The following is a 288,358-nucleotide window of genomic DNA, read 5'->3' on the forward strand; positions in this document are numbered from 1 at the left end:
TTTTTTCATACAAATGCAATAGTATTCTGTATTTTCAAATACAAATAGTAGAACTATTTTTAAGTGGTTTCTTGTCATTAAAGCATGTAGCTGGAAAAGAGAAATTATTAACTTTAAAGAGTTTATACATTTATATTTGTAAATGTGGTTATTAAAAATAAAAATGGAAAACTAGATTTTAGTTTGCTAATGGATACAAATGTTTACTTCATATAAGCTAATATAGTGTAGATTATGTTGGTGAACATTTCCCATCTGAGTTTCCTACGTGAAGTGTTGATGTCATAACACTAAGGGGAAAAGGATCATATCAATTATTGCAAATATATTATGAGTCAATAATTGTCCACTCATTACTTGTGTGCAAATATGCCGTGTTCTGTGAATTGAGAAGTTTCACAATATTGTGACTCAATTAACAAAATGTTGTAATTTGATGAGTTTTCTTAATTGAGAGAAACCAACTTGGGTAACATGTTGCAATGAAATGAAGTGAAGAAAAGGCAGATGGATTTTTGTATTATTTTCTTCATATATTTTTAAAGCTTTACAAACATACTGTCCAGTTTCAGACCTCTGATTTTTAGGTGGCTAAAATCCAAGTGCACTGATAGTTTAGAATACCTGTATTACTATACCCTAACACAAAGAGTTTTTATCCTATAGAGTGAAAGTAATGAATAATTTAATAAGTGGAAAATTGACACTATGGAATAATAAAAGTGATTAAGGATTTTTAAAATAGAGAAGGCACACATATGATTTAATATCTTTCTTAGGTTGTCGCAAGAGAAAATTCTTAGTTCCTTCTAGTTAAGAGAGCAAGAATTTGGGAAAAATAAGATCGATATTTGAGTTAGATAATTTTGGTACCGGGTAGAACGTCATAATTCTGAAGGCTCCAGAATACATAAATTAATAAGAAAACTCATGGACTCTTTTATTATGGATATTTCTTAAAACAGGAAATATGCCTTCAATGACTTAGGAAGCTTTACCTGAACTGTTCTTTGGTGGTACACCATTCTGCAGGATATGTAAAAGTTGTGCTGAGAAGGACAATATATTCAGGGCTTGAATAAGTTTTAGGTATGCTGAGATGCTTTATGTAGGTCACTTTGCTACAGAATTGTCAAGGACCTTGGATGTTCATGTGTATTTTGAAGCTCCATGAGGGAGTATGGTAGGACATAGTCGACAAATTTAGTCCACTGAACAGAACCCCTTTAAAATTATGGAGACAATATTTACACCTTGAGCATTAGAGTTCTGCTAAATACAGTTCCAGAAATTCTGATTTACATGTTATACTTATTTTCTGAATCAGAGGCAGTGGTAACTACATAGTTTGAGATTTCTATTTTATAAGCTACAATATTTTTTTTCTTTTCTACAAAAATATATTCTGAAAATTTTATCTCCTGAATATATATTGTATCTCTACGTCTCCATCTCCAGCAATCTTCCCTTTTGACAAATTTTCCCAGATCAATTTCTTTTTGTTTTTACATAATATATTCCTGCATACTGAATTTGAGCAAAACTTAGACACTTAGGAAGAGTTAAGGCATATTTTTCTTGACATATGTGTACCATCTGCTTGACCTCTCATATATCATTAAAGTAAAAGCAAAATTATAACAGAAATGTGAAAGTGATACTATTTACCATCTAAAGATGGAGGAAAAAAAGAAAATAAGTTAATATGTTTTTCCTTCTTACTAGCTTTCACAATATCCCTTCAACTGCTGAAACTTCCAGCTTTGGAATGTTCATGGTGGAACTAAGGGAAAAAAAGATAAGTAAAGATTATTTAAAAAAAAATAAAAAAGTAGAACAGAGGAAAAAGAAGAAAAACAAAACCTGAAGAAAAGCTGGAAAAAGTTTTCTGGAGGTGTTTACATGTCCCCATTTGTAAGGTCAACAAAAAGATCTAAAGCATTATTCTTTATTAGCCTCTTTCCTTCTTAGTCACAACCATTTGTGTTTCCCTAATCCATTTGTAAACACTAAATATAATGAGTCACCCTAAAATTAACAGAGTATGAGTATAAATTGCCTACATTCACAGTCAGTGTCCCATTTTTATTTTTTCAACTTCTCCATTCCTTTTTCACTCGCTTCCTCCATCAATTACATCTTACCTGTGACGCAAAGAGGAAAAACATAGAGCTTTCTCTGTATTATTGCAATGTTGCTCTCTAAATATTACAATGACCTTCTCACATTCAAGGACTTCAGCATCTTTCTACTGCCAAAACTTACAGGTGAACTTGGCTAGAACTTCAAGGAAACTGTATGGGAAAAAACCTGAAGTACCAGGTGGAGAACCAAAGCAAAAGTTCAGCTGTCCACTTGACACTGTTCCCTGCTTACATGTATTCTCAGAATCTAAATTGAATGTATTCAAAACTAAACACCAATCCCGTCTTACCCTTCATTCTCAGTAGAAAATACGTCAATCTCGCTTGCTCAAACCACAATTCAAAAAATAACTTTTTACCTTTTTTGTGCCTCCCTTTCCACATTCAAACACCGACACATCAATTTTATCTCCTGAATATATATTGTGTCTCTCACGTTTCCATCTCCAGTGGCTCCACAATAGGTCACGACACAATTTTCTTTCTCCTTTGTTACTATGATAATATAAAAATAATTTCTTCATATATATTCCAAACCATTTTCTGTTCAATTTCTAGAGACATTTTAAAATACAACTGTTTCATTCGCCTGCTTAAAATCCTTCAAGGATTTCCCGTTAGCCTACTTATAACTACATGTCCTCGACTGTTCACTTCTTTTTGTTTTGCCCACTATATTCCAGCTACATCAGACTCTTTCTATTCTGTGTGTAGGCTAAATTCTTTGTTTCCTCAAATCCTTTGTATACGCTATTCTTTCCGCCTGAAATTATCCCCCACCCACCAGTTTTTGCCTGACTAATGCCTACTTCATCATTCGGCTTAAATGTCACCAACAATCCTCCCACCCACTCTCCTAATCCAGTTACACAACTCAAAGTATGATGCACCAGTTCATTAAATTATTTGCATATGTACATATATATATATATAGGTATAGATATGTATATGGTTTCTCCTACTAGATTGTAGGCTCCATGAGAACATGGGCTACGTCTGAATTTTTCACAAATTTATCTTTATTGCTGTCTAAGTACTACATAATAAATATTTGTTAAATGAATGTATCAGTAGTTATCTTCTTGTAGGCAGGTTTTCTGGTTTTTTGTTTTTTCATTCAATTCTAAATCACATTACAATCTTTAAATTTGTTTACTATGAAAATAGTAATTATCTCCAAATTTTTTTGGTGGTAATGTTGGGGAGGTGGTTTCTACTGCCTTCTGTCATACACTTTTGTTTTATGTCAGCATATATTTATTGATCAGTTACTAAAATAGTCCTAGGTCCTGGGAATACAAGTGTGAATAAATAAAATGTGGCCCCTACCTTCAGTATAAATACAAACAATCTAGAAGACAAGCATGAATCAGAACCTGAAAGTGTTAACTGAGAAGCCTAAATAGTTTCTGGAACATATTGCAAGATTTTACTGAGCTTTTTGGCTCATTTTCCCTTAATCTTTCAATATTGTTATACTCTTAAGTCCTGCTGATTGGAATATCATTTTTTTTTCTGTTTTATGAACACTTCCACCATTGCATTATTAATTATTTAACCAAGTTTCATGTTGCTTTTCTATAATCTTCCCCTCCTTTTTTCAGTTTTTCCAAGTCAAATCTTTTAAATCCTGCTCCTTCTTCCCTATGTTCCCAAAAATATTACGACATTTGTAGTAGATTCAAAGAGGTTTATGCATTTATTATCAAAGAAATAATGTAACTTCTTAAATGGTGAGAAGACAGGTTTCTTTTGCTAGTGCAAAACTAATAAATGTTTTATCATTGTAAGTTTCTAATTAGTTTTGAAGATGATCTAAGAAAAATAGATAATGCTTATTTAGTTCTTTCTATTTGCCAGGCTCTGTTTTATTTCATTTAATCATCATTACAATGTTACGTAGTCAGGTTTTATAACTACATTTATTTTAGAGAAAAGGAAGTGTTTAAATAACTTGTAATAATAGCACACTTAGGGGCAGATTTTCAATATTAATTTTGTTTGACCCTTTCGTTCTATCCTGTTTAATGAGCACTTCATTTAATTATTTCCAGAAAAATATGAAAAGAGGGAAACTCCTATTTAAACAAGAAAACGCTGCCATCATCTGGGAAGGATATGAGCAAGAAGCTTTCAGAGGTCAAACGGCTTTTCAAGTAGCTTTTCCCCAAAGCTCTGTGAGGCATCAGTTAAAGGAGCGCGGCCTCCTCACCTTCAAATAGGAATCGCTAAAATATGAGTTCTGCTAACGCTAATTACTTAGAAGTCGAAGGTTAGTCGGGTAAGGGGTTAGTTTAGCAGTGAGGTTTCTCTATCTTTGATAGGGGAGGGGCATATAGCTATTGGCAAAGAAAAATGACAGACTTGTGAGATAGAAATAGTAAGAACTATAGAGAATAACAAAGTGGTAAGAATTCGAAGGGAAGATAAAAGCTCAGAATTTATTCTAAAAGAAAAGCAGAAATGGTGCCTGCCCTTTATTGCAGATACAACAGGGTGTTTCGTGAAAGAGGGAAACACCTTCAGAGGAAATTAGAATCTCTTACATAGGGCCATTGCAGTGTGGGTGGGGGGGATGGGAGGGGGGAACTCCTTAGTATACCTTTTTTTTTTTTTTTTTGCATTATATTGCGTGGTACACAGACTTGGACAGCTAGAAGCAAAACCTGTCCTAGAAACTAAATCTACTTCTTTTTTAAATTAAAAGCCTTGCTTTTATTATTTACCTATCATTAATCTGAGATCATGAACATAAAATACATACTTTTGAAATTCAGTCAAAACCTCAAACGAACTTTAAAAGTATTTTAAAAGAATGATGAACAAAAATGCGAAAGGGGGGGGGCGGATGTACTTCACAGTCTAAGGAGATCGGACAGAGGCCTGGCAGAGAGGACTTGAAGCAGGTAAGGCTCTAGCAAACTCCTCCAGAGGCAGCAAGCCAAGAGGGATGTCACTTGGCTTCCTTCCCTAGCTCTGTTTGTGATCTGACCCCATCCTGGACTCGGCCAGTCAGAAGGACAAGCTGGGGGATTCATGTTTTGGCAAAAACGGAATTGAAATTCAGAAAAAGCCAGAGCTAACAAGCAGTAGCATAAAATGGAATGAGGAATGCAGGACTGTCTTTTTCAGCTCTAGGGAAATAAACCTGCCGGGCTAACCAATTCAGAAATCTGCAAGAGGTCTTGACCTAGAGAGGTCATTGTATGCTTTTAAAGCAGCTTTAAAGATTGGCTTGGTTGGCAGATTCGAATTGTTTTCAGTTCCCCAGACAGGGCTAGGGGTGTTCTGTGGTTGTGCAACCTGTGAACAGATGAGTTTGACACTCTCGCTCTCTGCTTTCCAAATACAAGGTTACACATTGGGATTGAAGACTTATTAAATTGTACTTATAGTTCCCAATGTTATGTGCATGCTTTACATATGTCTCAGCCACCTTAATTCATCACGTTGACTCTTCATACTCTGTCTCTGTGTACCCTAGAATATTATGAGCATTTCCAGGACATATCTGAAAACATAACAAAAGCCTACCTTAGTCCAACGACCCTGTCTGGAAACTTCAGTCTCTTTCCTTTATGTGATAGTCTCCATGGAGGAAGAGGTGGGTTGGCAAATGTGGTCTCCTGATCATTTGAAGTTTTATTACTTCAGCTTGTGGTTAATGATGTACAATTGCATGACTTTTGTGTGTGTGTGTAATAGTAAAGATAACCTGGAAAATATTGTTTTTAGTAACCTCACAATAATGTGGCATGCATTTTAGTCAATTAAATTTGTGGACCTTTCTTACAGTGTTACACATCCAACTTTCAGTATGTGGGGTCCGAAGTGCTCTCTCTGAGGGTTCCTGAGAAGGACAAATCCTGTGCCTGTCTCCACCTCGATGTCCGGTAGGTACTTCAGATAATATCTTCCAACTCCAGAACATCTTGTTTCCCCGTAAACCTGCTTTTCCTAGAATATTTTCTATTCCAGTTGTGGCAGTACCATCTGTAAAACCACCAAAACTAGAGTCCTGATTCATCCCATTCTTCTCCTACTTCCCCACTGCTCAGATCTCCAGGTCTGCTGGTTTTGCCACCTAATTATGCCTTGACAATGACCACCCTTCTTCTTTTACACCTCTTTTTCCCTGGCTGATGCCCTCATTATTTCCCTTCACTGGTTCAGTAGTCTAAAAAGTCTAAATCCAAATTGGTTCCCTCTTAAGCCATCCTCTTCAATGCTGTTTGCGTGACCTGTTTAAAAGGCACATATGAAAAAGGCAGCCTGCGCCTACATCTGCTATGGCTCTCCATCTGCCAGAATACAGACCCCAAGCTTTTTAGTGACCTCACAGCCCCCTCCATACCTCTTCCCTCATTGTTAAGTCAGCTTTAGGCAAAGAGATACCATGGTAACTGACTTGAAAGAGTGGTGGTTTGTTTTGTTTTATTGTTTGTCTGTTGTTTTCTATTTTGTTTCTTGCCTCAAAAATTGTGTCATGGTCTCTGTCTTCCTGAAATAGTTCTGCCTACCATCTCCATTTGTTGCTAAATTCTACTTGCATTTTGAGTTTGACCCTAGGTATAGCCTCCTTTTGGTCTTTATCCCAACCAGCTGGCTGGCTGGGTCCCACTTTCTTGTTTAGTTCCTGCCAGCCCCGTTGTCTGGGAAATAAGCACTGCTCTAGATCTGTTCCATCTGTTTTTAGATGGATATCCTTAAAGAACCTACTTTTCCTGTAGCAACGGGATCTCAGCTCTGCAGTTATTAACTGGGCCTAGCTCTTAGGGCTTGAACAACTGTCACATGTATAACCCCTGTGACATTGTTCTCACAGGTTGTCCGTCTTACTTGGAACTTCACCTTCCACGTCACCTATTACCTAATGTGCTTACCACTGTAGGTGGAACAGGTGTCCATCATTGAGCCATAGATTCTGATAATTTTGCTTTTCCTCCCATGAAATAGAATCTAGAAGACACAGAAATGCCTTTTAAAATAATTATTATAACCTTGTGTTTATTTTATTTATTTTAATTTCAGATTTTTAGTTAACCAGCAGTGATTTGGATCATTCTAATTTTTACTCCAGTTAAGTACTTAACATGATGTGTATGATGTTAAGGGAATCTACTGATACTTTTGTGAGTTTGGTGTTGTAACTTACAAGGTTAGGAAGTCTTCTGTGTATTAATATAGAAGAAAAGTCCATGGGTGTGGGCTTATTAGTTAAAATTAGATTTGGCTACAATTGATAAAAATTTAAAATCATTTCATTTATTTTTCATATAAAAGCAATATGGAGATAAAAGAACAGAGTTGGCATGGTAAATTCAGGAAACTATCAGGGTTTCTGACTCCTTCTATTTTATTGCTGCATTATTCTCAGCCTCAGCTCCAATTTATGTCCGAAATGACTGCTCAAGTGTTTATCACCAAGTCTGTGTTCCAGATAGCAGGAAAGAAAAAGGGAGGAAGAAAAGGCACCCTCCCTTTAAGAACACTTGCCAGGATTTTTTTGGCCAAAACTTAGCCAAATTGCTGAAAGGGTGGCTAGGATATATGGTTTCTCAGGCTCCATGTGCCCAGCTAAATATTGGGGATTCTATTATTACCAAAGAAGAAGTGGAGAATAGATTTGGGGGAACATTAACAAATTCTGTGATACAGGGGATTTACTTTTCTATAGAAAACATTTAAACCTTCTTTTCCCTTCTTCCCAACTATAGTAAGCCTTATCCATGGGAGATACTTTCCAAGACACCCAGTGGATGCCTGAAACCACGGATAATACAGAAGCTTATATATGCTATGCATTTTCCTATACATACATACATACCTATGACAAATTTCAATGCTTTTTCATTTTAAATAAGCACTTATGCACTGTGGCTGTAACTTTCGCAGTTTGAGGTGCATAACTAAAATCACAGAAAGCAAAATCACAGATAAGGAGGGACTAATATATTCAGAATTGTTCTCAGTTTTGAAGAGAATATCTAGCATACATCTCACTCTTCCTTGTGTAGGAGGCTTATATGGGCAGGATGGAATGTAACAAGCTAATACGGTGGTACCTCGGTTTTGAACGTCTCTGTTAACAAACGTTTTGGTTTACAAACGCTATGCATTTAATGGATCTATGGTATCATTAGATAGTAAAATTCATGCTAAATTTGCAGTTTTGGGGGTTTATTTTAAAGGTTGGAATGGATTAATTCATTTTGCATTACTTTCTATGGGGAAACCGCACCTCAGTTTTCAAACGTTTCAGAACTCAAACTGTCTCCAGAACGGATTACACTTGAAAAACAAGGTACCACTGTATTTTTATAATACTTCCTTAGAGGAACTATTGATATAATTAACTAACTCACAAAGTGACAAGATAATTTTATTTAAATGACAGGGGCAGGCTACAGAAAGAAACAATCAGTATTTGTAAGAGGTTCAAATAAGTATTTCCAGTATACAGAATAAGAATGGGAATATTTGTTAATGAAATTTCGCATTCCTCAAATTTTCCTTTTATATTTATTTTCTAGTGTTTTATCAGATTATAGTCCTGAAATTTTATTGTTTAATGTATGTTATGTATACCTGTATTGTAACCAATTTTGTATACTTTGTAGGAAAAAATGTATAATCAATCAGTGAGTTTTTTTAAAAAACAAGAAAAACCTAAAAATATCTTGTTAAAATTAAGAAGATAAACTGTACTTAAAATCTTGTTATGAGTATTCCAGGTAACAATCGTGATTTAATGATATCCCTGATAATAAAGGAGATTTTATAGAGGGAAAGCGGAGTAGTACTTCTTATGAATGTTCTAGCAACTATCAATTTATATTAAACATTTTTATATTCCTGTGGTAAAGAATGTAGTACATCAAATCATGCCACTAACGCCTGATATTCCATAAGCATTTCTTCTATGCATTCTATGTACCTATGCGGAAGAAAGTTTTATTTTACAAAGGCCAATTTCTTAAATTAAAGTGTATAACTAGTGTAATGCCTAGTTTTTTATTATTAAATACACATTTAATTTGGGAAATATTTATGATTAGGTACTCTACTTCCAAATAACAATCTTACATACCCCAAAATGAAAGGATGTTTGTGGGGACAAAGCCCCAAAAAGCAGTTTCCAGGCTCTCGGCCTCACATAGAAAGGTGCTGGCTCGGGTAGTAAACGGCCATTAACTGTGATCAGGTGGCCATCAGCTGTGGCTAGTTGGCCGTCAGCTGTAAACAGTGAGCCATTGACCACTAATATGACTTCAGTGGCTACCCTAACAGAAAAAATGGGGGCTAGTAAGAGCGGATTGCAGAGAGGCGGATGCCGCCGGTGAGAATATAGTGATATGACTCCCCTACTTATGGCTCTATGGGTGTTCCTTTTAGGCCTCATATCCTGTGTTCTTATGTGGGGAGCGGAAGCTGAGACCCCGCAGGCTGCCCTGCATGGCAATATCCATTAAAGGTAAAACAGCTGATATTTATTGAGTGTTTCCTATATAATAGATATTATACTAAGGAATGAATATAGATTTCTAATTTAAACTTTACAATAATCTGCACATCTTCATTTTACTTACAAGTTAACAGAATATTAAGAACTATACATGGCGATAGTCTTACGTGATAGCATCCAATGTGTGCTCTTAACCGTGGATTTTTTCATCTTGCTCCACCATAACATGCACTTTAGTCTCATTCTTTGATAATAGGATGAAATAATTTAAACATCTTTTTACATAAATACTAGTGTTTTTGCTGTATTTGTATGTTCTGCCTTCCTAGTGTTAATTTATTTTCTGCTTGTTGATATTTATGGAAATTCCTTACAGCAAGACAACAAACCATTTATTCAAGAATGTGAAACTAGACCCTGCTCCCAGTTACATTTGTTAATTAATTTAACCTGCATCCATTTATTGAACAGATGCTGAGAGTCAGGTACTTTTCTAAGCATTGAAAATGCAGCAGTGAATGATCCAAGCTGTAAACAAGTAAAAAACAATTTTATATTTAAAAATATAAAAGCAATAATTTTAGTAGTCAGAAATCAAAGTGTAGGGAGATAAATCAGAAGAAGAGCCTAAGATAGTAGATCTATGGTCAGGGAAGATGTCTCTGTTCAAGATCATTTTGAGTAGAGACAGAAAGCATGTGGTGAAAAATCCATGCTATATGGGGAGGGAAGGGAAAGAAAAGGACATGAGGTGGGGTATGCTTCATGGGGTACCAGTTTCTTCAGTTATAGAATGAGAGCTACAAGGAGGACTGAGTGTCTGGAGGAGGGTTTGGACAGCAATGAAAGGTATCGTTTGGTAATACACAGAACATATATGGAGAGCTTTATAGGCCATGGTTAGGAGTTTGCATTTATTCTAAAAGTAGTACAGTTCCCTGCTTACACAACTCGAAGAAAATAGCTCAGTCTGGACCACTGCCAATCATTATTGCAGAAGGGATTTAGAGCTGCTGCCCGTGGGCAAAGAGTATGTCACATGGGCAACTCAGAGTCTGTGTGACACAGTGTAATACTCCCCCAGGGAGTGGGAGGGAACATTTGTGAATAATGACATAACCCACCATAGTAATTGTGGTGACTTTGAGGGTCTTCTGGGCCCCCAACTAAATTTTATATAGTCTATATAACAAAATTTAAATCATACCGTTTAAAATACATTTTTCCAATTTTGAAAAAAATTAAGTTTCAGCTATTTATTTGAAACAAATAGATTTACCAGTTAAACAGGTCAACCTCTCTATTTACTTAAAGCCCTAGAAAAAGAGTCAATGATTATTGAGATGATTATTTCTGAAGCTCTTCACAAAAAGTCAAATTGCCTTGAAAATAGGGTTGTGTGAATTTAAGCTCCCAGCAACAACATGAAAACTTAAGTGTTGTTGGAGCATAATAGATTGTTTTCTGGCTTGATGTGTTTAGGTTTCTTCACATAGTACAATAAGGGCAATTTTCTCCTGCTCTAGCTTACAAGAGGAGCTGGAATTTGAACACAAGTCTATCTAGTTCTGAAGATGGCCTTTTTCATGCCCTCTTCACTAGCAATGAGTATGTGGGGTGAAAAAAAAATAAAGCTCTTGTCTTGAAAACCACCAGGATATTCATGTTGTTTATCACCTGACATAGTCTAGTCTATTTTGACTGCTTTATTTATGTTTCAGAAGAATTCAATTAGGATACGAGATAGGACAATTAAATTTGCAAACTCATCCTAGAAAAAGTGCTCCATACCTCAGTGCTGAATATCACTACAGTCACCTTCAAAGTACTCCCCTTGGGAAGCTATGCACTGATGCCAGCGCCTTGTCCACACTACAAAGCAATTTTGGATCTCTATTTCTGGAATGGTCATCAGAGCTATCATCATATTACCCTTGATGTCCTGAATGTCATCAAAATATCTTCCTTTCAATATTTTCTTTATGTTCAGGTAAAGAAAGAAATCATTGGGGGCCAGATCAGGTGAATAGGGAGGGTGTTCCAATACAGTTATTTGTTTACTGGCCAAAAACTCCCTCACAGACAGTGCCGAGTGAGCTGGTGCATTGTCGTGATGCAAGAGTCATGAATTGGTGAAAAGTTCAGGTAGTTTTCGTCTCTTTTTACCTCAGCCTTTTCAGCACTTCCAAAGAGTAAACTTGGTTAACTGTTTGTCCAGTTTGTTCACATTTATGGTGAATAATCCCGCTGATATCAAAAAAGGTGAACAACATTGTTGCAACAAGTTTGCGAACTTAATTGTCAGACCATCTACACTAAAACACTGACATGAAGGTAACACAATAAGGATTAAGATTCTATGACAATCTTACTTGTAAATTATACCTCAATAAAGCTGAAAAAAAAGATCATTTGAAGAGAGAAAACAAATAGTAGTTTCATGTATGAAAAGAAAATTAAAATTCAGATAGTCAGACACTCTAAATGAAGAAGAATAGATTTAGAGTTGATCTGCCACTCATAGGCAACTCTGGTTTGGGTCAGAGTGAGTGGTGTCAAGGACCGATTTATTATACATATTATTTTGATTGAGAGGAAGATCAAGAAGGCTAACTTATCTAGCCTAAGGAAACAATTATGTATACAGAGAGCAAAAAACACGCAAATATGTTTGAAATAAGAATTGTATAATACTTACATACCAAAACAACCTAGATATACAGCTTTAGAATAATAGAATATATAGTACAAATTCATAGATATATTTTGCTGCGATTGAAACGTTATGTTGCTGATATTACATATAAAATGTTTGTGCTTGCGAGATCTCTCTCTTTCTCCATATATATATATATATATATATATATATATATATACACCATCTTCTATATATATATGTATATATATGAAAAAACCTGCGTGATGGCAATAAACCAAAATAATGGCATCTACAACCATAAGATGATGGACTAAGAAGTGATTTTAAATTATTCTTGCTACTTTTTACTAAATTTTATCACTCTAGTGTATGAACACACCCACATTTAATATAGGAAAAAATAGGGGCTAATAGGATTTGGCAGGTCGAGTGTGCTATGGCTGATCTTAGAAAGACAAGATTCAATAGAGGAAGAAAAGAAATTAAACATGATGTATAAATTAGTAGGTGATTTTAGTTTGTGATTTTCCAAATGTTCCCTTTCAGCTTTGGGATTATTTAAGTAGAAAACATAATATATACAAATGCAAAATGTTCATAAAGTGTTTAAAAGAGAAAACCTGAGTTCTCATCTACATGAAAAATAGCATGTTTCCCCTGAACATTGCCAACATTTTTTTGTGCAACTCTGAATGAGAGTCTTTATGACTCCATATTAATCCATTTCACAATATTATACCTTCAATTTATCATTTGAAAATGACGCTAACTTTCTTTCTTAACTCTAGCTGGGATCTCTGAAAAATATCCTCTGTGGCTGTAGGTACCATATGCTGAAGTTTAATTTTGTGCCATTTATCACTTCGGTTGCTGACCCCTTTTGCTTCGAATTCTGTGTAGAATAAAGGAGAAAATTTATCTTTATTTGCTTACTTGTGAGTTCACAGATTGCCTCTGCTGTCCATGCATGGCAGCCTTGTTGGGAGTCAGTCACTATAATGAGTGGAGGCTTTCCTCTGCCTGTCTCTTCAATCACCCTCCCCTGGGCTTTCTCAATGTCAGCTTTATCTTCATTAAGGTAAGGCCACCACTTCCCCTTTGCATTTTTGTGAGTTGGGGCCCTGTGGAAAAGGATCTGGTATTTTGTTCATTAATGTTGTCTTTTGTGCATTATCTTAGTGTAAGATAAATAGCTTGTTGAGGGTTGGGTGTGTTTGTATTACCAAGTTTTGTATTTATTATGAAGATGTAATACACACCTATGATTATAAAAATGCAAAGAATGCAGAACAATATAGCAATATAAAATAAGTGAAAGTAACACATTATCACAGAAATGACATTAACAGTTTGTTATATATCTTTCAAATAGTATTCTATTTACATAATAACATACACTTTTTTTCTAAAATGGGATCAGCCTACAGATATTGTTTTGCAATTTGTTTTGTACTCTCAGCATTATACCACATGCTCTTTCCATGATCACATTTATAGACCATTTCTCTCCCCGTATCTGAACTCATTTTATATTGTGGTTGCATATACAGAGGTCAACATTTCACTTTAAAACTATTATTTTTTTATGAATAAATATCACATAACTTTATTATTGTCACTTAATCACACTGCTTATAATCCCCAAGATTTTCTTATGGAATTTTCAAAATGAGGTCTTATGTTTTGCCTTTCCTTGTTAAAATAACCACTAATAAACTACTTATTTCAGTTTAAAAAATAAAGAGAAAGGAAAATGAAACATTGTGCTTCATATACTTCAGGATTTATACTAAGAATTTTAAATGTATACATTTGTTTTTGTCATCACAACGACCCTGTAAATAAAATCCATTGTTGGTATTTATTGAACACCTATCATGTACCTGATAATGTGTAAATTTTGTCCAGCTATCATGCAAGTTAGATATATAATCACCATTTTACAAAAGAGAGAAAAAATTTGTTCTAAAGGTTAAAAAGTAAAAGTGATAAATGATCATGATAGTATCTGAACATGTCTGTAAAAATATGTAGCCTTTATTCTTTTCATTAAACCACTTAATGTCACTTATTTAAGTGTTTGTAATGAATAATATTTGTCTTACATTGCTTCACAGTCTATCTTCCTAAAAATAAAATGTAGTAATCCTACTTAAAAACCTTCAATGGTTACAAATTCTCTAAAGGATCTAGTTTTAAATCATTGATAATATTTAAAAATCATTCAAACTCTTTTGTCCCTTGTTTCTCGATACCATCCTCATGCAAAACTAATTTTCATTCACCAGATATAACATATTGTTTCACAATGTTGCATATGCTTTCTCACATACTACCCCACTTCACTTCTATAATGGTAAACTTACATTCATATTTCATATTCCATTCCATCACCGTCTCTGGGAAACCCTCCTAGACTTCCTCAGAGACAATGATCACTTCCTACTATGAGTTACTAAAGCAATCTGGACATGTGTTTACCATGGTACATACCCTAATATAATATAATTATGTTTCTATTTCCACTAGAAAAAAACTTTCAGAAAGTAAGAGTTGTGTTTAAAGCTTCTGTTTGTCTTCTCCACAGTCTAGCCTATTGGCTAGCAAATAGTCAGTGCTCAAGTAATGCAAGGTAAATAAATACCAACGGAATACATACTTTGAGGTTATATACCAACTCTGACCATAAAATACAAAATTATTAAATCTTCAAAGAGAATATTGATGAGCTTTAATTTAAATATGCATCTTTGTGGATGATACTAATTATGGTCTAAACCTTATCACTTCTGTGGCTTATTCCACTCCATAGTTGATATGATGAAAACGGTAAGAAGAACACAGTACTTTCCACAATCAGCCAATACAAAAACATCCAACAGATATCGCCCGAGTTTACTATGACCTTAGGTTCAAATTGCATACAGCATATTGTTTTGGGCAAAAGCAGACCCACGGGAATATTCCCCTGGCCTGTAAAGGCACCAGAACCTTCTGTAGCTTCATTATAGCTATACCTTCTCCATTTAGCATTTTCTAGTTCTGGTAAAGCCAACATCGGAAAGTCATGCTAGTGTCTCTTTTACTGGAGTTTGCTGATATTTGAGTGGCTTTTGATTCAGTTTTATAAGCTCCCTCTTCTTATGATTTTAGAAACAGTCTTTCCAGTGGGAGATGTAAGAAATTCTTTTCAATGATATCGTGTATTTGGAGGTTGTTTTCCTCTTATGAGCAACTTTAATGGTTGAATGCATACTTATACTATCACAAAATTCCTTTCCAATGAGGTATTGATTTCTATAAACTGTAACTCAATACATTATTAAAAATAAGATTACATTTAAGTGAGAGAACTCTAACAAAATGGTGATTAATTGCATTATTATGGTGTTTAAACTTCCTACTTTTAATTATTCCTTAATTACTAGAAAACAGATATTGTATTTAAGCATAGTATTTATTAAGCATACCCTTTATTTCAGTGGTGAATTAAATGAAGTAGATGCATACATGATAATAATACGAGGAGGTCAGTTTGGAAAAGCAATCCTTTGAACACATTCTGGCACGGATCTGAGTTATTTGTACAAAGTTCCTCTATTCGCATATCAATAATCTAAGACTAGCACTGAGAGAACACTTTTCCCCTTTGCTTGAGCCATGCCTGCCTCTGTGAAACCCATTATTAGTTTCTCTGTTTGAAGAGGTAGTTGCTGGCCTGCTTGATCAGCTTGTGTGTATTATAAAACAAACAAACAAATAAATAAAAATAAACAAATAAATCACAATAACCAGCAAATGGAATCACTATAACTTAAAGGGTGGCTGCCATCTCTTGGTTCTTTTGCTTCCACTTTTCTTTGTAGGCAGCTGAGTGAATAAGATCTTAGCTGAGCTGTGGTGCTCTCACTCTCTATCTCTGCATAGATATATTTCAGTTATTTTATGATTTACTTCCTTCTGGTCTTTGTCAAAGTGCAAAGCTCTCAATGAGGTCTTCTCTGATCCATTCTATTACAAACTGCATTCCCACCTTTCTAGTTCTCCCTGTCATTTTCCCTGTTTTATTGCCCCCAGCCACTTATGATCAACCAACATACTCAAAATCTAATTTGTTGATAGACTTTCTTTTCTCAATAGAATGTAAAGTCCAGGACGGTAGAAAGGTGTATCTTCAATCCTGTAATCCTACTACTTGACACAGTGTAGGTACCCAATCTTTGTTTACCAAATGAATGGAAAATAAATAAATAAAAGAAAGAAAGATAGATTGGCAGAAAGTAGAATGCCCAAGCTCTACATCTAACTCAATTTCACTAGTTTTCTGGTGGGATTATGAAATACAGTTTCAATGGGCACTTTAATCCTCATTTTGCTACTAGTCTTTAAGAATAATTTTATAGGAAAATTCATGTCACATAGTAGTGGAAGATAAGAGGTTAGTTTTCATAAGTGGGGAGAATATTGTTATTTCTTTGTGCCTGGACTTAATATCACCAACTACCATCAATATCCTGTTATAATATCTAATAATAATATACAAGTATCCAATAAATTTTGGCTTAATCACAATGATACTGATTTTTTTCTTTATTTCATCTGCCTGAATCTTTAGAAAAAAATCAAGTAGATGAGAATCCTGAGAATCATCCTGCCTCATTTCCCATCTATGGTATGTGTATAAGTCCATAAAACAGAGCCTATAATAGTATTCTTATATGGTGAAGTGCTTACAATTACATTCAGCACACATTAAGGGTCTAATATAAAGTTAGCTAATATCACCACCACAACTCAAGAGATTGCCAGGTGTGATAAATCTCTTTCTTAGTGTCTTTCAACTCTATCCTCTCCTTTTTGTTACTCCTGATAATGACAAAGGATATTGTTTTCCAAATTGTTCACATGCCACCAGTAATACAGATTGTTTTAGAAGGCATATAAGAATAAATCATAAAAATAGTTCATTTTATTTTAAGATAACTTGTTTTATTTATGAATAAATAGGTTTGCATTTTAAAGCAAGTGGATATAACTTAAACATTAAGTAAAGCCATATATAGGTAACACATAGATATGAAAAAAAATCCTGATGACTTTTTATGGGAATAATTGATGTTTGAAAAAATGTTACCTGGATTGTCTTTTTACCCCAACCTCATGCTCTACTTCTTTTTATCTCCATACTGTCTTCTGAGTTATCTTTCTAAACAAAAAAAACTTATAGCTCCTTGCCATAAGTGTTCCACTCCTAAGCTTCTCTATAGGACAAATCCCAATCTTAGGAATGGATAAAGCTCTTCATGATTTGGACCCTGCTTTTGTCTCTGACCTGGTTGACTACAATTCCTACAGCACAATTTCTTCTCCAGCAAAATCAAACTGATGAAATTCCAGATCATATCCTATACAATTTTACAACTCTCTGTATTCAGGGGATATATATATATATATATATATATATATATATATATATATATATATATATGTATATATATGTATATATATATACATATATATATATGTATGTATGTGTATATATATATATACCTAAATTATGCTTACTGTGCTTACTGTTTTGTCAGACTACCTTTATCTGTTCTGCTTTTTCATTCCCCATTTTAATTACCAATCACCCAATTTTTCTAGATTGAAATCTTAGCATCATTTTAATAATGCCTCTTCTGTCCCAAACCATATCCAGTTGTATAACAAGTTTTATACAGTACCCATCAGATTGGTTTTTAATATCAGTCTTGTGCATTCCACAGTATTTCAGTCTTGAACTCTTACCTAGATATTGACATGGCTTCTTAACCAGTGATATTAAGATTCATTTAGTCATGTCAGAATTTCAAATTCAATTAACTTACTCAAGAAAAGAGGAAATTTATTGGTTTACTGTGTCAATCATGTACTGCCACAATAGTGCTGCACCCGAAACAACCATAAAATCTTGGTGGATTTTGCTTGTTTTGCTCCAGAAGCCTATGAGCTGGAGCAGTTCTGCTGATATTGACTAGGTTTGGATAATCTTGGTTGGGCTAGCTTGTATGTCTGAGGTAGGCTGGCAAGTTGACTGTTAACTGGCTAGGCTGGCTCAGCTCTTCTTTACAGTCGATCTCAACCTTCAGAAGGTTGCCCTGAGTTTCTTCTGAGTGCAATGGCCGGGTTTCCAGGGAACAAATTGCCCTAGGCCTCTTGAGGCCTAGGCTCAGAACTGCCACACAGTTATCTGCCTCATCTTATTGTCAAAGTAAATCACAAGGGTATCCCAGATTCAAGGGGTGGAGAAATAGGCTCTACTTCTGAATGGGAGGAGCTGATAATTTATATCACAGAGGGCACATGTAAAGGGAGAGGAAGAATTGGTGCTATTTTCACACTCAATCTGCTATACTCACATAAACAAATGTAGGAATGGGATGGAGTTGCTTTAAAGAAGCAACTCTTTAAAGAAGATTAGGTGCGGGAATAGAAGTCTATCAGGCATCAATCAATCTCTATTTTCCTTCCTCTCTAGTTTGTAATTTTTAGGCAGCTATTTCTACAAGTCTGGTTGCAAGGTTGTGAGTGCTTTTGTGCTTACAGTGAAAGTAAATTCTTCCCTCTCAGCAACAGCTGGGGGGAAAAAAAAAAGAAAAACCTGAGGGAAACGCTAATTTCCTCTGCTAGGCATACAAACCCATTTCTGGTCCTTTCACTGTAGCCTGGGATAAAAAATACAGTAATTAACCCAGACACAGTAGGAAAGGGTGCTCGTTGCTCCCAGAATCAGGAAAAAAAAGAAAAAAATGTTTTTACTAAAAGGGAGAAGAAGAATGATGGGAAGGCAAAATTAACATGAGCCTGATATTGTGTTCCTGCACATTCTTACACATATACTACACAGCATTACTACAGTTTTCCCAAAAGACAGATCTAACCAAATCATTAGCTTAAATTCAGTGGCTCTTTATTGACAGAAGCTAAATACAAACTTTTTAGATGATGTGATGCATAAAACCTTTCTCAATTTGTTACATACATATCTCTCCAGTCTTTTTATCTCTTTTTTTCCTTCGGTTACCCAAAGATATTTTAGCCTTAGTGTCCTATTTGTCAGGAGAGAAATGTACCATGCAATTTTGCCAAAGCTTCAATTAAATTGTCTTCATTACCTGGCCCAAATCTATATCTCCTACATAGTTTCTCACCAGACCATTTCAGCATCTGGTAATGTATGATCAAGTCATATTACCATGTTTCCCAGAAAATAAGACCTAACAGGAAAATAAGCCTAGCATGATTTGTCAGGAGGACATCCCCTAAACATAAGCCCTAATATGTCTTTTGGAGCAAACATTTATATAAGACCCGGTCTTATTTTCGAGGAAACATGGTATATTTCTGACTCCAAACTCCTAATATCTTTTTATGATTCAGCACCTTTGCTTATGGCTCTTAAATAGAATGTCTTTCCCTTCTGCATTCTTTAGTTGGTATAATCCTGATTATTCTTGAAGTCCTGGGTCTAATATCCTCCTATCCATGAATCTTGCTTTGCCCATAAATTGTTCATTCATTGTTGTATCATAATTCCTATCATACTACATTCTGTTTGCTTGTAATTTTCAATATCTTCTCCTTCTGGAATCCTTTATTTGTTGTCTTTTAATCCTCTGTGCTTAGCATTAGCTTAGACTATATTACCTACACAATAATTCCCAACTATTATTTTGTTTATAATGATTAATGTTTCTCAATAATTTATTTATTTATTTAAGTGAACATAAGTGTTAGTGTCTGAATAAAAAAGATACTATGTAGGCATCAAAAATATTTGCAAATCTCCTTGGGTAGAAAAAATCACTATGTTTCAACTCCGAGCATCGGAATAATGATGAGTGACTGTTTTAAAACATTCAGTCTTCTCCAAAAAACCCTTGAAAGCACCTGAGTCTAGAAGTTCAAAACTAATTTATCTTTAAAATTTCGTTATTGTATTAGTTATGAATGAGTCTTTCCTCTTGTACAAAAACTGTGCCACTATCTTTTGAAATTAAATATCTGATGTTTCCTCCTTGGTCTAATTCATATGTATCCTCTTTCTAAGCTGAGATAGATGCATTTTTGCTTTGTTCTGTAAAGCCATACACGCTAGTGATAAATGAGCAGTGTCTGTGGTAACATTTGTTCTTATCTCTTTTGAAGCAGAAAATCTGGCAGTCTCTTATCTAAACTTAACGAGTGGAGATAAACCTTGATAGAAAAATGTTTCTGGACTGCCATTGCTTTTAGCAAAAGTAAACTATTTAAACTAAAAACAGCTGTTTGATTTTTTCCAAAAAATAAATCTAAAAGTAAAATTCTCTCTAAAGAATGGCATATAATTCAATGTAGCTTTCAATCAAGTGCAAATACAAACTGTACTGCACATTTATCTAGTGTAAATATAAGGCTGTTTTATAAATTAAGTTCTTTTGGCTTCAGAATTAAGGTAGTTATGGAAATAAGGTCCAGTCCCTGCCATCAACATGATCAGGGAAGTGATTCTAATGGTGTACTGCAGGCTCTTAAGCTTATGAACTTCTATATTTTATTCTTGTAACAATTGATAAATTTATTTGCCAGATTTTAACCTATGTCCCAGCATCTGGGAGCTCCTCAAAAAGTTCTTAGGATCTCGGCTCCCAATGAAGGAAGGCAATCCAGGAGTAGAATTATTGTTCCCTTTCAGAAGGGACTGCGGAAAGATAAAGAAATCTCTGGAAGAAGAGAAAAAGATCAATCGTAACAGTGAAAAAGACAGCACACAAACACATATTTCTTCTGCACTATGAGGGAATAGAAGTGTATATCCTAAATTTGAAAATTGTCCCTCCAATTTGTCACCTACCTTGCTCCAATGAGCTCATTGCTTTGACTTCCCTGATTGAATTGCAGACACAAATTGGTTCTATATATATTTTTTTTAATGCTTCACCCTTGGGATATTTTAGCAGTAAAATTTTCCCTTGTGAACATACTGGTACAATAATAAAATGTAATGTGGATTCAAGTTTTTTCATTAACCAAACTTTCAAATTTCTTTCCTTCCTTCCTTTCTTCCTTCCTCCCTCATTCCCCCCTCCCTTCCTCTCTTCCTTTTTTCTTTTCTTTTTTCTTTGTCAGAGCAAAAGGGAACATTACCAGAGTTGATCACAACTTATTTTCCTTTATAAATAAATTAATATAAAACTATATATATATATATATATATATATATATATATATATATATATATATATATATATACTAAATCATATGAAGATCAGGTGGTAAATTAAGCTAAACTGCCCTAAACTATAATATGTACTACTGTAAATCTCAGTACAAAGGAATCATTTTTCTGTCCTTTCAGAGAATGTAATTCACCAAGTTTGACTTTCAAGTTCCTATTGCATTTTCTAACTCTTTCATCTTTGGCTTAAAGACATACATTTTATCTTTAATTAGCTTCAAAATTTACTTTGGAATTAGAGTTAAATTTTGTTAGAAATGTAAGGATTCTGCACTGTGCACTTGAACAGCTAACTTCTACTTTAGGGGCTTTCTTGGGTAAATTCAGCTACCTTGCTACTTTACTAACCAATCTTCATAGTTGACATGATTAAAATTATCAGTTTGCTTTGTCTTTCTCCTTTGGGAGACTGCAATCTTTGAATAAGAGTCTGTGTCTGGTATGGTATTTTACTTGTCATCCCAGTTTTGACAGAAATACACTATAAATAAATTTAATACTACTACTTTAAAATTATGGAATATTTTTCTTGTCACAACCTTGTATTTAATACTTATGATTTTTCCAACTTAAAGTGTAAGCGACAAAGATAACTGTGAAGGAATAGGGCACTTCTGATCCAGTAGGGTTAAGTGGAGGTAATAGAAACCTGACTATAAGGCAATTAAAATTGTGCAAGAAAATGAAAGCCAGAATCATTCCTTAAAATGTTTTTAAGATTTAATGTAACCAAGACTAAAGCTGTTAAAGTAATTCTCTTTTTTAAGATGTGATATGCTAAAAAAAAAAAAGATTTGTTTTTTTCTTAACATTCTACCTCCATACTTTGAATAATCACACACTCAGTAGTTATTAAATATATGCAAGTTACTTTATCACAAAATAGAGATCTTGGAAAAGAAACTTGCAAGGAATTACAAATAAGTTATGAGCAAATATAGTTTCAGAAGGAGTTTTATCCAACCTAATGGATTATTCAACCTTCTCTTAGTCCTTTAAACCTGTTACATTGAATTTGCATATTTTGTCTGTGAGTGAGACAATATTTGTTTGGCTTCTTTGGCCATAATGTTCATGTTTATCACTTAGTTTGGTAATTAGTTTATCCAGAGTTTGACAACCCCTATATCTGTGGTCTTACATTTATTTTTAAATTTCATAATATTTTTTCACCTTTCCCTGTATACCTTATTTTATTTGTCCCGAATCTTATTGGAAGACAGTGAATTATACATCATAAGTAAATTAAGATAAGATAAGTAAATAAGATGAGAGAAATCAGTACATTGTGGAAAAGGAAATAAATGCTGCAATGTAATACATACTGTAATTATTAACAGTAATCATAATTACCCATCTGTGAAACTATAGTCTTGATTTTAAGGGAGGATAGAGTCTGTCTCAATAGTTTAAAATTATAATTAGTAACAATTGCTGATTTCTATGTTGGTAATATTTAACAAAATGGAAAGTAGCTGCCTTTGTCAATATATTTATTATGTAAGTATTTATGTGGAGAAAGAAATCAGTGCTGCCTGTTGAGAGTTTAGTTTGTGGTGTGAATGTCACATAAATATTTAACAAAAGGAAACCCGAGGTCTCCCAGGGATGTACATCTGCTACTGAAGAGCTACAACTCACACATCACGTGTCTTTTCTTGACATATGGCATGTCACAAAGGAATGTTAAAAAAAAAAATAAAAAATGTAAACTCCTAACAAACACATTAAAATTATGTGTACATAATAATACAAGTATGTCTCATTAAAGGATTCTGGAAAAATATCTGGAACACATATGGAATAAGACAGCTGTTGGGTTGCTGTAAGGTTAAACAGATTTATAATATTTCCATTATACTCCCCACATGTTAATATCAGGAACTTCTAGGAGTGATTAATATTAATGACATTAAAAAGAAAACAAGTGTGTCTTTCTTTGAAAAATCAAATTTTGACCATAATTTTTGAATTGACTCAATGTGTATAAGAGTATGTAAGTAAGAAATGTTATTTTAGGCAAGACTAAAGAATGCTTTAAATAAATCCAAATGAGAAATGGAAAGTATTAAAAGATTGCAGCTACTTTTGGAGTCATGCAAAAGGACAGTTAATTGTTTCTTTTCATAAGTTAGAGTCCTTAACATTCTCTCACATCAGTCTTACAAAAAATATGAAAGATGCAAAAATGAATTTAAAAATCTCAATGAATTGCAGAATCTGAGAAATGCAATTTGAAAGCAATTATGCCTTAGAAATCTATTTACAACAATTATAATCTTGAAATGTTTGCATAGTCTCTCCCTCTTTCTCTCTGACTGACTCTCTCTCTCTTTGTCTTCCTCTCCCCTCTCTATCTATCCAGATTCTGCTGTTATTCCAAAAGGTTTTAATGGAAATACATGAAATTCAGCAAGATAACTGTCAGGGTCTAGCCAGAAAAATAGAGACGGCTCTAATCATGTTTTAATAAAGTGAATTTAATAGAAGAAATTGTTTACACAGGCGATAACTTAGGAGAGAGGCCAAATATGGGACAGTGAGGCAACACAGAAATTAACAACAGCAGGAAGCAGCTGCCATCCTCAGCTGAAGGGACATGGTGAGGAGGCTGTGTTAGTGGGACATAAGGACTGAAGTTTCTTCAGAGAAGCTAGACCCACTGCAAGCCTGTCTGGCGGGAACCAGGGCCACATGAAAAAGCAGTTACTAACTTCATCTAAATAGAGAGACAGGATGTACTCTGGCTTCTCCCATCCTCTGGACCCCATCAAGTTTTCCAACAGTGCCTCCCACAGGCTGAATACAGTGAGACACCAGCTGAGGGGAGCTGGGAAGTGCAGCCCACAGAGGTCAGCTCCCCTGTGAAGAAGAGAGCCAGGGAAGTGTTAATGAATCTGTGTGTGAGTCCCAGATGGGCAGGCATATCCAGCTTCCAGCAGCCCACCTCACTGTGCTGGTTGGAGTCATTGCCTCCACATAATGAGAAACAGGGTGGCATATACTGGGTGAGTTCAGTGAAGGGCAGGGGTTGAAACCAGGCCCAGAGGCTAGAGGCCACGACCACAAACAAGCCTCTTGTCCCCATCATTCACTGATTCCACTGGGACTCCCTCTCTTTTCCCAGGCTGTGCCCCAGGAGAGACTGAATCACCAAGGTCTCTCTCTGCCTACTCTTTTCACCTGTCCTACTGAGGACCCGGCTATCCCTGGAAGCTTTCTTCATGGCCGTTGCCACCATCATAACTGGGACTGGGAATTTGTACAAACACCACTCCTATAATGGAGACTATATCTGTGATATCTCTCCCTGGAGGGGCTGGCCTACCCCACCCAGAAAAAAAAGGGGGGGAAGTGTATGAGAGAGAATTCCAAAGGAAGACAATGGTAGCAACAATAATGCACAGCAAAGCTGAGGTAGTATAATGTGGTGTAAGTGCCTGAAATTAGCTTGTTTTGATTGTAATGTAAGTGCCTGACATTAAGCTTTTGACTGCTGAGGCATCTATCTCAAAGTAACATATTTCCAGCTATAAAGTGAGATAGAGCCAGACCATTCCACTCATAAAGTTATCCTTTTAAAAAGCCCTGGGTGACCTAAATAACTGACTAACTGAATAATCCTGTTTTTTCCTTCCCATGCTTTAATTTCTGCTCTAATGTTTTATATTCACCAATAAAGAGTGAAACCTCAAAACTCTAGGCACCCCATCCTTGACCACAATAAAAGTAGAGCCTCAGATATGCTCTCTCTGTCTCTCTCTCTGTCTCTCTCTCTGTCTCTCTCTCTGTCTCTCTCTCTCTCTCTCTCTCTCTCTCTCTCTCTCTCTCTCCCTCTCTCCCCCACTCCCTCCCTTTCTGACTTCACTGTGTGGCCCTGAGCATGCTGTGTACTCTCCAGGACTTGTGAATAATAAAACTTGTTTTTTCAAAGTTCCTCGATGGTTTTGGGGGAGGTGCATCTTGAAATCATGACAAGAGTCACAATACTGGGTCTCACTGCGACAATGTCTGTGGGGGGTGACCCAGTAGAACCAGCCCACGTGAGTGTCCCAAGCATTCCTAGCCCATAGCTGAGACTGACAGGAAATATATACAAAACTCTGCCTCAAAAGCATACTAGTTTGGTAAATGGAGGCAGCCATTTTTCCAGCTTCCTAACAAATCAAAGAGGGACATATGAGTAGCCATGTAGTTTACAGTGTCAAAAATTACTCGGAAGAGGCAGCGCTTTCCTGAAGCCAAAGCCAGAAATGAATTTGTCCTGTGTTCTGCTTAAAAAGACATAAAGGGATGCTCACTGTTAAAAAAGTCAACTGAGTAAATTTGAAGCTCTAATTGGCTTCATTAAGGATTCATGAATTGGGCAGCAGCCTATGTAGCAACTAGAAAAGTGCTCCAGGAGTTGTACAGAATAGAAGGTTCTTCTTTATAGAAAGAAAGGTAGGGCAAGGGAGCTATTAACAACAAAAAAATAATAATAAGAAAAAAATATTAGTTGTAGACCAGGACGTCTTCTTTTGGAGAAAAGGGAATGGCAAGGGGTTCATTATGCAGACTGCCTTTTCTTTCCATGGGGAGGTGGTGAGGAGTAGATGGAGAGGACCCAAGTGACAGATTAACTTACTGGTAATTGACCAGAGAATTATAAACTGGTTGGTTAAGACTACATTTTGGGGGGAGGTTGAAACTGCAATTAGATCAGGTATTAAATCGAGGTTTGATATCATGGGCTTTTAGCATGAGTGATGCCATTTTGGACCTGCAACTTTCTCTTGAACAACATTTGTAATCAAAATCTTTTTGTAGTGATGAGTTTCATTCTTTACAATATTTTAAAATCTAAACAAATACTATTGAATGAGAAGCATTTCAGGGAAAGCTTTTCCAAGGAGAAAATGCACCTAATAAGAACCAGGCAGACTGTCCTCTGCTCAATTAGATTCTAGATTAATCCAGGAACAGATATAGAAAAAGGAATGGGCTGCAGATTGATCCGCTACTATTCAATGATGATGAACTTTTGATAACTATGCAGTAAAAGGAACTCAAGATTACACTTCCAATTACCATTGTAGAGCTATTCAACTTGCTCAGTCAAGTCTGGAGACTTGGTGCTTTGGCAAGCAGTTGACCTGGATTAAGGGTCAATCACATGTTATGTAATTATGATATAGCATAGCATGATGGGCCAAAGTGATAAAATATTGGCATATAATTAATGGTTTATGTATATTACTATGCTAAGGATACCAAGGTATTAAATGATAATACAGTGTTTCCCTGAAAATAATACGTAGGCCGACAATCAGCTCTAATGCTTCTTTTAGAGCAAAAATTAATATAAGACCCGGTCTTATTTTACCATAATATAAGACCGGGTATAATATAATATAATATAATATAATATAATATAATATAATATAATATAATATAATATAATATAATATAATAATTATCCAGATTTACTGTGAAATGTAATTTATTCAGTAATCCTTGGCTTTTCTTTTTCTAGGGGTTCAGAACAGGCCTCCCCGAAATGTGCCACTTTATCATGTGAATTATTTTGTGCTAAAGGCAATCAAGACCCTGCAGGCTCACGGCAAACTTTTATCTCTCCCTTAAAGAATTTAAATTAGGGGCCTTGTCCATAGTAAGAGTTATCACCAAAAAAACCTGTTTATGACTTATCTATAGAGTAGGGCAAACTTCTAAATATCTGTTCTTACTGAACATCTGTTCTTATCATCCTGCACTAAACCTTTTGTGCCCTACGGCACCTTCCTTCATCCTTAGCTCAGGATGCCATTTATACCTCATTTTAAATTTATGTGCCTGAATCTCTCATGTATGTGGGGTCTCTGACTCCTTATGTGTATGTATGTATGTAATACGTACATGTATGTAATACACATTCCCATGTGTATGTATGTATGTAATACATGCATGTATGTAATACACATTCCCATGTGTATGTATGTATGTAATTCAATTTGGTTATTTTCTCTTGCTAATCTGTCTCATGTAGATTTATTTATTAGACCAACCAAAAGAATTGTGAGGGTAAAGTTTCTTTCTACCTCACATTTTCTTAAGTATATGAAATATACACTTTCCTTTCTATGACATATTGTTTTTCTTCTTTTTCAGAGTTTTCAACTAATTGATATGTGGAAAAAGGCTACACAATCCTTGTGTGTCTAACATAGTAATTGATCTTATTATATTGTTGCCAATAGTTACATATCATAGGTAACATCAGCTAGGAAATTATGATAATCCACAAAATTAAAAACAAAACGAAACAAGACCTGAACTTTAAAGGTCAATATCAAAGTGTATACAATCTTCTTTTGGATACAGCATTAGTGAAATAAGTTAGCTTAAAAGAACTGTTGTCTGCACACTATATGAACACCTCACAGACTATTATTTGCCAACTCTCACAAAATGCATTTTGTGTTACATATAAAACTCTTGATCTTACTTTTTAACAAGAATGTAAAAAAGTCTGTTAAAATATACTTGAACATTCTAATAACTGAGGCTATATATTTTTCTCCCTAGAAAATAACAAGCCATTTTCCTTTGCACAATCATGCTATGTTCAGTAACTATGTAGATCAAATGGTTGTTATTGCAAAATATAAGAATTAACTTAGAATGCCATTACTTACTTTTGGAAATAATGGTATTTTTAAAAAGGAATGAGAAAAATTCAGGGATATAAAATGATAAATAAAACCAGATTTGACTTTCTTTTACTACCTGAAAGTGAGCTTATCTACATGTTTTTCAAGTAAGAGTCATCGTAAGGCTATGGGTAAGAACCGTGCCTCAGAAGTTTATCCGCTGGTGCTGAATTTGGCTTGGCCACTGAAACCGAGGAATCTCAGGATTTGATTTGATTTGTGATTATAACTTCAGAAGTGATGCTCTCGAAGTTTTCCACTTTATATGTCAAGCTAAACTTTGAAATCAATTTTTTACCAAATGATAAATCTCTTTTCTTCCAAATGAATTACTGTCTTCCTTCCATCGTCCTTCTCTCTTTCTCTCTCTCTCTCTCTCTCTCTCTCTCTCTCTCTCTCTCTCTCTCTCTCTCTCTCTCTCTCTCTCTCCCCTCCTCATACACCTAGTATTTCCCCCTTATAACCCCTTATAATTGTTAACCCCTGAGTCAGTAGAAACAATAACCTGAAACTGACTAATGGTCACAAGTTCTGGACCTCTGGCAAGCTAAAGATAACATTTTTATTATTAGAAGTAGTAGTAGTAGTTTCAGGTGTACAAAACAACACAGTGATTAGGCATTTATACATCTTATAAAGTGATAACCCCAACAAGTCTACTACCCATCTGACACCACACATAGCTATTACAATTCTACTGATCGTATTCCCTCTGCTGTACTTTATATCCCATATATATATATATATATATATATATATATATATATATATATATTTAATTATACTTGACATTCAGAATTATTTTATATTAGTTTCAGGTGTACAGCATAGTGGTTAAGCATTTATATGATTTATGAAGTGATGTCCCCAATAAGTTGAATACCCATCTGACACTAAACAGTTTTTACAATATTATTAATTATATTCCCCATACTGTATTTCACATCATCGTGAATATTTTGTGACTACCAATTTGTACTTCCTAAACCCTTCACTTTTCTCACCCATCTTTCCTAAACCCCCTCCCATCTAGTAAACATCAGTTTGTTCCCTATGAGTCTATTTCTGTTTTGTTTATTTATTCTGTTCTTTAGATTCCACGTAAAAGTGAGATCATATGGTATTTATCTTTCTCAATATGACTTATTTTACTTAGCATAATACCCTCTAGGTCCATTCATGTTGTGCAAATGGTAAAATTTCATTCTTTTTTTTCTGGCAGAGTAATACTCCATTGTATATATGTATCACCTCTTATTCAATTGTCTGTTGATGTACATTTCAGTTGTTTCCATATCTTGTCTATTGTGAATAGCATGGCAGTAAACACAAGGGTGCAAATGTGTTTTCAAATGAGTGTCTTGCATTTCTTTAGTTAAATACTGAGGAATGGAATTGCTGGGTCATAATGTGGTTCTATTTTACATTTTTTGAAGAACCTCCATACTGTTTTCCATAGTGGCTGCACAATTTGCAATCCCACCAACAGTGCACAACATTGTTGCCAACATTGTTTGTTGATTTACTGATGATGGCCATTCTGACAGAAGTGAGATGGTATCTCGTTGTGGTTTTTATTTGCATTCCTCTGATGATTAGTGATGTTGAGCATTTTTTCATATGTCTATTGGTCATTTATATGTCCCCCTTGAAGAAATGTCTATTCAGGTCCTCTGCCCATTTTTTAATTGGATTGCTTTTTTGGTATGGAGCTGTATGAATTTTTAAATAAATTTCCCATTACCAGATGTATTTTCTCACATTCAGTAGGAAGTCTATTTCATTTGTTTATGGTTTCCTTGGCTCTGGAAAAAATATTTTAGTTTGATGTAGTCCCATTTGTTTATTTTTTTTTTCTTTTGTTTCCCTTGCCTGAGGAGAAACATCACTAAAAATATTACTAAGGGTAATGTCTGAAAGTTTATTTCCTATATTTTCTTCTAGGAGTTTTATGGTTTCGGGTCTTACATTTAAGTCTTTAATCCATTTTAAGTTTATTCTTGCATATACCGTAAGAAGGTTATCCATTTTCATTTTTTGCACGTGTCTGTCCAGTTTTCTCAGTACCATTTATTGAATAGATTATCTTTACCCCAATGTATCTTCTTGCTTCCTTTGTCATAGATTAAATGATCATATAGGCCTGGATTTTTTTTGGGGCTCTCTATTTTGTTCCATTGATCTATATTCCTGTTTTTTATGCCAATATCATGCTGTTTTGATTACTATGGCCTTGTAGTATAATTTGACATCAGGTAGTATGATACCTCCAGCTTTGTTCTTTTTTCTCAGTATTGCTATGGCTATTCGGAGTCTTTTATGGTTCCATATGCATTTTAGGATTATTTGTTCTAGTTCTGTGAAAATGCTATTGGCATTTTGATAGGGATTGCATTGAATTTATAGATTATTTTGGGTAGTATGGACATTTTAACTACACTAATTCTACCTATCCATGAGCATGGTATATATTTCCATTTATTTGTATCTTCTTTAATTTTTCTCGTCAGTGTCTTACGATTTTCTAAGTACAGGTCTCTTACTCCTTGGTTAAATTTATTCCTGGGGTTCTTTTTATTGTTGTTGTTTGTTTTTTGTTTGTTTGCTTGTTTTTTGATGCAATTGTAAATGGGATTGTTTTCCTAATATCTTTCTGATAGTTCGTTGTTGGTATATACAAGTGCAACACATTTCTGAATACTACATTTGTATCCTGGTAGTTTACTAAATTCATTTATCATTTCTAGTAGTTTTTTTGGTGGAATCTTTATGATATATAGTATCATGATATCTGGAAATAATGACAGTTTTACTTCTTCCTTTCCAACTTGCATACATTTTATTTCTTTTTTCTTTCTGATTTTTGTGGTTAGGACTTCCAGTACTATGTTTAATAAAAGTGGTGAAAATGGACATTCTTGTCTTATTCCTGATCTTAAGGAGGATGCTTTTAGCTATTACCCATTGAGTATAACATTAACTCTGGGTTTGTCACATATGAACTTTATTATGTTGACATACATTCCCTCTATTCCCACCTTGCTGAGAGTTTTTATCACAGATGGATGCTGGATTCTGTCAAATGTTTTTTCTGCATCAATTGATGTAAACATGTGATTTTTATTTTTTCATTTTGTTAATGTGGTGGATCGCAAGAATTGATTTGTTGATATTGAACAAACACCATGCAGACCAGGAAGGAATCCCACTTCATCATAGTATATGATCTTTTTAATATATCGCTGAATTCGGTTTGCTAACATTTTGTTGAGGATTTTTGCATCTATGTTCAATAGGGGTATCAGCCTATAGTTTGTTTTGTTGTTGTCTTGTAATGTCTTTGTCTGATTTTGGAATCGGTAATTGTGGCCTTGTAAAATGAGTTTGGGAGCCTTCCCTCCTCTGGAATTTTTGAGATAGTTTGAGAAGAATAGGTGTGAATTAATTTTTGAATGTTTGGTAAAATTCACCTGTGAAACCACCTAGATCAGGACTTTTGTTTGTTAGGAACTTGTTGATTACTGATTTAATTTTATTAGTAGTAATTAGTCAGTTCATATTTTCTGTTTTTTTCTTGATTCAGCCTTTGAAGATTGTATGCTTCTAGGAATTTATCCATTTTTACCAGATGGTCTAATTTCTTGCGTACTTGCATAGTTGTTTCTATTTTTTTTTCTTTCTCTTTTTTTCTTTTTGTATTTCTGTGGTGTCTGTTGTCACTTCTCCTCTTTCATTTCTGATTTTATTTATTTGGACCCCCTCTAGTTTTTCTTGATGAGCCTGGTTAAATTTTGTCCATTTTGTTTATCTTTTCAAAAAACCAGGTTTTGCTTTCATTGATCTTTTGTTATTTTTTTAGTTCCTGTTTCATTTATTTCCACTCTGATTTTTATTATTTCATTCCTTGTAGTCAGTTTTGACTTTGCTTGTATTTGCTCTTCTTTTTCCAGCTCCCTTAGGTGTTAATTTAGATTGTTTATTTAAGATTTGTCTTATTTCTTTAAGTAGGCCTGCATTGTTACGAATTTCCCTCATAGGACTGCTTTTGCTGTGTCCCATAGATTTGGGGGTTTGTGTTTTCATTTTCATTTTTCTCAAGGTGTCTTGATTTCTTCCTTGATCTCACTGTTGACTTATTCATTATTTAGTACCATGTTATTTGGCCTCCATGTGTTGGCATGTTCTTCAGTTTTTTTCTTGTAATTGACTTCTAGGTTCACACCATTTTGGTCAGGAAAGATGCTTGATATGATTTCAATCTTAAATTTTTTGAGACTTCTTTTGTGGCCCAACACATTTTCTATCTTGGAAAATGTTTCACATGTACTTGTAAAGAATGTATATGAGATCTGACAATTAAGTTCACGAATTCATTTTAAAAAAAGTGCTACATACCTCATTGCTGAATATCACTACAGTCGCCTTTGAAGTACTCCCCTTGGGAAGCTATGCATCGATGCTAGTGACTAGTCTACCCTTCAAAGCAATTTTGGAACTCTTTTTCTGGAATGCCATCAGAGCTGTCCTCGTATTACTCTTGATGTTCTGAATGTCATCAAAATGTCTTCCTTTCAATATTTCCTTTATCTTCAGTAAAGAAAGAAGTCATTGGGGGCCAGATCAGGTCAATAGGGAGGATGTTCCAATACAGTTATTTGTTTACTGGCTAAAAACTCCCTATATACAGTGCTGTGTGAACTGGTGCGTTGTTGTGATGCAAGAGCCATGAATGGTTGTTGAAAAGTTCAGGTCATTTTCATCTAACTTTTTTATGAAGCCCTGTCAGAACTTCCAAATGGTAAACTTGGTGAACTGGTTGTCCAGTTGGTACAAATTCATAATGAATAATCCCTCTGATATCAAAAAAAGATTAGCAACATCGTTTGTGACCTTAATTATCAGACCTCATGTTCTGATGCTTTGGGGTGAAATGCTCTAAAAACACCAATTAAATCTATCAGGTTTAGTACGTCATTTAAGGTTACTGTGTCTTTGTTGATTTTCTGTCTGGAAGATCTGTCCATTAGTGCTAGTGGGGTGTTAAAATCCCCTACTGTGATTTAAAGTCCCCTGCTGTGATTGTGTTACGTTCAATCTCTGCTTTTATATTGGTCAATATTTGTTTTATACAGGGGTGCCAAAAAATGTAGACAAGTGGACATTTTTGTCAATGTTGCTCAAGCAGTAGTTCTCTGTAATCAGAAGTGTCTGGACACTGATGGCAACCACTTTGAGCACCTCTTATAATTGCTGAAGTCAAATGTGACTTGTATTCATTCATCGTTTGTTATCAGTATATATTATTACAATTTTAATAGCTTTTTTTTTCTTTCTTAAAATGTGTATACCTGTTTTAGCACCTACTGCATATTTAGGTGCTCCTATTTTGGGTACACAGATGTTTACTAGGGTTATGTCCTATTGTTGGATCTATCCCTTTATCATAATGTAATGTCCTTCTTTGTCTCTTATTATAGTCTTCATTTTAAAATTTATTATTTTTGCTATAAGTCAGGGGTGTCCAAACTGCTGCCCACAATCCATTTTTAATTGGCCCACAGCAAATTCCAAAAATATATTTAGTTTACTTAAATAAACCAGGTGAGGCAATATGTACTTCACCTCGAGTGAGTGGACCGGCTGTTTGTGTATTTTACTGCATATGGCCCTTGGTAAAAAACGTTGAAAATGTTGAAAAAAGTTGAAAACGTTGAAAAAAGACACCCCTGCTATAAGTATTGCTACTCCATATTTTTCTTATTTCCAGCCACCCAGGAGACAAGAATACCCCTGGCAATGCAGCACTAGCTGGGCTGAGTGGGGACCCATGGCATCACTATTGCTAGAGCAGACCTCAGAGCTGTTATCAAGGCCTGAATAAATGACTTATTACATTTACCTCACCTCTGATCAATCAGCTCTTAAAATGATGCTGAACCTCTAACCAATGGTCTCTTATGATTTTTCCCTATACAATCTGTAACCTATATTCCATTGGGGGGAGTTGGGTCTTTCAGAACACTAGATTCTCCTCACTTCAGATTGGCCAATCCTATAATAATAAATTACTTCCATTCTCCAAACTTCTGCTTTTGTATTTCTTTCAATCAGTGCATGCAGGCCAAGTGACTCAAATATTAGTGTTCAATAACACTATTTATTAGTGTGAAATAGATTTGAAATTTACTTTATTTATTGCCTCTGTTTCCTCATCTGTAAAATAAGGTCTGCATTAGAACCTTCCTCATTGAGTTCTTATAACATATTAATTAATATTTTTAAGTTGCTTAAAACATTGTTTGCCACACATTAAGTTCCATAAAACAGCCGTTAAGTTAATAAAACAATAGAAAACCTTTAGTATATCTGTTTTTAAAAAATGAACAGTAAAATTATCTGCTTACTCATAATGAATAAACTTACAGTACTTTGTGTAATTCCGGCCAGACTAAAGAACCTCTAGGAAAATGTTACAATTCACTATGTTTTATATTTATAAATAACCAGACATTGACCTATATAGGTAGTTCCCTGTGAACACCATTTATCAGATTAAAGCAAAGTTTATTGAGTTTACTACACTTTAACTACATTAACTTTTACTACTGAAATATATTACAGCTAGAGAGAGAGAGAGAGAGAGAGAGAGAGAGAGAGAGAGAGAGAGAGAGAGAGAAGATGGTACATATTTGAAACTCTCTGTATGCATGGAGTTAGAAAAAAAAATGTGTCAAGACAAAAATATAGCTGAAGTATGGTTACGGCTAAATGCCTCAAATATAAACTCTTTGTTAAGTACTTAAATAAGTTTTACATCTGGCTGGCCATTTATTATTCATTCTGTTTCCTAGGGGGAATATTTCAAATGACAAAGCATATGTTGATTTGGGATCATTTCAATAAAAACTCTTTCTTATGCAAATATTTATCTTAAATTCCTTAAAGCTACTAATGAAGGCAAAGATTTTGAACAGACAATAGAATATTGCTAACCCTGGGGAAACCAAAGGCCAGATATTCAAAGATAAACAGATTTGTATTGTATGATACTGAAGAAAGTCAGTTACATTGTTTAAATTTTGTTAAAGTATGTATATGGTGCTTTATAAGCAGAAAAAAAAACATTTACTAAGAGAGATTCAAAAAAGTTAAATATGTATTCATAGTCATTGTAGATCTGCAATTTTTACTGTACTAAATGCTTTTCACATATTTTCTTGTTAATCTTAGTGAAAGCTATGAAGTCAGTAGTGTTTTTCTTAATTCTTAAAAAAAGAAAATTGAGGTTAAGGACAGAAAAGGCACCACAGCTTAAATCTGACAAGCTCAGGAAACTGAAAATAACCACATAAGATGGCGTGAACATAAACAAAATTTATAACTAAGGTGGACATTGGTGGGAAGTCACATCTTTAGCCTGAAGCTTCCTTCATAAGGTTAATCTTCACCTTAAGTGAGCCTGTCTATCGTCTTTTTGCACCTAAGATGATATCCTTGGAATGTCAGCAATCCCTTTTTTCAGACCAGAGCAGGAAACTACAGAATCCCTCATTATTATTCTTGTCCCTTGATTAACATCTCTATGTGGACTATTAAGTGTCCCATACCCACCAATGTAAAAGAAGTACCTGTCTCTCCAATTTACTTTTATCCAATCCCAGAGATGTCCCCACTTTGCTTTCTCTCACCCCCTTAATCTACCAGTGGATTAAATGTAATCCTCCTCCTTTGATTCTATAAGTAAAATAAACTGCAAACTGACATTTTGCGGAGCATTTTCTCAGTACGTTGAGATTTTGCTTCCCAGCAATTGTTGTCATTTTGGCTCAAATAAACTCTTATAAGCTTACTCTTAAGCTAGATGATTTTCATCGACTAGACTAAGAAGTATTAGCTATCTAGTTAACTATCTAAAGTTATCTTATAATTATGTTTGATGGCTTTCTCCCCATCTCCTGAACTGGAATGTAGTCTCCAGGAGAGCAGAGACCTGGTTAATGTCTTTTCACGAGCATATCCTCAGTACTTAGAATAACTTCAAGGTATTGAAGAATGAAAGAATATAAAATTCATGACTTTGTTAAGGTCTGACAACTATTCATTTGTTTCACTAGGTTCAAATTCAAATCACTCTGGATGATTTTTCTTTATTGTGACAATGTATTTAAAAATAAAGAAAACATAGAACAACATTAACAGAAATTCCCAACCAGGTTGGGAAAATTGGAATGTCTTTTATCAAGTCCTGCTCAAAGCAAAAATAATGTCCCAACTCTAATAATAATTTTCTCAGAAAGAGCTGCATGACCTTGAGCAAGGTACCTAAGCTCTCTAAACAGTAGAGTAAAACTCTATTATTGGTATGATGACGATTAGATACCTTAGTATTCCTACAGCTCTTAGAATAGCATCTGGCATTGAATAAGGGCTTTAATAAATGTTAATGATTGTTGTCATTATCATATTAAATTCATTTTCAGCCAGCTATCTTATCTTTTCGAAGTTTGTGCTAGGGAAACGCCAGAAATACAACCATGTCCAGTCAGTCATCTTTCAAAAGAGAATAAATTTGCTTCATCTTATTCACCCAAATCAAAAAAAGAAGAAAAAAAAAAGAAAAAGAAAAAGAAAACAGAAAAAAAACAGGCATGTAAGAAAACCAGACATAAAATAATTTTTAAACGTTTGAGAAGAAACACAGGAAAGAATCATTGATGATATCTGTGTGTCTATCTATCTATCTATCTATCTATCTATCTATCTATCTATCTATCTATCTATCTATCATCTATCCATCCATCTATAATTTTTATAAAAGTTTAGCATGTGTGCAATTATGTAATCCTACCTATTGGAAAATTGATGTGACATAAATATTCTCCAATTATTGGATGTTATTCTTCCAAATGATATCCTACTGCTTATTTATGTTTTATCAAATATTTCCTATGACAAAGATATGAGAGGAGAAATCATTTTTGGCCAATTTTCTGGAACCCTACGTGGCTGACTTTGGCCAAGTTGCCAATTAGTAGTTCAAAGAGAAGGAATAGCTAAAGAGCAAAATCAAATTCCTTTGACCCTATGTGGTCAAGTTCAAAGAAATTAAAGTCTAGAACTCATTCTCACTGATTTTTCATTCTGCTCAGACTCAGCTATAGATGTTCTCCATGCCTTTATGGATGTGAGCACCTCTAAGCGATTGGAGCCTGAGTTCTCTTCATAGGAATCACTGTGGTCCCTCCAGTATCTCAGAGGCTTAAGGAGTCTCTCAGCTGAGACCCCACTTTTAAAAGGAACTCAAGAATTATCAGAATAAATTAGATAATCAACACATTGGCCCCTCATCTACCAAATTTAAAAATAAAAATAAAAAAATCAAACTCTTACTCCTATTTCAGGCAAATGTAGGACTCCAGAATTATTTCAAAATATGAAGTGGAAAAGCAGTGGTATCTCACATAATGAGAGTAAATAAAGAAAATCTGTTTTTGACTTAACTGATGCCTTTTTTTTTTCTGTACTAGTTGTCCAGAGTTACAGGTTGAGATCTTAAACTTAATTGGGAATCTCCCCTTTCAAGTGGTCCATTTAACATTATGCATTTTTCTGCTGGGAGGAAAAGCTACTGATTCACACTCTCTCCCCTCTCAGTGAATATTTTGGCCAGTCTGGACAAAGTGTGTATGTCCAGCTCATTTCAACTCTCCTACCTGATATGCTCCTCCTGTGCTGAGTTGGGCATGGCCTTTAGGGGTGGCATGTCTTCCACAGGCTTTCAACTGATACCTGACGCCTAAGGAAGGTGTTATCCTTCATCTCCACATTTGTTTCAGTTGTATGTTTGTTCTCAGGAGATTTCTGAACTGAGTCTGCAGCTGATATTTCTGAAAAGTGGACACCATAGTTCAAGTCAGAACCAGTAGCACTACTTGTGCTCCCCAGACATTGCCATTCTTCAGTGTTTGAAAGGCTTGTGTAGCTTTCAGGCCTTGAGCAGCAGTCTCTCTGCTACACCACCTTCTAAGCAGCAGTGGGTTAGCTTCTAGTATTCAATTTCTCTACATTCTTGTTCTTTTTTAGGAAGGTTTAGCTGAGCAGGTATAAGTTCCAGTTATTTCCAGTTGTTTCCTTTCCATCTTTAGTACACTTGGAATAAAACTGGGTCAGAGTGTTTTCTTTCCCTTTCCCTCTTCTTTATGCCTCAATAACTACATTGCCCTCCACTTTCATCATCTTCTATTTGCTATCTTGTGTTGTACTCCATAGGATAAATAGTAAAATTAGCTCAAGAACTCTCCAAACTATCCACTGTTCAGATAAATCTTGTCCTTCTTGAAATTCTTGATTTAGAAGAATCACATCCAGCAGATGTCCTCCCATAAGGACATTACCTAGGCCTGGAATCACAATCTGTCTTTGTCTTTCCACCTCCAACCTCAGTGCTTCAATGTGTCTTTTTTTGGACTTTTTCTTAGAGGACTAATTTCACACATGTCTTAGGCATAGGTAGTACCTGTAGCTCCGCCTATAGTATCATTTTGAAAATCAACTACAAATCCCTTGAGTATTTTATTCCAATACCCTTGGGCTTCCTCCGCAGGTCAGTGAATTGTTTTCTGTAATCATGTGGCCTAGATGTCTCAGTCTTTAAGGAAATAATTTTCTAATTGTTCTTGCTATGAAAATGTAATACCTAGGTACATTTCAGTCATTTTCTGGATCTGAGCTTGCTTTGGAAGAAAGATCCAATCTGTTTTTTGAGACTTGGCTCCATCAGGGACTCAGTATGATCTATTAACAGCTGACACATTTTCCTTCTTTATTTATTTCTTTAAGATTAATAAGATCTGAAAGCATTACATTTCTCCCTCAATATACCATTTTTCTAGTTTGTATCTCCAGCTAAACTTTGAATTCAATCTTTTACCAAATGATAGGTCTCTGTTCTTACAATTGAACTACCATCTTCCTTCCTCTCCCTTCCTTCCTTCCATCCTTCTCTCTCTCTCTCTCTCTCTCTCTCTCTCTCTCTCTCTCTCTCTCTCTCTGTGTCATTTATCAATTGTTTATTTCTTACTGAAGTATCTTTTACAAACCACCAAATTTTCTCTTCGAGGAAACCTAATCCCTCGGCACAGTGTTACATCCCCAAGCCCGGTTTAGTTATCTTCTTATACGCTGATTTGGATATTTTCACTCAGTTCTATTTTATCACAAAAAAGGTAGTATATTCCCTTTAAAATACAGACCTATATTCCCTTCATTTGTTCATTGATTAAAAACTATAATGTTTGTCTCATTGAAGCTGAGACCTCAAGGCCTCTGGTTTCTAGACTGTTACTTTAGAATTTTAGAATTTATATAATTCTAAATTATATAATTATTTTTAAGAATTATGTAATTCTTGTTTAGAATTTATATAATTAACGCATCCAGGACAAACCTGAAACCATAAGGTGAAAGGTGAACCTTAAACTGTTGTGGACAAGTCACATGGCTCTAAGGGTTTAGCCCCGGTACTTCTCTTCAGTTTAAACACAGAAGGAAATTTGGAGCAACTAGTCTAACACTGCCTACCAAATCAGACACTAAAAATTGACACTAGAACTTCACTTACAGTGCCCAATACTCACATGGGAATTGGGTACAGTTTAAACTCCTGGCCTGCACAACCGGAGATGTAGTATTGTTTTTGTTTTCTGACTCAGTGCTGACTAGTGTGGGGTGAAAGTGATTCCAGGGCACGGCATTTTTCCCCCCTATCATAATGGTCCTCAATCCGTGGCCCAGGAGACAAATGTGAATAAATATTCTGTTAATTATTAAGTGTATCTATTACCACAATACATTCCAGGTGATTAATTTTCCTCAGTTATGTAGTATTCAATGTTGAGATATTATAAATATGGATATGCTGTATATGGTATCACTTTTTAAGTGTACCATTTAGTTGTTTATAAATATATATTTGATACATAACAATATAAACAACATATTTGATTTTTATATTAACTATGTATCATCAACCTTTCTAATTTATTAATTCTAAAAGTAAAATTGTAATAATGGAAAGTAGTATAAAAGCATAGTGTATACGTCTTTTAGATTTTTTTTTGTCTATACAATCATGTTGACTATAAATAATGATAGTTTTATTGCTATGCTTCCTTATTTTACTGGGTAAAATATCCAGAACAATGATCAATAAAAATGGTCATAATGAATACTCTTGTCTCATTTTAAACTTGAAGTATGGGAGATAACTTCTACTCTTTCATAAATATATATGTATGTTTGTTTTTGAAAACAAATATGTAAATATGTATTTTTTTCAGTAGATTTCTGTATCTCAGAATAAGGTTATACTTACTCTTTAATTGCTTAATTCCCAAGTATATATGTGTATGTATATATGTATATATGCATGTATACATAATATTAGTATATTAGCATATACATATATTAGTATATACATATTTATATATGCAACTGAATATATGTATATAGGATAGATATATACGTATATATACATATATATAGAATATACATATATATAGGCTATATATGTATATATACGTATATATCTATCCTATATACATATATTCAGTTAGCAGATATTTGTTTTGAATTTTTATGACGTGTGTGAGAAAAGTTGACTTACAATTCCCCTTTCTTGAGATGGCCTTGTCAGGTTTTGCTATCATACTTTCGCTCATCCTGTAAAACATGGAGATGTTTCTTTCTTTTCCACATTCTTTGAAAAAAATTATTTATTTGTTATATATTCTTGTTCCTATTGTTTTCTTGTTTAATTGGTTTACAAATATAATCTATTATTTACATACTTAGAAATGTATTCAGACTAGCTTCCAGCATTGTAGTAAACGTTCCATCTGTTTTAGAAAATAGTGAGTTTGCTACAATTATTGGTATTGGTATTCTATACATGTCATGTAGGGCTAGTTTCTTAATGTTGTTATTCAAATCTACACTGATACATTTTTTCTACATGTTCTGTCAGCTATCTAAAATATCTATTACAATTTCCCACAACAATTGATGATTTTTCTATTTGTGTAAAGTCTTGTTTTCTTTTTGCTCACCTTTCTTCCGTTTGAACAATTTCTACTCATCAGTCTTCCAGTTTAATTGTCTTTCTGCAGTGTCTATTTGGATGTTAGTTCCATGTATTGCATTTTTATTTAAAGTTATTGTAGTTTTCAATTTTAGAATTCCCATTTGATTCTTCTTAGTAGTCTCAAGTTCCCTGGAAAATTTCTCTCTCTGTCTCTCTCTCTCTCTCTCTCTCTCTCTCTCTCTCTCTCTCTCTCTCTTCTAAATCTATTTTCTTGAATGCACTAGTTTTTCTAAAATTCATGTATGAAAACTAGACTCCATGGAACATCTTTCCAATGAATTTATTTTTCTTTGTTTTGATTGTCTAATCCTCCTCAGCTATAATAGTTGACTTAATAATTACTTTATATACAAATTATTTATTATCTGAGTTCTTCTACTTTATTTCAGGGAAGATTTTGCTTGTCTGGCATTTTATTAGAATAGATGCAGATTAACATCAACAATGACTTGAGGCTATATTTCAGCACTTAACGAAGAGTGCTTTTCTTCCCTGTATGGTGAGGTCATTCAGAAGTCTCAGCTGGAGGCCTGGGTTGTGTTCCAGGTATCTTCTTTCTTATTATGCCCTGAGGTCCACTTTTTATTTTTTTCTTTGTCTCTCTAGCACTATTACTGCTAACGTTTTGCTTAAGGTTTTTAGCCTCTCCTACTTTAGGCTTGGCTTCCTGGCCATTTACCATATAAAACACAGGGACTGGGAAACACCTCTAGAAAAAGCAGTGCAGAATTTCATGCTCTTTTTCGTATAGTTTTATTCTTTCTCTGACTTAAACCCTTCAGCTGTAACTTGAAGTTATAATTTATAGCACTAATTTGTAATCCTCAACTCCATTTTTTGCCTACTCACACTCTTCAGGCTTCCAAAAGTGCCAAGCTACTGATCAGGCTGTGCAAGTTATATACATGCAAATTCCTTGGGTTGAAAAGCAGTGAAGAATCTGGGTCTTACCTTAATGTGTTTTCCTGTCTCAACAACTTAGCCTCTGAAGTCCTGCCTGCCTTAGCTACTCTTTTAAATACTTATAACAGCTATATTTGTAACATTACATAGCTTTTATAGTTATAATTCCCAGTATCAGAATTTGTCTCTTACAAGCTACTCTATCATTGCTGGAAGGATAAGACAAAAGTTACGTTCATTCATGTCTTGTTCTCTGGGTCCTACCAAGATATATAGTTAAAATGTGCTGGAGCTAGATGACATTTTGTCAGCTTATATGCAAGACAAAGAAGGCAGGACGTTTATGAATGATTTCAACAATATTCTTGAGGGACCACTATAGTGTTCAGAGGTTTAATACTCTTCTAAATGTTGGAGAGAAAGAAGTGAACAAAACAGGCAACTATCTCTGCCAACTGGAACTTGTTGTCTAGTGAAATGGGACAGTAACACTAGAGATAGAAAAGTGATAGATTTTTAGTAATTTTTAAGAGGAATTTTGTAAAGTGATTATAAATTTATGGTACAAGGCTAAATATATGGTACCTATAAGAACAACTGAGAAAAACCCATGAGCATCCAGTTATGTGTTTTCATGGGTATCTGCTACCGCAGTTTCATAACTTCTAAAATCAGCATTTGAATACTAAGTTTCGCTTGCCAGCTCAGATACGGAATTTGCTCTTTGGATTTTGGTTCTCAGATTCACTCCTATACTATTTTCTGCTATTGAATTGGATCCAGACTTCAACTCACCTTCAACACTACTTTCACTGTCTGGACTAATTTCTGGTGAACTGACTGTATTCCAAGCATTGAAACTTGGCTCCACTAGCAAAAGAACTAACCTCTATGAAATATGATACAGAAGACAGATAGCGCAGAATGTCTTAACTTGAGATCCCTGATTCCTTGAGTGGCCATTGCATATGCTTCATGTGGTTGTTAGCTCCATGACATGACATACATAAACACACCTATGTTAATATGCGTATGTTAGTATATTTGCTTTGTGGGCTAAAAGGTCTATATTTCCATAATCTAGTAATCAAAATTGTTTATGATAGTAACCTAGGAGTCTTTCATATATCTCCCTCACCTAACTCTAACTAATAGCCAACCATTTTGAATTCTAAGGCCTGAGTAGCTCTCAGGTCTATCCACTTCCCAACATCTTTGGTGCCATCATCGAAGCCTAAGCCACCATTATTGCACCAATAGAAAACTTTAATAAATACAGGAAGATCCTTGATTCGACTCCCCAATGAACCATCAGAGTATTTTAAATACAAAATGTTCATGTTGCCTCCTTCTCGCCTTAAAAGTTTTAGTATCTTTCATGCCAGTGTTAAAATACATTTAGAATAATGTAAACTTGAAATAATGTTAAACCCTTAGCATCACCCAGCAGTTCATCTAGTGAGACTGTAAAACTCTTGGCTAATCAAACAGCCTCTGGAGTCACTTCAAATCCTAGCTCTTCTGCTTACTATGTAATTCTGGGAAAGTTATTTAATTCTCTGTTCCAGGTTTCTATACAGTAGGAATGAAAATGTATCTATAATATGAAATTACTGTGAAAATTAAGTGAGTGTAAATAATAGTGCATTTAGAACAGTACTAAGTACTTAATGAATATCTTAATAGGTATTAACTTTTGCATGACACAACTCTTACCTTCATCTTCATATTTATCTCAAATACCATCCCAACCCTTTGCCTACCAATCAAGATATCACTTCAGCCTTACTGGTATTTTTATAGCTCTGAATGCCTTGAGATAAGTTTCCCTTATTGCTATTCATACCTACTTTTCATAAAGTCTTTGCACATACTGTTTCTGCTTTCACTTCGGGAATTTAGCTTTACTGTCTGATTTCTTACAAGTATAGGTCTTATGAATGATTCACATCATGCCTCATTAGAAAGATGTGATTATGATGATTTTCAATAAATATTACTGACTTGATTGCTCTCTAAGTTGAAGGTTACATACAGGGACTATTGAACAGATTTTCTTTTTCTCTCTGTACCAACACATATAAATAGTATATAGCACATATTAGTTATTCAATATTTATTGTTGAATTATTCTGTTGAAAGAATAAAAGAGATCTTGACTCCACTAAAATGATAAAATTCCACTCATATAGGAGGAAGTGGAATTATATGACAGAGTTGATAATAATGTATTTGGGAAAATTGAGTTCGAGAATCTGATGGAACAACTGTGGATTGCTCAGAAGAGATGAGACATTTTTAAGGTAAAGACAACACACCAAGTTCCAGAAATAGAAAATTGAATATCTGGGATTAATACCAAGGCAAATTTAGCTTAAATAAATACCAAACACAACTTTGTCAAGTATGAACTGTACCTAATATGGGTATTATATTTAAAATGGTTAACAGAATAATTTTTCCCTCCTGGGACATCTTTTGAGAATCCATCGTGTAATCAGTCTTTCTTGTCTGTTTCTCTTTCTACCTGCCAGCACCCCCACAAAGATATTTTTAACCATATTAAGCCAATGCCTTTCCCCCCAAAGAAGCTCAAAACCATAAGAAACCACAAATAGGCATGTATGTCTTTGATGCTGAAGGTTTGCCAAAGAAAAGTTTTCATGCCAAATCAAACTTGAAACTCTAATGCTTTCACACTTAAAACATTGCAGTTTCATGGTAATGCAACGTCCAAGAAAACCACAACATTAAAAAAATTTTCAACACTTCATGATGTTAAAGGATAAATAAATGAAACATAACATTTTGATTAAACTGGGAATCAAATAAAATAAATGTACAGTTTTTCATCTTAATTACTTTTTTTAATTTAGAAAAAATTTTAATGTTTTAATCTTAAGTAAAACTAAGTTGTAAAATATTATAATGTAGAGTACATAATGCATTTTAAAATGATAAATAGTAAAGTTAAGTATGTATAAGAAATATTATAAAGGCTCTTTGAAGGGGACATGATTTCGAAGTTAAAAATAAACATTGTTTTTTATGAAATTGAAGTATATGGCATAATTAAATTTTTTGCAGTCTGTTTTTACTTAATGGTAAACAAAGTCTTACCTAATTTTTAAAGATATTTGTAGAGTTTTTATGTCGGCCTTCTTCTCCAATAAATAGAGTTATAATTATATAGATGCCTTTTTTGATTGCTATATTTCTTTTAACAGTGAGTTTATTATAAAAGTATGTGATCAGAGTGTATCTAATTTTATTAAGTGCTTATTATGTGCCAGGTAATGTTCTAAGCACCTCACATATATTAACTCATTCCTTCTTTAGAACAATACTCTATGATTTAAATACTATTATCAAACCTATTATACAGATAACAAAACAAAAGCACAGAAGCACTAAATAAATTTCCAAAGTTTACAGTTTTCAAGTGGCCAATTTGAGATTCGAACCTTGACAAACCTGAAACTCGGTGCTTGATCATAAGTAAGCTCCCTGGAATTTCTAACTATCCATTTCCCTCTCAATCTAAACCAATCTGACTTTCACTGCAGTGAAACTCTTTGCTAGAGTCACCAAGTCCTTTTTAATTGCCAAATCTCTTGGATGTCTTTCTGCGTTTAACTTGTTTCACTTCTTTGTCATAATTAACATTATTATCCACTTCTTCTCTATTGAAACTCGCTCTGGTTTAGCTTCCATGAAAACACTCTCAATTTCCTTTTCGCCATTCTGACATGTTTTAATTCATTGTTTAATTGTTTCTTTTGTTTGTTTGTTTTCCTCTTTAGATTCTACGTATAAGTGAAATCACATTGTATCTGCCTTTGTCTTACACTCCATTCAGCACAATACCCTCCAGGTCCATCCATGCCACCGCAGATGGCAAGAACACATTCCCTTCTATGGCTGAGCAATATTCCATTGTGTATATGTACCACCTCCTCTTTATCCATTTATCCATTGATGGACAAGCAGGCTTCCTCCATTTCTTGGCTATTGTAAACAATGCTTCAATGAACATATGGATACACATGTCCCCTCAAAGTAGCGTTTGAGTTTCTTCAGATAAATACCCTGAAGTGGAATCACTAGGTTCTCCTTTGTCTCTTGTTTTAAAGTCTATTTTGTGTGGTATAAGTGTTGCTACCTCAGCTTATTTTGTTTATTTCCATTTTCATGAAATATCTTTTCCCATTCCTTTACTTTCAGTCTGTGTGTGCCTTTCGATCTAAAGTTAGTCTCTTGTGGGCAGCATAAGTAAGGGTTTTGATTTCTTATCCATTCTGCTTCCCTATCTTTTGATTGAAGCATTCAATTCACTTACATTTAAAGTAATTTTATTGCCATTTTATTATTCATAGTTTTGATCTTTTTCTTTTCATCTTGAAGAAAAGAAATGTCCCTTGGACATTCCCAGTTACTGTAAATAAGTGTCCTCTTTGTGATCTCTTTGCTGTTACATTTTTCACATTTTTAGTGATTTTGCTGTTTAAAATGAATCCCAAGCATAGTGCTCAAGTGCTGTCTAGTGTCCCTAAATGCAAGCAGGTTATAACGTGCTTTATCCAGAAAATGTATCTGTTAGTAAGAAAAGCTGCATTCAGGAATAAGTCATAGTGCTGTTGGTGGTGAATTCAGTTTTAATAAATCAACAATATATGATAATAGGGTATTTTTAAACATGAATACACATAACGCAAGGTTACATAACTTTAAATTGAATTCATTAGTATTGTTATTTTGTAACTTAGAATAGAAAACATAAGTTAGACATTGTGTTAAAGTTATGAATTAAGATTTCAGCGTGAAAGAAAAAAGATGAAAGCATTTAAACTAAGATAAATCTCTATGCTTTTAAAGGTGATTTGGAAATATCAGAAATATTTAGTAGTTTATTTTTATGTTTCTAAAACTAATATGCATTCCCAAGCTCCATTCATTGAAAAAGAGTAGAAACTTAAGAACCCAGTCTATAAGCAAAGACAATTAAGTAGTAATTAGCACCTCTCACATCCAGATTCAGGATTCAGTGTGGTATCTGAGTCTGCAGCAGTCAGAAAAGCCGGGAGCACCACCCTTACCAAAACAGGAAATTTACACTTGGCATTTGAGGGTGTCTATGTATTTCACTGTCAGATACGGCCGGCTTTGCTTTTACACAGTCTTACAAGTGATAGTCTAGACTCTAGAGCTACTTCAAGGTCTGCTTTGCAGATTCCTTAGTCTGCAACTCCCACATGTGGATAACTACTTTCACAGATGGGTCATTTTGTTTCCAGAGAAGTTTGTTCTGCTGTTGGTTCAGCTCTTCAGATTTAGTTCCCTTTCTAAACTCTGACGATTAGCCTAAGGCCTAATCATAGATTCGGAGTTTACTGACTCCTATAGTCAAGCTTCTTAAGGGTCCTGTAACTCTTAGTTTAGGTTTTAGCTGCAATATTACAGTTCTCTATTTCAATTCCATTTATTTTGCATCTTCCAGCACTTTTCTCTTAATTTCTGGATTGCTTAAGGTCCTAATTATATATAATCAGCTATATAAAATTATCCTTTGGATGAATGGAGTATGCTGCATTTATAGGCTGAATGTAACATTGAAATCAAAAGTCCTAACTAAAAATGTATAATAGAGAGGTTAATATCTACTATCTATATAGCCTCTCTGCTTCTTTCTTTTTTTGTTAGCTGCCTTGTCATAATTTTCATTGCTCTCTTTAATCCCTTTACTCAATCAAACCTAATCTCTTCAGCCTCTACAATCTCCCTTCCTGTTTTTCTTTAAGAAAATAAGATGCACAATTACAAACAATTCAGCTTTATTCCCTTCCCTCAGGCCAATTTATCTACATTGCCCTACTGTAATATTTTCTCGTCTGGCCTCAAAATTTGAGGGGCTTTCCTCATGGAGGCTAATTCCTGCTTCAAAGCTCTTAGTTCCACCTCCTTTCTTCTCAGGGAACACGAGCAATTGTTCTTCTGCTCTCTTCTCTGTCAGCTCCATTGTTTAAGTTTCTCCTTTTCTAAATAACTTTTTTCTACTCTTCGATTCTCTCTCTCTCTCTCTCTCTCTCTCTCTCTCTCTCTCTCTCTCTCTCTCTCTCTCTCTCTCTCTCATGCTTTCTCCCTTTTTAGAGAACTTCTTTTGACAGAAATCCAGCAGTCATCCTTCCCATTCACCATTCAATCTATTGTGACAAAGAAATTTTAACCAATCTCTTCCATGACATCAGATTTAATGGTTGAACTCTAGCTTCCTTAGCTTTCTGACAATCTTTGCCCTGATTTTTTCTTATATATTTTTAAAATCATATTTTCATTTTCTCCATTAGGGAGTGATCTTAGTGTGATTTCTTCTTAGCGTTTTTGTTTGTTTATTTGTGTGTTTTTTTTTAAGTTTTCTTCTTCTTTGGTCCATTTTCCTTAAACTCAAGATTTTAACTAACAACCCTATGCTGATTTTTATGCCAGATATTTACTTCTTGACATGATCTCTATTGTGACTTTTAGAAAAAAAAGTCACATGTTACACAGTGAATAATCATTTGGATGTCTGATATGTAACCCAAACTCAAATCATCATTCACTGCTCTCTCCTTCTTCTCCATCGTATATCCAATATAACTCCTCATTTCACATTTCACTTAACGACACCTCCATATACATATCACCCAAGGTAGGGACTTGGTGAGCTATTCTGGCTACACCTCACTCTTACCAGCCACATTAATGAAGTATCTAGTCTTACACTTTTCATCACTTGCATATAATAAAAAAGCTGCCCCTTTTTATTCCATTTGTCTTTATTGGATCCTCCTTACCTATTGCCTGAGTAACTGTAACAGAGTCCCATGTAATTTGTGCATTGGATTGTACCCCTCGAAACTTTGCAACACACTCAAATCAATGAATTGAAAACACAGATCTGATTATATCAACATTTAAAAAAAATGATCACTTAACAAGGTCATCATGCTCTGCTGTTCAAGGTACAGCCTCAGTGATGCCCTTCCTCAGACTACGTCACTCATTATTTGCACAGATACTCTCGGTCACACACACACACACACACACACACACACACACAGAAACGTGCACATGTACTATGTCTTTTCTTACTTCTGTACCTTTGTTCATACTGTTTCCTCCCCCTGGAAGGAAAAGGACTTCCTTTCATTTCTAGTTTGGTTAGAACATATAACACACGTAAACTCTGCTCTTATATTATTTCCTTCACAGAGGAGTTATCTGATTTTTTTTTAAAGATTTAATTAAATACATTTCCTCAATACAAGTCTTTCTTCACCTAAATTACCATAGTAAATTTAAATTAATTTTGCATCCTCATTTCCCCATGACACTGTAATTCCCTTCAGGTAGGATTGATATCTTATTCAGTTTTCTTTCCTTAAACACTTAGTTCAATGGTGAGATGGGTAATGAGTCCTTAATAAGAGTTTTGAGTTGAACAAACATATGTATTATATATTGCCTTGGGAAAAATACATAATTGAAGTGTTTTCAGACTTAGATTTTTTAAAATGGTTTGATAATTGGAATAATCTTTATGCTTATTATTTTTCTCTTTTATAATGATTTGAATTTGGGTTACATGTCAGATGTTTTAATAATACTATATAATTTGCCTTGTGGGTGGTGACACTAATATTCAAAATTAAGGGAAATTGGTACCTACTAATATTATTTATCTATATATATATTTAAATGCACAACTTTCCCAAGGTTAAGAAATATGATCACATTCACACATTTGAAACAGACAACTAATTTAACATAATAAAAACTATTAATAATCATTTTGATAGAAATCAATTGGTTTGAGGGTTTGCCTATCGCTTAGACATTATCTCAGATGACCTAGTTAATTTTCATATTATTTGAAGTTCTGTGAGATGGACTACAGTATCTGGCATCTGGCATTTTCTTTCTCTTTCTTTTCATGTATATATATATATATGTTATATATATATACACACATATATATATATACACACATATATATACACACATATATATTCATGTATATATATTATATGTTTTAATCAAGGAGTTAAGTGTATATATGTGTGTGTATATATATATATATATATATATATATATATATATATATATATATATAGTATATGTTTTAATCAAGGAGTTAAGTATTTCACAAATGGCTGCTTTAACTAAGGTATTTTTAAAATCTGGACTCTGTGACATTCCAGTGGGCTAAACACTATAGTTCTCCAATTGAAACATTATCTCTTGAAATCTACAAAGACATACATCCTTCTGTTGATATGTGGTGTTCTATTTGCAGGTCTCTACATGATCTGCACTATATATTCTCAGGATGGCCCATGGCCTGATAGACACCAGAGAGCTTTAGACCATTCCCTTGCTAGACTGACATGTATATTAGGAGAAAAGACACTTTTTATTCTATAACACTACAGTATATCACATTTCCATTTATCTTGTACGTCACTATATGTTATTGATGCTTCCTGATATGTTCAAATAAGTTATACTCTCATGCCAAAAAATGACTGTACTGTCTTTGTTTTTATTGGTTTACCATTTTCCCTAGGGAACTGACTAAGAGGCATACTTTTGAGATTGCTGTTAAATGAAAGTTAATACTGGATCCTGAGAGAAAATGTAAGTTGAAAGTATAAAATCAAAAAGAAAAGCTTTCCTACTTTTTAATCTCTAATTCTTTAATCTGACTGTTCAAACTCCTACAAATTAAAGATGAAATATGTTTTATGACCCTTGTAAGTATGTCTAAATCGGGAGACTCAAGTGAAGAATCACTTATATCTAGAAGTAATTAGTTCATACAAAGGATAAATTTGCTGAAATGTGATTATATGAAAGTAGACAGGATTTTGGCAAGGAAATACCTTCTAGAATACTAGTTTTCATATGTTTTTGTCTATAAGTCATTTTGGGGACACCAAAGATCCCCGATATTGGCTGACATTGAATATTTTTTTCTCTAAGCATAGTTGACTGGGTTCTACTTCTCCAAGCCTATAATTCTAGTGACTACAGAATAATAACTGTGCCATAATTAGAGATTTATCATCTTTAAATCACTTCTGGTGACTCAGAGGCATTTATAATGAATTGGAAGACCACCAACTTTAGCAACAGACGGAATTGTATTTTTCCCCTCTGGTTAGATCACTGATACTTATAAAATGTTAAATCCAACAGAAAAGAAATCACCTATTTCACAGAGATACTGACATCATTAATGTAAATATGGATAGTTCCTGTACATGGTAGGAGGTAACAAATATTTGTTCTGCATTCCCTGTAACAATTCATTTTTCCTTTTTCATCAAGACTCCAGCTTATTCTCCTTGACATCTTCTAACTAGGACCTGGAAAACTTTAAAGATATTTTTGTGTGTTCCAGTACTAATAATCTTTGATTGTGTCATGCAGGGGACCCTGCTCGTTGTACCATTTGTCATGCAAGGTGGCCTGCGGGGTCTTTGCTCCCACTCCCCACATAAGAAAGCAGGATATGGCTAGGACAAAAAGGAACAGCCATTGAGCTATAGATAGGGGAGTCATACCACTATAGTCTCACTAGAGGGACTATAGTCTCACTGGAGGCTAGATCCACATGATCTGCAACCTGCCGTCTGCTTCTCTGCCTGCCAACCAACCGACCGACCAACCAATGCAGTTGCGGCAGTTATATCAGTGGCTAATTGGCTAACTGGTTACAGCTGACGGTCAACTAGCCACAGCTGATGACCGTCTACTACCCGAGTCATCATCCCTCCACCTGAGGCCGAGAGCCTGGAAACTGCTCTCTGGGACTCTGTCCCCACAGCTGTATTGAAACAATGTCTCCACTACTGGTGTCATGCAGGGACTCTAGTCCTGCTCCCTACACAAGAACGCAGCATATGGCGAGGCCAAAAAGGAACAATAATGGAGCCATAGACAGGGGGGTCATAGATGGGGGGTCTACCACTATATTCTTGCTGGAGGTTGGGTTGGAGACACAAGAAGCAGGAGCCACACAATCTGCAATCCACTGTTCACTTCTCTGCCAACCAACCAACCAACCAACCAACCGACCAACACAGCCACAACAGTTATATCAGTGGCTAATGGCTGACCGGTAACAGCTGATGGCCAACTTTTCATCGCTTGCGTATAAAATCACAGCTGATGTCCATCTACTACCCAAGCCAGCACTTTTCCCTATGAGGCCAAGAGCCTGGAAACTGCTCTCTGGGACTCGGTCCCCACAGCTGATAATCATGAATGAGATCAGATTGTCCAACAAGTCTGAAATTGAATGGGAGAAAAACAATTTTTTGATTGCTTTATTTTATTAATTCAGAAAACAGAAAGACTAAACAACCAAATAATTACCCCATGAAAAATCATGAGAGCTTCCATAATATTTTTTAATCTCCACCTCTGATTAAATATGGAAAAGAGGAAGTTAAATTGATGTTTCTAACCGTAGGAGTAAAGTCTCTATTCATTTCCTTAGAATGGTAATAAAAAAAAAAACGTTTTAAAATTGTAATCTAAAAGTGGAGATCTAAAAGTGTAATCTAAAAATGGAGAAAGAGCTAGAAAATCCTCCTGTGGGGACAGAACCCCAAAGAGCAGTTTCCAGGCTCTCAGCCACTCATAGAAAGCTGCTGGCTCAGGTAATAGATGGCCTTCGACTGTTACTGGTTAGCCATTGGCCACTGATATAACTGCCGTGGCTAAGCTAGCAAAGGGCGGTGTAATGGTGTGGTGGCATAGCGTGCTGGTGTGGCATCCTGGCGTCGCATGGCGTGGTGGAGTGTGGATTGCCGATAGCAGAGAGGCAGATTGCAGCTAGCATGTGAGGTTGGTTGGCAGAGACAAGTGGAAGGCGGGTTGCGGATGGTGTGGCTCAGGTCTCGTATGTCTCCAACCCAGCCGCTAGTGAGACTATAATGGTATGACTCCCCTACCTGTGGCTCCGTGGGTGTTCCTTTTTGGCCTCACCATGTCCTGCATTCTTATGCGGGGAGCGGGATTAGAGACTCCAGAAGATATCCCACCTGTCACCCTGCATAACACTTTCTCTATGACATAAAATCATTACTTCAATTAAATAATGTATATATTTTTATAAAAAAATATTGAAATATGAAGTACACAAACAAAAGTGTACATGTCATAAGTATACAGAGCAGCATATTACCACAAAATAAACACATATATATCCATCAATGCACTAAAAATTAAAATGAAAGATTTGAAAATATTTATTAATTTAATAGAGCAATCATAAAACCATTATGTTAACATAAATAATGTGTTTTAATCAAAATAACTATTTTTTTCCAAACAAAAAATGTATGAAGAGTGGCATTATATACATTTTTCAAATATGTTTCATATCTGTATTCATAGAAGAAAGTTGGATTTTTATATCAGTTTCTGCATTTAATCTGTTGTTATATGTTGTTTGGTTGATTATTTTGAAGAAAGTGTAGTATCATTCAAATATGTAGTTGTAGAGGGAAGGTTGTTTTAATATCTTTTTCAGATAATTGTGGATATTTTTTTGACACTACAGAAAAGCTCTACAAGTGGTAATTTCCTAAAGGTAAGTTAGTATGTGGAATTGAAAACACTTGTGAGAGGATAAGAGTGAAGATGGCAAATAACATCCTAGTGTTATATTGAAAACAGTTTTTGTCTTTGTGGACCACATTTTGGGAACCACTATGTTGGTATAGTATTTCGTTTTATGAATCCACCTATTTTTTACCTACTCTATTGTTAATAGATATTTAGGTTTATTAAAAAGATTATCCTTCCCCCAACTGTTCTTCAGTCTACTTTTTTTTATGTGCATCTATTTTGGGATTCTATAATACTATTTTGTTTTTGTTGTTTAATATTATAACAATATACAACATTTTACATAGTACGGATTTATAATAATATGTCATATTCTATAGATAAGTCCTCCAATTTTTCCTTTAATATCACTTCTCTATTTTTATCTTTTTTTCATTTTAATATTCACTTTAGAACCCAAAATATCACTGTAATAATTTGTTTTCTCTGTGGATTCTTATAAAACATTGGTTACAGTCATTCCTAGGTATCTTATGTTTTTTAATGCAATGGTTGCTAGGACTTTTAAATTTTTTCAGCTTCTAATTGTGCTGGTTTATGAGAACATGATCAATTTTTCTATAGTGTGAACTTCCTAAACTTTTTTGTTTTAATAATTTAGTATAGGTTCCATTTGTTTTTCTCATGCAAAATCATGTCATCTGGAATAATGACAACCATATTCTTTTGTATTATTCTTTTTACCTGCTTTACTGCACTGGCTAAAAAATAAGCTCAAGTGAAATGTTAAATAGAACCAATGATATCAAGTATTACTGTCTTATTCCCAAACTCAAAGAGAAAGCTCTTATTATTACTTACTTATTAATTAATTAATATGATTCATCATTAAGTTTGTTTGCTATAGGTTTTTGTAGAAATTTCCTTTGTATTCTTAGTTTACAAACACTTATACATCATGAATGTGAATGTCATCAAATTCCTTTCCTGAACCTAAAATATAAGTTTTCTTTTTGTATCTTAATAGTCAATTACATTGATGGACTTTTTAAAGAACTTTGCGTTCTTAGAATATTCTTAGAATCCAAAACCTGGTTGTGATTTTACACACACACACACACACACACACACACACACACACACACACACACGAGCGTGCACGTGCACGCACGCACACACACACATATACAATGAATTTGGATTGATAATGTTTCATTTAGAATTTTAAAATCTATATTCATGAAAGTGATTGAATTAAAACTTGCCTTTTATTTATTGTCCTTGTCAATTTTAGTATTAAAACAATGTACTTTTTAAAAAAAAAATTGGGGGGAATATTGGGGAACAGTGTGTTTTTTCCAGGACCCATCAGTTCCAAGTTAAGTCGTTGTCCCTCAGTCTAGTTGTGGAGGGCGCAGCTTAGCTACAAGTCCAGTCGCCATTTTCAATTTAGTTGCAGGGGATGCAGCACACTATCCCACGTGGGAATTGAACCAGCAACCTTGTTAAGAGCTCATGCTTTAACCAACTAAGCCATCTGGCTGCCCCAAGAGCCTTGATTTTTAACATTATGTACCCAACTTTATATCCTTTTGACCTTTCCTAGTCACACTTCATACCTCTACAACTTTTACCCCAGGATACAACAAATTTCTTATTTTTGTCACCATAATTAATTTCACCTGTTCTTGGGATTCATGTAGGTGGAATTATGCAGTATGTATTCTTTTGTACTGACTTTTTTTCACCATGTAATGTCACTGAAATGAATCCATGTTGTTGCCTATGGGAGTAGTTTCGTTTATTTTTTTATCACTTAATCTTATTCCACTATATGAATATATCACTATTTATCCATTTTCTGCTAATGGACATTTGGGTCCTATCCAGTTTATAACTTATGAATAAGACCTTTGTATACTGGTCTTTGTGTGGACATATATTTTTGTTGGTTAAATTTCCAGGAATGGACTGTTGGGTCATGGGTAAATGTATGTTAAACTTTATAGGAAACTGCAAATCAGTTTTTCAAAGGTATTGTATCATATTTTATTCCCATACAATGTATGCAAACTCTAGATGTTCCACATATTCCAACATTTGATTATATCAGTCTTTTAAAAAAAATTTCCCTTTGAATGTAGTAAAGTGGAATCTCATTATGGTTTTAATTTGCATTTCCCTGATGCCTAGTATTGTAGGCACATTTTCATAAAGTTTTGGCCAATCAAAAGTCTTTTGCATGGGGCTGGAGGGATGGGGGAGAAGGTGAAGGAATTAAAAAGTACAAATTAGTAGTCACAATATAGTCACAAGGATATGAAATATAGTATGGGGAATATAATCAATAACATTGTAAAGATTATGTGGGGTACCAGACGGGAACTGGACTTATCAGGGGGATCACTTCATAGACTGCGTAGATGCCTGACCACTGCGCTGTACATCAGAGGCTGAAGTTGAATAATATTGAATGTAAACTATAATGAAACATATATACATATATATTCAATAATATGTATATATGTATATACATATGTGTGAGTGTGTGTGTGTATATATATATATATATATATATATATATATATATATACATATATATAGTCATGCAGAAGTGGAGTACAGCATATGGAATATAGTCAATAGAATTGTAATAGATATATATGATGTCAGAGGGGTAGTAGATTGGGGATGGTTATTACTTTGTGAGGGGTGTAAATATGTAACTATTACATTGTTCTGTACACCTGAAACTAATAAAAAAAATCTGTTGCAAGTTGTCTGTTCAAGTCTTTTATCCATTTCTAGATGTGTTACTTGGCCTCAGGGTTAAAATGAAGCCAATGTTTGGAGGAAAAATCCTTTATTGAGGTCCCAGAAAGACTTACAGTACTTTCTCATAAATGTTTCAGAAAGACAAAAGACCGAAGCATCTTAAGGGAAGGTCTTGCATATCCTGTTAAATAACATAATTTCTAAGAATCTTTAGGGCTTTGCCATACAAGTCTCAAAATCGTGAAACTTAAAGTAGTGGAAGGCTTAAGTAGAAGATATTTGTAGTTATCGCTTTTGTTTAATGAAATGAATTGCAAATTACGCATTTAAAAAGACAACGTTTTTAAAGAATTCTAGTAGTTTGCACTGAAAGGGATAGGTACAGTATAAAATAAAAAGTGGCCTTTATGTCCCTAAACTACTATGGGTAGTGAACTCAAATGTGAACATGAGCAGGGTGGAGCCACGGCTACGGAGAATCATTTTCAGGGAACAGGTATGGGTCTTAATCAAATAATTGGCTTGTGGCTATACCTGGTTTAGAGAATTGCTATGTGCTAATAACTGTTGTGTACCTTTTTTTTCTCTACTTTTTTTTGAGATATAATTAACATATAACCTTATTAGTTTCAAGTATACAACATAATGATTCAATATATACACATCACAAAATAATCACCACAATAAGGCTAGTTGATATCCATCATCACACGTAGTTGTAATTTTTTTCCTGTGATGTGAACTTTTAAGATCTACTTTTGATAACAGTGTCTGTTGAGGTAATTTTATTGTGATTGTTAATTGTATGTGTCATCCTGAGTGGGACTGGGTTAAGAGATGTTCAGATAGCTAGTAAAACATTATTTGGGAGTGAGTCTGTGAGGGTGTCTCTGGAATTGACCAGCCTTTGAATTAGTGGACTGAATAGAGGAGAGTGTCCTCACCAATGTCCTTGGGTACCAGCTAATCTGTTGAAGGTCTGAATAGAACAAAAAGGTGGGAAAAGGGCAAATTTTCTCTCGCTTGAACTGAGACATCCATCTTCTCTTGCCTTTGAACATCGCTGCTCTTGGTTCTTTTGGCTTTTGGACTCAAACCAGGACTTTACACTACCGGTCCCCTATTCTCTGACTTTCACTTGGATTAAATTACACTATTGGCTTTCCTCGTTCTCTAGTTTGCAGATCACAGATTATGAGACTTCTCTGTCTCCATAACTGTTCTCCTTTTAATACTGTTTCTCTGGAGCGCCCTGACCATTACACCAATGCTGTCTCACCATTGTGTGTTGGATGTGGTGGTAGTGACAGGAGGCAGGAGCAGATCAAGAGGAACTATAACTAAATAATTACACCTGAAGAATTTCATCTGTGTCTGGACCCGATTTAAATGATGGCATCCTTAACCATGAACTTGATCCTATGTGGTCACTGGATAAGATTTTTGGAGGGTCTTGGAAGGGAATGAGCACATTTGCTTCTAGGAAGTATATAAATAATTTATGATCAGGAGGAATACTGGCATACTTTTAAAAGACGGCAGCAGATTCTTTGACATCTGTCCCATAAAGAACTCAAGTCCATGTCCCCTCCTCTTAAATCTGAGTGGACTATGACTGCTGTGACCAACAGAGTATGGCAGAAGTAATGCTATGTGACTTTTGAGACTGTTATAAAAGATCAGGCAACTTGTTTTCTAGATAACTTGCTTTTAGAGTCCCGAGTAATTTAGAATATTTGTGCACAGGGATAATACTCCCTGTATTAATTTTTAACTAACCTCAAAGCCCAACATCAAGATTTTATGGTTTTCATTATAAAACAAAATACACATATTTTATTGTCTAGCTTTCTATTTTCCTTAAAATTCTGGTAATTATTCTATTCTCTGTCAATTGATGTGTATTTATGGTTGGCTAATTATTACAAATGTGAAAACAAAACAAAAATAGAGGGTCACGTACATTAACTTGAGAATGTATATTTTTACATGATTATTATCTTTGAAGTTTCTGGAAGTAGGTGATAGGCCAAAGTCTTGGTAGAGGAGAAGGAAGCAGACATGAGGGCAGAAAGAACCTACGCCATATCTGGGTTTCAAGGGTATTAGCTCCCATTGTTTCTATTTAGAGGTAGAGAATACAAGAGAATGTAATATGATGAATATGCCAAAATCACTACTGAATGACTGATTGCCTTACTAATTTATCCTTACTTTCCCCAAAGTTTAATTTGCCAAAATATAAGTATAAATTAATAACTAACAAGATTAGTCATAAAGTAAGAGTCTATTGTTTATCAAGTTTCTACTCAATTATCCTTTTGAGTTTTTTTGGACCTCATTTATTTAAGTGACTCCTTTACCCATTTTGGTTCATGTCTCCCGATAGATTGAATTTTAAGTAATTTTTTGTGGTGAAAGTAATAGGGACTTTAATTTTCCAACATATTTCAATGAATTATGTTAAAAGTTTATTAAATGAATTTCAAAGACGAGTGTTTTGATTTTATAGGACCTAGTTTTGTATTGACTAACATTGTTGCTATCAAAGGTTTAAACTTCCTTAATCTTACTCAATTTTACTGACTGAAGATCTTCTAATTTGATTGCTCAGTATTAGTCAGCATACCAGATGTAGAGCCCAGTAATTCCCCATAGGTCCATGATGTCATTTATAAAAGGAAACTATTGTTTACAAATTCATCATAGTCTTCTTGTACCATATAAACAGATTTCTAAATTTAGTATAAAGCAAAATGTCACAAATGTACTCTTATTTGCAATCCCTAAATTTATTTTCATAGAGCATACAACATTGATTTTCAACATCTTCGTACTTTGCAAGATTATTGTAATTCAGATAATCATTAAAGTACCACTTGCCTACACTCTGATTACATTTGTAGTTATAAAGTATCAACTGGATCCACATGGAACATTCTCCAGGATAAATAATATGAAAGGTCACAAAACAAGTCTTAGCAAATTTAAGAAGACTGAAATCATACCAAGTAACATATCTAACAATAATGGAATGAAAGTAGAAATCAGTAACAGAAGGAAAGCTTAAAAATTCACAAATATGTGGAAATTAAACAACATACTCCTGTAAAACCAATGGGTCAAAAAAGGGATCAAAAGGGGAATAAAAAAAAAATATCCTAAAACAAATGAAAATGGAAACACAACCTACTCAAACCTATGGGATGCTGAAAAAGCAGTCCTAAATGGGAGGTTTATAGAAATAAATGTATATATTAAAGGAAAAACAAAACAAAACAAGAGCAAACCCTCAAATAAACAACCTATCTTTGTACCTAAAAGAACTACAAAAAGAAAAAAAAATAAACCCCAAGTGAGCAGGAGGAAGAAAACAACAAATATCAGAGCAGAAATCAATAAAAAAAAGACCAGAAAACACAATAGAAAAGATTAATAAAACTAACAGCTGTATTTTTTGAAAGGTAAACAAAATTGACAAAACTTTAGGTAGACTAAAGGAAAACAGAAAGTACGCTCAAAAAAACCATAAATGAGAGAAGATATGTTACAACTGATACCACAGAAATACACAGTGTCATAAAAGACTACTGTGACTATCTCTACACAGATAAATTGGAAAAACCTAGAAGAAATGAATAAATCACTAAAAACATACAACATACCAAGACAGAACCATGAAGAAATAGGAAATCTGAACAGACTAATAATGAAGAAGGAGATTGAATCAGTAATCAAAAATCTCCCAATAAGGAAATGTTTAGGACCATATGACCTTTCTTTTTCCAATCATAGTTGACATTCAAGGGCCAGCTGGCTTTGTTCAGTAATTTTACCAAATATTAAAGAATAATTAACACCAATCCTTCTGAAATTCTTTTAAAATATTGAAGATAAGGGAGCTGTCCCACATTCATTTCACAAGACCTACATCACCTTGCTCCCAAAGCCAGATAAAGACAATGCAAGGAAACTACAGACCAATATCCCTGATGAACATAGATGCAAAAATTTTTCAACAAAATACCAGCAAACCAAATTCAACAGCGCATTAAAAAGATTATTCACCATGATAAAGTGACATGTATCCTCAGGATGCAAAAATGGTTCGATATATGCAATTCAATAAATGTGATACACTATGTTAATAGAATGAAGGATGAAAATTTTATGATTATTTCAATAGATAATCAGAAAAAGCTCCTGACAAAATACAACCTTCATGATGAAAACTCTCAGCAAATTGAGTATAAAAAGAAAATGCCTCAAAAAAAAAAAAAGAAAATGCCTCGATATAATAAATGCATATATGACAAGCCCACAGCAAATACCATATTCAGTGATGAAAAGCTGAAAGTTGTTCCTCTAAGATCAGGAATATGACAAGGGTGTCCATGCTCACCACACTTATTCAACACAGTACTGGAAGTCCTCTCCAGGGCAATCAGGCATGATAAAGAAATACAAGATATCCAAATCAGAAGGGAAAAATAAAACTGTAAATCTATATATAGAGTATTCTAAAGACCACCAAAAATCTGTTAGAACTAATCAATGAATTCAGTAGTTACAGGATACAAAATTGACATACAGAAATCAGTTGCATTTCTTCATACTAACAATGAACTATCTGAAAAAATGACTTAAAAAATCCCATTTGCAATAGCATCAAAAATAATACAATACTTAGGATGAATTTTATCAAGAAGGTGAAAAATCTGTACAATGAAAACTACAAGACTTTGAAGAAAAAATTGAAGACGACACAAATAAATGGAAAGCTATCTCATGTTCATGGGTTGGAAGAATTAATATTGTTAAAATATTGATACTACCCAAAGTCATCTATACATTTAATGCAATATCTATCAAATTCCAATGGCGTTTTAAGCCAAAGTAAAATTTCTATGAGGTCACAAAAAGCCCCAAATAGTCAAAGAAATCCTGAGAAAGAAGGACAAGAAAGCAGAAATTTCCTGATTTCAAACTATACTTCAAAGCTATCAAACAGTAGAATCTGGTATAAAACTAGACACATAAATGAGACAGAATCCAGAACCAGAAATAAATCCCCCCAATATACAATCAACTAATATTTGGGAAGGGAGCCAATAATGCTCGATAGGGATTGATGTCTCTTCAATAAATGGTGGTGTGAAAGCTGGGTAACTACATTAAAACATAATAAAATTAGATCTCTGTCTTAACACCACTCACAAAAAGTAACCCCAAATGAATCAAACACTTAACCATATGAACTGAAACTAGGAAGCTTCTCGAAGAAAATAGGGAAAAAGCTGCTTGGCACTGGTCTTGGCAATATTCTTTTTTTTTTGATATGACACCAAAAGCACAAGCAACAGAAGTGGGACTCAATTAAGTGGGACTACGTCAAATTAAAAAGCTCTGCACAGTAAAACAATCAACAAAATGAAAAGGCCACCTACTGAATGGAAAAAATATTTGCAAATCATATGTATGGCAAGGTGTTAATCTATAAAGACTCATATAATTCAGCAATCCCACATCTAGGTATATATCCGAAGAAATGAAATCAGGATCTCTAAAAGATGTTATGTACTCCCATGTTCACTACAGCATTATTCACAATAGTCAATGTGTGGAAACAATTTAAATATCCGTCAACAGATGAATGATAAAAAAATATATATATACATATATTTTAGCCATGAGAAAGAAGGAAATACTATCATTTAGGGATTATATGAATAGATCTGAAAGGCATTTTGAAATAAGTCAGACAGAAAAAGACAAATATTGTATGATCTCATTGTCAACAGACAAATATTGCTGAACTCATAAAAACATTGAGTAAAATGTTAATTACCTGGTGCTGGATGTTAGGTGAAATGGGAAAATGTTCATCAAAGGGTATATACTGGTACTTCTAGTTACAAATATGAATAAGTTCTAGGTATCTAATGTATAGCGTAGTGATTATAGATAAGTAAACTGTATTATACATTGAAAGTTTCTAAGAGAGTAAATTATACACGTTCTCAACTACACAAAACAAGTAGTATTAGGTGAGCTGATGGAGGTGATAACTAAGTTTAGAATAGTAAGCATTTTACAATTTATGAGTATGAAATCGACACATTGTGTGCCTTAAACTCATACAATATTATGTCAATTATATGTCAATAAAACTGTGAAAACAAGATAAGTCAGAATATTATAAAAATTTTATGGTAATAAAATTGAAATTTTAGACAAATAATATATTATTTTTAAAGTAGACAAAGGTATTAAGACATTTTATCATAAACAAACATTAACTATTCTTGCACTCAAGGTAGATATTTTAGCACTTACCAACAGATTTAAAAAGAAAACAGAGTATTTTATGATAATATACAATGTTCCTACCAACAGTGCTTTATAATTACATTAAAATAGTAAATGTTCTACAAAAAATATAGAAATATTAGATTTCTTAAGTAAATGTGATATAAAATCATCTTTCAGTTGACTGAAACAAAGAGATATTCTTCTCTGTTATTCTCTCATCAAAACTCCCATCATATGTATTATATCAGATTGAGGTAATAGTAAAGTGATTATATTTGCTATCACTGTAATTTGCAAATAAAACAGAATATTGCTATTAAGGAAAAATATAAATGGACAAGTGTTGCTTTTCCTTTTCCAGATAGCATCAGATAATTTCTGAAATACCTATTTCTGCTGCTAAAACTGCCTTTCAATCCATATTTTTCCTAGTCAGGGACTAATTCCAATGGGTCATTCAAGTAATCTATGATTACACATTCTCAAGTTCTATAATCTGACAAAAATAATTTTTTCCCCAGTAAGAGAAATTGGAGGAGTTTTGGAACAGGGCCAAGATCTCAGTGTTATTTTCCTTCACTGGAATCTAAGAGAACCGCAGAGTTTCCCTCAAAAGTAGGTATTCATGTGACCAATATCCTATAAATAAAGCCAAAGTGATCATATACTGAGTGGGTGGCAAAAATTTAAGTAGTTAATGTAGGATGAATAGTGTTAATTACAAACATGACCTTTGAATTCACTGAAATTTCATTAGAGAATCAATGACAGAAGAGAATAATCAAAAGATATCTAACAAATAAATATTAAAGCTATCCAGAAGCAAAATCTGAATAACGTAGATATGAATACTTTCCTCAAAGAATGATACCTTAAATGAAGATACTTAAAAGTGGGAAGACACAGGGGAGAAAACAATGATTCTTGCTGTAATCTAATGACTAACATAAAAATCAATATTCATTTTAGCATTATTATTTTCTTTTTAAAGTCTTTATATTTGTAAATAACATCTGTATATCACAGTGCTCAGTCTATGGAAGTATTATATTCTGGCTGTTAGAAATTGCATTCTTTCAGGGGAAAAAATAATAATTACAGTATCGTTGCTCAAAACAGTATTTGGATTATTATGTTTTACTCATTTAAATACTTAAGATTGGGAAAACAATTAAAGTATCTTTTTGTCTTTCAAGAAGCTCCTCACAAATAATAGAGTTAAACTACAACAGCTGATGTTAAGAAACATTTGGTTAACGAAAATAATATATTTTATGAGTTAAAACTCCTAGTTTCTTAAAACAGAAATCTATTTTCTTGCCAAGATCATCTGTCACGCACACATTAGTTTGTTCTTGAAAAAATAACAAAACTTTTTCTGTTATTTTTGTATGATATTTAAAATGCCTGTTAGTTTTTCAACCAAAATTTGATAAAAAGCTCCTACACAGCACACATTTTGATAAGAAATTCTTAAATATCTATGCGTAGCAGCTATTGATGGCACATCCAGAAGCTATGTTGTCATTCTGAATAGATACATCTGACTTATCACTTAAAAAGTAAAGTAGTTCCCTTGGATCAAACACATACAGATGTTTGAAACTTATGGTACAAATTAGAGGGGGAAAATGGTCTTAAAAGAGTCAACCTGTTTAAAATGCAAGATTGTCTTTAAAAAATTCTTCTTATGGAAACACAGCTTTCACTGAAGTTTTGTCTACACTGGTAATCACTCTCTATGAGATTTGCCAATGTTCACTGTCTATCCCCACTGGAAAGAAAGAAAATGGATGTTTTCCATCTGCAGCAAAGTAGAGTCAAAACAAACGTATTTAAATTGGAAACATTTGTGGCTAAAAGAGCTGTTCTCCATGAAAACATCTGGTTGTACTTTTAAGTCATTGCCAAATAAACGCATGCTGGAAAATCTATTTTATGCCACACATGGTCACCCATGTAGATGTAGCCTAAAACTGTTTGCGTTTGAGGTCAGCACCCTATTTTAGGAAGGAAAGTAGAGACCTATGAGTGTGCAGGGATTTTTAACAACACTATTAGAATGGCCATGGAAGTTTGATCATGTCTACTTTCTTCCAGACAAGGAACAGAATCTGATAGACGGCGATTTTGATAGTTCTCAGGTAGACAATGCAAAGATTGAAATAGTGATGGTCATGGAACAGATCAAATAGCTACTTACTCTTGAACAAAGACTGCTTGTGGTTTCTGGTTTCTGCTAATTTTAGTTATATTTTTTTCTTTATTTACATTGACTCAGAATGATAATCAACTGAAAGATGTAAAGAGATAAAATTTCAGACTACAGTATTTGATTAACTAGGTTTATTTCTTAGGAAAGGTCACCTCCAAACATCAGTGGCTCAAAACAATTGCAATTTTTCACTCAAGCCTAACGCAGATATTTCTGGTTGGTGGGCAACTTTCCATATTGTCTTTCAGGGATCCAGGTTCTTTCAATCATGTGACTCTCTCAATCAGAGAGCTTCAAGACTCCTGAAGGTTGTTCTGTATCTGCTTATCAGACGGAGCTTACAGGATCATACTGAAGATTTTTGTGTGCCTGGGATTGTACAGTGCATTTCTTTCCACATGTCATTGACCACACCTAATGAAAGGAAGACTCAGAAATGTACTCTAGCTGTTTACCAGGAAAAATGGGATATGGGTTTTGGAGAATGCAAAGTTATTGCTGCGACGCTCAGGAGGGGAGTTCAGTAGAAAGTTCTTCAAATATTAAAACACAATATTTTATATTTCATTATACATATAATGCAAATATTGGAACAGGGTCAAATTAATTATTTTATAATTATTATCACTGGACTTGGCAACTCCTTTGCACATAGGATATTGGCTACCTATAACTTAACCCTCAAGTATATTTCTGAAAATGTCTCACAGGTACTCAGGAACACACTGACTACTGCCACACCACCTTTCATCTGCTAGGTAGTTGGTGAGCACCAGTATCTCCATTCATCATGTACCATTTCCTACTAATCTACCACCATCTCCTGACAGATCATCCACTGGGTTCTGCTGTGTCTAAACTACTATGAACATTTGAAGATAAGACAGCATAAATCTTGGTGTGTCAAATTTACATGATTTTCTATTGCAAAATGGAGAAAAGGCTGTTAGTGGTGTATACAGATATAGGGGATACAAAGCTTGGCCTCTGTATTCTTAGGGTCTTTGCCTGGGACTGAGAATTACATAGACATAAGTTAGGTTAACAGGAGAAGAGTACATACATTTTTTACATTTACATGGGAGTTCCCATAGGAAAATGAAGACCCAGAAAGCCAATAGATCCAAGTGCTTATATATTGTATATAAGGTTGGAAAAAGAGTAGCAATTATGGAAAAACAAAACAAAACAAACAAAAAAACCCTAAAATATATGGGAAGACTAAAGGCAGATACAAGTAATTGTAACATGGTTTGTTTGTACAGCTTTCTCTTAGACTCGACTCCCTACCTCTGGTGATAAGAACATTTCTTTCTTCTGGGTAGAAGGAAGGAATCTTTCCCATGAGTTTATCTCCTGATTTCAGAAACAAATGGGGAGGTGAGAGTGCCCTTCTTGCATCTGCTATTTTCCAAGTGTCTTTAGCTCAAAATAACCCTGATGCTAAATGGCGTATTTTGAGGTGGCATATTCTACCACTTCACACAAACATTTCTGCTTGTGTTTCCGCTTGTATCTCAGAGATGCTCGTAAGACATCTCCTTCATGTTCCACCTCCAGCTCCAATTTCTGTAGGACTCTGGTACTTATCTTAGTCTATTGTAAATGTCTGCACATGTCTAGGCATGACTAAATCCTTTGTGCTCAAACGAGCCTGCGTGTAAATTGTCATTGTTAATTCTTACAACAAATCTAAGGTATAGATCTAAAATAATATAAATACTCACTCCTGTTTCTGAGATGAGAAAACTTAACCTCTGAAAAGTTAAGTCCTATGTAGCAAGATTCCAGTGCAGATTTCTGAATCCGGGGTTCAAGCCTTTAAGCACTGCACTATATTACTTCTTTAGCTTTCAGACAAGGCTCTCTACATTCATTACATTTTTATTATATGTGCCTCATCTTTACATATTTCTCCTCTTTTTCTCCCCTCCCGAAAATGTCTATCACGCCCTCTTAACTAAGAATAAAGGTGTTCAATTCAAAATAATTCCAGGTTAGTGCTTTAATAAGTCTCACTGAATCCCAGGGTCAAATTCAGGTACTAGTAGTGGATGAGAGAATGCTGTATACAAGACTATAGGGACAAGTACTATACGAGCTCAGACTATTGAGTTTGCGAACTCATCCTAGGAAAAGTGCTACGTACCTCATTGCTGAATATTGCTACAGTCACGTTCAAAGTCCTCCCCTTGGGAAGCTATGCACTGATACCAGCACCTAGTCCACCCTTCAAAGCAATGTTGGAACTCTTTTTCTGGAATGGTCATCAGAGCTGTTGTTTTATTACCTGTGATGTCCTGAATGTCATCAACATGTCTTCCTTTCAGTATTTCCTTTAATTTTGTGTAAAGAAAAAAGTCATTGGGGGGCCAAATCAGGTGAGTAGGGAGTGTATTCCCATACAGTTATTTGTTTACTGGCTAAAAACTCTCTTACAGACAGTACCATGTGAGCTGGTGCAGTGTTATGATGCAAGAGCCATGAATTGTTGGTGAAAAGTTCAGGTCGTCTAACTTTTTCACGCAGCCTTTTCAGCACTTCCAAATAGTAAACTTGCTTAACTGTTTGTCCAGTTGGTACAGATTCATAATGAATAATCCCTCTGATATCAAAAAAGGTTAGCAACATCGTTGCAACAAGTTTGCGAACTTGATTGTCAGAGCTTGTATGTGTCAGAATAAAGAGGACATTTACAATCTAACATAAACTAATGGCTATTGTGGAGGAATACATACTATGTGTTGCCAAAACTTCCGAGTTAGGAATTTAGATTTTTATATACAATCTTCAGATTTGTAATTATTGGCATTTTACTCACTTAAAAAAAGGGGGGTTGAGGGGGAATTCCTAATGTGCAACGCCTGAATGAGGTCCATTTGGCCCCTTAGTTATTTTTATGGATGGGAAATAAAAAAAGATTACATTCTCCATAGTTGGTTGTGTTCCAGATTTAGTAACCATTACACATTTAGTTATTCACTTACTTTTTCAGTTACTCATTTGTTCATGTAATTCATACATTCATTCATCATTGCATTACTCAATGAATTTCATTCTATGTGAAACGCACACAGTACGAAGATGAAAATAAAATATCCCTGCCTTCAAGGTACTCATAATTTGATATAGGAAAGAGACATACTAACAAGCAACTAAACTGTTTTTTTTGATAAGTTCATTAATGATGGAAGAAGTAACTCAAAGTGGACTAAAGACTTAAATGTAAGACCCCAAACCATAAAACTCCTAGAAGAAAACATAGGCAGTAAACTCTGTGACATTGCTCTTAGTAACATATTTTTAAAATCTATCTCTTCAACCTAGGGAAACAAAAAAATAAATTAAATAAACAAATGGGACTACATCAAACTAAAAACTTTCTGGGAGAAGATACAGAAGTATTAAACAGGATTTATGTTTCAGATATCTATGTGTTTCCATAAATAGATTTTTGAAAAATGAGAAATCAGAAAAATTACTAACACTGGTTGTACTGGGCTCTTGCCCATAATATTTCAAAGTAAGGGTATATGTTTCTCAATAGAAGCAGATAGGACTATATTTTATATCAAGAAAATATCCACACATATAAAAAGGTATAGGATGGTGGGGAAAATTTTTGGTAAAGGTCTAAGGAGAAGGAAAAAAATATACCATAGGATGCCTGGCATTAAAATAAATGTGTCAATCATTTTAAACACAAACTAAGGACAGTTGAAGGGTGAGCTACATGATATGACAAATATTTGATCACAAAACTGAGTCACAGACAGGAACTATTTGTGATATGAGAATTCAATAATCCAGATAACAAATACAAATTTGATTTTACTAAAAGATAAGCATTAATTATATTTTTATTCTTAGAGACTTTTTTTTTCTTAAGAAAGTAAAGAAAGTGATTAACAGAGCTGCTCTTTTGGATTTAAATCTGAAAGAGCAAGGATTATGTAACGTTAATGTTATGTGTAGAATAAGTGACCCTGTCATTTTAATGTGTATGATGGGTCAAGGCAGAAAACACTAGTGTGATTAACGATATGACCCATACTTTAGAAGTATGAACCTCCCCAACTTTAAGGAAAAAACTTTGTAGCTTAAAATTCTCCTGGCTATAGAAGGGAGGGAATATTTCAAAACTATAATTTCAATATGCATTCCTTTCAAAAAGGAAAAGGTTAAATTAACCAAAAGACATGTGGTTTCTTAGAACACGTTATAATGTTGATGATCAAAATAAAAGTATGGCATGATAATTTCCTGCTAATAGCACTATTAATTAATGTATGTTCAATGTGGTAGATACCATAATCAATACAACATATATGATGGGTATTATTATACTTATTTTATAGAAAAGATCAATGAGGCTTAAACAAAGTCTGCATTTCAGAAAATAATATAATAGATATTATAGGATACACTGTAGGCTTTGTGGTTATTCAGTTAGTATTCAAATCTGTTTCTCTGAATTTAATTATCACAGCTATTTTATTCTCAAATACGGGAGAACATAAAGAAAAGTTAGTAAAGAACAAAATGTCATTGCGATCTTACCATTATTATGTAAGTATAACATACACCTCAAGATAATTGTACCCTACTTAGAACCAATCAGCCTTCCCTTGCAGGTATTGAGTACAATTCAGGACTCTGCATTTCAGAAATTTGTAGATATGCCTTGTAAACAACAACTACATTCTGGAGAGCACTTGAGATTGCATCACCTAAAAAAATATTACAGGAATAGTCATGTTTAACCTAGAGAATAGAACAATTGAATAATAATAATAATAATAATAATAATAATAATAATAAAACAGTATTTGTTTCAAATTCAGGAAACAATAAAAAGAATTGCAGTGAGGCTTGTCGAATGTAGATCCACAGAACAAATTTGGGATAGTGAAGTTGATCATAGTTGATATTAATCTGTCCAACCCATGAGCACTGTATATCCTTCCATTTATTTGTGTTCCCTTTAATTTCCCTTGTGCACTATTGCTGGGACTACAAACTGGTACAGCACCTATGGAAAACAGTATGGCAATTCATTGAAAAACTAAAAGTAGATATACCATATGATCCAGCAATTCCACTTTTGGGTATTTATCCAAAGGAAATGAGAACCCTAATTTGAAAAACAGTATATGCAACCCTATGTTCATTGCAGCATTGTTTACAATAGTCAAGATATGGAAGCTATTATGACTGGATAAAGAAGATGTTAACACACACACACACACACACACACGGAACCAAAAATATGTATACATATTTTAAGAAAGGAAAATTGTACTAAAATTGTAATACTCAATATATACCGATAACAAAAGATGAATACAAGAAAGGTTTGACTTCTGCAGTTACAAGAGGTGCTCAAAGTGGTTGGTTGCCATCAGCATCCAGACACTTCTGATTATGGCGAACTACTGTTTGAGCAATGTTGACTAAAGTGTCCACTTACATATATGTTTTTGGCACACTTGGTATATATACAATGAACTATTATGCAGTAATAAAAAAATGAAATCTTGCCATTTGCAACAACTTGGATGGATCTAGAGGGTATCATGCTAAGTGAAATGTCGGGCAGAGAAAGACAAATACCATATGGTTTCACTTTTATGTGGAATTTAGAAACAAAGCAAAACAAAAACAGACTCATAGAAACAGAGACCAAAGGATTGGGTACCAATGGAGGGAGTGGGAGTGGGAAAAAGGGGAAGGAGGATATAGTCAATAATATTGTGATAAATTTTCATGCTGACTAGAATTAGTTGGCTGTAAGGTATAAGGTATAAAAATGTTGAATCACTATATTGTGCACTGAAACTAATATAACCAATATAATATTGTATATCAACTACATTTAAATTTAAAGAAATAATTATCTTACAAAACTGTGATGAAAATATTATGTTCGTTTTAAAAAGAATTAGAATGAGGGATTTGCAGAAGGTATAAATAACTAGTATGAAGTGGTAAGCAGCTTTCTAGTTCTCTCCCCGATCAAACCATGTATATAAATGGAGTTCTAGAGAATGGAGTAAAATATCCAACATATGCACTTGTGGTTTTGGTTTCCTTATGTGCAAAAAGAATACTGGAAGTGACTGTTATGTTTTCTTCAACTCCAATGAATGCCCCTTTGCCTCATGGTCTTCTGTTAAATTAATCATGTATTTGTGTGACATCAAATTAACCAAGATAGCATTCATATGTTTAGTTGATATAATTGAGTGCATTGAAGAATTATGTGTTATCACAGCCTCAGCAAGTTGAGGGACTAGTGTAATTAACTTTGACTCTTTAACACTGTATTTAAAACTCAGCATTTTTTCCCCAGTTTTTATTTTGTGACCGATTGATTGGGCATGACCCATATACTGATCGATAATTTTAAGAATTAAAGGCCTGACTACTTCTCCAAACTGCATAAGCAATGAAACTTTTAAAGGAACATTTTAGAAAAGCGAAAAGAGGAAAAAAAATTGCCCTTGATTTTTCCCCCTTCATTCTCCAGTTGTCAAAATAAACACACTATTTAGGAAAAACAAAGCCAAAAACATAGTGTCTTTTCGTTGTGTATCTTTTGTATCAGAGGTAAATTCGAATTAAAAAAAAAAAAAGCATCTTTGAAGTAGTTTGGGAGATTTCAGAGTAAAAACTAATTAAAAATTCACCAACCAACCAAATAGTAAGCCAAATACCTGCATGATCTTTTAGTGTATATCTATCAGTTTGATATCTGATATATAAGGAATTTATGTATTCACAGGTTTATTCCAATTATAAGACCAATTATAAACTCCCATTCCTCCAAGGGTTACTTAAGCCTTTGGTTAAAAAGAGCCTGAGTTACTCATGAAAGATCTGTATTTTTCAGACATGTAACCGGTGACTCACAGGATGAGTAACCAACAGAGCCAGCCATCTTCTTCCCTTCCCCCAGTCCCCTCTGTTCTTTCCTGCTCAGCCGGAACACACAGATTGACTGTTTACAGCATGCCCTTCTGTTGCTTATCTTAGATTTTAACTTTCAAGGATGCTTAAAATACTATAGTTATTTCACACATTAAACTATATTCTAGAAGGAGCTAACAGATAATCACTGAGTGAAAAAAATATGTAAGCATATAAATCTATCTATCCATCTATCTATCTATTTTTTAATCTATTTATGCATCAATCATCGACCTATCTTTTCATCCAAGTCCTGGAGGAACTATGAAATCTGTATTGGAAGCACTCCAAAATCCATTTCAATGTCATAAATCAAATCCTTGTATTTTCTCTGAATCAGTTTCCGTAGAATGCTGAATTTAGAAAGAAAGCAATCGAAACATCTTTGTCATAATTTGTCTCCATACAGTAATTATTTTCAATAATCGTTGAACCTGGTATTCTTTCAGTTACTGGAGATGCTTGCTTGAAAAAAAAAAAAAACACATCTGTCCTCTTATAGTTTACATTGCAGAAAGTCAACAATACATATTATATTTTAAACAATTGCATACAATGTTAAAGGATAAGTACTATGGGGAAAAAATAAGACAGAGAAAGGGGAGAAAGAAGAGTTGACATTGAAATTATTGGTGCACTTTTAATAAAAAAGTGATAACTGAGCAAAAACTTGAAGAAGATGATGGATCCAGACACGTGAACATCCAAGAGGAGAAAGTTTTAGGCAGGGAGAATGGTCAGTTCAAATGTGTTTGGCAGGATGTGCCTGCCAGACAGTTTTCAATTTTAGTACGAGATTTTGAGAATATCCATCTTTAAGATTCAAAAAAAGTAAATTCTCATGATAGAATTCAATCCGTAATATGGTAGACAGTCTTTGTTCATGCATTTATTCGTTCAAAGACCAAATAGATAAATAATAAGCCTTTCATTATCCTGAGCACTAGAAACACAAACATGAGTCAAACAATAGAGAAACACTTATATAAGCAAATCTTTATATTCCTCATTGTAAGAGTCTTAATAGTGTGTACAGAACTCTTTTGGATGAAAATACAGTGGATGACTGACTATCCTGGGAAAGTCATGAATGGCTTCACTGAGGAAGTGATATTTGATCTGGTTCCTGAAGAATGAGTAAGATTTCACAAGAAAATAAGAAAGAGGCATCTCTGGGCACAGAATCGTGTCCATAAAAAAAAAAAAATGAAGGTGTAGAAGAGAATATGAAAAAGCCTTGATTTTACTGGATGTGTGGTATATGAAAAGGGAAGAGGAGGAAGGAATGAAGTGCGCAATATTAAATTGTTGGGACTCTCTTTTGTAAGGAGAATGTTTTAGTAGAAAATGGACATAATTGAGTTTGTGAATTACAGTTATTTGATGGCGATATGGAGCATGGATTTCACCATCAGGCACCCTTCTACAGTTACCAGCTCCTCATAAGAGATCCCTGTAGATACACATATAAAGATGCTTTAATTCATCAGGGAAAGCATTATGACTTTACAAAGGAATCTTACTGCTAGTGCTGATGTAGAACAGAACTCAGAACAGGATAGGTTACTTCCGAAAATAGTCAAATCACAATCCCTTGGGGTGTACAATATGAGGGTATACAAGAGTCCATTCTAGACTTTGAGTCATTTAATGAGGTATCCTAAGTAACTCTAAAGCAATATAAAATATTTGCTGAGTGCTTCTCGTATATCCTGTAGTGTGCTCGTTCCTTTTATGCAGTACCTCATATATTCTTCAAAACAAGTCTGAGGTAGTTATTATAACTTTCTAAATGTTATAAATGAGGAAAATGATGTGTAGGAAGGTTAAATAGCATTAGAGATGAAGCAGTTTTTATTGGAATCAGGTACTTTTGATTGCCAGTGCTTTATTATACCATTTCTCTGAAAATCTGGCATATATTTGGTCTGTAGTATTTTGACATTGAGGCATAGCACACATCTGATATTTTCTCTTCTACAGATTTTGAATTTGCTTTGGTTTGTAGACTGAGACCTGTTTTAGTGGCTAGAAGAACACATTGAGCTTTCTCATGTCAAGAACTTATGAAGGGTCTGAGATTTTTTTCTTACTTGCAGGCTAAGAAGTTTGCTCCCCACAAGTTCATGGATGCTTGTAGAAAACATGGTATGCTTGGGTCAGAGACAAAGGACATTGTTACTTAAAGAATTGCAGAAGTTGAAATGTCAGCATTAACACTGGTTTCTTAAGTCCCAAATCCCAAAGAATGATGCCAAGAGGGCTATATGGTCTATTCACATGCAGTGGGTTGAGTTAGAAGAGAGGATCTGTGAGTTTAGAAAACTTGAATCTTTTATAGGGGCATTAAGTCTGTCTGAGCTTTGCCTTAGAAAGTGTCTTCAGAAAATTAAGAAAAGGGTCTTAATTAATTAAGAAAAGGGTCACATGGTAATGTGACCCAGTAATCCCTCTCCTGGGAATCTACTCAAAAAAATCTGAAAACATTTATCCATAAAGATATCTGTACTCCGATGTTCATTGCAGTATTATTTACAGGGGCCAAGACATGGAAACAACAAAAGTGTCCTTACATAGATGACTGGATAAAGAAAATGTGGTATATATACACAATGGAATACTACTCTGCCATAAGAAAAAAATGAAATAGTGCCATTTGTGACAAAATGGATGGATCTTGAGATCACTATGCTAAGTGAAATAAGTCAGACAGAAAAAGTCGAGAACCATATTACTTCACTCATATGTGGGGTATAAAACTGAAAGCATCAAAGGGACAAGACAAGCAAATAAAGAAACAAAAACTCATAGACACAGACAATAGTTTAGTGGTTACCAGAGGGCAAAGGGAGAATGGTAGAAGGTAAAGGAGTAAAATATATGGCGATGGAAGGAGAACTGACTCTGGGTAGCGAACACGCAATGCAATACATAGATGATGTATTATAGAATTGTACACTTGAAACTTATGTAGTTTTGTTGACCATTGTCATTCCAGTACATTTTAATAACAAAAAAGAAGAAGGTGTCTTTATCTTTATTTTATTGGACAATAAACAAACCAGCCCCTTTTTCCAAAGAGAGATATTACCTTTATCTTTCAGACTGTTTGTTTCCTTTACAAGAAGTCTTGGAAAGATAGTCTAGAACAAAGGTGGCCAGTTCCTAAGTCTGCAAGGCCTACAGAAGTGCAAGAAACCTGTGGTGAATTGTCTCCCAGAATGCCACTCAAAAGAAACCTGTGCTAGAGTGTATGTGAGGCTACAAACCAACAATCTTCCATCTTATGTACCTTAGAATCTCATGGCAGCCTTGAAATGCAAACATTTCTTAGAACTTCATCTGGATAATCTAAGCCAAGTTCTATTTCAATGTCAGAGACATATAAAAATTTGTAGATTTCATTACATGTTTAATAGGTCTCTGTGGAATGGATTCTTAATCAAATTATAGAAAACACTCATTTCTTGGTAGATTAGATTTTGATGCCATAGTCAAAGAACAAAGTTAAAGTATTTTTCTAGCACAGCTATTTTTTGAATCATACAAGCATATACCCTTGTTTGTTCTCAGTGGTAGAGAGCTGCTGTTGGCAAAATAATTTAACTTTTAGAGCACTTTTACTGCTAGATCATGCTCCATGTCATCCTGATTCTCTTAGAGTCATAAATAAAAATGTGAAAAATTTCTTTTTATCACTAAATAACACTTCATTATTCCACTCAATAGATCGGGGAATTATTTCAACTTCTAAAGTCTACACCCTAAGATGGATTTTCAGATAGGCTGTTCACACAACAACTAGACATCATGCAATTTCTTTAGCTGAACTTTGAAAGAAATGTGACATCATGCATTTAAATCATGGCAGCTACCAGGGAAAAAGGAAGAGTATGTAATACTTATGAAGTATGGCAGAAACATTTACTGCACTGTGCAAATAACATTGCAGGATTCCAATCTAACATAAATGGAGTTAATAGAAGATATACCTGATTGTGGGACTGTCGATTGTCACTATTTAAAGAACCTTAGATACGCAGTCAGAGAAACTTAGTAAAGGTGACCTATCAACCTAAATAAAGAAACTGGTTATGACATAAAGGATAAAGATGTCCCAAAGGAAGTGACATTATTAAAAAACTTCACATTAAAGGAACTATCAAAGACATTCCACAACACCAAAAGTGCAAAACATAAAACATGGGAAGCTGATACAAACCTTGAAAGTGATAGGACAATTTGTCAAGGCACAGAGAAGATCCTTGCACATCATCTTAAGTTATTTTATAAGAAGAAGGCAAGCACTGTTCAAACTATTTTTGATAAGTCTTTTACAAAGAAATACAATACTTTTATTCTCACTTAAATTACCATAAATTGAATAAATATGAGTTTACTATTTTTTAATTTCCTACTCATTTCTCACCTATTATAGGAGAAGTTTTAATATTTTGGCAAAAGTTTTAAAAGTAGTAGAACAATCATATTTTTCTCACTGATTTTTAAGCTTGATTTGGCTTCAACTTAAAGTCATCGGTTGCATTAGCCCTAACATGAGAGTCAGCCCATCCTTTGAAACTTGGAAGCCTGGCATTCACTTCTCCTTTCTAGCTGTGACAGTCCTAAAGGGCATCTTCTTCCAGTAGAAGGCTGTTTCATCTACACTGAAAACCTGTTGCTTAGTGTAGCCTCCTTCACTAATTATCTTAGCTAGATCTTCTGGATATCTTGCTCTCAGTTCTACATCAGCATTTGATGCTTCACTTTGCACTTTTATGTTACATAGATGGTTTCTTTCTTTAAATCTCATGAACCAACCTCCTCTAGTTTCAAACTTTACTTCTGTAGCCTCCTCACTTCTCTCAGCCTTACAGAACTGAAGATCATTAGAGCCTTGCTCTGGATTAGGCTTTGGTTTAAGGGAATGTTTTGGCTGGTCTGACCATCTATACAGGCCACGAAACTTTCTCCATATCAGCAATAAGACTGTTTTGTTTTCCTATCACTAGTGTGTTCACTGGAGTAGCACTTTTAACTTCCTTCAAGAACTTTATCTCTGCATTCTCAATTTGACTAATTGTTTGGTGCAAGAGGCTTAGCTTTGGGCTCATGTTGACTTTTGATATGTCTTCCTCATTAAATTTATTTCTAGCTTTTGATTTAAGGTGAGAGATGTGCAGTTCTTCCTTTCACTTGAAAACTTAGAGGCCATTGTAGGGTTAGTAGTTGGCCTAATTTCAGTAGTGTTGTATCTCAGGAGATAAGGAGGCCCAAGGAAAAGAGAAAGAGATGGAGAATGACTGATGGGTAGAGTAGTCAGAGCACACATATTTGTTGAATAAGTTTGCAATTTTATATGGGTGTGGTTTGTGGCACCCCAAAACAATTACAACCATAACATCAAAGATCACTGATCTAACAAATATTATGATAGTAACAAATATAATGATATTTATAACAAGTATAAATATAACAATTATAATGATAGAAACAATATATAATGATAGTAAAAATATAATGATACCATAACAAATATGATAGTAAAAAGGTTTGAAATATTGCAAGAATTACCAAAATGTGACACAGAGACATGTAGTGAACAGTTGCTGTTGATGACACCATTAGACTTGCTGTACTCATGGTTGCCAAAAACCTTCCATTTGTGAAAAACACAGTATCTGCAACACAGCAAAGTGCAGTAAAATAAGGTACGCCTGTATTTTTAAGAGATCTTTGGGATCTTTTGCATCTTTAACAGCCATCAAATGTAGACACTTGAACTTTGACCCTGGCTATGAAAATATTATATCACACAATTAAAAATCAGATTATCAGTAATAAAGAAGTATATCCATGTGTTCTTATTCTAATAGGACAAATATATTTATATAGCTTACTATATAAAGTAATAAAACAAATATATTTATATAGCTTATTATATAAAACATAATTATGTTGCGTTTAATATGTAAAATGCTTCTTATATGATTAATGGATAAAATAAAATGAGTTCTTAAAGAAATGCTGTTTGATCTATCTTCAGTTTATTCTTTATCTCATTATGAAGTATTATTAAATCATAATAATAAACACAATAAAACATATTATTTGTAACATTTGAAAAAGAGAAAAACATTTTGTGTAGTGTATATCATTTTGCAATATAATACTTATAATAACTACAATACCATATGCATAACATAGTACAATATAATATTTTCCATCCTTACATCATTCTTTTAAATTTAATTTATGTTTACATTTTATGAGTGCATGATATATTAGGCTGTTACATATGAATAATTTATAAATATATATCTATATATGGAGATACCCACTGAAACTATTTTACTGATAAGATTCTGTTACCAAAAGACTATAAGGCTTTCAAGCTTCATTTTACAAAAGCCACTTCCTCCTTGAAGGTTTCTCTTTCCCCTTTTTGGAAGCTTCTCCTCCCTCTCCCAAACTTTCATATGATTTTACTGAACTATATCACCACTATGCTTGGTGTAGTTATTTTTATCTATTCATTATCTTTGCTAGGTTGCAAACTAACTAAGAGTGGCTCTTGTTCACTGCTCAAGCTTCTCAGCCATCAACAGAGTAGAGAATGCAAAACTAGTGGCACTCAGAAATACGTGTTTACTCAATCATCTTAGGTTTTGCAAATATATATGGAGTCTTGTTAAAAATAACTCTTTATCCTATTATAGCACCTTTTGTTAGGTAAACAAGGATTAAAGACCAAATCACCTGGACTGCTTGCCAAAAGTTCTCCATGGGATACCCCACATCAACTCTAAATACTTATAATTTAAATTGATGTTAGATAATGATCTTGGCTTTGCTGATAATCTTCTCACCAGATAAATATGGGAAACAGACACAGAAACTGAAATATGACCTATGTGCATAATCACTCAATTAAACAGAATGAAATGATTGGGTTCAATGTTGAGTAACAATTTATTGACCTGTTGGCTTAACTGTAGTAAAGATTGAATTTGTATATATAGCCAAAGCCATGCATTTGTTAGTAGGCATAGCTACGGACATTAGGGGAGCTGGTCTAGATATGAACGACTTCAGGATTTTGTTAATATGCACAGGTTTGTTTAACTTTTGATGCTTCCTTTGCTTTTAAGAAACTTAAGTTTATGTGTTAATTAAGGAATTTGAATTCCTGCTGAGATATTTTGAACTCATTGAATATTATTCTCTCTTACTCTCTCATTCTCACTCAGTGTCTCCGAGTGGACAACCGTGTGTGTGTGTGTGTGTGTGTGTGTGTGTGTGTGTGTGTGTGTGTGTGTGTGTGTTTAAATAGAGAAAAAAACTGCATCACTTAATCTTGTATTATTTCAACCAGGACTCTACTTTTGCTATCTTTTTTTCTTCTTCTTTAGGGTCCTCTTAGAGTAATTTGCTATATAAAAAATCTTCATTATATAACAAAATGTCATAGAAATATTGTTAATATAGAACTATTTTTAAGTATTGGGATTTTTGATATTATTTACATTGCTTTTTAGTCAAACTACCTACTCTGGGAGTGAGTTACAGGATATGCCTATTTTTGCTTTTTGCTTTAGACGTACAGCATAATGCAATTTACAATTAGTCACAACTTAACCAAAAACAGAGCCTCTTTTCTTTCTAATAAAAAGAAAGTAATGAAAATAATTAAGTAAATTAATGCAGAAAGGATGTTTCACTGATTTTTTTCATCTAGCATTTTAAATTATAATACAACAGACTTTTACATGAAAAATATAGTTTATGTGAACATACAAAACAATTTGACTGATTTGACCAATAAACTCAAGTAGGAAATTAATGAAACTAGCTTTTAACTGAAATTCTAAGGGGAGTTGTACATGAAAGAATGAAATAAAGGTGTAGGAAAGCTGAGATCTCAATTTGTCCACAGCACGACACACACGCTACACACACACATACACACACACACACACACACGTAATACTGAAATGTGAGTTAAAGGAAACAAAATTGATGTAGTTTTATATGAAACTTTTCAAAATCACAGTTTTACTTATAAATGTAATTTACAGGGACAAACATGGCATAATTACTGATAAAGTTCATTTTTATACTTTAACTTGGTTTTATTTAAAATTCTCTCCGTGTTATCTCTTCAGTATTTTCACACATTGCAGCAGAAATTCAGATGTTAATCAACCCAGTGTATTTGCCTGAAAACACACCTCCTGGAACACAACTAAGTCGAGCTTATGATAAGGATGTAGCTGGAAAAGCAGATGTCTACCACTTTCTGAATAAAACAAAGGATTTTATCATCGATGCAAGTAAATGAACTTTAACATACAAATTTTTATTTTCTACTTCTTATTTTTAAGATTCAGCCTTTAAAGAAAAAAAATTAAATTAAACTTAAGTGTTATATTGTATTTTGAGGTTAAAACCTGTTGCAGATATAGACACACCTCAATTCTATTTATCTATTTATTTATTTTAATTAAAGTTTATTGGAGTGACAATGGTTAGTAAAGTTACACAGTTTTCAGGTGTACAATTCTGTATTACATCATCTATATATCACATTGTGTGTTCACCACCCAGAGTCAGTTCTCCTTTCATCGCCACATATTTGACCCCATTTACCCTCATCTACAACCCCCTCCTCCTCTCTTAGCTTCCAGTAACCACTAAACTATTTGTCTGTGTCTATGAGTTTTTGTTTCTTTATTTGTTTATCTTGTTCCTTTGTTGCTTTCAGTTTTATATCCCACATAGCACTTAATTTCTAAAGGAGCTTCCCATTACTACCCTGCCCAGCATCCCTGATATCCCAATATTGCCACAAATGTTTCTTGACAACACAAAAATGTTTGTGCATTAATATGGTATAAGAGTCACCCCATTCTTTTCAGAAAAGAAATGTTTTTGAATAATAGGAAAGATGACCCTAAATACATATTTTTGTGCTAATTTCAAAGAAAATAATAATAATAAAAATTCTGGCCAAGGGAATTGAGATTTTTGAAAAAGAATATTCAACAGCCATTTAAGGCAGGGAATATGTGTTGTGCTTTGCGTTCCCCACAGCACCACATTCCTAACCAGGTGGTTTGTGCAGTAGGTCCTTGGTAGGTTCAAAGAAAATGGGCAACACTATCTCTCATTTAAAACCAGTACCCAAAAACCCTTTGTTTTTACACTCAATAGTCCAACCAGGGCCAGTTACAAATACAAATGATGTTTCTGAATGCCTCTGCAATATGGTCCATCTATTTTCTTACCACGGTGCTTTTTACTTAGGTTATGATTTCTATAGTTTTATACAATTAACTAACTAGATGTTAAATGTAAACTAGGATCTAAGATAGTATAACCATTATCTACATTTCAGATAGCTATTATGATGTGCATATGTAGTATGCTCAGGAAACGTTAAATATTATCTGACACAATTTTTGTAAATTTAAGGAAATGGTTTTGAAAACAGGAATAGACAGTTTTTGTCTCACTCACGACCACCCAGTGTCCCTTTACAGGGACACTTGGCTTGTGGCTCAGTTCAGTCCCGCCCTCTGAGAACAAGTCCAACCTCTTTCCACAGAAGTCAATTCTAAGCTCTGTCAACTCCTTTGCTGCCCTTCCACTCAGTAACTAGGACCGTGCTTTCAACCTCCAAATTCCAAAGAATATCTGAATAATCCTAGACTCTCTCTTTCCTCCCAAGAAGGGTCAGGATACTGGAAGCCTTCCTTTGGTGGAGTTTTTGATTCCTTGTGGTCAGACTACAATCATATCCATCTCCTCTGGCTCTTTCATGGCCTGCCATTTGGACCTTAGGCATTGTTTTTTTTTTTTTTTTCTATTTGAACTCTGCTGGGAGTGATACCACAGGCTTTGGCCTGAATCCCAGAAGAATCCCCCTCTTCTTTGCATACCATTTCCTTAATAATATGGAGATATCTGAATCTAATTTCATGAAAAATATGTGTCCACTTAAATTCTGTTTCCCATGTCCTACTATCCTTGGTAATTGCCTAAGATGAACCTCTTACAAATATGTATCTGTCCTCTTCTCTATTCTCATCTCCATACTGTTCCATGTTTCCTCTCCCATAACATAACCCCACACTCTTCTTGAGTTCTCATACCTTTAAATTATGGTCTTTGGAATCCCCATTGTATGACAAATAAAGAAGTAAACAATTAACAAACAAACAAATAAATAAATCTCTTACTTTCTCAACCTCTTTTAGTGACATTTCTCTACTTCTTGCTTTAACTGATTTTTTTCTGTTTTGTCTATGGGACAACCACAGCAGGCCTCAAGCTGATGTCAACACACTCACCCACACATCTCATCTCTGAGTCAGGAAGTGACAAGTCAGATTTATTCTGACTCCCCAAACTGGTTCCTGACCATTACTCTAGTCCTGTTTGGAAATTCCCTTGCTCATTTGGAACTCAGGATTATTTGGCTCCTTATCAAATATACTAATCACTCCCTCTCTAGTCCTGGAGACTTGCATACACCATTCACAATGTTTCTCCCTAACTTGATTCCTGTCACCATCTCTTAGATTACTTCAATATTCACACAATGGCCCAGACAGCACCCCACATGCTCAAGCCCTTATCTAATATAAATCCCGGTTCTGAAATCCCTGTGACTTTAAAACTTTCTGCCATCCAACACTCCCATGGCTCCAGTCAGAACCTCATCAGCACTCAGAACAATTCCACTTCTGTACTCTTAATCTCATACATCTCACCCAGATGCCATTTCTGCTTTTTATTATAATTCAGTTATCCTTACTACACTGTTTTGTTGACATCACAAAAGCCATAAATCCATTGATTTATTTTCTTTCTATCATTCAGTTCTCTTTACTTCCCTATCTAGTATTATGATCCATCTTCCAACCCTTCCTTGACAATATCCTCAGATAATTTGTCTTGTTGTTCTCCTATACATTTTACCCAGGAAAACGTCAACATGAAAAAAGTCCAATAGTTGATGTTTCTTGTCTAGACCCGGACTGCAGAGTATTGTTAGAGAAAACCACATGAACCAGTACACTGACATTAAATTTCACTTGGCCTAATCTACTTTTTGATGCTCCTTCAAAATTTCTCTAGTCAGATCTCTTGTTCATTTGCCAAATTGGCTGTTTTAAAATTTTTCCAATCTCTTCTCAAAATTACTCACCTAATTTTTTTTCTCTTGTCAGATAAACTCAACTCATATATTTGAGAAAAAAATATAAGCAATCAGAAGAAAATTTATTTCTGTTGTTACCTATAGACTGTTGGTTCTTTGCAATCCACTTCGTTCTGCTGTCTTGTCACAAAAGAAGTATGCTTTCTTTCTTCTGCTTCCCTTCCTTTCAACTTTGTTTTGAGTTCAATATTTTCCCCTCTTCAGAGATCATGCTTCACCTCTCATACCCTTTTTGCTTTATGGTTCCCTTCTATTAAATTTTAAGTAGTCTTTCCTATGTTAATAAGATCTACGCTTGACCAACGTCCTTCTACTTTTTCTGTCTTCCTTTTGACCTTTTATAGAATGTCTCACTTCTCTTACTGGCCACACATCTTTAAAGAATTTTCTACATCACTTTTTCTACTCCCACACCTTCGGTTTTTTATTGAACAAAGGTCAGAGTGAACACTGACAGATCACTCCACCAACACACATCACCACACATAGAAATCTTCTTTATTGTTCATACAATACCATGTTTCAGCTCTCATCTCATATAATCTCTCTTGAACATTTAGCAACATTCCATGCTTTTTGAAACATTCTCATCCTTTAATTCTTATGAGACCATGTTCTGTTTTCCCCATCTCCATCCTCCCTGTCATTGGTGTCCTCCACTTTCTCCTCTTTGATCTTTTTTTTTTTTTGACATAATAGCTTGTTCCTCCTGTATTTATTCTGTACATGTGTGTATTTTTCAGAGCCACTTAGGTTTCCTTCGCTTCACACACTGCACATTCTATCTGAGCAATCTCATCTTTCCCTTGATTACAATTACAACATATATTTTGATGATCCAAAACACATACAGGGTTCACATACCGTGGTTAAACTCTATACAAAAATATTTAGTTTATAGAAATATTCACAATTATATTGAATTTAATTATTCAAATCTCGATTCGTTTTTTCCTCCCAAAATCTACTTCTACTTTAACCTTTCCTTTATGTGAGTAACATAAAGCAACCCTTTTGGGGGCAGAAGCAGCCAACCATTAGGGCATATAATCCTCAAGCCCCCTAGTCATCATTAACTATTTTGCAGTACATTACAAACACTATCATGTATGGAAAATTTGCTGCCATCTACCCTTCAGAAAACTGTGTGACAGATATGCATTACTGACTCTTTTTGTCACCTCTTCCAACTCTGATGAATTACCAAATCCCATGGCTTCTAAAGCTTTGGTATATTTACCTCTATTAACACTATTTCAAGTTACTTCCTCAATACCTTTCCTCCAGAAGTTTGCACTTATCCCTTCATTGGTCTCCTTGCCTTCAGACTTTTCCACAAGTTTTTCTTCACTGACTTGGTAATTTTATTAAAGAACAAATAGGATCATGTCATTATAATTCTTTGATATCTATGTATCTATGTATCTATGTATGTATCTATCTTTCATCTATATCTATTATTTATCAGTGTCATGCCACTTATAACTACATGATAGCTTCCTTTTAACTCTTTTAACTGATGCACAAATCTCCTTAAGATGTGACTCCTGTTTTTTTGTTTGTTTATTTGTTTTTTTCACACTCAAGAGATATCACTCTCCACTACATGCTATAGATTTTAGTCAAAATATGCATCTCCTGATGCAAAACTATCTTCTGCCTGTAGGCATTTGCACAAAGCATGTCTTTTCCCTCCTCTATCCCTCTTCACACGACCAATCCTTTAACATCTATCAGGCATTAGTTCAGAAATCATTCCTTCTGGGAAGGAGCTACCCAACATTAGGTAAAATTCCCTTCTTACGTATTTTTAAAATCAATCTATAGCAATTTTATTTCCCTGGTTGAATTTCTTGAGCACAAGGACTGTGACTGGTGCAGTTGTTTTCCCTCTTGATTTTGTATCTGTAAACAGAAAGATTCTTGGTTTTATTTCTAATTCTTCTCCCAGCTCTTCAAATCTGTATGTCTCTATTATCAGCTCTCTGGTGCTGCATAAAAAGCCACTTCAAAATATAGGGGCTTAAAACAGCACTGAGTTTTATTTTTCATGATTTTCTGGATTGGATTCATGATTCTGCTGCTGCTTTGCTTGGGTTCCCTCATAAGGCTGAATCCCAAAGGTTTGTTCATGTCTGTGCCAGAGGAAAGTCCGTGTTAACCTCTGAAACCGAATTTAGCAAACTCTAGCTCCTGGATGAATCCAAATGATTCTATGGAACCACAAATTCTTTGATGCACTGTCAATACTTATCCTGGGACTCTTCCCCCCTTGTATCCTTGACACCAAAGATAAGGGCTAAAAATGTGCTTGGGTTAGAGGAATCAGGGGAAATTCACAGAATTATGCAACCAAGTTTTAGCCCCATTAATCTGACTGGAGGAAACTTATTAAGAGACATAATAAACAACCAACAGGTGGTTGAAACTATTAATATTCCCTCTATGTTTTATCCAGAACTACACTTTGAGATTGTTTATTGTCGTGTTTGTAAGGGATATACAAGTCCAAGCTCCATTTCAGTTTGAAAGATTTCAGCATTGGGTTGTTCTAGTTGCTTGTTATCACTTTACTTGACTAATTATTTCATAAAATTGAAAAAAAAATGCTACAAAAATTTAAAGGGGATTTATTTGTTAAGAGAAATTTTTTTTTGTCTATATTAAATCCATTAGCTAAGAATAGTATGCATCTTTAAAAAGAGTTGCTTATTGGTAATAATGACTTTCCCAGAATTAAAGATAATCTTTTCTCATGCTAATTCAATAGCTTTTGTGATCAGGTCTTTCTAAGAAAATCCCAAATAGTTCATTAATTTTAAAAGATAGCCTCTCTTAAGAATTGATGACAATATCTAAAAAAAATGCCCAAATTTAATGAAACTAATCTTGCCCACAATGATAACAATATATAAAAAAATGTTTTTGCTAGTGTCTGTGTTTTTCTTTCTTTCATCTATACTTTCTTTTCTTGTTTCCACTTAAAACAGTTAATTATTTTACACCCAGGTCTTAGGCTAGCCCAGCAAGGAATTGGTTGCTTTTGCAGTAAATATCACATAAAAGTACATTTTGTCTTCTGATAACAGGGACAACTTTGTGATAAAGTTTATCTTAGTGCCAGCTCAAAATTATGCCAAATCTGTTTTATGATTTTAGGTAAACTCATAATAATTAATGAAGTTGGATATAAACAAACAACATTTTTTTTGCTGTTAATAAAAAGTAGACATGTATTGTGATCACAATGTAATCTGTCACTTATGGTCCCTGTAATCTTTGGAAATGCTTTTCTATGAAAATATTTGAGAGTAAAATACAGTTTCTTAAAAACAGAGGTTTAAATTGTGGAACATTTTGAAAAGAAAATAAGTCCACTATTAGTATTTGCTAATTTTTTTTCATATTTTAAATCTTTCCCTTGTGAGGTAGCAAAGAAATAAAAATTGGGACAACTTTTATTCCTACTTTTTGCCCTCTTTCAATCAAAGATTCACATGATGCTTATTGTGTGACTTGTGTAGACCATATCACTTCCCACTTAGGATCTTTACAAAATAAAAGAGTTAAATATGTATTTCAAAAATATTTCAAGACTCAAAAGCAATTTTACTATATACTTATGTTAATTATAATTTATGTATTATCTTTTAACTAGGTTCTGGTATAATCACATCTACCAAAATTTTTAATTATGAAACTGATCCCAGAAGGTTTCTACTGATAGTTGATACTGGAGGGGTTTTGAGACATGTGTTGACCATTAATATCATTGATGTTCCCGAAGCTCCAGACTGTACTGCTGATCCCAAGTTTTCTTCAGGCACAGGTATGATACATTATTTTCCTATGGTTTCCTTTTAACAGCTATCTATAGTAAAACAGACCAGGCACATTTCTCTGGTTGGAGACATCCAGTGATTTTTATTATGTATCTAATGTATGTTTATACAAATATAAGAACATGTATAATCTCTCTGTGGAACTGTTTGGGGGGGAAAAAAAAAAAGATTTGCCAGGTAGAAATTCACACTCCACAACTAAGAGGTTAGTGAGCAAATGCATTAAAAACAGCAACAGAGATTCTTCAAAAGACTTATTGTAAGAAAAGTGAGGCAGGAGAGAACAAATAAATAAAAGGCTTTGATAACTTAATACATAAATTTAAACCTTTACTTATGAAAACATCACAAAGATTCATTTATTTTTAACACTCTTAAGTCTCAAAGGGTATTTTCATATCATAAAAGCAAATAATGTGTATGTATTTATGTGGGGTGAGAGGTGGTTTGACCGAGTTGGAAACATAAATAAAGCTTTCTCTAAAAAAATTCACAATACTTTAGGTCCAAACTCTGATTTGTGTAAATAAGCAAGAAAGGGAATGGTGTTTCATGTAGAAGGAACCATAAGTACAAATGCCTTGAGGCAGGATAGAGCATGGTAAGAATAGAAGTCTAGTGTAATTGAAAATTAGAGACCATTGAATAATATGATTCAAAATGATTGTTGAGAGGACATACTCCAACCAACTGAACCATCTGGGAGCTCAGTGGCAACTCAGTTCAAGGTGCCATGTTCAATTTTAGTTGCAGGGGGTGAAGCCCACCATCCCTTGCGGGAGTCAAGGAGTTGAACCGGCAACCTTGTGGCCAATAAAGTCCTGTTCTCCTTCCCCAATAAAATCTTTAAAAAAAAAGATTACTGAAAGGTAATATGGGTATTTTAAGAATGTTGGTCTTTTCCCTAAAGGTAGTGCTAATCCTTTGAAATATTTTAAACAGACAAATGTTTTAAATAGATCCATTTGTTTGGGTGTAGAAAAATATTTTAAGGGCACAAAGGTAGGGAGGTATTAACAAATATTATAAAGGGCCAGACAGTAAATATGCATAGTTTGAGTTTTGAAGGCTAAAAGATAAATTCAAAAATACTATTTATGTAGTACTTATATAACAATGTAGGAAACAAATGTCTAAGTTTTTATTGACAATATTTAAAATATATAATAATAATAACAATTGGTTATATTGTAATAGAGGCCTCCTAATGAGAAAAATAGACTTTCTCTTTTGGGGGATAGAATTTCCTTTTTTGGGGTGGAAGTATTAAATAACTCAATATCAGTGAATGATTTTCCTTTCTTGGCTAACAAATGAGCCACTCAGAATCTTATTTTTATTGCAGCCTGATTTTGACTTACTTTTGTGAATAAAATCAGTCATCATAGGATATTTTGTTTTACATTTTTCATTTTTTCTGACCACTGATTTCCTGAAAAATGGGAATATTGTGATGAGTGCTTAGTCTTATAATTCTGATGTATATCATATTCTTTTATCTCGTCTATAGTGTCTTTGTATAGTAAACACAATGCTTAGGCACATAATTAGATAACTAAGTAATCCACACTCTACCATGATATACAAGCATAGCATTCAAAGTTCACATTTCTCTTTTTTTATTTAGGCATAATGGGTAGGCATGGGAATAAAAAATAACATGGTACTTAGAATGCTATTATGACCAGATTACTGTAATTTATAGTATGTGGAGTAATGAGAGCACCTCATATGGCCTCTAACTTCATTATTAAACTCTGCCAGCATAGCAAGAATGCAACAATAGAAAGTATGTAAACAAGTGTCTATGTATGTATTCTGTTAACACTTTATAGACACTAAAATTTGAATTCCATATAAGTTTCACATGTGACAAAATATTATTCTTTCATTTGATTAAAAAAAAAAACAAAAAACAACACAACAAAACTGTTTTAAAATGTTAAAAAAAAAAAATCTTAGCTTACAGACCATACAGAAACAGGCAGCAGTCTAGATTTGGTTCATGCATGGTAGTTTGAAGACCAATGGAGTAAAGAAAGGAAGACTAATTACCATGTTATTTCATTAATTCAGGCAAGGAATGGTGTAGTTTGGCCTAGGAACATAAAATAGTCTTGAGATAATGAATCTGGTATTAAATTAATGTAAAGGAAAAGCAGAGGTCTCTGAGTGTCATGTGGGAGACCCTGCTCGCTGTGCCATTTGTAGCACAGGGTGGCCTGCTGGGTCTCTGCTCCCGCTCCCCACATAAGAACGCAGGACATGGTGAGGCCAAAAAGGAACACCCACGGAGCCATAGGTAAGGGAGTCATACTACTATACCAAGTTTATTTTCAAGACAATGCCGTCAGTGGGGTTTGATTTATTATTTTCATTGTACACTTGAAGAAATTGAGGCAGCATTTTAGAGACAAAAAGATGAGTCAGAGTAAGAATTAACCCAGCAGACAATCTCTATATGTCTTCCTTCTGAGTTTGCCACAAAAATAGTATTTATGAATTCTGTGAAATGATTATAGCACTGAGATTACCAATTCAATCAAGAAATAGTACCTATATTATACCCCCTGTCATGTGGGGTGACAGGCGGGTCTCTGGTCCCACTCCCCACATAAGAACACAGGATATGGGGAAGCCAAAAAGGAACACCCACGGAGCCATAGGTAGGGGAGTCACACCACTATAGTCTCAGTGGAGACTGGATTCACACGACGTGTGATCTGCTGTCCGCTTTTCTGCCAACTGACTGACTCCCCTTGCTAGCTGCAATCCCCCATGCTAACTGCAATCCGCGCTTGCTAGCTGAGCCACCATCTTCTTGCTAGCCCCCATTTTTCTGCTAGCGTAGACATGACAGTTATATCAGTGGCCAATGGCTCACTGGTTACAGCTGACGGCCAACTAGCCACAGCTGATGGCCATCCAATCACAGTTGATGGCCATTTACTACCTGAGCCAGCACCTTTCTATGTGAGGCTGAGAGCCTGGAAACTGCTCTCTGGAGCTCTGTCCCCACACTGAGGTTTCAGATTTACATAACTGGTTTGGAGAGCCTCAGTTAAGATAGAAAAATCTAGAAATAGACCAAATTGGGAGAGAAATATTATGTTTCCTTTTTGAACATTTTGTGTTTGATATGTCTTTGTTATATCAAAGGAGAGATTTAAGTAAACAGTTGACCTCAGAGGTCTTGCCTAGGGCTATAAATGTTTTGTAATTGAAACCATGGATTTGGATGAGATTACTCAGCTAGAGAGTAGAGAATTAGAAGAAAAGACGGCATAGAGCCAAAACTTGAGGAACTCCTACACTCATTGACGTGGGGAAGAAGCTCAGCCTGCCAAGGAGAATAGGAACAGCTCAACTGGTGGTAGAAAAAAAGGGACGGTTATACCTTAAATGGCAAAGGATCAGTGTTGAAAGAGAGTGCCAGTGGTTAGTAGACTTAAATTCCATAATTGAGTAAGACGAGTTACTAAAATGTCCATTGCATTTAGTTAGTGATATGTGGGGATAATGATAACTAATGAGCATACTGATAATTATTTTATTTATGTTACTGTGGTAGAAGCCAGAATGGAGCAGATTTAAGAGATTGTGAAAGTAAAAACCTTTTTAAAAAAATATAAATTTGTGTGTATACCTGGAAGAAGGCAGTGGTAGAACTATATTGGATTAAAAGAGTTTTATCTCATATATGTTTAGTTTTAAAGGGAGATTCTTGGGTAATTTTAAAAATTAATGGGGAGAATTCATTTGACTGGTTGGTTGAAGACCCATGAAAGAGAAAGTAGAAAAGAGATGGGATCAAACTTCAGGTGGAATCAATAGATCAATGAATCATTTATCAATCTCATCTATCTTCAACCTCATCTATCTTATAAACATTTATGTGCCTATATTTATACTTTCAATTTATTTTTATATTTTACAAATTCAAAATGGCTTAAAACTCTAAGTTTTCTCCTTTCAGATGGTACTTACAACTTTAATCTCTAAAAAAATACTATTGAATTGAGTGCCCCAGTTTATTTGGGTGTGTGCCTGAAAGAAATTTTCTTTATCATTGCAATTAAAATATAATATTTTGAATGCATGCATTATTGTCCCTTGCTTTGAAAAGTCATCAATGTAAATTATAATTTAAAAATATAAAAAAGAGGAGATCCAAGATGGTAGAGTAGATAAGCACTGCTTGCTTCCTTCTGTGAACACATTAAAATTATAACTAAATTATAAAAAAAAATCAACCTGGAAAACCATCTGAAGTCTAGCTGAATGGAAGTTTTATTACTAAGGATAAAAAAAAAAAAGCCACATCAAGACTGGTAAGGTGTGGAGACGCAAAATGGGCTGGCCCCAAACCTCTGTGTGGTAGTTGCGAATCAGGAGGGATAGCTCAGCCTTTGATGTTCCCCTGATTGAGTGAGAGATACAAGCCCAGCTTCCCCAGCACAAAGAACTGGTGCCAGGAAGAGAAGCCCCCACAACACCTGGCTGTAAAAAACAGTGGGATTCCGATGTTCTGGGTGGAATGAGAGCCTGGAAGAAACCCAGACATCCTCTTCAACTGCCCCCACACAGACTCTCTCACTTGTAGGCATTCAACTTGGGCTCTGGTGGAGAGACATTAACTAGAGGGGGTGTCAGAGCAAGAGCTGGAGTGCAGTTGCCATTTTCCTTGTGTGGAGTTTTCTTTCCAGGCAGAGGGCAGGCAGGCACCATCTTTCCTGTGTTGAGCCCTTCCCCACAGGCCAAATCTGAATCTGATTGGCCTGGTGAGCTCTGCTGTTCCACCCTGCTGACTCTGAGACACCACCACACCCAACTTGTCTAACTCCATTGGCACTTTCTCCAAGGACAGCCAGCCTGGTCCACATTGTACTTTTTCTTGAAAAACTATCTGTGTCTGAAGGACCCAGGTGGGTGGCAGCTGGCCTTGATGTGCTCTGAGCCTTTTGCTGAGTAGCTCCAAGCTCAGCACTGGCATCAAACCAGAGTCTGCATTAACCTGGTGACCATAACTCTTCTCACTCTAATGACTCACTGAGACACTGCCTCACCCAATTCATGTACTGCATGAGGTTTCATCAAGGCCTAAACCTTAAAGGAGCCAGCAGGTGGCAGTAGGCCTTGGGGTGTCCTGGCTATTTGCGGTGCTACACCAGGGCTGGCACTGATGGCAGTATCCTTAGTTCAGAGCATTGCCTCTCCCACATGCTTCCTCTAGGTTTAGCACAGGCAATGAACAACCACAGATTGTTTTATAGCTTCTGCCAGGTAGCCCCTCGTGAGACACAGACAGTGACCTGGACCTTTACCAGAGCCTGCTCCAAAAGACCCTGGAATAACATACTTAGAGGTTGGCTTCAGACCACAGCAGAGCACTGCTCAATTAGCCCCACAAGTGGCACACACTCACAAAGAGTAGTCTCAACAGGCACCAGAGCCCACTGGGGTGAATCCCACTCATTGGAGTAAACCCCCTGCACAGCAGCCCATAAACTGTGGATGTGGCTAAACCCCACAGCCAATCAGCCTGAGGGTTAATCCCACCTACTGATGTGCCAACAACAGTCAAGACTCAACTACAACAGGAGGGCACACACAACCCACATAAGGGACATTCCTGGAGCCCCCAGAGCAGGTGACCACGAAGACTGCGTCAGGCCCCCACAGGGCATCTGGTACATAAGGAATTACCAGCAGACTAGATGAAGCGGATAACTGAATCAGTGATTTGGAGAACAAGGTAGCAGAAAAAAACCAACTGGAACAGAAAAAAAAGAAAAAAAAATCAGAATAGTTTAAGGGATCTCTGACACAACATCAAATGTAACAATATTTAAATCATAGGGATCCCAGAAGAAGAAGAAGAGAGAAAGCAAGGGATTGAGAATGTATTTGAAGAAATAATGACTGAAAACTTTCCTAACTTGGTGAAGGAAACAGACATTCAAGTCCAGGAAGTTCAGAGTCTCAAACAAGATGAACCCAAACAGGCCCACACCAAGACACATTATAATTAGAATGCCAAAGGCGAAAGACAAAGAAAAAAATCATAAAAGAAAAAAGAGAAAGGCCTTTAATCACTTATAAGGGAGCTCTCATAAGGTTGTCAGCATTTCTCAGCAGAAACTTTGCAAGCAAGAAGGGATTGGCACAAAATGTTCAACGCAATGAAAAGCAAAGTCCTACAACCAAGATTACTCTACCGAGCGATGTTATCATACAGAATCAAAGGACAGATAAAGTGCTTTTCAGACATGAAAAAGCTAAAGAAGTTTATCACCAAACCAGTATTACAAGAAATATTAGAGGGACTTCTTTAAGAAGGAAAATAAAGACCAAAATTATGAATAATAAAATGGCAATAATGCTTGCATATCTATAAACAATTACTTTAAATGTAAATGGATTAAATGCTCCACTGGAAAGACACAAGAGGGCTAAATAGATAAGAAAAAAAAAAAAACCTTTATCTATGCTGCCTAGAAAAAAATAACTTCAGATTGAAAGACACAGACAGACTGAAAGTAAAGGGAGGGAAAAATACATTTCATGAAAATGGAAACAAACAAACAAACAAACAAGCAAATCCATAAGCTGGGTAGCAATACTTATATCAGACAAAATAAACTTTAAAACACGGGCAATAGCAAAAGAGACAGAAGGACTCAGTAATCCTGCTTCTGGGTATGTATGTGAAGAAACCCAAATCCTACTTCGAGGGGCCATGTGCATCCTTATGTTCATTGCAGTATTGTTTACAATGGCCAAGATGTGGAGGCAGCCTGGGTGTCTGTCAATGGATGAATGGATAAAGAGGAGGTGGTAAATATATACAATGGAATATTGGTTGGCCAGGGAAAGGAATAGGTTCTTGTCATCTTCTGTGGCATGTATGGACCTGGAGGGTATTGTGCTGAATGGAGTGTGGGATGGAGAAAGACAGATGCAATGTGATTTCACTTATATGTGGAATCTAAAGTATAAAATACGCAAACAAAACAGCAACAAACTCATAGATACAGACATATTGATGGTTGCCAGATGCAAGAGGGTTGGAGGGTGAGTGAAAAAGGGGAAGAAATTAAAAAGTACAAATTGGTTGTTACACAGTAATCATGGGGATGTAAGATACAGAATAAGGAATACAGTCAATAATATTGTAATAACTATGTAGGTATGGTGTCAGATGAGTACTAGATTTGTTGGGGTGACAGATGGGAGAGGGTCGGGTGGCACGATGCAAAGGTGAAGCAATTAAGAAGTACAAATTGGTAGTTATAAAATATTCACCGGGATGTAAAGTAAAGCACAGGAAATATAATCAATTATATGGTAATAACTATGTATAGTGCCAGGTGGGTACTAGAGTTGTCAGAGGCATCACTTCCTAAATTATATAAATGTCTAACCACTATGCTGTACACCTGAAATTAATATAAAATATTATTGAATGTCAACTGTGATTGAAAAATTAAAAAATAAAAAGAGGAAAGGGGAACAGGAATAAGAAGTCCAAATTTCCAGGTATAAAACAAATACGTTATGGGGATGTAATGTACAGCATAGGGAATATAGTCAATAATATTGTGATAGTGTGGTATGATGTCAGGTGGTTGCTGGACTTCTGATGATCACTTCTTTAGATATGTAAATGTTAAATGACTATGGTGTACATCTGAAATTAATATAATATTGTATGTTAGCTATATTATAATAAAAATATTTTAAAAATACAAAATAAATTTCAAAATTATAATTTTAAAGTTTGGACCATATAAATCAAAACCAATTATTTATGAATTATTTATTAATTATAATTATTTAATAATTAAACTGTTATACTAAGCTGTTATACTATACTGAGCTGATTATAAAAATGAACTAGGTTTTTTCTTTTTTTAATCTTTGACTATATTTTAATCCTTATCAGTATGTAAGTCAATTAAATATAATAAATATCTATTACTCTTATTTCATAGAAATTAATAATTATAAGGATAGACAGAGAGCTAATTATTACATCAAGTAGACTTGGGGATAAAATTGAGCTCTATCATTTAGAGACTGTATGATATTAGACAAATTCCTAAATATCTCTGATGGTTAATTTTACTGGTCAATTTTTTAAAATTATTTATTTATATTTTTAGTTACAGTTGATATTCAGTGTTATTTTATATTAGTTTCAGGTGTACAGCATTTTGTTAGACATTTATATAATTTATGCAATCATCCCCCCTGATTAGTCTAGTACCCACCTGGCCCTACACATAGTTGTTGCAATATTACTGAGTATATTCTCTATTTTGTACTTTGTATCCCCTGATTATTTTGTAACTACCAATTTGTACTTTTTACTTATGTATCTCCTTTCAGTACTTAGCATGGTACTGCCAACATAATAGATTTTTTAAAAAATATTTTAATTATTTTTCCTGGCAGTAATTTTACATCAATGTTAGGGCTGTAGTTTGCTTTCTCTATTTATCTTCCTGACAGCTTTTCTATGTTACCCTTTGTGTAACAAGAGGTCTAATGGTGGGATGAGACTTGAGACCTTATTTGCCAGGATTTGTTGAATTCGTTTTTCTTTTTTTAAAAATTGCTTATCTTTATTGTGAAGTTTGGTCATGTTATATCTTCAAGTTATGCTGAGGGCAAGCTTTTTTGTAATTCTATTTCTTTTTTTTTCTGTATTTTTAATTTTTTTAAAATTTTTTTGGGGAAAAATACTAGGAGACATCTAGATAGCTACCATTATCTTTATTATCTTATTACCTTCACCTTCCCCAATCTCCTGGTCACTCACTTTAAATGTAATTACATTGAAAAACAAAAGTCAATTAAATTTAATTGGGCAACTTATTAAAATTTAAATTTATTATAATGTATAAATTTGGTCCACAAATATATGTGGGTAAGGAATAGAAAATTTTAAAATATCCTATTAACCAATTTGAGTCAAACTCTCAAATTCATATTTTATGGACTTTAATAAAACACACACACAACACTGCCACCACCAGCACCACCAGAAAACAAAACAATTGACCTGAGTCTTTTCTGAGGTCACTCTACCCATTTTGTGTTGTAGTTTGGGTTTTTATCCCCTTTTAAGGCTATGGGGAGATGTTAAAAGGTGTGTGAGAGATGGAGGTCGATCTGTTGTCTACAAAGGTATTTCTGCAAGAAAGAGTTCCTCCACCTATGGCCCCATCAAGTCCAGGAATTGGTGTAAAGAATCTTATGTGAGGCTAGCTTACTGGCTCCCCATGGGACAGTCTGTCAACATATATGTGATGCTCTTTTTCTTACACTATTTAGTTGTCATAGACAGAGCCAGGAAGTAAGGAAAGGCACTCTGTAGCAGCAGGAAAGATGATAGAAAGCCAAAGGGAAAAAAATAAAAATAATAAAAATATATGTGGCTATTTTAAAATAATATGTCAACCCCACCATGCAATCTAAATTCAATATTGTTCTGTTTTTATCATATAAAGTGCTAATGAAGTCACCACATATCTTGATATTTGATGCAACATTGTTTTTTGCTTCACAGCTATCTTAGAAATTGATGAGGACTATCCATTATTTCAGTCCATTTATAGAGTGAATGCCACAGATGAGGACTCTTCAAATGGTCAGAGATTGATGGTAACTAGTGATAGATTGATAGTAAATGATCATTGGGTGAGATGTATATATTATTTTGGCATACAACGCTATGCTTCGGAAACATTTTCCAAGAGTAGTTAACATATTTGATTTGATAATTAGAGAGAGTATAATGAAGTTTATAACCACTATAATGCAATATTTGTGTTAATGTTCAAAATATCATTTTTAGATGAAGCTATTTTTCTTGATGTGAATAAGAAAATTATATGACCTAATGGAGGGGGGCAGCTGGTAGGAAGATGTCAATGCTGAGCTGAAACTGAAGCTCTGTCTTTTGGATGCTATTCAGAACTGTTTCACTTTTCTAGCTATTTCAATGACACATGTGAATGTGATTATATTTTTCTGATGTTTCAGTATCCTAATTACTAACTGTAAGAGACTTGCTTTTCTCATAATTGATTCATGGTTGTAAAGTCTCTTAGATATTTGGCAAAATAAAAAGAACCTATAAAACTCTATCTGGAGAATTTAGTGGTACATTGGACAACAAAAGTCAGCATGCTTGCTATGTAGCTATTCTTTTTAAACATATATTGAGAGAGTTTACTACTTCTAATTTAGTAACTCAGAGTATGAAGTAATGGAGCACTGAATAAGAATGAAGTAATGGGGCTGTCAAATGACTCGGGTCAAGTAATGGCTTTTCCACTAACTAGTGATGTAATCTTGGGGAAGTCACATAATCACGCTTGATCTTGATTTCCATCGTTAACCTTCAGTGATATATAAGCTGTTGTCAGTCAAAGTACTTAACATCCCTGCTCAGAAATATTTTGTTGTAGACCAACCAATATGAAATTAATACCAAATTGTTAAGAAACATAAGACCTTTCCTATTAGACAAGTCTTTCCAATAGATGGAAACACACACACACACACACACACAAAACAAAAAACCTATGTTCTTGTTGAACATAGTTATTACCAGTTCTGTCATTTACAGGAACAAGATAGGGACCCAGCAGGTTATTATTTTATATTTTAGTGTTTTGGAAAATAATTACATTGTTATAGGCTAGATCCTTATCAGATTTTTATAAATATGCAGATACAATTGAATTTTTGTTTAATAAAATTTTATACCTCATTACAAACTAAATTTTTTTCAGATACTTTTGTGAATATATATCTACTTTCATCTGTTCTCCAAGGTGGTGGCAAATAAATAAAAAAGAAAAATAAATTACAAATTCCATATTCAACTGTATTAATATTCAAAATTGTTTCTTATCATTATAATTCTTGTTTTGTTTCCTAAAATTCAAATGTAGTGATGCAAGTTTATTTTGCATATTCTTTCAGAGTTGTATTAATGTGCAGAGTCAGAATTAAGTATTTTCTGGAAAAATCTTTTAGAAAATATCTATAGTGTTGTGCAGCTCTATTAAAATATAGCAAATCTTTTGGCTGTGTTAAGATGTTAAGCAATTCTTATATTTCCTGTATTCTGATCAGTATATGCTAGTGGTTTTAAAGCTAGATCATAAGACTGAAAATAATCAGTGTGAAAATAGAGAACTTTCTATATATATATGCTTTATTATTGTATCTTAATGATCTTCCAAATACCTTTTCATTTATTTTGTTGTGAGTAATGTCTATTTTATTTTCCCAGTACTCCATTGAGACACAGTTATCTGGACCAAAGGAAGGGGCAACTTCTTTTGGGGTGGATTCTATAAGTGGCATTGTTAGCTTGCAAGGCAAAGATCCCTTGGACTATGATGCTGGATATCACGTAATTAATGCATTTATTTATTATTCTACATAGAGTGACAGGGATTTTTTATAATTTTGAACTCTGCCTGAAACATTAAACACATCATTATTATTTAAAGGAAAAGAAATATTTCGTATGATTCATTTATGACAGTCTGTCGTTACTCAAAGTATCGCGATCATGTCTTAAGTTTTTAGATCCATTTAAGAAGTTTAAGGAAGAAAAAATAAAATACTTTAAAGAGATTTCTAATCAGTGTAAACTAAATCAGTAAATTAGTAAAATATAAATCTTTCTGAACATCAGAGAAATGGAAGAAACTTAAAATGTAAAAATGTCCAAATTGAAACTATGTAAACGTTTGTATCTTGCCCCATTAAGGATGGCAAAACACATAGGCAGCCAAAATAAGACAGGCATAAACCTTATAGATGCATTTGAAAAAAATATGGTAGGGAAGAACAATTTGTGATATTTCTATGAGAAAGGCAATTTAAGGAAAGCATTATTGGGAAGATTTCTGAATGGAAAATGAAGGACATATAAGTAGGAGCAACTGACTGGAAAGAAAGTAGCTAGAGTGCTATTGAGATCATCTGTCCACATAGAAATAAGGTGTGAAATTTGAGAAAGAAAGAAAGAAATAATTATTAGTAGTATTAGTATTCGTATTGGTAAAACATTTCCATTTTCAAAATCCTCCCCATGTATTATTTCAATAGGTGATTGAGAAAATAGCCATAAGGGGAAAATACATCATTTATAGAAAAAAAAGAGAATTTGCTACTGAACAGATATTTAGGAGAAAGAAACAATAACTGAAGATAATCTCAACTTTCTAGACTGAAAGAACAGACATGGTGGAAGAAAGCCAATGATATCTATTTCAATTTAAATTTGGATATGTTGAATGTTACAGGATGGTGGAGAAACCTATGATACATATATTTTAAGCAATTTGAGTTGTAGACTACAATATAAGGTTAAAATTAAGTGGAAAAAAATTTGAGATTATGTACATGAGCCACATATTAAGCAGTTCCACTCCATACTTACGACCGTTCCCTGCCTCACTTTCCCTGCTTGCTTTCTCACACATTCAACCAACTTCTACTAAGTCTTTTAAGACCTACTTCATTTTTCCATTACATAGCTAACCAATTCACTTTATGACATTTGATATGTCAGTACCCATTCGAGAGACTTAAGTACAATCATTCTTAACCTGGGCATGGGCTCCTGTACATCATGAAGGATTATTGAATGCTTGCTTAAGAAAGGTTTTAGAGGATATCCTACTGCTTCAGCAGTGTTTCTTTTTTTTCCTTTTCAAATGATCACTTGCTGATATATATGAATAAATAATATCTAAAGGGTAAGATATGTGATAGGATGATAAGGAAAATATTTGAGATTTGGTGACATCCTCAATTCTTCAGAAATTACCTGTTCTTGATCCCAAAGAATAACCCATGGTTGTGTTTCTAACGGTTAGCATCAAACAGATTGCTTTGTGAATAATTCCAGTGCTTTATACTTTGAGTTTATGATTGAACCTGATTCATTCATTTATTATTTTTTTTGTTCAATTTAATCTGTATTTAGGCATACAGCCAAGGTACACAGACCTTTGAATGACATTTAACTGTATATAAAATGAAGCTATTTTGAAATACACAACTAATCTAATTAACTAAGAAAACACTTATATTTCTTTTAACTGCCTAGAAGAAAAAGAAAAAAATCTGTATCTAATTGGAAAAAAGAAACATAACAGGAGACATATTATAAAGATATACAAATAGCATATTGTAAAACTTTTAAAAATTGTTTTCCAGGTTTTCCAGCTTGCACTGAGAGCAACAGATATAACTGGTCTGTTTTGTCAAGGGACACTAATTATCAAAGTCAGAAACATAAATGATGAGAAGCCTCAATTTGAGTAAGCATATTTATTTTAAAGTGTAACCATAAGAAAATAACTATCTAAACTTCACATATACGAATATAATTTATATTATATGAATAATAAAAAATAAAGATAATGTAGCTGCATAGAAAAGGTTTTATTGTGCTAAATTAATAATATATGATTATATATCCAAGATTGATACATATACTGATAGAAAGTAAAATATATATTAGAAAATACTGTAAAACAAATGTAGAAATAACCAATATTATCATATGGTGAAAGGGTTTTTGTGTGTCTTTTTTCTTTTTGTTTTATTTTTTTCCCTTTTGTTTTCTTTCCCAAAGACTTTGCAAAGTTCTTGCATTGTTTCTTAATAAATACATTAATTTTAAATAATGAAAAATTAGATCTTAAAATGTAGTCTAAAATATTTAAACTATTTCACTCTGAGGTATAATTGTAGCATTCAAAAACATTTGCAGATTATGAACGTCTGTTAAATATTTTTCTATACTTCAAAATTTAGCAATCACACACATCACTACAATCTAAGATTAATCAAATACTTCTTAAATTGCTGAAGAGAATAAGAAAATAGTTGTATTCAAATTACTTTCCTTCTATAAATAAGTTACATCTCTACAGATGATGAAGGAGAGTAATTGTTTGACTTCCAAAATTCACTTTAATTTATATTACCTGAACAACAGAAGTAAATATGGAGCTTCGTTTCCCCTTTATTTCTGGGGATAGTTACTCTAACTGTCCACCTATATTTGCAGTAGAGGTGTCATCAACTTCTTGGAACATTTTCTATTGCCTTCATGCCTTCAATAGGAATGAACTTTACTTTTTTACTAGGACTTTTTACTTAGGAGAATTGAATGCTAGCTATCATAAGTAATACAAAAATTATTAAAATATTGCCTCCAAATATAGTTTTTATCTCTTAAGAGACAAAATATGTTAAACCACAGTGAAACAAAAAAAAAATATTTAAAGTGCTTCAAAATATAAATATTGTGAGTTACAGTATATTATGGTATAAAGGAGACACCACACTGGATGGTGGTGGTCAAGAAGCTTGCTCAGAGAAATGGCCTCCCTTTTCCTTTGATTTTACATTCCTGGGAGAACTTCCTTGAATCTCCCAACCCCAGATTTAGTCTCCCCTTCTCTTTAAATTTGTAGCAAAGTTATGGTATACACCACATAGCATTGTCACTTTTTCTATTTGTGTTCTCTACTATTAGTAAGATCCTAAAGAGCAGGAGAAAGCTCAGTTCTATGTGTATAAATGACACACTGTAGGTGGTAAGAAATAAATATAAGCTTCAGAAATGTTCTAGAAATTGGTCAGGGACTTTAACTGTGATTTAAAGACGTGAACAATAAATTTACAGGGAATGTTCTGATAGCTTACTTTAATAAGTGATCATTTTGGACAGCATTTCGTCAAGAATAAAATGAACATATTTAGTCCTTATTATTCAATTGCCAACTAATCTATGCATTTGATAGTTGGAATAATAGAGGTGCACTATTTTAATGTGTTTTTCGGTTTTCATCTCTTTGATGCCATGATATTATTGATGTCTGGTATTATGCCAGAAACTAGATGATTAGAAATAAATGCTTATGAAAAATTGTAACTAACTTTGTGCCCAAATTGAATTTTTTCTTAGTATTTGAGTACTTTTGGAATTCTTAAATTCTTGACAAGATGAAGGTGATATCATCACAAATACAAAATATTCTTTGCAGGTTATTATAACTCAGCTGCTACATAAAAATTTGCATTTTCAACATTTTTTATCACAATATTTTTTTTTTCTTTAGGCCATTTCCTTTGAATTCTATTAATGTGACCGAAAAAAAACCTGTTGGAGAAATTATAGCAAAAGTAAAAGCAACAGATCGAGATGAAAATAACAGCATCACTTATTCCTTTAAAACCCAGCAGGAAATGTTTGGCTTGGACCCTCGTAAGTTTTAAATACACACTTCTAGCTTATTTTTATTCAACCTTCACTACCTAATCTATGTGTTTCCTATAGAAACTTGGGCTGATAAAACTACCTTTTCAAAATTAAATTAAATAAGGAGAAGGAAACATACCAAAAATATGTGGCGTTTGACAATTGCTGTTTTCCTATTTATTGAAATACTATTCTTGTGAAATAATTAGTGTCATAGTCCCTTATTTGTATAACTGACCATTGTCTTTCAGAGGTAATCAATCCAGATACTTCTGTGACGTCTGTGTGGAATTTAGGAAAACTAAGTCATATCTATCTCCTTGTTTTCATTTGTGGAATCTCAGACTTTTCCTTAATAATTATATTTTGTATATTTGATTATAGATAGATTTCCATCTATGTGGACAGGATACTACTCTGAGATGTTGCTTTCCCTACATCCTGTCCCAGAACCTGCTTTAATTTGTTCCACTGGAGGGTGTGTGGGGGAAACATTGGGAATTGACCTGTGAGAGCTGGTTAAGCAGTCTCTGTAAGGCTGTTGTCTCTGTGTCTGTCTGAGGCTGGGGTTTGAAGTCCACAATGCAGGAAGTGACAGAAGGAAGAGGGATATAAAGTGGGAAACATTTAGAGTAGACCAGAAGACACAAGCGGGTGTTAGACTCCATGAGCTGGACTAACACCTACCGTGTTTCCAAAAAATAAGACCTAACCGGAAAATCAGCTCCAGGTCTTATATTAATTTTTGCTCCCAAAGACGCATTAGAGCTGATTGTCCGGCTAGATCTTATTTTTGGGGAAACACAGTATGTGAGTTCTTGTTGCCTCTGACCTTGGTGGTGTGAGTATCCTGCAGCAGCTGGGTCTTTCATTACGAGGCTGAGCAGACACCTTTTCTAGGGGTCAGAGTGGCTGACAGAGGATCTAGAGGCAGGTGGAACAGTTGCAGACCCAGCTGCTACTTCTTGCCAAGGGTGAGACAGTGGGCCAGCAGGACTATGTAAGCAATGACAAAGCTGCGGCTACCTTTCCACCCTCCCCGTTGACCAAGAATTTCCCTTGGTGATTCTGTCTTCACAAAATTTCCTACGTTTGACCTCTGAGCTCATTTTTTCTCTTTGAATACGAGATTGAGTTAAGTCATATGGCAGAAGCAAAACATTATTAGGATTTCAAAAGAGTTTGCCTAGTTTTTACAGGCTCAAAAATGCTAACTCTTTATTATTGTAATTAAAATCAAATGCAGAGGTTTCTAGCTGGTATTTCTGAAGTACAGATGCTGCCTATGCTTGATACGTCCATAAATGACAATTAGAGATTTGGAAGAAAATATGTTGAAACCATTTTTAGTATTTAATTATATTTTAAAGGTAAGCATACATCAAATGGGCATTTTTAAATAAAGATTTTTAGTGAATGTAGAATTGCTAAACATAACTTTTCTCATTCACTAAAAACACATATCATCAAGTGAATTAAAGCACCATCAATCTGAGTAAATAAACGTTTAATTATTTGAGTTTGGTAATTTTTCTTCATTTTATTTCTTTTCATTAGTTACAGGCATAATCACTCTTCTTCAGCCTTTAAATCTTGACAATCCAAATAACTCTAACACCTACTTTTTGGAATTTGAGGCCAGAGATAATGGAAATAACACCAGTACCTATATGTTGACAGTTTTCGTGGAGAATGTAGATGACCCTATTGTCTGTGACTCAAGTTTTTCAACAGCAGCAGGTATATGACAAGTCAATTTTATTAGTAACATTCATAAAACAGTGACAGGCTGAGAAAATTTTAAAACAAAACTTGGAATTATAGTTTGAGTGCTTTTTTGTGTGTTTTGTTTTGTTTTATAAAAGAGAACTATATGAAGAATTGAATAAAATGATGGATATATTCCTCAAAAGAAAAAAATAGTATAATTTAATAAAGCATTCAAATAATTATTTCTTTGTGTGGCAGATTGGGTATAGGAGTACTTATAAAATTATTTTAAGTTTATATGTAACATGAATTAATAGGTAACTGATAAGTTGTCAAACACATGACAATCTAAACAATAAAGTATAATTTTCACCTACTGTGTTTCCCCGAAAATAAGACCTAACCGGAAAATAAGCCCAGGCATGATTTTTCAGGATGACATCCCCTGAACATAAGCCCTAGTGCGTCTTTTGGAGCAAAGCTTAATATAAGACCTTGTCTTATTTTTGGGGAAACACAGCACTAAATTGACCAAGGTTTAAAAATAATAGGAGGTAAATAGCAGTGTTGGCTAAAGTAAAGAAATTAACATTTTCATAAATGGGATTTTGAATAACCGCCCAAAATATTATTTTGTACATATTTATAGAGTATTAAAATGATTATAATCTTTACTTCCATAAAAATTTTACTTCAGCTTCTTAGAGTTCTTATTTACAGAACTATTGGTCATCTAGTTGAGATTATGTACAAAATTTATATAGAATGTTTGAAATATCCAAAATATCTAACAAGAGGGAATTGTTTAAAAGATTGTGCTATCTAGCCATTAAAAATTATCTTTCAACAAATAATAGGTATGAGCTAATAGAAACTGAAGTTTTCTCAATTTTGTTGTGAAAAATAATATGTGATATTAATAACTATAAACACATTCCATTCTACTCATATATTGATACATGTGTAAAACCACTGTTCTCTGTTTTTGTATGATTACGAGAAATGATTCTTTATTTTCCAACACTGAAATAAACATTCTCTACTGTTAATTTGTTTAATGTTTCTCAAATTAAAACTCTAGCTTTAGTTATAAAATTTCAACTTCTTGAATAAGAATCATTACTCCTAATAGTATGCAGTCATTTCATCTAATAGTCTTCCCCAAAGATTATTTACTTATAATAGGTTTTCAATTATTGAAATTACAATAGAATAGATAATTAAAGTAATATATGAAGGTACCATTTGGTATAAATAGATGTTCCTGAAAAGTTTAGTATGAATTAAAATTTTGTCAATTGCATTTCATTTTTTTAAATAATTCTACCCAGAAAAGAAAACAGTCCTAATATATTAATTGGAAGCAGTACATCTATGTGTATAAAATAATGAAGTAGTGCCATTCAAATCACAACCTCAGATACTGTTCCTTGACTTCACCTTTACATGTGTTTGTGTTTTCATGAAGTTCTCGTGAAAATAAAAACTTTTAAACATTTGAATGCCCTTGATACTTTGCACATGGGAGAATATCAGGAAATACAAGTTGGCTTGATTTCAATTTGGTGGGGTCGACTCAAACTCATCAATTATATCTGTTCTGCCAGTTATTCTTTCTATTGTTTTTCCCTCTATTTCTAACCTAACTTGCTTGCTTGTCTGTCATATCAAAACCCTCTCTACTCTTTCTACCTTCTCTACTATCATTCCTTTTCTTTCTCTCATTATTTGTGTTAGGAGAAACTACCCAGCTAACTGGGAGACAATGAGAAGAAAGTGAAATTGAAGGCAAATAGACAAGGCAGACTTTGTTAAAATAGTGTTCCCATCCACCACCCAGATTCCTGTCCATAACTGCTCTCTGTCCATTTCTCACCATAACTGTTATCTCTTCTTCATATTTAAGATACATCACTCTTTTAGAAACCCAAAAGTTCTAACACACACACACAAATACACACACACACACAGATTTCTTATTTTGAATCAAAACATACCCTCTGGTATGTGTAGTAAAAAAATCCAGCGGAGATAAGAATTTGTATTAAAAGGACCTATTCACAGAGGCTCAAGTTAAGAAAGGAAAACCTCCCAGGTAGGCCTGGGCAATGAACCAGCTTACAGGTTTGGTGTTTATGAAAACATTGTCTTTTGGATCACTGTGAGACAGCCTAGCTGATGTTCTTCGTAATTTCCTTTTGGTCTCCTCCAAATTATAGAAAGTTTTAAGAAGATACACATGGATTCCAAGAAGGTCATTCTGACTTGATTTTTCTACAGACTTGTCTGACTTAGACAGCATTGAGATCAAGATGCCCTTGTTTTCCATCATGTGGGTTTGTGGTCTTTGGAACAGAGGAATAGCAGAAAAACAAAACAAAATAAAACAAAAACCACATTACTTTCTCTCAAAAATAGGGTAACTCTTTGGGTGTCTGTGAGGTTACCCAAAACAGGTATTGACACCATTTTCAGATGGCAATGTGACACAAACATATTTAATTCACTTATTGTGTTAAATTATCCAGTTGACTTGATTAAGTAGAACAAATCTGTTTAGAGACTCTACTAAATAGTTTTAGTTTGATGTGTTATGTATAATATTTTATTTAATGGATCAAAACAAGCAAGACCCATTCACACAAAAATTGTTCTATTGCATTCTTAGAAATAGACAAACTATATGAGGCTTTTGCAGGACTTCCTACTTTGGATCATAATACAGTGTTTCCTGGACATGATATCCAAGATTCAAGTGCACAGAAAGCAGGAACACTTTTTTTTTCCAGAGTATCATTTATAGAATCACATAACAGATGAAGAAACTAAGAAACTACCTATGGTTTAAAAGGATATGCATTTGTGTTATTTGATTTTGGGGTGAGACAGGATCATAATTAGTAACACTGAAGGGAAGATAAGAAGTAGTGGATGAAGACAATAAATTAACATTTATTGAGCACTTGTGAGATGTGTTATGTGTTATATTTTATTTAATCCTTGGAACTACTCTAAGATTGAAAACATACTTGATCCCTATTGTACAGATAAGAATATTGATGGATCAGCAACTCAAATGCATTTCTTTCTGACTTTACAACCTGTGCTTTATTTTTGTGTGTGTGTGCATTATTGTAAAAAGAGATGCATGGCTTCAATCATTTAACTATAAAGGAATCAAAGTTGAAATCACATCTTAATGACCATTGACTTTGTTCTGGACACTAACCAATTACATCCCATTCCACTCAGTCTTAAATTTAAATGTAGAAATATGAAATCGGTGTTCTTTTGGCTCTCCTAACGTTGATGTTAATAGGATTAATTGCTTTTGTTCTACTTTTTTCCCCTTCAAAAAAGTATCATTAAGAAAACTGCTATAGGGAGAAATACAGCATGACTTGTCGTGGAAGAATGTTTGAATTTAAATTATTATTCATGGTTTATATAATTGTATAGGTGTTACAGTGTCTGTTCCTGAAAATGTTCCTGCATTTGCTTTTATATATATGATTCTTGCAAGAGATCCAGATCCAGGACAAGAAGTTGAAGTATGTGATTCATTATAATCTGTTTATTCTTTCCAAATTTGATTGAAAAAAAGAGGGCTCAAATTTTCAATGAGTAAAAAATTATTTCATCAGGTTTTGAATTACTCTTTATATCTTATGGTAGTCATTGAAGTGAAAGGAAAAAAATGGAGCCTTTAAATACAGTAACATAGACTAAAAAAGATATAACTTTAAAATGAAAGAAATAAATCTTTTAAAATGGTCTGAAAGTACTTTGAAACACTAGAGCTTATATTTATTTGCACTTATTTGATGTCGTTTACACAACTGAGAGAATATCCTTTCATGTTTTATTGTCTTTTATTCATCACAGATCAGGAATATTTTCTTTATTATACACATAATTTGAATAAAGGATATGCTATATCTTCATATTATTTCTGTTTTCAACAATAATTAATAAACAATAGTGAATTAATAACTAATGGATGATAAAATAGTTACAGATTGAGAGAGGGCAAAGAAGAAATACGAGTTAATTCATCATACCAGATTTTTTCAGAAATTTTTATGGTGCACATATGATAAATAATTGTATTGTTATATTATATGAAAATTTTTGACTTCTTGATTATAAAATATATTAGAAATCATATTAATACACTGGAATATTCTGCCCTAAATTTTGTGATTCTTCTCATTAAAGGAAACTAAGGTGTTTTTGTTTTTTTTTCCATTTGGCAATACTTTAACAACTGGCTCATAAAAATTGCTTGGAGAATACGGTTGGAATGAAAGTTTAGGGGGGTAATTGTTGAATAATTTAATCTGCATATAATTTTTTTGGTGACCTGATTATAATAAAGCATTAATTATCATCCGTCTCATTTTTTTTCTTTTTCTTTTTTTCCTTTCTTTCAAGGACATAAGACAACATAGGAAAATGTAATTTCTAGTTACCAGGTTCAGAAGCTCCATGTATTTGGGTGTGTGAATGTGTGGGGAGGGTTACAGTCCAGATTTGAGGATATGTGTATTTAGGGTGCATAGATAGATATATGTTTGTGTTTAGGATAGAATATGTGCATGTGTATGGAGGATGGATGTCTATGTAAATATAAATTATAATTATGTGTTTACTTGTATATTCTCCATAACTCAAATTTATATCTGGATTTTATTGTAAAAGTCATTGGGAAAGAAAAACAAAACAAAGGCTTGGAAAATGATATATATAAATATATATATATATATATATATATATATATACATATATATATATATATATATATATATATATATATATATATATATATTTTTTTTAACAAATCCAAGACTATAATAATAATGGCAGAAACAAAAAAAAAATATTTTCCCATAAGAACACTTAATGAATTTTAGTCAAACATAAGCCAACTTTGGTTGTTCACTTATAGACAGATACAAATCTGTTAATATGCCCATCATCATGGCTGTGATGTCTTTTTGGAAATGGCATTGGATATCATGTCTCCCAAGATTTATTATTTTTCTTTGGGCCAGAAAATGGATTAAATTAAAACAAATATATGTAATGTCTTTACTAAATCCTTTTCAAAATATTTCATATTCATCTTGAAACTGAGACCAGTTATAAGCATGGGTGATAACAACAGAGAGAAACATGCTGATGCTCATACAAAGAAAAAATTTCTCTAAAGCAATATTTTATTGTGTCATACAGAAAATCAACACAGAGACAGATCAAATGGCTCCTTCCAAGTAATTCAGTGCATGTGCCTGCTTTGGATACACTCTTAGTATATGAGAGGGAATGCCTTTTTTATATATTAGCAGCATTAGAAAGTGAACTAATTATAAACCCAATGATAGCTATTTACCAAAAGTGTTCTAATAGTTAAGAATAAACATCTTTGGAAAAAATTTAACTAAAAATGTGAAAAATTTCAGATTGCTTTTGAAGTCTGGTACTGAAAGAAAGTTTAGCTTCTATTTTATTGGCGTTGTGACGACTAATTTTGGTTTAGTTAGGTCTTGCCACGTAATTGCATCAAAAACATCAGTTCAAAATCCATGCTTTTTCAATAATAGATTAACCATTTGTATGTGTGTGTTTTAAAGTTTTTAGTACTAAATTCTTCAGTTAATGCCATGGCCTACTTTGCTTTGGATTCACATAATGGTGTCATTTCTAAAACCCTGGAACCTCTTTTGGACTATGAAACAAATCCTAAGGTGAGAATAAATATAATTTTAACATTAAAATAATAAATATCTGTAAGTAGCCTTCAAGGAGAACACTTATTGAAGTATTACTTTTCAATAAGAATTTTTTTAAAACTCAAATTGAAATAAAAATGCCAAATTCATGTAATTGAATTCTCATATTTCCATAGATCAAGCAGAAATTCACTTTAAGAAAATAAATTTAGAAGCTTATTTATTTTACTTTTTCCATTAGATGTTATTTAAATGTTATTTCAGTTTTTGTGTTTGCTTCTTCAAGTTTGTGTAAAAGTTGGAGGAGAGATTGTCTCCATATTCAAAGCACAGAATGGAGGCAATGTTCTGGGTAATTAAATGAAATAATATTTTTTTACAATTTTCTGGGGATTGCCTATATCTTTACTTGACTGTAGAAATCAGGCGTAAGTCTTTTTTTTTCCCCCCTAGTGTTCTGGTAAAATTTCAAATTTGCAAAATCTAGGAAGAAGAGAGAGGTATAAATGGGATGGAAAAACATAATAAATCACCTTCCCTACCAAATTGTTGAGAAGTGGGTACACTTAAATTTCAAATGTTTTCCAGTTTCTTTAAACATTCTCAATGTTTCCAGTAGTAGATTTATTAGGTATTATTATTATTATTATTATTACTATTTTTTTTAACATTTTGCCTAGAGACAAATATTTTGACAAGAGTTTATTTCACTGTGTAATATTTAGAGAAAAAATAAAAAGCAACAACTGTTACTCCAGGACAAATGGCAAATGACTTATAATATTACTTTTCACTCTGGTATTATTGGATTATTTTTCATATTATCAACTTTGATGTTTTCCCTTCACTACTAAACAGAGTGACCTCATTTTTTTTGTTTCTGTACTTGTTCATGTAATGTTTAGGATTAGCTTTATAAAAAAAAAAAAAAAACCCTATTGAAATTTTTATTTTAATGGCATTGAATTTATGAATTAGACTGAAGAGAATGAGCATTTGTATAAACCTGGAGGATTTACTCTTGTATTCCGAACTTTATTAAGTCCTTCAATAACATTTTGTATTTTTCTCCATAAAATTTTGCACATTATATGTATGACATTCCTAGACAACTTGAATTTTGCTACTAAATATTCATTTATCAATTGTTCTTCGGGGTTATAGTGGAAACTATTGATTTTTACATCTTGATCTTGAAAAGAGTAACTTTGCTAACTTCTCATATTGATTCCAATAATTTCTAGATGATCTTTTTTTTTCTGTATGTTAACATTCATAAAATACCTGTAAAAAGATAGTCGTTTCTTTTTAATTATTATATTTTTTATTCATATTATATGTCTTATTTTTCTGATGATTTCCAGAACAATGTTTACTTATAAATGGTAGTAATAGAAGGCATCCTTGTCTGGTCATGAATTTAAAGTTATTCTTTAAATGTTTTAAATGAGAATGGTATTTAATGTAGGGTTATGGTAGACCATCCTCATTAAGTAACAAAAGTTTTCTTTATTCCTTGTTTGTTAAGAGTGTTTATCAGGAATTTGATATTGAATTTTATAATATTTTTTTTGCTTTCTGCTTAAAAATTAGATAGTTTCTTCTTCTTTCAAAAATAAATCTATTAAAGTTCTGAGTTACTTTAATACATTTTCTAGTATTATATCATCCTTGTGTTTCTGGCATGTAACTTACCTCATATAAGGTAGTTTTCAATACAGAGTGCTATATTCAGTTTGCTACTATTTTATTTAATTTTGGGATTCTAATCCTGATTGTTCTCCCCCAACACCTGGGTGGTTTGTTCACTCTTTTTTTTATTTATTTTTATTTTTTTATTTAACACATGAGCTCATCTGTAAAAGAGCTTTATATGTTTATAGATTTGGACAGTGTTGAGCTATTGTACATTCAAAGAGGTTCACCTTTTGACTGCCAGGCGTCCCTAGGGCATCACTGGCCTCGGGACAGTTTCTATGTTAATTTCATGGCTCAGCTATTCTTGAACTAAATTAGTTCCTTCTCTCTCTCTCTTTCTCTGCCCCTAGCATTTTATTTTAGCTGTAAACTAAAAAGATTATCCCCAATTATTTTACTCTGTACACAAAACTGATCTAAAAGCAAACTCTCTTTTGATAAAATTTCACCCTCCTTTGGTTTTCATGTCAGTCGTTTTCCTATTAGAATGTGATTTTCTCCATGTTAATGTTACTGTTAATTAAGTTCTTGTCTCTAGTGGATTACATAGTGCATATAGTCAGTGCTCAAGAAATATTTCTTGAATGAAACATGAACTCTATCTACCAATTTCAAGAGACTGGGTGCTTTGTTAAGACTTAAAACACCGAGAAACAATATAGATTCATTTGTTCCAAAACATTTTATTTACTGTCTGCTGTATACCAAGTACAGTGTGGGTACCCTTGCCCTGATTGCTATACATTTATTTTTATCCTATCCTTTTTCTAAAGAAACAAAACACATTATGTTGAGTATGTGTTAGGTACTAGGAAGGTACAAATAATAACTTAAATTTATGAAAAGCCTGTGAAATAGATATCATTATTACCTCCATTTTACAGATGAAGACATTAAGTCCAAATAAGTAATTTACCCAAGATAATCCAGCTGGTAACTGGATGAGTCATCATATCAACACACTAGCCACGTAATTTTAGTGTGGATTCTTCACCACTATGCTGCCTTGCCATTGCTTGTCATCCAATCTGAGAAGCTCTTACTATCTTCCCTCAACTCTTTTATACTCTATGCTGTATAGAAACTGTGCTGCTCATTTTAAGTTTCAGTGTTTGATACTTAATGGATATATTGAAAATGAACGAACAAATGAATAAATGATTAGTTCAGAACAGCTGCACTGTCATAGGGAACCCCATTTTCTTAAGACAGTGTCAAAGAAGGGGAAAATTGACATATTTGAGGACAAACTTTTCACGTTAAGCCACCCTTTCCCCTTGCCTTTTAAGCAGTTTATATGTATTTATTATATGTAGTTTATATGTAATTATTACTCAGGGAAAGAAAAATATATATATATATATAATATATATTAAATATATATTATATATAAATATATAAAATATATATATATATTTTTTTCCTTTTCCTGAGTAATAATTTACTTCAGAGGTAATATGTTTTTGGTTAAATGACATTTTAGTTGAATATTTCTTATAATGTTTAGTTTCTTCTTAGTTATTAGAAATATTCCTAAAATAGAAGGCTCAATAAAGTACAATCTCATAGAATTAAAATTACTTTGAAGTGCTTTTTGTTTATACACATAATGTACTTACTGAAGAATTTAATAAAATAAAAATTAAAATAACTATTTGACTTCATCCAACTTACTAGCTATTACCATATTGACAACATTTCTTATTCATTTGCACAATGGAATATCAACATTTAAGATGAAAGTTGACAACTTTTTTGAGGTTTCTAAAGTATCCATGATTTTTCAGTTTTTTTTCAAAAGTAAAATAGTGTTTAGTTTTACATATTTTTTTTTCCCCTAACCGGTGAAACTTAAGTTACTCTTTCAGTTTGGTATTTCAACAAATTTAAATTGACTATGATGCTTTAAATGTGGCATACCAAAACCAGTGTTTAAAAATATGGTCAAAGTTCCATAACAATTGGTAGATAGCATTAATCACAGAAATCTGGTTAAGAATACAAAATATATTCCTCTCGACAAATGACCTGAAGATGTTTTGGAAATGGATCTACATGTTTATGCTTGCAACTTTTTTAAGTGTTTTCCAATTTTATTTTTAAAGCGTTTTTATTTGTTTGTTTTTTAATGTAAACAGAATTTGCATATTTTGCATATTTTAAGCACTCAAAAAATATTCTGTCTTCTCGTATTTATTTTAGCATTTCCAGATAGTGGTTACTGTGAGAAACAGAGGGAACCTGTCTCTGGAGTCATGCACTGGCACCATCGCCATAAACATCAGAGATGTGAATGATGAGAGTCCTGTTATTGGGTAAGTAATAAGTGATCTAAATATTTCAAAGCTAAGATTTAACCACTGAAACTTTTTTTTACAACCGGGTAAATACAGCATTTTGATATTAGGTACTTCCTTTGCCAATGTTCTTAACAAATATTCAAAGTGACCTAGGGCTATAGTTTTTTACACACAGTGGAAGTGAACCTCAGTTATATTTTGTGCTTGAAACTACAGAAGAGTGCCCTCTTTTTTTGATGAGATAAGAATTTTAAACGATTCTATATTTCTGCTGTTTCTCTTTAATAAGTAAAATGTTGTAGAAAATGCACATTGATACAGTCATATTGCAAAATCAATGTTGCTATTTAAAAAATTGGGGCAATAAGTACTTACTGATATAAAAATATTTCCAAACACATATGAAAAATATGATTGCAACAATGTTTGTAGTATTTCATTGTCTAGATTAAACTATAATTTACTAGTGGTAGAAGGGCTACAGAAAGGGTATAGATAGGAAGAAACTTTTATCTTCACTTTATAATACAACAACATTCTCCACTATATGTAGCCATTCGTAAAGAAAAATTTCTTTTAAAGGCCAAGGGCTTGAAACTGTTACAAAATATGCATCATGTAAAATTTAAAATACTTGTTGTGTGACATAGATGAAACAAGACATTTGTTTATACTAAGTGATAAAAATTCCCTTTTGTCCTACAGATACATACCAGATGCACCTATTAATATTTATGAAAATCTGCCTGTTGGAACAAAGCTCGTCAAGTTGACAGCAACTGATAGAGACATAGGGGATTCGGTACATTATGAATTTATAGGTACACAAAAAGAATTTTCAATAAATGAAGGTAAAATAATTTTTGTATTGTTAATCATTTCATAAAATACAATGAAGTATGTTGTTCACTAGTTAAAAATAAGCCTGATTATTATTATACTAGGATAAAAGCAGCTTTAAAATATTTAGCATATTTTATATGAGGTAAAAGTGATCATTCCTTCCTTCTCAGAAGTATGGAAACAGTCTGTACAATTTGTCTGTTCCAGGGGACGCCCAAACAATTCAGACCCACAGCAGGGTTCCCTGGGATGTTAGTGTATGTTTTTTCTTTAAAAAGTGGATTTTCCCATGGAAACTAGTCACAAAAATTGAATATTTATTCTATATCATACGTTCTCATAAGCAGTTTGCATACATAATAATTTTGGGGGGATTTTAATATCCTAATTCTCATCTAACATATGAGGCCTACAGTGGACTGCTAATTTACACAAGCTTATGCAGCGAATTTGCATGACAGTACCTGTGCTTGAATTCAGTGTGCTTAATTATAATACCTGTAACTCTGACTACATTCTATATGACCAAAAGTTAGGAGCTCACGCCTTAACGACCTAGACATAAAGCAATGGGAGGGGAAAAAGAAACATTTCTCCTCTTTTTAAGAGGTGAGGTACATATGCACACATGAAAAGAGCAGGATTAAACACACACTGTGTATCACGTCAAGAGAAAGAGCCCCACTCAGGAAGTAGAATCTGAGAGACGTGAGGAAGGTGACCTGTGGATGGAAGAACGTATGGCAAGTCAGACCTTAAGCAAAGAGAGAAGGGTGCACAAGACAGTAGTGAGGAGAAGGGAATAGCAGCAGAAATAGAAGATTAGCTACATATAGAGGGATTCATAAAACAACTGTTTTAAAAATAAATGAATGCTAGTTTCTCCTGTCAGACATGCAAGGTACAAATACAGAAAATGAAAAACTTGGAATGAACAAGATGAGCATGAATTAACATTGAAGATATTAGCATAAACTTAAGTTTTTGATTATATGTATGTGTGTAGGAGGATGTACAAAGTTTCTAATTTTGTACAGAAACTACAAAATTAGTTTCTGTAGTTATATTTATTGGCTGGAGGATATCTGGAGGATGACACCAGAATAGCAACGAGCACAACGAGTGCCCGGATACTGACTTCTAAATACCATTTGCCCTGTAAGAGCTCCTTAAAGAAATGGCTGTTTTTGAGGTAACAGGAGTTAAAAATACAATATAAGCTTGACATATCTTGTGACAGAAAGCAGGAAGATGTTCAAAGAATGAGGAGGGTATGTTAAGAAGACATAGAAATCAGCTTGAATTGGCTGCCTCTAGCCAATTCAATGGCAGTTTGAAAATCAAAATGAATATCAATAGTTGCAAGTTATAACCCATGATCTAAAATAGTACACCATGAGTCCACAGAGATAGAAATACATACATAAATTATTAGTTTGATGGGAAACATGATGTTTACATATTTTCATACTACCTTATCACAAAATACTAATTATTTGCAAAGAATAAAATTTTAACTGTGAAGTGGAAAAAACTAGAAGACATTATCTTAATCAGGAATTAAAGTGGACATCACCAGTATCCAGACAAATTAATAGCATGCAAAGAAAACATTGTATAACTTCTGTGATATGTAATACCAAACTACATAAATCAAATCGTATTGTGAACAAATACTAGGCACATCTGATTGCAGGAGAATTCTCCAAAAAAACGGTCATAAACCTCAAGGGGAGGTTGAAGGACTTTCCAGTATAAGGAGACTAAGGAAACCTGACAATGTGTGATTCTGAACTGGATCATTTTACTATAAAAATATTATTGAAACTATTGGTGAACCTTGAAAGGAGGTCTCAGTATTAGATGTATCGATGTTAACTTCTGGGTTGTGTTGTTTTTATTGTGGTAATATTGGAAAATACTCTCACAAAATATACATTAAAGTATTTGGACATGATAGACATCAGGTCAGGAACTTGTTCTCAAATGGTTCAGGAAAATAATTTTTCCACATGTTTGCAATTATTTAAAACATTGAATAACTAGAAAGACTGATAAATAGAAATGAATAAAGAACAAAAATACGATAGATGTAGAATGTAGGCAGAGAGGAGGCAATACTTTAAATCATATTTTTAAAAATCCCGAATAAGCAAACAAAAGTAATGGGACATAACAAATACTAAAAAGCATCTCTGAAGAAAATGTTCTTAATATAAAACAAGGTTTGAGGCTACATATTAAAAAAGGCAAACTAGGATTCTGGAAAACCAATATATGGCTGATGCCTAGAGACATATTCTAGTAAACTATTATATATTAACAACAACAAAAAGTGAGCCGTTTAGTAAAAAGATTAACTCATTTATATAAGAGTGGTAATCAAATTTTAAACAGACTTTTTAAACACTTTTTCTACAAGATAAGGGAATAACATATTTAGGAACTCAAGGACATAAAATGTGACTTAAATTTAACCATTAGCTCATGGTTAAAGAAAACAGGTAAATTTTTAGGAACATGAAAGCACTCAGAATATATTGTTCCTGAGTTCTTCGTAAGGAAGTCGCTAGAAAATGCACTACAGACAACCAAGGTAAATGAAGAGGTATCAGTATAAGAAATAATGGTGAGAATTAAATATATTTTTACAACTAAAACTAATGTTTTTAAAGGACAGAGTATATTATACATGAAGGCTACATGCTCTGCAAATATAGATAAGTTATTTTAAAAGTAACTCAATTAAAATATTACCAGTTTTTAATTTTATTGACTTTTATTGTTGTTTTTGTTTTTTACTTTGCATATAACTCCCGTACAGGAGCCTCACCCTGCCTAGAGCTGGAGGAAAAGAAAGTATTTATAGTGGTAAAAAAAAATTGGAACAGAAGAGCAGTGAGGAGAAGCTAATCCCCGTAGATATTAAAACACATTACAAAGCCTCTGAATGGCAAATTGTGTGATACCAACAAATGATTGTACAGATAGATCTATCAAACAGAATATAAAATCTTGATAAAAGTTCCAAATAATCAGGCAAATGTAGTATTCAGTGAAGGTACAGAAAAGATTGACATTTTAATAAATGATGTAATAACTGGATAGTATTAGGAAAAATAAAACAGTTTTTATACTGTACACCAGAAAAAATCAAATAAATAATTTTTTGAAAGGCAACCATAACCATAATAGAAGAAAATATGAATGAATTTCTTTATAAACCTAGGAGTAGGGAAAACTTCTATAACTCACAATTCAGAAACCATATGTTTCTGAATTGATGAATGTGACATAATCATTATATCATCATCATCATCATCATCGTCGTCGTCATCATCACCATCACAACAACAATTTTGTGGCAGATAAACAAAGTCACCCGAAGCAAAGTAAAAATACACGTGAGAAACTGGAAAATATCTGCATATTAGAAGAAATAAAGGCAACAATCACATATGAAAATAGACTGAAGATAAGAATCAACAATTTAGGGGAGTTGCAAATGACTCTCAACCATAAGAAAAGATGCTCAATCTTGCTCATAATAAAATTGAAAGTGAACATAATGTTACATGATCAAACGTTTTAAACAATCACAAACATGTGGAAACGTGTTTTTTTCCTGAACCATTTGAGAGTAAGTTTCTGACCCGATGTCCATCATCTCCAAACACTTTAATGTACATTAAGCTGCATAGATCAGGAAATTCTTTCATAGGAGGGTCATGGTGAGTGGGAGTGACAGATGCACAGTGAGGCCAAAGCTGAGTGTTGAAGGGTGAGCACGGTAAATCAAGGCAGAGAAGATGGGGCTGGCTATGGGGGAGAGGGGAGAGGAAGGTGTGCTGGCAAATGAAATGTAAGCGGAAAGGCTGCTTCTAACCTATGATACTAGCAAAATATCATGGTTGACAATATCTTCTGTTGGTGAGGCCGTAGGAAAACAGGTCTCATAGACTGCTGGTGAGAATGAAAAATACTATGACCTCACTGAGAAAAATCTGGCAGAATATAGAAAAATTGCATAAATGTTTACACTTTAACTCTAATCCCATCTAATAAAATATCTCAAATACACTGGCAAAAATATAAAAAGATATATGCACGTGATAGTCATTGTAAAATTATTTAATAGCAAGATTGAAAATATCCATATACCTAGGCCATGGAATAATACGTACCTAGAAAAATAAATGAGGTACCTCTCCATATTATTATGTAATGATTTCCAAAATATGTTGGGAGGAAATGTGGAGAAAAGTGTGCATAGTGTGTTACCATTTAATCTTATTATTAAATGTATTATGTAATGATCCATAGCATTATATAATGATCTCCAAAATATATTGGGGGGAAATGTGGAGAAAAGTGTGCATAGTGTGGTACTATTTAATTGATTAAGGAAGGAACACAAAAGTTTGTAACAAATTTTTTAAAAAATTTGGAAAACCTCATAGATTAAGGCGAGTTAAGCGGTATTAACCAATTACAAAGTATGGACTTTGCTTAGACGACGACTTGAAAAGCAACTAAACTTCATAAACCAATTCAAGAAATTTGATCATTACTGGATATACAACTATGCTAGGGAATTAATGTGATGTTTTTAGGTATGTACTTATATCATTGCTATATTTTAAAAGAAGAGTATTTTGCCTTTAAGAATAGATAAGAAAAGGCTCCCACCTCTGCCCCCAGGATGGTCCGGGGGTCCAGAGGTCCGGGCACCGCCTGAATGGTGGCTCTGCGGGACCTGCGGACCTGACCGGGCCACAGCCCAAACCCGGAGAGGACCGCGTCATGAGGCACCCGCCTTACTCAGGTCACAGTCAGGTGGTACAGAGCTTTGGCCACGCCTCCAAGGAGCTAGGCATCCCAACAGCTACCTTTGCTGAACAAATAGTAGATAATCTTCCAGCTGATGTATCCACTGACATTTATTATGGTTGGGCTAGTGCTGGAAGTGGAGATGTCCATAAGTTGGTGGTAAGCATAGGATAGAACCCGTAGTGCAAGAATGCAAAGAAGTCCATGGAGACTCACATCATGCATACCTTCAAAGAGGACTTCTATGGGGAAATCTTCAACGTGGCCATCGTTGGCTACCTCAGATCAGTAAAGAACTTTGATTCGTTAGAGTCACTTATTTCAGCAATTCAAGGTGATATTGAGGAAGCTGAGAAACCACTAGATTGGCCAGAACATTTGAAACTCGAAGACAATTTCTTCCAGGTTTCTAAGAGTAATATAATAAATGGCCACTGATGAAAAATCACCTTATTTATTCATTCATTGTTTTCTAGTATTTTACTGCTCACAACTATGCAGTTTCATCTTGGTTATGTTGTAAAAATCAAACATTTTCCTACAGCTGTGAATTAGTTTAAACAGTACAATGTAGTTACCTTATTATACTTCAACTGTTCAATTAAACCCATCATGGTGCACTAGTAAAAAGATTCATTTTAAAAATCAAGATTCTTTTTATGTAATATGTTGATTAGAATTTACCACTAGAATGGTCTTACATATCTTGTAATGGAAATGAAATGTATATAGATATGGGTAAAAAAGCAAGTCACTAGTTTGAGATGAAAACAATTCGCATGGTAAAGTACTAGTAGATAGGTACTTGTACAGCATGTGCTGATAAACAGAGAAAGCTTACAAAAGCAAATGAATTAAATAGAGGTTTGATAGTTTATGTAAACTTAAGGGGGGAAATTCATACTTTGTATTTTTGATATTTTGTGCAATAATATAGCACAGACATGAAAACTTGTTAAATTTTCATTAGTCATTTCCTTTATGAGATCAAATCATTGTATTGTGTTCATTTTTGTTATAGCTGCCTAAGTTCCAATTGGTTTAGACTGTATATGCCTATTTTTTGTTTTTTGGTCTGTCTTTTAAAACATTAAAATTAGTGTTTTTTGGATAAAAAAGAATAGGTAAGAAAATAATTACAAATGAAATATGTTGTTTGGGATTTTCTTTAAAACAATTCAGGAAGGGGATCAAGTATGTGATACTATAGATGAAACAAAATTAGCCATGTATTGTAATCATTGAAATTAGTGATGTATACATGGTGGTTTATTGTATTATTCTCTTGGATTTGTACATGTAAATGTTTTAGATAAAATTGTTTTATTCAGGAAAGTATATGTCCCATCCTAATAAGAGTATATAGTTGGTTTTCAACTGCAAGAAACTATGCTATTAAAATAACATAATTTTAAAAGTGTATGAAATGGTAAAGATATTAAAAATTTCTCTCGTTGCCGTCACTCCACTTTTGTTGCCCCACCCCAGATACACATGTACAATCAGCCAGAATATATGTTTATGAATTCTACCTGCTAAATAAAAACTAAAATCCTCTCTTTCCATCACTTTTGGAATTAAATATCTCACCCAGTCTTCAGTGTTGCAATTTACTTTTCTCAAAATGCTCTGCTCTTGCATATATTCTTTCCCTTCCATTGCTGTTCTATCTGCCTGGAGTGTCCATCTCATTTCTTCATCTTCTTTGGCTTCCCTTTGCCATACTCCCTCCTTGCAACCTCCTCTCCATCCCTATCTTCTCTGCCTTGGTTTTGCACGCTCATTTTTCAACACTGAACCCAGGCTTTACAGTGCACTCCTCACCCCCGCCCCCCATGACCCTCCTATGAAATATTTTCTGAGCTATGCCATTTAGGAGGTTTCTTTCTTCCCTGTCACTAACCATTCCCTACAGATCCTCAGTGATGGCTAGATTATGAGCTTCATCAGGCCAGCCACTGTGATATGTGCTGTATAATTTATCCCTAGCACTATTTTATCCATGTAATTTTTTGAATTCATAATGTATTCATCTTGTGAATGTTGAGCTAATTTGCATTTGTCTACCTTTTAGACTCAGGAGAAGTCACAATCGCCTATCCTTTGGATTATGAAGATGCAGCCATCCCCCATTCTTGGGTTCTAAATTTTAGAGCTTATGACAATAAACGAGTGCATTCCACAACTGGAACCCTAACAGTGATTCTACAAGATATTAATGACAATCCACCTCACTGCACTCAGGATATTTACGTGTAAGTTTCATAGCCAGTGTGTCCTTCTATTTTGGCATAGAGAGAAAAAGAGAAAAGTAAATGGGCAACCAACCTACCATTTCTGGAATGAATAGTAAGCACCTGCTATATTCCTTCCTTAACTATATTTTAAACAATTTGCAGCTTTTCTTTTTTTTTTCTCTCTGATGCAATTGGATGTGCTTTATTTTGTTTCAAAAAATTATAAAAATGAAAGTTAGAAAGGATCCCAAAGGATGATTTTTGTCTAAGCCCTTGCTTTCAGGGGCCTGACAGCTATCACATTATTAAAAGTTATATATTTGTAAATATAGCAAAATTATTCATTAAATTTTTTATTGCTATTAAAGACAGCTTCAAAGCCACATGCAAACTTACATTCCTTTCTGTGCCTTTTTAATTACATAGAGATTTAAAAATGCAGATTGTTATTAGTATTATATAAATGGGGTATCAAATCTGTAAGATTTCATTTACTTAAAAAGTTTGCATAGCGAATTAGTAGTGAACTAGATCCTAAAACCTAAATTCCCTGATCTTTAGTACATTTTTCTCTATAGACTACCCGAATGCTCAGAGAATTCTTAACGTAGCCTGGGAATACTCTGATAACAAACTCTTCTTTGGTATTCTAGTTATATCTCATTCCAACGGTGTATGTAACACTCCATTCCTGAAGAAAACCATATAAATGCATGCTTTATATCATCGGGCAACAGAACAATCTAGATGGAGCTAAAATCAACTACATGGAGTAGAACTTTGATAGTCCCGCAAGTTGAGCAATGACAGCTCCAGCTTAATCAGAATTTTCACTTGCATAGCAAATGTTTTATACAATGCCATAAAAGTGTTTTTGGTAGTCTGCTCTTGAATAACTTAACTCCCACTTGAAACAACATTTTATGACTATTATTGCAGGCATATATTCGATCACTTTGTGGTTACAAAACATAGTCCAAAATCCACATATAGAAACACTGCCATTGCTCTGTTGCACTTCAAAAATTGACTTTTAGTTTGCAATCTTTTTGCCAGAGATAATGTTTTACTAAAAAAACCAAGAGGTAGAAATAATAAACATTAATTCTCTAGCCACTCCAATTGTAGTTGGCTCTCCCTTTCTATTTCAGCTAGTAGTCTACAGATTCTTATTGGAGGAATATTAGAAGTTCGATTTCTAGAACATTCTTTTTGTTAACAAATTAGACTATTCACATTTTATTCCACTATTTTTTTCAATCTTATGGTATTTTAAGTAATTAAAATGGGAACTATTTTAAAATAAAAAAAATAATTACAATCATAAATGTCTTTTTTGGTCAGGAAACTTAACACTAATTGCTATAACAAAAAATAAAATGTAAAAAAATCAGTGGCTAAACCCAATAAGCATTTCTCCGTCCCTTATGCAAAGACAATGAAAGTTGGTTTGCTCTACTAAGTGGCACTCCTCTATACTATGACTGAGGGGACGCAGTTTATTGGATCCTCTCGCTTTGCGATATTGCTGCCTTGTGCTTTCAACCACATGTAGAGATCAGAGAGAGTAAACATATATGGTAGGTGCCCCAAATATTTAATTTCCTTGCCTAGACTGATTCGTATCTTTGCACTTACATTTCATTTGCCGCCACTCACTTTTCTCTCCCTCCCCTCATTAGCCAGCTGTGAAATGTGTAGGGAAACTGGGATATAGAGAGAGTGCCCCCAAAAAATATATACACATTTTTAAAAAGCTAAAAAACTGTATTAACTGTAATACTCAATATACACTGATAACAAAAGAATAATACAAGTCACATTTGACTTGTGCAATTACAAGAAGTGCTCAAAGTGGTTACCATCTGTGTCCAGACACTTCTGATTTTGATGAACTACTGCTTGAGTATAGATAACATCTCTTTAAATGTGCAAACATTTTTTTTGGCACCCCTGGTATAGAGAGGCAAATGAATATTGGTTAAAATTAATAGTCGCCGCTATTAAGTAGATTTAATAGACAATCAGTAGTAGGACAACTAACTGTAGCTTGAGCTATGCATGGAGATCAATCCATTAATTCAAGTCCAATATTAATTTAAGAAACTTCCTATCAATAAGACAATTTTCAATACCAAGAAAACAAAGAAAATTATACTATACAGGAAGGCAAGATGTCAAGGGTTTATTCCTTTTTCTAGCCTGTATCTTTTAAATTGTCATTTAACCTCTGTAGTTTTCACTTTATTTATAAAGTGGGGTAAATAATAACTTATGTGCATAAAAGCAAAAGTATGGATTAAGTAATTTCAGATCACTTTTAGCTCTGAGATTTACAGATAACAATTGTTATTTGAGGTACAAACTGCCATTTTCCCTATCATAATATACGTGTTTCTTAATTGCATTTGCTGCTTATTAATCCAATATAACCATAGCTCATTTTTTTTAGGCCTTAGCAAGAATGCCAAACAATTTCTTATCTTTCAAAAATTTTCACTAACACTTTAATTTTATTATTGGCAGAAGTGGCTATTTAAAATCTGAGCACATTTTATTATTATTATTATTATTATTATTATTATTATTTTGGCTTTTAAAAATATTTTTTTCTTCATAGTACAATTTTTTTATTAGTTTCAGGTGTACAAAACAATGTAATAGACATTTCACACCTCAACAAGTGACAACCTTCCTCCTCCAATCAACTACCCCTCTGACAATGTCTATAGCTATTACAATTCCATTGACACTATTGCCTGTGCTGTACTTCATATCCCATGACTATACATATACATTCAGATTTTAAAACATATTTAAAATTTTTATCATCTGCATAAATCTAGATTAACATGCTATACCACCTTTTTCTCATATTTTACTCTTAACAGAATTGAAGTTCGTGAAAACATCCCAGTTGAAACTCTTTTAGTCTCTCTAACTTGTACAGATAAAGATGGAACTGTTCCCAATAACAATATCACTTATCATTTGATTAAGGATGCTTTTGCGAATGAAACCTTCACCCTCATGAACAATGAACTGAAAGTAAGTATTTTAAAGTGGCCCTGTGATTAAATTCAGATTAAAACAAAATTTTTATTATAATAAAATCCTTAATGAACTACAGTAGTTCAAATAGCTGATGGCAGAATGTGTTCTTGTATTTTTAACTGAACCTTAAAATGCCAATAAAATATCTTAATTTGGGATAAATGCTGGAATATAATTTTGGCTTCGGGAACTGAACTAGGAAGGTTATAAATTTCTTAGAACAAATGGTTCCGTAATAAAGTGCTGGCTATTCCTTTGGAATGTGTTGAAATTACTATAATTGCCATTAATAAGTATATTAAATAACTATTGAGCATTATTTAAAATACAATAAACATGCATACTTTATTACTGCATCTTGGAATACACAATAGCTTAAATATCTTACCAATTCAATAAATATAAATTTTATTTTTAGTAATTTTTGAGATCAAGTCATACTATATGTTGCTATATTCACATATTCTTAAATAGAGTAGGAAAGGTTGGAGTAAGCGTTGTGTTCAAACAGGATCTATGACTACTGTCTGGATAATATTATGATAAAAAATTGTTCATCTAACTGACTGGCTAAAACAACAGACATGGATAAGTACGATATACGAGTACATATGTAATAAGCAGTTTTTTAGCCTTGATTTGACACAATCCCTTGCAAGTGGACTCCTACCCAAGACCCAAGTTGCCTTTCACAGAAACCCCTAACACCCTGATCATTCACTGCCTCACATTCTATTATATGATAGAGGCATGCGGGATCACTTTCACAACCTTGAAACACTGTATTCTTTCAGCTCTGGCTTTTAGTCGTACTGTTCACTGTTCCACTGCTAGAAAATGCACCCTAGCTATCTTGTGCCCCCGTTACCTGCACACTTTTGCACAGCCTTCATAACTTTGTCTAGACATTACTTCTTTTAGGAAGCCATCCTGATGTTTCTTCTCCCTCCTATCTGGGTCAGGTGCTTCGCATTGTGTTTTCACAGCCTTTGTATCTCTTCCACCATAGCATCTATCAGATTTCTGTCTCCCCAGTTAGACAGGGAAAGAAAAAATCCTTTATTAAACTAGTGCTTGGCATATATTCAGTAGTTGTTAGATTTATGTTAATCAATGGGTAAGCTAATGAGCAATAAATGAACAGAATTAAACTGAAATAGTTTTATAAGACATTGACAGGATTTAGTTAACAATTTACTCCCAAATGAATCAATACCCCATTTTCACAATTCTTTGCAACTAAAATTTATTGTTAATGTGACCAGAATGTTAAAACATTTCCTCATAAACTATATACATATGTTAGTTTATATCCTGATAATGATGGAAAATAATGAAATATCAAAAAAAAATTAGGAATATGAAGATCATGGCATTGTATAGCATTTCTTTGAATCCTCTGTTCAAGCAAATTTCAATACAAATCAAACAAACACACAAAATGTATGAACAAACAACAAGAATGAATAGCTGTATTGGTTGGACCTGTTCTAATTTTGACAAAACCCATAAAACTTACCACACAAATTTCCTAAAAGTAAAATCATTGAATCAAAGGACCGCATAATGACTTTTCTATCTCTTCTGTAAATTATGAAATACTGACCTCCTTTAAACTTACTGATATATGGTATAACCCCTTTTCTTTTTTTTAAAAAAAATTATATTGTTGGAATTAGAACAATAGTATTTTTCTCAAAAGGTGATTAAGTTCAGAAAGAGTTATTAAAATGCCAACATTCTTATCTTGCTACAACAGCCAAAAAAGAGAAACCAGTTTGTAGAAGAAAAGAAACTTATACAACATGAATGCTTAGTGAGTAAAACCTTTAAGAGAACATAGAACACATTATTGGCTTTTCAACAATGTTTGAGTTTTAAACTTATAAAAGGACATAATTAAGATATTAATTAAAACAATAAAATTGAATTGTTTTTAGATAGTCAGATGTTTGCATGTTTATTATACTAAGGGGGGAAAATAAGAGTCTTAGCAGTCACTCAAAACTGGGATTTATAATAAACACCAAGAGGTTTATGTTAAAATAATGAATAAAGCTCTAATAGACTAGTAGATATCATTAACTCTGAATTTATCTTAATTCACTGAGGAGTGACCTTCACCTCAGTACTGGTGATAGCCATGTAGTTTTAATGTTGAACAATGAATTGCTATATAATAAATCCAAACTATTTCATATACTTAACTTCTTAATAAAATAATAAAACATAAATGTTGCTTTATATTAGTATTTATAATCACGTATTTTATTAAGTTACATCTCTTTAATGAGCATTGACCTGAAAAATCGCTCCAATATATTTTTATTAGTCATTTCATTTTTAATTACTATTTTATGATGTAATATTTGATATTTACAAGATAACATGAGATATTTTTAAGTTACGACACACAGCAATAAAATGAACCCTTGAACCCATCACCTCTCTTCAGAACTAGAACATTACTAACAGCTGTGCTACTACTCTTTCTCACCCCTGGGGTTGTCCTTGAATGCAACCAATATCCTGAATTTTGTATTTGTTATTATTGTTTGGGGAATTTCATAGTTTTATCATCTATATATATATTTCTGAATAATATTGTTGGTTTGCTTAGCTCTTGAGCTTTAAAAAAGTGGCATCATATCCTACCCTCAGTTTCCTGTGACTTAATTTTTTTAAATTTATGTTATGTCTCTAAGAGTCACTATGTATGGTGAATATATGTCTATTATCTATCTATCTGTCTGTCTGTCTGTCTATCTATCCACCTACCTCGTTGTTGTAGTATTCCATTATATGCCTTCATATTCCATTGTGTAACTACGAAGTCAGACAATTAAGTTCAAAAACCTAGAAAAAGTGCTATATACTTCATTGCTGAATATCACCATGGTTACCTTTGAAGTACTCCCCTTGGGAAGCTATGCACGGACACCAGCGCCTACTCCACCCATCAAAGCAATTTTGGAGCTCTTTCTGAAATGGTCACCAGAGCTGTTGTTGTTTTACCCTTGATATCCTGAAGGTCAAAAAATGTCTTCCTTTCAACATTTCCTTTATCTTCGGATAAAGAAAGGAGTCATCTGTGAGTAGGGAGGGTGTTCCAATACAGTTATTTGTTTACTGGCTAAAAACTACCTCACACACAGTGCCGTGTGAACTGGTATATTGTCATGATGCAAGAGTCATAAATCGTTGGTGAAAAGTTCAGGCCATCTAACTTTTTCATGCAGCCTTTTCAGCACTTCCAAACAGTAAACTTGGTTAACTGTTTGTCCAGTTGGTACAAATCCATAATAAATAATCCCTCTGATATCAAAAAAAAGTTAGCAATATTGTTGCAGCAAGTTCACAAACTTAATTGTCAGACCTGGTATAACTATTTTCCATTGATAGAGATTTAGATTTCCTCCTGAATTTTGTTTAAAGTTGTAATGAAAATTCTTCTGTGTTTTTCTTGGTGCCTACATGCAACACCTTATCTAGGGTTTATACTTAAGAACAAAAGTGCCTTGTCATAGTGTATGTAAATGGTCAACTACATAAGGTATCATCATGCACCTCATAACAACATTTCAGTCAACGACGAACCACATATATGACAGTGGTCCCATATTATAATGGAGCTGAAAAATTCCTATCACCCAGTGGCATCGTAGCCATCATAACATCACAATGCAATGCATTTACACAGGTGTCTGTGGTGATACTGGTGTAAACAAACCTACTGCACTGCCAGTCGTATAAAAGTATAGCACATACAATTACATACAGTACATAATACTTGATAATTGTAATAAATTAAAATAATACTGTTTATGAATTAAGTATACTATAGCTTTTATTATTTTTTAGAGTATACTTTTTTAATTATTACAAAAATTGCTGTAAAAACAGGAGGCCATTGCGCTGACAGCAGCCTTACACATCTAGTGTTTAAAGCATCTCTTGATTGCATCATTTTCTCTTGTGCCTGGTTTTAGTCTCGTGTTTTGTTCATGGTCTCTAAGTGTAATGTAGTAAGTGTAGTGCCGAGTTATTTTCTGAAGTCGTTGCGTTGCATTACACTCTCACCAGCAATGTGCAAGCATTGCTCTTGATCAGTATCTTCATTATGATACCTGGTTCGTACACACTGTAACATTCTTTTGCCTGATTAGTAACAAGGTATCATATCTTTTCATATATTCACCAATTGTGTGAAAAAACATGAAATATTTATGTGTCCTTTGGGTAAAAAACAGAAATGTGTATTTGTCCATTCTTGTTTTGTTTGTTTTCCCTATTGATTTGTATGATACATTCTCATGTTGTGGAAAATATCCTACATTTTCCTGAAAATATTTTAACAAGTGGCCTTTCATATTTATGTTTTCAAAAACACAAGTGAACTAACTTTGTGATTTGGAGTAAAGGAGGAATTCAATTGATTTTTTTTTTTTTTATCCTCTGTAATACCAACTCGCACAGTTTTATTTCTATGGTGACTTACAATGCCTTCTCTGACACATATCAAATTTTTGTGTATGTTTCTGTCTGACTCTGGTTATTGTTTTGTCGTAGTTGTTTTCAATGCTCAATTCATTTCTACTTTTTCCATATTATTTAAATGTAAATAGGATGAGAGAAGATAAATTAACAGTAGCTCTACCAGTGTTAATTATTAACTTCTTGACTAATGTCTGATTCATCAGTGTTCTTCATGTTGCCTCTCTTTATCTACATTTAGAGTAGATACAGTAGATTACAGAATTATAGGGTTGAAAACTACTTTAGAGATCACCTAATATTCTACCTCATTCACACGGAAACTATTTTTTCCCATTTGACTATTTACAATTCCCAATTTTTATAATCCTTGGTACACTGTAGAATTTTAAGAAAACCATGCTATTCACCTATGTTTTTCTGCAGCAACTTGTCCCCTGGTTGTCACACATAACTTCCCTCCCTAATAGGTGTTGGCTAATTTTAAGGAAAATAGTTAATGTGCGTGTGGCCAAGGCAAAGAAAGAACCTCAAAAGAACGAGACAGCACGCAATTACATTCCTTCCACTCCTCTTGGATTGCCTCAGACGATTCTAGTGATGGCCACCCTGAGGATTGTGTGATTATGCATGAGCTGTGAAGGGGGAGATCTTAACATCGCCCTTTGTATTTAACATTATGAAAGACCCTGAATGCATCATGCTTGCCCTGCAATCTTTCCCAGGAGAGTAAAGTGAAAGAACAGAAATATGAGATGCCTTGACCTCTCTCACAGACTGGATCTCAAATTCTGTTTTTGAATGATTTCAAAGCCTACAATTTAAAGCTTGCTTCTGAGAGATCATTTCTGCTAATTCTAACTTGTACCTAACTCATATTTTTAAAATACAAATAATTTCGTGACAACTACTTTTACAAATCTTAAATATACAACAGAACTGCTATTTATGAATGGAAAGACAATCTATGGCAAAGAAGTCAGTGTGGACAAATGCATATCAAATACGTAACCCTAGTTTTCCTCCTAGTATACTTTTATAATATGAGGTAATAATTACAAAATGCCAGACTATACAGTAATATTATCTTAATTTTTGCAATAAATTTATAGTTTATATATTGTAAAACATTGCTTTCCAATGTGGAAACCATTAGTTACATGGGCTTTTGAGCACCTGAAATGTGGCTTGCCTGAATTGTGATAGGCTGCAAGTGTGAAATAAGCAATGGATTTTAGAGAATTAGCATGAACAAAGAAATGAAAACATCATCAATATTTTTTGGTGCTGATTACATGTTTAAATGATAGTATTTTGGATATGTTTAAGTAAAATACTTTATTAAAATTAATTTTACTTTTTTAATTTGCTTTCAAAAAATGTGACTAATAGAACTTCCAGTACAATGTTGAAAAGGCGTAGTGATATGGGACACCCTTGCCTTGTACCTGGTCTTAGTGAGAAAGCTTCGAGTTTTTCACTATGAAGTGTAATGCTAGCTGTAGATTTTTTTTTTTTGTACTCGTAGATTATCTTTTTTGAGGATGTTCTTCTCCAGTCCTAGTTTACTGAGAGTTATTACCGTGATCATGAATGGATGTTGGACTTAGTCATATGCTTTTTCTGCATTTATTGATATAATCATGTGATTTTCCTTCTTTAGGCTGTTAATGTGATGTTCATGTCACTACTTGAAATGGTAAAATTTCATGTGTGGCTTACATTTGTGGCTCACGTTACTACGGAATATACCTCTACTGAACTGCTATTATAGAATATTCTTTTTATTTTTTTTTTACCAAAGGTTTCAAAAGTCTTGGTTTTAGATTAACATAGATAATAAAATAGATGTTTAATTAAAAAACAATAACCATCAATGTAATATTTTTTATTTGCAGATTGGACCTGCATATCTAGATTATGATAATGCTATTTTAGCAGGAATGCAGTTCAAATATACATTGTTTGTGAAAGTGACTGATGAAGGAAGTCCTGTACTATCAAGTAAGATGTTATTTCAAATATTGAAATATTCTGAGTTATATAAAATAACAAGTAATTTTAAAAATTAGTTCTTAGAAATTTATCATATTTGCAAATGTTCTGATAATCTGTTATAATAAGGCATTAAATTATTGCTCTTATATTAATTTATTTGGCACATATATACTAGCATTTTATGAAAGAAAGTCCAAATAAAAAACTAAAACATGAGTGAGAGAACTATGTAAAAATGTTTTCATTACATTGCAGCTATTTAAAGGCAATGTCAAAGTGGGACTTTTCTGAAATCTTCATTGTTTAAAAGATATTTCAGGTAATAATATATTTTGCATTAGAAAAAAACGCTAATATTCACATTATCATAGTAAATTGCACACTCTTCATACTTCTTTATTAAATTGTCATACTGAAGTATTTTAATCATATATCAATTAGGGAACAATGTCTGCTCTTGGAAACTATGATCTTTAATTCCGAATAGTAACATTTATATATAAACACATTATAAAAGGCAGTTGTTTTGACAAGTATTCAAAATCAGTTAATAGAGTGCTTTAATCCTAAACTCATTTTCAAATACTCTATAATTGAAAAGGTAATAGTTTAATAACAGAACTTCACAATATATATTTGTATAATCTACACACTTAGAATTTAATATAAAATATTGCTGTTAACTGAAAAGGAAATGTAAGAATTGTAGAAGACACCTGATCATCTCAGCTACATACGTATGCACTTTTTTCTCCATAGCAGTTATTACAATCATCATAAGGGTGAGTCGCATAAATGAATTGAATCCAGTTGGAGCTACATCAGCATTTACTTTCAATATATTTGAAAATACTCCAGTTGATACACTAGTTGGAAAAATTACATTTACAGATGCAGACTGGCCATTTGATAATATAAAATATACCATTGTTGGAGGCAACTTGGGATCACCTCCCAAATTTTACATTGAACCAGACACAGGTACTGTAAAAATGCTGATATCAAGTGGTAATAAAAATAATGAGCTTATATATGCCTATTTGGAATTCATTTTATCGAGAAACTGGTTATTGGAAAATCTTTAAAAACAACTTTCTCTTAAACTATGCAATGTTCACATTGGTTTATTAGCTGTGTCCATAAATTCTTAGTTACTGCAGGAAAAGCTTTGATCTTTGCCAAAGAGATATTCAGAAAGCCTATGAAGATGTATTTCTTCCATATACCTAAGACATCTGCCATGATTTTGCTGACAAATTACATGTTGGAAGTATGAATGTACTACCAAAGTTGATTTGTATTAGTTATATTCCATTTGTGATTACAGTGATGATTTCATTTACATTGTTTATAATTTAACGTAAATTAAAGATATTTTGTTATCCCAGGATGACAGTTCACCTTTCATTTTTGTGTCAGGAATGATAAAGCTGTTGGATTCACTAGATAGGGAAACTGAGTCACAGTACAAGATAGCTGTGAGAATAACAGACTTGGACAATGACGCTGTTCCTGACCCCCTCCGACAGAGAAGTGGTACTGCTCAGGTGACAGTCAATGTTCTGGTAAGGATGACGCACTGTTTGTAATGCCCTATCCCTTAGAAAGCATATTCTTGGGAAATAAAAACAAGGGAAAACTGTGAATGGTTAAAATTCAGTGCCCTCAGTATGTACCTAATTCAGAGAGTAACATATTGGGTTCAAAAACATTGTAAATGTAACATACAGTGATAAAATTGTCATTATATAAAAATTGATCTCTGTGATTTGTGAATCTGATCATCTCACAAATACGAACTTAGGTTAAGAGTGCTTGAAAACGAAAGCTGTATTTAAGAAGTTGTTGGAAGAATCATTCTGTTGTTACACACTCTTCCATAAACAAACAAACGTATGTTCCAAAATTTTAGGAGGTTACTCTTTGATTCTCTTAAATCTATTTCTCTGCTCCTCTGGTTGTTCTCTCCCTCCATGGAAATATATTTTTTAAATTAAAATGGTTACTAAAATTACATAGGTTTTAAGTGTACAGTTCTATAATACATCATCTATATCTCACATTGTGTGCTCACCACCCAGAGTCAGTTCTCCTTCCATCACCACATATTTGACCCCCTTTACCCTCTTCTATTATCCTCCCTCCCCCCTTACCCTCTGGTAACCATTAAACTGTTGTCTGTGTCTATGAGTTTTTGTTTCTTTATTTGTTTGTCTGTTCCTTTGTTGCTTTCAGCTTTACATCCTACATATTAAGAAATAGTTTAATATTTTTACTAGAGAAGAGTCTGAGAGATCAGCCATAGATGTTCATAAATATGATATATAGAAGCAAGAACTTGTACCTTATAAATATTTTGTAAATAATCAAAGCAAAAATATATTTGACTTGGTTTGTTTAACCCTTACATCAATGCAATTGTGTACATGATCTTACTAGGAGAGACACAAGAAGAGACATACCACTTTATAGATAGTGCCAAATTTCCTTTATGTTATGATTTTGTGCTTTCTTGCTACTTAAGAGCAGTAAGAATTCCAACAGCGGATCCTATGAATCAGACTATGACTTCTAATAAAAATGATTTAAAACCACAAACACTGTTTAGAGTCTATGCATACTCCTACATGGTGAAGACTTTCATATGTGATCTTGGTGAGCTAAAATCCTTAACCGTGCCCATGACTCAGTGTTTCAATCCCCACTATAGGCTCATTATGTCTGGAAAAACATAATAAACCGGGCCAAAAATCTTTGTGGAGAGAAATTTAATGAAGTGACTTGAGTGGTTTCAAGCATGACTCAGAGGATGTCATAAGCTAACGAACCTGCTGTCTTGAAACAAGCTTTCAATAATACACCCCAAGTGCACTCTAAGTTACATTATGAGTTTCAGTAGATGTTCTCTGCATTTGCACTTTCATAACCAATCATTTCCATGTTCATTTTGTTTGTGAACTCCTATATTCAGATAGATATAGAACAAAAGATCATTGTTCTTCAGCCTTAAAAGCATTTACGTTTCTTTCTCTATGGGGCTAGAAGGACTCATTCAGGAATGAATACTTGATTTCTTGGGACTAAGTAAAAGGCTATACATTACCCACTGTAAGACAGGTGGGCTTAACTTTTGACTAAAACATTGTTGATAAATTCAAATACCTTTCCTCTAAAGATACTTTCAACCAGAATTTGGGTGGAAAGTACCAATAATGTTTTATTCAGAAAAATAAAATAAGGACATAATTCCCAAGTACAATATCATTTTTTGTTTATACTACACTTTGTTCCAGGAAAGACTGAAGCTCACATAAATGATAAATTCAATATAGCAATACTAGTTAAGTTAGAAGTAGATGAATGAATCTAAATCTCATCTGTAAGAATGAATAAACAAGAAAAAGATATATTTTACAAAATAAAACATGAATAAAGTTATGGACTGAGTGTTTGTGTCCCACCAAACTCCTATGTGAAAGCCCTACACCCCAGTGTAATGCTATTTGGAGATGGGCTCCTTTACAGGTAATTAGGATTAGATGAGATCATGAGGATGAGGCCCTGGTTGATGTGATTAGTTTCCTTATAAGAAGAGACATCAGAGAACCTGCTCTTTCTCCACCACATAAAGACACAGCAAGAATGCAGCCATCTGCAAGCCAGGAAGAGGGGGTCTCACCAGAAATCAAAACCTGCTGAATTTTCTGATTTAAGACTTCCTCGACTCTAGAACTTTGGGGAAAAAAATCTATTGTTTAAGCAACACAGTACACAGTGTTTTCTTGTGGCAGTCCAAGTAGACTAAGATAAATATCAATTTGTTTTAACAAACATAAAAATGTTATAAGCTATAATATTAAAAGATGTATAATCCTAGTAAATAATAGATACATAGTTAGAGGAATGAAACATACTGGAAAGTCTAGAATTCAAGATATAAGATTATAGGTTAATGATAAATTCTTACATAAATGGGGTTAGAATAACTAATAAATCTAGAATAACGAATAAACTCAAAATGTATACAATTTCCTGCTATATCTTTCAAGATAAACTAGTTTGAAAATATATGTCAAAATATTTTAGTGAGATGAAATTTTATAGGTATCATTTCAAATTCAGATTTGTTCTTGTCAATTGGCTAGTTTATCTTCAGTTCTTCTCTCTGGAATTATTATCTTCTTGGGCCATATGTTTCTAAGACAATCTAAGATTATGATAATGAACGGCATCATGATGGTGATCTTGTTTGTTGGAAAATGCATATTCCAAGCAGGATTTGGGGGGACATGCTTTCACTTTGATAAAACTGGGCCCCAAATTTTCAGGGAATGTTTTAAAAAGAAGTGAAGTATAGCATTCCATTGTCACTCTACAAAGTATTATGATTTGTTTTATAAAAACATGATTCCTAACCACCACGACTCTCAAGGAAATTCTCTCTTGGTGATTGTGTCATTAACTAGTGCCATCTATTCATCTAATACCTCTGTTCATCTAATACATCTTGGTGTCCAAGTTCCAGAACATGTGCTTTCTGGCTTCTGGGCTTTGCTCTCAATGTCATGTGTCCTTTCTACTCTCTTCTATATCTACTAAGTATTCTATGTGCCTTGCAAGGTCCACTATATTCCTGCTACATGAGCCATATTTTTCCAATTAAATGCAAATGTTGCATGAAACTATATGACAGGGCCTGGGTTCATAGCATGACCTAATTGCTCGACTCTCTAAAAGCTTGCCACCTGGTAGAGTTATTCTTACCTAAGGTGCAGATCACCCACGAAAGTACTAGTATGAAAGATACTCCTTCTGGGGTTGTGAGACCCACACATGTGTTCACAATATAAATTATAGAAAACACAAATTAAGTCATCAAAGAACAAATTGACACTGCCTCCTGTTGTTACTCAGCCCAGGAGTTCCCACATTAGCAGGATTAGAATTTCCACAATTTCTAATTTATTTCCATTTTCATCTACAAGGAAAGTGAATATCCCAAAGAATTTCCTACCAAAAACACCTTGAAATGTGTGATAAAATGTAGCAAATAAGTCTTCCAAGTAGAAAATTGACCTCTAAAGAAATTAAGAGAAATTTCCTGGGGCCAAAAGTAAAACGACTACTCAAAGCTGCCAATTGTGCTGGGAGCTTCTTTATTTCTCTGGAAAGAAGAGGGTTACAGCTACATGGAAACAGGAAATAAAATTCGGGGAGCAAGAAAGTCAGGGAGTTGAAATCCCTTATAACAAGGGGACTTTCACAATTATAAAAAAAAAAAAAAAATCAAAGACAGCTTTCATGTACTGGCCCAGGAAGGCAACAAGAAAGCTTGCCCATGTAGGCCTGGGCTCTGAAGTAAGGGGAAAAATGTGTCCCTTAAAACTGAAGGCAGATATATTGGGTTTGAATTACCTAAGACAAAACAATAGAAAAAAGAGATCCATGGTGTATTCTCTTGTTTTGAGGTGCATCTGGCAGAAACAGAATCTGAATTTCTTTGAAGAGGCTTAACATCTACCTAAACTGTAAAATAGTCTTAGTTAAAACCTGGCTGAAAACGACCTCAGAATATAAACTCACAGACTCTTGAAAAAAAAAAAAAGGCCGCAACATGCAGAATGCTAAATTCACCAATGCACAGTTATTTCACGTACAGATCACTGGCTGCAAGCTGAAATGCCTGCAGTGAGATGGTTTGTGGCCTGTGTGTAATGCACAGCCTAGCACATCTTTGTGAGGTCGTTCTGTGACCAGGAACGGTTTGCTTGCTTGTGTTGTGTCGTATATTTCTGACTCACAGATGATGGGATAACAATGCTATGGTTTTATACCAGTAAGCTGCAATTGCTATGTCATTTAGCTGCTAATTATTAACAATATAATGTTTACGTCATACTAAATCTGCAGAATTCTATGTGGTATTGGCATATTTGAGGGTGTTTTTGTAGAAGGAACATGTGTGGAAAAATAACTATATTGTTAATAGAGCATTTGTACATGGAAATAGTTAGAGCTTAGTGACTACAATGTTTGCATGGCACTTGGTCTCAAATCATCTGGACATTCTGAACATTTAAGAAAGTGCACTGTAGTGAAAATTAGATGTGGTCCTGATGTTTAGAAGGGCACTAATTTATTGTGGTGAAAGAAGCTAGAGGTCATTTATTAATGTTTTGGTAGAAAAGTTGTTATTACAAACATCCAACCAGGTTGTATTTTTATGTGCCAAGGAGCCTCCTGTAGTACTTAAAAAAAAAAAAAAAAATTGATCAATGGTCTTGAGACTGGATGCATCAAAGAAATTTCAACAGGTTTTCTTATCAAATGGTAATATATGAATTAGATGATAGCTGAAATATGTTTTTAAAAGGTTAGAAAAATGTGTCCTTTTAAGTGGATCGGACCTGAGTGGCTTCAGTCAACTGTCAGGGGAGTGCCTTATGTCAATTAGAAAGTGAACACAGAAGGGGGCCTGTCCTGTAACAAACCAAGTAACTAAAGGAAATGTGTTTTAATTGTGTCAGTGACAACATTTTTGTACCCATAATATTCAAGGTAAGTAAATCAATGTTTACCAATTATGCCACTGCCTGGATCCGAAGAAAAACAAAAACCAAGAATTTCTTTACTGATGTAAATACTACTACTACTACTACTACTACTACTAATAATAATAATAATGATAATAAAACAAATTTCTTAGCATGATTATACATTGTACTCACTGACAAGAATTTGCATACAGAATTAAAAGCTGTTTTGTCTCCTGCAAAGATCATGATAAATTTCCTCAGAGGATAGTTTCTAAATCATCACTGTCTCTTTAGTGATTCTTTTAAAGAAATTATTACCGAACACATTCCCTTTTTTTCCAAACCAGAGTACGGTGGCTTTCCCATGGCCAGATGCTTATTTCAGTTCTAGAACATATGAAAATATAAACCATTTTCTTTCCTCTAAAATATTAGTAGAATGAATTACTTATAAATTAATGTTTATCTTTCCTTAAATGTGGTTATAAGAGTAGTCAAACTCTTAGAACTCATTTTTGTTCTAAAGGGACATGGAAATAACTACACTAAATTTATCCACTTTTATAAATAAACTCTTTGGTAGGCAAATTTTACTAACTTTGTTTTTTAACAGAGAGGTGTTAGAAAGCACAGAAACAACCACCTGAAATGACAAGGCGTTACCAGGAGTTGAGTGTCTCTCTATGGCTATTTTTCTTTTGGAGAACTTTGTGTGCCAGAGAAATGGATACTGGATCTATTACATGTATTTAACCTGGATGCCTATTAACCATAAGAGCCAGTAATTATATCCATATGTATTTAGAGATGGTGGCATTGCCAAATATCTCTTATGACTTTGTATGGTGTTTAAGAACAAGATGTTTTTTAGCCAGGTGGCCTGGATTTTAATCTCAGCTTCAACACTTATTATGTTTGTGACCATGGGCAAGTTACTGAGGCTCTCTTTCTCATTATAAAGTGACAGTAATAACAGTGCCTACCTAAAAAATGAGTATTTGTAATGTACCGACTGGCTCTTAGTAAGCATCCGACAAATGTCTGCTAAATGAATAAACTAGAATTATTTCCACAACTGGAAAAAAACAAAAAACAACAACAATGGAATTGTGTTCTATTGAGTCTACATACTTGATTAAAATTGGATTTTCATCATATAATTATCCAAGCAAAGGCCAAAAATCACTTAAATGTGTCTGATAAACTCTTCAAAATATTCTTATTTCACCAGATTATGGGATAAAGCTACAGCATAAGTCACTAAGCTTACATATTTTTAACAATCATAATGCTTCTTGAATTGTTTATATTATGAAACAAACTATAAATAAATTTTTAAATTTACTAAACATGGCATAGCTTAAAGATTTTGAAATATAGCATAAAGAACTAACCTACAGCAGATTTTATTTGTAAAATGTGTGAGATCACATTTTGAAAAAAAAATTTTAAACAATGCAAGCTGAAGGAAGCAAGCTGATCTCTAGAATTCTCCAGAGATCAATAGCCCTATCTATCTACCTGTCTGTCTATCTATTTATCTTTATATATCAATTCATTGTAAGAAATTGGCTCACTCGTTTATGGAGGCTGCAAAGTCCCATTATCTGTTGCTGGTACACTAGAGGTATAGTTATAGTCTGAATCAGAAGGCCTGAGAACCAGGCGCACCAATGGTGTAAGTCCCAGCCTAAGGGCAAGAGAAGACCAATGTTTCAGCTCATCAGTCAGGCAGAAAGAGCAAATTCTTCCCTTTTCTACCTCATCAGTCTACTCAAGATCTCAGTGCATTGGATGATGCCCACCCAAGTTGGGGAGGGCAATCTGCTTTACTGAGTCTACCTATTCAAATGCTAATCTCATGTAGAAAAATGTCCTCTCAGATACACCCAAGAATAATACTTAAAGTATCTGGGCATCCCATGATCCACTCAAATTGACACTTAAAATTAACCGTCTTACCCACCATAATTTTAGTAAATCACTGAATTGGAAATTAATTGCTCTTTTCTTAGTGTTGCAATGTTTTTTATATCTGTATTTTGTTACTTACATCTTTCTGGCTTACATTATAAAAAAATCCTTTTTTAAATTTTATTATACTGTGAAATCCTTGAAGGCAGGATTCTTTCTTATGTATATTTTTGCTATGTACTATGCATAGTATTTCCTTAATTATTTACTGAATAAATATATGTGACTACATATTCAATAGGAACTCTGAGTACAGAAAAATACATTAGAGCTTATTGTCATTGAATATAAGAATTTTGGGGTGGAAGAAAATGTAAGTGAAACCTGTACCTCTCCTTCTCTCATTTTATAGCAAAGAGACTTGCCTTTTTGGAGTGGAAAAGCAATGTGATTATCAATGGTTCCCCAAATCTGTAGCTTTCAAGTTAAGGCAATGACAGATAAATTGTTTTGTGCTCACCAGATCCTGATTTATTTTCTGAGTACACAGGAAGACTACATTATCTGGCTACTTTTTAGTGAGATTGGGGCCATGTAACTGGGAAGTGGGCTGAAGCTATTTCCCAAGTCTGGCCATGGAAGTCCAGATACAATTGTCCTTTGTAAGATGATTTTTGAAGGCCATTTTTAAAGGTGGAAATATTACAAATTGAAAGTCACTGCCTGAAAAAGAACCTCCAAGAAGACCTATCTAACATGTCTGACTGTGATGTAGGCAAAAAGGAAACTCATTTCATGTTTAATCAAGCAGATTTCACTTTTTAATTGTTACTGCAACATAGTCTATCTAGTCTATTAAGACTGGTGCAGAATTATTTCTGGATGACAGTTGGACTCTCCCAAATCATTAAAATTATCACAATTTATTTCCATCTTTATATTCATATGGCTTTGAGAATAGACAACAATTTTTTCATAACATCAAAATGCACATCTTACATGCCCTCATAGTTTTATTTAGGTTTTAAGAGTATATAAACATTTATATGAGAAACTTTTTCTTGGAAAAATTAATATAAATTTTTACCTGCTAATTTTCTTTAAAACTATGTGTATTTCTAATAGCTTGATATTTTTTTCCTGTATAAGTGAATGATCATTTTTTTTAAAAGCTCAGCGTTTTCATGATAAAATTCTAGTAATTACTTATTTTAGCAAAAATTATTTCCATTTCAACAGCAATAAACTATAATAATGTTTTGAAAATCATAAAAATTGAGATGAAATATCTGTGCATTTAAAAACAATATTATCTATATTGGCTTTTTTATTCCAACATTAAGTGACGTAGGCGATCAACTTCTTGAGATGAACATTGTCTCTAATTTGTTTTCATCTTTTACTTTTACTGGAATACAACTATTCTGGTGGTAATGACTTAATGTTATACATGATTATTATATATGATACACAAAACCAGTGTATTTGTAAGAAGGTATAATTTTGAGAGAGAGATAGAATGAATTCAATGATTAAACAAAAACGATGAAAGACATAAAAATTAACTACATAAAATTACATTTTCTGTCTTAACAATTTAAAATCATTCTCTAAGTAATTCCGTTGGTAAGTGAAGGATAAATTGTAGAGAATAAGTCCTGGGATTTACGAGTATATTGCAATCTTGGGGATAAGACATATTTTACATATAGCAAATGTCTGCTAATAACCTGTAAACATTTCTGCAAATTTAAGAAATATATATATTCTATTAGCTTCAAACACTGAATTTAATTATTATCTGTAACTTTTCTAAGACTCTTATAACAAAGTAGCAAAGGCTGGGTGGCTTAAAGAAACAATATGTTTTCTCATAGTCTAAAGGCTACAAGTTCAAAATCAAGGTGTCACTAGAGCCATGTTCCCTCTGAATGCTTTGGGGGATCATTTTTTCTATGATTTTCTTTTAGCTTCTGCAGACTCCAGCAGATCTTGGTCTTCCTTAGCTTCTAGATGCTTTATTACAATCTTTGCCTTGGTCATTATACGTGTTCTTTCTCTTCTCTGTGTCTGTCCTCTTCTTATAAGGATACCAGATTGGAATAAAGGCCCACTCTACTCCAATATGACGTCATCTTAACTTGACTATATATGAAAGACTATTTTACCCACAAAAAAGTCAGATTCACAGATATCAGGGGACTGAACTTGAACATATCTTTGGGGGATGTACCATACAACCGACAACAATCACATGTCATCTTGGTGAATTTCTATTTTAGAAAGGAAGTTTAAAATAGTAGTTAGAAACATGGATTCTAGCACTAGATAAACCTCATAGAAATCACCATTTGCTCTTATGGATTGCACACCTTAAGAAAATTACTTCACTCTGTGGGCCTCAGTTTCCTCACAAGTAACGTGCTAACAATAGTACTCACTTTAAAGGTTTGGGGGATAACTGAATCCTGAAAATGCCAGAGATATGTAAATGCAAAGTAAATTTTAGCAGTTATCATTATTTTTGCTGTTACTACAACTACTTGAGTTTTAACCAACTTTCATTGAATGGTTCCATTCACAGGGACTGAATTCCCTCAAATTTATACAACATTATGTATGTTTACCTAGTTAATATATAATAAACATACTTTTGGTGAAAGTTATGTTAAAATTTGACCAGAATTCAGTAACACTGATCCATTTAGAACTAAACCAAAATGTAGTGTAGATAGACAGACAGATAAACAGACATATAGCGGAGTATGGAATCAGTAATTATCAATTTTTTTTAATCTGCTCAAATTCTCAGGGTATTTAGTAGGCTAACAAGCATATGAATCGCTGAAAAAGTTGGGAATACTAGTTTATAGTTCTCAAACTCAGTGTCATGGACAAAATTTTTATGGCATATCTCGGGAAAGTTATGTTCCTTAGAACATGCATTGGGAAATCATGTACAACAGATAATATATAACTGAGATTAAAATAAAACAAGACATTTAAATACAATTATATGTCTTAATTTATACATTCTAACCTATTAGACATATAATTTGCCGCTAATACATTTTAAAAATTTATCTATTACAGTATTCTGGGTGACAAATTTATAGATTAATTTTAGGAATTTTGTTCTTATAATTATTTGAACTAAAAACTACAAATAAAATGTTTTGGCCAGAAGACTCCATATTGTTGATTTAGTCCTTACCAACTTGATTTATAGATTCAATGCAATCCCAATCAAAATCTTAGCAAGTGATTTTATGGATAGCAATAAGTGATATTATAGTTGATATGCAGAGGTAAAGACTTAGAATAGCCAACACATTACGGAAGAAGAATAACAAAGTTAGAGGATTGACGCTACCCAACGTCAAAACTTACTATAAAGCTACAGTAAACAGGACAGTGGTGAAAGGATAAATTGATCCAAAATGAAACAGAATAGACAACTCAGGAATAGACTCATATAAATGTAATTAATTGACCTTTGAAAATGGAGAATAGATATTCCTTTCAACAAATGGTGCTGAAATAACTGAACATCTACATAAAAAAAATAAAAAGAAAAGAAAAAGAAAACTCAATCTAAACACAGACCTCCAGCTTTTATGAAAATTAACTTGGAATGGATTACAGATATAAATGTAAAATGCTAAACTGTAAAACTCCCAGTAGATAACTTAGAAGCAAACCAGGATGGCCTTGGGCATAATGATGACTTTTTAGATACAACACAAAAGACATGATCCATGAAAGAAAGAATTGATAATCTGGATTTCATTAAAATTAAAAATTTCTGCTTTGCAAAAGATAATATCAAGAGAATGAGATAAACCATTGACTGGGAGAAAAGTCATTTGCAAAGATTTTCTGATTTGAAAACACATCTGATAAAGGACCATTATCCAATATGTATAAAGGACCCTTAAAATTCAACAATCAGAATGCAAACAACTCAATTAAAAACGGGACAAAGACCTGAATAGACACATCATCAAAGAAGATATGCAGAGAGCAAGTAAGCATATGAAAAGATGTTCAACATCATGTGTCATTAAGAAGTTACAAATTCAAACCATTGTACACCCATTAGAATGGATGATGTTTGCTATTAGAATGTATGCTATTAGAATGGCCCAAATCCAAAAGTCTGTCAATATCAAATGCTGACACATTAAAGTTGAGCATCTGGAACTCTCATTCATCATTGGTAGGGATGTAAAATGGTACAATCACTTTGGAACATAGTTTGGTGGATTCTTACAAAACTAAACACACTCTTATAATATAATTTAGCAATCATGCCCCTTGGTATTTACTTAAAAGACCTGAAATGAAAAAACCTTAAGATGGATGCTTATTCATAATTGCCAAAAACCTATAAAGTACCAAGATGTGCTTCAGGAGGAAAATTGATGAATACACTGTGGTACATCCAGACGATGGACTTAGTGCCAAAAGAAGAGAACTATCAAGCCATGAAAAGATGTGGAGAAACCCGGAATTCATATTACTAAGTGATAGACACCGATCTGAAAAGGCTACACACTGTATAAATCCAACTATATGACACACTTGGAATTTGCCCTGGAAAGGGCAGAGTTATAGGTACAGGAATATCATCAGTGGTTTCCAGAGGTTACGAGGGAGGGAGGGATGAATAGACAGAGAACAGAGGAGCTTTAGGGCAGAGAAAGTATTCTGTATGACACCACAATGGTGGATGCTTATAATTACACATTTGTCCAAACCCATGGATTGCACAACACCAAGGGTGAAGCCTATCGTAACCAATGGACTTCAGGTGATAATTATGTGTAATTGTAGGTGCATCAGTTGTGACAACATACCACTGTGGCACATGATATTGAAAGTGAGGGAGTTTTTGTGTGCGCTGATACAGGGGTTAAAATGGGAACTCTCTGTACTTTGTACTCAATTTTGTTATAAACCTACATTGCTCTAAAACACAAATTTATTTGTTGTTCTTTTAAAAGGTATTCACAGATCCAAAGGTGACTCATTTCCAAAAGATAGTTGTAGTAACAACTGTTTTATATTTTGATTTAGTTGTTTTTTTATAATTGTTTTTTTATACAATTATATAAGTGCTACGAGGATTTATGGTCTATAATGAAAAATTAACCTGGGCTCTTTGTAACTACTTATGAGAGAATTCAAAGTTGGGCACAATATTTGTGTAGTTTTAAGTATTTATTTATTCGGGTTTTTATGTTTAACACTCATAGATTCACTGGAATGTTGGAGACAGCTCTGGCTCAAGGGACCCCACTGTTCTGTCTCTTCCCAATTTTGCATTGAATGATGTCTTGTTGGTAGCTTGAAATCAGCCATGACAGAAGTATTTTCAAAATATTTACACTATGGAATTTGGTAAACTCTATAAATCTGAGGGGATTTTTTTGGGGAGGATGGGAGGTAGAGTCAGTTGTTAAATAGCATACCACTCTGTAAGTTCTTTGAAGTGTCAAAATGACCAGATCTTCTTTTTCTCATTTCATACCAAGTGTGTGGACCCCATTATTGGGATTCAAAAATATAGATTAAATTGATGAAGCCATTTTGGAAATGATATACAGTGATGTTGTGATTGAATAGCACCAAAGGTAGAATTCAGTCACCAAAGGTAGAAGTGTAGTGAGAAAATAAGGCTAAAATGAATTTGATAGAGCATCTCTCTTAGACAGTTAAAGAGAAAAAGAAATGTATTTTAAAATGAGAATTAAAATAGGAAACAATATTGTGGCATATTATGGAAGGCATAAATATAAAAGAAAATTGAGAGTTTTATATACATTAAAGAGAGTGAGCCAAAGTCTTCAGTTTTAGAAAAGTTGTGGAGCAGAAAATCCAGAAGGCAGGAAATTGATGAGTAAGTTGGGATGTGGAAATAGAGGCAGAAGAGTGTGGGAGTGAGAAAGAGTAGTATTCCTTTTGGGGAACCTGACAGGGTTGCAGTGTTTCATCTTCTCTTTCGGGTAAGGTGCCCTATTTCCCTGTGCAAAGTGCTAACTTCTCTGAGCACTGTGTGCCTAATGTTAGGTTACACAAGAATGATGAACTGCAGGGTCATTTCTAGCTTGAAAGTTAAATGATTTGTGGCTCTTTGAAAAAAAATAAAGGGAGAAGAAAGAAAAAAGTGAGACAGTAACAAGGATTGTTTTCTTGAGTATAAGAAAAAAATCCTGACCATATTGGTAGACAGAAAAAGATCCAAGGTAGAGAAAAGAATGATTGACTGTTTAAATAGGGGATGACATTTATAGACTGAATGGAAAAGGGAATACAAGTAGGGGAGTTAGGGTTACAAGAGAATAAAAAAAGTGTCATCGTTGCTCAAGAAATAATAACAATTGCTAACATTATTAAAGATAATACAGGTGCTATTCTAAATGCTTTGCGTTTAATATATGTTTTAATTCTCATGAAAATCTAAAAGACAGGAAGCTTCTATTCTTATTTTGTAAGTAAGGAACTGGAAGGTTCCTTGCCCAGGAACATTCCATAGAGATAGGATTTTAACCCAAAATTCTGACTTCAGATTGTGTATGCTGGTAGGCAGAAAGAAGCCTGTGACTGGAGACTTGTTTGGTCACTTACCAGACCAGTAACTTAGCCAAGTCACTCACTCTTTTGCACTTCTGTTTCCTTATTCATCAAATAGTCACATTGTTTTCATCAAATAGTCATAATGTTTTCTTTCTCATTTAACTTCTAGGGCTATTTCGAAGCTCACTTGAAATATACTTTATAAAAGGCAAATAATGATAGATGTATAATATATTTTTATTAAAAAATGGACAAAGAGACATAGAAACTTTTAATTTATTTGATAAAAATTTAGTGACTTAATCTTGAATACCCTTGATTAAGTACACTAATTAGACAGGGTCATATTTGAAAAGTAAGAAACAGATAGTATTGGAAATTTAAGGGGCATGGAAAAGATTTGGAGAAGTTAATACTGTATTATCCCCAGTAGTACTACTATTTTTATTCTATTTGATAATGGGAAATTTGCCAGACCATAGTGAAGGAAATTCCAGATTATGATTTAACAGATTCTCTTATGTTGGGTTCAGTGCCATTTTGCTTTCTTCATAGTCTGTCAACATTCATACCATCTTATATTAGTGCAGCCTGTCAGACATACAATTGCACTCACTAAGGAAACCAAGATTTCTCACGAGATTCTGAACACCAGAATGACAACTTTGGACACACATACCCACATAAGAGCTTTTCTTTCTGAGTTTTCTCTTTTTTTTCTTTGGCTAAAACAAGCAAATGCAGAAATAAAGACTGAGGGATTTGGAGTTTTATTTTCATTATTTATTTGAACCTAAGTGAGATTGCTTCTATTTTCAATGCTGTTGTTTTTTAACATAAACAGCTTTATTTTCATTTTTACAATGCAGCAAATTTTAACATCATGATGAAAACATGGGTGGGAACTATTATCATTACTCTTTTTGTTACTTTGGCTCAAAGAAACTGTGTGGGGGATAAAAGACAAAAGCAAAATTGTATCTATGCCCACCCACAACTGGAAAGCCCTCCTAAGTTAAAGTAATTAAAGTCTGATCTCTCGCTTGAGTCTGTGTGTGCAGAAATCCCAGAGATAACATAAAAATGGCGTTCCGGGCATCCTCTGAGACAGATGCTGTTCAATCAGATTCCAAGAACTCAAGAACATGTTTTTTTGTTTGTTTTGTTTTGGTATTTATTTTTTTTTTATGAGAGAGAAAGCCAAAATACAACTTTCCTGTAAGAACTACAAATGCCATATGGGAAATTGATCTCATAAAACTAAGAAGAAAAACATAATAAAGGAATAACATTTGAATCCTACTGTGCCAATGAAGTGGTACAGTCCCAACTTTTATCCAAATTTTCAAAAGTATATGAGTGTATTAAAGGGGAAGATTTGACTAATAAGTCAAGTACCATTTCTTGTTCTCTTAGCAAACCTTATTCAGAGTACTACCTTGTTGTTATTTGCAAAAAAATAAACCAGCTTTTAGAGATAGAGAGAGAGAGACAGAGAGAGGTCATTACTTTCATTGGTTTCCTGTATTATATGTTATCTTTGGTTAGTGTTTGTGATTCCTTTCAAGTAAAGCTGTAAGATGGTAGCAAATTAACTTGTAAGGAATCTCCGACATAAAGGGAAAATAAAGAAGTCACTGTATTTGGGGAATTATTTCTTATTGTATTTGTTTATAATTAGTAAGGCAGAGTAGAGTTCATGGTGAGATTATAAACCACAGTTAACATAAACTTCATCCTTATATAAAATGCTTTTTTACATGGTTTTTACTATTATTTCCAAAAGAAACAGTAAATAAAATCAGCTTTATGCTTTGCTTGTGTTTTGTAATATTTAATTTTTTTCTCTAGTCGATATAAGCATACTAACTTTTATTGTCTCTTATAGATAATTTTATCACTTCCTAGAAAGTTACTTCTGTTTGTGTTTTGTGATTTTTTCCCCCCTTGTGCTCTTATCTTTTTACAGGGGCTTTTGTTTTGAATGGAAAGTCTGTTGACTGGCTTGTAAAATATTCCTCTACAACAGTTTGCCTTTATTTCTGCTCTGCACTCTATGACTATCATGAGTTCTGGATCAAACTTTATATTAATCTTTTCTTCAGGATTCTGACAGTGTGAAAATAGGGTGAATTTGAACACCACACCAGAACAAACACAGGGTTGTGTTTTTATTTATTCCAAGGAACTTTTTCCCCCCCAGAGGTCTGGGGAGAGATAAGCTTTCTTGCTGTGGACAGAATATATGCATATTACTTGCAATTAAACCACCAGCTTTCATGAGTTCTGACTCAGCACAGACTTGTCAGTTTAACTCTTTGCCTCATACAATCTCAAGGCCTATTTGCCTATCATTCCTGTGCAGACATGAATGCCAAGCTTCTTAGTGTTCGATCCCTGTGCAAATCTGATGCTCTTCCAGAGTCTGGGCAAAAATAAGTTTGCACCCTTATTGCTCTGCCTTTCAGTTTCCTCTCCATTGGTAGCATCAACAGATTTTCCTTGTTTCTTACAAATTCAACTTAGGAAGCTCAAATTCAGCATTTCTGGCAATTTGTAGTAGGAGTTGTTCCTATCATTTTTCTGGAAGTCTGAAAGTCTTTTTTTTTTTTTCATTTATTTTATAAAATTGACATCAGGTGAACAAACTTGGATACTTTTATAATCCTTTTTTTTCAAGTATTATCATTGTTCTTTCATGACCTGCTTTTAATAGTTATTTTTAATAATATAATTAGTACTACAAACCTATCACATAAAATAATATCCAGGATTTTAAGGATAAGTTAGAACATTGGGTAAACGACAATATCCAGTCAAAATAAATGAGTCAGGGTAGTGTCCAGCCATATGCATGGATCTTAGCAATATGCTAGTGAGTGTTAATAAGTTCCAAAAGAATACAAACATCATATGCCCACTTTCAAAAGTTAAAAAAGAAAACAATGCAAGATGTTGTTGAGTACTAGCTTCAGGATGAAGATCATCTCTGGTGATGATATCTGGAAGGCAGGTATAAGAATACAATGGTGGGAGTAGGGAACACTGCATGGTTAGATATATATTATTGTTAAATTTCTTTATTTCACCTCAGAACAATATTATGCAGAGTTCTGATATCATGTAGCGTGCTGATACTACCACATTCTGTTCCACCCTCTGATTGTGGAATTTGTTTTTTTATTTGCATTCCCAAGCCATTCTGGAATGTCTACCTCTTGTGGGATTGCAAACAAAAGTGTCTACTGTAAAGTAGGGAGGTGTTCGGGTCCTTTTTATAGCCTCTTTATGGCAGAAATGACTAGCAATGATGAGATCTATTTATAGCTCTTTATTACTTTTGAGGAAGATTCACTGGGTTGGGCAGACATTTCACAGTACTATGGAAAGGTAAACTGGAACAGTTTTCGGGCAAAGATGTCGCACAGAAACTTGGTAAGCCAGGCATAAACCATTTGTGTCAATAATGTGAAATTCATGTTTGAGAAAGGTGGAGAAATATCTTAATGTGATTTTATAGAGAAAAAACAATGGACAGGAAAATATTTGTTATCCCCACCTTTTTTTTTTTCCCCCAGAGAGAGGAAAGAAATAATCAAATGTTAGGTGAATGTCTGGGAAATCTACAATTGTTAAAGTAAACAAACAATACCTTGGACCTAATTGCAAATTAAGATATTCTCTATCTTTCAGAATGTTCTCACTGCCTTCTCTTTGGTTTGGGAATTTTCAAGGATAGACTAATCATTAGGTACGTTTTCAAAAATAGCCGGTTAACCTCCAGTCAAGATGGTATAGTCACCTTTCTCCCTGCGCTTCTCTGCTAAGCACAACTATAAACCCTGGAAATAACACAAGAGACAACCAAATGAGAGCTCTCAAAGGTAGTAAAAAAAAAAAAAATGAACTTGTTTGGAAACCCAGGACTTCAGGAACATATGATCACTGGTCAGCTTTTAGCACTTATTTAAAAATCCAAATCTCAATCTCTCTATTCTCTGTCTCTATCTCTATCTCTATCTCTCTCTTGCCCATAAAACTTTAATTCTATAGAGACCATGAATGCTTTAATCATCATATTTTATCTAGAATCTATTTATTTGTAGCAACATACCTGTAGAGCAACTAGTCTGATTATTGCACAAAGCAAAATTCTCACTGGACTTTTTGATTACTTAAACTCAATTAATATATGTTAATGATTCTACCAGAGCTCAATGGCTGAGAATTACTGGTGTACATAGTCCATGCATTGAAGAATATTTTAGGGTAAAAAACATGCACTATGATTAAACATTTTTTTAAATTTTTTTTTATTTTTTTATTTTTTTATTTTTTTGTTGAGAGCCCACTGGCCCATGTGGGAATCGAACCGGCAGCCTTCGGAGTTAGGAGCATGGAGCTCTAACCGCCTGTGCCACCGGGCCGGCCCACATTTTTTAAAATTTTAATGAAAATTTTATTAATTAAAAATTATAGAAAAGGAAGAAATAAGATTGAGATACAATTGTGTTAGTAATTATTGTTCAAGGTGTGAATAACAACTTCTTTTGTGTTACAGGTGCTTAATTACACATTTTAAAGAATTATCTACAACTGTTCTTAACTTTTAACTGCATGTGCATCATCATTTTTCCCTGAATTTCCATTTCAGATTTTGTTTAAAGGTTATTGTAAAACTTATTGATATTCAACTTGAAGAGCTATTTCAACGCATGTTCCAGATGATTCTTTTTAATAGCTAACTAAATATTTTGCCACATAGACAAAATAAAAATAAAAATTAGTCTCTTAAATTTAGAAAGAATTGGAAGCCAAATTCAAATGCATACTTATATGGGGACAACAAATCATTCATTTTAGAACTAAATTGAAACTTCATTTATCCTAAATGAAAGGTGTCATATGAATAGTAGTACTGCTAATGTAGCTTTTCTTGAATTAGATTATTAATGTCCAACATATAATATGTTATGTCGACCACTATAATAGCACTAGAAAAAATAAAGCCATAAAGCATGGACCAAATATAGTTTATATTGAAAATTGTATCACTTTCTAAAAGAGAAATGCAAAGTACAGATAAACAGTAAGTGGAAAAAAATCCTAAACCTAAAATCTAATTGAGGAAGTGAGATACCTTAGCAATTTGTAATGTGTTTTAAATCTGGAACCCTATTGTAATGACTTAGAATATTCCATCAAATCCTCAAGCATATTTTCTAGGATTTGTTTAACAATTTTTATGAATCATGGTCTCTTATATCCTGCACACCACAGTCCCATGAGCAGTTGTTCAAAGTAGGCATTCTTGGAACTTCGTGCAGACCTATGAAATCAGGATCTCTGAAGATGGAAACTGAGAACCTTTAATTGTTAAGATTTTCAGGTAATTCCAGAATAAACAATTTGAGAACTCTAAACTAGATGATCTCCAATTTAATTCTCATATTCAAATCTATGACATAATATGGATCGTATATGTCCAACAATTGGACATATATTCATTTTTATTAAAATTAAAATCAAATCACAATTATGAAAAGGTCGTCATTCACAATGCAAAGAAAAAAAAAAGAAAAAAATTTTCTTTTCTGGCCTGTGATGAATTTCTGTACTACATTCCCCGTATTCCCTGTAAGAATTATTTTCCAAGTACTATCTCCATGTCTTCTGAAAGCCTATAACAGTTCCTCATGATTTAGTATACATTTTTCTGTAGGTTTAGTATAAAAACATTGTATCTCATAGCTAGAATGTTAGCTTATTGGAGTTAAGCACTAATGCCATATACAAAGGGTGTCAAAAAAATGTATACACATTTTAAGAATGGAAAAAACTGTATTAAAATTATAATACTCAATATATACTGATAGCAAAAAATGAATACAAGTCATGTGTATACATTTTTTTGGCATCCCTGCAATTATGTTTTCATGCAATTTATAGAATGATATTTAAAAAAGTATTTAAACATGAATATCAATGGATGTGATTGATAACATATACAATTACAAATACAGCAATTACATTTAAATTTGACTTTTTTTGTTTTTGTTTTTTTCATTTAGGGGAGAGCATGCTACATTAAACAAATAAGTAAACGAACAAAGAAAGAAAAGAAATTACACTATTATTGTCCAGTTTAGGAGCTTGGGAATTAGTTGGTTTGCTCTGTTGTACACCACTATATCCCAGAGGGTTTATGCCATCTCTTTCCTCTCCAAATCCTAGTTTATGTTCTTTTCCAGAGATTACAGTTATCCTCACCTCTAGGTACAATAACTGTAATGTTGTCCTCTGCTTGTTTTGAAAAAATAAGAGAAGGCCCTTATCCCACCTTTACTCAAAAACATTTCTTCTACTCAACAGTCCCATCTTTAAAATACAGACTAGAGTTTTAGAGGTTTTAAAGCATATATTAGCAGTTATTAGCATTGTTACGTATATAACATATCTCCCTTTGGGTGTTTAACATGTTGAATTGTTTTTAAAAATGATAAGTCGTTAGGATCACATATAAATTCAGTGGAGGAGAAGATGTGAGTGGTTAGAAGGAGTCTGAGAAGCTATGATCTAAAAGCTCACTACTGATTTTTCTGTGTAGATGACTTAATGACTTCTGATATTATCACTAAATTTCTTCTAACTTTCAAACTCAATTAAATAATTTGGGTTTACATTAACTAATAACTGCATATACATTTACTTTTAATATAATGTACAATCAAATCCTAATTTGGTTGGTGATTTTTTGCCTGATTATTCAAAATGCTAATAAGCCACAAATATTTCTGTGAGTTGTGGGATAAATTTCTGAACTGTATTGTGTTCCTACCTCTTCTATAAAGTGTTTTCAACTATTTTCACTATGTCTTCTGAACTTTAATGAACATGTTTTAGCACATAGTTTTTCTTTAAGTGTTTCATGTTTCCCAATTCTATCTTATCAAATAGAAATAAACTCCTTGAGTTTAGGCCTTATGTCATATGCTAACTTTGATTATTAAGGTTCTTGTTAAAACTAAAACATTGTATCACTGTAGATAATACTCGTAGAAGTTGACAAGTTTAAGGAGTAATTTCAACAAAAATATAAGCAGACAAGTTTATATTAATGAAAAATATAAAAAAATCATTTATCTGAAATAAGTAATGTACTAATGCACTAATGTAAAAATGATTGCATTTGTAATCTTTAAAAGTAATTCTTCACTTTTGTAGATTTGTTCTAGATAGGTTTTGTGCAAAATATAATTAAAATAACAAGAAATACAGTGTGATTCATCAATAGAATTGATCGTTTTGTGAATTGGAAACTTTACAAATCCTTTTGCCCAATTTGGTAAATTAACAATTCTATTATTATTGTTGTTGTTGTTATTGTTATTATTATTATTATTACTATTATTATTATTTTCTTATTATTATTTTGTTGTGTAAATGTATAGGGACTCAGTGAAAGCTTGAAGAACTTGTTACAACCTTGAACATGATATAATTCATAGAATGTTATTTCATAAAGTCTTTGCCATTTCCAAAATATGACCATTCACTTTATCAATTTGTGAGAGGCAAGATTTTCAAAATACTTCGGGTAAAACATACCTGCATTTGTCTCTATAAATTCCATGGATATTTATGGAGATACTTGGCTATCATTTTAAATTAGATAATAAAGGCTCACATTTTTCTCTAAACATTTCTGTGAGGGATTGCCCTGTCTCCAGATACCCAAGCTCTTAATCCTATTTTACAGAGTAAGTTATGTATTAGTTTCATTATTTTATATGTACTACTCTCATATGGATAATCAGAATTATTGCAGAGTATCCATGAAAGCATAGCATGTAATATTAGAAAATTTACTTAATTTAATTGTTTCCATTTAAAAATTTTCATTTAACTGTAGTTTATATCAAGAAAATGGTTCATAGCTGCCCAAATGGCCCAACAGTTTATCATTTATGTATCTTAACAACTGATACACTTTCTCACTTAAATAAAATCTATCCTATCTCCAGAATATAAAATGAAAAATAATAAATATTATTAAAATTATAATTTCTATATTGATAATAATTTATTAATTAAGAAATACAAAATATAGATAGTTCTGGTTTCTTCACCAGCAAGAGAGAAACTGAAAATGAATTTTCCTTATTATTTAAACATAACCTTATTTGTCTTTAATTGGTAACAGGTTTGAAAGAACTTTCCAGATAAATTGGTTAAGTTTGTTGTTCATTATTGAAATTTAGTTAGTAAATATATGTAATAAATTCTAGAGTATAAGCAACAATGCTATGGATTACGTTAGCTTTTCTTATTTATTTACATTTTTGTATTGCAAGTTGAGAGAAAGGTGAAGCATTACCTACTCCTTATTTTCTCAGTGAAAAGAGTTTCTCATTAATCCACTAGCATTTTCAAAGTTTAAAAATTCTCAGTTTCTGAAATGTAGAAACAACTAAAACTTACTTTTTTTCCTCTTATAGAATTTGTATATATTAAACAAATGTCTGTAATCCAACGGTTACACTTTTAATATTTTAATTGGCAACATTTAGAAAAGTGAATGTGCTATAATATCTTGTAATTGGATATTCAGTTAGTCAGGATAATGGTGGTCTTTTGCCGTAATTAATTCTGACCAGCAACATTGGCATAATATATGAAATGCCAAGCCGTAGAAACAGCACTCCAGAAATAGGACCTGATGAGTCAAGCTTGGCAGAGTCTCCTTGTGCTCAGTGTTAGGAACTAGCTTAAAGGTTGGTCATCACAATGTTGGAGAAGGAAGAATTCCTCCTTCCAGTGTGTTGCTTGAGTTCAAAAACATAATGGAGATGTCAAAAAGATTTTTGAAAGTTACAGCTCTGGAAAATAAGGTCAAGAACTGAACTTGGAAGCCACCAATAAATAAAAACCTCAATGCTCACAGAACAATTTTTTTGACAGAGCGTAAGGGGGAAGGAGGACTGGTAGAAGAGGGTAACAAGGGTCGAATACATGGTGATGGAAAGAGAATTGACTTTGGGTGTTGAGCACACAATGTGATATATAGATGATGTATTACAGAATTGTACACTCGAAACCTATGTAGTTTGACTAACCATTGTCACCCCAATAAATTAAAAGAATGCTTTTTTGAAAGCTTTTAGACAGGAACTATCTGAAAACTGTTTGTTCTTAGCCTCTATCCTCTAAATTATGAAATGGATTAATTCTAAAGGAAAACACAAGAAAATTCAATGATTGGTTCAACTCAGTAATTAATTATGCTTTTACAATTTGAGACTTGTCCTTGTATACATGGAGTGCTTTTTTAACTTATTAAACAATTCAGGGGTGGTAGATGAGGGTAAATGGGGTGAGATATATGGTGATGGAAGGAGAACTGACTCTGGGTGGTGAACACACAATGGGATTTATAGATGATGTATTACAGAATTGTACACTTGAAGTGTACACTTGAAACCTATGAAATTTTACTAACTATTGCCAACCCAATAAATTCTAATAAAAAAGAAAAAAAAACACAATTCTAATCGTGTCTTCAGAAATTCAAACTATACCTGCCACGATGGTACTGTGTGGTTTGCATCAAAGTATCTCCAACATAACTGAGCAGTCTCACTCTCCAAAGGAAGAGAGCTACACAGACTACTTGGCCCAAATAACACGGTTTCCTGAAAGACTGTCTCTGCTTACTCCATGTTAGGGTAGTAAGCACTTACTACATAGAAGGAATATCATCTTTCTAGTCTGGATCTTAACGATAATATGGAATTTTAATAACAGTGTCATTGCACATGAAAATACTAGATATTGCTGAGTAGAGTTCAGTGTACCTGAGTGTTAATATGACATTCTCTATAACCAAAAGGGAAGCAGTTTTTTTCTAAAATCATATGATAATCCAGAGAAAAGTCAAACTATAAGAACATACAATAATTCAGATTATGATAAGAAAAAAATATTTTTGACTAATAATAACTTCCACCTACATCGTACTATATGAATTAATTATCCATTTCTGCAATTGTTTTTTTTTTCTGTTTGTGCCTCCAAATAGGTTTTCTATATCTGGTTTTCTACAGGCATTTTTTTTCAAAATGTATCTGTATATATTTTTTTCTTTTCACTAAAATGGACATAAAAACTAATAGAAAGAAATGAAAATTTGATTGAGTACTAGACAATGATTTTTATTTTTATGGAAAAATGTAGATGCATTTTATTTAAAATGTATTATTTTATTTCTTTATTAAATTTATTGGGGTAACATTTATTTAAAAAATTATATAGGGTTCAAGTGCACAATTCTATAATACATCATCTATATATTGCATTGTGTGTTCACCACCCAGAGTCAAATCTCCTTTCTTCACCATATATTTGACCCCCTTCACCCTCTTCTACTTCCTTCCCTCCCCTTTTACCCCCGGTAACTACTAAACTGTTATCTGTCTATGAGTTTTTGTTTGTTTGTTTGTTTGTCTTTTTTTGTATCCCACATATGACTGAAATCAATGGTTCTCAACTTTTTCTGTCTGATTTATTTCACTTAGTATGATAATCTCAAGATCCATCCATGTTATCACAAATGACAGTATTTCATCTTTTCTCATGGCTGAGTAATAACCAATGTTTCAGTTTAAAATATTTAAAATATGTTTGGCTAATCAAAAGTAATATTTGATTAGTAAGGGAAACTTATCTGGGATTTTATTAAACTCATAGACACAGACAATAATTTAGTGGTTACCAGAGGGTAAGGGGGTGGGGGGTGGGAGATGAGGGTAAAGGGGATCAAATATATGGTGATGGAAGGAGAACTGACTCTGGGTGGTGAACACACAATGGGATTTATAGACGATGTAATACAGAATTGTACACCTGAAATCTATGTAAATTTACTAACAATTGTCACCCCAATAAATTTAATAAAAAAAAAAATTCAGCTCAAGTATGAACAAGTGTTTTATAAAACACACAAGCCATAGTTTCTTAGAATTGGAAATAATTTGAGTGCATATAAACTGAACCATCATTTAAAAGATGAAGAAATATCCTCTTCAATGAATTAACACTAGTGAGACCATTTTTTAAAGAGTAGAAGGGACTTTTTATGAGAACATATAACAGAGTAGTAGGCTAGTGTTGTGAACTCTGATTATGATTAAGTAGAAAGCAGCATTAAATAGTGTAACACAGGATAATACCTTGGGCTTTGGAGTTAAACCCTTTTCACTTTCTGATTTTGGGTAATAATACTATATTTTTCATTAAGTTGTTGAATATACATTAATAGGAAAATTACAGTCTAATACACATGCATTCAATAAACATTGTAGTTAATATTATTTATTATTACTTTAGCAGTTATGGAAAATTGTGAAAGATCAGATACTACCTTTTCCTTTTTGGACTATAGTTGGAGGGAGAAAGAGAGAATAATGATTCAGTTTCAGAGAAATATCATTATCAAGATTTTAATTTCAAATAAATTGGTACTTAATTAGTAAAATAGAGCTTAAATATCAGCAAGTACCCTTTATGTCTTCTAGTTGTGATCCAACAAACAAAGCTGCGTTGTGTTGGAGTGAAAAAAATGATAGTGGAATTTGCTCTGCACACTTAAGTGGCTTCTAAGGAACCTACTGTTCAAAGTGAAGGAGTCCGAGAAGATTTAAGAAACCTTACTAAGGAAAGAAAGAAAAACATAAGTGAAAGTAGGCTCTTCATTTTCCTAAATCAAGGCCATAATTTGGTTTCATTTCACATTCTATTCTAATAAATTGGTAGTGTCTTCATTGAGTGCTACTTTGAAAATACCTCTGAGACTATTTCACATTCTTCAGGAGAGTGGATAGATTAGCAATGTCTCTTACAGGTGAAAAGGAGAGAGGCAATAGTGGCAAGCAGCGTATCAGATATTCTCCCTACTAGATTACAGAGTCAAAGAGCCTTAGAATTTGGACATTCCCAGAGACAATATAGTTCCTCTTTCAACCTAATTGCTAGAATCTCCACATGTTTGAAATATAAGTCACATGCTTACTAGAGTTTGAGTTTCTTTAGAACAAAAACTAGGAAGAATTGGTTGAATGGTAGGCAAAAATTGAGATGAATATAAATGAATATTTCTAGCAAGTAAAGCTGTCAATAGTGAAATATGTTCCCTTTAGGTAGTGAGCACCCTTTCTGAGGAATTTTTTTCAAGAAGAGAGTTGATAACATATATATTCTAGATTAAAGGGAAGTGATTAGATTAAATAACATTCAGTTTCCAATCTAATTTTAAAATCCAATAGCCTCATGATTGTCTGAATACCTGTCCTAGCAATATTATGCAAAGTAGGCATTTGTTAAAATTAATTCTGCATTTATAAAATAAAAATAAAACATGGATTATACTGCTGGATAACCCCAAACAAAAAAGCTGATATGATGAAACTCTAAAACATAATCTTTAAATGTAAAATAATTAAATTGTAAAAGTTACAATTTTGTAACTTTTACAAATATTGTGAGGGTGAAAACAATGAGTAATATAAATTAAACAAGTAATTGACTATACATAGCAAAAACTTTAAGATATAATCCAAAATAGATAATATTCTTGTGTTATAGAATATGAATGATGAACCACCTGTATGCAATCCACCACATTTGGAAACTCAGATTTATTCCAGTATTAAGATTCCTTTTATTCAGCTCAACTGTTCAGACAAAGATTCTCCACAGGAACAGTTGAGCTATTCAATTGTGGGAGGTAAGACATATAATTTCAAATAAGTCACTTCTATGCTATTTAAAATATACCCATGTGAGATATTTTATAATGGTTGAAAACCTATTATAACGAAACATTTTAAAATAAGAATGTGAGACAATAAAAACTAACATAATATATAATGTACTTTTATTTCTGTTTTATTACCTCATCTTTCTCAGGAAATACAAATAATCAATTCACACTTTGGAGAGTAGGTGTTGATCCTCCTTCTCTAACCACCACTCAGAATTTCCAATATGATGCATTTCAAGGGATTCGGGACCCTCCGACTTTCCAGCTACTTATTGAAGTTACTGATGAATTAGGTGGGAATAAAGCTAGTCAGCTGTCAGCCACTACAACAGTTATAGTTCATGTGTTTCCTTGGACCACAACGCAGCCAACTTCTATCACAAAACCAACTAAAACTACAGTAAGTACTTAGTGATGAAATATAATTCTAAAGTAGTCTGAATTAGTCATAAACCTAGAAGATATTTGGGAACTCTCACAGGAGGTATCCTTATATTTTGGCAATGAAAGACATCAATGAAGCAGTTACTTTAATACATTAGAATTTCCATCATCAAAATAAGGAGAATATATTGTAGCTGTTAGTCATTAATCTTGCATCAAGATAAATATATCAATGTTAGTAATTTTTATAGGCCCTTTTGCTATTATTTAGTTTAGATTCTTAGTAATTCTATTGATTCTTATCATAGTATACTTTTGTCTATTTAAATGAATACTCATGAAGGTTTGTTATGTACATAGTACCATATAAGGTTTGTAAAAATACTTGACAAACTTGCCTTGAAAAGCATACAGTCCCACTGAAAGACAAGGTATATACACTTAGAACAATTTAAGTAAATATTAGAAAGTGTCAAATGATAGTGCAATTGTTATTTAATGTTGAGGTTGAAAATAAGTCTATATTGAGATAGGCAGTAAACTCTCTACATAGAGAATGAAAACAATAAAGTAGTTTTTGAAAATCAGATATTTTCTTTTTATGTAATGAGAAGAAAAGCTTTACAAGAAAAAGTCAAAGAATTATGCCTGGGAAGAGTATCAATATATTTGGGGGAATGTTGAGAAAACAGTAAAGCTTGAGGCTATATTTGTGTCAGGGAAAATGAATCCCATGGTAGGTATGTAAAATATTTGTGCATGGGACATCTTGAATGTAAAGATGATTTGGGGGTGATTACTGAAGACAGCAAATTATAATAGTTCACAGCAGAAAAGATAAAACTCACAATGTCTCATAAACTTTGCTAATATAGAAACAAATAGAAAATCAGTGATGTGATAGAATCGGTTTGTGTGAAATATGCTGTTTCATTTCAAACAGGTGGAGTTTAAACTTCCAACTAGGTATCCATGTCCATGTTTTCACTGATATTACCATGGTGTTCTCTATATAATTGAGTTAACACATGAAAAATATTTCGATTAAAATAGCCATGTGTTAAGAAAGTTATGGAAAATTCTTCCCAAATGCTTGACTGCATGGTCAAAAGGTTTTACATTAGCTATACAAAATCATCATATTACAATTTGAATATTTTGGATCCAAAGAAAACAATAAATTGGAGTAAAGTGGTATAGGACTGGTAATGCTCCCAAGTGCTTTGTGGAAGGAAATTAATATTGTCTTTCTGTGCTTCCAATTATTTCTAACAATTTTCAATCTAGAAAACAACACATGATTAAATACAACCAGGCACATGAGGAAATAGGATTCCATAACCAAGAAGCAACAAAACCACAAAAAGCAGAAAAAAGAACACAGTAACTACAGAAATTTTCAAACATAAAATGTAAAATAATGATGCCGATTATATTCAAGAGATATAAAAGAAGTTTAAAATTTGAAAGTATATCAAATATATCAAGAAATCAAAAATACAGTAACTGAAATTAAAACTTGACCCTATTGACATATAGAATATGTAAACACTATACCCAGCAATTACTGAATATAAGATTTTGAGGGAACACATGGACACCTACAAATTTTGATCATATATAAGGTTATAAAGTAAATCTCAACAGATTTCAGTGGATTGAAATTATGCTGAGCATTATCTGTGATCTTAAATAATTACCCTAGAGAACAAAACAAAGAGGTATTCAGAATATTCCTTATATCTTTAGAAGTTAAAAAAAATAGAGAACATTTTTAAATGAATAAATAAAAAATACTACAAAATAAAACTTTGAGATTCCGTTTAACAGAATTGAATGTTATGTTTCTCCTTAGTATCATTTTAACTACATCTCACAAATTTTAATGTATCATTTTTACCATTTGTTTTAAAATGTTACTGATTTTCTTAAAACTTCTTTTCCCTGTATGTTACTTAAAATTGCTATTTATCTGAAGTTAGAAAAAGAACCACAAAATAAACTGTAAGAATTTTTAAAAATGAAATAAGAACTGAAGTTAATGAAATAGAAAGCAAACATACAAAAGTTAGGCCAAAATTTGGTCATTTGAAAATAATAATAAAATCTATATTACCCTGAGGAGGCTGATAAAGACAGGAATGAAGTCATATTTTACCAATGTTGGGAATGAAAAAAGAACACCAGTAGGTCCTGCAACCCTCCAAAAAAAAAAAAAAAAAAAAAAAAAAAACCTATCAGAACTATCAGAATGCAAAATTCCTCTTCAGGTTTATCAACAATTCAACAAAAAAATTAATGGAACTTTTTAAACTTACTTTTTGGATATGAAAACAGGAGTATATGAGCAAATAAAATTAATGTTAATTATAAAAAAAGGAATCCTAAGAGAATATTATGAACAACCTTGTTAATAAATTTGATAAAGAAAAATCATGGTGGGAGGACCTTTTATATCCCAACTAAAGACAATACAATGCATTAATTATGACAGTGTAGAAGACAAATGGACAAGAGAACAGAATAGAGTCCAGCTAATGATCCACGACATAGGGACCTATGATTTATGTCAAAAGTGGCACTACAGAGCTGTGGTAAAAGGATGATTAGTTTCAATAAATTATATTGGGCAATTGGTATGCATATAAATAAAATAGGAATGATTCCTTACCTAAATTAAGTCCAGGTGAATTGTAAACTTAAATGGCCAAAATAAGCAATTAAAATTTAGAAAGATTATAAGAGACTATTTTAATAATTTGGGGGTGGGGAAAGATTTCTTAAATAAGACAAAAAAAGAAAGAAAAAAACACAACCAAGCCATAGGGAAATTTTTTAGAAATTGAATATATTAAATTATTTATTATAGATGAAATGATAGTATATTTGACTATGTAACTTTTGCTTCAGAATAATTTAGTGGAGAAGACTATAAGTAAATTTAAACAAAACTGACAATTACTGAGATTATGTTATGGACATCTGGTAGATTATTGTGCTATTTTTAATATTTTGTATATATGCTAGGTATCACAAAAAATAGCTGTAAAATAATTGAATAGGAAATAATTTGAGATGTCCATGTATTTGTTAAGCTATTAGCATTTAATGTCTAAAATTTTTTGCAAACAATTTTTACAAATAAAATATTCTTACTTATTTTGGAGCTTCATTAAAATTGTCTGCTTTGGAGCTTTTATATATACTATATATAGTCAAACCTTGCAATTTGTTATATTGAGCATGTATATTCTACTGGTCACTCAGTAAATTAGTTCTTAGTCCCTCCTCCCACCCCAGTGTGTGAACATAGGACTTTTTGTCACATTCTACAAATATATATTCAAATCATTTTATGTCAAATAATATTGCTTAAGACTGAGCTGTAACATCAGTAACATTGTAAAATGTTGTAGCAGCATTCCAAACAGTTAAAATGTGTTATTTTCCATTTCTGGCTTAACATAAACCTCACCTACCTATTCTGAGTCAATTTTCTCTGCTGGATTTTACTCCTTTGGGAGAGATTATTTTAGCCTGAGGAAAAAAATATCTAACTTATATTAACATATGGATTTCTACCATCCAAATTCCTGATTAATAAACCAAAATCTAGCAAAGCAGAATGCTTATAATAAAAACACACTAGACAAAATAAACAAATTCTGTAGCAAAATGTGAAAGAATTTTTAGACTTGTAGTTGAGTGGTATTGCAAACCATATAATTCTCTTGGCAAACTACATTCAACTTGCTAAAAGAGGCAAACCAATTAACGCTGCCTGGAAATCATTACCAATCTATGATTTAGAATGTACTCCCAAGGACTGTGGCAAATAGTCTTCGCTATTCTCCATAAGCCATATCAGCTTTTATGTTTATATGTGAACTTATAGAATACACGTGTCTCTATAGGGAAATATATGTGCCTCTCTTTGCAAAAACCAAACCAGTAATGACCTTAGAAATTCTACAGTTCAATTTGTCCACTGTGCAGGAAAAGAAAATGATACCCAAACAGGTTATAACTTCCATTTTATTGTGAGTGAGCAAACAGACACACAAAAAACACCTGCATATTTTAAAATAGGCTTTAAAAAGATAATATTTCTAAAGGTTTATTTAATGTAATGCTGACTAGGTATTTTTCATATCTGAGTATTTTATAAAATTACCCAGTAAAGATTATTTATATCTCCAGATATCTATTTATTAACTCCATGGCCAAGCCTTGTGCGAGTTGCTGGAGTACAAAGATGAATATGTCAGAGAAAAAACCTTCTAGCTACAGATAATAGCATACCCAACTTGAAGTGTCCTATATAACTCAGTTTCAGAAAAGTAGCAAATTATTAGGGCAAAAATTTGAAGATCTCTGTATACTATCCTAAGGAATATGGGCTGTGCCTTCCATTCAGAGAGGTTCTGAAGAGGGATTACAAGAGAAGGGTGATAGGATTAGATATGTCTGATAAGTATGAGTGATTTTAGAAAAAGTATGGAGAAAAAATGACGGGGAAATTGGTGGTTGAGAAAGCAGTGCCCATGAAACCAGTTAGGATCTTATTTTAATAATCCAGATAAGAGAGTTAGACTCTAAATTAAGCAGTGGTAATTTATGTGGAGATGAAGTACTAGATCTGAAATATATATAAACAATAGAATTTACTACATATTGTGTTTAAAATGTGTGTTACAATATATTGATAGAAAGATAATTTAATTTAGGATTAGCCATTATTATTAGACTGTAATTATTATCATTGTAAAGCAGATCTTTTCATTTAGAATGTTGAATGAGATATGAAAACTTAAAAACATTTCTAAGTGGTTAGAATCTACTGCCAGAATTTTATCTGCTTCTAAATATAACTATAAAATCCCATTACAAAACAGAACTTTCTTAGAGCCAGATTACTAACAATGTGTGTCTATGAACTATAAAGAAATTATGGCCTGTGGATAACATACTCAAAGTTATTAAAAATAAGTTCAATCATATAATAAATATTATAGGAGACATCATCAGTATGAAATTCACTATTAATGCATATTTTTTTTTTTTACCAAAAAATTCTTCTAGGCACTTGAAAAATAAAAAAAAATAGGGTATCCTATAAATTGTAATCTAGTGAAGGCATTCAATAAAGACCTCCTCATCTTTTACAATGCCAAGTATGGTACTTGATAACTAAAAGGACCAATGCCATATGTTATATGAAAGGTATATGATAGTTCTTAATTGGGGGAAGGGGGAATTTATGAACTGTTGAAGAATCTGATGAAAGTTATGGTCTCTCTCTCTCTCTCCAGAACAAAAATGTACACATGTATATGTGAATATACTTTTATACTCAACATTGGAGGCCTATAAAACCCATCCCTGGAACCCAGATTAAGAAATCTTGACTAAAAACAAGGGTTTATTACTGCTTCTGAATTTACAAAAAAAAAGTTTCCATGTGCAAAATATATTTCTATTATTATAAAGTAAACAAAGCAATATAAGACACTAAAATAACTATAGAGAAAACTTTACATAATATGTTTCTTAAATATGTTTACACTCGGTGTGCTCTTATAGACATTACAGTAAGTAAAATAATACCTTGAAGCTTAGACAGGAAAATAGAAAAAAATTCTTTATCTTTAATGTAGAATGACTTAGTCAAACAAGCTAATAATAAATCAGCCCAACCCTAGACTAAAATAAACAGAACTTCTATAAATTGTCTCCTGATTAACCTTTGTCTTTGAACCCATCTCTGCCTATTCAGAGGTCCCTTCAAGGCAGGTAGAGAAGAAGAAAGAAACTGTCATGTTTCATGAACTGAATTAAACTTGCCCAATTTAAATCCAGATTGGCCAAAGAGACAATGAGGTAACTGGCTAGACACCATTTCCTGCAATATAATCCCCAAAGAATTATGAATCAAAATTCCTGAAACTATCTGCATTCAGCAAATTGAGTCCATAATAAAAAGCCCGGAATTAATATCCATTTTCAAAGTATAGAAGATAGTAGAAACCTTAAATCATACTAATTTATAACTATGTTTTTACTCTGATTTCAACATAAACAATACATGGGTAAAAGAGTAGAAAGGAGAAAGTCACTATAAATAACTGTCCAATCTTTCCATCAATTCATCTTGGTAACTTATCCATATTTCATGATGTATATTAGTATAATTAAAAGGTTTTTAACCCAGCAATGGAGAACTGAAAAAAGGCATTAGATGTATATAGTGACAAAGTGTTTAGTGTTTAGTGTTTCACTTAAATCAACTTTGAAGACATTAATCCTAAAGATATAGCAGGTCTGAGACAAAGATTTACATCTTTATAACCATGTGTTTGACACTATTATGCCCACTGCAGAAGATATTACTTTCCCAAGGCTGATTTTGACTCATCAAAGACCGATCCTTTACTAGCATATACCTCACAAGCTAATTTGCAATTAAGTATGTCTGGAACTTTGTTTTCAACGGATAATTTAGAAGAGTGGTATGCTGGAGCTGGTTCGTTTAAGCTAAGAAGAGCCTATTTCTAAATATTCCGAAATTTTGTCAGCTGGGTGTTAAGCCATTAGTAGCTTAAATTCAGTCACAGTGGGAATATTAATACTATGAAAATTGGTAAATGCTACATTCCAGGGTTTTTTTTTTTCTTTTTAAGAGTTAGTTTATCAACACACTATAGGACCTGTCCATCTTAGCTTTTAGTAGACTTAGAAAGGTAAAAGAAATTAAAAATGGGTAGAAAGAAGATTTCAGAGATATTATCAAATACTTATATATGGTAAGTAAAATTTAGCCACCAAAAATGAAAGAAAATTTACTTTACTTTTTCACCCCTCATTTCAAAGAATAACATAGCCATACTTTTTAATAGGTCAAAATATCCATCGATGCCACTGGCACTTTCTGTTGATCTGAATTTATCCTTTACTTCATACATATATGTATATATATATGTGTGTATATATATATATATATATATATATATATATATATATATATTCATCTTTTTTTTCTAGTATGAAGAAACAGTGACACCACAATAGTGGTAATAGTGGGTAGTAACTGAGTACCTACTAAATGCTATAAACTTGCATAAGGTATTTTTATTTCTCATAGCAACATTACTAATTAGGCAGAATTGTTCCAAATAGAAATTAAGTTGCCCAATTTCAAGAACAGTCATAATTTTAGCCCAGATCTACTTCCAGAGGCCATGTTTGTTCCACTCTTCCACTTTAAAAAAACTACTGTATTTTTTAAACTTGATTAACCCATGCACCCCTTTTACAGGAAAAAAAAAAAGAAAAGAAAAAGAAAGAAAGGAACCTCCCAAACACCCAGCAGTGTGTGTTGTTATGTGCTACTGAGTCAGCTCCGACTCCTGTTGACCTTATGAATGAAAGACTCCACAATGTCCTGTCCTCACAGCCCTTCTCAGCTCCTGTGGATTCATGCCTCTGGCTTCTTTTATGGATTCAATCCATCTCATATTTCATCTTCTTTTCTGGCTGCCTTCTACTTTTCCCAGAATTATTATTTTCCCAAAAGATCTGCCTTCTCATGATGTGCCTGAAGTAGGAAAGCTACAGTTTTGTCATTCTTGCCTCAAATGATGTTTCAGACTTAATTTGCTTTAGGACCTACTTGTTCATCTTTCTGGTGGTCCAGATTATCCATAGAGTTCTCCTTCAACACCATGTTTCAAATGAATCTTTTTTTTTTTCCCTATCAGCCTTTACCTTATGTTTGTAAGAAGAAGGAAAATATATTAAATTATAACTTTTTAAATATAGGTAGTAGCAGAAGTATAACAAATTAATTTCTCTTATCTTAAATTATTTCTAAGAATAAATCAGTAAAAAAGCATTGATGTGATGGGTTGACAATGTTGAATATAATACTCTATGGTAAGCCAGAGTGGAGAGAATGTGAAGAAATATATAAAAGGGAAGGATGCCTTTTTCTATATGTTCTCACAGAGCATGCAGGACAGATGTATTATGAGATATGATGTAAGTATTTACTTCTGTGTGAAACAGCAATAAAAGTTCCCTTGGACCTGTGGGGATATATGGAAATCTTTGCTTCATATCTTGAACCATTCTGCTTTCAACCTCTACCTATAAACTATGTAATTTTTCTTAAGTTGCAGACATGGGAACTAAGTGGCTAAGTCACTGTTCTTTCTTCAGGTGTGGCTTGGAAGTAAAGTCTCTTGGTGAGCCTCAAAACATTTCACTTTCTTCTCTGTTGAGAAGTAACATAAATTACACAACCATTTGGGCATTCATTTCCATATGTTTTATGTGTTACATTTATATGCACAATAAGGAAACTAGCTCTGTGAAGAAATAGTGAGAATCACATTTTACATTCACTAATTTCTTGGTCTGTGTCCATCCAACTCCCAACGGGAAATAGAAACAGAGTAACAGAAGACATGGAAGGAACTACAGTTGATCCTGGAACAACACAGATTTGAACTTCACAGGTCCTCTTACAGGCAGATAATTAAATAAATACCATAAAAGTATTTTCTCTTCCTTATGATTTTCTTAACATTTTTCTCTTCTCCAACTTACTTTGTTATAAAAATATAGTATACAATACATATAACATACAAAATATGTGTTAATCTACTATTTATGTTATTGATAAGGCTTCTGGTCAACAGTAGGGTATTTGTAGTTAAGTTCTGTGGGGAGTCAAAAGTTATTCACGGAGTTTCAACTCTGCAAGGGGTTGGTGTCCCTAGTTTCATGTCATGCAAGGATCAACTGCACTTTAAAAGGTGTAGGTTGAGGTAAGAAAAAGCAGCATGGCATAACTCTGCTACTTCATAAGCAAATTACATCTTAGACAAATGATATATGTTTTCTTTTTCTAATTCTATTTGACCATTCTAGTACCTGACTAAGTCTTCCTGAGCTACTCAGCAGAAGAGCTAGGGTTTATTTTTAAGGGATATAGTGTCTTACCTCATTAAAAAGAGAAAATTACTTACATTAGTCTCTTGATTGCTGGCTTATATGCTTTAAGAAATAACACTCTTATTAATAAACACTCCCCTATACTAGGCATCTACCCGGAGAAATCCAAAACTCCAATTCAAAAATCTGTATGCACTCCTATGTTTATTGCAGCACTTTACACAATAGCCAAGATATGGAAACAACCAAAATGCCCATCGGTAGATGACTGGATTAAGAAGCTGTGGTACATTTATACAATGGAGTATTACGCAGCCATAAAGAAGAAAGAAATCTTATCATTTGCAGCAACATGGATGGATCTAGAGAACATTATGTTAAGTGAAATAAGTCAGAAAGAGAAAGACAAGTACCATATGATCTCACTTATATATGGAATCTAAAGAAAAGACTATGTGAATGAACTAATCAGAGTCAGTTTTGGGGACGCAGAGAAAAAACCGAGAGTGGTTAGATGGGTGTGTGGGAGGGGGTTGGGGATAAGGGGAAAGGTAAAGGGATTTGGAAGCAGCTGGTAACCACAAGATGGCCTCAGGGTTTTTCTTTTGAAAATTAATTTGGGGAAGGTATTCTATAATGTTGTAAAGATTTTGTTGGGTATCCGATGGACATGCGTCCTATTTGGGAGACCACCTCAGGGATACTGTGGATACCTGATCATGGCATTGTACATCAGAAGCTAAACATTAATGAATGCCAACTATAATTTTATATATATAATGTGATGGTTCAGTGTGAGGTCGGAGGGATAGTGGATGGGGGGAGGGGGGTTCACAGTATGAGGGATATAAATGATGAACGTCTAAGTATTACCTTGTTTTGTACACCTGAAACTAATAAATAAATTAATTAATAAAAAAAATAAAAAAAAAAATAAAAAAAAATAAAAAATAAAAAATAAAAAAAAAAAAAAAAAAAAAATAAACACTCCCCTATACTTAGTAAAAAGATAAGATTGTTTGGTCATAAATACGGAAAATCCTACATGGAAGTCCTCAAAGTTCTGGGACCTTCTGTATTTTGAAAAAAATATATAACCGTCTATTATGTCTGAGTTTCCTTACGCAAGAAGAGTCAAACTTTAAAAAAAAGGCTTGTCAAATATTCAAATATAAAAAGCAATATTCAGCTTCATGACTTTGATCACGAATTTTTACCCGATGATATTTTACATATTTGCACATTTAAGTACACTGATGTTAGATTCAATGCTTCTTCATTTTATGATATAACTTCCTCTGGAGCTTTTTATTAGTATAGTTGGTTTATTTTAAAAAGTTATTCAAAAACTAGAAAACAACAGTATATTTAATATTTCTCAAAATATAAAGAAAGTCTCACGGTCTTCAAAAGTAATAAATGAGTAATTAAAGTAAGACAAATCGTTGTTTTAAAGGGACTTAGGAAATTTATTTATTTATTTATTTATCTATCTATCTATCTATCTATCTATCTATCTATCTATCTATCTATTTGTTTGTTTATTGATTTATTTTGCTTTCCTAATAATGTCTGTTTTGCTAATGGCCCTGTACTTCATTTTAGGAAAATCACAGTTGGGCAATTCATCACTTTAAACTTTTGTTTTTATACTTTTAAATAATTTTTGCATTTATTCTCTATTGTACAATGTATACTAATTAATTAGCATCTCAGATATGAGAATGAATAAGAAACTCTAGGAATAATATCATAGTAAAAGATAAAAATGTTAATTTTATAACAATAACTTAATGGTCTTAAAACACTTTGACAGCATTACTTTTTAAATTTCCACCTTACTGATTCATTCATAGTATGACCAGGCCTGCCAATGAAGAGGAAGTAAAGTTTTCATTTGAAATTTTTCAATGAAAGAAACGATATTGATATAATTTCACATAGATTCTGACAAAAGTTTTTACATAGATAATAAGTATTCTGCAGCACAAGTTATGTAACAGAAAGAGTGTAGCCCTGGGAATAAAACAGAACTTTGAATCCCAGGTCTTCCACTCATATATCTGTGAATTTGGACTGTTATTTACTACTTCTGAGCCTCAGTTTCTAATCTGTCAATGAAGATTATTAAAGGCTACTTCAGAAACCTCTCTTAGTATGCCCAGAACAGAGGAGCTGATTAATAAGTAGCAGCATTGTATTAGTTATTTTATAAATGTTTATCAATTGAAAACAGAATAGTTTGAAAATATTAGTCATAAGTCATGGCTGATATGGTTATCGAACTTATTGAATGGTCATAGAATTTACCACCACAAAATATTCCTTTTTGGCTTAAGGATTATTTTAGGCTGATTATAACAACTTTACCCTTGATTATTGTGTTTTTCTGATAGCCTCCAATAACTGGCTCCCTCACCCCAATATCTTGTCTTTAGCTGGGGAAGGTATTTAAAGTGGTGGCTTGGACCATTTTAAAGAGTCACGTAGTTTTTCTAGGTCTCTCCCATATATACAGGAGTCATATGTGTTAGTAAAAGTCTGTTTGTTTCCCTGTTAATCTTTTAATGGTTAGAGGGAGAAGTGCGTCTCAGCCAAGAATCTAGAAGGGTAGAAGGAAAATTATTTTTCCCCCTCTACCTACTTCTCACTGGCAATTCCCATTAAGAAAAATAAAATTTTCATGTTTTCTTTAAAATACTAATATTTTAAAAATATATTTAATGATATTAATTTTTAGAGTATGCTTTTGGCAAATGGGGAAAACCTGCATTTCTACTTAAATTTTCAATGTTTTATTTACACTAAAAAGTATTTATTTTCTATAGAAATTGGGTCTATATTTGACTTGAAGTATTTGAGACAAGTATTTGAGCACGAGAAGAAACTATCATATAAATGTGAATCAGAATTTCTTATTGGCAAACTGTTAAAATTTTTTCTTCAATGAGAATTGATTGAAATAATTTGAAAGTCAGCAGGAATATGTAGATTGTACGCTGCTAGGAGATAGCCTTGCACATCTGTTATGACCCAAATACCTAACGAGGAAAGATTTCATGACAGCAGGTATATTATTGTCTTTTTGTAATATATAACAAGTTAAATAATTAAGGTTATGAATCAAACCAAATTAACTGTAAAGATCTGTAAGAGGCTTAGTACATGACCAAATAACAGAGGGGAAATTCTTTTGTTTTCACTGGTGATTTACCTAATGGTGAGATAAATTTCTGATGACATACATAGTCCAGTGTTCTGTCAGTCCTTAACCATTTATCATGCTCATTCCAGAGAGGAGTAACTGCTTAATTGTTCAGCTGTAAGTATCTTCATGGTTTCTGCTTAAGGAAGCCAGTAAGCACTAAAAAAACTTTCAAGTTATATTTAAAGTTTAACTATAAAAAGAGATTATTTCACAGGATAATATATACCCTGTTTCCCTGAAAATAAGACCTAGCTGGACAATCAGCTCTCATGCATCTTTTGGAGCAAAAATTAATATAAGACCCAGTATTATGTTATGTTATATTTACTATATTATATTATATTATATTATATTATATTATTCCAATCTTATATTACAGTAAAATAGGACTGGGTGTTATATTAATTTTTACTTCAAAAGATGCATTAGAGCTGATTGTCTGGCTAGGTCTTATTTTCGGGGAAACATGGTACATGATCTAGAATGATAACCAGGAATTTTAGGATGCGGTTATCAAATCAAATTTTAATAATTTTTCTTATGAGAAAACAATTCCATTAATATAGTAATAAAATTCCCAAGCTACACATGGAATTTATGTTTATAAACCTATACATTAAATTTTCATGTGGTTAAATAAAACCGTTATGTGAGTCAATCAAATTCCAAGTTTCAATTACTTTTGTCCACATTACAAAGGACGAAACTGAGATTCCAGGGGTTTAAATAATTTTCCTAAAGTCACAGACTTACTAAGTGGTACAACAAAGAAGACTGGAAAAAAAACTATAGAAATGGTTGAGGTTTGAGCAATATTCTGACCAGTGTGGTGAGTTAAAAAGAATGAAATAAAGTGAAGAGATTGGCAGGGGTCATATTATGAAATGACTTATAAGTCACAATCTGCATATAGATTTATTCAAATTAATCAAATTATGACAAGTACTGTAAAGGAAGAGGAAACAAGTGTATCATAATACAAACAATATCAGATTCTGGGTTGGAGAATATGAGAACTTCCAAGAAGAGACATTTGAATTTTATGTAGGCCTTTGATGCATAGAACAAGAAGCAAAAACATTTAGAAATAGTGGAAATTGATGAATATAGGTGTAAGAGTACATGGTCTGTTCTTGAAAGAAGAAAAAACCAAGTGTGTCAAGAGCCTGTGAGGAGGCTTGGCCACAGGTCAGCCCAGAAAGGTAGATATTAAGTAGATTGATATCAGTCTAGAGTCAACGCTATAGATTTTGGACTTTGTTTTATAGATAATACAAAGTCAATTTAGATTCCTGGGATGTGTAAATGAATAAACTCTACCAACAGAGTGGAAGATAGAATTGGGAAGAGGAGAAAAGGAGAGTAACAGTTAGGTTGCTATTGCGAGAAGGAAGGCAAGAGTGAATGTCCTGGACCTCATGATTATTATGTTTTGGGGACTCCAAAAAGTTACAATTAAAACATAAGGTGATAATGTAGTAGGCTATAGAAGCCCTGAGAGTATCAAATGCTAACCCCCAATTTTTAAAAATTGTTTTGAATCACCAGTTGACAGAGTATATAATTGAGAGAGAAAATCGTGCAAATGATACATATTTAAATATTTACTCAGTGTACATGGATTACTAAAGAGATTAAAATAGCTGGATGTATTATACAAAGGATCAAATGAAACAAGAGACATGAAAGCTCTTGTAATAAATGTGTTATGTAAATACAAGTCATTAATATTATATTTAATCCCTGTACAAAAAGTTTGTTCTTTTCACATAATTCCTGAAGAAAAGTAATATCTCAACTTGCCTTAGACCTTGAAATATGAAAAAAAATAGATGCACTTTTTAAATAAAAGCTTTAGATATTTTTTGGTGTGTGTGTGCACAAAAAAAGAAGGGAAAAAAGACAGGCTAAAGAAACTGCAACATCTACATTCCTGTGTCAGGCAAATCAAGTACAAGAAGTAAGGATGATTCTTTCATCTAACCTCTACACAATTTTCCAACACCTTAAATTGGATCAATACAGTTGAACTGTCATAAAAAAATTATAATGCTGTTTAGATGATAAAGGAATTGATATTTTTTCTCAAAATTCTGATAATATTCTCATTTTCTTGGGAGGTAACATTGTCTACTGGAAAGAGCATGATGTTTAGAAACACACAAATCTCTATGTGAACACCAGTTCTGCCAATTAGGAACTGTGGAACTTTAAGTAACATACAAAAGAACCTCCTGGGCCTCACTCAGTTCTCCTTGGGAAACTGGAAACAGTGAGCACCTTTCTTTTAGGACTCGCATAAGGGGAAACTTAAATAATACAGCTATTAATAAAAGGCTTAGCATCAATCATGCACATAGTGGCTATTAAATAAATGCTGCTCCTACCCTTTTCAGTTTTAAGGTTTCATATTTCCTTTATACAGCGATTCTGATATACACTTTTTGAGATACAGTAGGTGTTCAATAAATATTTGTTGAGAGAAAGAAAAAAGTAAAGAAAGAGAAAGAAAAAGTTAGCTAGCTAACTTAATGTGGTTAGGCCTGGTCTCTCTCTCTCTCTCTCGCTCAATCTCTCTCTCTCTCTCTATATATATATGTATATGTATATGTATATGTATATGTATATGTATATGTGTATGTGTATGTATATGCATATGCATATGTATATGCATATGTATGTGTGTGTGTATATATATATATAATGGTGTTCTTCCCAAATGCGTTTGGTAGAGATACATGATCTTAAGAAGCTGAAAATAGAGCTAGGTGATTAAATGACATAACCAAATTGTTATCCTTTTGGTCTATTTATCATTTGGAAAGATATTATATATTTAAGAAAATGACATCATCGTATTTCATCTGACACTGCTGATTTCTTGATCTTTCTTTGTCCAGACATGCCCAGGTTGTTGTAGTGTAAAAGAAAATGTTTAATACTTAATCGCAATAACTACCAATATTCAACAAGGTAATCAGGATTCTGTTCACTGAATCATATGGAGTGCTATTTCTGTTACTACCTCTGAAGATTGATACTTATTTGCAAAATATCCCTTTTTCATTTCTGTGAATCTAGCTCCATGATTTAATGTTACCTTAAATGGCACCTTTAATGCCTAAGTATCCCTAAACTTATCCTATTCTATGCTGCCATCTGCTGGGAATATAACATTTCTTAGTCAGGGAAATTAAACTACATTAAACTTCATATTACTAGCTTCTTCTTAAATGATAATATTTTAGACAGGAACTTATCAGAGAAAAAAACCCTTTTATGCTTTTATGATAGGGAACTAGAAAGGACAACAACCTTTTTTTTTTTTTAATAATACTTTGCTCTGTAAATAACTTGTTGATTCATTCAGACATCCATCGATACCTCCTTGGTGCCAAGAACTCCATAGAATCCATATCTCTACAGATGAACCATATTTCAATGGTCTTTGTTTAATAGAAGTTTAATTGCCAGTAGAAGAATCACAACTAAAGGAAATAATTGTGGTAAACTACTCTGGATATTACAGTAGAAATATGAAAAAGGAGATGGGGTAATTTCTGCTGAGCAGCCAGACTTCTTGCAAAATCAACTATGGAGGATAACACTGATTAGCGACCACGTGTTCACCAGGAATTTACCATGGTGACAGGAAACAGGATTCTGGCCAGAGGCAATATTGTGAACAAAGACACTTGCTTCTAAAGAAAGACATGTTGTTTTGGTTGCAGAAGGAGGTGTTAGTTTAGTATGCTTTGTCATTTGCTGTATCTGTGCTTTTTATGCTTCAAATAAGTATCAGATGATAATCTTATTTTAATAATATAAAAAGAAGAAATAAAGTGAAATGTTCAAAACACTCTACTCAGACTATACTGTTCATATTTTTGTCAACTGGTATTAATACTTAATACATATTTATTATATTTTTCAGATTACTACTTCTGTCTTAATAAAGATTTCTTATTATTGGAGCCCTGATAACTGGATTCCTGCAGTGCTGACTCTAACGGCAGTTCTTTTTGCGATGTGTCTCTATGCTATTGCATGGTGCCTCTTCAAAGAGTAAGATTTGAATTTCTCCTTATATTTGAATTTGCTTTTTGCTCATGAAGTCCATCAAGAATGCCTTTAAAAGGCGATGGTGGAATAGGAGAGAAGAGATTAGAAAAAAATGTATTGAGCATCTACTACTTTTATGCTTTACAGATGTTTATCCTTGCTAATAATCACAACAAACCTGAGAAATAGATAGCAGCCTCACTGTTTTAGATTTGGAAATAGATGTTAACAACAATCTTCTGGTTCCAAAAGCAATGCTCTTTCCCTAAGCAACCAATCAAATAGTTCAAGCTAGAAAACATTTTTCTGGAGATCCAAGATGACAGAATAGATAAGCACTGTACCTGGTTCCTTCTGTGAACACATTAAAATTATTAAATTATAGAACAGACTAAATTGTAGAACAATGACCCTGGAGAACCATCTAAAGTCTAGCTGAACAGAAGTTTTATAATTAAAAATATAAAGAACAGGTCGCCTTGAGACTGGTAGGAGCAGAGATACAAAACATTTTAGACAGCAACTAATCTGAGAAAAAAACTCTTTTGTTTTCAAAACCTGTGTGTGGCAGTTGACCATTGGGAGGGATATCTCGGCCGCAGAGGTTCCCCTGGAAGAGTGAGGGACCCCAGCACCACACTAGCCTCCTCAGCTCCAGTACCGTTACTGGGAATAGGAGCACCCACAACATCTGCCTGTGAAAAACAGAGGGGATTCTGACCATCCAGGTGGGATGGAAGGCTGTGGGAAACCCAGGAACCCTCTTAAAAGGCCTGCACACAGACTCACTCGTTCGCAGGCACTCACCTTGGACTCCAGTGGAGGAACGGTGACTCGGCAGGTGTTGAAGGCATACTGGGGGCAGACTGAGGTGTGTGGCATCGGGTGAGGACTGGAAGACAGTAAACATTTTCCCTGTCAGGAGTCCTCCTTCTGTGTAGCAGGCAGCCGGCAGGCAGGCACCATCTTTTTTGTGTTAAGCCCGCCCCCAAACAGCCAAACCTGAATCTGATTGGCATGGTGAGCTCCATTCCCTTCACCCTGCTGACTCACTGAGAACCTGCCCTACCCAACTCCCCCATCCCTGAGGCACCTTCTTCCAAGCAGCTAGCCCCGCCTGTGTTACACTCTTTCTTGGAAAACTATTGGGGTCTGTGGGCCCTAGGCAGGCAGCAACTGGCATCAGTGTACTCTGAGACATGTGCTAAGTAGTGCCAAGCTCAGCACTGGTACAAAACCAGAATCTACATTAACCTGGTGACCACAACTCTTCCCACTCTAGTGACTCCCTGAGACACTGACTCTCCCAACTCGCGTACAAGTGAGGCTTTATCAGCTGATGAACCTTAAGGGAGCCAGCAGGTGGTAGCAGGCCTTGAATTTTCCTGGCTTTTTGCAGAGCTGCCCCAGGCCCAGTACTGGTTCACAGCGTGGCCTCTCGCATACAACTCCAGGTTTAGCACAGGCAGCAAATAACTGTGGATTGCTTAGTGGCTTCTACCAAGCAGTCCCTGGCAGGTCACAGGCAGTGAGTAACCTGGGCCCTGCACTGGAACCCCTCCCAAGAGGCCCCAGTCCCAACATACTTGGAGGTTGGCTTCAGACCACAGAGGAGCACCACCCAATTATCCCCACAAGCAGCACACACAAAGGGCAGTCTCAACAGGCACCAGAATCTGTTGGGGTGAACCCCCACTCAGTGGGATAAGACCCCTGCGCACCATCCCTTAAGTTATGGACGTGGCCAAGTCCCACAATCAGCCTGAGGGTCAATCCCACCCACTGACACGCCAATAGCAATCAAGGCTCAACTATAATAGGAGGGCAAACACAACCCACACAAGGGACATTCCTGGAGCAGGTGATCAGTGAGACTGTGTCAGGGCCCCACAGGGTACCTACTACATAAGGGCACCCAGCCAAGACTGGGAGATATAGCAGATCTACCTAATACATAGAAACAAACACAGAGAGACAGACAAAATGGGGAGGGGGTATGTCCCAAATAAAAGGAGAAAACTCCAGAAAAATAACTAAAGGAAATGGATGTGAGCAACCTTCCAGATACAGAGTTTAAAACAGTGGTTATAAGGATGTTCAAGGAACTTAGTGAGAACTTCAACAAAGAGATAGCAAGCATAAAAAGGCATAGAAACCATAAAAAGGAATCCATCAAAGGTGAAGAACACAATAACTGAAATGAAGAATGCACTAGAAGGAATCACAAGCAGACTAAATAAAGCAGAGGATCAAGTCAGCAATTTGGAATACAGGGTAGCAGAAAACACCCAATCCTACCAGCAAAAAGAAAAAAAGAATAAAAAAAAAATGAGAATAGGTTAAGGGACCTCTGGGATAACATCAACATTCACATCATTGAGGTACCAGAGGAGAAGAGAGAGAGCAAGAGATTGAGAACCTATTTAAAGAAATAATGACTGAAAACTGTCTTAACCTGGCAAACGAAATAGACATACAAGTCCAGGAAGCACAGAGTCTCAAACAAGATGAACCGAAACAGGCCACACCAAGACACATCATAATTAAAATGGCAAAGATTAAAGACAAAGAGAGCATTCTAAAAGCAGCAAGAGAAAGGTAATTAGAAACCCATGAGCTAGCTCCCAAAGGACTATCAGGTGATTTCCCAACAGAAAAGTCACAGGCCAAAAGAGAGAGGCAGGAAATATTCCAAGTGATGAAACTCAAGGACCTACAACAAGATTGCTCTACCCAACAAGGCTATCAGTTAGAATCTAAGAATAGTTAAAGAGCTCCCCAGACAAGAAAAGGCTAAAAGAGTTCATTACCATTATACCGACATTACAAGGAACGTTAGACAGACTTCTTTAAGATGGGGACAAAAAGATAAAACTTATAAATAATAAAACATATATATAAACAATTACTTTCAATGTGAATGGATTAAATGTTTAAATCAAAAGACACAGGAGGATTGAATGCATAAGAAAACAAGACCCGTACATATGCTGCCTATAAGAGACTCACTTCAGATTGAAAGACACTCGTAAACGGAAAGTAAATGGATGGAAAAAGATATTTCATGAAAATGGAAATAAGAAAAACAAAAAAGCTGGGGTAGAAACACTTCTACCAGACAAAACAGACTTTAAAACAAAGGCTATACCAAGAGTCATAGGAGGACCCAGTAATCAATCCCACTTCTGGGTATTTACTGGAAGAAACCCCAAAACACTATTTTGAGGGCATTTACGCATCCATATATTCATTGCAGTATTGTTTACAGTCATCGCGATGTGGAGGCAGTCTGGGTGTCCATCAGTAGATGAATGCATAAAGAGTAGGAGGTACATATCCAGTGGAATATTGCTCGCCCATGGAAGGGAATGGGTTATTGCCATCGGCAGTGGCATGGATGGACCTGGAGGGTATTGTGCTGAATGGAGTACATCACACAGAGAAAGACAAATGCAATGTGATTTCACTTATATGTGGAATATAAAGAACAAAACAAACAAATAAAACAGGAATAAACTAATAGATATAGAAAACATTTTGATAGTTGCCAGATGAGGGGTTCAGGGTATAAGTTATAAAAGGGGAAGAGATTAAGAAATACAAATTGGTTGTTACCCAGTAGTCATGGGATGTAGAGTACAGCATAAGGAATATAGTCAATAATATTGTAATAACTATATATGGTATCAGATGGGATCTAGAATTGTTGGGGTGATATGGGAGGTAGTTGGGGGTAGGGTGTAAAGGTGAAAGGATTAAGAAATGCAAATTGGTAGTTACAAGGTAGTCATGTGGATGTTAAGTAAAGCACAGAGAATATAATCAATAATATGGTAATAATCATGTATAGTGGCAGGTGGTTACTACACTTTTCATAGAGTTCAGTTCTTCAATTATATAAATGTCTCACCACTATGTTGTACACCTAAAATTAATACAAAATAATATTGACCGTCAACTGCAATTGAACAATTTTAAACAAGGGGGGAAAGGTGAATAGGAATAAGAGGTCCAAATTTCCAGGTATAAAACAAATAAATCACGGGGATGTAATGTACAGCGTAGGGAATATAGTCAATAATATTGTGATAGCGTGGTATGGTGTCAGATGGTTGCTAAACTTATCATGGTGATGACTTCATTAGGTATATGAATGTTGAATAACTATGAATACACCTGAAATTAGTATAATATTGTATGTTAGCTATATTTTTAATAAAAATCTTTAAAAAATATATAAAAGATCAGGAACAAGACAAGGATGGATGCCAATGCCATTAAAATTCAACATAGATCTTTTCTAGAGCACTTAAGCAAAGAAATAAAAGGGGTACAGATTGGGGGAAAAAAGAAAAAAACATTTGTCTGAACAATATAGTAAACTAAGACAGTGTAATAAGTGAGTTTAAAAGCCTGTGCTGCACCCATTTCCCATTCTTCTCTATAATGGGATTTCTGATATGAAATCATATATTATGGAAGGGGATGTTTGGATGTGCTATCACCAAGAGGGGTGTGTAGAAATTATAATGCTACGACATGGGATCTGTTAAATTAGAAACTTCTCCCCACATATTTCAATGCAAACTACCATACTCATAGTTGTTGAATTCAGAAATAGTAATGTGAAATACCTTTAGTAACTAAGGAACTGATATTTTCCTATGGAAATTTTATTAAAATGGTTTAAAGATATTATTTTTAGTTTCATATATAACAGAAATATTCATTGGCATTTTGTTTAGATGAAGCTTTATTATTCAAGTGTCTGTGTGTGTGTGTGTGTGTGTGTGTGTGTGTGTAGTGCCTGTTAACTATTAATGCTCTTTGATTAATGTTAAAGCCCAGAATTGATTTTGATAATTTTGACAATTTTAATAAAAAAAATAAGCACTCAGTTTATTTGTAAAACTCTCTCTGTGTTTTTTATTTATTTTTATTTTTTATCTATAGTGCTCCTTCCTGTTCAAGGTTCTTTCCACACTGTCACAAACATCAGCATTTCCTACCAACTCTTACTACCAAGGAGCCTGGGCAGGTACCAAGGTAGAAACCATCTTGATACTTTATAGAAATAAATTTTAGGTTTTAAGATTGGAGTGCTTGTGCTCGCTTCGGCAGCACATATACTGGAACGATACAGTGAGGATTAGCATGGTCCCTGCGCTGAACACACTATAGAATTTATAGATGATGTTGTGGGGACAAAACCCCCAAAAAACAGTTTCCAGGCTCTCGGCCTCACATAGAAAGGTGCTGGCTCGGGTAGTAAATGGCCATCAACTGTGATCAGATGCCAGCAGCTGTGGCTAGTTGGCCGTCAGCTGTAACCCGTAAGCCATTGGCCACTAATATAACGGCTGTGGCTACGCTAGCAGGAATGGAATGGGGGCTAGCAAGAAGATGGTGGCTGGCAAGCGCGGACTGCTGTTAGGCAGATTATGTAGATCCTGCTTTCTGTGTCTCCAGCCCAGCCGCCAGCGAGAATATATTGGTTTGACTTCCCTACCTATGTCTCCGTGGGTGTTCCTTTTTGGCCTTACCGTGTCCTGCGTTCTTGGGCGGGGAGCGGGAGCTGAGACCCTGCACGACAAATGGCGCAGTGAGCAGGGTCCCCTGCGTGACAGATGTAATACAGAATTGTACACCTGAAATCTATGCAACTTTACTAACAATTCACCCCAATAAACTTTAATTGGAAAATAAAAAGATTGGAGTTCTTAACACTTCACTAAATTTCAAGTTTATCACCATAAAATGTTGATTGGCAAAGATTTAATTTCACCTCTAAACTCTTTATCAAATTAACTTTGTTAAGTAGCTGTATATTTACTCAGCAATATTGACTGATTATCTAATACTACTCCAAGCATAAGGACACAGCACAGAGCAAAATCCGAAATACATATGAACATTAAGATCTACTAATGTTATTCTATTGCCAGCTGTATGTTATTACCATTTTCAAGTGAATTTGTTTATTTCACAATGAGGAAGCATAAATGCCACAGGGATGATAATAAATACAACTTTTACAAGAATCTAAAATGAAATTTATAAATTTTTGTCTTAGAACAGCATCAAGATTCATTTTCTCTATCTAGAAGACATAGTCACTAAAATTATCAATGATAATACAAATGATTTTATTAATCTGTACTTCAGAATGTAAAATGATTGTGACTTGTTATATAAGGGAGGGTATCAAGGGCCAATTTAAAGTCTATCTAAATAGGGCAATATTCAATGTCTGTTTAACTACCTAATTTAAGAACATAAAATGATCATGATTTGTTAGATGTGAGAGGTTATCAATGGCCAATTTAAGGTCTACTTAAATATAGCATTATGTAGTGTTTATTTACCTACTTATTTATAAAATTAAATTATTGAACCACTTATTATTTATGTATATATGCACAAAAATATAGTTTGGTATTAAAGATTAAACAAATATTTTCATTATTTCTTTAATGCTTTGTATAGGCATGGAAGCTTATTGAATAGTGACCCAAAATCAAACTCGAAGCCAACCTTGTTGCCTGGAAATCATCAGGTAAGGACAAAGAGAAAAAAAAATCACTTTATAGGTATCACAATAATTACTGTTTCATTTTTTATAACATCCAGACAATAAAAGCACTTGCAAATAAATTAGCATGAATGATAACTCATACAGACAAATGACATAATGTATGCATATCAGTTGAAAAGTTGAAAGTGGAAATGGAAATTGAGGGGGAAAAGAGCTAACATTCAACTTAAAGTGATTGATATCGATAACATCAGTAATGAGGAAGAAATATTCTAAGTCTGATGTCTCTGTAGAAATATAGATTGTGTGTATTGATGAGGGGGCATTCAAATTTCTATTGCTTTTTTTCCCTTTTGATGTCTGCAAAAAAATAGTTGAGATAACATAGGTAATATGGTGAAGGTGTGACTAAGGATGGCTCTGATGCCCATTCATCCTTGTACCGTTCAGATATTCAACAAATACATACTACATGGCAAATTCTCTTATAGTGTTTTTTTCTATTACAGTATTCATTTAGCTATATTTTATTTCAAAATGGAGTTAAATATTAAAGCCAATGCTCAATATTTTACTGAATTACAGAACTAATTTTTATGTAAAACTATATTTGGCTCAATGTCTTTGGATAGGTAAGGTATTTTCCAGTTAATACCAAACTGAAAGAACTTAAAGAAGTACAAAGTATGGCCTTCAGTCGTCAAGAATCCATATTCTAGTTAGAAAAAGATATACGTAAAATACTGTAGAATAATGTATGCTAGTTTATTAATTCCTGCCAACATGCACCATGCATACAATAAGTTCCAAAGGAATTCAGCAAATTTCTTCTGAGCTAGACCAGTCAGAGGAAACATTGTAGAATCACCACTGGGGTTGACATGAAGAATATGTGTCTTTATATAGATGGAGAACAGTGGGAAAGAGGATGAAAGTGTTGAGATTGTGCATGGTATGCAAACACCAAGTGTTTTCACAAGCTTTGGGTCCACCTGGACTGGCTTTTCCTTCTTCTTTGCCTTTCTGATACTTCAGAACTGGACACACATTCTTAATCCCACCCTCTCCAATCCCACCATGTAGTCAAAGTTAGATGCAACTATAGAAACCTACATATACTTCTTCAAAACATTTATGACACTTTACTAAAATATATATTTGTCAGTTTCTCCCACCATGCTATTCCTTTCACCTTTTTGCACGAATGGATATTTTCCCTCAAGTAACACAGCTGCAGAGGTTATTATTGCACACATCCCAATATCTGACAACCTAGAGGTGGACTAAGTGACTTATTTCCAATTTATTCCCTTTCTACCATGTTTCCTTCCTTCTTCACAAATTGCTCTCTTTGAGATACATATCACTAAAATTTAACAGGAATTACTGTTATTATTATCCTCAAATTCATCAATACCTTATTTTCTGGTTCAAAGGGTTTATTTCCACCACTTTTCTTGGCATATTTCATGGCATACTGAACCTCCACAAAAATGATCCACCAATATCACACTTGATAAGTGCTCCTGAATCCTCTGGCCCTAGTCTTGTCCTTCATTCTATTCCAGATAACCACTTGCATGGTCACCCTGAGGACCTTGTCATCATCAATAATTGTAACAATTCAGAAAATCTAGATGACAAATATCCAACTCTTATTATTATATGACTTAATCCAAAATTTTAGATATTTTATTTATTTATCCTAAATCCTCCATGCTGGTGACTCTACTAATTTTTCTTTATCTGTTACTTCTGTCATGTGTCACTTCTCTCTTATCTGGCTTGAATCCATTGTTCAACATTATTGCTCTACTTGCAAAAACTTAACTCCTTTATCCACCAGCCTCCTTCAAATTCACTTAGGAAAACAGCAACAACAACAACAACAACAACAACAAAGGCAACAAAAAAAAAACAGTCCTGATTAAATCCAACTATCATCTGCTCTCTGATTGCACTTAAGCAGCAGTATGTTTCTGTTGAAAATAACACAAGTGTGGATTCTGAATTTACTTCAGATTAATAACCACACTTACAGATGGTAGGTGGCTCAATGCAGCCACACCCAATAAATTCACTTTACCAGTTTCAATAATGACAATTTCAGAGCTTTCCTGCTTTCTCAAATCTCTACCGTTTCCATCTCTTCTCACTCTGAACTGTGATATCTCAAACAGTTACTTTTGTACCTAGATTTTAAAATTATCTCAGACTCCTAGAACAAACCTGCCTGCATCAGTACTAAACAGCCTGACTTCTTTCCAAGTCCAGAAGTGCCCCTGCTTCTATCTAAGGCCACCCCTTCCAGTTATGCTTTGGGTACCTATCTCTCTGGTATTTCCATGGGATAATCTCTCTGGTATTTCCATGGGACAATCTCTCTCTCTCTCTCTCTCTCTCTCTCTCTCTCTCTCTCTCTCTCTCTCTCTCTGTCTCTCTCTCTCTCTTTCTCCACCCCCAGATCATTCACATTGCCTCATATGACTTACACGACTTTTGAAGTACTCCCCTTGACCCCACTTTCCCCTTTAGTAACCACTCCATTTCTGTTATTCTTCATAACACTTTTAGAAGAGTTACCTAGCTTGGCTATATACAGTTCCTTGCCTCCAAATATCTACTCATTCCACAGAGGAATTATTCTCCAACACCCCATTGAAATGAGCCATGTTTCCAATGACCCACAATTTAGTGGAAATATGGCCTAATTTTGATTTCTCTAAACCCATTGTTAGGGAGTCCACAGAAAGGTAACAGTGCACATTCTTTGTTGCTGCCCTGGAGACATAGTATAATAGTGACTGTGTCTTGGATATGCCTAAGTAAAGCTTTAAGATCAACAAGGAAATTGCTATTAAACTATAAGAGAGCTTTCAATATGCAATATTTATTTAATACATAAATAATAGAATTAAACAAGGAAATCATTTTAATCAGTTGTCAAATTTCTTTATAAAATGACTCTAATATAGTGAGTGTGAATTACAAAGTAGTAATCTATTAGGAATTACAAGGTCATTGATAATGTCAACATTTATATATAAGAATATAAATTTAGAATAGAATAATAATTGTAAATTATTTTCTTCTAGCCAACAATAGTTTATGATGGACGTGCAATTGATCCTGGTAAGAACAGAATACAATATCAATGTTCCTATGTGTAAAAGTGTTCTAAAAGCATGGAAAAGATTTCATAATACTGAGAAACATTATGGAGTGATTAATTAATGTACTGTCACGTTTTAATTATGCAAACTATGCATAAATTAAGGGATTATAAATGCTTATTTTTGCTTAAAGTTTCAAGCATATTATAATAATAAATTGTTCTATTCAAAAATTCATTGTTTAATTTTTCTTAATCACAATGATTCATGAATTTTTGAGATAATTTTTCTTGAAACCTATATACTGAAAACTCACAAACCCCATCCCAAGTAGATTCAGATTCCTCTGTTACTCCCCATTAATCTCCATTACTACCTGAATAGTCTTAATTAATCACTTTTTGATTGCCAAGGCAATACCTAATGCTCCTAATTGGCCTCACCGTTTCTGTCATGCATTTTCTTCAACAATTTCAAATATTGCCTCCACTGTTACTATATAACAACATAAAATATAGACAACATTGTGTGAGTATGTACTAAGTGCCAGGCCTGGTGTGTGAAAAATATCTTACTATGCAGTTGTTATGAAGCCATCAGGAAGAAGTTAATATTATTATTCCCGTTTTAATCTATAAGGAAACATAGACATGCTATCGTCTTCACTTTCCCTAGACATATACAATCCCAGATACGTGCCATTAATTCTGGGAATATAGCATCACTTGTAGCTCACTAGTCTGTCAGGATATGTCATTCTGTTGTATAGAACTTCACTGCATACATTCTGTTTGTACTTCCTTTCTGTTTTATACCTTTTCTGACCCCTTTCAACCTTTTTCAACAACTAATCCCTACTTGCAAAACAATACAACGAGACATCACAATCCCTGGATAACCTTCTTTGAATAGGCATGTCTCCACTGTACTCTTAAAATGCTTATCATTATATATAATATTGGTCTTTTTGTCTTTCTTACTGTAAACTTCTTGGGAGACAGTTAGAAACAGTAATTGAATGTTTATCCCTATTGTGAACCAAACACTAGGCACTCAAAACATGTTTTCATAAGAGGAGATTCAGGGCTGGTAAGATTTAAGAAGTTAAATATCATGTTACAAAGAATTAATGGTAATGGAAATGAGTAAGCAGGTGTAAACTATTCTTCTCAGAGATTTTCTAGCAGAAGGGAAGAAAGGCATGGGATAGTAGAACAACATGAATAATTTCAAGTGTTCTAGAGAAGGGTAGAGTTGTGTATATACTTATCTCTCTCATGTCTGTGTCTGTGTGTGTATACAATGTGTGTGTGTGTAAGTATTGCGTGTATATGCAATGATAAGCTAAAGGGAAAAGTTTACTGGAATCATAGATGGAGTGAACAATAGACAATGTTTGGTTCAGGTATTAAAGACATAGAAGGAAGAATTTGGGTTGCAGAAGGAGAACTAATTTGGAGTCATTACTTCATTTAATTTCCATATAATCTTGGGGATATTATTTGGTTTTTCTGAGCCTTAGTTTCCTCATCTGTAAGTAAAATATATCATTCTTATAGAAACAATGCTGATGCCTCTGTCCTTCTCACAGAAGTTCTCACTGACTAGGACTGAAGTATATTGAAACCTATTTGCCCCTTAGGTGATTCTAATGTGCAGCCAGGATTGAGAAAGATTGCCCTACATGCAGGGATTGACAATCTTAATACCTTTCTTGTTCAAGTGCTATGGTTGGCTTATGATTGGAATAGGTGGACCTCATTAGAAGGGACAAGTGAGGGAAACTCTAGAAGGTGAAGATAAAAGAAGTGAAGCAGGACCTAGTAGATAAGGATAAGAGTAAAAGAGTCAATTGCATGAGTGAATTGTTTGTTCTTTGGCTGGTAACTGCATTTGAAGGGAGGCATCAAAAAGTTGGTATGTAGGTAGAGAGAAGCATCATGTTGGCTGAGTTAGAAATAAAATATAAATAAATCAAAAATTAAAACATATAAAGCACATACTGCTATTTATTTGTTATTAATGGTATAATTTGAATATGACATGTATAATGCAAAATGTCACCTTAATTTTAAATTTCACATGCTGCCAAACAAGTCTAGATAAGCATCATGTATGCCACTGAAAATGTCAGAATGACAATTTTATATTTCCATTAAAAATTCATTAAGTGTATTCAGGGGCAATGTTTTCTAAGGTTCTCTAATCGTAAGAATTATCGAAGATGCTTATTAGCTAATAGATTCCTGGGCCTTATCTTACCTAAGTAAATATCTTCAGAAAGAGCAATTTGAAAATGTGTATTTTTACCAAATATTTTAAATTATTATAATGATCAATGTAAATACCAATTTGAATTGCTGTCTAGTTTCTTGATTAATGAACTACATGATTAATATAACACATGATGTCACCATCAGAACACAAAAAAACTAAACTTAAACTCAGTTTAAAAAAATAAACAATATGGTTTTCTTTGAAGTGCCTAAGTAATATATGAATATGATAAATATGAAATAGTAGATAAGAGCTTATAATGAAACGCAACTGCTTTCATCACATCCCATGGTACCCCACTATTCACCTCAATCTCAGTCTCCAGAGGAAACCCTAATCTGATTCTAATAATTTCATTCTAAAAGTTAATAAATAACAATCCATGCTATATTGTGATTATATCAATACCCTTTACTAAAGAGCCAAATAATATGCAAAGGTGTTATTTTATTTGCTATATTATTGCTCTCCAAACCTTTTTCAATAATACAGTGATTGCACAACCCTATGAGAAAATAAATTTTGAGCAACAACCTCAATAAATGTTTGTGTTGTTTACATGTTACATATAGGTATTTGTTTGTGAAGAACTGTACTACCATATTATGTGCATCAAAAAAAGACAAAATATGATTTGAAGAAACTGAGATACATAAATCTCCTACCATATTTTCTACAGTCATTGAATTGTCTTGCACACATCCTGTCATGAGTGTCCCCAGCCTTGGAGTCCATTGCTCTACAGACCCAGTGTTATGTGCTATGTGTGCTACATGAAGGAGGGATTGTTATAATCAAGATTAAATCATTATTTTAAATAGTTCCTGTCCATTGATGTAATTCCGGCATGTTTTTAGTATGCTTCATATTTGAAATATGACTTTATGAAATTGCTTTTGGGTTTTCCAGAGATTCTAGTTGACTTCCTATTTTCTTACTGATCAAAATATAACATGCTTTACTAATTCCTCAAATTAGTGTTATTTTTGCATGTGCCTGTTATAGAGAACACAACCCCAAAATCATTATCTTTTTTTTTCCCAAAGACTTCCCTTCTAGAACACTTCATCTATTCCCTCTGTGCAATATGGAAAAATTATTATAATAATTCTGTTTCTATCCTGATAATTTTCTTCACTGTACATTCGACTTACAATAATGTTGTCCAATTAAGGACCAATGGTTATGGTTATGTCTCATGTATTTGTGTGTGTATGTGTCCCAAATAGGGGCACTTCTGCATTTTTTTCATAGCTAGTAGAGTGATTGCTCTCAATAAGTGCAAACTCTCCATACTGTGTTTTCCTTAGAAAAAAAAATGAACTTACCCATCTCTGCATTTGTTCACCATGGTCTATCTGTCATTATTTCATGTCTTTGTGAATAGCTGTGACCTTTATGTTAAAAAAAAAATAGTAAAGTCCATGCTAAGTATACCAACTTAGCTATTACATTGTATCATTTTACTCCCATTTCAAGAGAAAGGAACAAAAGTGATTCCGAATGTTAAATGCCAGAGTACAATCTACATAGAAATTGAGCCACTGCAACCCCATATAAAGTTTACTCAATGAGTGCCACCAATTCTAGGAATGCACCTCCCATATTAAATATTGAATTCACTGCTTTCTCAATAGTAATCTATTCTTTCTTGACTGTCACCTGCCCCCAACCATTCTGATGTTTAATTAATTTCTTCCTTAAGTGTGTATACATGTTAAACTTTTCAAGTCTTGTAGGTCAGTAGCTGCATATGACAATATGCACACAAGACAAGAGAATTTCCTTTCTATCAGCAGTTTTGAAAAATTCTGACTACTGACCAGACATATGTCTAAACTCCTTTAATGATCACATCCATTGTAGGAGATAGGTACTATATTTTCCAGCCTCATTTTGCATAGAAAGAAATGAGGCAGAGGAGGTCAAGTAACTTGCATAACATTACATGGCTGGTAAATGATGGAGACAGAATACAAATCCCATAGGTTTGGCTACCTGTAATTCCAATCTCTTTGAGATGATATTCAATAAATATTTGTTGAAAGAATAAGTGAATGGGGATTAAGCTACTTTAAATGATTCACAATATTGTTTCAGAGTGCATGTGCATGTATCTATTATATTATGTGTATATTTTGCACCATCTTAAAAATTTCACTTTTCTTAATCTTTCAATGAGAAATTTCTTCAGGGTTTTTGGAGATGGAGTCAACAGGTGTTAGTGACAATTGAGAGAAGAATTCATCAAAGAGATAAGCTAAGCATTCAAGAACACAGGGTAACTGTTAAGTTTATTAAAAGTGAGTCAAGAAAATTCATTAGTAGAGTGGAGCGATAAGCAATATTTAATATATATTTCTTATGATGTTTTTAAGGGAGGTAAATTTACAATTCAAACCTCTCTCTCTGCTTGTTCATATAATAAAGAAGTTGAGATAGTGTTATTTATTGTTGAACCTTGTGCCAAGGGATTCATTCTGATTTCTATAAGACATTTGATTTTTTACTAGAATCAATCAGAAAACCAAAATCACTCAAGTTTTTAAAAATGTATATACAGCTGTTCAACCAATGATTAATGACAAAATATTGTCCTCCTCCAAATATTATCCTCCTCCAAATATTATCATTACAAAATATTTTGCATTTTCTTACCTTTTATTGGTCAAATTTACAATTTCAATATTTAACAGTCATTGAAGATTTTATAAATAGTATAACAAAGTATTTTTTCCTTTTTTTTCAGTGACAGGAATGCAGTATCTATTCAACAGTCAGACAGGTGAAGTCAAGATATTGAACAATTAAGAAAGTGATTCCAGTGGAAGACATTTGACTTTAATCAGAATAAAGGTCACTGTATCTTCATGTCACTTGCTATATTTTGAAAAGGTCTTTCACAAATACAGCTTTTAAAAACAACAACAAAAATGATAGTATCTACTTTTATATTTCAAAGTAGTGGAATGTTTCTCTGTAACCTGTCTCATAATTTCTTAGGTCTGACTTTTACTTCTGCAATTATGCTAATGTTTACTTGCTGTAGAGATGTTTGTTTTCAGTTTAAAAAAATTACAATGAAAGACTGATCAATAGAAAAATAAATTGAGTATTCCAATTATGTTCAGATTTTATTTGTATTTCAATAATTAACATTAAATTAAGGCATTTAAAATAAAAATCATTCTTATAAAATAATTTATAAATTAAAAAAATACAATATGAGGAAATAAGACTGAATTGTTTATCAACCTTCTCAGAAACTGGATTTGATTGTCTCTTTCAAAAGATAAGATCGACCAAGAGGGCCTGACACACTCATAAGACCCCTGCGCCTCCCCTGAGCCCCTGGCTAGGGGTTTAGCAGGAGTCTGGCTATGTTCCCCTCTCCCACGCCCAAGGGTCTGGGGTCCAGCCCAGCTGCCAAGTGACATTGTCCAAGGTCCCTCTCCCCAAGATGGTGTGAGTGTGCTTGTGACCATACCAAGCTTGGATTTCATATTGCAAATATAAATAACTAAAGGAAGAGAGTTTCAGGGGGAAAAACAAAAACAAAAAACAACAAAAACACCAAGATCAACAATCTAAGTAGTAAAGAATTTTATACCGTTTCAATCATGAACTTGTCTGATAAGTTTTGAGACTATCCTAGCGTGTTTCCCTGAAAATAAGACCTAGTCAGAGAATCAGCTCTAATGTGTCTTTTTGGAGAAAAAATTAATATAAGACCCAGTATTATATTATATTATATTATATTATGTTATGTTATATTATATTATATTATATTATATTATATTATATTATATTATATTATATTATAGTTATGTTATATTTATTATGTTATAAGACCCAGTCTTGTATTATAGTAAAATAAGACCGGGTTTTATATTAATTTTTGCTCCAAAAGACACATTAGAGCTGATTGTCTGGCTAGGTTTTATTTTTGGGGAAACACAGTATATTCCTATCTGATTCCAATTCCCTAACATCCCTCAAAATCTTTAGTCTTACTGCAAAAAGAGTGCTCTTTTGCAAGAGGAGCGATACTAAAGAAAAAAAAAAAGCAATTTTGCATTTGCTGAGATTTTTCCTAACTGTACATGCTAAGTCATATAGTATCCTAGGTCAGCTTACCTGAAAACAAACAATTCTCAGGCAGAGATTTGCTTGCAGCACCAACACCTAGGGCAGTGATAGAAGTATTAGCAGAAATAGATGTATTACTTTGCAACAGAGGATTCAGCAGAGGTTCTAGCCTAGAGTGAAAGGAATCTAAAATAAATAGTAAGGAAGGGGGATACCAAATAACAGGTGTTGCTTTCAAACCAACTGCAGCCACAGAAATCTCTTTTCTGCTTGTATCCATATACTGAGACAGCTCCCCAGTGAACCAAACTCAGCTTCTTTCCTCCTCCAACACCTGTTGACATAGGTGCGAGCTGAGGGAGCTGTGTCAGTGCAATAGTAATGAAAGATATTGAGGTCTGGACCACCAGATCATGCAGGTAATGAGTGCCCTCTGGCACTGATCACTCCTGATTCCAGATGGATCTCCTGTTTACCCTGAACTGTTGTTGGCTCCACCCAGGTTTTGGCTTGACTGGTCTGATAAAACCTAGGTCAGGAGAGGCAGCTAGAAACACGTGACTCAGTATTCCTTGGTCAGATAGTTTATTTCTAGCACACCAGAAGATGGTTTTTTTTTGTTTCAGTTTTGTTTGTTTGTTTATTTGTTTGTTTTGAATGGTATAGAGCTCTCTCCTCTGGATGGCATAGCCTTGCCATTAAAACCCATGGGTTTACACTGTCATTCTTTCATGAGGGTTTTCCATAAACTCTAAATGATGCCTTTGCCACCATGGAGTCCTTTAGTATTACAGATGCCTGCTGGGTTACATAGCCCAGGAACCAGAGCTACTCACCCTATAGCCAAGACCTGCTGCAAAGCTCTTTCCCTCTCTGAGCCCCATTCAAATGTGTTAGCTTTTAATGTCACCTAATAATGAGATCAGGGTACTATTAGTACCAGATGTTGTGCTTCCACCTTAGTAAGTGGGGAGTACAAAGTGAAACAATATCCCTTTATTTTAGCGGGAATGTCCAAGTTACTTCAAACCATCAGAAGTCCAAAATAAAATTTACTAAGGTGGCAAGCCCCTGAATCTTTGTAGGTTCACCTCCCATCCTCTGATGTGCTGGTGTCTTACCAAGGTCTCTATCTTTCTTACCACTTTTTGCTCTTTTGTACAATTAACACAATGGCATAGATATAATGGAACAATGTGATATTATGTCCAGTCAATCCTGAATCCTTTGGACAATATTATGACAGAAACTAAGAGAATTAACGTAAATCTGAGCAAGACCATAAATATATATTATTATCTATTCATGAACGTAAACTTGTTTCTCATATGGGTAAAAACTATGTATTCACTAAACCAATGTCTTTATACAATTCACCTGAGGCCATGTTGATCTGCTCTAGTAGAGTTGCTATATCTAGCATAGAAGCTGAAATTGGGGTTACTTCTTGGTTGAGTTGGATAGTTTCCTCTTAGCCACTAATTAGAAGCTATTTAATTTTTGTAAAGGAATGTCTTGTGAATTAATTGGGGGCTTTTATGGGGACAACCACCATCCTTTATATCTTTAAGGGTAGCACTAGTCCTTGTCATATTCCATCCATTTCTAAATTGTGATTAATTGTTTTATTTACCATCTTTGCCCGAGAGGGTATTTTCAGAAACTAATTTTTGGCCTTCACAATAGAACAAGGAGTTAATGCTGTGGTTCTTTTAACAACCAAGTATGTCCATTCCAATTATACATCTGGACACCATGGAAATGCTCATCAAATGGGATGTGAGCTGAGTAGGCTAACAGTGAGGGGACGTTGTTCTTTGATGAGACTTCATTTATCTGCCTGCACGAGCCTTAAGTCTGAGGCCATGGCGATGCTTCAGACACTAGGAATCAATTTCAACTTGAACCCTGTATCCAATATTGTTAAAATGTCTGGTATTCTCTTTTTTTACACTGATCACTTACAGAAGAAAATGAGTCAAGTTTCCCTTGGAGAGAGGCTACTAGAGGAATTATTGCCACATACACATTCTATAGAATTAGTGTGTTTTTTTGTTTTGTTTTTGTTGTTGTTCCTTCCTTGTGGGTATCTAGATACTACTTCTGAGTCTTCAAAATATCTCAGCTTTGGGTACTGGCAGGGGATCAAAACTTTTTATTTGGCTGCCTTAACTCTCCATATCATGGATTTTTAAAAATTCTCTTGATTGTATAAATTGTGAAATATCTCAATTAGCTGTCCGGCTATCTTACACGTGAGATAATATGTCCTAGTAACCATCTCCATAACTCTGAGCGCCAGGCACTTTCAGCTGCTACTCTGACCATGTTGCTCATTATTATTTCTTGTTTTGGACTTTTAAGTGCATGACTTCTCTTATTTTTATATTCTGTTATCTCCATTGCAATCAGAGCACTCAATTTTGTAACAGAAACTGCTACTATCAGCTCTGGCCTACAGAAAACAGCTACCATTGAGGTGCTCAATGAGATGCCACTCTCACCAGTGGTCTCCTTATGGAGTTAGCATATTCAGTGTCCTCTGGGCCCACCTGTGAAAAATAGCTGGGAGGTAGATTTTCTGCTCCTACATAGTATATCTACCCTAGAATATCATTTCTGTCAGCCATTTGATCCCTTCCTGAACAACTGCTAACTATTATCCAAACAGCAAGATTTTAAAATAATTGTCACAAAAAAAGTAAAGTCTTTCCTGCATTTCTAGTGTGTATTTGATCAGATTTGTGTTTTACTTTTCAAGACTTCATCCAAATTAGCTTACATGGCTGATGCTTCATATTGAGAACGCTTGGTGATTTTTTTTCCCCAAGAAAGTACCAAGAGAAAACATTCTTTCCCCATTCTCTCATACATTTAAAATGTATGAAGTCCCCTTTTAATGTGGTATAGAAATAATCACATGAAATTATTTTAATTAGTAAATAATTGCCTTTGATTCCAACATCTTTGAGAAACTTGTAAAAATTTGTTAGTTTTAAAACAGCAACTCAGGGAGAAGATCTAAGATGGTGGACTTGTAATTTAAAATTACAATTAAACTACAGAAAAAGGAACTTCAAGAATCATCAGAAGACTAGCTGAACAGTACCCCTATAACTAAGGATATAAACAAGAGGCCCCTATAACTAAGGATATAAAGTACCCCTATAACAAGGATATAAAGATAGAGACTGGAAGGAGGGGTGGAGATGCAAAATGGGCTGACCCCCAAACCACAGGTAGTGGTTGAATACCAGAATACCAGGAGAGAACCCTCACTGGTGGAAGTTCTCTACACGAAGAGAGAGGGGTGCTAGCCCCACACTGGGCTTCCCAACCCAGTGATCTTGTGAAGGGAAGAGGATTCTCCACAACATCTGTTGGTGAAAATCAGTTAGGACACTGTCTGTCCACCCTGGTGAGATAGAAGGCAGCTGGAAACACAGACTTCCTCTTAAAGGTCCCACACACAGACTCACTCACATGCAAACACTCACTTGGGTTTTGGTGAAGGGGTGGCAACTTGAGAGGTGCCAGAGAACAGGGAAATTCTGAGTTATGTGGTTTTGGGGCGAGGTCTAGAGGGATAGATGTCATTGTCCCTGTGTAGAGCCCACCTCATACAAACAAACAAATAAAAAAAGATAAAAAATATAAATAATAAAATGGCAATAACTATGTACCTATCAATAATCACTTTAAATGTAAATGGTTTAAATGCTCCAGTCAAAAGAGATAGGGTAGCTCAATATAAGAATACAAGGAGCCACCTTGGATCGAAAGAAACACATATAGTGAAAATATAGGGATGGAAAAATATATTCCACACAAATAGAAACAAGAAAAAAACTGGCGTAGCAATACTTAATCAGATAATGTAGACTTTAAAACAAAGACTATAATAAAGGACAAAGAAGGACATTACATAATGATACACAGATCAATCCAAGAGGACATAACTCTAGTAAATATCCAGATTGGAAAGGAAGAAGTGTAACTGTCATTTTTTGCAGGTGACATGATACTTATATAGAAAACTCAAAAAATTCCACCAAAAAGCAATTAGAATTGATAAATGAATTTAGTAAAGTAGCAGAATACAAAATTAATATTCAGAAATCAGTTATTTTTATACACCAATAACAAACTATCAGTAAGAGAAATCAAGAAAACAATCCTATCACAATTGCATCAAAAAATAAAATATCTAAGAATAAATTTAGCCAAGAAAGTAAACGACCTCTACTCAGAAAATTATAAGATATTGAAGAGAGAAATTAAAAACACAAATAAATAGAAACATATACCATGCTCATGCATAGGAAGAATTAATATAGTTAAAATGTCCACACTTCCCCAAATAATCTATAGATTCAATGCAATCCCTATCAAAATGCCAATAATATTTTTCATGGAACTAGAACAAATCATCCATAAAAGACCTGAAAAGCCGCAGCAATTCTGATAAAGAAGAACAAAGCTGGAGGCACCATGTTGCCTAACATCAAATTATACTATAAATCCATAGTAATCCAATAAGCATGACAGTAGTATGAAAAAAGACACAGAGATCAATGGAACAGAACAGCGAGGCCAGAAATAATCCCACACCTATATGATCATTTAATCTATGATAAAAAAGTAAGAATATGCAATGGGGTAAAGACCGTCTAAAAGACACTGCACCACCTTCTTACACCATATACAAGAATAAACTCAAAATGAATTAAAGACTTAAATGTAAGAACTGAAACTACAAAGTTCCTAGAAGAAAACATAAGAAGTAAACTCTCAGCCATTACCCTTAATAATATTTTTACTGACATATCTCCTCGGTAAGGGACACAAAAGATAAAAAAAGGGATTATATCAGACTAAAAAGTTTTTGCACAGCCAAGGAAACCATTAACAAAATGAAAAGACATCCTACTGAATGGGAGAAGATATTTGCCAATGATACATCCAATAAGGGGTTAATATTGAAAATTTATTAAAAACACATACAACTCAACACCAAAAAAAAAAAAATTCTAATTAAAAATTGGGCAGAGGACATGAGTAGACATTTCTCCAAAGAGGACATAGAGATGGCCAATAGACATGTGAAAAGATGCTCAACATCACTAATTATCAGATAAATGCAAATAAAACCCACAATGAGATACCACCTCACTCTTGTCAGAATGGCTATCATCAGTAAATCAACAAAGAACAAGTATTGGCGAGGATCGGGAGAAAAGGGAGCCCTTGTGCACTGTTGGTGGGATTGCAAATTGATGAGACCACTATGGAAAATGGTATAAAGGTTCTTCCACAAAATCAAAAAAAGAACTACCTTATGACTCAGCAATAATATACATATAGATATATTTATTAATATATATTTAATAATAATATATGTATATATTTATTAATAATATATATATATCACACATATGCACACACTTAATAGAGTATTACTGTGCCATAAAAAATAATAAAATCTTACCATATACAACAACATGGATAGACCTAGAGGGTATTGTGCTAAGTGAAATAAGTCAGACTGATAAAAGACAAATACCATATGATCTCACTGATACGTAGAATACAAAGAACAGAATAAATAAACAAAACGGAAATAGACCCATAGATACAGAGAACAAACTGATAGTGACAAGATGGGAGGGGTTTGGGTGGCTGGGTGAGAAAGATGAAGGGATTAAGAAGTACAAATTGATAGTTACAAAATAGTCTTGGGGATATAAAGTACAACATGGGGAATATAGCCAATAATATTGTAAAAACTATGTATGGTGTCAGATGGGTATCAGACTTACCGTGAGAGAGCACTTCATAAATTACATAAATGTCTAACCAATATGCTGTACAACTGAAACTAAAATGAAATAATATTGAATGTCAACTATAACTAAAAATATATATAATAATGGGACATAAAGTACATCATAGGGAATATAATCAATAATATTTTAATAACTATGTACAGTGTCAGATGGTTAACAGACTTATTGGAGTGATCACTTTTTGAGGTATATAAATGTCTAATCACTATGCTGTTTTGTACAACTGAAACTAGTGATAACTTTTTAAAAGCCATTACATGTTACTTTCAAAAAAGGAGAGAGAGAGAGAGAGAGAGAAAGAGAGAGAGAGAGAGGAAGAAAGAAAGAAAGAAAAAAGAATAACACAAAATTGTAATGGATGAAAGAGTAGACAGTTGGGAAATGTATTGGATACTCTAGGGAAACAATTATGTTAAATATCCTCAAACTTTGTTCAAGTGAGATTCACAGCTAACATGTGCCCTCTAGCGGCAATAACTTCATTTACAAATTCTGGATAACAGATTCTCCATTTCTTAGTGATCTATACTTCTCTGTTTATTTTTGTGGGAAAAATTCTACTGAATTGAAGTTACACAGTTTTCTTTTTCCTAAACCTTTTATGAAGCATTGTCTTATGCATAAAACATTGTAAGAGTTAAAAATTATGTTGTCATTAAATCATAACATAATCTATTTAAGCCTGAATATCCGTTTTCCCCCATATAACTCAACTACAAGATTACGAAACCAGATATCTTTTTCTCGTAGGATACAATAATATAGATAAACATTTAGGGTGACACACTAAATATATTTTGAAAATGTTATATTAGAAAAAATATCTATTAACTAGTTCGGTTTCCACATTATTTATATTTCTACTTTTTAAAATGGAAAGTTGGAAAGCTTTCAAGTTTAACTTTAACGGAATTTCTTGCCATGCCTTTCTTTACAACCTGTGCAACTGCCTTAATTGTCTAACATATATCACACCTTCGAATTAAAGAACTGATCATTCTCATTCTTCCAGCCTCACATTAGTGACAGGGAAATTTTGTGATAGAATAGAAGCCTTTAGAAACTAGGTCCTGTGCTCTGACACCACGAATACCAGGGGACACGAAGATTTCAGTTCTTGTCTTGTGACCAGGTGGCCTAAACCACTGATTAACTATAACAAGAAAATCACTTCTGCAGAGGAATAGCAAAGGTAGGAGTTACACCTCCAAAATAAACTAGAGGGAAAGATATTTGTAATTAAATTTTAATAACCCCACAGTCATTTCTAAAGACTGGTACTAAAGGAATTATAAATTACATTTAATTGAGTAAAGAGAGGATGATTGTTGTGTAATACTGACATTACATTGGAACTGGAATTCTGTTGTCCTCCTTACTCTGTATCTACCACATTAGAAGATATGCTTGGCAGGTAGCAGACATTCAAACAATGATTGCTGACTATAATTAGATGGGGATGACCATGTCAGAGAAGACAGCATTTGGGAAAAGGTGGAAAGGAATTTTCCCCAAACTCAAATGAGTTTGTGCAAAAAGAGTTAACAACAACAACAAAAACAAATCTTGACTTGGGTGATATGAATTAATATTTTATTACAGCTAATATAATTTGAAAATATAAATATAAAAAATGGAAGAAAACTTTATTTTACAATTTGTAGATTTAAAAATAATAACTAAAAATAATATTCTAAGATTTCATTAAATGTCGGTATATTTTTAAAAGTCTATCTTCATTAAAAATTTGACATATTGGTTGCTTCTAAGTCTTGGTAATTAGTATTGAAGCTGCTGGAAACATCCATGTGCAAGTTTTTGTGTGTAGGTTTGATCAATATCAAGGAGAATGATTGCTGAGTCATATGGGAAGATTATGTTCAGTTTTGTAAGAATCCACCAAACAGTCTTGCAAAGTGACTGCACCATTTTGCATTTCCACGAGTAATGAATGAGAGTTCCTATTTCTCCACACACTTGCAGCAGTTGATGTTGACAGAGTTTTTTATTTTGGCCATTCTAATAGGTGTGTAGTGATATCTCGTTGCTTTAATTTGCAATTTTCTACTGACATTCAACATCTTTTGATATTCAACATCTTTTCATATGCTTACTTCTCATCTGTACATTTTCTCTGATGAAGTTTCTATTCAGATCTTTGGCCCATTGTTTAATCAGGTTGTTTCTTAGTGTTCAGTTTAAGAGTTCTTTTTTTTTTATATTAGATAACAGTTCTCTATCAGATATATATTTTGAATTATTTTCTCCCAGTCTATGGCTTGTCTTCTCATTCTCTTGACATTGTATTTTGAGAGTAGAAGTTTCTAATTTTGATAAAGTCCATGTTATCAATTTTGTCTTTCATGGATCATACCTTTTGTGTTGTGTCTAAAAACTCATTACCATACTCAAGGTCATCTAGGTTTATTCCTATGTTATCTTCTAAGAGTTTTATACTTTAGTGTTTTACATTTAGATCTATGATCCATTTTGAGTTAATTTTCATGAAGGGTGTAATGTCTGTGTCCAGACTGATTTTTTTTTGCATGTTGTTTTGTATGTTTTTTTTTTTTTTTGCATGTCCAGTTGTTCCACCACAATTTCTTCAAAAGATTATATTTGCTCTCTGTATAGCCTGTGCTCTTTTGTCAAAGGATCAGTTCACTAAATTTTTGTGAGTCTGTTTCTGGGCTCTCTGTTATTTTTATTTATCTATTTATCTACTCTTTTATCAACGCCACACCATCTAGATTACTGTAGCTTTATAGTATGTCTTGAAGATGGGTATTGTCAGTCCTCCAACGTTATTATTTTTCAACATTTGTTGGTTGCTGTGTGTCTTTTGACTCTTCATATAAACTTGAGAATCAGTTTGATGATATCTGTAAAAAAAAACTTGCTGGGATTTTGATTAGGATTGTATTGAATCTGTAGAGCAAGTTGGGAAGACTAGACATCTTGACAATATTGAGCCTTCCTATATACGAACATAACATACCTCTCCATTTATTTTAGTTCTTTGATTTCATTCATTGTAGTTTTCCTTGTATAAATTTTGTACATATTTTATTAGATTTATACCTAAGTTTTTCACTTTTGGAGGTACTAATATAAATGGCATTGTGTTTTTAATTTCAAGTTCCATATGTTCATTACTGGTATACAGAGAAGCAATAGTTATTTTGTGTACTAATCTTGTATTTGGCAACCTTGCTGTAATCACTTACCAGTTCCAGAAGTTTTTGGTGAATTATTTTAGATGTTCTACATAGATTATAGTGTCATCAGTGAACAAAGACAGTTTTATTTCTTTCTTCCCAACATTTGCACCCTTTATTATCTTTTCCTATCTTATTTCATTGGCAAGGACTTTCAGGATAGTGTTGAAAAAGGGATAAGAGGAAAAAATCTTGCCTTGTTCCTTATCTTATACGAAAGCTTTAAGTTTTTTACCATTAAGAATTATATTAGCCCTAGGTTTTTGTAAATGTTCTTTACAAGTTGAGGAAGTTCCCCTCTAATTCTGGCCTGCTGAGAGGTTTCCTTTGTTTTCTTTTTTTTAATCATTAATGAGTTTGGATTTTGACAAATGCTTTTCCTACATTTATTCATATGATATGGTTTTTATTCTTTAGCCTTTTTATGTAATGGATTACATTAATTGTTTTTTAATGTTGAACCATCCTTGAAGAGTTGACATAAATCTCCGTTGGTCGCGATGTAATTCTTTTTATACATTGAGGTCTATTGATAACAAATTCCCTCAATTTTTGTTTGTCTGAAAAAGTCAGGATAATTTTGTAGGCTACAAAATTTTACTTTTTTGCCCTCAACACTAAATATTTCACTCTCCTCTTTGCTTGCTTTCCTTGCTTCTTAGAAGAAGTCGGATCAATTCTTATCTTTGTTCCTGTGTAAGTAAGGTGTTATTTCCCCTCTGGCTTCTTTCAGGATTTTTCTTGTCTGTAATTGAAAATGATATACTTAAGTGTAGTTTTCTGTTTCTTTCTTTTTGTTTTGTTTTGTTTGTGTTAGCACTTACTCTGCTTGGTATTCTTTGAGTTTCCTGAATCTGTGGTTAGATTTCTGAGATTAATGCAGGGAAATTCTCAGTCCTTGTTGTTTCAAATATTTCTTCTGTTCCTTTCTTTTTTTTTCTCTGTCTTGTATTCCCATTACACATATATTACATCATCTGTAGTTGTCCCACAGAGGTTGGTTACTCTGGTTTCGTTTTTTTCAGTCTTTTTTCTCTTTGTTTTTCCACTTTGGAGCTTTCTATTGATATTTCCTCTAGCTGAGAGTTTCCTTCTTCATCCTTGTCCACTGTACTAATAAGTCTGGCTTCATTTATGTTACAATGTGTTTAATCTCTAGCATTTCTTTTTGTTTCTTAGGATTTCCATTTCTCTGCTTACATTGTCCATCTATTCTTGCCAGCTGTCTATCCATCCTTAGCATATTAATAATAGTTGTTTTAAATTCCCGGTCAGATAATTCTAACATCCCTGTAGTGTCTGGTTCGATGTTTGCTCTGTGTCTTCCAATTGTGTTTTTACCTTTTAGCATGCTTTGATTTGTTTTGTTTTTGATAGCTATACATGATGTACTGGGTAAAAGGAACTTCTGTAAATAGGCCTTTAGTAATGTGGTAGTAATATGGTGGTGGGGAGTGTGGGGAGGGGGGTTTGTTCTATTGTGCCGTGATTAGGTCTCAGTCTTTTAGTAATCCTATGCCTCTGGGCTGTGGACATCACGTTTTTTTTCCCCCTTTTAGGTGGGACAGAATGGCAAGAATGGGCTACAATTGGGTGCTTTCCTTCTGTGTAGAAGGCATTTGGATATCTTCCTTCCTCTAGTTCAGTTAGGCTCTGATAATACCACAGCAGGTTAGGCTCTAGTTTATTACAGGTGACCCTTGAACAACATGGGTTTAAACTGTGCGGGTCCACCCATATGTGTAGTTCAAACCTGTGTTGTTCAAAGGTCAACTGTAGTTTCTCCTGAGGGCCGCCCTTACTAAGAAGAACAAAGTGCTTGGGAGTATTTCAAAATAGTTCCTTCCCCTCTCCCCCTACTGGAAGCATTTTTCTCCCCTATTGGGAGATTTTTTTCTGATATTTGCTGTGAGTTCCTAGTGAAGCTCCTGGAGATAAATCTCACAAAAGTGTGGGGACGACCCCATGACTGGGTTTCCCTGGAATGTGTAACTCAAACTTAGGACAGATTGGTGACATCCAAGTTCCTTACATGTGGAACTGAAAACGCAGAAGTCCAGTTAGAGGCTTTTTACAGACACTTATCTAAGTTCTTTACATTGTCAAGAACCCAATATAGAACACTTCATTAAAATATAAAATTAGACAAATTTTAATTTAACCATTAAATACTGCTGAAAATATGGTATGGACTGATTTTGGAGAAAAACACATTTTTATTGTTGATAAACAAAACACATATCTGTCATTGTATTAAATATTACTTTCATGAATAAATTACCCCTTGTAACAAATGCTCTTCCAAGTTTCCTTGCCCTTACTGGTTCAGTGTACATTGCCCCAACTTTCAACACATAGCAACCTACATCTGTTTGCCCAAGTTCTCTTACAGTCACCAGAGCTTATGTTACAGCCACAGAGCAGACAATATTTAATCCCCCTCAGGATCAGATTTCACCTATGACTGGAAGAAAGAAGGTATAAATGCCCAGCTCCCTCTACCTTGGCTAGGATAACACTGGGGTGGGCGTTTTACCCAACCCCCAGTTCCCCAATAAGATAAGCTCCAGTTTTTGTGGTACCTTGCTTCATAAGGAGCCACATACTGGTTGCCTTCTCTTCTCATCTCACTACCCCATTATTTCTGGGCTTTATCTCCAACATAAACTAGCTAACCTTGAATCACTTGTCTCACTGCCTTCCTCTGGAGTCCTCTCCATTAAGACACTGCTCCTGTTCAAAGTCATAAAAGAAAAGGTATTTTGTGTTTTATCTTCAACAAATTATTGCTTATATTAAAATTTCAAAGAAAATCTCTGGTGTGCTTTAGCTATTGTATAAAACCTAAGAAAAATGACTTCTAACTCAATGACAGTGACCTTGCTAAGTGGTTTATAGCCATTATCTTATTTGATTCTGCAATAATGTTGTGATGGAGGTAATATTGTGATCTTTATTTTATAAAGAAGAAAAATAAAGCCTTGAGAAGTCAATTAGCATTACAAAATTCACAAAACTTTGAATTGAAATCCAGAGAAGTTGTGTCCTACACTCTACATGATCAATTATTTTGCTGTGCTAGGTCTTTGGTTCAGTTTGTGAAATCAACCTATTCAAATGACCTATCCCCAGTGGAAAACAAACAAACAAAAAATGTCCTCTATTTTCTCATATTAGAATTATTCAACCTGAAATCCCTTTCCTGTACTTCACGTGGACAGAATCACTGAGTAGTTCCAGTGTCAATCATCATACATGGTGTTATCCAAGACTACTTAGGTGTAAAAGGATAGCTGCTGCCACCTCATGTAAAACCAAAATCACACTAGGGTGAGGCCAGCTACACTCTTTCTCTGATTAACAAGGCTTGCTGAGCCCTTTCCTTATTAGTCATGGGATCTGTTTGACCTACCAAAAACAGACACATCAGTCAGGCCAGGAGACTCAAAACCTCCAAGTTTCAGGTGCTCAGCTTCAGCAAAACAAAACTCCCCACCAGTTCTCAAGCTTCTTTTAGAAAGAATTCACTTTGCTTCAGGCAGGTGGCACTTTTGTACTGGGGAATTGCCTCTTCTTATGCAGCCATTGTCATCTAAATGATTATCAAAGCTGTGATTTTTCCCTTCTCCTCCTGGATTCCATACTGCTTTTGCTAGAGCACACAAGGAGGAGACAAGGGTCACCTCTCCACATGCAGCAGTACCTGAACTGAAGAATTCACTCTACACTTTATGAGCATTTACAGTGTAAACATATGACATATCAGTTCTAATTACACATGCAACAGTGGAAGCTGCAGCAACAGTACATTTAATAGCCCCAAAGGCTTCGCTTAGGAGTTCATTTTAATTTTCCTTCTCCACTGCAGTTTGTCCAAAGCGTATCAGTTGAATCTAAGTCTGTTCTTCCTGCTCAAGAACACAGAGCAAGGGGTTTCACAAGAGGTTTAAACACACTTGTTAGAGGTTATAGCCACAGCCACTTGGAGACAACGCTATTCCACTGGAGCACAAGAAGTGAAGGGGTGGGAGGGCACTCTCTGGGACACTGAGGTGCTACATGAGATCATGGGGAAGAATTTTCTCCTTTGGTCCTAGCTCCAGGGAGGACACTTACTCCTCCCACATGCATCTCCAGGCTCTAGCAAGCATGCAAGTCCAGGGACACTTTCCTGCACCCCGTTACCTCCATACCGGTGGCTCCTTCCTGCTTTCTGGTGCCTTGGTTACCACAGTGCTTGGCAGCCTTCCTCCATGGACCCACGTATAATGGGATTAGGATTACTTTATTCAACAAAGTTATAAAATCCCGAGTCCTTCTCCTCCTGAAGGTCCCCAGCACACTCTGCCTTTCTCCTAAAGCAGATGAGGTCAGGATCAAAGGGTGAATGGAGGGATAAGGGCAGAGCAGCTCTGCTCCAGTAAATGGGACTGCATTTATTTTCAGTTTCAAGGGGCTTTGGTCTCTCAGTCTCTCAGACTGAAAACTCTTTTAATGGTTTCTGTATGTTTAAAGTTCAGTATCCTCGTTGCTGGCACCATTTATTTCAGCTATAACATCCCTTACTGCCCCTTTGTCATAACATCCTTCCTCTTCCTCTTCCTCCTCCTTTCCCCCCTATAACCCTTCCATCTCATCCACCTCTTTGGCAAAAGCATATAATATAACTGATCCTAGGAAGTCTGCTCATTGCTCTAAACCCAGCCCACCTCTGCCCCTTCCAGAAAGGGATGTCTGTATCAGCATTTCATTCTTGTCGAAACCATCAGAATCTAGGGTTTTATCCTACTTAAGAGCTAGCAAGTTAGCTTGTTACTGTTTCATGGGTTATGGCAGAAGACACAAGACTCCCGGATCAAAGGCAAAAGATCAGAGACATCAAGCGGTATAAGCATCTATATACATAGGTTTGCCTTATTCTCCAACTCCCACTCTACGAGGTCAAAGGGCCCAGATGGGTACTGTGTATTTGGTGGGTATTTATTGCAGCTGAGGAACACTGAGATCTAGGAATTCAACGCTCTTACAGTATGCGGTAGACAAACCAGATCGTGGTCTGGGGGCATACATTACCTCATTACTCAAGGTTTTGCTGGCTACAAATACAGCTTTGTGAAAGGCCTGGGTAAAAAGTGGTCAAAGCCTTATATTCTTGACACATCTCACAAGAACACGATAGAGCTAATGGCCCATGGCAGACTGATTCTTACAACAGACAGAAAAAGATAAATGGAACATTATAGTTATTGATAAGTTAATACTGAGTACATTTTAATTCTAAAAACAGGGGAAGATACTACAGATGAAAATACTACTATTTTGAGTATATAAACATTTAACATTTTTGTGTGTCCAAACCAATGAAATAATTTGAAGATAAACACAAAATACATATGAGATGAAGACTTTAATAACTTTAATTTATTTAGAGCTAATTCAAATTGGTAATGATAAGCCTCAACATCACAACAGGTAAGTGGGTAAGAAATATAAATGAGTACTTCGAAAAAGAACTGCAATGGCTAGAAATAATTGAAAATATCTCAATGTTAATTTCAAGCATATCATGAGTTATGTTTATCAATCTTGTTTATCAATCTTATTTTAAAGAAAATATCGTGTTGAGGAGGGTTCTGAAAAAATACCCTTATATTGTACCTTTGAGTAAAACCTTTTGAAACTTGTAAATGTTTATCAAAACCCTTAAATGATTACATTCCTTAGTGCAGAAATTAATTTCAGGGAATCTACCCAATGATTTGTTATAGAGTAAGTATTACATGTACTATATGCATTTTTGGTACATTCTTACCTTCTGTTTGGCAAGTGGCAAACAATAAAGAAATAAATATCTCCTAAAAATTTGAAAACAAGATAAAGATATATTGCTAAAACTATGTGCTCTTATCACTGTCTTATCACAAAAAAACATACAGGTTTTTGAATGTCAATCATACCTAAATAAAGTGTTTTTTAACAATATCAATTCAGAAATTACATATAAAAAAGACATATTGAAAAGAATTTAAATGATTATCAGTGGAAAAAATGGTTTTTAAAATAGGGTTTCTATAGAAATAGAATATTTTTGTCACCAAGAAAATTCTTTTTGCCAAAAATCCACATTTTAGATAGGAAAAAGCACAATTAATACCTACACATACAATATGATCTCTGTTTTGTAAAAAACATATACCTAGATTAAAAAAAAGCAGAATAGCAAATTACGATGAAATGCTAAAACATCACTTCTGCAAAGTGGGAGTTTATAGAGCTTTCTTTAGTTACTTTGCACTTTCCAAATAGTTCAATATCACGATGTGATTGATTTTATATTTAAACACTTGATGTCATGATATAGTTACTGCTACAAATTTAAAAATGTATAAACATTTATTTAAATGTTTGCAAAATACTTCTGTAGTCAAAATGCATTCAGAATGCATTCCAGATAGCTACATGATATAATTGATGTAATTACTTTTATAAATTTTATTTAAAAAATAATTAAATTTTTATATGAATTCTTATTTAAAATGCACCATTCAACTGTTAAAATACATTTTAAAATGCATTACAATTTTATCCAATTCTGAAAGATTGCACACATAATTCTGTTTTAACAGACATTGAAAAAATTGAAGTAGTTGAAATATATTTCCAAGGACATGACAATTAAATTTAATGTCAGTATCCTGGATGGGATCCTAGACAGAAAAAAGGACATTAGATAGAAACAAAGGAAATATAAGTCAAGTATGGACTTCTATTAATTATATCAACATTGGTTCATTAGTGGTGACAACACTATACTAGTACTAGTACTAGTATATTAGTACTATACTAATATAAGATATTAAAAATAGGAAAAATTGAGTGCAGGGCAGGGTACCTGGGTAATTCTGGTACTATCTTTGCAATATTTCTGTAAATCTAATACTATTATAAAATAAATTTCATTTAAAATGCTTCCAAATTATGTCTCAACATTCATAGAATTTTAAGTGAACTAGTTAGTGTTTTAAAAAATAATGCATACATGTGGTATGTAATTACAATCATACAAATAAGATGTTTTTATTTATAAATTACTGTCACCTATCTAAATGGAAGACCGATTTTGTATAGATTTATGTGTACCTGGCTGACTTACACAAAGGCTCTGGAGAATTCCTAAATAATAATACATAAATCCAGTTTCTGCCCACCTGAGAGCTTTCTGGACAATGAGAAGCAGCTTGATTAACAAACCTGGGGATGGATGAGGAGAATAAGAGGTACAAATTTCCAATTGTACATAAGACACAGAGATGTAGTGTGCAGCACAAGGAACGTAGTCAGTGATACTGTAATAATTGGCATAGTGACAGACGGTTACCAGACTTAGTGTGGTGGTCACATCGTAAGGTATATAATATTGAATCACAATGTCATACAACTGAAACTAATATGCCAACTAACTTCAATAACTTTAAAACAAAATCAAAACCTGAAGCAAATCAACTTCGTCTAAGTTGCAGATAATGGCACCACAAACCACCCCTACTCTGAAGTGCTTCCCAAATGATGAGAAAGCAGCAATTAATCAGGAGATTGCTAATCCAGGACACTATAATGCAATACTGATGTTTTAAATCTGCTAAAAGCATAACTTGGCAAAGCAACCCTTCCGCTGGTCTCAGAGTTTGACAGTGCTGAGGACTTAGAGCTCTGAACAACCATATCCACTTGTTTTGCACTTTGACAACTGTGGGCAACTACTAACTTTTTCAGGATGGTATTGGCAGGATGGAAAGATGAGAAAAACAAATGAAGACGATAGCTAATTACATGGAATTAATAGAAGAGACAAACTGACACTATTTCCTTAGACTAGATCGTGTAGCCATTGATTGAAGCATCATTTGATGACTACAGATTTCATGGATAAGGAAGTTCTTAATGTTAGTTCCACAGGGGATAAGCTAGCAAACACTATGGAAGACAACTGTAAAAACCGAGGTACTATTACACATAGAGTTAACATATATAAGAACAGGTTGGGACTTTCTCCAGAGACAGTGATCCATTAAAGCCCCATGAAGACTCAACTACTGAAGGTCACTTTACTACTAAAATGATGAGGTTTGTTGTTTAAGAACTCTCCTGAGAATTCATTCCTGGGAGACTGTGAAGCAATGGAAGTTAGGGAATTCATCTTATTCAGAAGTAGTATAGATTGCATTAAAATTTGCTTTCTATCTAATATTGCTATGGTATATGAAAAGTCTCATTTGACTTTGACTTTTGTCTTGAATTTCCATATTTTTAAAACAGTATTCTGGCTAGAGCGTCTGATATAGAAATCAAAGAATTATAGTACATATCATCCCCAGAATAAGTAGTATGTTCCTAGCCCAGTCTGTATTAACTTAGTAGAATTACTGTCACAGTTACATTTATCTGTTCACGTTATTTGGAATATGACTTGCATTATTTCTCTGGTTCACAAGAAAAAAATCAGTTGTATGTGGTAGCATATTTTGCTGGTTTGAAAGAGAATGATAATATGATTTTCTAGAATTTTTTGCAGCTTATTTTGTTTTAGTCACTTTCTAATGATTGTTTTTTTCAATTTTTTAAAATTGTTTTTCTTCATGTAACATTGGTGAAGGATCAAGAACTATGACAAAAAGCTGGAATAAACATTAATTTTGCCCCTCCCCCCCAATAAAATCAAAGCCTGCCATTTTGCATGTCTGCCTATTCTGGCTATTTATTTGTGATAATTTAATAGACAATGACAAACAAAATGTATATTTATTTACATAGATTATAAGCATAAAGTGTGAAACATGATACAAGGGAATAACAAAGCACTAGTGAGTTTTTGAGGAACGATCATCACATTCTCATGTAATGAGATTCAGGAGGTTAATTTGAATCAGTTGCATACTCTTGAATAGTATTTTGGTATTTTCTTTTTGCTTTTGTTTTTATTTCAGTATCTAAAACAATGCTTCTTTATGGTGATTATGAAAATAGACCTCGCAGACCTCCAACTGTGAAAGCATAATTGACCTAAGGCCTGGCGTCTGCACTCTGAAATCTGTCACTGAGTGTGCACAGGGTGTGATAAAACAATACGCTGCTGCCAAGTGCCATCCAACGGAAAGACAGGGATCTTCAATATGGGAAGTGGCACATCGAAACTTAGTGTGTGACAAATTTCAACTTGTCCAGTGGCGTCAGTGGCATGTGAGCTACGGTTGAGAGAAGATGTATTTTAAAGTATGTCAAAAATCATGGATCATGAACAATGCATTAACATGAAAGGGGCAAATGGTTTTATCCTCCATAATGCAATTTTGCAGGTCACACATCACTTCTGATACAGCAATTTCTGTCAAATAAAAACATTATGGTGTGTCCTCATCCACCTTATTCACCGGATCTGGCACTGTGCGACTTCTGACACTTCCCCAAAGTCAAAATGACCATGAAAGGAACATGTTTTGAATTGATTCAAGACATCGAGGCAGCCACAACAGTGCAACTAAAGACACTTATGAAAGAGGATTTCCAGAACTGCTTCAGAAAGTGGCAAGAACAATGATATAAGTGTATTAGAAGTGAGGGGGAGTATTTTAAGGGGGTATTAATGACAATGGATCTTTCACCATAATTTTTTTTTAAACATTCACGGTAGTTATTGATCACACCTTGTATATGCCCAGGCCACAATTCCCACTGACTGTTCCCAGCCAGTGACTGAAGGCAACAGGGATCCTAAAAGAGATCCACTCCTGGGAGACAAAGGACTCCTTGGACCAGAGATTTGGTGTACGACCTTGCTGAAATTTCTTTTGACTACATAGCATTTTACTTTATTATCCAATAAGAGACTATTTTTCCTTCAATTTATGATTTTAGCCAATCATTATTTACTAATATGGTAAACATATTTGTTTTGGGTTCTGGCATCATATTTTATGTATAGCTTTCTCTTTTTACTGTGTTTTCCCCTCAATCTTTTGTTGTATAGTCTACGTGTGTACGTATCTTAATAATTGAATGGTTTGTATATTCATTTAGTAGTTACAATATAGCTGCAAGATATAAGGCACTTTTTATTTACTTATACACTATTGATTGAATCCCTACTATGAATAAGGATGACATTAATGCATTTTACTTTCCCTCCTCCTCTCCCTCCTGCATACCTTTCAATTTATTTAATTGTATTGACTTCTAGGTGGTTACCTTTATAACCTCTTTTGTTTGATGTATTAATTAACTAATGTTTAATCTTTGCAATAAAATATAAGGGAAAATAGCCTTCTTATATTACTTCTATCTTCTCTTCCTCTTTTGATTATTAATATCATTTCTACAAACTATGGCTTCTAATATTTAGAGTCTGTTCAGTATTGGAATCCTCAGTTAAGTTGGGCTAATTACTAGAGTAAAAGATGTCAATTCTTGACTCACTTCTGCTCATGATGTAGTAGCCAGGATTGATTTTACACATTTGTCTTAAACAAAAAAGAGACATATTTTGTCACCTGACACATTAGAAAACATGCAGCACAGTGTAGTGATGCTTGAGGGAAGAAAAACAAAGGTCAGATCTGCAGTTGTCACAGCTCACTGTCTGGAATTTCAGTCCACAGCACAGAGAGGCAGAACCCACACAAACCTGAGTGAAAGGGATGAGATAAAGTTGAGAATTCAGGGAGGTCAACGTGGCTGGGATTCATGTGGCTGAGAACCAGAGAAGAGAGAGCAGCAAGGAAAAAAACCGAGATGAACACCCCTTCCTGAAATTAATTTGATACAAAACGTTATGCTCAGTTGAAGAGTCCTTCAAGCTTGTTAATCTATTGCATAATTTTATTAGAATGCAATATAATATTGTTTGAAAATGCCAGAGGATTTTGATGAGACTTAAAATTTAATTTCTTCCATCTTCTTGTTTTATATAATGTTTTAGTGAAGGGTTCTAATAGGACAGCTGCAACTGTAGAAAGAGACTGTCGTTCTGGAAGAATAGAAATACAAACAAGACAGCAGTGTGGTCCTGACAGGTAAGGGTAGAAAAATGAAAGAGTGAGATGACCAGACGTGGATGCATTGTGTTACTAAGTCAGTTCATCAGCATTGACAGTCTTCTGCTCTAGAGCAGGAGATTCTTTGAGGTTAGATCATGTAAGAAAGTTTGTTCAAAGCTATGAAGTTAATGAAAAACTGCATACATATTACAACTTCACTAGCTCTACACAGTTGGACATCATCATTTTCACAGAAGAAAGAACTTTAGCAGAAAGGACAGTTCAGGTAGAACTAAACCACAAAGACTTCTCTTACAAAGCATGTGTAAAATAATTTTTTCAATAAATGAATACTCAAGAGAACAAGACAGCAGAGTAATAAACACTATGCTTGTTTCCTTCCGTGAAAATTATTACTATAATTTTAAATACATTAAAATTATAACTAAATTATAGAAAAATCAACCTGGAAACCATCTGATGTCTAGCCAAACTGTAGTTTATAACAAAAAAAATGAAGAAGCCACATCAAAACTGGTAGAAGGGGCAGAGATGTGGAATGGACCCCAAACCTCCATGTGGTAGTTGAGAATCAGGAGGGATAACTCTGCTGCGGAGATTCCCCTGGAAGAGTGAGTGATCCCAGCCTCACACCAGGTTCTTCAGGCACCAGGAAGAGGCACCCCCATAACATATGGCTGTGAAAAAAAGTAGAGATTCCAACCATCTAGGTGAGATGGAAGGCTGTGGGAAACCCAGACATCCTCTTAAACAACCTGCACACAGACTCACTTACTCGTAGGCACTCACCCTGTGTTCCAGAGAAGGGACAGTGACTCAGGGGGCAGTAGAGGCATATAGAGGGCCGACTGAAGTGTGTGGCTTTAGAACTAGAGCTGGAGGACAGTTGTCATTTTCCCTGTGAGGGGTTCTTCTCCTATGCAGCTGGCCTGTGCACCAGTCCTGTTGAGACCTCCCCCTATGCTCATGGCCAAAATCTAAATCTGATTGGTCTGGTGTGAGTTCCCCTCAACCCAACTCACCCAACACCAGAGGATCTTTCTCAGCAAGCAGCCAGCTCTGCTTGCAATGTACTTTTTCTTGGAAAAACATGGGAGTCCAGCAGGCCCAGGGGACAGTGACTGGCCTTGGTGTGCTCTGAGACTCTTACTGAGTTGTTCCAGGCTTCGCACTGGCACCAAACCAGAATTTACATTAACTTGGTAACCACAACTCTTCCCACTCTAGTGATTCCCTGAGACCTTGCTTCACCCAATTAGTATACCACAGGAGGCTCTATCCACGGTTGAACTTTAAGGGAGCTGGCAGGTGGCAGCGGGCCTTGGGGTTTCTTGGCTTTTTGTGGAGGTATGGCTGGCCAGAAACTGGTGGCAGACGTCTTTCCCACGTGCCTCCAGGGTTAGCACAGGCAGTAAACAACTGCAAATCACTTTGTAGCTCCTACGGGTAGCTTCCGGCCAGTAAAAGGCAGTGGGTGACGTAGACCTACACCAGAGCCCCTCCCAAGAGGCCTTGGAACAAACATATTTGGAGGTTGGCTTCATACCACAGCAGAACACCACTCAATTAGCCCACAAGTAGCACACACATAGGGTGGTCTCAACAGGCACCAGAGCCTGCTAGGGCAAATCCCACTCAATGGGGTAAGCCTGTTGCACAGTAGCTTGTAGGCTGTGAAAGTGGCCAAATCCCCCAGCTCATCAGCCTGAGGGTCAATTCCACCTACTGATGTGCCAATAGCAATCAAGGCTGAACTATACAGGGGGCCACACAAAACCCACGCAAGGGACATTCCTGGAGCAGGTGACCAGGGAGATTGTTCCAGGGCCCCACATGGAACCTACTACATAAGGCCCTAACCAAGTCTGGGAGACATAGCAGATCTACTTAATACATAGAGGAAAACACAGAGAGGCAGCCAAAATGAGGGAAAAAGGAAATGCATCCAAAATTTTTAAAAAGGAGGAAACTCCAAGGGGAAAAAACTAAACAAAATGGAGGCAAGCAACCTTCAAGATACAGAGTTCAAAACAATGGTTATAAGGATGCTCAAGGAACTTAGTAAGAATGTCAACAAAGAGATAGCAAGCATATAAATGGACATAGGAACCATAAAAGTGGACCAGTTAAAAGTGAAGAATGCAATAACTGAAATGTTTACAATGACCTAGATGTGCAGGTATCTGGGTGTCTATGGATGAATGGATAAAGAGGAAGTGGTACATATGTACAACGGAATGTTGATCAACCATGGAAGGGAATGGGTTCCATGCCATCTGCGGTGGCATGGATGGACCTGGAGAGTATTGTCCTGAGTGGCATGTCTCACAGAGAAAGAAAGATGCAATGCAATTTTGCATATATGTGGAATCTAAAGAATAAAATTAACAAACAAAACAGAAACAAACTCATAGATACAGAAAACATTTTGATGGTTGCCAGATGGGAGGTGGGTTGGGAGTGTGAATGAAAAAAGGGGAAAGGATTAAGAAGTATAATTGGTTGTTACACAGTAGTGATGGGGATGTAGGGTATAGCATAAGGAATATAGTCAATAATATTGTAATAACTATTAATATATGTGGCGTCAGATGGGTACTAGCATTATCAGGATGATAGAGGGGAGGGAGGTTGGGGGCGGGGTGAAAAGGGGGAAGGAATTAAGAAGTACAAACTGGTAGTTTCAAAATAGTCATGGGGATGTAAAATAAATCATAAGGAATATAGTCAATAATATGGTAATAACTATGTAGTGCTAGGTGGGTACTAGACTAGTCAGAGGGATCACTTCTTAAATTATATAAATATCTAACCACTATGTCATACACCTGAAATTAATATAAAATAATATGGAATGTCAACTGTAATTGAAGAATTTAAAAAGGGAGGAGAAATGTTGAATGGGAATAAGAGGTTCAAATTTCCAGTTATAAAACAAATAAGTCATGGGAATTTCCTGTACAGCATGGGGAAAACAGTCAATAATATTGTGATAGCATGGTACAGTGTCAGGTGGTTGCTGGATTTCCGGTCATCACTTCTTTAGGTATGTAAATGTTGAAAAACTCTAGTGTACCCCTGAAACTAATATAATATTGTATGTTACTATATTTTTAATAAAAAATATTTTTTAAAAAAGGAGGTAGTGCATATATACAATGGAAGATTGCTTGGCCGTGGATGGGAATAGGTTCTTGCCATCTGGGGCAGCATGGATGGACCCGAAGGGTATTGGGCTGAGTGGCGTATGTCACACAGAGAAAGGCAGATGCAATGTGATTTTGTTTATGTGTGGAATCTAAAGAACAAAATAAACAAATAAAACAAAACAAACTCATAAAAAATGAATGCTTGAGTTCTTAGTCATCTTTAGTGTCTTTTGCACATTATTCCCATTCCAAGATTCTTAAAATGTTATAATTGATTAAATAAACATATTCTCAAAAGCAGTTCAAAGCTATTCAGGTAATAATAATAACCAAATAAATATTTTAAGATTAAAAAAAAAACAAAACACAAAAACATTTTGAATTCCTTATCCCAGGTTGAAATTTGGAAGGAATGCAAATCATGTTCAGTTCATTTTTCTAAATTGCATTTGGTTTGAAATACTTTGCTTCGTTATACTCTAAATCTGAAGTTAGCAAAAGAAAACAAAATAATGAAAACAGTCCCCTTTTTGAGCATGCTACTAGATGCTTCACTTAAGAGGCTCCTTAAGTTTCTCAATAACTATGAGAAATAGGTATCACATTTCTATTTTTCTAATATAAAAACTGAAATGTAAATAGGCCAAGTAACCTACTTGCTTAAGACTGAAAAGCTAGTAAAAGCTAGAAACAACACATAAACCTGAATTAGGATGAAACAGGTGTTTAGGTAAGTCAAAGACATAAGAGTTTTAAGGAGTGAGGCAGCAGCCATTCCAAAAACATCAAAGGAGTGAGGCAGCAGCCATTCCAAAAACATCAAACAGGTAAGGACTGAACGATGTCTACCGAATGAGGATATGGAAGTCATTGGCTCAGGCCAAAGAAGGTCTTGTACAGTGTGAGGACAGAAGCAGAAGTGCAAGTGAAAGTGGAAAGTGACGAAACTGAGAGTAGATAGTTGCTTTAAAGATGTTCGATTGAAAATGAGAGAAAAAGATACAGCTGGCATGAGCAAGTTCAAAGGAGAGTTATCTATTTTGATTTTAAATAATTATTATTACTTTTAAAACTAAGGTGGGGGAATTAAACATGTCTATATACCCTTTTGGAGAAAAAAAAACTTATTGATATGTCGAATTAAACAAAAACAAAACTCAGGATCAAATTCATACAATAAGAAAAGTTTATTTTCAAAGTAAAGTGTTTGCAAAGAAGTCCAGCTTTCACATGAACTGACTCACTGAAAAAGAGAAAAGGAAACATTGATAGTTCAAATTTTTATATGGCAGTCGAAATTCTTATTAGATAATGGTTGGGTCAGCTATGATAAAAATCAGATATTCATGTTTTCGGAAACATGGCCTACTGGCCTTACCATAAACTTAGACTTATCTAGGAAGAACAAAATACATAAGTATATAAGAGGGAGGAGAACAAGAAAGAGAAGTTATTGACGCAGGTGAAGAGAGAGAATGTATATCTGGAGTGAGTTAGCCTTCATTGGCAAGTACTGAGGCCATTTTGACAGCCAAGCCTCCCTGGGGAATTGGTGACAAGAGGAGAGGTTTAGACACCCTAAACTGGAGAAGAAAGTGTATGGAGATGGTGTAGAGTTACATCCTCTCTAAACAAGGAAGTTTTTTCCCCACAACCAAGGTGAGAATCAAAGTCTGATAAACTTTTGGGAGTGAAGGAAGAATAAAAGACAAACTAAGCTTGGATAAGTTAAGAGACTTTCCAAAGTGTTACAGAAAAAAAAAAAAAAAGCAGAAACAGACCTTAAATTCACAACTTTTGAGTCCTCTAATTATCTTTCCAAAGTATCATGCTCTTCTTTTATATAGTATACTGTATTTATATTTGACAGTTTCAAAAAAAAAAAAAAAAAGAAAAAGAAAAAAAGAGCACTTACTCTTCCTCATTTTGGCTTATCACTGTCACGGAAGTAATATGAATCAAACAGTTTCTTCCTTCTTTTCTTCCCTACTGCCTCCCTTCTGTCCTGAACTATCAGTGGAAAATATTTTCTGAGCGCTTCCCCTAACTTTGCTATTGTTATTTTCATGCCACGATCACAATATTTTTTACTGGCAATGAAAGTATTAGTCTCATGGAATATGTCAGCCCTATACTTTCTAGCAAAATTCAAACATATCTTTGTTATTTCATGTGTGTTTCCTATTCTTTCTTCCAGTTTTAATGGTATAAATAGCCTTCCTACTTACAAACAATTTTCCTAAGATTCACTTATTTCCTTGGAAAATTCTGAATAAATTTTGACCTCATAAAACTGATTTAAACTCAAGTATATCATCACTTTTGATATTCTCTGGTATGTGTTTTTTTTTTTTTTCCATTACGTCTCACATCAGCACTTTTTTCATTTTTCTGACAACTGCAACCTCCCATTCAGATATTAGAACTTAATCTTTTTCCCTCTCAATAACCTACAAATTGAGTTTAGTGCATCCAGTAATACCACTCCCAATAATATTATACATACGTGTTACCTACCGTCACACCTGAAAACCTTAATAAGTACTTTTTTTCATATAAAAATGAACTAACTCCTAGGTTTGTTATTTAGAACTCTTCAGGTACACCCTGTCACTTTTCTATATTTCCACCCCTACATTCTAGCACTGACACCATTCTTCATCTGCTCTGAATATCTTGTGTAACCAATTATCTTTGCATGGCATGTTTTCTCCTATTTTTGCCTCTGAGGCTACTGTTGGTTCTCAAAGAAGGTACAAAACATTTAATACTAGAATCTGTTTCTGTTTGTTGAGCTAGTCTCTTACTTGGACAGCATGACTTAAAATGTAATGAAAAAAGCAAAGTATATATTGGCTTAATCAAGAAAAGTGTTAATGTATCTGTGTAACCTTACATCACAGTATACAATCTTTATTTATTTTTAAAAAATCATATTTTGTATTTGAGGATACAAAATAGATAGAGGGCCAAATCCCTTGATTTACCTTGTGTTTTTATATTAAAAATCTTTTCTAAATATCTAAATTAAGCTTACATATGTTCATGAAAATGTTCATTTAATTACAAAATACTGCTTTGCTCTTAAACTTGCCATTACACATTTAGTAAGACTATTTCCCTTCATATATTGGAATCTTGCTAAATTTATAGTAGTTATAAAAAGCAACATGCAATAATAAAATGAAGCAGCAGATGGAGCTCCAGGATGTATTAGGGATTATTACTCTTTTTATTTCTAAATCTGAAGTAATGGGCATTCCAGATACATACATATACAAACTTATTTTTATTATTCCCTGAGACTTCTCTTTTTATAATTATATTTTGCACTCATTACAGGATCCTGGCATTTCTGAAATTATTGGGTGAGTTATATTTAATCCAATATTTAAAAAAAATAATGACATAGTGATAGAGGTTATTAGTAATTATTTATATTTCAACAACATTTATGTTTTCATGATGTTAATGTTTTATGCTTTATTGTTTTAATGAAATGCATTGAAAATATGTCTGACGGTTGCTTTACCTTTAAATTTTCCTTTTTAAAGTTATACCTGATAGCTACCTGATTAGGTATCCTTCAAGAGAAAGTCAATCCGTATATTATGACTATCATATTTTAAGTTCACATCTCGACTTATCTCCAACAATTCTTGAAAAATTTCATCTCATCCTCATTCAGCCCTCTTGATTTACCCTCTGCAGGCAAAGTTCGTTGGTTTTCCTAAGTGCTCTGTTATCATCAACTTCAGCAACTTAACTGTACTTAACACTTTTCTATTCTCATACTGGGCTATGAATTCTGTATTCACAGCACCTTGCACAAGGCCTGGCATGTAGTTTGTTTTCTGTGAGCATTCACTTCACTGAGTGATAGGAGATGTGCTTTTGGAGCATAGGAAAGAACAATGAGAGAAACAGGAACTCTGGATATAGCAAGGGACATATGAGGAAATAAATGATGGAGGAGGAATGGTAGCAGATTTGCAAGTGCCTCACTTAAACCCAAGAGTACATGATTATCTTTGGTAAATAGAACACAATTGGCAACTTGGAGTAATTCCAGACCTATTCTGAGGCCACAATAATACTTTTATGACAGTCAATCTCAAAGGGCAGCCAGTTCACTTAAGAGAGTGAAGCAGGGCTGGTCAGGATTGTGGAAAACTGAGAGTACATGCCATATCTGAAGGACATATCATTTATTCAGTTCTTGAAGCTAACTGCTAGGTAGAAATGTGGACTAAATATTGTAGATTTTTTAATCCTATATGGGAAGTAAAAAAAAAAATCCTGATAATTTTATGAATTGTTATTAGGTTGGTGCAAAAGTAATTTTGGTTTAGAAGGTTAAAAACAATTGCAAAAACCACAATTATTTTCAAATTTTAAAAACAATATCTGGTTAAAACAAATTATATCCGTGCGTTTGATCGATCCAAAGTCTATTTGCCTGTTCTTGACTCAATAGGGCAACAGCAGTCATGATAGAGAGGCAGTGATGGATTCCAGGAATGGCTGGGAAGCAGTTTGGATAGGAATTAATAACTGTCACACACACACACACACACACACACACACACACACACACACAGAGAAATATGCATTTATAGATACAGTTATACAATATTTGAATGCAATTATTGATCTGAGCTATGCCAATTTTTTTCTGTCTTGCTGTTCTGTTTTTGTCTACTCCCTAACTTGTTTTCAGCCATATATTAAAAGAAAATGCTACGAAAGTTTTCTTTTTAAAATTGTCAGCTTCTATCTTTTTTTCCATTTATTTAATATATACGCTATTTTATTACAAAATTAACATATGCCTCCTGAACACCCAAAGGTATATAAGGAAAACCCTTCCCCCTACCTGATTTTATTCCACAGACACAACCACAATTAACAATTGGATTTATATTCTTTCTTTTATAAATGTATAACTCTTTAAATATAAAAATATATATTTCACAATATTTTATACATAGTTTGGTCCTTTTTTATAGCAAATTATAATATGCTGTAGCAGCATATTATAATTTGGTTCTGCAATTTATTTTTTATCATGGACATCTCTCCACTGCACATGCATTTCACTTACCCAAAGTGAAATATGCCTAACCTGGAAAGGAAAGAAAGTTGGAAAAAACTGAAACTGTACAAACATTTTTGTTCAATCAGCAGAAAGTTACTGAATCAGTGTAGAAAAGTATTGTCCTCCCATTTCCTTTGTTCCATCTGTTGGTCTCCATTCCTAAGACTATTCAGTATTTTTTTCTACTGTGAGCTCTTGCAGCACTAAGTTCAATACAGTAGTTGAAGAATATATGTTTTATAAAATATCATTTTTATATTGAAATGAATTTACTACATGGCAGTAAATTTAACCTGTGTAAAACTAAAGTTAAATTTTACTCTAGAAAATCCTAAAACTAAAGATGTGTTTAAAATGTAACCAGGCAAAATAAACAAGAGAAATGAATACAATTTGAAAATATGGCTAAATATCCATATTTAAATGGATTGGTCTGATTTTAAATTTTCCTCAAAGTGGGATAAGGTGTTCTACAATACTTGAATCCTAATTAGAAACCATTGCCATTCATCCTGAAATTCTGAGGCTCATTTCCTTCCCACTACCATCATGCTGCAGATGAAAGGAAAATTCCCTCACAGGAAAGAGGCAACAAAGAACCTAAAACCCATGATGACCACTAGGGGACATGTTCTGTCTTTTTATCAGAGAGATTGCACTTTTCTCATTTTCAATTTTAAGTAGCTCTGGTTAACAGGTGAAGAAAATACAATCACAAAAATAGCTAAGAGGTTTAGTTTTATTTTGAGAAGAGCAATGCATGCTTTTTATAGACAATTTAATGTACTGGGAAAATAGAGACAAAATCCAAAAGTCATTTTTATTAATACTTGGCAAATTTTCTCAAAATCACCTACAAAATTATGTCCATATTGCACATATATTTTTGCAATATGGATGCTTTTGAGTTTGCTTTCAAATACTTAATTATACATCCCATAAATGTCTATGAATTTATAATATTTGATTAAATTTAATTTTTGTCTTTCTTATATTCCATCCACTATAGTTATGTGGTGATCAAACCTCCCTTTATTATTGAATATTTAGGCTGTCTCTGATTTTCCATTAATATAAACCATACCCTGAAACATAAACCAGTAAAAGCAAAAGTGCAGTCTTATCTGGATTTATATCTCAACTATGCCATTTACTATTTGAAATGTGAGGTTAATTTTTAACACTTTAACCCTCAGTTTTTTGTTTACTTTCTTTCTTACAATGGTGGACAGTAAATATTATCTATACAGAAATTATTACTAGGACTATGTGACTTTAAAATCATAGAAAAGGAAAAAAACTCAGCATATAGAAGTACTAAATATATACCATCTGGTATTATAATATATTATTGTTAAAGTTTTTGTACGTGAATTTGCATTTCAGATTATTTCTCTAAAACAGATTTCTGGAAGTAGATTTGCTCATTCAAAAGTCAGTGATCCTTACTTGTAAACTGCTATCCAAAATAGTTTATTCAATTTATAATCTTTAAAGTTACTTTTAAATGTTAAGTTTCTTCATAAATATCAAAATAGTAAGTAACTCATTCAGAGATTAACGTGGTTTTGAGAGATACTGGAATTCACATCTGTCTTAGATGTAAAAACAGAAAACGTACACCAGAAAGCATTATGTGTATCTGATTTTAATATTGTCTTTTTTCAAAATCAGACAATCTGAGTTTCACAAGGCCCAGCAAGCATTTTGAGTATGAACATAGGTCCTATTTTCTTGATTAGGGGGAACAATAGTCCTTGTAAGTCTCAGAAACTGTGTGTCTTAAGAAAGGTAAAGAGCCACAAGTCTAAACACAACCCTCTTAAAATATGCGACCTGCCGATCTGCTCGAGGAACTTCAAATGTGTCCTGTTTTTTCTGGGCCAGGTATGTTAATCAGTTTAAACATAGGGTATTAATCTCTATCCTGTTTCCTTTGGTTTACATTGTCTATAACATTTTCTAAAAACTTAAACAGTTAAAACACCTACTAAGTAATATGTTTTATAATGTCTATGTTATTATTTTAAAGCTCATTTTAAGTATAACTAATTAGAAGTTTAAAATAAGTTCCAGCTACCTACGTTTACTGTAATGCACTCAATTGATAAATGTACTAAAAATGTTTTATTCATTAAGTTTGGAAAGACATACAAAATTTTTGGCCTTTTGACTAATTACAGCTAATTAGAAGACTGAAATATAGAGCACAACACAATTTACATTTATCCTTCCCCTTTTTGGGAGGCTGCCAACTACATATTTGCAAAAAGCTAATCAAGAACCAATTTCTCTTAGGTGCAAATATATTTATTATTCTATTTATCTGTACATTTATATGTTCAAAAAGAGAAAGCCTTGGAAATTGAATGTATTTTAGATACTTAGAAAACTAAAGGTAAACTAGTAAATAAAAATATATAAACAAAATGAAGTTAAGCTCACCTTTGAGATGGAAGGAAACAATCCTCAATAGGTGAGCTTTTGACTGTGTTATTTATATAAAGCTCTTAAGAGGTTTATTATTTCCAACAGAAAGATATGGTTTCCTTAAAATGGTTTTCCTAAACCTTCACTCTCCCAGAGGCTTTCTGGATTTTAGATAAGAATGTCAGCTATGCCAATGTGAAAGCTGCTTATAAAGGATCAGCTTAAAGGTCTGAAACACAAATAACTATTGAAAAGTAAATTGCTGAACACTTACCCTGCTTATCTATTTCAACTTTGAGTTGGGCGTGGACATCACAGTAGGAGAAAGTAGACTCTTATCTATTCAATTAAGAGTACTGTTGAATTTGATAACTTGTTTCCAATCTTTAGTTATATTATAAAGATACAGTTCAAGAGTAAAGATTGTAAGTGGAAAGTAAGTATGCAAATCAGGAGAGTCCTATGGAAATTTAGATGGAGAGGCCATTTGTTCCTAAGTCTCTGTTGTCAATTTGAAGGAAAAGAATTCATAAAACTATAAAACCAAAGACATTTCCATGAAATCAGTAACAAGTATCTCATTTTTTGAATCTCCTCCATCAAGCCAAGAGTTTGGAGCAAATGCTGTGACTCACCAGGCAATGACTCAGCAGTGAATTTTAGAAATGTAATATAATTTGGAACAATAAAGAAAAAATGTTCTACCCTAAATTATCTGATAGGGCATATTTAATTTAAATAAAAGTGGGCTACCGTATTACTAGTAAATTATTGCCAGTGTCTCAGATCTCTCCTAGCTCTTTCAATTTATAGCTGAAGAAATTATATTATGAAAGATGCTTAGTAAGTTAGGTTCCTATCCTTTTAACAGTATCAGGGTACCTCCTTGGAGATGAACCCAAGTGAAGGTAAAAGACTTCTACTCAGGACTTTCCCATAACTTCTCCTACTTATTTTTTTATTTTTATTTTTTTTTCCCTAAGAGACATTCCTTTACTAATGAACAGCGATTACCACAGAGTCTTGGAAGTGAATCACCTAAATGTAAGCAGTTACTTGCTCAAATGATATTATTAACCTGGCATTACAGTAGCCCTATGGTAGTCCTGGATTCTAAGCTCCTTGTACATAAGAGCCACAAATGTCTTGTTTATTTACTTTTACTGCTAGGGATTGTCAACAAATATTTGTTAAATGAATGACTAAAGGTTCACAAACATAAACTACATAGACCATGCCCTAGTTGGGTAACCACATTTATCTCCTAATTTTACTTGGTTAAAAACTAGTAACCACATGCCCTTATTAATTCATTTCTATCAAACTCAGATGCTTCCTTAGTTTCATATCTTCGTATTTTCATAATAGCTCTGTAAATGTTTCCCTTTCCCACTTGGTCCTGGAAAAATACTCTTTTAAGAATATTTATAATTTTTTTTAAAAAATTCACTTTCTAGGTAGAAATTGTAAGAATATAACTTGTTAACATAATTCAATAACTTTATTTCCTCTCTTTATTTTCTACATTAGAACCATGTCTTAAAACCTCCAAACATAGACACACACACACACACACACACACACAAAATTTTAACTATGGCTTCGAACATTTGCATTCACATTAACCTAATACTTTCTAACCAATGTGAACTCCCTTAGAATATCTCAGCAAACCAGAGAGGGTTGAGGTGATATAGTACTTACTAAAGGGAGAACCAGTGATGGGAAGAACAGAAACTGTTCTCTGAAAAGGAAATAGAAAGACTGATTGTAAATCACACATTGGGGATCTCTGAGAAAGGGCCAGTATTCATATTCATATTCAAAACTCCTTTGGAGTTTTATGGGATGGTGAAGCATGAGTTGATAGGATAAGGATATATTATAGCCAGTAGTAAATTTCATGTTTACAGTGATGAAACTGGACAAGACTTGGAACATAAATACTAAGCCACATTTACTTAAAGTCAAAGAATGTAAAATATTACATGCAGCCATAACACTACAATTTAAATAATTTTCAGTCTTTCATTTTGTAATGGAAAAAAACTAAATGTAAAATGTTCAATTATGATGAGGATTTTAAGGCGATTCAGAGGTATTACTCAGGATTGGAATTATAGCAGAATATAAAACATAGCATATTATAAAATATTAACCCCTTTTAATGCAACATGTAAACATTTATAGGCGTTCTAATTCAGATGTGAAATTCAGAGATATAAAATTATTTTCAATATCTACAAAAAAATCTTTGTGTCTACAATTAATCTTATTAGTCATGGTTGTATGTCAAGGTCCAATTCTACGGAAAACAAAAAAAGAGCTTTTTAGTTGTAAAAGTCAGATACATTTATTTTATGTACAGAGGCCAGATCTACTATTTTATTGGAACAATTATGAGTTTCATTTGATTCTACCATCATTATTGTTACAAAGTCACCATGGAGTTGTCATAATGTACTTCCATACATTCCAATGAGAAACAGGCCACGTAAAGAGGTGTTTCCCCCACCCCCTTTGGGGATTTAATCTTTGAAAAAAAATGCATGTCCTTGTAAATATCATTCTAAGACACTTTAAATTATGATTTTTCCCCAAGTTTGATTGTTTTTTCAGTCTTTTATTAAAATCTTTAAAAAGTTGTTTTACATTCAGGCAAAGATTAAATTTTCTTATAGCATATAAGTCTCTACTTTTGAAGCTCTTTTAGTTTTTTTGATTTTAAAAGCAGCTTTAAGTTCACAGCAAAATTGAGAGGAAGATACAGATTTCCCACACATACCTCTTGTCCCCCATTATCAACATCCCCACCAGTTGGTATATTTGTCATATTGCAGAAAAACGGCAAGGACCGAGAAACTCAAGCGGCACGCGGCACGCAGAGATCAGGGCGAACACAGCTTTATTACTTCGGCAGGCTCAGCGGGATCCTTCCCAAAAGACTGAGCCCCTAGCAAAATTTTGAGCAGGTTTTTATGGGTTGGGGACTTCCTTGAGTTGGGGGAGGGGTAGGTGTCATCTGGTGATTGGCTCAAGATGTGGCTTGGGGGAGTTATGAGGAAGTGGGCTGGGGCTTAGGCTGGGGACTTCTCTCTCCGCTGGGTCACCATTTTAGCTCAGTTCCACTTGGCAGGGAACCACTTTAAGGTCAGTTTCTCCATCAGTTACAGCTGATGAACCTACACTGACACCATATCATAAGGTACAATCCATAGTTTACCTAGGGTTTAGTCTTAGTGTTATGTTGCCACACAGCAGCCTACATGTCTGTCCCCTCGTACCTGTCCCTAAGGCAAGGAGAGTCTGTGAGACAGATCCTTTCAGGGACTTTGCTTCACCTTTGTTCTTATATCTTATGTCTCTCTATTTGGCCCCAAAATAATGGCTGGCTAGTCGATGATGGTTAAGATTCCCCATGGGGGAGACAACCCAAGCCAGATACATCCGCATGGGGACCATCTGGGGAACTCGTGGGGTTGATAGAGGTGGGCGCAACCCCCCACCTTCCCCTGGCTAAGGAGGGCCTCTGTCTCTGTGGCTGCATTCCTTCCCACAAACCTGCAGGGGAAGTGATTCAATGATGTGCTCTCCATCTATTCATATGCATAAAGGTTTGTCCCTTGGGGAAGTACTTATCCTGAAACTTAGGGTTCTTCTGTCTGCAGGCAAGAGTGATTGGCTTAAATCAGTTTCCTATAGTAATGTATGAGATTCACAGATCTTGAGATTGACAAGCTTTACTTCTTTTACTTCCCCACCTAACTAATAAAAGCCATGCGTTGGCCTGACTTGGGGCTTAGTCCTTGAGACCTGAGTCCCTTGGCCCCACTTGCACTCTATTCTTGTCTACTGTCTTTCTTAACCTTGTGCTGTCCTTCTCGCTTCCCACTGCTTTTGTCATGCTGGATGCGTCATTGTCATACACTCTATGAGATTTTTTTTAAATATATATTTTTAAAAGTTTTTCAATAATTGTAGACATACAATATTACATTAGTTTCAACTGTACAACACAATGATTAGACATTTATATAACTTACAAAGTTATTACTCCAATAAATCTAGGACACCATCTGACACCATACATTGTTATTACCATATTACCATATTACCATATTATTGACTATATTCCCCATGCTTTATTTTACATCCCATGACTATTTGGGAATTACCAATTTATTCTACTTCATCCCTTCCTTTTTTATCCATTCCCCCAAACCCTTCCCATCTGGCAACCATCAAAATATTCTCTGTATCTATGAGTTTGTTTTTGTTTGTTCATTTATTTTGTATTTTAGATTCCACATATAAGTGAAATTATATGAAATTTGTCTTTCTATATCTGACTTATTTTAGTAGAGGGTGTTATGCTAAGTGAAGTAATTCTATGAGTTTGAACAAATGTATAATGATATAGATACACAATTATAGTGTCATACAGAATAGTTCTACTGACTAAAAATTCTCTCTGCTCTGTCTATTGATTCCCTTACCGCCCCCCCCCACTCCCCAACCCCTGGCAACTACTGATCTTTTTAGTGTCCATAGTTTTGCCTTTTCCAGAACGTCATATAGGTGGAATCATATAGCATGTAGCCTTTCCAGATTGGCTTCTTTCACTTAGTAATATGTTTTTAAACTTCCTCCATGTATTTTCATGACTTGCTAGCTCATTTATATGCAGCACTGAGTAATAGTTCATTGTTTGGATGCTGCATAGTTTATTTATCCATTCATTTACTTTAGGGCATCTTAGTTGCTTCCAAGTTTTGCCAATTAACAAATAAAGTTGCTATAAATATCTGTGTATAGATTATGTTTCTTCATTTTTTATAGAAATATTTGTACTTGTCTTTAATAAAACAAATTCATACATATTAGTCATAAATTCAATCAATCCTAAAGTATAAAGCGTAAGATATGAGAGTCACTTTACCCTCCAATTGTCCCCTATCTTTGTTCATCAGAACTAAGGTTAACTACTCTTAACATTTGCATTATATGTGAGCAAAATATAAGTAAAGTTAATTTTGAATTGGCAAAGCAATTCAAAAACAAATAAGAGAAAGACATTGAGATCTTAAGAACTTCTTTCAATGTGGAAAAGAAATGGCACTTAAACCATCTGAAGTAAAGATTAATACTATGATATGATAAAAAAAATATGGTGAATTTTTAAATAAAAAAAAAATTACAGTGAAACACACATTGACATTAATCCCCCTCAAAATATTCTCCCTCGCTTTGAACACACTTATCCTATCATTCTTGCCACTTTCTGAAGCAGTTCTGGAAGTTCTCTTTCAAGAGTGTCTTCAGTTGTGCTATCGTGGCTGCCTCGATTTCCTGAATTGATTCAAAACATTTACCTTTCATGGTTATTGGGACTTTAGGGGGAGAGCCAGAAGTCACTAAGTGCCAGATCCTGTGAATAAGGTGGATGAGGTCACACCGTAATGTTTTTATTTGACAGAAATTGCTGTATGCCAGTAGTGATGTGTGACACAGAGCATTTTCATGATGGAGGATGATTTACAGCACACTTTAAAACATACCTTCTCTCAACCATTGCTCACATCCAACTTGTCACACACCATTACTAAGGTTCGACGTGCCACTTCCTGTATTGAGGATCCCGGCCTTTCCATTGCATGGCACTCGGCAGCAGCATTCACCATATCTTTTGATCATAACTGATATGTAAGGTGTCTAGGTAGAGTGTGTAGATATATCTGATTTGTCTAGTTGTATTCTAGTTTATTTATATGGATATATCTTAGACAAATGTATGAGTTGTCAAGACATATTGTCTGGACACATCTAGTTTGTCTATTCTAATTTTTCTAGATTACTTATAGAAAAATACTGAAGTTAGTGAGAAAATAAGTCTAGAAAACTTCCATAAATTGATTTTTCTTAGCAAAAATGAAATGATGTCAGATTTACTATTTTAGAGAACAAAATGACAGATTTAAAATAACTAGACAGTACCATACTATGTAAAAAGGAATTGTCTCATTGCTTTTATGGTTTTCAATAACAAAAGTTTTTATTAGCCAAGATAATGTTTCTAGGAAATAAAGGGCCATCAACAAAATATTATTTATATACAGAGGGTGCCAAAAAACACATGTGCACATTTTAAGAAAGAAAAAAGCTGTATCAAAATTTTAATACAATGAATGATGCATTCATTTGATTGACACCTTTTTTGAGCGAACGTCATACTAGACATTGCTACTGCAGTTCAATTCAACTTTGAAAAGTAATACACGAATAACATCTCTTAAAATATGTAAATTTTTTGGTACCCCTGGTATTGTGATCATCTTCTCTAACTTACTAATATGAATGAATGATGCTTATTTTTAAAGTTGGGTTTTAAAACATTGAATTCTGAGTTACAGTTTAAAAGAACAAGAGGCAAAAGACTTGTATGTTCTTGATATGCAATGATTAAAGAGATTCACAATTTTCCTTTTCTCTTAGAATCCATTCATTTTACTTTAACTGAAACTTTTTGCTCCTTGACTTATCAGTTCATGGGTTCTTAATTCCAGCAACTTTCCAGGCCTGAAGAGAATTCTAAGTTCTTTTTCTACAGTTCACCTCATCATTTGCTAACCATATTTCAACAAGCTACTGTGTTTACTTTTCATCTCCTGCTTCAAAATTTTCTGTGGTTTCCCTTCTTTCCTTCTAGAAGTTTTACAAATAAATCTTCAGGGTACTAAAGCATAATGTCTTCTTTTGAAACCTCAGAAAAATAGTTATAGACAGTAAAGAATTGGCTTTCTTACTACATTTGGGCAGAGAATATCAAATAAAGGAGAACATTTTATCCATGGAAAAATAAATTTAGCTTAAGAAAAAATATTTAAATTGGAGAGAGTGTATTTAATTTCAGAAGTTAAGAAAAACATGTCAAAAATAAAAGTATAACAAGAAAACATTAATTATACTTGTTCCATAATGACTACAAGTGTGTCATTAAACATACATAGGTGTTCAAATAAAGTATTTTAAACTATTTTTTCATAAATGCACAAAATGTTCATCCAAAAGTAGTAAGATGTCTACAGTGATCCTCATAATGCCAGGTGTGCCTACCTCTGGACACACCATGGTCCTCACTATTACCCACAGGCATTTTCTTTGTACCTCCAATAGGCCTGCTGCCTTCAGGACCTTTGGACACTGCTGTCCCTTTTTCCTGTGACTTCCTTTCCCTAGGTATTGGCACTGGTGATTTTTTTCTCATCATTCAGGATTTAGCTCATAGTTCATTTCCCGATTGCATTCTCTAATTAGTTTCATTAATATTGGTTTGCTCTATCATTTTACTTTGTTTTGTTGCTTTAAAAGCAATTATATTTTCCTGAAATTGTCATCCTCATTTAATTGTCTGTTGCCTGTCTTCTCCTCAGATTTAATTTTTATGTGAGTAGGATATTTTTGTCTTGTTCCCTTCCTATACCCAAATTCCAGAAGACTAAATGTCTTGTAATAGTTATTGAATAAATAGCTTTATAATTATTTAATTTTATTAATTCTTTTAGCATCTTAACAGAATCAATTCTCCTTGCCTGGACGTAGAAAATAATAACATTTATTTTTAAAAAATTTTATTGGGGAACAGTGTGTTTCTCCAGAGCCCATCAGCTCCAAGTCGCTGCCCTTCAATCTAGTTGTGGAGAGAACAACCCAGCTCCATGTTCAGTTGCTGTTTTCAATCTTTAGTTGCTGGGGGCGCAGCCCACCAACCCATGCGGGAATTGAATTAGCAACCTTATTGTTGAGAGCTCACTCTCTAACCAGCTGAGCCATCTGGCCCCCCTTCTGGCAGCTCAGCGGCAGCTCGTTGTCTTCAATCTACTTGTGGGGAGCACAGCTCACTGGCCCATGTGGGAATAGAATCAGCAACCCTGTTGTTCAGAGCTCACACTCTAACCAACTGAGCCATTGAGCCATGCCAAGAATCATAATATTTTATGAATGGAAGGACTTTACATTCATAGAGCCTAACTATCTTTTCAATGTTGGCATCACCGATAAGTAAGTGTCCAATTTGAATAACCTGTCAAGGTTGAATTTTCTATTATGGAAATCCAATGCCTCTAACAAAAAATTTTTTTTTCTTTCTACATCTGTACCTTTGTGATGTTCAGGGCTCAGTCCTCTGTACCCTTTCTTTCTAACTCTGCTTTCTCTACCCCCATCTCTTCTACACCTTTGGAGTCAGTTGCCTTCTCTATGTTGAAGAATCCAACATTATTTTCTCTTTGCCATTCCCTCATCTAAGCTCCAGAACCATGTATACCCAGTGATTTAATGGACACAAGTGCTGTATAGTCTTACAGGCACAGCATTCCAGCCAGGTGGCTAAGTAAATACCACTTAATCCCTACCACACTATGCCAATTAAGTATTTTTTTAAGTGTTACATATCCAAGTAACTTGGAATCTAAGTAATATTTTTGTGAAGTTTTGAAGTGAAAATTTAAAGTTGCTAGCATTTTTGTCTCAAGAGATAGATTCATCAATTAAACCTTATGTAAAATAAATTTTTTTTGACAAAATTCTCAAAATTATTCTTTATATATATATTACATAAAACAAATTTCCATCTATTATTTTTGGGAAAAAAATGTGAAATTTCTACAAGTCTTATATATAAGCTATAGCTATAACATTGAAATTGTGATAATTTCCAAACATTGGGTGCTCATTTAGCAGAACTGCTTCCTTGCAGAGTGAGATTGATATTTATTGTTTTCAGTTTAATGGGGAATAGGTTTCTTAACATGTATTTCTAAACATATGTTTTGATGGTACTGTCTATGAAAAGTACTATTCATGCAAAACATACTAGAACTTATGGAATGCAGCAAAAGTGGTTCTATGAGGGAAGTTCATAGCAATAAACACCCATTTTAAGAAACAAGAAAGATCCTAAATAAGTAACCTAACTCTATGCCTTAAAGAACTAGGAAAAAAACAAGAACAGTCTCCAAAGTCAGTAGAGATGAAAGGAAAAAAAAATATAGAAAAAATAATATATAGATATATAGAAAAAATAATAGAAAAGATTAACAAAACTTGAAACAGATGTAATTTTACTAACCATTGTCACTCTAATTAATTTTAATTAAAAAACATGAAAAGATAAACAAAATTGACAAATCCTTAGCAAGAATAACCAAAGGGGGAAAAAAAAAAGAAAGGACACAAATAAAATTATAAATTGAAAAGGAGCTATACAACAGATATCACAGAAATTCAAAGAATCATAAGAGACTATTACAACAATGGTATGCCAACAAACTGGACAACCTAGAAGACATGGAAGAAAAATCTTAGAAACATATAACTTACCAAGACTAAATCAAGGAGAAAGAGAAAATCTGAATAGACCGATTACTCTCAAAGATCTCTCAATGAAGAACAGCACAGACCAGACGGCTTCACTGTTGAATTTTACAAAATATTTAAAGAAGAATTAACATACCAATCCCCCCCCCCAACCTTTCCAAAATATCTAGAGGAAGGAATATTCCTAGACTCATTTTATGAGGTCAGCATTGGATGGATAGCAAATAAAACAACACTATAGTCATGTGTCACTTAGTGATGGGGATATATTCTGAGAAATTATTTGTTAGGCAAATTCATCATTTTGCGAATATCATAGAGTGCCCTTACACAAACCTAGGTGATATAGCCTATTGCTCCTAGATTACAAACCTGTACAGCATGTTACTGTACTGAATACTGTAGGTAACTGTAACACAATGGTAAATATTGATATATAGAAAACAGAAAAGGCACAGTAAAAATATGAAATAAAAGATTTAAAAAATGGTACACCTGTGTAGGGCACTTACCATGAATGGAATGCTCAGGAATGGAAGTTGCTCTGGGCGAGTCAGTGAGTGAGTGGTGAGTGAATCTGAAAGTCTAGGACATTACTGCACACTACTATAAACTTTATAAATACTGTCCCACAAGCACTTCTCCTGCTTTCTTCTGACAGGGTCATAAATAGAACTTCAAAGTTATCAATACTGCTCAATGAACAGGGATGTGACATGGATTGATTGGAAAATCAAGGACAAACTGGTTGGGTAAGGAGTAGATCGCATAACGGTGAGTGTCAGGAGGGAGTGAATGGCGGCTGGAAGATCAGTAGAACAAAATGAACAAAAACAGAATAATACAAACAAATAACAAACTGATGGTTGCCAGAGGGAAGGATGGTGGGGGTAGAGGGAAAAGGTGAAGGGTAATAAGAAGTATAAACTTCCAGTCATAAAATAAATAAGTCGTGGAGATGCAGTATACAGCACAGGGAATATAGTCAATAATATTTTAATAGCTTCACATGGTGACAGATGTTTACTAGGCTTAGTGTGGTGATCACATTGTAAGGTACATAAATGTTGAATCACTATGTTGTAAACCTGAAATTAATATAATATTGTATGGCAACTATACTTGAATGAAAACATTAATATAAAAATACATCAGAATTTAGAGATAAAGGAAGAGAGGGGATTGTCAGGGCAATGTGGTTTTGGCTATTGCATGTTGGAGCAGTGGGCAGATTAGGGAATTGTATCGTATCCATAAGCAAAGAGGCTGTTTAATATGGAATAGGTGTAGAATTGAAGTCTCAAGATTTTGGAAATTTGGACTTTGGAAATTTGTTTTTTGTTCCGTTAACTTTATCTGACACAAAGCGCTCTCTTGTCTAGCATTTAATTGATGGAAGAAATAAAACTCATGTATAGATTACATCATTATAATCAGAAAATATTTCCAAAGTACAAGAATAAGTTGGCTCCACACTAGTGCAAAAAGCTTTTATTAAAAGAAAAAAAAAAAGCTTTTATTAAAATGGCAGTGGCATTTAATACTGGTTAAGGTCTTTCCTGTGGACAGCCTCCTTATACAGTATTTTACGTCCTCACCAAAGTATTTATAGCAGCATTCTCTGAAGACCATCAAACTAGATTTGGAGGGCTTTGGCCCCCTCTAAATATGTAGCTCTGGGGAGAGGTGGGGTGGGGGGAGAGGTGGCAGCTCCCCTGTGTTGAAACAGTCAGTGGCTGACTGATTATGATGTAATTTGTGCACTCAAAATCAAGGTGCTGTGAGTGAAAGGGAACCTATCACCAACCCGCACATATATTGCTCTTGTCAGAAAAACAAAAACAAAAAACCCTTCTAACCACATATTCTTCCATTTCTTCCCAGAAATTCAGTCACATTATGATCTTAGGAAACCACCTTCATATACGCAGTCTGTCATTGCCCAAATTGTCATTATGCAGTGTGGCTGTACTAGAAAAGAAAACTACAGGACAGTACTCCTGATGAAAACAGACATAATTTTTTTTTTCCAATAAAACACTAGCAAACCAAATTAAGCTGCATGTAAAAAGGACCATTCACCATGATCAAGTAGGATTTAGTGAGATGCAAAGACAATTCAACGTACACAAATCAATCAATGTTATACATCACATTAATAGGATGGGAGAAAAGAATCATGCAATCATCTCAAGAGACACAGAAAAAGCATTCTACAAGATTCAAATCCATTCATGATAAAAACTCAACAAATTAGGCATAGAAGGAACATATTTCAATGTAATAAAGGCCATATATGACAAGCCCACAGCCAATATTATATTCAGTGGTGAAAGGTGGAAAACTCTTCCAGTCAGGAATGAGACAAAGATGCCCACTCTCACCACTCCTATTCAAGGTAGTGCTGGAGATCCTAATAGAGCAGGCAGGCAAAAAATGAAGTAAAACAAAAGGTATCCGATCGGAAAGGAAGAAGTAAACTTATTTGTATTTGCAGATGACATAATTTTATATATAGAATATCCTAAAGATGCGATCAAAAACTGTTAGAACAAATCAATGAATTCAATAAAGTTACAAGATACAAAATTAATACACAAAAATCAGTAGTGATTCTATACACTAACAACAAATGTTCTGAAAAACGAAATAAGAAAATTGATCCCATTTACAGTGGCATTAAAAACAATAAAATACTTAGGAATAAATTTCACTGAGGAGATGAAAGATTCTACTCTGAAAACTATAAGACACTGATGAATGAAATCAAAGAAGACCCAAATAAATGGAAAGGTATTCTATGTTCATGGATTGGAAAAATTTATATTGTTAAAATAACAATAATACCGAAAGCCATCTATAGATTCAATGTAATCCATATCAAGATTCCAATGGCATTTTTTTTACAGAAGTAGAAAAAATACTCTTAAAATTTATGCAGAACCACAAAAGACCATGCACAACCAAAGAAATCCTGAGAAAGAAGAACAAAGTAGGAGGTATCACAGTTCCTGAGGTCAAGGTTATAGTCATCAAAACAGTATGATGCTGACAAAAAAAACCCCACAAAAACAGCTGAATAGATCAACAGAACAGAATTGAGAGACAGAAATAAACCCATAGTCAACTAATATTTGCCAAAGGATCTGAGAATATTCAATGGAATATTATTGAATATTCTCTTTAATAAATGGTGCTGGGATAATTGGATATCACATGTAAAAGAATCTTACCCATATCTTACAACACTCATAAAAATTAACTCAAATGGATTAAAGACATAACTGTAAAACCTGAAACGAAGAATTTCCTAGAAGAAATAGGAAAAAAAAACTCCTTGATAGCTCTTAGAAGTGATTTCTTGGAAATCACACCTAAAGTATAAGCAGCAAAATAAAAAATAAACAAGTCAGACTACATCAAACTAAAAAATTTCTACACAGCAAAAGAAATTATTAAGAAAGTGAAAAGACAACCTAAAAATGGAAAGAAAAAACATTTGCAAACCATATATCTGATAAAGGATTAATATCCAAAACATATAACGAACTCATAGAACTCCAATTAGAACATGGGCAAAGGACATTTCTCCAAATAAGATATATGGAAGGCCAACGGTACATGAAAAGATTCTCAACATCACTAGTCATTAGGAAAATGCAAATTTAATCAAAATGAGATAATACTTCAGGCCTGTTAGAATGGCCATCATCAAAAAGACAAGAGATACCAATTTGTGCTTTTTAATCCCCTCAACTTCTCACTCACCGTCACCCCCATCTAGCAACCCTTAGTTTTTACTCTATATCTCTGAGACTGTTTCTGATTAATTTTCTTATCCTGACCACTGCAGTATACACCTGAACTGAAGCTGAATAACTAAATGTCAACTATAATTTAATATGTATATATATAGTCACAGGATATGGAGCACAGTATAAGGAACAGAGTCAATGAAATTGTAACAGCTATATACTGTCAGAGGGGTAGTAGATTGAGGGAGGGGGTTATCACTGTGTGAGAGGGGTACATGTCTAACTATTACAGTGTTTTGTACACCTGAAACTAATAAAAAGAAAACACACACGCACGCACGCACACACACACACAAAAAAAAAAAAAAAAAAGGAAAAGAGATAAATGCTGGCGAGGATATGGAGAAAAGGAAACCTTTGTTCACTGTTGGTGGAATTGTAAGTTGGTACAGCCACCACGGGAAACAACATGGTAGATCCTGAAAAAAACTAAAAATAAAACTACCATATCATCTAGCATGTTCCCTTCTGGGAATATATCCAAAGGAAACAAAACACTAACTTAAAAGATATCTGTGCCCCTATATTTGTAGCAACATTATATACAATAGCCAAGACATGGAAACAACCTAAGTATTCATTGATGGATAGAGAACTTGTGGTACACACACACATATACACAATGGAATATTATTCAGCCACAAAAAATGAGGATAAACTACCATTTGCAACAATATGTATGCACTTTGAAGGCATGTGCTAAGTAAAATAAGTCAGACAGAGAAAGAAAAACACTGAATGATCTCACTTATATGTGGAATCTCAAAAAAAAAAAAAAACTGATAGAAAATGTGATCAGACTTCGGTTTACCAGAGGAAGGGGTGGTATAAGGGGGAACTATGGGAAGGTGGTCTAAAGGAACAAACTTCCAGTTATAAAGTAAATAAGTAGGAGGGATGTAATGTACAACATGATGACTATAACTAATGCTGGTGTAAGACATATAGGAAAGTTGTTAAGAGAGTAAATCCTAAGAGTTCTCATCACAAGGACATTTTTTTTCTTTATTCTTTTTTCTCTTTTATTTTATCTGTATGAGAAGATGGATGATAGCTGAACCTACTGTGGTAAGCATATCATAATATATGAGAATCAAACTATCCTGCTATATATATGCCTTAAACTTTTACAGTAATGCATGTCACTTATTTCTCAATAAAAGTGGAAAAAAGGGAAAAATGTATTATTTGTGGAAGGGAGGGGTGGGTGGGTGTGTCTGTATGCATGGGTAGTCCTGGGTGCATACACATGTGGGTGCACATGGACCTGTTTATCATAGGTAAGAGTTATCTAGAGATAGGAAGCAGAGATGTAACAGCGGCAGGAAAAAGGTGGAGAAATATCTTCAGCCCATTTAGACGGTGTAATCTTGAATGAGAAAATCATATCCCCTTCTCGACAGAAACTCTTCATGTATCTTTATTCCACATGGAGTAGAGTTCAAGTTCTTTGCTTAAGGGATCCCACACTCTTGTGATTTTACCAATTAATATTTTCCTCTATTGTCTTGGTCAGTTCATCCTGCTAAAACAGAAAACCATGGATTGAGTGGCACAAACAACAAGCATTTGTAGTTTGGAAGGCTGGAGTCCGAGATTGGGGTCCAAGATGCTCGAGCGCTTGGTGAAGGCCCTTCTGATTCACAGAGAACTACCTTCTCCTTTTATCCCAATGTGGCGCAGAGGAAAAGCTCTGGTCTCCTTATCTCCTTATAAGGATACTAATACCATCAAGGGAGTTCTACTCTCATGACTCCATCTAATCCTAATCATTTCCCAAAGGCCCTACGTCCAAATACATTGAGGATTAAGGTTTCAACATATGAATTTTGGGAAAACAAACATTCAGTCTATAGCACCTACAATTTTTGATGGCTACACTATAATCAGGAAAAAACCTTTGCTAATCAGACATCCCTTTTTTTTTTTTTAAAGCATTTTTATCTTTGGTGAAGTTATATTGAAATTTCCAGGAAATTCACCTGTCCAGGAAATTCAATCAATGCACTTGGCAATTATAGACAGGCAATCTCCGTTGCAACGCAATTCTGTCACTACGTAGATATAAGCCACTAAGTCATCTAGATTTTGAATGCTTTAGTTTCTTCTTCTACAAAAATAGTTCTAAGAAATCCTTCCTTTATAAAGTTATGATTATATGATTCAAAAGTGTACCATCAATGGTCAATAAAAAATTTGTTTTATCAATAGTTACTTCACTTTAAAGCTCAAAAAAGTGACAATTTTAGAAATAAGTATTTAAAAACCAACATTTCTGAAACAACAATAAATTTAGATTTTTTTTAAGATGTTAAAGAGTAGGGGTAAAAATGAAGATTTTTCACTTATAGTAATTACTCTTCAAAATATTGGGAAGTCTCCTCATGCCAAGTAGCCAGAAGCACTGCGGGCTACAATATTAGTCCAATCTGTGCTGTGAAGCAGTCCCATAGGCAGAGTGCTGGTAGGGGGTTTGCATGCCTCTTTGTGATGTGGCTCTGGAAATCTTATCTGACTCTAAGACTGAGAAATAATTGCTTTTTAATGCCAGTGCCGTCTTTGGCAGGAATGCCAAGTAGAGAAAGCAGTACACCACAATTCAATAAGGATGAATAGCTTCTCAGCCAGGGGAATACAATCACTTGAGTTTTCCTTCCCCCACCAAGATTACTTCCAGCCAATGCATGAAAGCTCCTCTAAATATTACTGAACGCTATTAAGTCAACAATTCAGACTCATACCAAATATACATGAAATCCAAGTTAATAATATATTTTTCTACTGTATGCATTCTCAAATTGTGCATCAAAGAAAAAAAGTTTCCCAATTGAAGGGCTGTATGTTATAGAAATACAGTCTATGAATTTAACAACAAGAAAACCCAGACACTTTCTGCTCATAAGCCACCGTTTTTTCCCGGGTCATGCTTTCCAAAGCACACTTTATAAGCATTTTACAATCAAAACTGACAACGATGTCAAGATACCTCATGGCTTTGCGAAAGGCTTTTAAGGAATCAGCACATTGCACAAAAATCAAGTAAAAGCTGAAGATGTTGGCATTAATCTAAACTGTCCACTTGTCTGTAAATGTCTAATTTGCTCTGTGGCTTGGTGGGGTATAGCAGTTAGTTCATAAAAGACAGGGAACATTTTTTAAAAAAGACAAACTTCATGTTTATATACACAAAATGGAAACCAAAACATTGATTTATTTTTTTATTTTTTAATTAGGAAATCCTTGATATGCAAGGTAAATAAAGGAAAAGAGTATTTAATATAAGTATGCAGGGCTGGGACTAGAGTGAGAATAGTGAGGCATTCACCTTGGGTGCAAAATTTCAGAGGGTGCAGAAATACTGTCAATAATAAAGACAAGTAATATCTAATTCTATATTAAAAAAATAAAAATAAATGCCAAAATTCCATTGTGAGGTCTAAGAAGTAAAATAAAAACAGGATCAGTATTACTGATTTCTCCTTTTGCCTCAGTCTCCAGTACGGCTTGGCTTGGAACTACAAGTAATAAATACCTTTTTAACATATCATACTTCAGAGTTTAGAAAAAATGCAGAAGTTGGGATAAAAGAGTCTAGCTTCAATGTAACATTCTAATATTATTCTTTTTTGGCACTAAATGTATTTGACAGATATATAGTATAGCCTACAGAATTTATATTCTAAACATATTAACTGTGTCTCTCTAAGTATATGCTAAGATCTTTAAGGCAGGGATCACGTCTTATTCTTTTCTTTTTCAAATGTTGCCTCATAGTGTTATGCACACGATTCCTTGTTTAATACTTATTAATTAACTGGTTGGATTAAATGAATGCTGATAATAATGCTGTCATCAAGTGACATACCAAAAAAATTACAGAACAAAAGAGATTTGTATACTGAGAGACAAAACTTTTTGATATATGTTTTGAATATATTTTAATGTATACCTTTTATCTTTTTTCGAAAAGAATTTAATTTGCTGTCAGTTATTTGGAAGTACTGTACTTCTTTGGAAATAACAGGAAATATACTTCTATATTTCCAATTTATCAATGTTACCAAGGTATACTGGTATTATTTTTGGAAAAATGTAGTTTAATGTGAGACATAGGATAAGGATAAAATTACAGAGTTATTCAATCAAACTCTTCAAATCATAATTTATTTTTAACAAAAATAGAAATATGGTTAGCATAAAAATATAGATAAAATATGCTTTAATTTTTATCAACTGCAAATTAGTGTAAGAGTGCAATGGAACCTCTAAAAACACAGCTATAGACCATGGTTTGTCAGTCAATTTATCTATCTATCTATCTATCTATCTATCTATCTATCTATCTATCTATCTATCATCTATCTACCATCTATAACCTTTTTCATTTTCTTTCGCCCATTCCTTTTTCTCATGTTGTACTTACATGTAGCTATAACTATTACTGAACCAATAAAACTTTATCTAATTAGTTTACAAAAAAATTCTAAGGGTTTTGCAACATCCAGGAGAAAATTGATACTTGCAATTTTGTGCCATTTGGACACATTTTACTCAAGTCACCTACACAATATATATGTTGCCTCTGTCAAACAGGCATGCCATTTTTCTGACAATCATGAATTGCCATCTTAAGCTCCTTTTCTTCTTCTTCTTCTTCTTCTTCTTCTTCTTCTTCTTCTTCTTCTTCTTCTTCTTCTTCTTCTTCTTCTTTTTTTTTTTTTGCAACACATAGTCATCTATCTCACACATTCTAGTTTTACTATATGGTGACTGTTATGGGTTGAATTGTGTCTCCTCAAAATTCATGTATTGAAGTACTAACCCTCATTATCTCAGAATGTGACCTTATTTAGAGATAGGGTTTTTACAGAGGTGATTCAGCCAAAATAAGGTCAATATGACTTGTCCTCACAAAAAGGAGAAATTTGGAGAGAGACACACGAATGGGCGAATGTTATGTGAAAATGAAGGCAGAGATCAGGGTGAAACATACTATGTCAATATTTTATTACATGATTTATTTCAGTAAAAATTGGTGGGTATTTACTACCAACGAAGTATTGTGATACATAATTCATCCAAAGATGAAATGTATTTACTCTGCCTTCAAAGATACTCACCCCTAGTAAATTTACAACGATTTCAATATTGTGTAGTAGGATTATTGGTAAAAGTATGTGTAAGCAACAGATTAAGCACAGAGGAAAAAGTGATGGATTGTATTTAGTGTGTGATCAGGAAAGAAAAGGCTTAATGAGTGTGGAAACCGAATAAATTTTTGAAGGAAGAATTATATTCTTTGGATGGGCAAGAGTACAGTTGGTATTTCAGACACAGTAACATTGACTATAATGGTAAGAAACATGTTTAGAGGACTCCAAGTAGTTTAGTGAGGCCATAGGTGTAAAATGCATTCAGTGGATGGAACTGGCTCATTAAGGTGGTGATGAGAATTATTTTGTATAAGGAGTCACTGAGAGATATATACTATGGGTGTTATAAATCCAATTTCCACTTAAAAAAATAAACTTTAATGGAGGATTACAGGGCAGTTGTGAAATGGATCAGGCCAGAGTAGAGGTACAACAGTAACTACTGTTGTAATTATGAGAATTGTGTATGTCCACCAAGGTTGTGCAACATTCCCACAGGCTGCAATGTCAGCTGCTGCAGTCCCGCAGCCATATTTATGGGGAAAGACACTGAGGCCCTCCAGTGATACTCAGGATGCACTGAGAAGTTTTAGGAAATAAAACAGAAATAAAATGGAGAACTATTGGATATTGCGGGTAAAGTAGAAGGAGGAGTCTAAATGATTTTGGTATTTTTATCTTTAACTGCTATGAATAATCCCAATAAGACAGGAAATAAGGTAGAAAAAGTAGTTTTTGTTGGAGTCTACAGAAGACAGATATTAGGTTGGTGTAAAAGTAATTGCGGGTTTTGCAATTATTTTTAACCTTTTAAACTGCAATTACTTCTGCACCAACCTATTCTGTTAGTTTCTCTTCCCCCCAGTACTCACAAGTTAATATTTAAATAGCTATGTCAAAAAAAAATTGTGTTCCAACTGATTTTGAATTTAAATACTGTTCCATTTGTAAAAGAATCCTGGCATATGGCATGCGACTCTCAGCCCTACAATGTTTTCACTGTTGGCCCTCAACTCTTCCAGAAGGGCTGGACTATTTAACTGTTTAGAACAAAGGAAAATGGAGTTCAGTAGTCCAGTCAACAAATTTCTGGTTTTAAATATTGCCTAAATCAAAGTTAATATGCTTCACTCGAAGGTCTATTTCGTAGCTAACTGATCACCTATTATTGGTGAAAACTTAGTTGCTGAGATTTTTTTTGTCTTTAACATTTTATTTAGTCTATTCTCAATGCTTCTTTATTAAAAGAATAAATAAAAGGCATAGTTGGATACATGACAACGCTATAGTGAATGCCATATAAATAAATGCCAATGCGATAGCCAGGAGCTTTTTAAAAAGTTCACTAGTCAGTGAAACTGGAATGTCTGGCCACATTTTTATAAAGGCATTGTTAAAATGTATTTCAATTAAAACTGAGCTTCCTGTGTATGTAGGATTTAAATAACTTTGCAGAAGGAATAACAATGAGAACAGCCTGCAGGTAGACAGAAGTTAACACAAAACTGGATTGTAAATAGATACAAGTAAGAACATGAAGTTGTTCCGATGGCAAATGCATTGACAAAATGTCTGGTTCTTCTCTCATTCACAAGAATCTACTTATAAAGTGTGGTTTTTGAAAAGTTGGTGGGCCAGTGGGATTGAGTGCTGCACTTGGAATAGTTTTCTGACCACAATGCCAGATGAAAAAAAAGGCCTGGGGTTTCAGGAATCTATCCAGTTTGGTGGTAATATTTTCCAAACTTAACATGAAATATTTAACTCAGTCTTGTTTTTACTGGATCGGATTTGAATGAGTTTACTTTTTTGTACCATTCAGTTGGTTTGAGTCTTATTGATATAGCACATAAAATATGTCTTTTCCTTGTATAGGAAAAGAAATTAAAGACCTAGAACTTTAATTTGAAAAACACCCCACTGCTGTTACTTCTTTCCTTTGCCTTCTTGACAAATTTCATTGTAAGAATATACGTACCTTTTTCTAGGGTTGGAATTTAGCCTCAGATTATTATTATTTAAATGGGAATAACATCCATAAATGTCACTTGGCCTCGACATTAGAATATATTTTTAGTTTATAGTGTCAAAGAAATTCATGTGAATGCATATTAAATTTTTGCATTTAAATTGCAGTTGACATGGAACAACATGAGTATCAGATACTTAATCCTTTACAGTAAAGGCTTAACTTGAATAGAATTCAACATTTTTTATCTTTCTAAATCTCTTAAAAGTTTATCACCTTTGATATTCCTGTCGTATGAAATAGTTGCACAGCTACTTGACCAACACAGAATGGTAAATTTAAAATACTGACAAAAGTATGTTTTAAAAGGCCTAGATTCATCAAAGGCAATATTTCACATATCTGAAGCTTAATACCTTTAGTATTGCTTCTTCTTAATAGCTCTGTTTAGAAAAAATAAACTTATATGAGGTTGAACCAATTGAATTATTTGGGTACTCTCTGTAGTTCCCTTCTCACTACCTTGGAGAAGGGGGATTGACAGCACATTCTTATCACATGTGTAACAACTCATGACAAAACAAATTAAAGCAGGCTCACCTCATGCCTCCTTTGAATATCTTACCATGGTCTGCTAACTCCAACAAGACATTTCAATAATTTAGAACTTTCTGTATAATTGAAAAAATTTTAATCAGCAATTTTGCTTTCACCGATGAATCTAAAGTTTATTTTTTTCTGTCAGGCCAAGAAGTCAGATCCAATTACTGAATTTGAAGTTTCATCGTTATCATATCAGCTACACTACTCTGTGGCCTAAAGACAGATTGCAACTCGAAGAGCATGTGCTTAACAATGCCGTATAGCAGCTGGTACAGAAGAAAGCTGGTGGACCACAGCTCAGAGAAGAAAAGAAGACTGCTAGTTGCCACTGTAAGCTTTCTTGTCTTGCATATAAATTGTTACTGGAGCTGTCTTGTTAGCAACTGTCTTTATAATAATGTTATGAATATCTATATTTTTGAAATCAAAATGCAACATTTCTGTAAATATTTACATACATCATAACATTTCAATAAATCGTCCTTCTGTTTGACACCGTCTCCCATCTAACCATATATATCTTACAGAAAGGGCTACCTAACCAGTTTAGGCATTGTGTTGAAATTTCTGGGGAAAAAAAATGAAAATCGCAGAATTTATGTAATACCAACCATCTAATGTCCAACTTAGTGTGGAGAAATTTTAATCTTCAAATAAATTTGTATTTAAATTAACATAATTTTAGTTATTCAGAGATGTATGCAAAAATCTATTTGTTGAGTTAAAAATTTAGGTATCTATGAGTAACGCTTTTAAAAACACGATTTTTGCTAATACCAGTATGGTCTCCTTATTTATTTCAAATAATTTATGTGTTGCATTACGAATAGCAATGAAATAAGATATCTCACATTGTTTTATACTCAAATAACTATCAGTCATTGAATATTCTTTAACTTTAAATTTTAAGTTAATTTTTTCTTAATTCAGTTAAAATTCTTTGACTTTGGTTAAGTTGTACTGGTTAATTGTCTTGGCAAGACTTGTTATGTCAGGTTTCTGAGGCTGTTCATCCTTTGCCCACCTTTTGCTGAACTGGTTATATCCAGAGCAATCTCTTCTTACTTATATTACAGGTTGTGTTTTACTACATTTTTATGTTCTGTGTTTTTACCTCTATTACCCATTAAATACAAACTTATTTTATAGAAAAGACCATATCTTATTTATTTCCCAGTGCCTACCATGATAGACATCAAATAGGTGTTGAGCAGCCATTTATTGAAATATTGTTTGCTTCAAAAAGCTCATTTTCCCCCTTATAATAGCCTTTTCTAGTGGCCATGTAGTATCAATAGGAATTTTTGCACATGTGAGACCACAAATTCATATACTTCTTGTACTTCACCTATTATTCTTATGCTATTAGTCATTCCTAAATGCTTGTTATCTGACTTCAGCAGGACACATATTAACCCCAAAAGTCCTTATTTTATGTAAGACTCCTGTTTTTCTATTTATCCGTACCCATCTTGGGGCATGCTATTAGCATTTTCATCACTATTTTCCCAATATAATTCACAACTTGTGTATTAACACCGATTATAACTTGATCAGAATTACTTTTGCAACTATTGCCCATTTTCCTTATATCTTAAACCATCCAATCACTTGGCCTCTCCTCTTACTTCACAGATAAAATTAAAATTAACACAGTGGTATTCTGTAAGTTCCTGCCTTTAAACCTAACATCTTATCTATGTCCTCCACTTCCTATCATAAAGGAAAACTATTCTTTTAACTAATGATAAAACACATATTAATGTAGGTACATATATTTTTGGGTGCCTCATTAATTACCTATTAATTACTAAAAATTGATAGTTTTCTTGATCCCAAAATGCATGTATGTTAGATAACAGATGTTCAATGTACAATTTCAATACAACTGAGTATTCTTCTTTAAGTGAATGATGTTCACTTCATTCTTATTAGTTGTCAAATATTTTTTTCTTACAGGGGATACAGTAGTCTAAAGCAAACACAAACCCTTTTAAACTTTTTAAAAAGTATACTGTATAGTATGTTAAAAGGCATTAAGTAGTAAGAAAGAAAAAAGCAAGGTAGAAAGGTGGATAGGCAGTCCAGAAGTAAAGTTAGTGTAATTTTGAACAAAGTTGTGTCTGAAAGTCAAACAACACTGGTAGTAATTGAATTAAATCCTGAAGGTGATAAGAGAGTCAATAAAGATAGTTGGCAATATTTCCCAGGCACATGGAATGGAAAATGAAAAGCCTTAAAGCAGGAGTGAACTGGGTGTGTTCAGGAAATAGCAAAGAGGACTGCGTAACTGAAGCAGAAAAAAATGAGAGGTGAAATAGGAAGAGTTCAGGTCAGAGAAGGAATGGGACTCCGTGACAGGAGAAGAGTGACACATCTGAGTTGGATTTTGAAAGAACAACTCTGTTTACCGTGTTGAGAAAAAGCTGAAGGACCAAGGGCAGAAGCAGGGCAGGTCTAGCAGATATTGTGGTAAGGATAACAGTGGCTTGGACAAGGAGACAGTGGCAGAGGTGATGAGACACTGCTGAGATCTTGAAATATTGTAAAGATCCAACCACCAACAATATGTAGTATAAAAGCAAGAGGATCCAAGGATGATCCTAAGATTTTGAACACATAGAAATCACTTACTTTGTAGGAGAAACTGTAAGAAATGGATTCTGGGAGTGTAGGTTTTGGCTTATTAATTATTAGATACCTGTGCATTGCTTAAATGAAAGCATCAAACAGGAAGCAGAAGATATGGAGTTCAGAGGACTGTTCTGAAGCCCAATTGCAGCATGAAAGAAGGAGCATAAAACTGGTGAATAAAATTTGCATGGATAATTAGAATTTTCTTTCTGGAGGAAATTATTTTGAAGCTAAAACCTAAATAATAAGCAGGAACCAATTAAATAAAGGGCAAATTAAGGAAGGTTGAGATAAATCTAGGCAGAAGGAATTAACGGCAACGTGATAACCTGACATATAAAGAGATTGGTGCAATTGAGGAATCAAAACATGGCTGGAAAAGTGAGAACTAACTTTAGATAGCAATGATGTGAGCTAGGACATTTATTAACTTACAGACCTGAACACTGATTTTGTTCTTCAAATTAAGACTAATGAGAAATCTTGAAGAATTTTACATGGGTTCATATATACTTTTGATTTGCATGTCATAAAGCTAAACTTGTTTGTATCTTTGGAAATGCATTGAAGGAAACAAGACTAGAAGCAGAAGCCAAATAACAATTAAAAAAAATACTAGAAGCAAAGAGGATACTTAGAAAGCTCCTGTAGTACTCTAAAAAAACTAACAAAGGCAGGAATTACTAATACAGAGAAATTGATAAATCCGAGAGATTTTTGGAGACTTTTTTTGTGGGTTTTTGTGGTTTGTTTTTTTTTTTGGTTTTTTGGTTGCAGAATCAATACATTACTAAGTTGCTTTGGTGGTGAAAGAAATGAAGGAAAGAAGGTTGATGCCGAGATATTCCATATAGACAAGTATGTAGATATTTGTTTCATTTATTCAGTCGGCACATACTTTCGTTGGTTGGAAAGATGAGTTTAGCGCTGGACAGGCTGCCTTTTATGAGTATTATAAATTACTTGTATGCCCAGTCCAGAGATCAAATGTGTGAGAGAAAATTTAAAATGAGGAAAGAAGAGGACCTAAAGTAGAAAGAAGCCTGAAGAGATCCAATATTAAATGGCTTATAGGGGAAACAATGTGCAAAGGAGATTAGGAAAGAACATCAAACTAGATGGGAAGAAAAACAAGAAACCATGGTGCTGGAGAAGCCAGTGGAAAAGAACATCTTAAGATTAAAGCAATGATAATCAGTGCCTGATGCTGCTAAGAGGCCAACTTACATAAATATGCAAAGGAGCGTTGGCACTTAGGTACAAGTGGTCATGGGTTATTTTGGCAAGCACAGTTCTCAGCAGAGTGATGGACGTGGGAGGTAGTATTAGGCTGAAAAAATCAAAAGTAGGTGAGGACATGGAGAAAGTGAGTAGAGTTGTCTTTCAAGAAGTTTGTTTATGGACAGGAGCTATAGGGTGGTAGCTAGAATATATGAAGTGAAGGAAGTAGAGCAGTGATTTTTAATATGGAAAATAATTAAACATAATTAAATGCCAGTGATAAGGCAGTAGAGAAAGATACATGAAGATATAGGAGAGAAAGGTCATCTCTGGTAGCTCAATGTTTCTGAGAAGACAATAAGAGATGGATGGACTCCAGGGTCCATTCTTAGGAGAAACCTTATTGTAATAAGAGTGATACTACTTGTGATTCTACTAGATTTTTAGATTTTGTGGTAGGAAGTAATGGACACTCATTTTCCACAAGTGAGGAGGTGAGATCAACAACTGAAAAAGAGGAAATTGGTGAAAGGTTGTTAGGCTTGAAGAGATAGAGAACTTCTAAAGTGGTAATTGAGGAGAATGAGAGCAAGAGAGCTAACTAAATAAGCACTATAAAATTGGAGGCATGTTAAGGAACCAGATGAGGTTGTTAAGTATGAATTGATCAATCTGTCTGCAGACAAATTTGGAAATTGCATTCTCTATTTACTTTATGTTTAGATACTGTACCGTAAAATGTCAGCTACTTAATTTGTTTGTTAGGAAGTATGATAATAAATAGTGTTAAAGTTTTCCACAAGAAACTCAAAACTTCTAAGATTATTTTGTCTTAATTAAAAATAAAACTATGATTATCTTGTTTGAATTACTAAATCAAATTAAAATTTTGGACCAAATAAATCATTTTTAAAGTATTATTTTGTCATGAATTTTAATCAAGCTCTGATTTTCTTTGTTTATATTTTGGTCAATGGAATAACTTTCATAGTTGAGATTAGGAAAGTGAAATTATTTTTTTTATATTTGTAAGAAATATCATTATTTTCAATATTTGTAAGATGAGTATCTTGAATTAAGAAAAAAATTAGTTTTCACTCAATACTTTTTATAACTATCTTTATGACATTATATTCAGGCAAGTAATGATCATGTATGTATTTGTGTAATAAAAACTATCTTATTCTTGTTTTTTTTCTTTTCTATGTTTCATGTTTGAAAGAAATAATGTTATTTTTGATAGAATTTCATTAAAGAAATTCTACAAAGATTTTATATACACATGCATGCACATACACTATTATGAAAGTTTTCATCCTATAAATTATGGAGGACGATATCTCATATAATTTAGGAATGAGGAGATTTATAATTTGCATACAGTTTTCCTTGTAAACTATTATATGTGCTAACCATGATCTTAAAAATGAAGAATTTTCTATATAGTTGTGCTGACAATGTGTACAATGTCCCAGATCTGAGGAAGGTGACAACCCCAATTCCACTGTACAAATGTTACAATTTATGCTTTTTTTCTATTTTTTCAAAGCTTTTTTCCTTGCACAGATGAACAATATTGATGTTAGCATTATTTTACAGGTCTCTTGAACATATATGAATTTCTCTAGAGTGTCAAATTACGAGTGAAATCTGGTAATAGTGTATAAAAATGCTTAACTACACTAACTAATGCTGGACTATTTTTCTCAGTGATTTTTTTCAAATTTCTGCTTCCAGTAGCTACATGTGAGAGTTGCTACTGGTCTTTGCCAAAACTTGGTATTGACATTTATTTTAACGTAGAGGCAGTGAAATCTCATTATGATTTTAATTTGCTTTCTTTTATTAATGAGATTGAGCATTGTTCAATGTTTATTGGCCTTTTGTGTTTTCTTTAATGAAGTAGTCATTCATATTTTGTCATGTTTGTATTGGGTTGTTTTTCCTTCCTTACAAATTGTTCCATGGAATATCTTACATCATTTTACACACAGTATATATCTTTTTATAATTAAATGAGTTGCAACTCTCAAAAAAGAAAAAAATGAAGAAAGGCAAGAGCCTTGTAGAAACTGTGAGAGTTTCTTGTATGAAAAAGGACACAAAAACACCAGCACACTTAGAAATTCTTGCCAATATTACAGGTTACTAATATTTGGAATATAAATGTTTTTTTTAAAAGGTAACGCTCAATAATTGCTTTTGCCTTCTTCTGTTAGTACAATCTTATAGATATAAGCAATCAAATCAAAGGTTCAATTCAGTAAAATTTGTCTGAATTATGTTAAGACAAAAAAAGAGTATTAAGATATCTATAGCTAGTACAATATTTTAAAACATCATTACTATTGTGGGAAAATTATTTTCTTTGTAATAGATATGAATAATATTGTTTTGGATTTGGTACAAAATTAAATATGTAACCTTTATTATTATCATTTTATTCACAACTACAACAGATTTCTATAGCCATTTAAAATGATCAGGGAGTTAATAATTTGAAAGTTGTAATAAAAGCTCATTGTAGGAAAATTGCAATCTTCATTTTCTTTTGCAAATGACATATAAAATGCAAAAGTTATTTTTGAGTAGTAAGGCAAATACATAAAATGGTGTATTGGTCATACAGCAAATTAATATTAATAAATTTATCAGTTACTGGGGAGTGATGTCAGAAATGTGGTTGCATGAGGGGTGCTTTTTGAAATCTCCCTTAAAAGTAACAACAAATTGAATAGATATAACTCAACAAATGATTCCCTATGCAACACAAACACGTCTGAGAGATCTCTCACATCAAAACATCTGAAGATGGGCAAACTGAGATGAACAGAGGAGGGAGGGGGTAAATGCTGAGATGCAGGCTGCTGGATGCAACCTGGAGCTCACTGTGGTCCTGGGAGAGGGGAGGATTGAGTCTGCTGGTGTACTTTCTGTGGCCTGCAGTCCCACCTGAGGGATCAGCATATAATATGGCTGAACCTAGTGATTGGGGCAGAGACCTCGGAGCAAAGACTAAACACAGAAGTGCGATAGCCCTCACTGCCAGGCAGAAAACACAGCCACAGAGCTTGGCCGCCTCCTCACACCTCCCAGAGCTCACCTCCCCCATGTCCTCCCAGTGTTAGCAGCAGGCCCCAGAAAATACTGTAGCAATGTTGGGTTAAAGAACAGAATGTCTACAGCCCTGAGAACTGGAGAGACAGCCTCAAAGTGTCAGAAGCACAGTGCGGCTAATTCCAGCGATAGAGAAGGAGCTTTAGGGGTGAGACAGCTGTGAGTTGGCAGACGCCATTGCTTGGAGCTACAAATACACCCGCCGCCTCCTGGAGCCCCAACCTTTGGGGGCTGACCCCTGCGCGGGCACCCAGGTTTGCTGAGACTCAAGATCTACATCAGGCTGCAGGGGCAGCCTTGAGGTTTCAGAGGCTCAGAATCCCATCACCCACCACATCCTCCCATAGAGGGTGATGCTCTGAGACCAAAGTGACCTGACCAGAGAGGAGAAGCCAACCTTCCAGGAAATCTACTGTGCAAGAAGCTGAAACAGTGGAAGAGAAAATAAAACACTCCAGTGCCACCTATTGGAAAGCAAAAGAAATGCCTCTTTATATCAACCGCTGCAGAATCCACTCTTGTAGATGGCCAAAAAGGAAATAATTCATTAACTGCCATGAATAACCAAGATAACGAAGCAGTTCAGAAAACAAAAATAATCCAGAAAATGAACTTAAAGACAGGGAAATATGTGACTTAAATGACAGAGAATTTAAGATTGCAGTTCTGAAAAAACTCAGCGAGATGCAAGAAAACTCAGATAGGCAATTTAATGAACTCAGAAATAAAATCAACAACAAAAAAATACTTTACCAAATAAATTGAAATTTTACAAATAACCAAATAGAAATTCTGGAGATGAAAAACTCAATAAAACAAATAAAGAATGAAATAGCTAGCTTAGGAAATAGAGCTGACCAGATGGAGGTAAGATGTAGTGATATTGAATATAGATCTGGAAATGACACAGATGGAAGAAGAAAGAGACTTGAGAGTTCAAAGAAATTAAAGAACTTTATAAGAACTTTCTGACTCCATCAAAAAGAACAACATAGGAATAATGGGTATATCTGAAGGAGAAGAAAGGGAGAAGGGAGTATATTCAAACAAACAGTTGATGAGAACTTCCCAGATTTGTGAAAAAAACTGTATCTGCGAATCCAAAAAGCAAAGAGAACAAAGAATTACCTCAATCCAAACAGCCTTCTCCAAGGCACATTATACAGAAGCTGTCAAAAAGCAATTACAAAGAAAGAATTCTCAAGGCAGCCAGGAAAAAGGTGACTAATCTACAAAAGAAAGCCTGTTAGATTATCATCATACTTTTCTGCAGAAACTCTACCAGCCAGCAGTGAGTGGAATCAAATATTCAAACTATTGAAAGAGACAAATTATCAGCCAAGAATAATATATCCAACAAAGATATCCTTTAGATATGAAGGAAGGATAAAGACCTTTCCAGGTATACAGAAGCTGAAAGAAGTTTCCACCACAAGTCTGGCATTACAGAAAATACTGAAGGAGGCTATTTGACTTGAAACAAAAAGTCAAAAAGATACAAAATCATGAGGAAGATTACTAACAGACTGACAGAATCAGGAAATGGCAACCCCTATACAGAATAGGGCACTATACACTTAAATATAAAAGGTAAAGAAGATAAAAACATAAAACAAAGAGAAAGAGAAGAAGACAACTTCCTATGTGACTCAGAAATGAACAGTACAAATAGGGATGATTTCTGACAACAAAATCATAAAGGGGGGGGCGGGTTAAAGGTCTGAATTTGGAAAGGGGAATGGAAATAAGATACATGTTGAAGAAAAAGGACTACTGTATATAGAAAACTTTCTTTTACATAACCTTAATGGGAACCTATCAAAACAAACACACACACACACACAAATAAATCCAGAACTGAGATGCATAAAATAAAAAAAAGGAGGAATAAAGGGAAATAATCATAGACTACCACCAAACTAAAATAACAGACAGAAACACAAAGGCAAAGAAATAATGGAACACCAAGCTACCAGCAAACAAAAGATAAAATGGCTACAGGAAATCCTCATAGAGCAGTAATAAAATTGGGAATGTAGAAGTTAATTGTGCCTTTTTGTAGATGACATGATACAGTAGTACCTCGGTTTTCAAACATCTCTGTTGACGAACATTTTGGTTTATGAATGCCGTAAACTGGAAGTAAATGCTTCGGTTTTTGAACACAACTCAGAAGTTGAATATGTCACACAGCTTCCCCTGAGTGCAAGATCCTGAGGCCTAGCTGTCGGCTGTTTTCAAATGTTTCAGAGCTCGTGGATTATGTTCGAAAACCGAGGTACCACTGTATTTATGTAGAAAATCTTGAAGACTCCACCAAAAAATTATTAGAAACAATAAATGAATGCAGTAAAGTTTCAGGATATAAAATCAATGCACAAATATCCATTGCATTCCTTTATACTAACAATGAAATTTCAGGGAAAAAAATGAAAATAATTCCTTTTGCAATTGCAACAAAAATAATAAAACACCTAAGAATAAATTTAACAAAGGTGTGGAGGACCTATACACTGAAAACTATAAGACATTATTAAAATAATATGAAGACACAATGCCATGGAAAGATATTCCATGTTCATGGATTGGAAGAATCAGTACAGTTAAAATGGCCATAGTACCCAAAGCAATATACAGATTTAATGCCAACAACATCAAAATCCCAATGGCAATTTTTTCAATAAATAGAAAAAAAAAATCAGCAGGTTTATATGGAATCACAAAAGACCCCGATAGACAAAATAATCCTAAGAAAAAAGAAAAAGCTGTAGGTATCCCTGACTTCAAATTATACTACAAAGTAACAATAATGGTACGGCAGCATGCTATTGGCAGGGAAACAGACACAAAGACAAATGGAATAGAATTGAGAACCCAGAAATAAACCCACATATATATGGACAGATAATTTTCAACAAAGGAGCCAAAAACATACACTGGAGAAAAGAAAGCCTCTTCGACAAGTGGTTCTGGGAAAATTGGAAGGCCACATGCAAAAAAATGAAAATTGCGTGCTCTCTGTCATTATATAGCAAAATTAACTCAAAATGGATCAGACCTAAACATAATACCTGAAACAATAAATTGCATAAAATAAAGCATAGGTACTAAACTTATGAACTTTGGGTTGAGAGGATTTTATGATTTTGACCTCAAAGACAAGGGAAATAAAAGCAAATGAATGGGACTATCTCAAACTAAAAAGCTTCTGCACACCAAAAGAAGCAATCAACAAAACAAAGAGGTAACCAATGGAATGGGAGGAAATATGTGCAAATAAGGACTCTGATAAGGGGCTAATATCCAAAATATATAATGAACTTGTACAACTCAACAACAAAAAAACAAACAGAAGACCTGGGCAGAGGACCTGAACAGACTTTTCTCTTAAGAAGACATAACTTTCAGCCAACAGATATATGAAAAAAATGCTCAACTGCACTAGCTATAAGGGAAATGTAAATCAAAACCACAATGAGGTATCACTTCACACCTGTTAGAATGTCTATCATCAAAAAGGTATATACCGTGTGTTTCCCCAAAAGTAAAACCTAGCAGGACAATCAGCTCTAATGCATCTTTTGGAGCATAAGTTAATATAAGACTCAGTTACATTATAATAATTACATTATATTTATTATATATTATATTTATTATATATTATATTTATTATATATTATATTATATTATATTATATTATATTATATTATATTATATTATATTATATTATACCCAGTCTTATATTATATTAAAATAGGACTGGGTCTTACGTTAATTTTTGTTCCAAAGGACGCATTAGAGCTTATGGTCTAGCTAGGTCTTATTTTCGGGGAAACATAGTAATAATAAGTGTTGGAGAGTCTGTGAAGGAAAAGGAACCCGCAAATACTGCTGGTGGGAATGTAAATTGGTACAGCCATATGGAAAACAGCATGCGGTTTCCTCAAAAAATTAAGAATAGAATTACCATATGAGCCAGCAATCCCTCTTCTGGGTATCTACCCCCTAAAACTGCAAACATTTATCTGTAAAGATATATGTACCCTGATATTCATTGAAGCATTATTCACAATGGCCAAGACATGGGAACAACCAGTGTCCTTCGATAGATGAATGGATAAAGAAGATGTGGTACATACACACAATGGAATATTACTCGGCCATAAGAAAAGATGAACTACTGCCATTTGCGACAACATGGATGGATCTGACATTATCACACTAAGCAAAATAAGTCAGTCAGAAAAAGTCAAGAATCATATGACTTCACTCATTATGTGGTATATAAAACTGAAAGCGAACAAAGGAACAAGAAACAAACAAAGAAACAAAACACATAGACACCAAAAATCGTTTAGTGGTTACCAGAAGGTAAGGGGAAAGGGTGGGTGGTGTAAGAGGGGGAAAACAAGGCCAAATATATGATGATGGAAGGATAACTGACTCTGGGTGATTAACACACAATACAATATATAGATGATATATCATAGAAATGTACACTTGAAACCTATATAATTTTACTAACCAATGTCACCCCAAATAAATTTAATATAAAGAAAATTTTGACAATGTACATCAAAGCCTTTAAAAAATGTATCACTTATCAGAAAAAATAATCTAATATTGTCATAAGACTTCAGTCATTTTCAATGCCATAGCACGTAATTTTATTCTCTCTCTCTCTCTCTCTCTCTCTCTCTCTTTTTCTCTCTCTCTCTCCCCCCTTTCTCCCTTCCTTCTAGCCTTCCTCCCTCACCTTTTTTACCTTTGAGTATTTTACTTTAAGTTTTTTAAAACTTTATTGAGGTATAATTGATATACAAAGAACCTCACATATGTAATGTGTACAATTTGCTGAGTTTGGTCATAGACAAATAACCATGATATCATCACCATAGTCACAGACATATCCAACAACTTCCAGAGTTTCCTTGTGTCTCATTTTATTTGGGGGGGTGTGGTAGCTTGGGTAAGAACAGTTAACATAAGATCTACTCTCTTAACAAACTTTGATGTTCATAATGCTATATCGTTAACTATAGCATTGTGTTGTACACTGGCTCTCTAGAACTTATTTGAGTAGCATAACTGAAACTTTATACCCATTGAACAACTGCTCACTTCCTCCTCCCCAGCCCCTGGCAATCACTACTGTATTCTCTACTTCTATGAGTTTGACTATTTCTGATTCCTTATATCTAAATCATGCAGTATTATTTTCTTTTGTGAGTGACTTATTTCATTTAGTAAATGTCCTCCAGATTCATCCATATTGTTGCAAGCATCGGGATTTCTATCTTTTTAAAGTTAATAATATTCCATATATGAATATATGACATTTTTGTTATCCATTCATACCTTGAGATACTTGATTTGTATCCATACTAGGCTATCTGAACGTGGAAGTGCAGGTATCTCTTCAAGATCTTGATTACAATTCTTTTGACCATATTCCCATAACTGGGAATGCTGGATTATATGGCAGTTGTATTTTTAAGTTTTGAGGAACATTCATACTGCATTCCATTACTGGTGCACGATTTTTCATTCTTACTAATTGTTTAAAATGATGCCAATTATGCAACCCGGCCAAAACTTATTAGGTTTTGATCATTTTTAAATAGTCATCCTAACAGTTGTGAGGTGATATATTATTGTAGTTTTAATTTGCATTTCTCTGATAATTAATGATGTTGATCATCATGTTATATATTTGTTGGCCATTTGTGTGTCTACTTTGGAAAAAATGTCTGTTCAAATCCTTTGCCTAATTTTTAAATCAGGTTATTTGTATTTTTGCTATTGAGTTGTTAGAATTTTTGACATATTTTAGAGATTAGCCCTTTATCAAACACATAGTTTGCAAATATTTTCTCCCATTCTATAGTTAGCCTTTTAATTATTTTGTTTGCTTCCTTTGCTGTGCAGAAGTTTTATAGTTTGTCTATTTTTGCTTTTGTTGTTTGTGGTTTTGGTGACACATGCAAGAAATCACTGCCAAACTCAATCAATTGCATTTTTATACATTAAAAAATTAACCATTTGAAAAATAAATTGAAAAAAATCAAACTTATAATTGTATAAAAAATAATAATTAGAAATAAACTTAACCAAGATGTAAAACACTTGTACACTAAAAACTATAAAAATTGATGACATAAATTAAAGGAGACACAAACATAAAGACATCTTGTGTTCATGGATTGGAAGAATTAATTTTGTTAAAATATCCATATTACCCAAAGCAATTTACAGATTTAATGCTATCCCCACCAAAATGGCATTTTTTGTGGCAATAGGAAAAACATATCCTAAAGTGCATATGAAACCACAAAAGACCCTGAATAGTCAAAGGACAACCACACTTCCTTATTTCAATATATTAAAATCTACAACAGTTAAAAAAGTATCGTACTGACATAAACCCATATAGACCAATGGAACAGAATAGAGAGCCCAGAAATAAATCTTCATGTTTATGGTCAACTGATCTTTGACAAAGGTACCAAGAATACACATGGGAGACAGAATGGTCTCTGCAGTAAATGGTGTTGGGAAAAATTGGAAGAAAAAAAAAGTGAAATTCAACCTCTAACACACAAAAATCAACTCAACATGGATTAAAGACTTAAAGCTTAAAAGCTGCAACTATAAAACTTCTAAAAAGAAAATATTGGGGAAAAGTATAAAGGCTTGCAATTCTTTTAATCATCAGAAATAATTCCTCTAATCAAATTCATAAAAAGATGTAGGCTATTCATCTTCTTCGTATTAATCTAACAATAATATACCTCCCTCACTAAATAAGAAATATCCCCCAAATATAATGTTAACAGTTACACATTAACATTGCATTGAAGGTTATCCTAGTAACATATTATAAATAGACTACGCACTTGAAAACATATATAACTTGGCAATGAATAATTTCACACGTTGTATCCTTTACATCTCAGTTAATAATGAAAAATATTCATAGAGGATTGGGGATTATTCATTTGGCTTTAAACTTATGTCTTTTAGGCTAAAATATGAGAAATTTGAGTTTTTTACATCATTGAGATAACAATTCATACACTGATGTCAACTAGCCTACTATAGCCTGCTATTTGACACTGTTCCCTGGAGTCTACTGAGATTAACATGTCTTGATTTCGCTACATGTTATTATAGATTACATATGAATTGAACATGATTCTTCATTAATACTATATTTCTAGTTAAAATAATGGGATATATGTGCATAATTGTTAAATCAGGATATTTTCTGAAAACTACTTAATCTGTTTCATTTTAACGACAATAAACTAATTTTAATATCAAAATGATTATAGCAACATTTAATAATAATAATAATATTTTGGTTACTTACCATGTTACAGACTTTTCATTAAGGGCTTTACTTATATAATTTATTTATTACTCAGAACTTTCTGAGGTATTCTGGTATCATATGATTCCTTTGTGTGTGTGTATGTACATACATGCATATATAATGTACAAAATATGTATTGTATATATGTATAAGTATATAACACATATGCACATATATGCATATATACTATGTAACATACACACACAAACATTAATTTAAAATTTCCTGAAAATATGATTAACTCTCTCATAGACCAACAAACCTAGACCTCTCAAACAATCCAGAAAAACAGGTGAATTCCTTTAGAGAAGCTATTGATTCTGCTCCTTTTCCCTACAGCTCCTACCCTCTGCCCTGCAGCATCCTCCAAATTTCCCTTGGGAAAAAAAGCTGAGAAGTGTGATGTCAGAATTTTATTATAAAACAATGTCCCATCTTTTTGGTGTTACACTGAAACAGCCATGAAATAACTTATTTCAAAGGGTAATAAAAGATTATAACAGCATTTCTTAGTACCTGTAAGTTCACATTGTGTGAGTATCACAATGAATAACTAAGCCTTTCCAATATTCAGTTTGAAAAATTAAATATAAAACTGTTAATGTTTCCTGGAAGTGGACACATATCAGCTTTGGTTGCTTAGTTTTTATTTTGTTGCCTTCATATTAATAGAGCAATATTAAAAATCAGGTAAAAGCAGGTTTAAACCTGAGGCTGTCCATTTGATGTTGGAAGGGTGGATAGAATTTATATTCCCAAAGAATCATTGCACATCAAACATAATACTGAAATATCTAAGGTAAATGGAAAAGATGGCATAGTTCTCAGTCTTAGAGGGAAAGAGAGAGATCTTAAGACAATAGTTTGAATGGTTATTTACATATACAAATGTGTCATAATAATTGCAAGTACAGGAAACTCCCTCATCAGCAGACCAGTGTTTTGTGTTTCCTAAAACTGGAACCACAGTCATAAACAGTATTTCACCTCTTGCCTGGCTTGTCTCCATTTGGAGACACAGACACATTTATAAGGCTCTGAGATCTGGAAAAGCTGAGCAGCAAACCTGCTTGGCAGAATCTCAAATTCTTTTTATTGTATTTTTTTTTTTTTAATAACCGAACCTTGATTTTAAAGTCATATTTATGGCAAAGAGTGTTTAATCCACCGGGGGTGCCAAAAATGCATATACATAACTTGGACTCATCTTTTGTTATTGGTATATATTGAGCATTGCAATATAAATACAGTTTTTTTTCCTTTCTTAAAATGTGTATACTTTTTTTGGCACCCTCTCTATATTACATATAATTGTTTATTCTAATATCATCCAAATATAATTTTGTACTAAAGTTTTTATGCCCAAAATGTCAAACATTTCTTTTTTATAACATTGTTTTGTTTTTGTGAATGACAAAATAATTTCTTTATATTATCTTGTTATTTTAGTTTTATTTTTTGCAAGAACTGATATTTGGTTTTGGAAACCAAAGAAATATTTTGAAATGTAAAGTGAAAATGCTTGTCCTACCCATATTATTGAATATATCTGGTGAAAGTCACGGCATATGTAAACAAGAACACATAAATATATTCTAGCAACCATTAATGTGTTAAAAATTATATTATTAAGCAATATCAAAATATATTAAAGTTACTTGTTTCTTTGCAGGGAAAAACAACCTTTGTAATTAAATTTGAGGTAAATGAGAATAGATTTTTCAAGAGATTTTTCCTTTCATTTTCCCCAACATTTATAAAGAAATATTACATTGAGTATTTTGAAGAAAAGGTCAGAAATTCCATGCAGGATATATAAGAGAAGTTGAAGTATCTTTAATGCTTCTTGTAGTTCCCTTTGTTATTTTTAGGAGTAGGGCAGGTAATAAATACTCTGTGCTTCAGCAGTAAAGATACAAATTACCTTAACTCTAATTATCTTGGTTTAAAGTAAAAATTCTGAATCCTTTTCTCAGCTCAGGATTTTTGAAACTACTGAAAGAATTAGCTCTTGTTTTAATATTTTTACTTTCCTCTGCACAACTTTCTTTGAAAATGCCATCGAGGCTCACTCCAACTTTCTTGGCATTTGACTTTTCCATTTTCCTCTCTTTTATTTTATAAGTGTCTGCTGGCTTTTCTACCTGGTAAGGAACTAGTAAAATTCAAGAAGCTTTTTTTTTATAATAGCTAAGATCATCTCAGTCATTCCTTAGCACTTGGAAATGGTTAGAAACAAAAATAAAATTAGTAGGGAGATGTTTCTAGTGTTACAGGTTTTAAACACTTGCTTATAAACAAATAGTTCCTAGTATTTGAATTAGATGATGAGAAAGAAATTCTGATGAATGCATGCAACAATCAAGTTTTTGCTTGGCATGGCTATTCGATTTAGCTGTAAGTCCTAATTTTGGGGATCCCTGGAAATAACTTGATTTTTAAAAATTGGAATACATATATAGTTTGGTTCAAGTTTTGATCAGAAAAAAGTTTGGCATGCCATTTCCCTTTAGCAGAGCCGTTAGAATACACTTTCCATAGCCAATCATCAAATGATGGGCGTTTGGTGAATATTGCTATATTTTTATTTTTATTTGTATTTCTCCTCTCCATTTTCTTTCTGCCCATTTATTCCTCAATTATTTTACTGATTTCCCTTAGTCCCTTTCTTTGTTCTCTTTTTTTGTTCCTGTAACAAAAGTAGGTCTTAACCTTCCTTAGCCCCTTTTCCCCACCCCCTTGTACTTTTTCTACATCACATTGTCCACACACCTGACTTTCTCTACTACTATTATACTTGTAGGTTCTAAAGTTCCCAATTCCAACTTCCAATATAACCTGGAGCTCTCATGAGTTCCAATATCTCTCCATGTCCTCTTCATGCACCTTAATTATTGCTAACTGAACTTCTTTCTCACCCCCCCACCCCAATTAACTTCTCTCACTATATTCTCTTCAGCAAGAAAATTTTCTCTCCTTTTCTGGATTACTTAAAAAATCAACTTGTGCTTGCTCACCTCTGGGCAGGACCTCTCCCTCAAAATGCATACAGTATTGTCATCATAACTTTATACAAACCAGAGCAGAGATGCAGGTTTAATTGTTCCTCAATAGATTTCAACTTGGGGAGAGGAGCTATTTGTTCATTTTTGCATTTGGAACTCCTAACTCACAGCATATAGTAAATGAAAAAGAAGTCTTTGTGGAACAAATGGATAACGTATACATTTATTTAGCATCATTTGTACTATTCAGACCCATACTGACTGCATGCTCAGCTGATACATTGCATAATTTATGACAAAGAATATGGGAAGCTAACAGAATTTTAACACACTAGAGATGAAATTTTACTTCATTTATCCTTCCAATGATTATAATTACTGATAAGCATCAAATTACTTATTAAATTATTGAGGAAAATATTTTAACAAGGTTATTGAAGTATAATTGCTATATAACAAATTGCACAAAACAAAAGTGTTCATTTGATAAGCTTTGACACATGTTTATTTTATACGTCTGTGGAACTATCACCACAACAAGATCTTAAACAAATCCGTCACCCTCAACTTCCCTCAAGGTTTTTTGTAATCTAGGCCTCCTGCAGCTTTCTGTGCCCACTTTCCCAGGCAACCACTGATATACTTTCCCTCACCATATATTAGTTTGCATTTTCCAGATTTTAATATAAATGAAATGAAATAATATGTAATCTTTTTTTAATCTGACTTCTTTCATTCAATTTAATTATATTGAGAGTTTATGTTATTCATATGGCAATAATTAATTCCTTTTGGATTTAGAATGGAATACAATAGTATTCCACTGAAGGGATATACCATGATTTGTTTACCCATTCACTTGCTAATGGTATATTTGGGTTGTTTCCAGTTTGAGACTCTTATTAATTAATCTGTTATGACTACTCTCGTACAAGCATTTTTAAGGGCATATGCTTTCACTACTCTTGAGTAAATTCCTAAAATTGGAATGGCTGGATCATATGGTAAGTCTACATTTAATTTTTTCAGAAACTACCAAAATGTTTTTCAAAGTGGTTGTACCATTTTAAATTTCTGCAGTGTATGAGAATTCCAGTGGCTCCATATCCACAGCATTTTGTATGTTAAGTCTTCATAATTTTCACTTTCTAATAGATGTGTAGTTGTAACTTGTGCTTTTAATTTGCATATCTAATGACTAATGATTTGAGTATATTTTAATGTGCTTATTTGCCATATATATATATATCTTCTTCGATGAAGTGTCTAAATGCTATAAAGAAATGAAAACAAATAAATTACTGATACATAAGGCAATATGAATGAATTTGAGAATGTTGAACAATATAAAACGGACACAAACAAGATTATGCTGCATAATTACACTTATCTCAGGTCCAGAAACAAAAAATCTAGTCTATGGTAATTAAAACTCCAGGCAATCTTTAATTTGGGGACTGTTTATTAAGTGGGAACATTACTGAGACTTTTCGGACTACTGTTATGTTCTATTTGTTGATTTGGATGGGAGTTGCAAGGGTTTAATTTATTTTACTTTTGAAACTTTATCAAACTTTTCACTTATGATTTGCTAACTTTTATGTGCATGTGCTACCTTCATGAAAAAGTTTAATTTAAAATAATAAATAAAAGAATACCTTAGTTTATCTTAACAAAAATAACAAGAGCAATGACAGCAATCAGTAATTTTACTAAATATTTCTTATGTACCAGGTACTATAGTAAATGAAGAACTAAGAAAATATAGGAGAGTGAAAAGTGGTAGACCCAGCAATTTTCATATACACAAAAAGTGTTTAGATGTGCTGTTCTTAACTCAGAAAAAAATGCCTTTACTTAGTATTTGCTGTCACAAGGTATCTTTCATTGGAAATATTGATTTGAAATCCATTATGCCAAGAAACTCAATTATAGTTAACTCTATTATGGTATGCAAGTAGGAATACAAATAAAGTTAAAACAATAAAGTAGAAATATTAGAAATGTGTTTTTAACAAATTAGTTGGCTCTTACTGAGCTAAGAGATTGTTTTTTTTCCTATGAATATTATCTGAAGTTTTACATCACATTGATAGCCAGGACACAAAGAACTCTTTCAAAAGCATTCACTCTAATTTTCTAGCCTTCTTTAAAAAAAAAAAAAAAAATTAACACATAAGTTTTCAGTAAATGGATGACAAATTTTCATATTTTCATTTTGAAAAGTGAATTCAGGTTATGTTTTTCCTGAAATAATCAACCATGTGTAAAACTGTCTCAGATTAAAACTGAACATTCAAAATAAACATCTTTCAAATTCATCTAATATTCTACATTAAAAGAATTGAATGCAAAATAAACATAGCTATGATTTATCATAAGAAACATATAAAACTATTTTAGTGAAATATAAGAGTTTGGGATAGGTATCAAAATCCATATTTTAACATTTTTGTTAGTGTACTGTCATGAATAAAACACATCAGTTGGGGCCGGCCAGGTGGCTCACGCGGTTAGAGCTCCATGCTCCTAACTCCGAAGTCTGCTGTTTGATTCCCACATGGGCCAGTGGGCTCTCAACCACAGGTTGCCAGTTCAATTCCTCGAGTCCCACAAGGGATGGTGGGCTGCGTCCCCTGCAACTAGCAACGACAACTGGACCTGGAGCTGAGCTGCGTCCTCCACAACTAAGACTGAAAGGACAACAACTTGACTTGGAAAAAAGTCCTGGAAATACACACTGTTCCCCAATAAAGTCCTGTTCCCCTTCCCCAATTAAAAAAGAATCAGTTCATTACATGACAGTAAAAGTATTTATGGAATAGCATCTAATTGAATAAATCTATTAATGCATTCATATATGCAGTTCTGCTGGGGTGTGATTCTAGAAGAAAATGTCTAAGTCAGAGTAAATGTATATTTACCTTTAGTGGATTATGCCAAACAATTTTATCAAACTGATTGTTCTGGAAATAAATGTTGAGAAAATATAGTCCCTGTATATCCTTAAGGAGTCCATGGGGAAAAGAGAAAAGTAAAAAACCATTTCAAGTGTGCTGATAAGCGCTGCAACAGAGGTTTATAACAGAGTACTAAGTACTACAATGTGTGGCTATATACATATGTAAACAAAATATATACTGAAACTTGTAAAATAATAATAATATACTATGATAATGAGCTTAGAATATTACTGTTTCTGTGTTGTAAAAAAAAAAAAAAACACCCTGAAATCTGAAACTTAAACAGCTGACTCCCCTGAGAAAATAATAGTTTAGTTTTATTTAGGAATTTGCCAACAATGCCCCAAGGCCATTTGCTTGAAGTCTAGAATAGTAAAGTTCAGTTCAAGTACATTCCAAATGTTCAGCCTTATTGAATTATTTTGTTTTCTTAAAGTGCTAAGCTTTTTCTTGACCCTCTATCTGATTAAGATACCAATTCTCTGAGTATCCCTGGTTATAGAAATTATCACATTCTATTTGTCCAAAGTACAGACTGTCAAGAGTCAGCATGTGCTAATTAGAGAAAATATCTCCTGATGCAGTCACTTGTCCCCGACACGCCTGGGGAAAAGGGCTTTAGGTGTGAGTATTGAAAGATGGATTACCGAAACTATCATTCTTGGGACACAGGCAATTTTTGCTGTGTGATCACTCTTACTGAGAATTGTACTTGAAAAATCAGCTCAGTCATATGGTAACAAACCAGGACCTGGAAAACCTGCACTACCTGAAGGAGACAAGTAAAGCACCTAGAGCAGCAGGGAAAAGCCACAATGGTGACAAATCCTATTTCCTGGCACTGCCTTGACTCTCTGGAACCCAGCCAACGATGCCAGGCCTCTGAGTTAGCACAGGTTACAAGGAGAGACCAGATGCGTCCTAGTCCAAGAAGAGGGGTTACTCAGAGGTCAGCAGTTCCAGAGATTTGCTTTGAGAGACATGTATGAATATCACTGACAAAAAAGCCTTCAGCAAACATGAGGAATACTGATCCAGGGAACCACGTATGGAGCCTGACTCATGAAGGCAAGGGCCATGTTTTGCTTGCCATCATATTCATAACACCTTTTAATGTAGGGTGCACAGTAGTTACTTGACACTTATTTGATGAATAATAGAGTGAATTGATTTCCTAGTGAAAGAACAACTACAAAAAATCTACGATAGAGGTAACACCAAGTTAAATGAATTAAAGAGGGGGTCGGGAGAAATGCATATTGGAGTTGTGTGTAGATAAGAGTGTTTGTAGGAGTGTGTGAGTATGTGTGTGAGTATGTGTGTGAGTGTGTGTGTGTGTGTGTGTGTGTGTGTATGTGTGCCGAAAATCACTTTGCAAATAAACTTGTAATGTATTAGTGCTGGTAGACCCTTTTGAAGCCATCTAATGTAGCTCAGGTCATGGATTTAATACCCAGGCAGGAATGTGCTTAGCCCCAGGTCACACAACTAACAAGTGCTAAGATGGTGAGTTCAAAATTTTTGGCTTTCAGTTCAGTTCTTATTGTCAAATAGACAATGATGTTTCTCTAGAGGTTACAATAGCAAGTGTACTGGGAAATTTAATATCCTAGTATTTTAATATTATATTTACATCTAGATATATTATAATAGAAATTTAGGAGAAAATAAAAAAATACTTAGAGAAGAAGGTAAAAATTAATTATCATAATGAAAAGTCTAAAGGTGTTTGAATTATTGGACCTAAAAGTTAATAGATTAAGTATGCATATGTTCTCTTTGAAAATAGACTAAGGATAATTTGTCAAAATTATGTATTTCCAATGCAATCTTATACCAAAATAAAATGTTTCCTGTCCACACCATATAATCACCATTTATTTATATATTCTATTAAAATATAACTTGAATTCTTTTATAATACAGTTTTTTTAAAGTACAGAATTCACTACATTGTAGACATTTTTCTAAGTGCTAATTTCACGTTAACTAAGATTGGATGCATCTTAGCATGAGACCCTTCGAAAAGAGTCTGAATCAAATCTTATGTACTGAGGCCATGCTGGAAGGTATTCCAGAGCAAGAGTGAAATCAAAAGGAAAGTAAGACAAAGGAGGGAAAGTAAATATAGTTGGTGGTTGTTATTACCAAGCTGGTCATGGCTTCACAAAAAACCCAGCTGATTGCTTAGCCCTGGGGGAAACCTTCCAATAAACCATGCCAGCCTTGATGGGAGGCTTCTGAATAGTTCTCTGGTGGAGGAAGGGAAAGGAATTTATCTGTGGGTTCCTTCTGCCTTTTATCTGTCACTGATCACATTTCTCTCCACAGGGCATGAAAGCCCCAACAATTCAAGATCAAACTCATACCTAAGACAGCTCCTCATTTCAGTCTGAAAGTGATGGGAGGAGCCCGAACCTCCTCTGTAGCTCTTTCATGAATGACTTTAATGTTGACTAAGCTGTGGTTTCAAACACAACTGGAATAATAGATGCTTTTCTGGAGCTCCCACGGTTAACCCAGGGGAAGAAGAGACAGCCAAAAGAGTTAAGAGATGAGGTAATGCTCAAATCCTAAGGAGAAAAATAAATGTGGAGAAGAGGAAAACTGGTCCAGTCAGAGGGGATACATTTTATGTAGGTAACAAAAAAACGCACAAAAATCAGTGGCACCCATAAGTTAAGCAACTTGTCCAAGATCATATACCTAGAAAATGGTAGAACCAGGGCCCAAACCCAAGTGTTTCTAACACCAAAGCCGGTGCTCTTAACTGTACAGTACATTGGCTCTTATTTAGCTTACATCACATGGAAAAAAATAGTAAATATTTATGGATCACTTTCCTTATGTCTAACAAATTACGAGAAGTCAAAGAAAGTGACAAGGGGAATAAATATAGAAATAATTCTAAAATAATTATTTTCTAGAACATGTTGGATAGCAGATCAAAGAAACTTTAAAGTCACATCATTTGGTGTGGGGAATATGGTCATGGATATAATGGATTAAACTAAGGGATTTTAGTTGTTAAAGGAATGGGTGAAAGTATAAGCATGAATGTAAAAGTAGGATCTCTACTTTTCAAATAAGAAATGCAAGTTGTAGAACAATATTTTTACTAATATCTATTTAAGAAGGAAATATGAGGCACAGAAATGAGTCACTGAATCATACGAAAGAGTAAGAAGTAGTACATTAGGAAGGCTGAGGGCAGACATTCACTTTTTTTATTATACATTTCTATACTATTTGTTTTTTAAAATAAATATTTCAAGTACTTTCAAATAACATTTTACATTTTGTGTTTTGATTTAAAATGAATGTGTTACTTAAAATTAAAATGCTATTTTCAATTTGAAAAAATAAAAACTTTTGTAGTATTTGTGGGTCTGTTTAAATATATATACACACACACACACACACACACACACACACACACACACACACACACACACACACATATATATGGTATTTCCTTTCTCCCTTATTGCTCTGAAATATATATATATATATATATATTTTTTTTTTATTGGGGAACAATGTTTCTCAAGGGCCCATCAGCTCCAAGTCGTTGTCCTTCAATCTACTTGGAGGGCACAGCTCAGCTCCAAGTCCAGTCGCTGTTTTCAATTTTTAGTTGCAGGCGTCACAGTCCACCATCCCATGCAGGAATTGAAACGGCATGCTCTAACCAACTAAGCCATCCAGCCACCCTTCCGGAGGCTCAATGACAGCTCGTTGTGTTCAATCTAGTTGTGGAGCTCACTGGCCCATGTCAGAATTGAACTGGCAACCCTGTTGTTCAGAGCTTGTGCTCTAACCGACTGAACCATCCCGCTGCCCCCTGCAATAGCTTTTTGAAAAGATAAGTAATGACCTAGATGTTGTCTTATCTTTCTTCAATTTATCCCTTCTGAACTTTATTCATTAAGCCTATCATTACATATTTATCTCTCCTAAATCTAGGACATCTAAATTTGTTAGGGCTATTTAAAAATTTTTGGAAATCAGGGAGCTCTTAGAAATGTTTAGGCTATACATGAGAGGTAGTAAAACAATTATTTATGGTTAATATTTTCCTCCACAAGACCCAGCATGCAGTAAAGCAAAATAAACATATTCTATTCAGATGAAAGCCTGCCTTTTGAAATATGCCTATGTTATGCCTATGAAGACGAAACCTCAGTCTGGTGCCTGAATCTGCCTGCCAGGGATACAGTGGGGTAATGGAAGTTCAATAAGACCAACAAAACGGGGCACAACAGTTCAGGGTTGACTCTTTTCTCTTGGTAGACACTTTTGGTAGCTGAGCCCTGCTTCCAGAAGCCCTGGGATAAAGTGCCCCAATTCACTTTCTGAGTATGATGACTACTGAAGGCTTTGCTGACTTAAGAAGGATGGGACTATCAATTATTTTCTCCTCACAACTAGCCAGTCCAGGGTAGCTCATTTGTACTTGGAAGGGAAAAAGAGGAGTAAATACAGATTTTACCAATGTTACAATCAGCTATGGTTATTCTCAGGCCCAAGTTCAACTGGGCTCCTAATGTCCTCACTCTTTTTGATTACACAAATACCCTTTTCTTCCCAGCACAATAACATGATCAGGGCTAGGTTGCATGACCAGAAGATATTCCAGCATGAGCTCTTTACAGTGATCAGGTTAGCTTTCCCTCACGTAGGTCCTGATCTTAAAAGCCCTTACAAGTAGTTCAGTATCCTTCTCTCAAAGTGAGATTCTCCTTGAGGGTCTTGTTATTCCCCCAGTGTGATTATCCAGGACCAATTCATCACATTAGAAGTAAAGTAATGAAATGAAAACTCAAAGGGAAAGAGTGGAGGTATGCAGCCTTTTTCTACTAATGCCCTCTTGGCTTCTATGCAAAATTTCTCATTACTTTTCAGCATTCTTAATATTTTCCTAGAGCAGTCGATATGGAAAATGCATATCGCGACTATATTTGTCTATCTAGCCTGAGGCCCAAATGTTGACCTTGCCCAAAACAAAATACAGTAACAATATAATAAAATGTTTTGTAACATGATTCAAGTAAAATGGAGCATTTCCTACCTAAAATTGCATAATTAAGGGATCATTAAACTTTTTCTTTTAAAAAAGAAGTTCTATACCAAGGTAACTTAGAAATTCTTCTGGAAATAGATTTATCTAGGTTCTACTACATGTCCATTTGCTTAGCTAAAATAAATTTAAGAATACAAGCACTACAGATCCAAGATGACAGAGTAGATAAACACTGTGTGAGCTTCCTTCTGTGAACACATTGAAATTACAATTAAATTATAGAACAATCAACCTGGAGAACCATCTGAAGTCTAGTTGAACAGAAGTTTTATAACTAAGGATATAAACGAGGCCGCCTTGAGACTGGTAGGAGAAGCAGAGATGGGGAACGGGCCCCACACCAGTGTGTGGCGATTGAGAATCAGGAAGGATATCTTGGCTGAAAAGCTTCCTTACCCTGCAGGAGCAAGAAACCCCAGCCCAACACCAGTTTCCACAGCCTGGAGTACTGGTGCTGGGAAGAGGAGCCCCACAACATCTGGGAGTAAAAAACTGGGGATTCTGACCATCCACGTGGGATGGAAGGCTGCAGAAAACCCAGACATCCTTTTAAAGGGCCCAGGAACAGACTCACTTGCTCGCAGGCACTCACCTTGGGCTCCAGAGGAGGGATGATGACTCAGGGGTTGTCGGAGGTATATGGGGGGAGGATTGAGGTGTGTGGCATCTGGTGAGGACTGGAAGACAGTCACCATTTTCCCTGTGAGGAGTCCTCCTCCTGTATAGCCAGCAGCCAACAGGTGGGAGACAACTTTCCTATGTTGAGCCTGCCCCAAAAGCCAAATCTGAATCTGATTGGCCTGGTGAGCTCTGCTTCCTCCACACTGAGAACCGGCCCTGTTCTGCTCCGCCAATACTTGAGACACTTACTTGCAAGTAGCCAGCCCTGCCCACATTGCCCTCTTCTTGGAAAACTATCAGAGTCTGTGGGTCTGTGGGTCCCTGGTGGGTGGTGACTGGCCTCCCTGAATTCTGAAACTTTTGCTGAGTAGCTCCAGGCTCAGCACCGGCACCAAACCAGAATCTACATTAGCCTGGTGACCACAACTCTTCCCACTCTGGTGACTCCCTGAGACCCTGCCTCTCCCAACTTGTGTACTGCAGGAGGCTTTATCAACAGCTTAAACTTAAGGGAGCCTGCATGTGGCAGCAGGCCTTGGGGTGTCCTGGCTTTTTGCAGAGTTACCCTAGGCCAGGTACTGGTGACAGATGTCCTCAGTTCACAGCAGGGCCTCTTCCACGTGCTTCCAGGATTAGCACAGGCAGCGAACAACCACGGATCATATTGTAGCTGCTACCAGGCAGTCCCTGGACAGTCATAGGCACTGAATGACCTGGGTCTTCACCAGAACCCCTCTCAAGAGGTTCCAGAATCAAGATATGGGAGGTTGGCTTCAGACCACAGCAGAGCACTGCCCAATTATCCCTACAAGCAGCACACCCAAAGGGAGGTCTCAACAAGCACCAGAGCCTGCTGGGGCAAATCCCATTCATTGAGGCTTACCTCACTCAGTGGCATAAGCCCCCTGCACAGTAGCCCATAAGCTGTGGATGTGCCCAAACCCCACAGCCAGTCAGCCTGAGGATCAGTCCTACCCACTAACATGCCAAGAGCAATCAAGGCTCAGATACAACAGGAGCGCATACATAACCTACACAAGGGACACTCCTGGATCACCTACAGCAGGTGACCATGGAGACTGTGCCAGGGCCCAGCACCTACTACATAAGGTCATCCAGCTAAGACTGAGAGACATAGCAGATCTACATAATACATAGAAACAGAGAGAGGCAAGCAAAAGGACAAAGTAAAAAAAAAAATGTCAAAATGAAAGAACAGGAGAAAACTACAGAAAAAGAACTAAACAAAATGGAAGCAAGCAACCTACCACAGACAGAGTTCAAAACAATGGTTATAAGGATGTTCAAGGAACTTAGTGAGAACTTCAACAAAGAGATAGCAAGCATATGAAAGGACATAGGAACCATAAAAAAATAAAAAATAAAAAAAAAAACAGTCAAAAGTGAAGAATAAAATAACTGAAATGAAGAATGCACTAGAAGGAATCACAAGCAGACTAAATGAAGCAGAGGATCAAGTCAGCAATTTGGAAGACAAAGTAGCAGAAAACACCCAATCAGAACAACAAACAAAAAAAGAATCCAAAAATAAACCAAAATGAGAATAAGGTAAGCGGTCTCTGAGACAACATAAAGTGTACCAACATTCATATCATCCGGGTACCAGAAGTAGAAGAGAGAAAACAAGAGATTGAGAACATATTTGAAGAAATAATGACTAAAAACTTTCCTAACCTGGTGAAGAAAATAGACATATAAGTCCAGGAAGTGCAGAGTCCCTAACCAGTTGAATTCAAACAGGCCCAGACCAAGACACATCATAATTAAAATGGCAAACATTAAAGATAAAGAAAGGATCTTAAAAGCAACAAAAGAAAAGCAACTAGTAACTTATAAGAGAGCCCTGATAAGATTGTCAGCTGATTTCTCAACAGAAACTTTGCAGACCAGAAGGGATTGGCACAAAATATTCAACATGATGAAAAACAAGCACCTACAATCAAGGTACTCTACCTAGCAAGGTTATCATTTAAAATCGAAGGGCAGATAAAGAGCTTCCCAGACAAGAAAAAGCTAACAGAATTCATCACCACCAAACCAGTATTACAAGGATTGTTACAAGGACTTCTTTAAGATGAATAAATACATAAATAAAAACTATGGATAATAAAATGACAATAGCTACATATCTATCAACAATTACTTTCAATGTAAATGGATTAAATGCTTTAATCAAAAGACACGGGAGGGCTGAATGGATATAAAAACACAACTCCAATATATGCTGACTACAAAAGACTCAATTCACATTGCAATAAACATACAGACAGAAAAGAAAAGGACAGAAAAAGTTATTTCATGAAAATGGAAACAAGCAAACAACAAAAAGCTGGGATAGTAATACTTACTTATACCAGACAACATATACTTTAAAACAAAGCCAATAACAAGAAACAAAGAAGGACCCAGTTTGGGATATTTATCCGAAGAAACCCAAAACGCTACTTTGAGGGGATGTGTACATCCATATATTCATTGCAGCATTATTTGCAAATAAGATCTGACAATTAAGTTTGTGAACCTGTTGCAACAATCGTGCTGATATCAGAGGGATTATTCATTATGAATTTGTACCAACTGGACAAACAGTTAACCAAGTTTACTATTTGAAAGTACTGAAAAGATTGAGTGAAAAAAGTAGACGACCTGAAATTTTCGCCAACAATTCATGGCTCTTGCATCATGACAATGCACCAGCTCACATGGCACTGTCTGTGAGGGAGTTTTTAGCCAGTAAACAAATAACTGTAATGGAATACCCTTCCTACTCATCTGATCTGGCCCCCAGTGACTTTGTTCCTTACCCGAAGATAAAGTAAATATTGAAAAGAGGACATATTGATGACATTCAGGACATCAAGTGTAATACGAAGCTAGCTCTGATTGCCATTCCAGAAAAAGAGTTCCAAAATTGCCTAGAAGGGTGGACTAGGTGCTGGCGTCAGTGCATGACTTCCCAAGGGGAGTACTTTGAGGGTGACCATAATGATATTCAGCAATGAGGTATGTAGCACTTTTTCTAGGATGAGTTCACAAACTTAATAGTCAATACATATGTACTGTATATATACATATATATGTAAAATAATATACATATATATGTGTACATGCATACAATTTTGGATTTTTTAACTTCAAATGTAACAGATGCTCATTGTACCATGTCAGTGAATAGAGCTGCGTAAACCTTTATGTTGAGACCTCAAATACCCACCCCGCCCCCGTTTCAATCCCTACCCTCACTTCTCCAAAATAATCAGTGTTAGCAACTTGATGTGTATCCTTCTGTATCTTTTCTATGTTCATACAGAACACATATTTGTATTCACAGAGGTAGTTTTTTTCCTTCTTTTCCTCTATCTTCTTTCCTTTCTCCCTTTCTTTCCTTCTCTTTCTTCCATTATTCATTCCTTTATTTTCACATAAATGATAAAATGGACACTTTATTTTACTAATTGCAGGTTGCAGCCAATTAGCAATTTGTGGTCATTACCAGCATTGAAAAACTGAACATTCAAAACAGACAATTAAGCTATGTGAACAAAGTCAAACACAAATACCATAAATACCATATGATCTCTCTTACATGTGGAATTAAGATAAATAAAATAAAATATAAGCTCATAAATGCAGAGAACAGATTGGTGGTGGGAAAAATTGATCAACTGTTTTTGTTTGTTAGTTTAGTTTCAATAAATTGAATTAAAAGACAAACACACATATTAGAAAGTATCACAAATAACACATTATAGTAAGGTCATTTCATGTCGTCAAACTTTTATTTCCAAATATATATTTGTAAAATACGTGTACGTGCATGTATGTGTCTAAGAGTTTATACACACATATAGAAGTGTGTGCACTTGAAACGTATGCATGTGAATGACTACAGAGTTTGAATCATTATAAAATGAATTTCTCATGCTGTATAATAATAGAAAAAGTGGTTAAAAGCTTTCCTTGGTAAAATGTTTTCCTTCTCATTTGCACATCATTGAAATGAAGTTGTTTGGCATCTTAAGTAGGTTGTTTAAAATTCATAGAGTGCAGATAAACGAGCTATATTAAACTGAACAGTCAACTTGTTCTTTGCATTGTAGTGCATCATATTAATTAAAGTATTTGTAAAGTAGCTTTTGTTCCTGTGATGCAACTGTTTCTAGCTTATGCTAAATACTACTTGTCTTGAGAGTGTTACTAACTTTGGACCTGATGAACATTATTCTAAGAGCACCACAGAAAAGAGGATGGATCAGAAGAAATAGCAGAATGGAGGAAAAGTAATGTAATTTATAGAATATTAACATTATTTTTATTTTTTCTTTGCCATCATCGAATGGCAAGTATCTAATGTGAGTAATAAGTCCAGTCATGTTAGATAGTTTTATGGCTTAAGAAGGAATTCAAATCCAAAGAAGCATAACTTCTAACACGTTAACTAACTCACTAATAAACTTCAACAGAGATGAAATAAAGGACTTCTGAATGCATGAAAAGATCTGAATCTATCTTCATATATATATATATATATATATATATATATATATATACATATATACATATATACCGATATGTGTATATATATATATGATATGTATATATATGATATATATGATATACAAATAAGACAACACATATGTTTAGTATACATATTTACTAACATCATCAATAACAATGTACCCACAAACTTGCATTTGGCTGTAGTTGAGTTTTTATCCTACTTAAATCATCAAACGTGCAGCAGGGGCAAAAATATTGCAGCAAAAGATTTCCTCATTCATAGCCAAAACCATTTAAAAAATTCAGAGCTTTTATAAGATATTTTTGAAACTCTGAGCAAACCTGTACAGGAAGAAACTGGCAGTGTGCTTGTGGCCGTAATGTAAGACTAAAATTAAACTCACACCTGTATGTTGGTGATTAGGAGAGATGAGAAATGACTGATACTCTGATTCATTATTTTAGGGATTCACATTCTTGGAATACGAGAAATAATTTTCTTTCTCTAGGGATCATGATTCAGATAAAATGTGTCTAGAACAGCATGCAAAGTTTGGAAAAGGAAGTTACCAGAAATACTGTAACAGAAAACATCAGACTGCCTGCCAGCTGCACTGGTCTCAAAACTTGGCTTAGTGAGTGATGAAAAGTAGCTCCCCAGTTGTATTAAGAAAAAAAAAAAAAAGGAGAAAGAAAAGTTACATTAATACAGACATGCAAATTGGAATCAGTCCCAAAGCCCAGGATACGAACACAATTAGGCCAAAGTTAATAGAGATACTATTCATTCATATCCTCACTTCTCTCAAGTCTTAGCTCAGATGTTATGTTTTCAGTGAGCTGTTCTCTTTCTCTTCTGAAAATAATTCTTTCCTATATTGCTTTCTTTCACTTCTGTCCCTTTGCCCCCTTTATTTTCATTTATACAATATATTTATTTGCTTGTTTGATTATTGTGGTCTCCATCACTAGAATAGAATTCTTATGAAGATAGGGCCTTGGCTTGTCTAATTTACTGAACTATCATCAATATCTGGAACAACTGTGGCACACAGTAGGTGCTTAATAAATACTTTTATAATTAAAGGTACCAATCCTTTTAATTCCAAAATCAGAAACTTGGGTGTTATGCAGACTTTTCAACTTTTCCCTCATTTTCCACATCAAATCTATCACTATTTATTTCCTCAACTATAACAATGCTTCCCTTATCTTTGCTTTCCTCTCTATCCCTGCTTTCACTGCCTTGATTCAGCTGTTTTACAATTCTGTGTGAGCCGCAAACAACTGATAACAATGTGAAAGTATTCTTTCTACAGACATAAAAATAACTCTGCCCAGTCGAAGGCAATTGATTTTCCTCCATTCCCTCTGGAAAAAGCCCGTTTTACATCTTTTTTGTAAATTAATTTAAGCATTCCTGATTGATATATAAATGAGGTGCTGTGAATTCTCCTTTGAAAAAATTGTAACATTTTACTGTGACTCATTAATTAATACATTAAATATCATCTTTGAAATGTGTTCATTGAAAATTTGTATGAGTCATTATTTTCCCTTTGAAAATTATCTTTTAATAATGTTTAATATCTCCGTATGAAAGCAATATGCTAAAATTGTGCCTAAACATGTCATGACCAAAAATGTTCATACATTACTTAAACAATTATTTTTCAGGACACTAAATACAAAGAAATTACATGAATGTATGGTAGGCTAAATAAGACCCCCTCCCAAAGATGTCTATTTCCAAATCTCCGGAACCTGTGAATATGTTACCTCACATGACAAAAGGGACTTTGAGGTATGATTATGGTTAAGAATCTTGAGATGACATGATCATTGTCAATTTTTCTGATATGCCCAATGAAATTAAAAAAAAAAGGTCCTTAAAAGAGAGAGGCAGGAGGGTCAGCGTCAGAGAGGGAGATTGAAGATGGAGACCGAGGTCAGAGAGGAGAGAAATGTGAAGATACTACACAGCTGGCTTTGTAAGTGGAGCAAGGGGTCACAGGCCAAGAATGTAGACAGAATCTAGAAGCTAAAATGGTAAGGAACAGACCCCTTCTCCCCACCCCCCACAGCCTCTAGAATTCATAGTCCTCTGTCAACACCCTGATTTAAGCCCATAAGACCCATTTCACACTTCCGACCTCCAGACTATTACATAATACATTTGTGTTGTAAAAATGTGATAGATTTTTTTAAGCCATTAAGTTTGTGGTAGTTTCTTACAGCAGTGGTAAGAAAGTAACTGCAAAGCATTAGAAATTCACGTAAAAGCCAAATTCCATTTAATGTTTGTGTCAGTACTAAATTTAAGAACAGAATAAATATACTGAAACACAGTATTGTTTGAAGACTACAGTTTTAGAAAATATTTGTAAAGATCAGCACAATTTATTTTGTGATTGCCAGGGTTCTAGAATTCAATATCTGGTCCTTATTTATTCTAATTACTAAAATGTGTCAAATGTCCTTGGGAGGGTTCGTTTTATGTGTTAACCTGGTTAGGCTATCGTATCCAGTTATTAAATCAAACACCAATAGTGGAGTTCCTGAGGAGGTATTCTGTAGATTTAACATAAATATATGGTTGAAATAAAGGAGGTTATCCTTAATGTGGATGGAGCCTCATTCAATCAGTTGAAGGCCTTAAAAGCAACAACTGTGTTTTCCTGGAGAAGAAATTCTGCCTCAAGCAGCATTCACTCCTGCCTGAGTTCCAGCCTGCTGCCCCACCCAAAATATTTCAAATTTGCCAGCCCCTATGATGATAAAATAAAGATAATCATCTTGACTCCAAAGAGTACATTTTCATTATCTGTCAGTGCTGTAACACCCTCATTGAAATGTGTAAAAAACTTCAATGTAAAATCTCTCTCAGACAATGGTGAAAAAAACAGATCAGTCAAATAAAAGGGAAGTTAGCATTCATTAAAATGTATTGCTAGTTTAATATACTCCACTATTATTTTTTTTTTACTCTCGGATTTTATAAAAGATAATCAGTTTCTGCTTGATACTTGATGAATCATCTAACAAGCCTGACATAGATTTATGAGTTGTCTTAGATGACTAGCAATATATTTTTTAACTAATAAAATGGATAGCTATATGTATCAAAGACTTATGTTTAATCCATTTGGTTATTTCTAGAAATTAATCTGAAGGAAACAATGTTACCTATGTGTAATATTTATTTATAAGACTGTTTATCAAAATATTGTGTATACATGAATGTCTTAATATGCAGCAATAAGATTGGTTAATTAAAGTGATGGTACAGACATCTAATGGGATATTAAGCAGCCAATAAAATGAGTTTGTAGTAAAATATTTAATTATGTGGATACATGTTGAAAACATAGTGAAAAAGGGAAAAAGTAGGTTATAAAAGTAAATATGTATATTCTACCAAATTTTCAAGAAAATTAATATATTTTACATAAAAATAATAGTGAAAGAATAGTCTACAAAACATTAACATTTTATATCTCTAAATGGTGGCATAATATATTTTTTGTTGTGCTTTTAACTATTAACAAGCTTTTTTAAAGAAAATTTGTAACAATTTTAAACTAAAAACAATTTATCAAAATATGATGTTTATATTTTGAGGCATGAATCTTTTATTTTTTAACGGTTTAATACTTTATTCTTTTTTTTATTTTTTTAATTAATTTATTTATTTATTAGTTTCAGGTGTACAAAACAAGGTAATACTTAGACGTTCATCATTTATATCCCTCATACTGTGAACCCCCCTCCCCCCATCCACTATCCCTCCGACCTCACACTGAACCATCACATTATATGTATAAAATTATAGTTGGCATTCATTAATGTTTAGCTTCTGGTGTACAATGCCATGATCAGGTATCCACAGTATCCCTGAGGTGGTCTCCCAAATAGGACGCATGTCCATCGGATACCCAACAAAATCTTTACAACATTATAGAATACCTTCCCCAAATTAATTTTCAAAAAAACCCTGAGGCCATCTTGTGGTTACCAGCTGCTTCCAAATCCCTTCACCTTTCCCCTTATCCCCAACCCCCTCCCACACACCCATCTAACCACTCCTAGGCATCTACCCGGAGAAATCCAAAACTCCAATTCAAAAATCAGTATGCACTCCTATGTTTATTGCAGCACTTTACACAATAGCCAAGACATGGAAACAACTGAAATGCCCATCGGTAGATGACTGGATTAATAAGCTGTGGTACATTTATACAATGGAGTATTACGCAGCCATAAAGAAGAAAGAAATCTTATCATTTGCAGCAACATGGATGGATCTAGAGAACATTATGTTAAGTGAAATAAGTCAGAAAGAGAAAGACAAGTACCATATGATCTCACTTATATATGGAATCTAAAGAAAAGACTATGTGAATGAACTAATCAGAGACAGTTTTGGGGACGCAGAGAGGCATGAATCTTTATATTTCCAAATTATTTCCAGAGAGGCTAGATCTTCTGAATAGACCTAACGTCTTGTAATAGCCACAGCTATTTCTGGGAGAAAGAAATGTCTTCATGAACAAACCATAAGTAATTAAATCCAATAATATGAACAACTAAATGTTTCTTAAACCATATGTAGTACTTTTGTTAGACCAGAATATTCCCCTTCACTCTCTGCCTTTTTCTCGGTCTTATCACAGCCTTCTCTTGTTTGGTTTGGGGATAACACTGCCACAATCTGTAGCAACCAGAGACCTAGCCTTTAGAATATTCGATGGAGAGTTAATATAAGTGTTTTATATACGTATACTTTTTTTTCACTCATTACTAACCTTGAATAGTGCTATCTTAACAATGTCTGGTAAAATGTTTTTAAGATGATGAAAGCATATGTGACCTAAAAGAGAATGAAGACAGCATGACGACGAAACAGAAATGAGAGACTCAGAGACAAAAAGAAAATAGAAATAAAATTCAGTTCACAGTTCCAGTCAGTTTCAAGTGGCTGGTGTGGTTCCTGTTGATTTGTGTTAATTTGGTGAGGAGCCATGTTATCTGTGCAGTAAAAAATCTCCTTGCTTAAAACATTTAAAATAGTGGTAACAAATTAAAATATACATTAAATTAAAAAAAAAAAACAAGACCTATTTCATAATGTTTGTTAACCAAAATAATATATGATCATTTCAAATTACCTATTAAACAGAGACAAACACACCTGCTTGATTATATAGCAGATAAAAACTTCTCCACTTTCACTCTTCAAAATTAGAAACTGAGAACTGGCAAAGAAAATACATTATAAACAATTCATATTTAAGTTTTCAAGTTCAACATTTGCCTATTTCCTCTTCCCATTCCAATGCCTAGCCAAATACCTGGGAAGCATTCTTTTGTGGCCAAAAATATCAGTCAATGCTTCTGGCAAGATACTTAAATTTAGTCAAAAATATATAATTCATACTTCAAATATTTTGTTTGAAATATGCCATTTAAAAATTCTAATATAAAACAAAGTAATAAAATATTTTTTTTTCATTTTTAGGGTTTGAAAATAAGCTCTCTTAGAGATAACACAGATCAATTGACATGATTTGCTAGTGAACAAGCAAAAAAAGGCTTTTTTTTGTTTTAATTAGATAACAGCTGCTGTAAATCTGTGTTTTTCACTAAAACTCACATAGAATTTATAACATGGTAGAAAACAGCATAAAATATTTCCACACAATGTGCAAATCAGATTGTTGTATTATGCTAAATTTCCAATAGAATACTTTCAATAAACAATAAAATCAATATCATTGGGTTTCACTATAAGAGGAGCTTTTCCAAAAAGAAATTTGACTCTGTATTCAAGTTTCACATTGTCAAGATAGATGGCTTGTAAAGGTTATGTTACTTCTTGAAAAAACAAAAAGCCTCAAACCTTAAAAACCAGAAAGTAAGAAGTGGGAAATGAAGAGCAAACCAAGTCAAAATCAGCGTGGTGTGAAAAGGCAAAATCTAAAGACAGACTTAAAGCTGATCTGAGCCAAACTTCTCTATAGTGCTTTTCCTGGGTGGTCTAAGACCTATGGCCACTTTGTAATGAAGCATGGTAGTTTATCCAGGGAAAGATACATGCTCAGGTACATTTCTTTTCGATTTATTTTTTGTAACTTATTTGTTGTTTTTATTTATTGTTTTTATTGTTCAATTTTGTTCAAAACAAAATTTAATGTTTTTATTCTTCATTACAAAAAAATAAAATAAAAAATAAAAAAAACTCAAAACAATCTCCAGCCATATGGTAAGTCACTTTTAAAATCCAAACAACTTTGTTATAATATTTTTATATGAAAAGGAAATTGTGCAATGGTTATCAGGAAAGTTGAATACAGTATTTTTTGGTTTAATTTAGGAATTTCTCCTCAGAAATATGTAAGTCATATTCCTGAAAACTCATAAATATATTGATAAGCAAAGTTTCTCATTGAATGCACAGAAATATAGCCATCTCAGTACACGTATACCTGCAGAGCATTTCATCACAGAACTAGGTCAGAAGCTGAATATTACAGAAGTGAGGTGAGGTAAGAAATGGCTCGACTGAGCTCAGCAGCAGGTCTAGGGCCTGAAAAACAAATGGTCTTTATTTATATTTCACAAAACTGAAGGGTATAGAGGAGGAAAATACACATATACATGATAACCTGCTTAAAAGTTGTTGGGAGTGCCTGTAAGGGCAATCGCTACATTTCAGTCTCTTCCTGAAAGTTAAGGGGACATTAATCCCGTGGGATGGCCCTCGTGATGAGTGGGGAACAAAGTCTCGGTCCACAGGTTCAGATAGAGTGAGTGACACAACTTTATTTGGGAGTCAATGTCCCTCCAGAGGCCAATGCTCTGGTAAGCGCAGAAGGTTATATAGAATAGAATAGAATTTAATAACGAACCAAGTCCCAATCAAGATGGAGAAGGTCCCTAGTCTGGAAGAGATGACTGGGCCCATGACAGGTCTGAGGCGACCTGGTCTTGTAAGGAAGAACTTCGGAGAGTCCCAGTATGGCGGCTTGTACCTCGCAGAGGGTCTGAACAGGAGTGCCCAGTCAGATTACTCATGGCATTGCTCTATAGTTCAGCCTTTATCCTCTTTTCCTTGGACTTGTTTACTTCTTAGGTGATAACCAGAAGTGGTTTGCCAGGAGTTTTTCACCTCTTAGGTGATTACCACAAGTTGTTTTGTTGAATGTGTTTGTCACTCAATTTGGTTATGCTCAGTTTCACACAAAAACGTGTTTTTCACTTCACTCTTATCAGTCTCACACATGTGTGGCCATATACCTAGCTTGGTCCCTACTAGTAAAAACAACTTGTTTTGCAAACGTCAATCCAAGATATATAACACATTTTATAAGCTCTATGCAAAAGTAAATGTAAATATGAAGCAGATAAACTGTATATCATAGATCTGTATTTTGAGGGAAAGAAGCCTCTCATGTAGCCTCCTTGAGGCAAATGTCTTTGGCTGCCATTTAACCTGTAGTAACCTTTATCAATTCAACCTCAGACTTAACCCTCAAATGGGAAGCTACTCTTAAATAAAACTAGGTCTTAAATTCTCATCCTAAGACTTTTGTAGTTTTAGTGTGGAAATCTTATGAACGATTAAGTGTTTTATCTTCTTTGATGCTATCAAGTATAGTATATATTTTATTTCATTTTCCAATTGTTCATTATTAGTATACACAAAAAATAAAATTTTGTATATCGACCTTGTGTCCTGTAACAATTCTAAATTTAATTAGTAGTTTTAGCAGTTTTTTTGAAAGATTCCTTAGGATTTTGTACTGTTATATTTCTTGAATTTTGTACTAGCTATTACCTCCAGTAAAATACTGAATAAAAGTAGTGAAAATAACATATTTTTCTTGTTTCAATATTTGGGGGAATGCTTTTGTCTTCCACATTCATGTTGATATTAGCTGTTGGTATTCTTCAGATGTTCTTTACCACATTGAGAAAGTTTCCTTCTATTCTAGTGTGTATGAACTTTTAACATGAATGTGTGTCAATTTTTTTAAATAGCTGTTCTGTCATTAAGGTAACCACATGATTTCTCTTTTATTATCTTAATGTATTGAATTACATTTATTAAGTTTTGAATGTTAAACCAATGTGCATTGCTGAGATAAACCCCATTTGGTAATGGTGTGTTTCTTTTTTTTTAATTACTGGAATTAATTTTGTAATATTTTAGTGATTTTTGTATCTTACTGTGGAATATTTTCATCGTTTTCTTGTACTGACTTTACCTTATTTTGGAATTTTTGGAATTAAAATGATCTAGATTCATAAAGAGTTATAATGTAGTTACCTTTTCTCTAGTTTATTACCACATTTGATGAAATTGATATTCCTTCCTTAAATGTGTGATAGATTTCAACAATTGTGTTAAGAAATCTGTTCATTAGTTGTTAAACATCTCATAACGTTGTTCAATAAGCCCCTCAGTATTTTTAATTTCTGTATTATATGTGGTATTGCCCCTCTTTACTTTTTTGATACTGACAAATTTCAATTTCTTTTCTTTTGAACAGTAGTTAAATGTTTGTTAATTTTGTTAATATTTCTAATTAAATGACTTTTAATCTAATGCTTTTCCTATTGTTTTTCTAGGTATTGTCTAATTCATTGATTTCTGCTTTTGTATTTACTATTAACTTCCTTCTGCTTTCTTGGATCACACTTAGATTTAATTTTTCTATCATTTAGAGCAATTTGTGCTCATTATGCATGACTTTAGAGGCTTCCTATACATTTGATATGTTGTGTTTTCATTTTCAGCCAAATCAAAATATTTAAAATTATTTTCTTACCTCATTCTCATTGATCCTGGTGTTTGAAATTCTGTTACCTGATTTCCAAATATTTGGAGGTATTCTGGATGTCCTTTTTGTTAATGATTTCCAAGTTATTTTTATTGCATTCACAGACTGCACTCTGGATGACTTCAAACAATTTAGTTTGTTTTTGAGTATTTTTTTTTTTATGGTCCAGTATATGGACTATCTTTGTGCAGGGTCAATATAGACTCAAAAATAATGTGTTTAGTTTGTTTGTTTTGAGATGCAGTGTTCCATAAATATGTATTAAGTCTAATCTGCTGATAGTGTTTTTTAGGTCATCTATACCATAACTGATTTATGGCAATTATGGATTTTTCTATTTTCCTCTTTAGTTTTGTCAATTTTTCCTTGACTTATTTTGAAGCTATTATTATAGGATATGTATGTTTAGGAGTGTAATTATTCCTATAGCTATTCCAATTTTCTTATGATCAGTTTCTACATTTATTTTTCCACATTTTTCTTTTTAAAATTCACTTCTTTCAAACATCATTAATTGTCCTATTTATTTTTCATACAGACTAATGATTGGAGACTTTAATAAATTTATATGTAATCACTGATATGCTTGGGTTTATTCATAAAATTAAATCCAGGATATCTATTCTTTGCTAATTTTTGCTTTGTTTCTCTGCCTTATTTGGATTAATAGAGTATTTAGAATATTTTGTTTGTTTGTTTTTCAATTTTATCTCCTTCATATAACCATCTCTTTTTTGTTTTAGTAGTTTCTTTACTTTTTACCTTATGCTTGACTTTTAATGTTAAACATTATATTACTTCATGTATAATCTAAAAATCTTACAACAGTATATTTTCATTTCTCTCTTGTCCTTCATGTCAAACTTTTACTTATATATGTGTTATTACTCTACAATACATTGCTATTTTTTTAATTTTTTAAAAAATTTAAGAAATAAGGAAACAAGAAGCATTTTTTTAAATTAAGAAATGAGAAAGATAAAGTATTTACACGTATCCATATTTTCTATTCTGACACTTTCATTTGCTTCTCTAGATCTGAGTTTCTATCTGGTATCATTTTCCTTCACCTTCAAAAACCTTCTTTATCATTATGTACCTTGCAGGTCATTGGACAATAAATAGATTTGTCTAAAAACATCTTTATTTGTCTTGTAATTTGAAGAATATGTATTTTATTTTTTTCAATGCTTCAACAATGTGGTTATATTTTCTTTTGGCTTGTATTCTTTTGGGAAATCAGAGGACATTTATGTTCAATTTGCCAATGTGTCTTTTTAAATTTTCTCCTACTGTTTTAAGATTTTTACTTTCTCTTTGGCTTTCTCAATTGATTATAACATACATTTCTGTGGTTTTATATTTATTTTCTATTCATTGCTGAGTTTCTTTAATCTTTGGGTTATATCTTTTTTCAAATTTAGAAAAGAGTCAATAAATAATTCTCCAATTTTTTTTTTCTTTCCCAATCTGTTCTGGTACTTCAATTATACCTATATTCATTCAGGTGGTATTTTACCAATGTCTTCTTCTTCTTTTTTTTTTTTTTTTCTTTCAGGTGTTTTTCTCTGTACTTCAGTTTGAATGCTTTCTATTACTTTTTCTTTAAGCTAACTGATATTTTCTACTGAAGTATTTAATCTGCTATTGGGTTCATCTTGTGAATACTTCATTCAGGTCATGTATTTTAGTTCTGAAATTTTTATATTTGTATATGTGTATATTTATGTTATATGTATCTACTGCTATGTTCCTATTTGTTTACTATGTTCTTGCTTTGCTTCAAATCCTTGAACATATTTATAATAACTTATGTTTATAAGTTTGTATTTACCTGTACACTTATATTTCCTATCTATAAAATTTGTCTCCTACTCCATCATACCTGTTATTTCTGGATCTATTTTCACGTTTTTTTTTGTTTGTTTGTTTGTTTTTTCCTGGTTATAGTCACATTTTACTACTTCTACTTCTTAGCATGCTTAGCAATGTTTGGTTATGTATGGTTGGATATACTTTTGCATGTTACATTGTAAAATATTTTGGGATTTGTTGTCTTCTTCAGTAGAGTGCTGAGCTTTTTGTGTTTTTTTTTTTTGTGTGTGTTGTTGTGTTTGGTTTGTTTCCCCCCTGTATAGCAGTTAATTTACTTATGAAGCAGCTAATCCCTTTGAGGTTTATTTTTAGGTTTGGTTATTGTGGTCATAATAGCTTTTACTTTAGGACAGATTAGCCGTACTCCTTAGGCATGGACTTTCTGAGAACAGTACTTAATGATATAAAGTTTTAATTAGGTCTCTCCACTCTAGAAGGTCAGTATTAACCATCTCCAACTTTATGTGAGCTCAGGTATTTGTTCAGCTTACAGTTCTATGTAGTTTTTGTTTTTTTTTTTGTTTTTTTGATAAGTTTTTCCCAGTACTTATTTCATCTGGCCTTGTGAAATCTCTCCCCATACATATACAGTCCACTACTCAGCAGAATATTCAACGGGACCTTTATGTAGAATTTTGGAGCTTCATCCATGCACAGCTCCCTTCTCTTTGTTATCTTGCCAGGCAAATTTTAGCCAGCTCAGTAGCAGTGATCTCTGTCTCTCTGTCTCCCCAGCTCAGCAAGATTATTATGCATTATTTGGCTACCCTCTCTCTTCTTATGCTGTAGTCTGGAAAGTGAGTCCGTGTAGAAGACCAGGGGGATAAAATGGCTGAGCTCATGTGCTTACATTTTCTCGCAGATCAAATTTCTGCATATTTCTGGATTTCTGTGTTGTTGTTTTTTTGTTGTTCCTCCCAGACTTCATTTTACATGGGACTAAACTTAATTTCATAGACCAATTATGTAGAAATATTAAAATGCTTCTGTAAACAATTTTTTTATAATCTTTTGAAACAATTTCATTTTTAGATTAGCCAATTTGAACATTTTAAAATAAATTGCTAAATTATGCCCAAAAGGGACAATATCAATAAGATCTTATTTTGTAATATTAATTTCTGTGGAAAAATATTTAAAACAATATAAGGAATAGAAAAGCAAAAATGTCTAGATAATGCGTTGATTTGAAGGATTTTTCTTAAAATGGATGGTGAGCACGTAGCTTTTCATTGTGTAATAATGAGTTATACTTTTCACACATTTGATAAACATTCCTTTGATTCTACTTAGTTTGTAAAACAAATTAAAAATGATAAGCAAGATAGACATTTACTAATTAATTTACATTAGTGAATGACAGTCAAGTGTTTGAGTTAGGAATAGCAACATAAGAGTATATTGGAAATGGACTGGAAGCAGATTTTCTTTTTTTCCCCGCAAATAGATATTCTAAGCTCTGCAGTCCTGCTTTCACATATGATGTAATAGAAAGTCCTAAATTAGGAGGCACAAAGACCAGTATTGAACACTAATACTTAATTCTAACTATTAGGATTATTTCTGACATATTTCTAAGTGTTACTAACCTGTAAATAAAAGAGGTTGGATTACCAAGACAATTATATAATTTGTCAAAACAAATGTGAACTGAGTCAGTCGACCAGGCAATATGTCTCAATGCTTTTCTCCATTCTAATTGAAGAAATCTTTTATGAGTTGATAAGATTGATGTCACATAAGTAGATAAAATTTCAACAGGGGCAGATATTTTATACCTCATTGCATAAATGTTGGGAACTATTAAGAAGCTTCTTTCCTAATTACAAAAAGTCCTCTAGTCTCAGTCATATATTTTTTTGTAAATTTTATCTTGGCATTTCATACCAATAATGGTATCTCCTTGAATTATCGTCCAGAAGAATCTGCTCGTGGGAAGGTCCTCTATCCCAGGGCTTTCCTGATCCCTCAGCAGTTATTTTATCCTCAGACTTATATCTATTCTCTCAAACCTTCCTCATTTTGAGTTTTTCCTGTCATACTTTACCTCAAAAGTGTCTTAGAAATGAAAAAATTCAGCATTTATTTTTTTCAATTTGAAAACTATCAAATCACAGTATTGAGATTAATAGCATATATTTTGGGATTAAATATCAATGGAGCAATGACATAGATCGACATCTGATTTAATATCTTAAAATAGCATGTATATAAATGATAAGATATTAGTAAAAGAAAAAATATTGAACTAATTTGACCCACTGCATGATAGAAGTAGAATACTGGTATATTATTTTTATTTAGCACTTTATAAAGGGTAATCTTGATATACACTATTATTTCACATTCATACCCAAACTTTCAAAACAGAAACTTTCAAAACAGCTTGTAGATACAGTCTTAACATATTTGAGTGTCCCATTAACAGATATATGTACCTTTATTTAGTTGTCCCTGAATAATGTACTTTAATCGCTGAAGTAGGTCTTTAAATCAAGAACCTTTTAGATTTTGTTTTCAAAATCAGTTTCAGCCTGTTCTGTATACCAGGGGACACTGTAGTTCAATGTTAGTGTTTCTATTCGTCCCATATCTTGTTAGAATTTAATTGCTTATGGATCTTTTCAGCACTCTATTCTTTTTTCTTTCATGGTAAGAGCATCCCTGAGTCAATTTACAGTAATAAAACACAACCTTGTTGGTGTACTGCTTATGAATTGCCAATTTGTTGCTGTTAGCTAATAATAAGTACTTGGGTATTGAGAGTTTATTCCTGTTAAATAATATGAAAGAATTCTGTATAATTCACTACAAATCATTATTAGTGAGCTACTCAAACATATTTACTCTGAAACATAAACAGGCTCTCTGATTAATATAAATACTTGGCAGCATAGTGAAGTGGTTGAGGTCTGATTATATTTTAACACTCAAATGTGAAAGGGCTTTTGTTCTATTATTAAATAAATTAAATTGAGTCTTGAATTATAGGCTCCTGATTATAGTCTCAACAGGGTATGAACTCTTAGGTATTTTTCCGATGTTGTTACAGCAAATACCCCATTGGTATAAAAACAAAGGAAAGAACTTTGAAATTCTTTGAAGTTCTAATTCTTAAATTAGAACTTTGAAAATTACATTTTAAGACATCTGCCTTAATACTATTGCTATTCACCTGGTCTCACAAGCATACTTAATTCTAATGCAATGTATCAGGACCCCCATATTTTTCTTCCACAAAAATGTACTGGATTCTGGAGCTATATCATCATTGTTTGGGAGAAAGGGTGCACCTTGGTGTGGACTTGGCACTAGGAGGGTGCTTCTAGAATGCAAACTATTTACTTCACTGATAACCTCAGTGACCATCATGTCTAACTAATGGTACACATCTTGGTTTAGGAACTAATCTTAGTCAAAAAATACACAAAATAAAAATACTTTGGTGAAAATTGCGGATTGATTTGATCAATCTCCATACTGCCCTCCTTTAGTG

The 288,358-nt window shown here is 33.8% G+C and overlaps 2 protein-coding genes across 2 annotated transcripts; both read left to right on the plus strand.

Moving 5' to 3' along the window:
- Positions 1-57,083: 57,083 nt before the first annotated feature.
- Positions 57,084-175,890, plus strand: LOC308510431 (cadherin-related family member 4-like; the record flags this gene model as incomplete). The annotated part of the gene is made up of 19 exons (XM_081079717.1): positions 57,084-57,156; positions 80,322-80,489; positions 87,039-87,209; positions 96,797-96,927; positions 98,534-98,656; positions 100,477-100,580; positions 102,393-102,538; positions 104,090-104,272; positions 107,702-107,793; positions 113,875-113,987; positions 114,678-114,823; positions 121,720-121,900; positions 124,774-124,930; positions 131,329-131,434; positions 132,188-132,409; positions 132,848-132,993; positions 159,097-159,238; positions 159,421-159,674; positions 175,756-175,890. 19 exons carry the CDS (start codon positions 57,084-57,086, stop codon positions 175,888-175,890), a joined length of 2,793 nt encoding a protein of 930 aa, XP_080935843.1.
- LOC308510459 (riboflavin kinase-like) lies at positions 119,619-120,083 on the plus strand (the record flags this gene model as incomplete). Its single annotated transcript, XM_081079730.1, is given in 3 exon segments — positions 119,619-119,816; positions 119,820-119,825; positions 119,829-120,083. Coding segments are annotated over 3 exon segments (459 nt in total).
- Positions 175,891-288,358: the final 112,468 nt, after the last annotated feature.

This window comes from Rhinolophus hipposideros, assembly GCF_964194185.1.
Source record: "Rhinolophus hipposideros genome assembly, chromosome: 18".
NCBI classification, from domain to species: domain Eukaryota; kingdom Metazoa; phylum Chordata; class Mammalia; order Chiroptera; family Rhinolophidae; genus Rhinolophus; species Rhinolophus hipposideros.